Below are 288,358 nucleotides of genomic sequence, written 5' to 3' on the forward strand. Positions count from 1 at the left end.
TTACATGAACCTCACTTGAAGGCCGCTCTCACACTATTGAAAGAGATATTTTGTTACTTCAAGAGATCAACTGACGGTGGCTAAACTGAGCCTCGATTGAAGAGAAACGAGTGATGAACTGAATGCTGCCCGTTCGGGCCGTCAGCAAACATTGTTTGTGTCAGAGAGTGAAGTTTACTGAATTAGAGAGATCGTCAATATGTTCCACATTCAGTTTCAATTGACTTGAATGAAGTTTTACAGCACTGCGTGTGACAATCGATTAAGCATTCCATGAGATGTAGAAGTTTGAACTTTGAAGTTTTTGTCATTATTTATGGTACATCCAGAAACGGTATTCAGAGACCAGCATAACCAAACATGGTTCGTATTTCTATGAATTAGTATGACGAATAAATTGAAATAATTTTGAGCAACAGTGAAAATTTTTTGGTACCGTCATCTTCTATGCATGTTTGATGTTTTAAAACTCATCACCCTGCAATTTCAGATTTTGAAGTCGGAATCGGATAAAATTCACCAATACCATAAGTATTTTAATTTGAATTTTTGATTATTAAAAAAAAAGTTAGTTGAAAAAGTGTGATTCGACGCTTATGTCGCATATTCAACAACATTGAACTTGATCATTGGTTACTTTCCTAAAATAGTGCGGATAGAAAAAAAAAAGCGTTTTGTCGGTTACGTCACACATGTCATTATATCTCCGGAACAAAAAGTGACAGCCAATTGATCTTTGAATTTGAATCACAACCCAATAGTAGCTTCCAAACGAGCCAAGGTTTGTTAAAATCGGTTAAGTCGTCTCTGAGAAAATTGTGCGCAGAGAAACATCTTTAAAATAGTGCACACACAGATATTTTCCGAGTTCGTCGCAGCTCCGATCAAAAGTCGGTTTCTCCAGCAATTCTATTACCTTTCGTTATAGAAAGGCAAAAACCTGTTATATTGCACCTAGTGGTGTCATGATGCCTTTCTCGTGTGACTTGTATTCTCATATTATTGTGGTATTCTCGAAAATCGAAATATGATCATCAATTTATAACACTTTCAGTTGTATGACATAATCACAAATAATTCAAAATACAAGTTTTCTGAAATGTTTTGTATCAACGAGTATCGAAGAGCATGACGCGTAGATCTTTAGTCATAATTTTGAAAGCTCATAGCACAGTAATCTGTAGAAGGATTTCCATAATCTAACTACCAATAAATTTTTCAACTTAAGCATGTATTGCAACAACAATAAAGTGTTTCAATAGTACACTATTGAAAACCCTATCTGATTTGACCCACCAGCCAATCAGAACGCGTTCTGAGCAAGACCACAAAATATATGCTGCTGTGCAACTGTATCGGTATCCCAAGACCTCCGGCACGCCCAAGTGCATTAGATCTATCTCTTTGCTCAACATCAATTCGACTAGATTGCACCTGGAAAATACTGCCTGATTTACACGGTAGCGATCATTTACCAATCATCATCTCAATTAGCAGTAGCAATTGCATTGCTACTTCCGCTAGTATTCCATATGATTTGACAAAAAATATCGACTGGATTAAATACCAAAGTAGTATCTCTAGTATTTTGAATTCAATGGAAGAGCTCCCTCCACTTGAAGAATATGACTTCCTCATTTGTTCGATTCTGGAGGCAGCAGAACAATCCCAAACTAAACGCTTTCCTAGGCCAACGACTAACAGAAGGCCTCCCAACCCCTGGTGGGACAAAGAGTGCTCAGAGGCTAAACTCGCAAAACAAAATGCTTGCAAGACGTTTCTAAAACGGGGAGGAGGAGCTCCTCAGAATTTTGAAAAACTTATGGTTTTAGAAACCAAGTACAAGAGCATACTTCGAGCCAAAAAATGTAGCTATTGGAGACATTTTGTCGAAGGTTTGTCAAGAGATACCTCAATGAGCACTCTTTGGAACACGGCCAGACGAATGAGGAATCGTAACGTGGGCAATGAGAGTGATGAATACTCGAACCGATGGATATTTGACTTTGCTAGGAAAGTTTGCCCAGATTCTGTTCCTACGCAGAGCATTATACGAGAATCTCCTCCAAATAATGGTTTTATTAATAACCCATTTTCAATGATGGAATTTTCTATAGCACTCTTGTCTTGTAACAATAACGCTCCAGGGTTGGACAGAATTAAATTCAACTTGGTGAAGAATCTGCCCAACCTCGCAAAAAGACGTTTGTTGGAATTGTTCAACAAGTTTCTTGAGCAAAATATTGTTCCACCTGACTGGAGACAAGTGAAAGTTATCGCCATTCAAAAACCGGGGAAACCAGCTTCCAATCACAACTCATATAGACCCATTGCGATGTTGTCCTGCATCAGAAAATTGTTCGAAAAAATTATTCTACGACGTCTCGACACTTGGGTCGAGACGAACGGTTTGTTGTCAGATACTCAGTTTGGCTTCCGTAGAAATAAAGGGACGAATGATTGCCTTGCATTACTTTCGTCTGACATCCAAATTGCCTTCGCTCAAAAGCAACAAATGGCATCTGTATTTTTAGACATTAAAGGAGCATTTGATTCAGTTTCCATTGATGTTCTTTCAGACAAGCTTCACCAAAATGGACTCCCAGCGGTTATAAATAATTATTTGCACAACCTTTTGTCAGAGAAACACATGCATTTTTCACATGGCGATTTGGCAACACTCAGAAATAGTTACATGGGTCTCCCGCAAGGCTCATGCCTCAGTCCGCTCCTCTATAATTTTTACGTAAATGACATTGACAGCTGTCTAGTAACCCCATGTACACAGACAATTGGCAGATGATGGCGTGGTTTCAGTTACTGGACCCAAAGCTATTGATCTGCATAAACCATTGCAAGATACCTTAGATAACTTGTCCGATTGGGCTGTTCATCTTGGTATCGAATTCTCTGCGGAGAAAACAGAGTTAGTCGTCTTTTCAAGAAAGCATGATCCCGCGCAGCTTCAGCTCCATATGATGGGAAGAATGGTCCAACAGGTTTTAACTTTTAAATACCTCGGGGTGTGGTTCGATTCCAAATGCACGTGGGGAGGACACATTAGGTTTCTGATAACAAAATGCCAACAAAGAGTAAATTTTCTTCGAACAATAACAGGATCTTGGTGGGGTGCTCATCCGGAAGATCTAATAAAATTGTATCAGACAACGATACTTTCAGTGATGGAATATGGATGCGTTTGCTTTCGTTCCGCTGCAAACTCTCATATTATCAAACTGGAGCGAATTCAGTATCGTTGTTTGCGAATTGCTTTAGGGTGCATGCATTCGACACATACAATGAGTCTTGAAGTTCTGGCGGGAGTTCTTCCATTAAAAGATCGATTTTGGGAGCTTTCATCACGCCTGCTAATAAGATGTGAGGTGCTGAATCCCATGGTAATTAATAATTTCGAACGACTAGTCGAGCTTCGATCTCAAACAAAATTCATGACAGTATATTTTAACCATATGTCACAGGAAATCAACCCTTCAAGATATATTCCTATCCGTGTCAGCCTCCTAAATGTCCCTGACTCAACTTTATTTTTCGATACATCCATGCAGCGCGAAGTGCGTGGAATCCCGGATCATCTACGTTCGACGGAAATCCCAAAAATATTTTCAAGTAAGTTCAGGCATATTGACTCTGAGAAAATGTTTTACACGGACGGATCGCGAATTGAAGAAGCGACAGGGTTTGGTATGTTCAACAATAATGTTTCGGCCTCATTTAGGCTTCAAGAACCTGCATCTGTTTATATAGCAGAGCTAGCAGCAGTTCATTATAGTTTGAGTGTAATCGTCACATTAATTCCAAACCATTATTTCCTCTTCACAGATAGTCTGAGTGCAATTGAAGCCATTCGCTCAAACATGACTGGCAAGACTGAACCGTTTTTCCTGGGCAAAATAAAACAGTGCCTGAACGACATATTGAACAATAATTATCTAATCACTATAGTCTGGGTCCCGGCTCATTGCTCCATTCCTGGCAATGAAAGAGCCGATATTTTAGCCAAACGTGGTGCTATTGAGGGTGAAATTTATGAGAGACCAATTGCTTTCAACGAATTCTATAGCTCGTCTCGCCAAAGAACACTTGCCAGCTGGCAAGCTTCTTGGGATAAAGATGATCTGGGTCGGTGGATGCACTCAATTATTCCGAAAATATCGACAAAGGCATGGTTCAGGGGTCTGGATGTGAGTAGAGATTTCATTCGTGTGATGTCCAGACTCATGTTAAATCACTACACGTTAGATGCACATCTCCTTCGAATTGGGCTCTCCGAGACTAATCATTGTGCTTGTGGCGAAGGTTATCGAGATATTGATCATGTCGTTTGGACATGCGTGGAGTATCGTGATGTCAGATCTCAACTAATAAATTCTTTGCGTACCCAAGGTAGACTATCCAATATCCCAGTTCGAGACATTCTTGCTTGTCGTGACCTTTCATACATGAAACTTATTTATCATTTCATAAAGAAAACTGGAGTTTCAATTTGATAAAGGCCCCTTTCAAGACTTAGTTCTGATCCCAGCTGCGTCCATGAGTTCAACCAATAGCTAAATTAGAATAAAAATAATGTAATGATACAAACAAACTCGAAACAGTTTATGAAATTATTAACAAAATGTCTGAAAATAACAGCTTATTTTATAATTTATAGAAGTTAATCGTTTGGTTCAAATAATATTTCCGAGTAGTTTTCATAATTAATGACGAGTTACCTAAGATGATATTTAAGTAATAAGAGAATATGTTTTAATAAATGCAAAACGTTGTGACTATGTTAGAATTAAATTAGGATAAGAATATTATGTAAAAGTGATGCTACGACGAAGAAAAACTTATGTAAACTGCCTTAAGAAATAAACGTATTTATGAAAAAAAAAACTGTATCGGTATAAAAGATGAACATTCAACTTTTTCCCATTATTTTCTGTACAACGATTGTCGAAGCCAGACATACGGGAGAGTAACACCGAAGACCTTACGCTTTTGGAATGATGCGAGCAGTAGAATTTTGCCGAAGAACTGTCGCAGCTGGACATACAGCAAAACCACACCAAAGGATAGCTTATCCTGTTGGAATTAAACAAACGGCAGAATGGTATAAAGGAACTTCATTGGAAGAACCGTTTTTTAAAAGCGATTTGTGTTTCCAGTGTGCAACAGGAAGCGATTGTTTCATTCTTTAAATCCATAATTGAAAATCAGAATGAATTTCGAGTCAAATGTCGGATGAGTTTTCCGAGTGTACACGCCAAAAGCCATTTCAGTTCTGCTTAAATGCAGATCCCATCGGTTATGGCAATTCAAGACAGTTTTCAGTTCCATGGATCATCATAAAGAATTATTTGAGTTCTCCCTATTTCTTATTAAAAGCATCGGATTCTTCAAAATGAAAGTTGAAAAAAGTTTGCGCCATCACTAACACATTCAATTACGCCAGGTAACGCTCACACGCAATGCGAAAATGAAAGTATTGATGTGGAACACATCTTTATACCAGTATGGATGTTGTTTCGAATGAACGAAAAAATATATGGATATAATGTTTGTATGGAGCCGGGACAGGAATGCCAAGTATTAAAAATAAAAATATGTATATTTTGAAAATTAAGACTGACGAATCTTGGTACCCTATAAAGAGATGAAATTTAATCTCACCTAAGTAACACTATAATTGCACCCTGACGCAATATCTTCATTAACGTATTAGGCGAAAATTGGTACTGATGGATGCTAACATCCGCCAAGCGATCAAGCTTATCATAGTTGACTAATAAAATAATTACAGGGTTGTGTACAAGAAACGACCGATTGCGATGACAATAAAAATGCATTATGCATCGGCTCAAAATAATCAATTCCGATGAAGGAGAACGGACAGCAAAAGGTTTTTAGGTGTAGTGATTCTTACAATGTTGCGATTTTATTCCGCTCGGATCTCGTTCAACGTCGTTTTATGGTTCATGTGGATAGTATCGTTGGTGAGTATCGGTGATAACGAGGACGAAAAAGGTACGCTACCGCACAAAATTGATCATCTACAAAACACTTATTAAACCGGTTATTTTCTATGATCACAAGGCCTGGACTATGTGGATGTCAGTGGATAAACAACAGTTATTAGGAGTATCACTTATTGCACACGGCAAAAATGTGTGGATCGATCAAATGGAGGGAGGGTTACAAAGTATCCGTACCTTGTGGTGCTGGCAACGACCCGCGATGTACCGAGTTCAATGGAGTTGTATGTTTGATATAATCAAAGATACCCAAGGACTTTGGCTGCTATGTAAAATGAGTTGTCCGCTTTCGATAAAATCAACCAAGACAACATAACAATTGCGATATTGACTTGAATCAGCTTAGCTTAAAAATTTCCGATTATGTTCACGAAAATGGTTTTGAAAAAAAAAAATGAATCACCACAGGGGAGCAATTTGGACCATCAGAGTTCAACCACGTGGCTTGTTCTGCGTATTACATTTCTCCATGCTCTCTCGCATATGTGCAAAATGACTCTCGATGGGCCGGGTGGCCAAGAAAGTTTTGATATTTTCGGTTACAAGTTTGACTACATCACATGAAATCCAATAAAACTACCGCTTGTTTACCATCCTTTCTGAGCCGATTTTATTTCTCTCTCATGTTTCGTTGCGTTACCAGGAAACTTGAGCAGAAAAAATGGCACCGCCATAGAAATCGACTTACCTTCACAACAATAACACTCACTTCAATTTTATCGCGACAACACATATGTTCTTATGCACTAATATCATCTAAATTAAATTATCTAGACATTGTCAGGATAGATTTTTGATCCATGCTATTGAAGGCGAGATATTCAATGGACAAGTTGAAAGTTACCGTTTTCAGCTATGCAATTCTTCCTTCAGAAAAAAGACTTTTCCGACCGCTAAAGTCAATGAATCATTCTGAAATTTTCACAGAATAATCTAAAGTAATTTTCTAAGAGATTGTCAGTTGGGTTTTTTGATATTCGTCACCGTTTCTGAGAAAATCATATTTGAAGCGTGAAAATAGCCCTCTAAATCACCTTAAAACACACTGGCCTCAGCTCTTGATGTTTGTCTTCGAGTTCTTCGTAACAACACTTTTCTTCGATTTTTTTTTAAAATGTGCTATTCAAAATCGATTTGCAGCAAATTTTCTTAGTACAGATCAAATGATGAATGATTTCATGAATCACATTCTGCAACAAGTTGGCGAGAAAATGGCTTAAGGTAAGAGAAAGTATTCAAAGAAAAAAATGTAATTTACATATATCGTATGCGTGAAAATGTTTGCACCATTGAGTAATATTACAATTTAGGAAAATAAAAAAAATCGGTATCGATTTTTTCATTTATTGAGAGGAGAGGTTCTCAGAGTTGTAAACTATGTTAATCATCGATTAAGTTTTTTGCTGCAATAACGGCCTCCATACACTTCTGGAGCGCACAGCAGGTTTTAATAATATTTAACTTGTCTCCTTCTGGAATGTTCACTGGGTCCATTTTTTGTAATCGCAAGCCTCCGATCCAAACTCCGCCATAGAAATCGACTTACCTTCACAAAAATAACACTCACTTTATTTTTATCGCGACAACATCTATGTTTTTATGCACTAATAGCATCTAAATTAAATTATCTAGACATTGTCAGGATAGATTTTTGATCCATGTTATTTAAGGCGAGATATTCAATGGACAAGTTGAAAGTTGTCGTTTTCAGCTATGCAGCTAATCATCGATTAAGTTTTTACTGCAATAACGGCCTCTATACGCTTCAGCACAGCAGGTTTTAATAATGTTTAACTTGTCTCCTTCTGGAATGTTCACTGGGTCCATTTTTTGTAATCGCAAGCTTTCGATCCAAACACCATAACCCTAACAGGATGCTTGGTCGGATGCACGTTTTTATGTTCATCGGCCACGTTTTTTACGAGATTTAATATAGCGATCGGTTCTTGAATTTGATACAGGATTTTTTTGCTTAAGGAAGTTCAAGATTTGCTTACATCGCTCGACTCGTAGCGGTGGTTAATCATGTGAATTTTTGCCGTACTCTCGACTTCTTCCCGCAATCTTCCTTTACCGTTAAGTTACTGATGCCGTGTTCTTTCGCCATTTTCTTCATTGAACGCACTTTCTTTGGGTATAAACAATCATAACCTTTTCAATTTGTAAACAGTTATATAAAGTTATTATAGATTTAAATAATAATCTTTTGAGACAATGAGAGCTTAAATTTGAATCATTATCGGTTTAGCCGTCGCTGAGAAATCGAAGTATGTTTCGTTTTTGAAGCTTTTCGTCGCTATTACCGGTGCTTTCGGAAGCGGAAACTAGGCACTAATAGTCTCAAAGTAGATTTATATATCCACTAACTAACAAGGTCTGCCAACCAGATGATTTTACTAGTAAGTTTTATAAAAATTTGCACTTCATTTCGCTATTATTTGGTAAAAAACATGAAAATGAAATTTTTTTATCTATCACCCTGTAATACCGGAACCAGAAGCCGGATCAACTTTTCAAGACTTGCAAGACTTGCATCATAGTTTGTAAAATTTCAGTTAGTTTGTAAAAATCGGTTGAAAAAAACGAGGGCGCATTTTCTCCTAGTAATTCAATAGCAAGCTATGGGGCCATCAGTAAAAACGGAAATCATATTAGTACGATGGTGCAAACATTATCACGCATACGGAAGGACCATTTGTAATGTTTGTTTTCATTTAGTATAGGAAAACAGCATATAATAGTACAATTTTACTTTATTACCAAATCAGTTGCACACTTATACTTACAGTATAGAATAGTTAGTTTTCATTTCGGTATATACAATCATTGACTATATCACCGTAATAAATATACAGTTTAATGACTATCATCTTTCATGGGCTCCACTTACGTATGGTTTTGTATTTGCTATTGTAGGAGAAGATTTCCCGTTGATTGCCACGTGCCATGCATGTAGCGTCGTACGTTTCGACTGTATAGTTCGCTGATATAGATCCTAAAATACACAAAACCTACTACAACACGCGATATTATGCATAGGTGGTAATATTTCTATCTTCAACTCGAATCCGCTCCAGCTGGAATCGATAGTATTGGTAAAGGATCCGTCCAGTACACTTACTTTTCCTATCTGGTAATATAATGAATTAAAAATATTAAAGCACCGTTTATCGGTAAGCCAAGATATAGTTAGACAAAACACACACACGAGAAAGAACAAACAAATTTGAATGATTCAGCCTAATTTTACAATAATCTGCTATTAATTGCAGTTCTCGAATAAGAAAACTTAGAGTGCATGTAAGTAAAGAGACGACAGCTGTTTGTTTGAAACAAGCAGTATCGTTCGAAACGAACAAGCGACCAGTCAAACACAATACAACGATAAAATGTTTCAAGTGAGATGTCGTCACTCTTCTTACAGGTACTCTCAGAAAACTCATTTCCATGCTCAAGTACCTGAACAGTAAGTTTAGAGTGCAGCAGCAATAAATTCTTTCTGTTCACTAATTCGATGAGGAAACTGTTTTAGCATGGTACAACATAGAGATGGGCAATTCGTTCGCGAACGGTTCAAAAGAACTAGTTCTTTTGAAAGAATGAAGTAGCTATAGTTCTTTTTTCGAGAACGGTAGTTCCTCTGTTAAAAATCGAGGGATCTTTTTTTTTGTTTTTTGAGCTCGCTCAACCTTTTTTCAAGAACGGTACTAATAACAAAAATTCGTTACGAAACCTCAGTTTTACTTCGAGGGACCTTTTTTTTAATCGCTTAAGCTTACAAAAGTAAGTTCTCGTTTAGTCTTTGAACAAACAATGCAGAATCATTGCATGGCTATGGATCCTACTGACACTAAGAATCCTTCCAGGTCGGAGCTCGAACATACGACAATTGGCTTGTAAGACCAGCGTCCTATGCATCGAACCGCCAACCCGGGACATTTGAACAAACAAACCAACTATGAATAGAACGAATGAACGGCTCTGGAGAACTAGTTCATTGAACAAGCCCATCTCTAGTACAACAGTCTAAAATTATAGGGTTATCAGTAAACTTTAACGGAAATGTTTCGTACTTAAAATTTATTGGTTGGTATTCCTGCTTTGCTTAAATAACTAATCTGTGGATGTGGTTGGTATCGATAACGAAGTCACTGCTATTGGCTGGAGGATTTTTGGTCTTTCGCGTCAATTGGCGTTTGGGCTGAAATATAAAGTAAAATTAATAAAGCTTTCATGGCATGCATAGGTCGAAAAGGGCTCCAACTAACCTGTCCATTTTTATTAATCATTTTACTCTGCTCGATGAGACGAGATGGAACCAACCACAAGGCATCCGCAAGCGTAATGAGCACGTTTGTTAGATGGCAACACTGAGCCGCCATACGAACTTGGGCTCCAATGTCATTCTTATCCGGTGGGTGCACAAACCTGGGTGGGAGCGGTAAAATTAAGGGTAAAGTTTGCGAATGGTTCAAGAGTTTACCTGGGCGGGAATAACGAGGGCGCTATGATAGTAGCAACGTTTTGTTGTGACATCTTGTTCGAGTCCTGTAAATCCACGACTAATCGGAAAAATGTTAATAGTTCCCGTAGCGTGTTGCGATTCTCGTGTGGTAACAACTGACAAAGTACAGCTAATGCTTTGTACTGGTCATGTGGAGGTAGAACTGTCGAGGAAAAAATAAAATCAATTGCTATTTTGATTGAAGCAGGTTCCGTTCTTACCATTTGTTTGATAAAATAAATGCACAAGATCGTTTGCCAGCAGCGGCTGAGGTAGCTCTCGAAGCCAACGCTTCAAAAGGGCGCTTAGATCATGTACCCCTGCCTTTTTGAATAAAGGCTCTACTTTCTCTGGCTTGTAGTAAAAACTGTGCTCGATCTCGTTATAAAGTGTCTCGGTCTGTTGGGAAAACAAAAAAGTTAACGAATGATTTCTTGTTAAAAGAAAAACCACAAACCTTTTGCTTGTGACCCGGCACTCGTAGGATGCCTTCCTCTCTAGCACCGCGTAACCTTAGCTGGGATAAGATCGCTTGCAATATCAGAGGTACGAGCGTAGTGTCCTCACCGGTTATCTGTTGGTCCCGTCTCACCAGGGCGTTTAGTGACACTCCAAAGACATTACCCTCCTCTTTTCGTTTTCGTTTGAATGGTTTCCGTTTGTCCAAGGTAACATGGTTCTTATCGAACAAAGAGGCCAGTTCCAGCCACAGTAGCGGCTGCAGTCGTTTCAAGTCACATTCGGACACTTGGTCAATATCGCAGAACGATTCTCGGAGATTTTGCAACTGCCACAGCTTGTGGGTAGATTCATGTGGCGTGGATGTTTGTTTGACCATGCTCTCGAAGCTGATCGGCTCGTAGGACGATCGTAGAGGAGAATTTTCCACGGAGCAGAGTAAGCTGCTGCGTGGTGGAGAATTCGGGGGGCTTTGCTCGGACGACGAGTTGCCGGAGTCATCGTTACTCTGGTTGCCGTTGAAAAGATTCGTATGACTTCGAGTTCCAGAAATATGCTGACCTCCGCGAGTTCTGTGGAATTAACACAAAAAATTATTATTATTATTATTGGAAGTCGTTGTGGATTTGACAAGGATGCAGCTGTTTGCATGTGCAGCTCATCCATAGCCGAAGCAGAACAAAGTCGAAGTACGGCGGTAAAATTGTGGGGATAAAAACGTGAGGGTCACTGATAACATCGATTGATTGATTACGAAAAATCTGTAATTCCCGGATCATTTTAAATAAATTGGTTGTGATTGATATCATGGTTTTTATAGTCCGACAACTCGAAAGCAGTTCGAAATGTCATACTGTCTTCGTGAATATTTCGCTTCGGTAATGATTTAGTCGCCTTGCTTGCGTTCTAAATGAAATGAAATAATGAAATAATAATGATTTATGCTCTTTTATAATGGATGCATCACTAACATAGTTATGAGAAGTTGAACTCATCATAATCCAATACAAATTCGAATTTCTATGTGGAATCATTTTCAATAGGATTCGCAACATTCAAACTCTTAAATTCTGAAGCTATGTTATCAAACAGTCAAAAACTCTCAAATTCTGTAGCTATGATTAAAAATGTTCAACATTTGTATGCCATCTTTGATAAATTTGTTCGAAAGTTGAGCTTGGTTTCCAATGTAGTACTGAATAATAGAAGTTTCAAATCTAACTGGAAGTAACACACTTTAACACATGGATCAATAAGTCCCGAGACTAAAGCAGAGATGGCGCTCGTAGTAAACCACGTCTATCTAGAGTACTAACCTTTGCTTGAAACGGGTCAAAATTTTAAGTCGATCCAACCAGAAACAGCTGAGCTATCGAAGTTGGAGTAAAGTCGTTTTGTAGTTTGTTTAAAAAATGGAAAAAACCGAGTTTCGTGTTTTGATAAAACATTGTTTTTTAATGGGTAAAAACACCGTGCAAGCGAAACAATGGATTGAAAAATGTTATCCGGACTCTTGTCCATCAAAAGCAACGATTTGTCGGTGGTTCGCCGAGTTTAAACGGGGTCGTACCGACACAAATGACGCGGAACGCTCGGGTAGCCCTGTGGAAGCCGTTACACCGGAAAATGTGAGTGAAGTGACAAAAATTATAATGAAAGATCGTAAAGTGAAGCTCCGTGAGATGACACAGATATCATATGGAAGTGTATTTACTATCCTTCATGAAAAATTGAGCATGAAAAAGGTTTTTTCCAAGTGGGTGCCGCGATTGCTTTCGATGGAACAAAAACAGCAATGAGTCGATGATTCAGAAAGCAGTTTATCGCTATTTACTCGCAACAAAAAAGATTTCTTGCGTCGTTACGTGACCATGGACGAAACATGGATACATCACTCCACTCCAGAGTCGAAGCGGCAGTCATCTGAGTGGCGCACAGCTGGCGAAAGCCGTCCGAAGCGTCCGAAAACGCAGCAATCAGCTGACAAAGTCATGGCGTCAGTTTTTTGGGATACGCATGGCGTAATTTTCATTGACTACCTCGAAAAAGGTAAATCGATCAACAGTGATTATTAGATTGACTTACTGGTGCGTTTGAAGGAGGAAATCGCAAAAAAAAACGACCGCACATGCAGAGAAAAAAAATCCTTATTCATCAAGACAATGCACCCTGCCACAAGTCGATGAAAACAATGGCGAAATTGAACGAATTGGGCTTTGATCTGCTTCCCCACCCCCCATACTCGCCAGATTTAGCTCCCAGTGACTACTGGCTCTTTGCTGATCTTAAAAAAATGCTCCAGGGAAAAAGAGTTGGCTCAAATGAGGAGGTCATCGCTGAAACTGAAGCTTATTTTGAAGCGATAGATAAATTTTTTTATAAACATGGTATTGAAAAATTGGAAAAACGTTGGAACCATTGCATCACCCTAAAAGGTGATTATGTTGATGAATAAAAAAAAATTTTGCAAAAAAAATGTTGTTTCCATTGTTAGTCTCGGGACTTATTGATCCATGTGTTAAGTTTGATTCTACAATCAATTGAATGCTTTTTATACTGTACCAATACTACAGGGTGGGCCGTTTAAAGTGGAAGCATTTGTTTCTGAACAAAATATATGAAAAAAAAAAACATTTTTATTTATTTCCATTTCGATTATAATTTGTTTTGTTTCAAGAAGATATGTTGCTATTTTGGAAAATGATATCGCGTAAATGGCCGTAGATTCCGATATGACAGGTTTGAGGGTTTTTAGTGGCATATAACCGACAATTTTTCTTATTAACGCATCCAGGAAAGCAGAACAATTTCAGTGCGTTCTTTTGGTATGTACTGTTCAATAGTTAAATTGTCTTGAAACAGCACCGTAATCCGTACCCAGGATTTCGTTTCGGGAGGGGCCCTCGGATAAAAAAGTAATGTTACTGAAGATTACTTATATACCTAATTCTCGGTGTGCCTTTTACCGGCGTTTTTAACAGACACTTTAAACTTTGTCATGTTATTTCTAAAACACATGTCTAAGACCTTCTAAATATTTATATGGCAAAACAATCCACAAGACTTGGGATGATGCCATATATTCTGAGATCATCAACATTCATTAGCCGATTCGTGGAGAAAGGAAAACATCTTCTAAATTTATAAGTCATATAAGTATATGGTCATAAAAATTTACTTTGGCTATACTGGTTTCGGATTCAGGTTCCGGAAGTAGTGGTCTGAAATTCCAAAACAAAACTCACATAAACTTCTCAAAGATAAATTAACGTTTGAGTACAGATAATAGTACAAGGAAGTCAAATCAGGTGAACGAGGGTGATGCCCAAGTAATTGAAACCGTTGATTTTAACCATAGTAGCGATGCTCATTTAAGGCCATTTTTCAGCGATTTTGGTCTTCAATCGCTGCTTTAATGCACGCTAATACTGTTTTTTCTGATTTGAGTTTATTGTCGGGTAATCATTCTGTTCTCTGGTGTATAGCAATGGATTCAGCCAAACATGTACTAGAAGTGCGCTTGCGTTCGTTTGAATTTAAATGGCCTACTCTGTACCAGAAATTTTGAGTAATTTTAATTTACAATTTTTAATTTTGTTAAATTCTCCACCAATCTGCAGAAATAAATGGTATCAAAGACATCTTATTACCAAGATATCCAGCTCTCACATTTTACGAACAAATCAAGAACTTCATACATTTTTTTGCGAACATGGCGTCCTCTGGCTAATCCGCATCGAATATTGTACATACATATACATAAGTATAGGTGAGAGAAATGTCAAACTCGTGCGCGCGAAATTCGCTGTTCATAAGTTATGTTGAATGTGATACTGTGCGATGGCGTAACATAAGTTATAACTGATATCTCTCTAAGCTGACCAGGTTCTGATGATATCTCAACAGTAAAAATGGAGTTATCTACGCAATGGGTTGCCAGCATTTGTGCTGAACATCCAATTTAACCCACATCAGTACTCGCAATTTTACCTAAAACAAAAGAATAAGATATTTTCCAAACAGTTTTTATCAAAATATTTGTTGTTACTATGTAGAATATGATACAGGCGGATAATTTTTATTCGTTTCCATAGTAGCGTAGTAAATGAGCCAGAAACATTGAATATAAAAACATATATTCGAGCAAGATGGGCCATCACTGGCCTTAGCCTGTCACGTTAGTGACACAGCAAATAAAAAAAAACATATATTCAATCTCCAACGGAGCACGATTTCGGTGACTTATTATGCGGTAAACATCAATCATTTCTTAAACAATGACTACAAAACTACGAACCTGTGGTTCGAAAAATTTCGACACCCTGTACAACTGTATTATCAGAAATATTCTAGTCCTCTTAGTTGCGAGACTTTTAAATTGGATGACTTTCTTCAAAAGAAAATGTCAATATTACTATTTTAACTGAGTCCCACCTTAAACTAAACGTTTTTATATTTTTCTCCAATTATACAATTAATTGACTCGACAGGGCAGCTTACACATCACTCAATAAGTCGTGAGACTAACTTTTTTTTCTTCCAAAAATTAATTTTATTCATCGATGTAATCTCCTTCAAGAGCAATAGAATCATTCCAACGCTCCTTCAAGTTTCCAATGCCGTACTTGTAGCAGGATTTGTCTTTTGCCTCAAAATAATCTTCACATTCATCAATTGCTTTTTCATTTGAATTGAATTTCTCACTGGTGAGTGATTTTTTTTAGATCAACGAATAGCCAGTAGTCACTGGGGGCCAGATCTGGACTAATCGGTGAATGAGGTAGCAATTCGAAGTGTAATTCGCTCGATTTAACCATCGTTGCTATCGTCCCGGGTTGGTGGTTCAATGCATAGCCCGACCTGGAAGGATTCTTATTGTCAACAGAATCGTAGCACCAGCTATGCAATAGTTCTGTACGCTACGAACCGATTGCGAAGTCTTTTGAAACAAAAGGCTACATTCCAAGAAAAGAAATGTAATACCAACACAGAAAAAAAAGATTTTTACAGGTGACCTAATTCTACAAACGATACAATTTATAACTTGACTTTCAAATGACGCAGTATTCCACTCGTACATAATTTTACAGGCTCCAAATGTAATTTGCACTCGGCTACCAAATGCCGCTGTATGGATTTATATGTATCAATTATTCATCCAGCATATCTGTGGTTCAGTCGATTAACTGACGTGTTTTCTGAGCTGATGGTTGTTGGTTCAAGTCGCGCTGTCGCAATCGATCTTTTGATTTTTATTGTACTCAATTTCAAGCCATGTAATTTTCAGATCACACAATTTTACATGTTCTTGAATGTACATTCGTGTGAAATACGACGCTCCATTGATGTGCATCTTAAAAGATGTAAAATCACAAGATTGTTTCGAACTGTGAAGGCGTTTTTCTATCGACTTGTGAATCGGTGCATTGTCTTGATGAAGCAGTGGTTTTTCCTTCGATACATGAGGTCATTTTTTTAATTAACTTTTTGCATTAAAACGATCTAATAACGCTATGTAGTAATCGTAATTGATTGTTTTTTCTTTTTGAAGATAGGCGATGAAGATTATATCAGGTAAGTCCCAAAATACTGAAACCATAACCATGCCAGCATACTGTTGTGCTTTTGTACGTGGTTCATCGGCTGCAGCCAATTCAGATGATCCATGTTTCATCCATTGTCATCATCAACACGTTGTTGTTTTCATTGACTGTGAGTAAACGCTACACCCACTTTGAAAGGAAATTTCTCATGGTAAAATGTTCATGCATAATTGCACTCTTGGAAAAAAATGAAATTAAAGCTTAATTTAATCTTACTCAATTTCAATTTACGATTAGATATAACCTAATAGAGTAACCACTCCAATTGTATGACCATGTTTGGTTCATTTCGATAAAGCAGAATCCGAATAATAGCCTTTGCTAGGGTTGTACAGTAGCAATGATAAAATAACACACGAAATTGTTTTGAACATGACAAAAGTAGCTTCACTTGAATGGCTGTCACGTTTTTTCTGATTTATTGAAATGTCACACATAGTCTTTTGAAAGTTGGTACTCCAATATATATCGATTTGGCAATGATATCACCATCTGAGTGTCAGTCACGCGTGTTATTGAGTAATGCGTTACCAGGAGGAATAGGAAGTTGCCATCATCTTTGAACGATCCCATCATCACAAGTTTTTGACTACTTCTAAATTGCAACTTCTGGAAGCTACTGGGATTGAGATTACATTTACATCATCTTCACTCAACATTTTCGGTTCATAATAGTTGAAGAATAAATGTAAAGTAAAAATTTTATTACAAGAGCAAAACGAAAATGATGATTACAGCTAAAACGGCTCTTATTTATAATTTACATATTTGGTAATTTCATCTTATTTATTGCTACTTAGAACATATCTAAGTCACTAGGCGCAACTGCTACTCACCCAATAGTACAGGATGGATCCGAACCGGATCGAATCCTTGGTATATGTATGGTACCCAATCTCTGGAAGTTGAGCAATTCTATGCCCTCTGCGAAAGAAAATAACAATTAGCTTCACACTCGAAGAATAATCTTAAAATGGCAACAAACCATTATGAAACGGAATGTCACAACGAACGTGCGTCCCACGAAAAAGCTCTGCTGAGCCACGTAACGGTGCGCTTGGTGTCCGCCGTAAGTTTTGCTTGCCGCGGATCGGTGTTGGTCGGACTACGGCGCCGTTGCCACCATCGAATACGGATACAAAGCGTGGGATGTGATGGTGGTGCGTTGCATTGCTGTTCCAGCTTTCGTCGCCGGGCAATGAGTCCAACGAGTCGGGAGTGGCACTTCGTGATCGTGTCCCCGTGCTGGACGAATCCAAATCGCGGAACACATCACGGATGTCCGGTTTTTTGCTGCCGCGATTTCGAGTCCTTCCGCGTACGGTTCGGTTTAGGGCTTTCACCCGTTGTTTTACTGCTTCCGCGTGCGCCGTCGAGAGACTCGCAATGACCGGCACTAGTTCAGTGGTGGAAAGCTCGCGACCCTGAAAAAAAGCAAAAGGTCGTGCGGTTAATAGTAGCGTGAAATATAGTTTTTAATCATCTTCATCAGAATGAAAAAAAAACTGCATTGCTGCCTGAGGGTCTACGAGGAAGTCGAAGACATTGATTTTGTATGTAGATGAAAACGAAGGACGGACAAGATCATGGCCAAGAAGCGTGCGATCAAACCGACCGCATCGGAGACGGTCTTTTTTCGTACTTTGTATGAGCCCCTTACCAACTACGTCTACGTGCCGGAAAAGGTGACGAAACGATGACGCATTTACCTCGATCTATTATATCTCAGTTGGATGGTCAGAACTATATGAATTTGATATTTGACCGTCACGGTGGCTGAAAATCAGGTTCAAGATAGCAGCCGTAAAAATCAATTTATGCGAATAGTTGACTTGAAGATACGAAGCAAAACGAGTATATTTTTATGTAGCGATGAAGTTTTTTTTCTTCTTTATTTGATTAATCAACGTTTTGCTAATTGTTGTGGAGGATCAAAACGACCAACGAGATTTTGAGTATTCGTTTCCATAAAGCATCCCAAAATTTATTTCTGCGAATGCGTTAGAGGTATACAACAGATTTGAGAACTTATAATTATAGATCAAAGTGCTACAAAATTATCAATTTTGGTAAAACATTGACAAATTCTGTAACATTTTCAAAATGACTGAAGTATTTGTATTCGTCGTTCAGGGTGATCAATGAGAGGTTCAATGGGAAATGTATTTATTTTAGTCTAGAACAAAGCAAAACGTTTCCGCACCGTACCTTTGGAAAGCCATCGCAATTTATTGTGCAGAAGGAGGTCGGAACTCTAATCCTCCGTTTCTTATAGGAATTCTTTGGAGATGATGGCAGTGCACGGAACGACCGAAATCAGCTCTGCGCCTAATTCGTATTACTGTTTTTGAATTAGTTGATTTTAACAACAAAATTCCCAAAATAACTATGAAATTAGTTAAAATTGAGAATTTACTTTGCTGAAAAAAACTCTTATTTTTAGAGAATGTGTTTAGTTGGCGAATATCCTGGACACAAACCAGCAATATTTCAATCCAACACGAAATTCTCATTGACAACTAATTTTGTTATTAAAATCAGAAAATTTGTTTCTATTTATCTATCACTATCATTGCTGAAGGACAGTACAAAGAAAACAAAAATGAAACTGGTTTTATTAACAAGTTTATTAGCCAAAAAACTAATGAGAAGTGACAAAGCAAAACAATCCATTAAAAAGCTAAAAAGGACAGCCTTGTTGAAACTGCTAGCAAATTGTTTTTATGTTTTCGCATGTGTTACGATATATCCATATATAAATTTCTAAACCGATGTTTGAAAATGACGTAAACCTTTAGTGGAAAGTATATTTATTCAGAATTTCTGCGCATTTGAAGCGATTGTGCGCGGAACAGTGAAGTGAATTTCGAATTTTACACTCTAATTGTATATGTCAAATGATGTTTTTTGTATCTTCCAACCTTCCGGGCTACGCCGTCCGGTGTACTATTTGTATTCGGTTTTTGTTTTCCGAGTGCTCAAAGTTTTCAGTGAGAGAGTCGATTTGGTGAAGTTGAATGAAGAAAACAGCGATTTAGAAGAAAAATTGTCAAAAAGAAGTTTATGTTTCGTTTATGTCTTTTTCTCCAATACAACATCGTATTTATACCTGCCAATATAGAAAAGACAACTGCGACTGTATTTTTTTTCGGTAGTAGTGTACCATCTAGTGGCTAGTAGTCATTACGGTATTAACGTTTTTTCGGTGACAGTGCGCCATATAGCTGCAAATTGCAGAGGCCAATTCAACCATTTACGTTGGTTGAAAACAACGTTCTATTTGTCAAATTCAACTAAAAAATTAGTTGAACGGAAATGAAGTGTGCCTTAGCTAAGAAATGACAGCACGTTTAATTGGTGAAATCAACTAAAAAAATAGCGATTTCAACAAAAATTTCATTATTATTAAGGGAATGAGAATTAAAATATCTAAATTAGCAAAAGTAAGATTTTTTTAATTGTCTCAAAAAATAACTAACTAAAATCAGAAAATTAACTAATTTTTCGCCAAAATGCTGATTTCGGTCTTTCCGTGTGTGATTCTGACAAGATGCTCTTTACAATTTTGATTGCAAAATTCATAACCTCTACTAAACGCAGAAAAAGTATTGTAAAATTTTGCTAATAGGTATAGTGACAACAATCAATGTTTTTTAAACAACCATATTCTAGTTGAAAGAAGCATATTTTGTTTGAATCTGCAATATCTCATTTCGAAAAACTATTCTTTGTGGTTAATCGAATCAGCTTGTATTTCGACTGGAAATGACGACAGTGCCAACACGTATCACTAGGGCGGGATTCAGGGATAAAGAAATACAAATAACTGTGAGATAAAAATGGTGCCATTATGGTCTTTTGTCGGGGAATGGTCGTTAGTACATTTCGAACGGTTCTTAAAGTATGTTTTGCCTTTCTCTATAGAATTACTGTAAACACTGTCTTCCGAACGGAGCTTCGGAGACCCATAGTGTTATATACCATTCGACTAAGCTCGACGAGATCGGAGAATGTTAGTATGATTATGTATGTGTGTGCAAATTTCAACGATTTTACGCTCGATTTTTCCGAAGATAGTCGAACCGATTTCAAAATGAATTAAACCGATCAGTATCTAACGGGGAAAACAAATGAATTGAGAATACAACTATGTCATTAAAACCACGATAATGTTACCGCAGAGACCGGACTCGAATCCGTAGCTAACTCCTTACTTTGCAAATTAAACTATCCTGCCTTTGAAAACTCATGAAGATAATTGACTAGAAGTCACTGCTTTTATCACATATTAGCTGAGATAGTCAAATAGATTTATGACGCTGATGTGTGTTTGTTTTCTGTTGAATTTATTTCCACAGATATAGGACTGTAGGTGAATGCTGTGGTGGCCAAGCACAGCGAAGCATGCTTGGTTCTTCTAGTTAATCCTCTTCGTGTGTTTTCATATGCAGGGTAGTTTAATTGGCAAAACAATTTTCCCGGTTAGGATTTAGCTACGGGTTCGAGTCCTGTCTTTGCGGTTACATTTTCGAGGTTTTCAGCCTCAAAACAGGAGCTCAAGAGCGTTGGACTGAAATCGATATGTCAATACTGCAGAAACTGTCTGGTTCAATGCCAAATCGAATTGTTGAAGTGCTTGGAAACGGCGTCGGTCATACTAAGTATTGGCTTCTGATCGTCTTCGCAACTTCCTTTTCATATCCATCGCCGCACTGAAAATCAATCATTCGGTTAAATGAATGTCTAACCAATTTTCATTCTTTTTATCTATTTTCAACTCCAAATGCAACATAATGTTAGATCTAAATAATCAATTTGTAGAGAAATTCTTGTCTATGAAACCAAACAAAAAATAGTTATTATTTTATTCATAAAATACATAGGAAAAATGGGGGTCGGCTAAACAAATTCATATTCTAAAATATAATGAATTTATTTTCTTTCCCGTGACGGTCAAAAATATTTATTATTTTAGAATTTCATGCGAAAATGTGTAATTTTTTGAGAGATTTAGTAAATTATGAGTTATTATTTGATTTTTAGTAAATTTAAAATTATTTGATTTTAAGAAAGTTTAAAATGACAAAGTTTAGCTGATACCGAACTCAATTGATTAGTATTTAGTAAACAAAATTTGATAGGGAAGACCGGGACTAGTGCAGACGCGGGGTTAGACCGAACAGCTTTAATTTTAAATACAGTAATTTTTTCGATCCAAGGATTGACTTTGTAAACGCGTTTTCATGTAACAGACAGGTGTCAGTTAACTGGATGATGCTGAGTCAATTCAGTTTGGCGTCAGTCGTATTTGTGTTCAAATGTGTACGTTTTTTACTCAATTTTTTCTAAATTTCTGATTTTTTTGATATATTTGACTTCTGTATATTGTAATGATGGTCTGATTAGTGTGTGGAAAATAAAATTATTATTGCGTCTCAAAAATGAATTGTCTGCACGGGGCTAAATCGGACAAGAAATGTGGGGTTCAACAGGACACATAATTTTCTACTTGAAATTCCTAAAACAATCAAATAGTCTTCAATAAATAAATAGTCAGTTTCAACACCAATTATTTGCAGTTTGCTCGTACATCTCAACCAAGTCAGTCGATAAACCAAAATCGCTTACGTTCGGGACAGAAGAAATCAAGTACAGTATTGTGTAGTGAACAATAGAAGCAAATTACATTCCTTTGGTGGAATTTGGCCTTTCTGTTTCAACAGACTTCGCAGCCGATTCTTAGTGTACAGAATCATTGCATGGCTAGTACTATGGATCCTACTGACATTAAGAATCCTTCCAGGTCGGGGCTCAAACATACGACAACTGGCTTGTAAGACCAGCGTCCTATGCATTGAACCGCCAACCCGGGACAACAACAATAGAACAATAGAACGATCTCGAAATGAGTGAACCAAACGAACAAAAGCTACCGCCGGTACGAAAGAATACAATTATTGTTGACTTCAGACAGTGCAAAATTCGACCTTCGATACGAGAACTTGAAGGTTTGCTTAAGGAGCAAATGCATCTTGACATTAAACGTGTGCATTTACTTCAATGCAATAAGACCAATAATGTTGTTTATATCCAGTTCTATAAAGAGTTGGATGCAATTCAATTCGTTAAAGACAATAATAATGTGCACTATGTGGAGCATGAAAGCATGAAAGGTGGAGGAATTTTTTCCCCGGTATTCTAAATGGCGTACGTTTGTTGCGCATGCGCTTGAGGAGGCCTATACCTTCTTATGTGACATTCGGTCAGGATACAAGAATACCGTGCAAATCACTTGTTACCTATTACAATCAGATGGCCACATGTCAATATTGCCAAAAAGCTGTTCACTACGGTAAGCCATGTGATAAACCGGACAAGGAGACAACTATAGCAAAGGGCAACGGTGCTTCCTTTACACCAACCCCAAGCAACCCCAGTACAGCTGTGACAGTCACCAACAACAGGAAAGTATCCCCTTCAACGAAATCATCCAACGTAACCCCTATAGAACAAAGTACACCAGCTGCAGTTAACAGCTTACCATCCAACCAACCAGCAACTGCAAACAATGTACAACAAGGCGCATCTACAGCAACTAGCAACGAAATCAACAATACCACGGCAATGGATGACGAGACGAACCACGAACCAACTGCCCCTCAATCCTCGCAGGAGGAAAATGGAAGCTCCTCTCCCCCTAGAAAAAGGGTGACAACGAGATCCAATACAAAAAAAAATTTTATCTAAAAACTCAGCTAAATCGGCCACGTATAGCTTGTACGCAAATAGGCCTGAATAAAATATTTTTTAAATAAAAAACAAACACCAATTATTTGGTACTGCAGGGTGAAGAGTTTCGAGATAATACCTTGATTCCCAGCGAACAGGATTATGTCTCACGCAAGACTCATCGTGATTTTGGTAAAAAACGAATGCAATGGTGTCCTCTTTAGCCCCGCAGTTTCTTAAATTCGTGACATTTCACGGAAGCTAATGCATATTTCTCCAAACGACAAATTTGGAATAGATAACTTGGGTAAAAACTTAGTAGTAATGGAAGCTTTTTTCAATTTCCTAGAAGTTACCAGTTCAGCCCCGGCCTCCACTAAGCAGTTCAATTTGAACTGCTCTGCACTGATGAGTCAAAGACGAAACGTAAAAATAATGAAAACGGTTATGTGCCCTAGCACAAAATTTGGCTAACCCCTAAATGACCATACCTGCATCGGCCAGAAATAGTCGAAAACACGTTTTCGTTCGGCACGTCAGAAAAGACATTGCACTTCGTTGCAAAACAAAAAGTGTTCTGTAAGTAGCAGAAACTTTACGTCTGCTTAGCGGTTCAAATTGAACTGCCGAGTTTAGCACTAAGCAGTTCAATTTGAACTGCTCTGCACTGATGAGTCAAAGACGAAACGTAAAAATAATGAAAACGGTTATGTGCCCTAGCACAAAATTTGGCTAACCCCTAAATGAATTTATTTCTGTTAATTATAGCTTTCATCGAAGTCAACCGAAGAGAATCTAGAAGTACTTTGTTGTTTGCTTAGCATTCCTAATAAAAATGTCGAGTATTTTTAATATTCTAAGGTTTCTGTTAAAATGTTTATTTTCGAGATATTTGGCAAAACTCAAAATATATTTTTTTGTAGCTAGTATCAAATGCAATGTATTGGTATAAAAAATATATACTACGTCAGTTTGAAATTTGATATATGTTTCGAATACGAAGTTTTACATTACTTATACTTCGACTTTTATTATCTATGTGTAATTGAAGGATATCGCAGTTAATTTCTTTTGTGAAATAATTATCTTTCAAATGTTTAGCCCACGTGGGCACGCTCCGGAAAATAGTAAAGATTTTCAAACACAAGATGAATTTGAAGAAAGAATAGAAAAGGTGTGCAATTGTTGCACACGATTTCATGGGTGTAAAATTAAGCTTAAGGTGCGTACATCTAATCTAGGAGAAAAAAAAGCCAAAGCCTTGGTATTACATTCCTGTAGTGGAATTTGACCTTCTTTTTCAACAGACTTAGCAGCCGATTCAGATTGTACAGAACCATTGCATAGCTGGTGCTACGATTCTATTGACACCACGAATCCTTCCAGGTCGGGGCTCGAACATACGACAACTGGTTTGTTAGACCAGTGTCCTATGCATTTAACCGCCAACCCTTGTTTATTATCAACCTCTTCTCCTAGATTAGATAAATCATTTTTGCAAAAACATAGCTACGTTGCATTTCATTCGAGTGCAGTCTTTACTACACAGCAAAAAAAAGAGTTGTAACAAACTCAATGTGATTATCAATTGATTAAAGCAAATTAGATGTACTGAACATCAAATGTAGTAATTTGCTGTTTTAAGGAAATATTGCAGATAAATCACACACACTAAGCAAAATTCACATCTTTTATAGATGCACATAAAAGGAGTGTCGCGATTTACTTAGATTCACAATTCAAAGCATGTAAAGATAAGTCATATCATGAACTTCAAAGACCATTTAGCTGAACCTTACATCGATACAGACACAAAATTTATTTTGACATGTCACTAGATGTAATATTGCGTCATCAACGAAGAAATTACGGCATGCTTGAATTTACGTCAAGAATAAATATAATTTTTTTCTAAGAGTGCACGTTATTACTTCAAAACAACGTATTGAGTAGATTACATCAGTTTGACGGTATATGATTTTGATATGTATATCCGACTCCGAGATCGTTGTGGTATTATATCATAATCGCTTAATATCAGTAATGAATAGTGCTGTGCAGCAATTTTGATGTAATAGCACAAATATGTTGGTGTCGTTCTAAAGGTTGCAATTATACACGAAAAGATGCATAATTCAATATCAGAATCATACACAGAAAAAATTATGAATTGTACAAGTGACATAATTCAACAAACGATACAATTCACCACTACTTCATTTTTCAAATGACGCAATATTTCACTTGCACAGAATTTTACACGCTTCGAGTGTAATTTACACTCGGCTACCGAGTGCCGCTGTATGGATTTATATGTATCAATTATTCAACGAACAGATAAGAGCTTCTGTGGTTCAGTCGAGTAACCGATGTGCTTATGATCTATTATTTCTCTATTCAAGTCGCGCTGTTACTATCGATCTTTTGTTTTTTATTTCATTTGAATTTAAGCCATTTTTGAATATAAATTTGTGTGAAATACGACGCTCCATTCATGTGCATCTTATAAGATGTAAAATCACAATATTTTTTCGAACTGTGTATACAGTATTCACTTAAGCTGATGTAATCTACTCAATACGTTTTTTCGAAGTAATAACGTGTGATTTATTTGTAATATTTCTCTAAAACAAAAAAATGTTGCGTTTGATGTTCAGTACGTATTAAATTTTTTCACATCAAATGATAATCACATTGAGATTGCTACAATTCTTGTTTTGCTGTGTACACCCCGATGCAGAAATTGACCTTCTATTTTAACAGTTTTTTCATAGCCGATTTATAAATATATAAAATTCAGTCCAGTTAGAATTCGGAATCACAAGATTTCTTTTACAGCGGGTTGCTTACCTAGGCGTCCATTTTGTGTGGTATGAATATCTCGGTGTTTCGTGCAGTGAGTCAAAAGTTATTTCAGAAGGAAGCGGAGAGGAAAGAAAACAATCTCCACACTTGCTTTGATAATCCAACTTGGTCCGCAATAAAAATCGTAAAAACGTTGAAAATCGCCAAATTAACCGTGTATGATGTACTCAAACGTTCCAGTGTGTATCGAGTGCCTCAAGATAAGCATCGTAGTGGGTCGTATGAGGTGTTGAGAACCGTCAGAGCAAATTCTTGACTATCAGATAATGAAATCAATGTTGCTTGAATATCGAAAATGCAACAAACTCCAATGATCATCGTTCGCTTCTCTTCGCCTCTGTTCGATAATCGCTCTGATCATCGTCAAAACCTAATTCGCCATGATCGTTCGTGCTGACTTTAAATCAAGCAAATTAAGACGTTTTCCTCTGTATTAGTACCATAGTCTTGTGTACTCTCCCATTGCTGCTACCTCACGAGATGTGATGAATTTATTAGATGAAGAATGCTTCGCGAAGAATGAAGTTTAACGATCATCGCAGTAGCGCTGAACCAATTCGAAGAGTAAAGTAAATGAACGAATGACAAACGAATGTATAAAACGAACATGAAAGATGTATACTAGCAGCGAAGAATGTATTAGTTGATTCGGTTTCCTACGATTATTGCTTGTTCATTTTCACCCTTCTCTCTTTCGTGCAGTGATTGGTTCAACGTATGAGGGTATGAGGGGTATGAGGAAATTCGCACCGAAGATGGATGAATGAACTAGTAACACGAAGACTATGTGCAACATTGAAAGAAATCGCAAAAAAAAAAGCTGCTGCGCGCAGTACTGTTCCATTGCGATCAGGATATCGTTCTTATCGAGCCAGCAAGCAACTAAACAGAACGTTGGAGCAAAGTTTCGTCACCAAAACTTGAGCTTTGAAATTGTACAAGCTGGTTTTGATGGCTCATTGGCTCATCGACGATGGAACCTACATCAAAAGGATTTCGGACAGCTTCCTGGCCAAAATTTCTATATGGCGACGGCACGAGGGGATATTCTTTCGAAGTTTAAGTTTGCTTCCATGAACAAATTTGCCAAAAACTGATGATTTGGCAAGGGAAATGCAACTGCGAAGTAAAGACAAAAGTGTTCGTGACGAAAAAGACGATGTACTCGAAGCTGTGCAAAAAAGAATGCCTAAAAAAACCGCGTACTACCTTTCATTAAAGCGGCGGGTTGCCACTACAACCGGGAAATCATTCAGTGATACCACGATAATAACGTAGATTTCATCGATAAAAACATAAATCAGCTCAACCGCCCGCAGTTCCTGATCATCAAGAAAGTTTGAGCAATAGTGAAGCGGAAGCTTAAACGAAGTGGAATAACAGCTCGGGACGCGGCTCAGATGACTACAATGTAGAACAAATGTGCCAAGGAAGTTGAAGTTGTGCAGCGTTTGATGGGAGGAATCAAAAAGAAAGTGCGAGTTTTCATTAGAAGCGAAGAGAAATGATTCGGATTGATATTTTTTCTTTGAAGTACATTGAATCACCTTTGTTTTTAGATAATACATACCTTATTTGTTACCGAGATTCAGACAATTTTATTACAATATACGAGATACAGATGACAACTGCCCCTAGGCTTTGGTTGATGAACAACGGGGCGCGTACCCCCGCTAGGCGGATGGGGGTGGGAGTCAATTTACACTTCTTATAAGGCAAAGAAGTTGGACACAGTCAGACTATACCGAGATCTATCGTTTGCTTATAAAATTGAGAATTGTTTTGTTTTCTACAGATCGATCACGGATGACCAATAGTGTTTGAAATAGACAATAGGTCATTAGATGGTTTCAAGCATTCTTTTGCCTGGAATTGGTCACCAATTTGAATTCACTTGATGCAATTGGGGTGAATATTAATATATCACATTCGTCTTGAGCTGGTAAATTTTATTCGAAAAGGAGGACTATTATTATCAGGAATAATAGTAAATTGACATCTTTTGAACCATCAAGGAACTTTCAAACCTTTCCTATCCGGTTCGGTGCCGGCACTGATGTTATGACACATTGCAATGACGACAAATGTGATTCGGACAGGTGCAAATATACTCTCAGATCGAGAAAGGTTTAAATTTCTCCAACTTTGACACAGATATCACCTTAGTACGATTCACGTGGACCATTTCATACCTTATGATCAAAAAAGAACCGGAATTTTCATTTTAAAATTCCCGCGCTTGTCCAATCGGTACACTTGTATTCTCTCAACGTTGGCTACACTTTTATACACATTCTGTCAAATTTGGCGCATATCGTACGATTAGTTTTTGTTTGACGTCTATACAAAGAAGTTGAAAAATTTTCGTGTGGCGATTTTTATAATGGAAGAAAATTTAGAACAACGGCTCGCCTTCGAAGCGCCATTCGGTCGATTGTTGTGAGGTTTCGACGTCATATTCATAGATTCACACCTCATCACCATTTATGATGCATTCGATGAATGTGGGGTCACTATCTGCGTTGGAAATCATCTCTTTGGCCACATCAACACGACGCTGTTTTTGAATGAAATTCAGCTTTTTTGTCATCAGCCGAGAAGCGACGCGTTTCAAACCCAAAACATCAGTTAAAGTGTGTTCGGCTGATCCATAAGAGATGCCCAACAACACAATCTTTCTAATCGGTACAGAACGATTTTGCAACACGATTTGCTTCGCCGATTCAATGTTTTCTTCAGTAACAGATGTTGTTGGGCGGCCAGGGATCTCATCATGATTTAAGCTTGTTCGACCACCTTTGAAGCGTTTATACCACTCGTATGCCTGTGTTTTTCCTAGACACAATTCACCAAAGGCCTTTTCTAACATTTTCAACGTTTCGGAACACTTAAATCCATTTTCAACACAAAATTTGATGCACGCACGTTGTTCTAAATTTTCATCCATTTTAAAAATCGCCACACGAAAATTTTTCAACTTCTTTGTATAGACGCCAAACAAAAACTAATCGTACGATATGCGTCAAAATTTGACATCATGTGTATAAAAGTTTTGCCAACGTTGAGAGAATAAAAGTTTACCAATTGGACAAGCGCGGGAATTATAAAATGAAAATTCCGGTTCTTTTTTATCATAAGGTAGAATAACACCTAGCATTTCTATACTAAATACATGTAATTCTTGTTACAGACAGCAATGTTGTCGATTGTAGACAACATTGCTGTCTGTCATTGCAATGATTATGACAGAACCGAACCTACCCACTGATCTGTGGAAGAAATGAAATTTGCTAAACAAATCTCACACGATTGTTGGTATGTATGAGTGCATAGATTGCAATGTGTATTTACTCAATATTACTCTTTCCTCTGTCCTTTGGCTCAGAATGGGGAATGGAATCGTGTCCTCTTTACCACCTCTGGGAGCAACGTGGGCAACATTGTCCAAAGTCTGCACACCTAGTAGTTTGATTGCATGTTAAATGTAGCTCTCTCTTAGATTGCATTGTACTTTCTATGACATTTGTTACTTTCACTCAATTCCTTACTAATGCCACACTCACTCATTAATCATCACTCATATCCCACTATGGGAATGCAAAAAAAAAAAACAAAAATATCGACAATGATAGAAACAATCAAAGAAGATTAGGAAAGTTAATATTTGTGTGTACCGCTCCAGACATAAAATACTATATAGGAAAGCAGGGACAAGAACGTAGCGGATACATTTTGAAAATTCTTCGATGTTTCATCAACGAAGACATTGAAAACACAGAAGCAGTTTGTAGGATGAGAAAATACTGATACGGTACAGACGCACGACCCAATGATTTACTGGTTACCGGGTTAAGAAAATTTCCTGCCCAACTGGCACATTTTTTAGTGAACTTGCAATAGAAGATACTCGTATCTTTCTTGAAAATTGGTAATCGTAAAAAAATCTGTCGCTTGAGTTTCGAGGGTTTTCTCATTGCTGATGTTCATTTGGGCACCATAGCCTAGTTCGTCTGGTACGGAAAGCGTGGAGCCTTGTAACCCCCGCTCTCGGCCAGAGTAGCCCATAAAGGGAAAAAATACGAGATTTAGACGAAAATTGCAATGTTTACTACTGGTATCGAATTATTTTTTTTTGCGTTTGAGTGCCGGCAAATTTGAGTGCCTGTTTTTAACGTCATAGAGATGCCTGTTTTTAACGTCATAGAAAATTGATACCTTGTTTTATGATGGCCAATAAACCGCGATGTGTCAACGGGAATCGATGCATAATTGTGTAATGTTATTCACAAGTACATTGTACACGCTAGAAACAATCTTGATGGTGCTTTTCGAAGAAAGCTGCATCCTGTTGGTTTACAACTTATAATTTTATCCATTACAGAAAATGCCTAGCATTGAACGTGTTCTTTGCATAAAATAGTCGTTAATTTGTGGTTCTTGTTCTCTTACCTCCTCGAAGGCTCTGGTTAGTTGAGGAAACCCGGCTGCATTCAACCATTCTGCTTCTAATTCTCCATCTGCAAAAGAAAGGAGTACATTGACTATAATTAATGCTCTGCTTAACGGATGTGACTTAATGTGACAATCATACAGTATTACATAGTTTACGGAGACATTGTACACTTTTCAGCATGCAATCCATATATGCGACGGATTGCCGTTTCTGAACGGTTTAGGAAATGTCGAGTGATATTTCGATTTATGTTGGCATCATTCATTGATAACAGTCAATAATAGATTTTATAGCACTCAGTATAATTATTGACAAATCATAGAGAAAAACAAGAAAACAGTTGTGTATGGAAGCAAGTCAACATGTATTTTACATGTGGCTAAACAAGGCACGAACAATACGATTCGTAGTGCAAAACAAGTTTTAATGTTGCACAACTTTTCGCACAGCATATTACATCGGTAATTGAAGACGACCAACTTTATAGGAAAAAAAAAACAACAAAACAATGAAAGTGTCATTAATTCGAAGAATTTATGTAGGTACAATGAACAACGGTGACGATGAGACGATAACGATTACGAGCACGAGCAGGAGGCGAATCGACGCCTTTCTGGCTCGTCGCGAACCTTAGCCGGCTCGAATACTCTGCATTTGCGCTGCCCTGCAGGTGGGGTCGAGATTCGCGCGCGTAAGTGCAAAAATAAACATGTGCACGAGCGCGCGATCGTTGTTTAACATATGTTTCAATCGAGCCGGACGGCGAGCGCAACAATTCATGACCGAGACCGAGCATCAAAATGTGACTCTATTGAATACAATCGAATCGATCGCGCGCGAGGAGTCACACCGCACCGATCGCCAACCCGAAGCAACATGGGCTTATGGGGCAGCTTTTGCAGTTGAGCGATATGCATTTAACAAAGCGTTTTTTTTTTCAACATTTAAACGCGAACAAATTGCGATTCAACGTAAAATCAAAATGTGTTATTTATGATGCTTTTTTTTAATCGACTTAAAATTACTGCGAACAATAAATAATATCAGCCATTGTACACCAACGACGCCCCAGTGATTCGTTCGCTCTGATAGTGCCTGTAACCTGTTGTTGGCTCGAAAAATGCTATAATCTGGGGAACCAGTTTTTGTTTGCGATTCACAGATAAACCAGATCGAGTTTTCGGTTGTGTTTCGAAGCCATCTTGGAGTCTGATTTTTGTATTCATCTTATAGTCAACGTGTTAACACAAATAGTTTTATTCTATAATAGTATATACATAGATTGATTTTGTAGACATTAAATGAAGGCAACTGAACGAAATTATCAAAAATAACTGTATGCACCTATAATTGAATAATTTTCAAAGAACCAAAGAACTTAAAGCTTATCAATTCAATTGATTATGAAGTGTTGACTTAAGGAGTTATATATAAAGTTGATTTGTATTACCGATTCTGAAAGTACATATTTAATGAAATTTCATCCAGATCGGAGCACTAAATTTAAAAAGAATGCAGGTATATGGCGAACGAAGCTTTAATCGCGAATAGCTTTGAATTGACTTTGATTTTTATTTTTAAAATCTTTTAATAATTTTTGATTTCAGTTAAGATATTCCTCTTGGAGGTAAAACTCTGTAAAACCCTAACGCTTTCTTCCGCCTCTTTTTGCCTTTTTATGAAGAAAGGCTATACAATCACTATGCAAATAGATTTACTTTTCGATTCAGCTCGACGAGCTGAGCCAATGTTTGCGGACAAAAATATGCCCTCACTTCTGTTTGAGACGGCTGAACCGATTTTAACTAACTTAGGCTAAATGAAAGCCATTCTTGCATCTTAGACAATTTTTGAATTTCATTTGGATATGACTTCCGTTTCCGGAATCACAGTGTGGCGAGTGGAAAAAACTGCAAATTCCACGTTCGACTGTGGGCAAAAAATAGTAAGACTTTGTTCATAAATTCAAAACTATTTATTTATTCTTCCAAAACTATTTCGTCCCCTTAAAGTTATCCCCCCCCGGCTCCAATACACTTGTGGCAACATTTTTTCCAATCCTCAAAACACTTGTTAAAGTCAATTTCCGGAATAGTCTTCAATGCACAAATGCGATTTAAGTTGGAAATATTCAGTTGACTAAAAACGGTTTCCCCGGAGCGGTAGTTTGAATTTACTGAATAGCCAGAAGTCACACGAAACTAAATCAGGTGAGTACGGCGGATGCGGAACGATATTTTTGGTGAAAAAATCACGAAGAATTAATGCAGTAGGCGACGGTGCATTATCGTGGTGCCAAAACCACGAGTTGTCGGCCCATAATTCCGGACTATTTTTACGAATAGCTTCGCGCAAATGACGCATAAAACTCAAATAGTATTCCTTGTTAAAAATTTACCCCCCCCCCCCCCCCCCCACCCCAACATTGGGGTACGTGGCAGTCGGTATTATTTAAATTATTGAAACTGTTGAATCATGTGCAATAACATTTCAATTTATTGAATACTCTCATATCAAGAAAAAAACTGATGATTCCTGCATGGATAGAATAGCTTTCACACCGTGGTTGAGTTACTCGTCTGCAGGCGAGATATGTTCTTTTCAAATATCCTTGTCCTTGACATTTGCAATGATTAGGCTCATTGTATTTCATATTAGATTTTAGCATATATTCATTACTATGGTACTTGCCACAAAATATTTTTTTTGTGTACATTGAAGTCTATAAATTGAATAGTTTAGTAACTGTTTTGTCTCGACTTTTAAAAAAAGTCATCATCAAATCGAATTAAGTTATGTCATTCTGGTAGAGAAAAGCATGATCAAAACTAATTTTTCAATTATATGTATTTATTTTATGATAGCTGATAATGTTCTTAACCAGTTAAAAGACTCTTAGCATCGTTCGACAGATTCTTCTTGGACTGCTTTGGCCAATCACGAATATTTGTAACCAAAGGATCTAATTGCCAATTCATGGGATCCCGATTCGTAAGTGATCTGGATTGCTCGCGGATATAATACTCTCGACATCTGTATAAAAGAAACTTCTTAATCATTATGAACAGTACAATACAGCAAGCGTTTATCGATCTCCACTTCAATTTATGAATAGAGGATATTTATCCGCAGAGCTTTTCTATAGAAAAAAAAAACATACCAAAAAATGACATAACGTAATTCGACATGATAATTGCCTTTTTTCAAAGTCGTAACTTCTTATCTCACTTTCAAAAAACGTCGGACAGTTACTTTCAAGAAACGTAATTATTACTAAGCTTTTCTATTTGTAGACTTCGATGTCCATAAAAACCTTTTATTGTGAGAGTTTCCATGGTAACGAATATACACTGAAATCTGATCTGATATACAATGAACCTTATCATTGCAAATGTCAAGGACAAGGATATTTGAAAAGAGCATATCTCGCCTGCAGACGATCGCAGACGAGTAACTCAGCCACGGTGTGAAAGCTCTTTTGAAGTAGTTTAATATGTAAGTAGTCTCATCTGCACCTTCCTGCGCCTTTTGATAATAGGCAAGTTAGAATTTTATTTAAAAAACATGAAAAATTGCTCTATTTAATTAAACTGAGATGATAGTAGCATAGTGTGTTCGAGAAAGTTGTGTAGTTTTCAAAGATGAAAAACTTTGTATAACACGAAAAACTCATATAAATTGAAAATATATATGTTTTCTTATAAAAACTGGTTTTTGGACACCCTTTTCAGAAAATACATTCTATCTTGAATTACGCTCAAGTTACGGAAATAGTATCTTCAGCAAACTTGTTTGAAATAACTTTTTGCACAACTTTGTCGAAGTAACTTAGCCTCTATGTTGGCCCTGAGCAAAAATAAAATATTTATCTCACTTTTAGGGGGATTAATCACATAAATAAAATTTGCCAAAAGATGGCGTCTATCATTCTGAGCAACTTTGCTGAAGATACTGTACCTCAAAAACCACGATCCTATGAGTTATTAATTAAGAGCGTGAAATTGCGCTTTTGAACCACTGTGCAATGCCTGATTTTTTACAAAATTTTCGGTGGAATATGCTTCAAAAATCAAATAAAATGAAAAGCAATAGAACCACACTAGCTCCGGCAAAATGGCAGTTTAAGGGAGAAAATGCTGGAAAAAGGTCTCCAGTTCAAGCACTTCCAAATGTGGTATAACAGTATAAATTTTCTTCGAGGGTAATTTTTATATGCTTACCTGGCCTTGTACTAACAAAAATCTCATCTCGTGACACTTGTGGACACTTGAATGTACGGCCTCTAGTAACAACAAGTGTTGGACTAGTAACCCTTTCTATTCGGTACTGATCACTGAATTCTGGGGCTACCAGAAGATATACCATATTTAATGATAGTGATAGCCCCGCCTCATATCCCTACAAAGTTGTGAGCTGAACGATTTATCTAAAAGATAATAAATATTCAATCATAACTTTAAATCAGTAAACAAAATAAAAAAGCTCTGGTTAATCCAGCTGGTATAGATTCTCCTTCTAAAGAACGAAACGGTTTACTACCGGTTGGTTAGCTCCGTTTCGTACACCGTAATTTCGAGGAAAATAAATTAAAATAAATAACACAAACGCTTTTTCGGTAGCCAGCTACCCAGAGTAATAAATACATGATACAATTATTATCATTTCTACTAATAACGTATAATTTTCTAGCATGTTTTTATGGTAAAAAATACCGTTCAAGCGGAGCAATGACTTGAAAAGTGTTATGGACACTCCGCTCCATCAGAAACAACAATAAAACGTTGGTTTGTTGACTTCGAATATGGTCGTAGAGACACCGAACGCAGTGGATGTCCAATTGAGGCGTCAACACCAAAAAAGATAAAGAAAATCCACAAAATCGTCTTGAATGATCGAAAAGTGAAGTTGCGTGAGTTAGCTGACATCGTTAAAATATCAAAACAACGTTTAGTCTTTATATCGCATGAGCATTTTTTTTACCATGATGATTCTGAGCAGTATTTGACCATGTTTAAACGTAACAAACCGGAATTTTTGCGTCGATATGTGACAGTGGATGAAACATGGATTCATCACTTCACTACGAAATAAAAACGATCGTCATCTGAGTGGGAAGCAACTGGTCAACCTCGACCAAAGCGCCCGAAAGCACAACAATCGGCTGGAAAGGTTGTGTCTTCGGTATTCTGAGATGTGCGGGGTGTAATATTAATCGACTTTCTTGAGAAAGGAAATACCATTAACAGTGAATATTATATAGCGTTATTGGAGCATTTGAAGGTTGAAAATGTAAAAAAAGACTGCATGTTAGAGCGGCGCTGGAATGATTGCGTTGCTCTTGATGGAGATTACATTGATGAATTAAGGTAATTTTGAACCAAAAAAATCGTGTTCTCTTTGTTAGGCCCGGAGCTTTTCAGTCCATGTGTTATAACACCATCCTTCACATACACTTGTATAATGTAGTTGATGTTTTCATGGTCATTATAGTGCACATTGCATTACTAGTAGAAAAGGGAATGTATATAACATTATCAGTCTCATTCAGTTGAAACATTTGCACTTGCTCTAGATCGAAGTGCACTTGCTTCTTAAATAAAGTTTCAATATCTTCAATTTCAAATCCTAGGTAGGACACCGCTTGAAGTTAACAACAATTGTATTTGTTCGGGGTGGTTTCGAAGCCGGTGGCTTTTCTTTGCTCATTTTGAGATCGAGTACTGAATACAAGATACAATTATTATCACTTCTACTAATCACGTATAATTTTCTAGCATGTTTTTATGGTAAAAATTGCCGTTCAAACGGAGCAATGGCTTGAAAAGTGTTATGGACACTCCGCTCCATCAGAAATTACAATAAAACGTTGGTTTGCTGACTTCGAATGTGGTCGTAAAGGCACCGAACGCAGTGGATGTCCAATTGAGGCATCAACACAAAAAAACAAAAAAAAATCCACAAAATCGTCTTGAATGATCGAAAAGTGAAGTTGCGTGAGTTAGCTGACATCGTTGGAATATCAAAACAACGTTTAGACTTTATATCGCATGAGCATTTTTGACCAAAAACGTGAACGTGTTGATGAATCCGGAATTTTCGCGTCGATATGTGACAATGGATGAAACATAGATTCATCACTTCACTACGAAATAAAAACGATCGTCATCTGAGTGGGCAGCAACTGGTCAACCTCGACCAAAGCGCCCGAAAGCACAACAATCGGCTGGAAAGGTTGTGTCTTCGGTATTCTAGGATGTGCGGGGTGTAATATTCATCGACTATCTTGAGAAAAGAAATACCATTAACAGTGAATATTATATAGCGTTATTGGAGCATTTGAAGGTTGAAAATGTAAAAAAAGACTGCATGTTAGAGCGGCGCTGAAATGATTGCGTTGCTCTTGATAGAGATTACATTGATGAATAAATTAATTTTGAACCAAAAAAGTCGTGTTCTCTTTGTTAGGCCCGGGGCTTTTTAGTCCATGTGTTATAACACCATCCTTCACATACACTTGTATAATGTAGTTGATGTTTTCATGGTCGTTATAGTGCATATTGCATTACTAGTAGAAAAGGGAATGTATATAACATTATCAGTCTCATTCAGTTGAAACATTTGCACTTGCTCTAGATCGAGGTGCACTTGCTTCTTAAATAAAGTTTCAATATCTTCAGTTTCAAATCCTAGGTAGGACACCGCTTGAAGTTAACAACAATTGTATTTGTTCGGGGAGCTTTTGTTTGCTTATTTTGAGATCGAAAATATATTGTTATTTATTTCTGTCGCACGCGCTTGTTTGCGAAACTATTCGGTTATTCCAAAATTGTTCACCATTTCATCCATTACTTACCAAATGTTGTTCACGATTGCACATCAATACTCCTGAAAAATTAGTGTAATAATGTACATTTTCAAGACATAGTCTTGTATTATGATCCACTATCTTTTCACCGAACGATTAATTAAAAAGACATCTTCAACTATGAGTAGCATAATCAAACGAATTTGGAAATATACGACCCCGAAACCTACATGTCACCACCTTTCGGTTGGAGCCCATCTACGTCCTCTGCCATGATAACGTAAGCGCAGTAAAAAATGATGATCCATCATGAACACTCTCCCGTGGTAGCCATTCAGTAGGTATCACACCAAGCGTGGACGGTTGTGGCCATTTCAAGGTGCCCAACCAGTGTTTAGCAGACTTGACCATTGTGGATGAGCAGGTATGACATAATAAAACAGTGAAATAAAATTCATAAATGCGCCACCGCCGAAGACTTATCGTGGCTGGCCGGCTGCTGCTCGGGTGCATTACTTAGAGTGTCGCTCGTTGAGGGATGACCTCCAGCCCAATCATCTGCTGTGGCAGTTCGAGAGGTCGGATTGCCGGCAAAATTTAGGTTCCACAGTCCGTGTGGGAAAATAAACAGTAATATTTATGCGACCTACAGACATCAATCCTATGCGATGCTCTTCGCTGGCTGGTTTTTGCTGTGTTTTACGTGTTTATTTTGTCCGATATGATTGACTGACAAATTATTGAGGTCTCCGATCATCGCAGTTTTGGTGGTCCTTTGAGATCGTCGCATCATGCAATTTACAGCTGCTTGGTCAACGATGTTCGCACGAGAAGTTGATTGAAATCCCCCCTATATTGACAAAATATAGCCTTGGAAGATGAATGATGTTTGTATGGCCTGGTGCACTTGAAGCTTGCAATTCAGGATGCAAATTAAACCTAACGTCATCGGAGTGAATTAGATAAACATTAGCGTGCTCAATTGGAACACCGGTTTGTACAAGGTTTCAAATTATGTACCATGGAATGTTATGCAATTTATTAAGAATTCATATTACAATCTCCATGAAGAATGGTACATTGAAGAACCATTCACCGTACCGTGTGTGTTGCACAATTACCGAAAATCAGTAATACGTGACTGTTGCTTCAAAATTGACAAAAGTTTCTTTGTCTACGTTATGAAGCATGTTTCGATAAAAACAAATCAGGAAAAGCCTGTGTCTAACGTTTCTAGAATATGTCCGTTTCAACCCACGTGGTGATTTAACATTACATTTCATATACGATCACAGTTGTATTCGTCAGTCTGTTTTTCAACCTGTTTTACCTTTTTTTATAAATATAAAAAATAGGTATAGAATTCGCTCAAACTTTAGAAAAATTTTCCGAGGCCCGGAGGGCCGAATGTCATATACCAATCGATTCAGTTCGACGAACTGAGCAAATGTCCGTGTGTGTATGTGTGTGTCTGTATGTGTGTTGTCAACTAAGAGGTCGAGATCTCAGAGATGGCTGAACCGATTTTGATAAAACTAGTCGGAAATGAAAGGTCTCTCCGTCACCCTGAACTCTATTGAATGGTTTTGAGATCGGATGTTTACTTTTTGAGTTATACGTAGTTTTATGTCAAAATTTTTTGACAGTATCTGTCACAATTGACCTTGAAAACAGAATATATTTTCAGACTTAGATTCCGCACGGTAATACCTATCCAACAAGCCGTAGATTGTTGAAATCCGTCTATTTTTAACGGAGATATCGAAATTTTTGTGTAAGCGACTTTTTCCCCTATTTCAGCAGTAGAAGTTTTGAGCGCTGTCTGGCAAAAAAAAACACGATTTTTTATACTGTTACATACGTTTGTTTCTAAGTACCCAAAAGACTGTGTACAGCATGATATTTTGCCTCGGACCGGTTTTAGCACGATTCGTTTTTCTCAACATAATCGTTCGAATATGCCATATGTAAACCAGATGATGGCGTAATTTTGGAGTTGAAAGCAATTCCATAGTTATATTGATTTAAAATACATACAGCAATAAATGCTGGAAGAACATAACAGCCATATACCATTCGAATCAGTTCGTCGAGATCAGCAAATGCGTGTGTGACAAATAATTTCACTCAATTTTTTCGGAGATGACTCAACCGTTTTCTACAAACTCAGATTCATATGAAAAGTCGTATACTCCCAAACAAGGTTCCTGAATTATGTTTGGTTCCGACCTCTGGTTCCGGAACTACAGGATGATATGTGAAACGAAATTGAAACTGTGTAACTCATTTTTCTCGTAGATGGCTGAACCGATCTAGGATTCAAATGAAAAGTTTTAAGATCGTCTTATTTTTCAGTCAGATCCAACTTCCGGTTTCGGAGATACAGGGTGATTAGTATAAAAATGTCTATTTCACATAAATTAATCAGGTTCATCGGGTTAGCGGATTTGGATAGTCGATAACCAAATAAACTTATTTCATTTTTGGTTGTATTCAGTTTTCATTTAGGAAGGCACCCAAAAATTTAATTCGCTCTACGATTCCTCGAAGATGTCTACATTGATGTTCAAACATTTTGAAACAAATGTAAACTATATAGCCTATCAAGTGAATTTGTCTGACTTCGGCTACACCGAATTTAGAATTCCGGTTCCAGTATCGAATCGTTTCTCAAAGCTCAATCGTTTTCTCGAAAAAAGCCACATCGAATTTCAGAAATAAAAGTTCAAATTAAAATAAATCCAATTTTATCCAATTTTGACTTCCGATTCTGGAATTGTAGGATGATTAATTTTAAAATTCAAAGCGATATAGAAGATGACAATCCCGAAAAGCTTTAAAGTTGGACTAAAAAATATTGCAATTCATTTGTCATATGGCCATACGGATCGGTTTGGATTATGCTGGTTCCTGAATACCGGCTCTGGAAGTACTTTAAATTACCCTAAACTCTAAAGTGGAAATTACTTCGACATATCATGGAATGTTTAATCGATTGTTACACTTTTAGATTCAAATTCGATCCGATTTGCAGTTTCGACATTATAGAGTAATGAGTGACTAAAATCTCAAATTGCCATTAGAATAATGTCATAAAAACTGAAACATCGAAGAATATGCATGCAAAAAACATGTTTGATATTGATAGAAACATAATATTTATTCCTTCGAAGGAAATACTCTTATTTGCATAATCTGTATAATATAGGAAGATAAGATAAGTTACTCTTTGGATTGCTTCTAGCATAAACGCGAGTCATTTAGCGCTCTTCAAAGCTTTGTTCCATCGGTAAACTTCCTAATGGTTTGGAAATGTCAAGTTCACCGTACCAAATCAAAAAAAAAAATTAAACCGCATGTGCAAAAATATAGTTTTACCGATCATTGTCGAAGATTTCCTATTAAACCCGATTAGAAAACGGAATGTTGCCTGCAGATGGAACCTTCATTTTAATTTCAGTATATAAATATCAGTTTGCTCTTAAACCGTTGACAGTTGACACAATATACTGCTTATGGTCAGCATAGTCTAAGAAACTGATAACAATAAAGTGTAGTGAATAATCATATTATTTCGAGATCGACAAATCTAACGAACCAAAGGCACCGACACCGTCGCAATCTCGACCAAATAGAATCGATATTGACTTCAAATGGTGTAAAATTCAACCCTCGGTTCAAGAAATTGTAGTTTTACTTAAGGAGGAGCAAATGCATCTGAATCTGGAAAGGTTACGTGTGAGATTCAATTGAACAAAAGCGATAGTACAATTTGCATTCAATTCTTCTCTGATTGCGGGCTAATATATTCTCATTTGACTAAGTTGACTATAAAAACGTTAAAGGATGGGTAGGGTATAACATTTTTTAAAAATCGTAAAATTTTTTCATTTTTACGTTTCGCATTCAGCTATGTCGTCAATTTGTTTTGTTCTTTCGACACGTCAGGATAGACATGGCACTTCGGTGCCAATGAAGTAATTTGTAAGTAGCAAATACTTTACGTCTGCTCTGCGGTTTATGTTGAACCGTTAGGTGGCGTTAGCAGTTCAACATAAACTGCTGACGCACTGATGAGCTGAATACGAAACGTAAAAATGAAAACTAGTCATGTGCACTTTAGCACAAAACGGTACACATGAGGTACCAAACCCCTAAATGACGGTTAATTTTTTTCTTCTTATTTTCTTATACTAAAATCTTTCAAGTATGTTTCGCTAAATTTTCAAGCTAATTGGAACAAATCTCTGGAAGTCATGGGCCTTTATCTTTGCTTATCTCATACTGCGAACAGGCAAGAACTCGGCGCACAAGCCTAATAGTTTGCTCGATATATTTGAAAATTTGACAAAACATTCTTGAAATTTTGTTATTTTGAGGTTTGGCTAAAAGCCGTTTTTGTGCTGTGGGCACATAACCGTTTTTGTGCTATGGGCACATAATTTGACTAATTGTGTTCAAATTTAAACATTTGAATAAATTTAAATTTAAACTAAATATAAACACTCAAGCCTAAAGTTTTCATTTTTTTTATACTGTTGGGAGGCTTCACAGCTACAAAATGGCAGTTTTGAATTTGAATAACCTTAAAAAATCAAAGCCGACAAAAACAACCAAATAAAAACGAGAGGGTTCGAAAAACTATCTACTACTATGTTGCTTTGATTTTTTGACTTCTGATAATTATGCGCTGAGATACAGTGGACACTGCAAATCATGACTTCTGAAACGCGTCCTCGAAAATACTTCTTCATTTATTTCTCAATATTTTTCCACAAAAAATGACAAAATGTTGTTCGACTGATGCTTTGTATTATGCAAAACATTTGAATTTATATTTTTGAACGATAGCTTTGAAAAAAAAATCACGAAACAGTGTTTCCTTTTTTTATCCGTCAGTAAATCGATACGTTCTTATATGATCTTCGATCAGAACACCATGTACCCATGTAAATCATGCTGGTCACCTACGACAATCGGCTGGCCACATTTCAATATTATCAGAAACACGTTAACTACGGCAAGCCTTGTGAACAACTAAACAAGAAGACATCTACATCCAAGGACAATGGAAAAAAGGCTAGCAAAGCCTTGGCATTACATTCCAATTGTGAAATTTGACCATCTGTTTCAACAGACTTCGCAACCAATTAAAATAGTCTACAGAATCATTGTATGGTTGGTTTTAAGATCCTACTGACACTGAGAATCCTTCCAGGTCGGGGCTCGAATATACGACAACTGGCTTGTAAGACCAGTGCTCTATGCTTTGCACCACCCTCCCGGGCAGGACAAAGAAACTACTTCTAATATTCTATTAAGCTGTCAATTACAACCAATGTACCACGACAAGGTAGAAGAGGAGGTTGGGGCAAAATGGTAAATTTACGGAATCATTACTCTGTATCATCTATCGACCGATAACAGTTACCAACGTGAAAATTGAGGGCTACATAACCCAAAGTGTATTTTAACAGTGGTGTTGTAAATTTTGTTTATGTCGTTTTCGGTTGATGCCACACCTGACCCAGTTTCCAACCGTTTGTTTGAAACCAGTTTCGAACTTAGTTTCAACGTATCGAACTGAAAATCGAGTCAGTTTCAAACCTGGTTTTCATTTCGGGTTTGCTCACTTCCCGTTGCTGGATGCAAACCGAATAGGGTAAGATGGGGTAAAACCTACCCGACGGGGAAAACGCTTTTAATGCTTTTCTCACAAGTTACTAAATTTTCGCGCGGAAATTCATTGGAGCTGAGTGTCCATCATGACCAAATATTATTATAAAATTTTTGGTAGCAATGGAGTAATCATATCAAAACCAATAAATAAAAACTAAATACGTCTTTATTATATATAATTTTTGGTGATGAATGAAAGCGATTTTAAATCTGTAATCATCGAGCTTCTGGGGCAATCTATCTTTTTCTCTATTTCAGTTATAATACAAATGATGTGTTTGCAATTCAATTTAACAGTCGCCAAAGTTATCGGCTCATGTTTATGGGGACAAAATGACTCGAATCATTCATAAGTTATCAATTTAAGAAATAATAGTGAACAAACCTACATCTAGAAAATATTTCTCCCACGAAAAGACTAAAACTTCATTTCAAATGGAAAGGAAAAGCTCTGAGGGTACCTTTTACCCCGTTGTTGCCTTGTATTTTATCCGGTTGCTTTGATAAATATTGACCCGTTGTTTGAGATCATCCTGCGTCTACGTACCACGAGGGGGGCCCGAGGCGCCCGGCCCTTCCCGAAATCGAAAACAGATATATAATTATTTAGAAGGTCTCAGATATATGTTACAGAAATAGCAAGACAGTAAACGTAAAGAAATGTAATACGATAACAGTTCCAGTGGAAAAGTTTAAAGTGTCCGTTAAAAACACCCGTAAAAGCACACCGAGAATTAGGTCCATAAGCAATCTTCAGTAACATTTTTTTTTATCTTTAGGCCCCTCTCGAAACGAAATCGTGGGTACGGGCCTGATGCTCAGATAACACATGGATCAATAAGTCCCAAGACTAACAATGGAAACAACATTTTTTTGCATTTTTTTTTTATTCATCAACATAATCACCTTTTAGGGTGATACAATGGTTCCAACGTTTTTCCAATTTTTCAACACAATGTTTATAAAAAAAAATTATCTTTCGCTTCGAAATAAGCTTCAGTTTCAGCGATGACCTCCTCATTTGAGTCAAATCTTTTTCCCTGGAGCATTTTTTTAAGATCAGCAAAGAGCCAGTAGTCACTGGGGGCTAAATCTGGCGAGTATGGGGGGTGGAGAAGCAGATTAAAGCCCAATTCGTTCAATTTCGCCATTGTTTTCATCGACTTGTGGGAGGGTGCATTTGGTTCCATATGATATCTGTGTTATCTCAGCAATCTCACGGAGCTTCACTTTACGATCTTTCATTATAATTTTTGTCACTTCACTCACATTTTCCGGTGTAACGGCTTCCACAGGTCTACCCGAGCGTTCCGCGTCATTTGTGTCGGTACGACCACGTTTAAACTCGGCGAACCACCGACAAATCGTTGCTTTTGATGGACAAGAGTCCGGATAACATTTTTCAATCCATCGTTTCGCTTGCACGGTGTTTTTACCCATTAAAAAACAATGTTTTATCAAAACACTAAACTCGGTTTTTTCCATTTTTTAACAAAACTACAAAACGACTTTACTCCAACCTCGATAACTCAGCTGTTTCTGGTCGGATCGACTTAAAATTTTGACCCGTTTCAAGCAAAGGTTAGTACTCTAGAAAGACGTGGTTACTGGCTTACTACGAGCACCATCTCTGCTTTAGTCTCGGGACTTATTGATCCATGTGTTACCTATGATTTCGCATAATTTAAAATGTATATTTTTCATAATCGGACGTCTTGCCCCACACATATTTCAGAGGACAATTTTTAGGCGTTTTTTAAAATGAGATATTTCATGTATTTTTAATGCGTACTGCAAGTATTTGTTCGTAATTATGAGCAATGATGGTGACTGAAGATAGTCGTTGCATGAAACTTTCATTTTTTTAATTTTCTTCAATAAAGATACATAAACCTTTCCTTAAGGGGTGCGTATTATTCGTATTAGTGTTTGTTTGATGAAACTACCCTGGGTCAGTTTCAGTTTTTTCAAGAGAAAACGACATTAGTAAATTCACTACTTGGAAAGTCGGATTCTGACAACCTTTGTGGAACAAATGGAAATATTCCAGTACGGACGAATCCGAATTTTTAATTAGCAGGTGTTATTGCAGCGTCGATTCTGCTCACATATTTTTTTACGAAGTGTAAAATAAGTGATAAACAAATTACAAAAGGTTTCAAAAGTTGATAAAAAATGAAACATTTATACTTACGAGATAACAAAAATTTTAAGAATCCGCAAAACTCTTGAACTTTTTCCCAAAAAATATTAATGGATGTTTTTGACAACTTTTTGCGCCCGATGACTGACAACGCGACATTATTAGAATACTTGAAGTATCCAACTTTTAGCCGAAATTCAATTTAAAAAAAAAACGATCGCTAGTAATCCGACTTGCCCCGTGATCGAACATGCCCCATTCTCCCCTAGTGTTGAATTTGTGATTGATTTTTGAAGTGATAAGTTTCCTTAGCAGTTCAATAAGAACTACAGATGACTACAAAAGGTAAACTACTGACAGTTACACTCAGCGATTTATGTATGTTGATTGAGAATAAATGATAACTGAATTATACGAAATTAGTCTTTGTATATCGCTTACTTCAGGTGATTCATTTCGAATGAGATCATCAAACAGTGAATACAGTAGTACAGGAAAATGCATATAGCCTATTTTTTAACAATACAGATTGAAAAGCTTTTAAGGAAACGACACGTATCTTTACGTCATGCTTGCGGAAATACCTAACCGCAAATATCGCGGAACAATTGTCTCTTGCAAAACTGAGTTTCACTAATGTCACACATTCAGTCTTTCCAATGTGCTACACAATCATCAATAGATTATGGGTATTTATCATAAGCCTACGAACGAACGGCCCTCGAAGAATGTGTTCATCAAATGGCAAGTAACTTTCCCTTCTCGGCGACACAATGATATTGCGGCAATGGGACATAAAATTGCGGTGGATGCACTTTACATTTCTTCGTCATCGCCCTGCAGAGTGCCACACTTTCGCACTACTGCAGGGCGAGATCAGAAAACTGCATTTGTTCCATTCAGCGGAATTGATTGCATTGGGATAAACAAAAGCATTCCACATACGCTTCGCCAAAGAATAGCATACTCCGAATATCGTTGCTTGACGATGGCAGTGCAACATTTATGCTGCATTTCACCGAAGAGAATAGTCCCGGGAAGCAACATGCCTCGAGCAACTTGGCCCTTCACGCGATATCCAAGGGCGACCAACAAAATGGCACATTCTTCGCCTATTGCACTTTTGTGGCCCTGTTGTCACCGGTCGGTCGTCTCGTGTGTCATTAAAACTGCCTAAGTGGGCCATAAATTCCTAGACGGTGACTGAGATTTATTCAGAAATGGAAATCTAACGTCGCTTGAAAAAACTACAGGATTTTTGGCGTTCTGTTTGAAAACATTCGGTTAAAATTATCAATCGCAGAATATTGCTAAAGAGACATTGTTTAGGCTTTCGATTACAGATAAAATAATAAAATCATTGTAAAACCCAACAGTTAGAAACAACAGTGAGTTACCCTTGTAAATAGTCGTATGATCAACCCAGTTATACAAAGCGTAATATTGTACCATGTTAACTATCTCAGATTCAGTTAGACTAAACATAGACGGTTATCGACAGTGTTTGTACTTCATAATCGACCGTAACAGGATGCAACGCTACCAGCATGTAAACGTCGCAGTATGGCCGCGTATTTTTACACCCATCAACGCTCTCATATATTGTAAATCGACATCGACGTCTGGCTGGAACACTTTGACTCTGTTTTGCCAGGCACATACAGAACAGACCCCATTTGTAACGATTATTTTTAGAATCGTTTCTCGCACTTCCAAGTTAAACTGAGACTGGAGAAAACGAATTGAATGGAAATAAGATCCCAACACGATTAGACGCTGTTTCGGATGGCGTATAAATGCTATACTTAAGTAATTTTCGTGTAGAAACGAAATGTCTAATGTTCAAGAAATCGTACGTTTTCGTAGAAATTTTTGAAAACAGTCGAATAGTAATAAACTGGTAAAAGAATATACACTACACAAAATTGTTATTGAAACGATTGGGAATCAATCAGTTGTGAATGTATTCTAAGTTAACAATTGTTGTACGTTCTAATAAAAACGACGACATTCTCAACTATCGTGAGCAGTTACAAAATTAGAAACATAGAAAACGCAGTTCGCTCCCATTGAAGTCCTACAATAAAAAGTCAATGCTTGACCCATTTCGCGTAAAATCGTATTTGGAGTTGGCAGCACACTCTCAGAATTCAATCAAACTTCCTGAGCATATAGTCTATGTCACAAAAAGCTGCGTTGTTTTACCAAAATTGATCTAGACCTGTGAATCCCAAACATTTTTGATCGGTTACCCAGTTTAAATATTTCATTATTTCTACTACCCACCAAGTGAAAAACTCTAAAATTTGATGTCATTACGGCTTCTGGATGCGATCCTACCAAATATTAAATCAAGATTGGTCAAATCTTGAAATTTCTGCTACACTGGATTAGAAAATAAGTTAGAGCAGAGCACAGTAAAATTTCATATATCGATACCCAGCAAAAGGATTGTTAAGTATTTGTGTGCGGAATCAGATCACAAGGGCGAGACTGAAATTTGAAGCACACCGACCGTGCCAATTCTGAAAATGTATGGAGTACTCCCTAGTAACAATTCGAATGTCTTCTGATTATAATTTACAGGACTTTGTGATTGGTTCTGAAGTCAATACTAGTTTTATTACAACTATAATAAGTTTTATTACAACTATAATAAGTGTTCGCGTACACTCTTAATGTTGCTTTAAAACATGTTCTTTAAGACGTTATTATCAATTCAATTCTTTCATAAATCTAGTGTTGTGTGTGTTCATTAGATGACAGTTTCACTCAGAGCAAATTCGATGATTCTAAAGCACATGTATGACACATTTGTTGTGGGCTATTTGATTTATTACTTCTTAGCTTAAGTGTAATTTGCATTAAGGAAATTTTGATGCCGCCATTTTGATGTTCTAAAGACTGTTCCAGAAAGTATGGACGCACTTTGATTTCGCTGTAAATAATCCACAAGTGCTAGATATTCAAATTTTATTCGATATACTGATAATATTAGACTACAACAACAGAATATTATTCTCAACATTTGCTACTTAGCCATTGTAGACTAGCTGGCGCATCTTCTTGCGAACGTTCCTCATTAAATTCCGTACAGACTTCTTGGCGACAAGTTTTGACACTTTTTTCCAATCTTTTTCGAACTGTTGAATGGTTTCGGCTGCCGAGACATGTTTCCTAAGATGTGCTTTCGTTAATGCCCAAAATTCCTCAATTGGTCGAAGTTGTGGGCAATTTGGTGGATTAATGTCTTTGGGGACGAAAGTGACATTTTTGGTAGTGTAGAAGTAAGATCTGGCCAGAGGACAACAGGATCCTTGTGGCTTCGAATCATGGGTAGAAGTCGTTTTTGTAAACATTCCTTGATGTATATTTCGCTGTTCATTGAAGCAGTGGTGTTGAAGGGTTTCGAAATTTTACCACAGCTACAAATTGCTTGCCAGACCATAGCTTTCTTGCCAAATATTTCGACTTCAATCGATGTCTCGGAATGGTTTAACACTTGCCCTTCTCGCACCGTATAATATTGTGGTTCCGGCAAGGATTTGTAATCGAGTTTCACGTAGGTTTTGTCGTCCATGATTATGCAGTTCAAATTTCCAGCAAGAATCTTACTGTACAGCTTTCGAACCCTCGGCCTGATCGATACTTCTTGTTTCGGATTACGTTTTGGTTGTTTCTGCTTCTTATAGGTTCGAAGATTCAAACGTTCTTTACCACGAAGAACATTTGACTTCAAAGTGCCCACTTTTTTGGCCACATCCCGAACTGAACCCTCCTTCTTTTGCTCGAACGCCTTCAGTATACGCTTATCCAACTGAGGATTAGCAGGACCTTTTTATGTGGAACACATCTTTATTTTCTATATAGGGGTGCAAATCAGAAACTCAAGGAAAAATACACGTAGAAATGTGGTCAGGTTTTAAACACTTACAGTTCAGTCTATTTTGTATCAATTATTAATATTATTTCATCATTTGATTGGAAATATTTCTACGTATTGATTTGAATGTTCATAGCCATGTATTTTTAATTGTATATCATTGAAATGTTGATTGATAGCTAGCAGTGTCCTATATTGTCTGAAAAAAATCTTCGGCATACCGGATTTCCCTGCCATAGTCGACGATTTTGAAGGAGTAAGCGATATATCAAAGGGAAAGCATCGCTCTGATTGGTCAATCGATGCAAAAGCGAAGCTGTTGGAAGCACGCGAATCTATAAACTGAAGCGAAATTATAGCTAATGTTTCAGTCCTACGCGTAGCATGCTAGAGGTAGGTTGTTGCTAGACAGCACGACAAAAAGTGCCATAAAACGATTTGAACCTTTGATTGGTATGCTCTGATCTTGTGTCATGCAAGCTCGGATGAAATTCCATGTTATGTCGTTTCGCCCATTGACAACTACAATTTTGAGTGCTTAAGATTATTTCTAATTAAGATAAGATGAACTCGATTGATAATGAGATAAAGTTTATCGCTTCAACCGAAATCGCAGAATGGTAGAGAAATTTAACGCTATAAAAATAACTGCTTGCATACAAAACTTGTACACAAGTTTGGTGAAGAGAATTTTAAATATCGAAATCGCAAGTATGTACAAAGATACAATTGCATACATTTGGTATATCGATGTAATTTCGTCGGCTATTACATCGATATGCCATCGGGGGTGCGAGCACAAAAAAACTGCTTCGAAGTGCGAAACGTACGCGGTACTCATTTTGGAAAAATGCTGAGATAGAACTGTAAACAATAGTCAGCTGATTTATTCTTGCATTGCATGAAGGACACTACTGCTCTTTGTGTTGAAAAAAATCACACCATTCCACATTACCGATCGCGAGTAATCGTGACCACGCTCTTATGTTACAGACTGTAAGTATGAAATGTTCATTCCCATCAACCTTCCAATCATAATATGTACTCAGAGCTGCAAATTGTCAGTCATGTCAAATGACCTTGACAGGCTGACTAAAATCATCGTCAACTGTAATCGGTACGGTCAAAGTGTCTGTCAAATGAGATACTTGATAGTTTAATGACCAAGTAGAAGTTTACTCAGTCAAAGACAGGTGACGCATTTTGTTCTCTCTCTCATTCTCCTATTCCCTGTTGAAGTAAAAAAATTCCATGAGAGTACTAACATAAACATAAATTGATAAAGTTCGTTGTTGCTTGTAAAAAGTCATCGGATTTCGGAGTTTATTGGTGTACATGAATTTAATTCAATGTTTATGCTGCTTGATTAATATTTAGTCACATCGTAATCAAGTAGTGACAGGAGAAATGAAGATAATATCAATCGCATTGGCAATCAATGAGCGTCCTGGTGAGTATAATATCAAGAAAATTTAAGTTATGACAGATCGGCTCTCAGACACTCAATATATGATGATTGGTAGAGCCTGGTTGGCAGCAGTCCAGTGACATAAACTTTTCAATCTTCGTCGTGCAAAGTTGCTAGTTGATAGTGACATTTAGCAGCTCTGTATGTACTTACTCGCTCCTAGTAATCCTATACCTTTCGATACCAACTCAAAATATTGGATGTATTATTTCCCCACCGTAAAGCAAGACTATCTGACTGATAGGATTGATACTTTGAAAAGTCTATAAATTGTTAGACTGGTGGTTGTTTTGTTTGATGGTCGAGCCAGTGCTAGTGTTTACTGTCGTGAGATGAGACAAGAACAATCTCATTCAGTGGGAGATTTCTGCAGCGTATTTCAAGAAAAAATCATTGTGAATCTCCAACAAGTTTTCTTTGGAAATCGAATTTATGTCTACTCGGACAGTCAGGCGCTTATTTAATAATTACTTGCGAAAGTAATCGCTTGTTGAACTGAAATCGAAGAGCTCAGCTTATCAAACTCGTTATGCCCCCTATCGGTAGCCGGTCATTCTGATATTACTGGAAATTATTGGACTGACGAATTGGCTACAATTGAGCTAACAAAGACGAGTTTTATTAGTCCCAGTCTTATCATTGTCTATTAGCTAGATTCACACTTGGGCAGCGTCAAAACATGCCGAATATTGAGAAAACATAGAAACCACAAATCCTTATATGTTTAACATACTTCCAAATAAAATTTCAAACTCAAATCTTGGTACTGACTGCACATTGTAAACCTTATTGTCACCTGGCCACCTGGCTCCTACATAATAAATATTATTGGTGTGACATTAGTGATTCCGATTACGGAGCTCCATGTGCAATTACTCAGCGATACCGCAAACGCGTAATCGAATTTTTGATTTCCTATACTTGGATATCCAATGTAGAAAAAAACTCGTACGAAGAACGGATTCGAGAGCTGTTTAGAAATCTAAAACCAACTTAGAGATCTAATTGAGTTGTGATTCAATCGCCTATATTCTTACCTATCGCTTCTTCTTTCCCTTTGTCAAGTTTAGAAAATAATAAGAAGATGCAGCAAGACGCAAATGCCTGAATAACAGAGAAAGTCTGAACAGAACAACCAAGAAGATTTACTTGTTATAACAGATCTTCGTTCTTAAAATTACTCAGGTTTAATTTACTTTAAATTTCAAAACGAAATGCAATTCATCCGGTACCAGGTATTTTCGTTCTCATCTCAAATAAATTGTACCCTATTCAACACTTTTTATTTGCTTGAATCATGTTCAACTAAAAGATTTATTGAAAATTTGCTCCCAAAGCTATATAAGCTTATCAAAGATTCTGGTCTGCCCTCAGGCATTTTTCGTTGAACAAGTGGCCAAGCCAACCTAATACGTTCAATTACCAACCTGTTGACCAGGCAAAGTTTACTGCCCACTAAAAATGAGCTAGCGTCCAGTGGTGGGTTGTAGGGAAGGAATCACTGATCTAGACTTTCTTTAGAGAAGGGCCAAACTTTTTTCAAATGGGTGTAATCGAAAATGACAAATCTTACAAAAAATGTTGTATGACTTTGCAAAAATTAGTCAAATTTTCGAAATTACATTTTAAAAATTTATAGTCGATTTACAAAAAACCACTATTTTCGAATTAGATTAAATTTTTCTTCAAGATAGGTGATTATGTTCCCTTCAAATCGTCAATACATTGCAAGATAAGCATTTTTTGGGAAAACAGTTTTTCTAACAAAAATTTTTTCTTGACCCAATTGAAATCTCAGAAAAAATGAAATTAAATTTGAGGGAAAATTTTGGCTAACAAAGCAACTATATGTACGTTTAATGGATCGAGAATTGCATTTCAAAAAAAGTTTATTACTAATGAACTTCGCACCAACTCGAACACATGTTGGTCGCTCCTTCTCAAATTTCTTTAACATGCAGATTTTGACAATTTTTTTCTTCAAAAATGATACTATACTGTTTTTTGAAAAAGAGAACCAAACCTGTTTTATTCAAATGGAGTCTAAAAATGAAAAATTCTATGCAAAGTGTATTTTGGAATAAACATTTCGAACATAAAATCTTACAGGAGTTCTACACTGAGTGCTATACATGTTCCAGAGTAGCGTTGTTAGTAGTTGTTGGTCTCTCCGGAAAGGAGAAGGGTGAAGGTCCTAACCTACAAATAGAAATAGTTTTGAACCAAACTTAGAAGAAATTCTTCCTTTTTTGCTTCGTTACTCTGAATGACGGAGGCTTTTGAACACTATTTTCAGTGCTTCCGGAGCCGGAAAATAATAGCCGATATATTCAAAAATTTTTATCAAATTTTTTTATCGTGTACTAACAAGACGTACACAGCATAAATATTGTTTACTAGGTCAAGTGATTTTATTCGTTTCTACATGGTCATGTATAGAAACAGGGCCTGGAAATTAAAAAATTTTTATTCAGCACCCTGTAACTCTGGAACCAGAGAATGGATCGACATAAAATTCAATAGTCTCTATGAGAAAATATGAAAAAATCGGTTCAGCTGTCCCCGATTTTATTGCAATAACGTTCTATGGGAAACTATGACCTTTCGCATGAATCTAAGTTTGTTAAAATCGGTGCCGCCATTTCTGAAAAAGTTAACTTTTGTCACATACACACATATAAACGTTCACAGACACTTTGTGACCTCAACGAACTGATTCGAATGGTATGTGATACTCGACTTCGGTTCAAAAGTCGGTTTCTACAGTGATTGCATATTCTTTCTATATGAGAAAGGCAAAAATTTCTGGCATAAATTTTTTTTGTCCGAATTCAAACTGAGTTTCTTTGGATTCTTAAAAGATCATGATCTTCTGTGGATTAGTTTTCGAAGAAAAAACAAATTGGCTTTTGTGGCAAAGATTGCAGTACCAGAAAGTTTCATAGAAACTTGAGGTGTTCTGTTTAGGCCGGGTTTGGCTTCTTGCCATTACGTAAAACTTCTGCTGCACGTACGGTAGGTGGATACCAAAACTGTTCATGGCAAACCGGTGTTTTGTGGCAAGGACAATGATCAAGAAGGTTTTGCTAAACATAACAGAAAACGAAAGAGCCGACAATTTGCATTTTCATGAGAAAATAGTTTGAGAAAAGAACTTTCTTCAGACTTCGCGGATTGAACTTAAATATTTGATCATTTAGGGGTTTTTTTGTTTTGTGCAAAAAACCACATATTTAGTTTCAACTTTCTTTGCGTTTCGCCTTCGTCTCGTCAGTGCTTAAAGCAGTTCAAATTGAACTGCCATCTCGTGCCTAGCAGTTCAACTTAAACCGCTAAGCAGACGCAAAGTCCACACTACTTATGTGACCCTTTAAGGATATAACACTAGGTGCCATATCCTATCTGACGTCTCGGGCGTAAACGAATGACGACTGGCTACTGGTCGCCGCAGAGTTTGAACATTTAGGGGTTTTTTTGTTTTGTGCAGAAAACCACATATTTAGTTTCAACTTTCTTTGCGTTTCGCCTTCGGCTCGTCAGTGCTTAAAGCAGTTCAAATTGAACTGCCATCTCGTGCCTAGCAGTTCAACTTAAACCGCTAAGCAGACGCAAAGTCCACACTACTTATGTGACCCTTTAAGGATATAACACTAGGTGCCATATCCTATCTGACGTCTCGGGCGTAAACGAATGACGACTGGCTACTGGTCGCCGCAGAGTTTGAACATTTAGGGGTTTTTTTGTTTTGTGCAGAAAACCACATATTTAGTTTCAACTTTCTTTGCGTTTCGCCTTCGGCTCGTCAGTGCTTAAAGCAGTTCAAATTGAACTGCCATCTCGTGCCTAGCAGTTCAACTTAAACCGCTAAGCAGACGCAAAGTCCACACTACTTATGTGACCCTTTAAGGATATAACACTAGGTGCCATATCCTATCTGACGTCTCGGGCGTAAACGAATGACGACTGGCTACTGGTCGCCGCAGAGTTTGAACATTTACTGGTTTTTTTGTTTTGTGCAAAAAACCACATATTTAGTTTCAACTTTCTTTGCGTTTCGCCTTCGGCTCGTCAGTGCTTAAAGCAGTTCAAATTGAACTGCCATCTTTAAATATTTGATGCTTCATGAAAAGTTTGCCCGATTTGCAGACATTCTTGTTTGATCAATTTTTGAACGTAGGGCCCTTTATTATTGCGAAGTTGTTTGATACTGCCAAAAAGCAAGAAATTTTTAAATAAACAATTGCAAAATACAGTTGTTCTACAAATGAAGAAATTTCGTATTAATTTTGCTGGTCGTGGTCAGATCCCAGGATTTGTTTTCGATACAACACATAGTCTAGGTCGACATCAGGTGAGACAACTGAGTGTTTCGAAGATCGCATCCCATGCCGCTCTGTGAATCTATGATGACATTTGTAGTGCTACCACCAGTCACCAGAATGTTGAGATAGAATTATAGACGAGACTTTTTTCAGCGTTTGTTACGTAAACTGCTTGCTGATGAGAATCTCGTCAGTAGCAGAATGAGAGGCACAAATGAGTTTGCGTATTACAGGCCAACTGACATCGCATAAAATCTTTGAGTAATCCAGGTAGTACCGTTTGCCGTTATAATACTAAGGTATATTTAGAACGGTTTTATTTCAATCATTATCAGAAATACTTTATTTTCGTTTTACTTCTAAAATTAGAAGATTTTATCTGCTTCTTAATAGAAAATAGATTTTCAGTGTGGTCCAATATGATTTCGTCGGGAATAATCATTCAGTAACAATCTAAATACTCGACATTGAATGACCAATTGAATCATATATACCCATTATCAGAATCAAAATTGTTAGCAAATATTTTGAAAATAAATTCGAGTATTTGTGTAATCTCAAAATGTGAGAGAGATAAGTAGGTATATGTAAATAAGTAAATAAATAAACCAAAAAACGCGTCAATGTTTGCAATACACAAGTGATCGAAAATATTCCTGTAAAGCTTGCAACCATTTGATGTAAAAATTGCATTAAGGCGGGGTTGATCGAGGCAATTGGGGTTTGGACCACGTTTCGCCTGTATACGAAAGATGTAATTGAAATTCATTTGATTTATCAACATGAATCCTGAAATTATGTCATGTATAACCAGAAAACATGGTTAATATATTTATTTCGGTCAATCGCTGCCAGTCAGTTCAGATACGTTGAACATACAACGCTATGCCCAGAAACGTCCAGTACAATATTTTTCACAACGTCCAAAGTACATGGTACTACTAAGCACGGTTACTTGTAATTACTGTTAGGTCATCAATAAGTGGCATTTGTCCTCCGATGTCGCAAACGGTACAAAGTTCAGCGGAATGTAATTCCGTTTTCTCGGTTGAATTGTCGATAAGCCCTTTCGAGGTAGAGGTACCATCAAGAATATCCACATAAAATTACAAACAACTTGCATATGCAGTACCGGCGAATATATTGGCAACTAGCAGTAGTTTCTAGTTCTGCAGTATATCATTAGCAGTTCGTGTGTTGTAGCCAAGTCGAAGATTTGTTCCAGTCGGCGAAGCGTGCCGCTTGACTGGTTGGTGCTTCGCGTCTTTTCCATCTTTCAGAGTTGAACTTCACTCTTTCGAAGATAAAGTTGCGAGCAGCAAAAAAAAAATGTATATAAACCTTGTACGCGGTGACACAGATTGGGAGTCAATCGTTGGAAGCCGGGGCAATGTGTATAAGGATAATTGGTGGCCTTGAATTGCGAAACCGATGGTCAACTGATTGATTGAATTGTCTTCGTTATCGACATCCCCTTCCAGCGTACCAACTGTTAGGATTGATTTGTATTCAACCTTGACATTTGATCGTTTCAGACCAATCATTTTTATTTTATCGAAATTACTTAAGTACACTACTATAATTTTTAAAATGAAATTATTGATTAATGTCTTCAATGAACAAACTAGCGATGTGCTACCGATAATGTAAGTAAAATAGTTTAAAACTGATTCTTTGCAAAGCGATTCGGTAAAGTTTTTCAAAAATGTACCGTAACAATAGCCTGGCTCAACTTTGATAATGCGATTAAGAAGGTTAAGAATGTTGAGATAAGATAGTGGATGTCCATACCGCGTTAGGCTCATGGATTATGCTTCTCGAATTCATTTTCTGATAACAACAGTGATGGTATTTATAAAATACCATTAACTGGAACGAAAAGTTATTTTTCAAGGTTGTTTAAACCTACAATATAATGTCATAGATAGTGGGCGTATCTGGTAATTCGTTTGTTGTCACAAGTCGTGCGTATGTTTAGCAAACCATGCATCAAATCAAAAGAAACGACGTAAAATTTCTCCGACACAAAAAAAAATCATTTGATTTTCGACAATTATCTGAGATTGCATCGTCGTCTGACTAAGAAATAGCTTACTCTATTAGTGTATGTTTTACACGTTACGTGTATGTATGAAATAACGACTACTCGTGGCGGCAATTTCTACGCAAGTGTTTTAAGCAAGATGTACCGATTCAACATACCACATATCATAATTGGAAAATTGCACAAGCAGAAGTGAACCGAATTTTGTGCAACCTACAAGGCACGCAACGTTGCATATTCAAACGAACGGAAGAGAAGAAGATAAAGCAACAAAAGAAACGCTCAAGCGATATGGAACATGAATATGTCATTTCCATTTCCTTCGGTGATTATTTCATCTCAGTCAATTACTCGCCATAATTTCTAATCTATTCATTCCTCTTTCACTCTCTACTGATTTGAGTTCATAACCGTGGTTTCACCACATCTTCTCTGTGTTGTGACCAATTTTTTTATCATTTGTTCAGAAAGGAAGCCCGGATAATGATGTGGCTTATTCGGATGTTTGTTAAATGAAAGCGATATTTGGATTCATTATTGTTTCTAGTGCGGTTTAGAGTTTCAAGAGGTGGCACAATTGTTAATTATTAATAATAGTTTTTTTAATAGGGCTCTGGTGCACGAGCTATTTCGCAAAAGCACAATTTCATCTAAAAGATCTATAAAACATTATTTGAAGTAAGAGTTGTAAAAATGTAGGCTTTGAAATCAGTTTTGAGTTTGAGCTTGAGCGACCACTTCCCGTTATTGATTTTTTTGCAGAGAGAATGTTTGCTGGATTAAACTTCCCAAAGTTCATTTAATTAATTAAGCATTAATATTCTAGTTTTAAAAACTGTAATATATTTTTTTGGTGTTCCTATTGAGCCAATGCTAGCTGTTAAGTCTCATCCAACGTAAAGATTTACAGGTTGTACCAGAAGAAAATTTCACGAATTTTTATGTGGAAGCTCAAAGAAGTAAATGTATAAAACCGGTTTTGAAAACTCACAGCTCAGGCAATTTTGTTTCGATTAGTAATGTTCCTATAAGAACCAGAAGCAGCCAAAACGCAGTCCGAAACAAGAAACACTGATCAGGCCCAGAGTTCAAATGAAAAATACGTGAAATTCGATTACAAATCTATGGCGGGGCCACAATATTATACGGCACTAGAAGGGTAAGTATTGAACCAGTCGGGAACATGATTCAAGTAGAAACATTTGGTAAAAAAGCTCTGGTTTGGCAAGCTCTTTGTGGCTGCGATGAGATATACAAATAGTTCAGAGAACCCTTCCAAAAAAGTCTTCTACCTAAGTCTTCTTCGAAGGCGCAATCATTCTAATGTCAACTGGTCAGATCTTGCGTGTTGCATCCACGTGATACCAACTGCATAATCCCACTAAAATACCCGTAAATTCGATCAATTAAAGAATTTTTTGCATTGGCGAAGATAAATCTTAGAAAACGTGCCTCGACAGCCGAAATCATTCAACAGTTTGAAAAAGATAAGACATTTTTGTACACATCGAAGTTGCTTTTCGCTACAAAAGATCCATTTCACTAGAAAAGTGTAAGCTTTTTCAAACTTTTTGGAAGCCGATTGGAGTAACAATTTATATTTTTCATAATCACAAGAAAGTATAGCTTTAAAAGGTAATTTTTAATCAGTATTCATTTTGGAAAAATAATCACGCTTCGATCGCTCGAGGCATATTGAGAAAAATTTATATTTGTTCCATAGCCCCCTGTCTGTAATAGTAATTTCATTAGTAGACTCGCCATTTTATTTTACCGAATACTCGTCATTCAATCAACGAATTGTGATAAAATCGGATACAATATCTTTGCATCGGCTCTAAAAAGCAATACACTGGAACCTCAATTTACGCCCAGAGCCGGGGGTGCGTAAATTAAATTTCGCATAAATTAAATAAAACGTCGCGTTATTTCAAGTTTTTCGTGTAAAAAAAGGTTTTTCAAATTTCGTTTGATTTTAGTGTAAATAACACGAACAATCTTACTACGTCCGATGCTTTAGAGCCTGATGACATTCTGAGTATGTTCTGAGAGTATGGAAATGCTTAAGAGATGTGCCACGATCCAAGCACTACTTGGAGTATTGTCCTTAGGGACTACACTTGGTCACATCAAGAACTACAACGGCTAATACATTTTTTTGTTTGTGGTTCATAGTTTTAGAGCTACACATTGCTTACTTGTCTATTTTTAGCTATTCCAGGTAGGTTTCCAGTCGTTCAAGAACTTCAGTGAATACATGTCTTAAGATCTATATGAACATTCAGCAGTCTATGTATAGTTTTTAAAAGCTACTCATAGTCGTAGATCGACAAACTGCTTACTTGTGTATTTTGATCTTTTTTCGGAACATTCCCAGTCGTCGAAGAACTTCAGTGAAAATAGATCTTAAGATCTATACGAGCATTCAGCAATCTATGTATAGTTTTTGAATGCTACTCATAGTCGTAGAGCGACAAACTGCTTACTTGTGTATTTTGATCTTTTCTCGGGACAGTCTCAGTCGTCCAAGAACTACAGTGAAAACAGGTCTTAAGATCTACACGAGCATTCAGCAGTTTGTGTACAGTTTTTCAATTCAGTTTATAATCGTTGAGCTATATACTGCTTACTTGGGTATTTTGATCTTTTCTCGCATGTGGTAACACGAATATGGACCGAGAACGATAAGTTCGTTACTGCCCTTATTCTTAAGGCCTGAACTCCAGGTAGTTTTTGGATGGCCTAGACCCATCACAATTATTCTATTGATCGCATGTGGTATCACGAATGTGGACAGAGAACGATAAGTTCGTTACTGCACTGTGTTACACAGGTAGATCTTAGGGCCTGAACTCCAAGTAATATTTGGATGAACCAGCACTTCTTAATAATTCGTCGCAATGATTCCATAAATTGATTGAAACACAACAAGTATAGACCACAATCAATAAACTCGCTAAAGTCATCGGTTACATTGGTAGACCTTAAGGCTTGTCCCGAGGAGGTTTTGGATGAACGAGTTCTTCTACATATCTTATCACAGTATGTCAATTTTCTGAAATTAATCCTACGAGTACATACCACTCTCAATAGTCATACAAAAGTCACCCGTTAAGTGATTATATACAATATCTGTTTCCAAGAGAAGGCAGATTGTTTCGCATATGCATATAAACTGAAATGTCCACCATTTTACAAAATCCTTTTTATACGCGATCATCGCGTAAATTAAATAAATAATGTACCACAGAAAAAATAGTTCGAAAATAGTAATAAGAACACTTCATCTTATTCTTAAGGTCAATCTTTCGAACAGAGACAGCCGATTTACTGGACCCGGTACCCTATATCTCTAGGACATAAACCGCATACACTTGTTTCTGACACAGTTCACATCAAATCGAACGGCACAGTAAAAAAGCGCTTTGAAGCAAAAGTGTGATCATAAATGCTTTGATCTGACATAACTCTGACGTATATAAACGACAACCCACACATTTGTTTCTGTTTGATTCGTTTGCATCTTTTCTGCGCATTGTCAATTTTGTAACCAGTGCTACCAGTTATGCAGATATTTAAGAATGCTCCATTGAAAAACTGTCTTTTTACCTTTTTTCATAAAAACAAAAATATTAGTATGAAACTCGCTCAAACTTTGGAAAAAATTTCCAATACCCGGATAGCCGAGTGTCATATACCAATCTATTCAGCTCGACGAACTGAGCACATGGCTGTGTGTTTCTATATGTGTGTACATTACAAAAAGACCAACTTTGATCCAACTAGTTTCAAAAAGATCAGTTAGCACACTATTGAATGTTTTTGAGATTTTTTTTTTTTTTTATAAACATTTTTATTCAGGCCAATTTGCGTACAAGCTTTACGTGGCCGAATGAGCCATGTTTTTATTAGATAAAATTATTTTTTTACCGTTGGATCTCGTTGTCACCCTTTTTCTAGGGGGAGAGGAGCTTCCATTTTTATCTTGCGATGAGTGAGGGGCACTTTGTTCGTGGCTCGTCTCGTCCTCCATTGCCGCATCGGTGGTATCGTTGTTGGTTTCCGTTTTTTCTTCGTTTTCCTTGTAATTCGCATTCTTGGGTTGGTTGTTAGTTGCTGTAGATGCGCCTTGTTGTGCATTAATTGCAGTTGTTGGTGGGTTTGATGGTATAACAAAAGTACTGCGCTCACTAGTTTCCGTTGTTGGGTGGTTGTCCTTGTTTTTGTTTGTTTTGTTTGTTTTCGCAGTTTCAGTGCAAGGTTTGCCGTAGTGTGCAGGTTGTTCACAAAACTGACATGTAACCAATTGATTTTCATACGTAATCAACGTTTTACACGGATGTATCCCGTCTTGACCACAAATGATGTAAGATGGAATTGCTTTACGTAGTTGCATACGTACCACTCGCACGCCATTCCGGATACCCGGGAAAAAATTCCGCCATACTTCCTTTTCGATGGAAAGAACTTCACCGTACTGTGACATACATTCCCGAACATACCCCTCGCTGGTCTGCGGGGGAAGGTCATGCACGCGTACTTCTATGGCATTGTCCACCATGTACACAGGGATTTTATATTTACCATTGTCATGATCAATACTATGCACCCCGTTATTAACCGAAGCAAATGCAATTGCATCTTTTTCACGTTTGAACATAATGTACACACAGTTAGACGCCTTGTTGAATTGAATCTCACTTACATCAGTAACGTTTAGATGCATTCGTTCCTTAAGCAAGATTTCAATTTCGGTTGCTGCTGGCCTAACTTTGCAGCGCTTGAAATCAATACAAATTGAATTTGGCCTTGTAGGCCAAGTTTCAGGCTTTGTTAAATCGTATTTGCCCATTTCGTATACTCTATTGTTCACTACACTGTATTGTCTTTGTTTCTATCGTCTCGACCGTAAGCAATTGTCGACCGTGTCTGATGTGATGCCAGCACGAACTCAGTTTTTGAGATTTGAATCGGTTTTGGAAAATAGCTGTCACAATTCACCTTGAAAATAAAATATGTTTCAAAACATACATACCTCATGATATTACCAGTGACGTACCGAGGAAATTTGTCGCATGGGGCAAAGTAAAAGATTTGCTGCCCCTACGCCACTGAACATTACCTTAACAACAAGCTGTAGATTATTAAAATCCGCTCACTTTTAACGTAGATATAAATTTTTTTGTGTAAGCGACTTTTCGTTTCTATCCCTGCGCTACATTGTAGAGCAATATTTGGAAACAAAGTTAAACAAAGTTTTTAAGATTGCTTACAATTGTTTCTAAGTATGCAATCTTGTTGCCGAAGCTGCATGAATTTTGTGGCAAGGTTTTCCAAATAAACACGGTTAACTTTGCAAGGTTTATTTTAAATAACACGGATTTTTTTTCTGACTTTAATGTGGCACTAGAGTATATCTCCGTGAAAAACTGAGATGATTTTATCACTTAATTTTTGATGGTCAGCTTTTGCAAACTTTTATTTCAGTGATGTGCATTCTTCGACGGTCAAACTATAATAAGTTCACTCTATTAGTTTTCTGCTCCACCCCAGCAGTAAATCACGGTAATAGTAGTGTGCAACGAACGTGTGAGGAGGAATGTCAATCGTGTACAACCAACAAATTTAACTAAGGTTACAGGGTAAACTTTACACTCTAATTTTCTTTAGGGGGTAATTCGGTGGGTAAGTATGGTAATTTTGAACACATACAATTTATTGAAAAATTTAATTAAAATTTAACTTTATGAAATTTCTTATTGAGATCTGTGAGATTCAATTGAAAACGATGGACACATTTAAATATAGATGCAATAACATTCAAATTCGGAATGATGAAATAAGGTATCATCGCACTTCTAGGTGGATTGAGTACGTTTTTTTTTTAATTTACAAACATTTTTTTTCGGCACCGTCGGTAAAGTGTGATTATAAAACCACTGACAAACCGTCCGTACACCTTGAACAAAAACCCTGACATTCTGAACTGTTTTGTCATACACTGAGATTTCCATCCATTTCATTCGAATTTAATGTTGTTGTTCTTAACTTGAACTTATTATTGTACAGTTATCAAAATTACACGTTTTTCTTGCAAGATTTTCAAAACGGCCACAAAACCTAGAGTTAAAAAGGTTTTTTTGTATTATGCGTAACAAATTTTGCATTGAAGAGCAAAGCAAAATTCAGGTATTGATTCCTAATGATCCTACATGCAATCTGATTTCAAATATTATATCTTCAAATGTGTTTGAAGTATTTTTTCTATGCTGTACTATGACATTTTTTGGTTTTCTCGAAACCAAACTTTTTATTACTTTTATATATTTTGTCTTTGAATATATTGCTTCTAAGGGTCATTCAAAAACCACGTAGACTCTCTGATTTCATAAAAGTTAACGTTTGTCTACGAGGGAGGAGGGGTTTTTTCCGTATCTTTAATAAGACTTTTCAAGATAAAGAGATTTTCAAAACATGTAAGAAAATTTGAACGGCCTAAATCCATGTAACTTTTTTAACCATAAGATCGCGGAATAAAAGTGGAATTATCTAAATTGAGTCAATGGAATAAACAACCTCTTTTCAATACTGAATAGAATAGAAAAATCCTCTGTAAAAAAAACATCTTCATTTAGAGTAGTGATTCCCAAACTCACCCTACCGTTGCGGCAGCGAAGCGAAATGTCTTAAGCGCTACCGTGTGTTGCCACGCACTAGGGGTCGATATCGACCTCTTTGGGAATGACTGATCTAGAGGTTTGGTTCTTAGGAACCGGTTTGTACAAAGCGCAAATGACTTGCTTTTTTTTTATTTTACTTTTCAACTTTGACTCATCAGTACAATAGCAGTTCAAGTTAAACTGCAAGTTCGCTTTCACATGTCATTCAAGTCAGTCGATAAAACAAAACCGCTTACGTTCGGGACGAAAGAAACCAAGTACAGTATTGTGTAGTGAACAATAGAACGACCTCGAAAATGAGTGAACCAAACGAACAAAAGCTACCGCCGACACGAAAGAATACAATTGTTGTTGACTTCAGGCAGTGCAAAATTCGACCTTCGATACGAGTACTTGGAGGTTTGCTTAAGGAGCAAATGCATCTTGACATTAAACGTGTGCATTTACTTCAATGCAATAAGACGAATAATGTTGTTTACATCCAGTTTTATAAAGAGTTGGATGCAATTCAATTCGCAAAAGACAATAATACTGTGCATTATGTGGAGCACGAAAACATTAAGTACAACATTCCAGTATATATGGATGATAGTGTTATAGAAGTGCTTGTGCATGATCTTCCCTCAAGCGTCATCGATCCTTATATTCGTAAAACTATGTCCCTATACGGAGAGATTCTCTCTATCGAAAAAGAAAAGTGGAAGAACTTTTTCCCCGGTATTCTAAATGGCGTGCGTTTGTTACGCATGTGCTTGAAGAGGCCTATACCTTTTTATGTAACTTTCGGTCAGGATACAAGAATCCCGTGCAAATCACTTGTTACCTATGACAATCAGATGGCCACATGTCAATATTGCCAAAAAGCTGTTCACTACGGTAAGCCATGTGATAAACTGGACAAGGAGACAACCACATTTTAGCTAAAAACTCAGCTCAATCGGACACGTAAAGCTTGTACGCAAATAGGCCTGAATAAAAAATATCTTTATAAAAAAAAAGTTGAACTGCCACACCAGTCCAGAGTCCGCTTAGCGGTTTTTAATGAATTGCTGAGTGGCGTCGCAGTTCGACTTCAAACAACTCGTTGAACAACAACAGCTGTCAAAGTTCGCTATAAAATATCTCGTATGGCAGGCGATCTGTTTCTGTGGTTCAAAGAGCGACCTTTACAACGAGACCGGGACCAACAAGCAGAACATTCATGCGCAGAAGTGTCCGGAAAAACGTGCCGATATGCTTATTTTAAACTAGAATATGGTTGTTCCAAACAAATGTTGCTTGTTTAAAAAAATCATTGGTTGAATATAACAAAATTTTTTGTTGTCACTATTATTTTTACAACATTTTTCTGAGTGTAACAGTCATGCGATTTTTCTATAAAATAATAAATAAGGTGAATGTACCCATCTGGTAACACGAAACGTAAATCATAATAGTTGTAGTTAAATTTGCTTATATTGTTCAATACATCGATTACAAGGATAGCATGAAAACCAAAGCATTCTGTTCAAACTTTTGTTCTATGCATACAGTCTTATGCATACTATATTGCACCAGCATAAGTAATGCAGCGCATAGGAAATGCTCCCTGTGGAGCGCCATGGCATCTCAAAAGCAATGAAAAGAAAAGGGCTTGGTATTTGCACATATCCACAGCAAAGTATACACCAACGCAATAAAATATATTGATAAACTGAAGTAAACGACGTTTGAAAACAGCTTCATGAAACCGAATGTTTATAATTTGCTATCCACAAAGCAAACTCGAACATCGTGCACACGTTAAAATATGGTATTTTCAAATTAATGGGTAGAACTGTTACCAGCAAGGAAAATGATACAGGAATTCAAAACCATATGTCGTAATGCATAACTGAGCCTCGTTGAAAGTTTAACGAAAATAAATATTAATTTTATAAGAACGGAGTGCTAATATGGATTACATTTCCGTGGATGGAAATAATAACACATAATAATTTGTAAAATAAGGCGAATATTATCAGTAGGATAGCACATTATTCCTCTAACTTGAATCAACAATATTTGAATACCACCCGCAAATTATCTTTTCTACCTTGAGACATATCAAAACCTACTTGTGGATGTTGTCATTGTATCACTAGCACCTGCGCAACTGTACAGTAACCGACCAATTGGGCCTTCAAGTGTTTACGATTGAGTTATCATATTGAGCTGGGGCATTCTGATTCATCCGCCTGACTCAAGATAATGCGTAATAAAATCAACTCTGCAAGTCGCAAGCATTAAAAATTTGTCACTGAAAATCTGTTGAAATTCAATATGCTGTTATGTGGTAATTGTGTGAGTTTATTTCAAAATTTGGAATTTCCAACGATAGAGGCGTGTGTCGCCCGTAAACCGATTCAGTTTGAAAGCTGAAATCTTCTCAATGAATTTTTGTATTTTCATTCATAAATAATCATGTAGATTTCGACAAGCAAATATAGTAATTTCCTTTGATTCAATTGACACGTTTTTAAATCTATGCAGAAGATAACCGGTTGCAAGCGCATTTTGTCTTTAATTTTTGAGGCTAACGATCGAAGGTGACGTTATTTGGTTCTATTGTTGTTATAAGCTAACGATATATGCTTGTCTGCCTTTTTCCTTCCTCTATCGAAAAGATGTAAAATTGCTGGAACCCTGAATTCGCTTGAAGGATCGGAAAATGTCTGCGAATGTATGTATTTGTACCTTTCTACATTTCATCTATACGCTCAATTTTCTCAGAGATACCCGAACCGATATCAACAATCATAGGTTTAGGATTCCTGTTACGGAGATATGACCATAGATGGGAGGTAGACGGACTGGACTTTAGGGCGGGACGAGGTTGTATGGAGAAAAAATGAAAAGGTTTATTTTCTCGCTCCACCAAATTTTTCGTGTTCGTTTTGAATTATGCAAAATTTAAGTTCAATCGATGAAAAAGTATTTTCGCGCCCAAGGTTAAAAGTTTGTATAGGGTTTAATATGAAAATTCACACATTAATGGAAATTCACTTTTTACAAAAAATTCGGCTGGAGATCAAACTATAAACTCTAAAAATCGAAGCATGTGTGATTTTGGAAAGAAATTTATCGAGGAGAAAAACCTTTGAAGACCGCAAAACAATCCGACATTTGTAGAAATACTTATTGAAGAAAAACCGACACAAGGTCCGAACAATGGTTCATTCCTTTATATATATATATATATATATATATATATATATATATATATATATATATATATATATATATATATATATATATATATATATATATATATATATATATATATATATATATATATATATATATATATATATATATATATATATATATCTAGAACCACTGCTGCTAGTCATATGAATGACGCAACCGACAAACTACATTATTTTTTTAAAGTAAACTAAACCGACTTGGGTTCAATTGTAAACTGCAACGGGATCGATGATCAGATTAAAATGTATTATTGCTGATACCTTCGGTTTCGGAAATGTTACCGAATTGGCGACGTAAATGTGCTTTTGTGCCAAAAACGAACCAATCTGAAAATTAATGAATTTGCCTGAATTTATGTCAAATATTAGCTCAATGAAGAGATCATTAAGATGATTACGATGAGATGGCGTGACTGACAAGAGAAAGTAATTATCTTACCACTAGATAGACTAACAAACGATGCTTTACTAGGTGGGCTAAGGAGCTTTTTTTTACTTTTGAATTGATCTCTTTAAGAGTATTTTCAACATGGGTTTCGTATGACAATTTCAAACGCCGAAATTCATGAGAGAAACCAGGCCACGCATCTACATTTACATTTCGCCAGAAACGGTCGAAAACTAGCGTGAGACACGACAAAGTAATTCTTTTCTATAAAAAGGCGCAAACGTTTTTAAACCTATCGCTATCGCACCCACCATACAGCCCAGATATGGCACCTGCGGATTTTATCTCTTTTTACTGTATTTTTACTGCAATATGAATTAAATTTAAGTAGGCAAGTTGGATGTTCAGTCACAAGTGGTATATTTTCAGATCTATTAAATAGATGATTATGTTACTACTATTAGGACATTGTTTGCCTCCGTAATTCTGTGATTTGTAAACTGTGCAAGAGAAGAAAGGAACTTATACAAACAATGAATCGATTCAATTGAATATTGCTTCGATTTTTTGTCAGAGTTTGCCAATAAAATGACAAACAATCTAATGCTTCTGCATTCGTGAGTCTGTGCAACTCAGAGAGGGAAACTTCAAGATCATTTTCAGAATTTTATTCTGAATTTTTTGGAACGTTTTCATCCGGGTGATTCCTGAAAGTGAGATTTTTGTCATACGTCAAACTTAAATATTTGCTTGATCAGACCATGCAAAGCAAAGTCTTGGCATTACATTCCTTTTGTGGAATTTGGCCTTTCTGTTTCAACAGACTTCGCAGCCGATTCTTAGCGTACAGAATCATTGTATGGCTAGTACTATGGATTCTACTGACACTAAGAACCCTTCCAGGTCGGGGCTCGAACATACGACAACTGGCTTATAAGACTAGCGTCCTATGCATTGAACCGCCAACCCGGGACAGATCAGACCATGGCAATTACGAATTATTCATTGATTAATGTTCGATTTGATTTTGTTGCATTTGGTGACATTTTCCATTCTGTTAGGTAATCACTGAAAATATTTGAGCTTCTCGAAGATCTCTACATGTGGCCAACTGACATGTATCGTCACAGAATAGAGATTTCTCACAACCAACGGGAAGATTTGGAATAGCACAGGTAAAAATATTATACAAGATTGAAGCTACGTTCGAAACTTGAGAAACAATGCTCGATCAGCTTTAAAATTCTGATAGCTGACCTGAAGGGCGTTAAGTTTTTAAACAATGCCTAGATTCCCTAGCGAACAGGATCATGTCTCCCCTACTTTAGATTCAATAACACGATCGACAAATCGATGGACTGATTTTGTTGATTTTTCGAATTTTATTTTAGGCAAATTGTCTGAGTTAGGTGGTTTTTATGCGAATTTATGAACTTTTTGATACGTATGTTTTTAGCGTTTAATTTAAATTGTTTTTTTTCCATGGGGACTCGTGAAGTATTGTATTTTGTATTATTTATATTAAAAAATGCTTTAGGATTGTTATGCGATTTTTCAAAGTTCGAGAGTTTTTTATGTGAGCTTTGGAAGTTATGCGGTACATGTTCCTTGCATACATCACTTCAATATTCAATTTCTAATCGTATTGATGATAGCTTGGTTATATCATTAGAAAAGATCATCATACTCGACGGACAAATTTCTGCACAATCAGCGCTGCGTAGTCACTTGGGAGACGAATGTAGGAACGGTTACCTCAATTCGACATAAATAATATAGTTTACTAAACCCGTTACTCATTAAATCACTTCCCGGTTTCTCTATGTGTATCTCGAAAAATACCGACAGATAATAAAGTCACACTCATGTAAAACATACAATTACAATCTCGCATTGCACCACCCATCGACCCACAGACCGACCGACCATCCAACCGACCTATCATCCCACGCATGAGGTTTTATTCAATTGCCATCGTTCAATCACACCTTGGATCCGCTTGTTTCTGTTTGCATTGCTGATTATCGGTCGTACGAAAGTGTTGCCGCTTAAACGAACGATTCATCGTCGAGTTTAATTAAATTACCTACATTCACCACTCATGACTAAGTGGATTTGATGATAAACGAAACCATAATCAGAGCTACGGTCGAGTTTGAGTGTCCACTTGAGAGGTACTGACCGTAGGGGGGATATGCAATATTACCGTAGCAAAGGTTTTGCGTTGGAATGTTTGTTAACTGCAAAACTTTAAAAAGCATTTCAAACCATTTCACAAAATGAAACATTCAAATTCGAATTGAATGGCAAAGGTTTAAATGACAGCGAAGACAACACGTGCTTGATTATTTATTGTTATATCAGACCCATCAAGTGTTCACAACGGTATGGTGAAGCAAAGATTTATTGACTGATTGTAATTCGATACCGCGAAAGTATTTGATTGACGCTCGAATGCAATGCTAGTATCGAAGGCATTATGATATTCGTAGGTATGTGGTTGGACAAAATAAGTAGTTTGATGATTGAACAGAAATGTAAGAATTCAGCAGACACTCACCTGCATAGTGACTGATCGGCTCGGGTGCCTGCAATTTGTACTCGGACAGGTATTCATCCAGTTCCGCTTCCAGGTCTTTGTGGTTCATCGGTGAGCCAACCGAGGAAGACGAGGACAGCTGCGAGGACGACGCGTGATGGCGATGGTGCAACATTGACTCTCACTCTTTGGCACTTGCAATTTCTTCTGGTAACCGGATGAGTGTCGTCTCGCCGCCGATTACTTGCGAAAGCTGTGCAACTTGGAAGTCGTGCTCCCGGAGACTAATGGGTCGAGTAATTCGCTATTAATCACTATGATGGTGCCGCATTGCTAGACGCTCATATTACTGTATAAACTCTTGCTTCCTCTTATGGGCAGATATTTATTTTTCTCGCTTTCGCTTCGGAATCTTTTACTAACTCAAAAACAAAACTTGAATTCAAACACTTCCGGTTTCGCACCAAGCTTTCGGATTATTCTACCGGATTTGTTACTTCATAAAACGCCTATGAGAAAATTTTGATTTCATTGCTTTGCTTATGGTTGTCGAGAATATGCTTCTTCTGGTATTCCTTCGAGTGGGTACGAGGATGAAAGTTGTTGTCAGTCATCCAAACCCATTCGTAGGCAATAAGATTTATCTGAAAGTGCAAAAAAAAAAAAAAATAAACGAGAGACAATATGAATTTATTGACTTTGAAAGGAATGTGTGGTAAGAGTGATACAGATTGTGTTATTGGCATTTGAAGAGGAAATTATATATTGTATAGTTATAACATAATTGTAGGTAGACGACTGTACCTTTTGATCTGAGACGTAGCTTTCTGTATCAATTTCATTGAAATATGTAAAAAAAATTAAAATCATAGGATGGGCTTTGAGTAATCTTTAAATTAGAGAAAAAACATAGATTTAGATAATTTGCCTTCATTTAACAATTGAAGTTTGAACAAGTCGCTTTTCATACAGAAAAACTAAGAAAAAATAGGGAATTTAACATGAGATATAATTCAGTTTGTAAAATCTGAGAAAAAAACACACTAAGAATTGCATTAATTGAACATACGACCTTGTCGGGCAAACCAATAAGACCCCTCACTCACAAAAACGTGTTTAGTAGAGATGCCAGAACATCATCAAAACTTTGAACGATGGAATCATAGTTTATTATTTTTTTCATAAAAACGATGGGGTGATGAGTTCTTTCACAAATAAGTTATGTATAACTTCATTTTCTAAATTTCACTAAGGGATTCTACAAATAACCTTTTATTTGAATCTTTTTTTTGTTTCTATTATAGAGACTTTACCATTAATGTCATTCACCTCTTCGGGCCAGAAAAACTTTCTGACCCTATGTGCGGGGTTGGGAATCGAACCCAGACGGGCTGCGTGAAAGGCATCGACTTACCCATCACGCTATACCCGTCCCCGTCTATTTGAATCTTGCATAAGAACAAAACAAGTTGTTTTGACATACACTAGCATACCTAACCATTTCAATTTATTAACAGTTTTAAACCAATTTTGTCGGAATTCTTCTATTTTGCATTTTCGCTCTTAATTACAGTTTAAATTTTTTAACGCACTTCACCCCGTTGTTTCGGAGCCGGAAGTCGAATCCGAACACAAGTCAAAAGCAGTCTATGAAACCGTAAAACCTTTCATTTGAGTCCAAGTCTATCAAAATTGGCTCAGCCGTTTCTGAGAGAATTAAGAGAGTGCCGTTTTTGAGTTTTTGACCACTTTTGCCGGTACTTCCGGAATTGAGAACCAGTATAGCTGAAATCGGTGCGTTTAACCAGCAACCATAAATTGCAAAACTGTGAGCTAAATTTAGAAGAACTTTTCCTTTTTTTTGCGTTATCGCTCTCGGGTTTAAAAACAGGTTTAAAATAAAAAAAAACTCTGCGGAACAAAATGGAAGATGCGCTTTGACCCCCCCCCCCCCCGTCATTCTCAAGTTATTATTCTGATTTTTTAACATTTCGTGGCATATTTAAGCAAAAAACGCGATTTTACGCTAAATTTTCTGCCAATTCGGAGGTGAAAAACTACCATAATATGAAATAAAATAATAATTTTTAAAAACGTAGGAGGGAGATATTTTATACCAGAAAAGTATGTTTCAAGCATGTAAAGAATCGGTTCAGTATATTTTGCCGGATCGTGTTCACGGATTTCTAAAAATCGGGTTTCTGAAAAACGCGTTTATTTTATTTTTTTAAAAAGTATTTTTGTTCCGATTGATTTAAAATTTTGACAATATTTTTGAAATGTTAAACTACAAGAAAATGTAAAAAAAAAACGATTTTCCCAAACTGTTTATCCCTTACCCTCTCCTTCTTAAAAAAGCGGGTGGGGTCTTTACTAAGCTAGCTAAACGCAAAGAAATCATATTAACAAGATATCCAGCTCTCACATTTCCCGAACAAATCATTGGCAACAACATTTTTTGCGAGCATGGCGCCCTCAGGCGAGTTCGCATCGAATCTCGTACACAGATGTAGGGGAGAGAAATGTCAAATTCGTGCGCGCCAAAATAGTAGCACTGCGCACCCATACAATTGACATGATATGTTGAATGTGACACCGTGCGATGGCGTTACTGAACTGAAGATTGATTTCGCTCCAAGCTGACAGGGTCTGCTAAACGGTAACATTTTCGCAGTTTTCATTTCAGAGTTGTATTCGCATGCCATTTTTTTCAATTTGATTTCCTCGTTAGATACTGATCAAATTTAAAACTAGCTTCAATTGGTTTTTCACAATTTGTTATACCACTTTGAACAATTAATGGTTTTAACGTTATAACGATCTAAACAAAATGCTTTCAAAAATACATCCACTCTTTTGAAAAATCAGTCTTGAGACGAATTGGTCTTTTCATCCGTACAAAACAAATGGATTGTTATACTCAACACGTGTGCCAAGTCTCATCCAAATCGGAGTGTACGAAGTCTGAAGACTTGTTACTTATTTCTAGAATTACATAAATACATTTTGGCCGTTCTCATATAGAAAGCCTTTGTTATCACTGTGGAAACCGACTTTAAAACTGAGGACTGAGTGTCAAATACCATTCGAATCAGTGTCGTCAAAATCAGCAAATGGCTGAGAGTATATGTGTGTGACAACTAATGCCAGTCAATTTTCTTGAAGATGCCAAACTGTTTATTACAAACTAAGCTTCAAATAAAAGCTCCCATACAATGTTTCAGAATTTCATCTTCCGACTTTCGATAACGGGATTGAAGGGTGATAAGTGTTAAAAAATAAAAATAATGTCATTCATTTTTCTCAAATCAGACAGAACCGATTTCTACCACCTTAGATTCAAATGGAAGGCCTTAAGGTGAAACGTAGCGGAAGGCGCGCGTCGCGTAGAGTATTTTTGAAATTTTGAAATTTTGCTTTGCCGAGCCGTAATTGGTTTTTGAAATGTATAAACGGTTACTGTTCCGTTCCACGGAATAGCAGAATTTCACAAAAAAGCTGAAAATGTAACTCGAAATTATAAAACTTTAGCCAAAACAACCGAAATTTGAAAAAGTTTTCATAAACTTTTCCGTATTTTTTTATTGCTTCCGCGCTGCTGTTTCATATTGAGATGTTTCATATTGAGATGAATCGAATAATACACGAATTTATGCAGCATTGGGTTTTGTGTTGAAATAAAAACGAGTTGAATACAATTAAATGGCTATTTTAAGAAATCGTTTATTTTCCAAGTAACTGTCGTTTATAATGCTAGTAATGTCCAAATCTCTTGATTTCAATGCATTGATGTTACTGAAGCAGTAATGCATGACTGTGTAATATCATATAATAAATATTACTTCAGATTGTTCTGTCAAAGATATCGAAAAAACTTGAATGTTTTCTTGTCTTCAATCGTTCTTTTGAAGGAGAATCCATGCTTGCTACTAAACTCAGGCATATACATGGTAAGCAAGTTAGGCAATACGTATACCTTATGATCAAAAAAGAAGCGGAATTTTCATTTAAAAATGCCCGCGCTTGTCCAATCGGTAAACTTTTATTCTCTCAACGTTGGCAACACTTTTATACACATTCTGTCAAATTTTGACGCATATCGTACGATTAGTTTTTGTTTGGCGTCTATACAAAGAAGTTGAAAAATTTTCGTGCGGCGATTTTTATAATGGATGAAAATTTAGAACAACGTGCGTGCATCAAATTTTGTGTTGCAAATGAATTTAAGTGTTCCGAAACGTTGAAAATGCTAGAAAAGGCCTTTGGTGAATCGTGTCTAGGAAAAACACAGGCATACGAGTGGTATAAACGCTTCAAAGGTGGAACTGAAGAAAACATTGAATCGGCGAAGCAAATCGTGTTGCAAAATCGTTCTGTACCGATTAGAGAGATTGCTGTGTTGTTGGGCATCTCTTATGGATCAGCCGAACACATTTTAACTGATGTTTTTGGTTTGAAACGCGTCGCTTCTCGGCTGGTGCCAAAAAAGCTGAATTTCATTCAAAAACAGCGTCGTGTTGATGTGGCCAAAGAGATGATTTCCAACGCAGATAGTGACACCACATTCATCGAATGAATCATAACTGGTGATGAGGTGTGGATCTATGAATATGACGTCGAAATCGCACAACAATCGACCGAATGACCTTCGAAGGCGAGCCGTTATTCTAAATTTTCATCCATTATGAAAATCGCCACACGAAAATTTTTCAACTTCTTTGTATAGACGCCGAAGAAAAACTAATCATACGATATGCGTCAAAATTTGACAGAATATGTATGAAAGTGTTGCCAACGTTGAGAGAATAAAAGTTTATCGATTGGACAAGCGCGGGAATTTTTAAATGAAAATTCCGGTTCTTTTTTGATCATAAGGTACATATGTTAACCTCATGTTAGTCAATTATAATTACTCATGATTCATAGTTCTAGTGTAATAGTAATCACTAACAATAACGATTGAATTAGGATATATTCAAAGTGCGAAAGATTCAAAAACCTATTGCGAATCAATAAATCTTTTTTAACAGGCCAACAAAACGAGTTGTAAGCCCACTGCGCTCAATCACTGAAAATATTCCTGGTTTCTATGTGTCGGTTTTACTTGTTATGCTTCGCTTTCACATCTCATCCAAGTCAGTCGATAAAACAAAACCGCTTACGTTCGGGACGGAAGAAACCAAGTACAGTATTGTGTAGTGAGCAATAGAACGATCTCGAAATGAGTGAATCAAACGAACTAAAGTTTATGGTTATATTGGTTTCTGTATTCCGAAAGTGTCGGAAGATTATGCTCAAAACTTCAAAGCGATACTCATTTCAACATTTTACAGAATGTTTAATCCATTTGCACACATTTTCAAATTGATGGTCTTACGGTTCTAAATAAAATTCCTCCATTTTCATTATTTTTACGTTTCGTCTTTGACTCATCAGTGCAGAGCAGTTCAAATTGAACTGCTTAGTGCTAAACTCGGCAGTTCAATTTGAACCGCTAAGCAGACGTAAAGTTTCTGCTACTTACAGAACACTTTTTGTTTTGCAACGAAGTGCAATGTCTTTTCTGACGTGCCGAACGAAAACGTGTTTTCGACTATTTCTGGCCGATGCAGGTATGGTCATATAGAGCTTAGCGGTTCAAATTGAACTGCCGAGTTTAGCACTAAGCAATTCAATTTGAACTGCTCTGCACTGATGAGTCAAAGACGAAACGTAAAAATAATGGAAACGGTTATGTGTCCTAGCACAAAATTTGGCTAACCCCTAAACGATTCCTCCATTTTGCTTAACGACTCGACTTCCGTTTCTAAAATCATAGGGTAATGAGTGATTGAAATTTCAAACCGTCGCACAGTGGGTAAAAAAAAACGCGACTTTACTCCAACAATACTATGATTAGAATAGCCGAAAAATTCACTATCATGCCCGTTTTGCCTCAAATTCCTTTTTTTCTCACCTTACTTTGAAAAACAGACTGTAAAACCCTGAACAAAATGAATTCGACTAATTAAAAGGTGCTCCTGATATGTTCATACATTCTATAAATTGATTTCTGTTAATCAGAGCAACCGCAAATAAATGTATCTTGTTCCACCCCAAATCTTTTTCTTCCATAAATTTACAGAAAAAAAATAGATTAATAGATTCAATGATCGCACGAATCATGTTATACCGTTTCACTCCAATTTATCCTATCAATATTGGGGTAAAACGGTATAAAATGATTCATTCGATCATTGAATCTATTTGTAATCTACTTTTTAGGGCTTTCTACGTCATATCAGTCGATTTCAATAAACCGCAACCATCCTCCTTTCGGAATGTAAAAGAATCTTTAATCAAAGATACGACTTATGAAAAAATTGGGGTAAAACGGTATTCATGTGGTCATTGAGTCTATTAGTAATCTTCTTTTTAGGGCTTTGTACGTCATATCAATCGATTTTAATCAACCGCAATCAACCTCCTTTCGGAATGTGATAGACAGTTTAACCAATGATACGATTTATGAAATAAATTGGAGTAAAACGGGTTAGAAGGGCTAGTACTACCATTCCCATTGTATGTAATTGGATTGCTGAAGTTTTCTACGTAATATGGACCAGTATTGATAGATCGTGTTGGATATGCTTTTGGATTGTAGATTGATTTTCAACTGAATATTACAATAAGAAAAACAAATGGGGTAAAACGGTACAACGAGTATTCTGCTGTCATTAAAACTATATGCCAGCGATTTGTTAGACTTTTTTACAGTCGAAACATACTATCCGGTCTTCTGCAAATACTTCGGTTTTATGTTATATAGTTCAACTTGAATAAAATCCAGTACAAAAAGGGAACTTGGGGTAAAATAAACATGATATCGTTTCGTGTGGTCCTTCTTATGTACCATGTCTCTAAAAAAGTCGACGTTTTTTATTCGTTTTTCCCCACTGTGCGTCACTTGAAACTTTGAAAATCTTCCAAATTTGGCTCGAAACAATTTTTCAAATTATAATAGTTGATGGCCAAACAAAAAGAATTGCATTATACCGGTTCTCAGTTTCCGGTTTTGGAAGTACCGGAAACAGTGATCAAAACCTTTAAAATAGAACTTACTGTTTTGGTATTAGGAAATATATTTGATTATATATTATATATATATTGGTATTAAGCAATCCTGAAACAATACAAGCTTAAAACTATCCATCTAGTCAAACTTTAATAAATGGGTAAGTTTATCGTAGCAGAAGTTTTATTACAGCTTTCAATAGTATCTTTTCGAAAACAGCAGTACAAAATAAAGTGATAAATAAAAAATGTCAATTTAATTTTTTTGTAGATATCGTAAAACATTAGACATTCGAACAAACAGTAAGGACCACACAAATGGAATCATGAATAAGTAAAGATCAAAAAGTAAGACGAAAACTTCCCAGACCATGTTCAAAATTAACGGTTTCAACTACATGCTCAAAATTAACGGTTTCAACTACATTTGTTTTTTTTCTGATCTCGATGGTGGTGCCGTTAAATGCATATTTCGGACTTGATTGATAGTAGTTTATTATGTTTTGATTATAAAAAAGTGTGTCAGTATGGTTACAGTTTCCGCATTAATGAATGCGACGGTTTTATTGCTGTCAACAGCGACCGGTTGAACAAATGAACCTAAATCTGTAACCACCGACCATTCCGCTTGCATATTAGGTGTCGCTTGTTTTTTTTTACCGAGTCGTCAGCAAAACACATAACTGATGTGTCTCTCACATTCATCATAATGCGGATGCAAAGCCAAGTTTCAGTTATGCCAATTTGTAAGTGATGAAGTGATAGCGCTATGATAGCGAAAGTTGAAAAAATATCACGACTGAATTAAGCCTTTATTGTCTTTCGAATTTTCAACGCTTCTCCAAACTCCCGTGAAATTTGTTCTAGTCGAGTTGGGACAGCATGGAATCCATTAATGGTTTCATTTATCAAGATTTATCTATTCACGTTCCGATTTTTAGTAGACACAGTCTAGGCCTTAATTACTGTTGGTTTCCAAAATAGTTACTCTTAATCAATCATTTTGTCTTGAAATGTTTTGAGCACCGAAGCACATTTTAATGTTTTCACACCACCACCGACAGCCGCTTTAAGAATAACCGATTTAGTGTTAGCCGCCGCCAGGGCGAACTGCGGGCTAAACTGATTTCAGGTGCCTGCCACATTTACCACCTTTATGCAGTAAAACCAACCTGTTGAAAAACAATAAGAAAAAAAAGTCGTTCCAGACTAGATACGCTCGTTCATTTCAACAAATCGAGCATTGATTATTCGCTCCTAAACTGATAGCCGGCATAGTAATGCTAGAAGTTCAGATTATCAGATTATTTTTTAACTCTGCAGGAATTTAGTTTCATTCCTATCTCTTGAGATATCAACAACATTGGCATTTCAATGACCATGATTGTTCACTTGAAGTGTCATGTCACGAACGTGGTTTTTATCTGCGATTCTGTTGTCAAATTCACGAATCGAATTTATTTATTCTGCAATGATTTTGAAATGTACATAAACTCCATGACTCAGCTACATCAGACGTCGGATCCAACAACGATTACAAACCATTTAAATTCGTCTTCGCTCAGTGAGGATTGGCACATTTGCTTGAATTTCGTTTGACCATTTTGATACACACGAAGGCAAAGGGAACACCGGCATTAAAAAAGACGCCGAAGACCACCCCCTTGGCTGTCGCTTGAAGTTTGTTTCAGATGTGCGGTTAAAATCAAAAACCGCAAAAAGCGTGACCCTCTGCCGAACTTGATTGAAGTAACCGTTTATTTGTTCATTTGCTTTTCTGTTCTTGCCACAAACCGTGAAAATTACAATTAAACTTTTATCCGTTAAGACATGGTAAGTCGATCTGGCATTGCATCGCTTCATGTTCGCTTCAGAACGGGTTAGAATGTCCGCGGTCAATATTTCAGCACATCGGGTAACATCCGCTCAACTGATTCGAGGCTAGCTTCGGAACGGAGCACCTTAGTCAAAAATTGTGGGTACGAAATGGAAATATGTTGAAATAATACGCCGATTCGGTTTAATTTCCGCTATAATAATAATTAGAATAAAGTAAAACAAAGTGATGATTGAAGTAGAAAACGAGTAATTAAGTAAAGACTGAAGATTGTTATTAAGTAAGATTGAAATAGCGAGAAAGAAAACTTGCAATGAAATGTCACACTTACTACTTCAACCCGAGAAAATAGTTCAGCCAAACTAACTACTCTGGATGTGATGAAACGCAACTCAAAACAAGAAGGCAAGCAGATTGTACAAAATTCTGGGTCAGTTCCGACTACCGTCAAAACAGGAAATATCTCACAACGAGGGAAAGCAGGGTAATAAGATTGATGATGAGGTATCGTTTGTTTGGTGTTTGCTTGACAGCCATATAAACTATTTGTTTCTATGCCCTCACCACAATGTAATACCGGAACCGGAAATTGGATCCTGATAAAACTCGACAGCAATACATGGGACCATGGAATCTCTGAAAATCGATTCAACTATCCCTGCTAAACCGACGAGTTTTTTTTTAGGTTTTGTACGAATACGGTAATTCCGGAATTAGGGACGAATCTGGTCAAAATCGTTTTTACGTTCTTTGCATCGTCACTTAAATGACGATTGGCAATTTTGGTTATTCTTCGTCTTATAATTCCGGCAATCTAACACGCATAAAATTTCACAGCTCTTCAGTTGACCATAAGATATATCATTTGAATCTACATTTGTGGAAATAGTCTTTATCATCTCTAGTCAAAGTAAGTTCCATTTTAAAGTTTTCAATTGCGGAAACCGGAACTACCGAAATGAGTTTTTCTGGAGTTTGTTGAGATCAAGATCGGTAAACTATAAGATTTTTCTAATCAGTTTTGAAGAAGGCAGTTCTTGTAGCATGATCATTGAAAAAAAAACAATCTGGAACTTACACTCTGTATCATCGGGAGTCAGATTTAAATAAAATTTATAAATCTATCATGGGATACTAAGCCATAGATTTAACTGAACAATGTTTGTGAAAATCGGTCAAGCCATATTCGAGAAAAGTTAGTGCACATATTTTCATTTTGTTTATGTACATATGACCCTGGAGTTCTGGAGGTCCGATTCGAATAAAATTCAAATGTATAACTACAACCGGTGTGCAAACCGGAATGGGAAGATGGAATGCATTTTTCTTTAAGAATAAGACTAAAAAATCACTGACAAACAAATTCAATAAAATTTAAAGTGAACAACTAAACAAGTGAACAAGTAAACAAGTAAACAAGTAAACAAGTAAACAAGTAAACAAGTAAACAAGTAAACAAGTAAACAAGTAAACAAGTAAACAAGTAAACAAGTAAACAAGTAAACAATTAAACAAGTGAACAAGTGAACAAGTAAACAAGTAAACAAGTAAACAAGTAAACAAGTAAACAAGTAAACAAGTAAACAAGTAAACAAGTAAACAAGTAAACAAGTAAACAAGTAAACAAGTAAACAAGTAAACAAGTAAACAAGTAAACAAGTGAACAAGTAAACAAGTAAACAAGTAAACAAGTAAACAAGTAAACAAGTAAACAAGTAAACAAGTAAACAAGTAAACAAGTAAACAAGTAAACAAGTAAACAAGTAAACAAGTAAACAAGTAAACAAGTAAACAAGTAAATAAGTAAACAAGTAAACAAGTAAACAAGTAAACAAGTAAACAAGTAAACAAGTAAACAAGTAAACAAGTAAACAAGTAAACAAGTAAACAAGTAAACAAGTAAACAAGTAAACAAGTAAACAAGTAAACAAGTAAACAAGTAAACAAGTAAACAAGTAAACAAGTAAACAAGTAAACAAGTAAACAAGTAAACAAGTAAACAAGTAAACAAGTAAACAAGTAAACAAGTAAACAAGTAAACAAGTAAACAAGTAAACAAGTAAACAAGTAAACAAGTAAACAAGTAAACAAGTAAACAAGTAAACAAGTAAACAAGTAAACAAGTAAACAAGTAAACAAGTAAACAAGTAAACAAGTAAACAAGTAAACAAGTAAACAAGTAAACAAGTAAACAAGTAAACGTTTTGTAAACAAGTAAACAAGTAAACAAGTAAACAAGTAAACAAGTAAACAAGTAAACAAGTAAACAAGTAAACAAGTAAACAAGTAAACAAGTAAACAAGTAAACAAGTAAACAAGTAAACAAGTAAACAAGTAAACAAGTAAACAAGTAAACAAGTAAACAAGTAAACAAGTAAACAAGTAAACAAGTAAACAAGTAAACAAGTAAACAAGTAAACAAGTAAACAAGTAAACAAGTAAACAAGTAAACAAGTAAACAAGTAAACAAGTAAACAAGTAAACAAGTAAACAAGTAAACAAGTAAACAAGTAAACAAGTAAACAAGTAAACAAGTAAACAAGTAAACAAGTAAACATGTAAACAAGTAAACAAGTAAACAAGTAAACAAGTAAACAAGTAAACAAGTAAACAAGTAAACAATTAAACAAGTAAACAAGTGAACAAGTGAACAAGTGAACAAGTAAACAAGTAAACAAGTAAACAAGTAAACAAGTAAACAAGTAAACAAGTAAACAAGTAAACAAGTAAACAAGTAAACAAGTAAACAAGTAAACAAGTAAACAAGTAAACAAGTAAACAAGTAAACAAGTAAACAAGTAAACAAGTAAACAAGTAAACAAGTAAACAAGTGAACAAGTAAACAAGTAAACAAGTAAACAAGTAAACAAGTAAACAAGTAAACAAGTAAACAAGTAAACAAGTAAACAAGTAAACAAGTAAACAAGTAAACAAGTAAACAAGTAAACAAGTAAACAAGTAAACAAGTAAACAAGTAAACAAGTAAACAAGTAAACAAGTAAACAAGTAAACAAGTAAACAAGTAAACAAGTAAACAAGTAAACAAGTAAACAAGTAAACAAGTAAACAAGTAAACAAGTAAACAAGTAAACAAGTAAACAAGTAAACAAGTAAACAAGTAAACAAGTAAACAAGTAAACAAGTAAACAAGTAAACAAGTAAACAAGTAAACAAGTAAACAAGTAAACAAGTAAACAAGTAAACAAGTAAACAAGTAAACAAGTAAACAAGTAAACAAGTAAACAAGTAAACAAGTAAACAAGTAAACAAGTAAACAAGTGAACAAGTGAACAAGTGAACAAGTGAACAAGTGAACAAGTGAACAAGTGAACAAGTGAACAAGTGAACAAGTGAACAAGTGAACAAGTGAACAAGTGAACAAGTGAACAAGTGAACAAGTGAACAAGTGAACAAGTGAACAAGTGAACAAGTGAACAAGTGAACAAGTGAACAAGTGAACAAGTGAACAAGTGAACAAGTGAACAAGTGAACAAGTGAACAAGTGAACAAGTGAACAAGTGAACAATTAAATAAATAAAAAAGTTAACAAGTAAACAAGTAAACATGTAAACAAGTAAACAAGTAAACAAGTAAACAAGTAAACAAGTAAACAAGTAAACAAGTAAACAAGTAAACAAGTAAACAAGTAAACAAGTAAACAAGTAAACAAGTAAACAAGTAAACAAGTAAACAAGTAAACAAGTAAACAATTAAACAAGTAAACAAGTGAACAAGTGAACAAGTAAACAAGTAAACAAGTAAACAAGTAAACAAGTAAACAAGTAAACAAGTAAACAAGTAAACAAGTAAACAAGTAAACAAGTAAACGAGTAAACAAGTAAACAAGTAAACAAGTAAACAAGTAAACAAGTAAACAAGTAAACAAGTAAACAAGTAAACAAGTAAACAAGTAAACAAGTAAACAAGTAAACAAGTAAACAAGTAAACAAGTAAACAAGTAAACAAGTAAACAAGTAAACAAGTAAACAAGTAAACAAGTAAACAAGTAAACAAGTAAACAAGTAAACAAGTAAACAAGTAAACAAGTAAACAAGTAAACAAGTAAACAAGTAAACAAGTAAACAAGTAAACAAGTAAACAAGTAAACAAGTAAACAAGTAAACAAGTAAACAAGTAAACAAGTAAACAAGTAAACAAGTAAACAAGTAAACAAGTAAACAAGTAAACAAGTAAACAAGTAAACAAGTAAACAAGTAAACAAGTAAACAAGTAAACAAGTAAACAAGTAAACAAGTAAACAAGTAAACAAGTAAACAAGTAAACAAGTAAACAAGTAAACAAGTAAACAAGTAAACAAGTAAACAAGTAAACAAGTAAACAAGTAAACAAGTAAACAAGTAAACAAGTAAACAAGTAAACAAGTAAACAAGTAAACAAGTAAACAAGTAAACAAGTAAACAAGTAAACAAGTAAACAAGTAAACAAGTAAACAAGTAAACAAGTAAACAAGTAAACAAGTAAACAAGTAAACAAGTAAACAAGTAAACAAGTAAACAAGTAAACAAGTAAACAAGTAAACAAGTAAACAAGTAAACAAGTAAACAAGTAAACAAGTAAACAAGTAAACAAGTAAACAAGTAAACAAGTAAACAAGTAAACAAGTAAACAAGTAAACAAGTAAACAAGTAAACAAGTAAACAAGTAAACAAGTAAACAAGTAAACAAGTAAACAAGTAAACAAGTAAACAAGTAAACAAGTAAACAAGTAAACAAGTAAACAAGTAAACAAGTAAACAAGTGAACAAGTGAACAAGTAAACAAGTAAACAAGTGAACAAGTGAACAAGTGAACAAGTAAACAAGTGAACAAGTGAACAAGTGAACCAATGGAAAAGTGAACAAGTAATCAACTATACTTTATTGTCCGATGCGAACCGAATAGAAAACTATGCAAACCTGTCTAGTTTGGAGTTTTTGTAAAGTTAAATGGATTTTTACCTTTTTTTATATATATATAAAAAATAGGTATAGAATTCGCTCAAACTTTCGAAAATTTTTCCGAGGCCCGGAGGGCCGAATTACATATACCAATCGATTCAGCTCGACGAACTCAGCAAATGTCTGTGTGTGTGTGTGTATGTGTGTGTGTCTGTATGTGTGTTGTCAACTAAGAGGTCGAGATCTCAGAGATGGCTGGACCGATTTTGATCAAACTAGTCGCAAATGAAAGGTCTCCCCGTCACCCAAAACGCTATTGAATGGTTTTGAGATCGGATGTTTACTTTTTGAGTTATTCGAAGTTTTATGTCAAAATTTTCAGTTTTTTGACAGTATCTGTCACAATTGACCTTGAAAACAGAATATGTTTTCAGACATAGATTCCGCACGATAATACCTATTCAACAAGCCATAGATTGTTAAAATCCGTCCATTTTTAACGGAGATATCGAATTTTTTGTGTAAACGACTTTTCCCCCTATTCCAGCAGTAGGAGTTTTGAGCGCTGTATGCTTGGGAGCAACGGAAAACACGATTTTCTAATCTGTTACATACAATAGTTTCTAAGTACCAAAAAGACTGTGTACAGCATCCTTTTTCATGACAATTTGCCTCGGACCGATTTTAGCACGGCTCGTTTTTGGCAACATAATCGTTCGAATATGACATATATAAACCAGATGATGGCAGATTTTTTTTAATTATATTGTTTTAAACTACTTACAGCAACAAATGCTGGAAGAACATAACATCCATATACCATTCGAATCAGTTTGTCGAGATCAGCAAATGCGTGTGTGACAAATAATTTCACTCAATTTTCTCTGAAAATTTCTTTTCTACAAATTCAGATTCATACGAAAATTCGTATGCTTCCAAACAAAGTTCCTGAATTATGTTTGGTTCCGACCTCTGGTTCCGGAACTACAGGATGATATATGAAACGAAATCAAAATTGTGTAACTCATTCTTCTCGTAGATCGATCTAAGATTCAAATGAAATCTAAGAATCATCTAAGATGCAAATGAAAAGTTTCAAGATTCTTTAAAACATCTTGCTCTTTAGTCAGATCCAACTTCCGGTTTCGGGGATACAGGGTGATTAGTATAAAAATGTCTATTCCACATAAATTAATCAGGTTTATCGGGTTAGCAGATTTGGATAGTCGATAAAAAAAATTAACTTTTTTCAGTTTTAATGGTATTCAGTTGTCGATTCAGAAGGCACCTAAAAATTTAATTCGTGCTATGATTTCTCAAAGATGTCTTCACTGATTTTCAAATATTTTGAAACAAATGTAAACTATACAGCTATTCAGGTGAATTTATCTGACTTCGGCCATACCGATTTTAGAATTCCGGTTCCAGTTTAAAATCGTTTCTCAAAGCTCAATCGTTTTCTCAAAAAAGCCTAATCAAATTTCAGAAACAAAAATTCAAATTGAATTAAACTTATATACAAAATCAATTAGTTTTATACATACATACAAAAATTAATGAATTTTATCCAATAAAGCTTCAAAGTTGTACTCAAAATTGTAATTTATTCGTCATATGGCCATACGAATCGGTTTGGGTTATGCTGGTTCCTGAATACCGGCTCTAGAAGTACCTTAAATTACCGTAAACTCTAAAGTGGAACTTACATATCATGGCATGTTTAATCGATTATCACACTTCTAGATTTAAATTCGATTGTATTTGCAATTTCGACATTACAGAGTAATGAGTGATTACAATCTCAAATTGTCGCTTAAAACGACGGTCATTAGAATAATGTAATGAAAACTTAAACACCGAAGAATATTCATGCAAAAAACACATGCGGATTGATAAAAAAAGGTATCATCTCACTGCTAGGTGGATTAATCACGTTTTAATGTATAAAAAGGCTTTAGAACAGAAATAAATCGAAGAAAATTTACCAAAGATTCGGTTTTTTGTGAAAAATTTACGGGAAAATAGGTAGTTTAATTAGGGTATCCCACTGAGTGAGAAAGCCAAGAGTCTTGTCTCTGTGGTAACTTTTACGCAGTTTTCATTTTCATAGGTGTATTTAAAAGTCTGTTTTTCTTGTTAGATACTGATAAAATGAAAAACAAGATCGAGACGGCTCTACGTCTTAACAAAACTCAAACAAATCGGTAAAAAGTTGCCATTTTTAATCAACAAATCAGAAAACATCGATATTTTTTTCATACACTTTCAAATAGTCATTTTGTGTATTACATGCTAAACTTTGTGGATTCAACAACTATAGGAATTATTTACTATACTTATTTTACTTACAGGAAATGGGTTGTTGAGATTTTTCAACGGAAGTTGTTTTTTTTAAACGCCATTTCCTCAAAAGAGAAACGATTTCATAGTTATTTGACGTGACACAGAGTAATTTTTGAATTCCATCCGACGTTCTGGCTTCGAAATCTTTTGCATATCTATGCGAGAACAACGAAGAATGGGAGCTAGATTTGTGATCCAGTTTCGCTGGTTGCCAACCAACATGCGGTATTTGTGCACAATAATTCAATCACCAGAGAACAAAAAATGACATAACGAATCTATTGTTTACTCGTCAGCGACGCGAATCTTTGGCACTGAAAGGTGTCATGTTTAATGTTCTGTGCAACGATTGTTGGTTTTTGCTCACTCGTGCGCATCAATTTCTTTGCGCTGGGCTTTCGAGACAGATGATTTAAACTTTGTTAAGTTGAAGTATGTGCTAACAGAAAATCGGAAAATGTTCATTCGGTGTTTCAGACTGTTTTGTTTTCTTATATTCACATTGAGCTGCTCATTGAAGTGAGGTTGAATTATTAATATAAGATCGTTAACCTATTCTCTGCCCAGAATACTGGAACTCTTATCTGTCAAGAAGTTGAGTAAATTTTTTCGACATTTGATATGCAACTGAAAATCCACTGGGAAAGATTGTAAAAACACTAGTAATTAATAACGAACACTCATCATGAACTCTAAATAACCATCAACATTCAGGATATTGGTTTTACAATGCTCTCGTTGAACATATAACCGAAACGCCCACAAACAATCTCTGCGAATTTCGCATACCAAACTCCTCGTGATCGTAGGTCCCACGACCCGAACACTGGAAACATCTCGAGACGCACCCCGGAACTGTTTTCCGGTGATCCGTCACCAACCCGCAAACCTGTCACTGCTTCCCATGACATCATCCACGTGTTGCGGTTTCACTTTCTTTTTGCAAACATAATCGAAACTGCCATTCAGCCATCGATACTGGCGAGGACAGAAACATGTCCGGACTTCAATATATGGCGGTGGCTGCATTCCTTTAGCGACCTCCAGAGGGCTCGATAAAAGCCGTAATGCGGAAGACTATTTTTGCATGTACATAGAGATATGTGTGTGTGATAATAACTTGTTTCCAGCCCTCAACTGTGTGAGTCGCTTTGGTTCGCCCGCAGGAAAACGAACGAAATGTAATCGCTCGGTGGAAGTGAGCTGGAAATCTACCGCGATTAAACAGGGTAAACCGCGTGTTCCGCGAATCAATTCCGATCTCAATATTATGTTACATTCCGGTGACTGTTAGGCGCCCGGATGTATTGGACAATTTTGAAGTTGCTAGCTATTGTACAATTCTACATTTAACAGTTTTGGATGCCTGCTCTGGCTCACTGAGTATTTGATCATTTTATAAGTGTAGGCGCTTTCTAAAATTACAAATGTAAATAACTTAGTTCAATGTTAAACAAATAAAATAATAAAAACATGTGTGGGAGCATGTGAGCAAGTCCAGAAATGAGTAGTAAGTCATAAGACTTCGCATACTCCGATTCTTTGCACACATTTTCAGTATTGGCACATTCCGATTGAGGAAAAGGTTTAAAGCACTCTGTATAACCATATTATACTATGGTAACTATTTCGAATGAGATTTAGTTTGAGTTACAAGATGCATGACTAAAAAGTCATTTCTAAATCTCTCCAGAACGGCTACTTCTAGGAGAAAAATCATTATGAGCTAATTCATTTCTTTAAGTCAGTAGAGTCATATTCTAATATTTAGTTTTTCAAATGTTTGTAAAATGTTTTAGCTATAATTGCTCGTTTTTCAATTCACACTAATTAAACTAACATTGGATGTGGACTTTATAAATTTATGAATTATGTAAAAAAGTAGAGACGCTTTGCTTAATTTTAGATTTTCAGACGGTTTCCAAATTCTTGAACAAGTGTTTAAACATTTCTTCAGTGCATATTTTATTTATACTGCCCAATAAATTTCCTACAACTTTTTATGTGGAACACATCTTTGTTTTCTATATAGGGCTGCAAATTAGAAACTCAAGGAAAAATACACGTAGAAATGTGGTCAGGTTTTGAACACTTACAGCTCAGTCAATTTGGTATCAATTATTAATATTATTTCACAGTTTGATTAGAAATATTTCTAAGCTTCTATTTGAATGTATCAAACCATGTATTTTCAATTATATATGATTGAAATTTTGATTAATAGCGAGTAGTGTCCTATTTTGTCAGCTAAAAATCTACGAAGCTATGCTGGTTTACTAGATTTCCCTTACGGAGACGATGGTTTTGAAGGAGTAAGCGATCTATCAGCTGGGAAGCAGTGCTCTGATTGGTCAATTGATACAAACACAATTGCGAAGCTGTAGGGAAGCACGCGAATCTACAAATATAAGCGAAACTAAAGCCAACTTCTTAGTATCACATGTAACATGTCAGAAGAAGGTAGCTGCTAGACAACAAGACACAAAGCGCTATAAAACGATTGGAAGCTTTAGTTTGGTTTGCTTTGATCTTGTGTCACGCGAGTTTGGATGAAATGCTTTGTTATGTCGTTTCCACCTGAGAAATCTGCAATCATCCCTGGGTAAATTTTAAGTGCTAAACATTAATTTCTAATTTAATTATCGAAATCGCAGAATGGTAGTAATGGTAGAGAACTGAACGCTATAAAAATAACTGCAAAACTTGAATACAAGCTTGGTTAAGAGATGCACGTAGGTATAATTGCATATGGTTATTGATGTAATTTCGTCGTATACAAGCCAAACACGAATCAAGGCAAACAGAGTCTGGATTCGTGTGTTTGATGTTGGTCCTTAATACACTGAGGTTTTTTTTTTATCGAAAAATCGTAAACGCGTAACTTCGAGAATCCGCATAAAAAACCACGTAGCTTCGGAAATTCTCGTAAAAAAAAGTCACGTAACACACGCATATAAAAAACTGCGTGTAGTAGATCAATCGAAGGAGATTTTCGTGCAATCACGTATTCAAAAGCATGACGATTGATTGATCTGTTTGATTGAAAATATCGATCATTTCAAATTTTGATTGCTTTGTTCCACATCAATAGCTCGAACAGTCCCATGGGACTGATCCTTGTAGTTTTTACCTTTTTTTATATATATATAAAAAATAGGTATAGAATTCGCTCAAACTTTCGAAAAATTTTCCGAGGCCCGGAGGGCCGAATGTCATATACCAATCGATTCAGCTCGACGAACTGAGTAAATGTCTGTGTGTGTGTATGTGTGTGTGTCTGTATGTGTGTTGTCAACTAAGAGGTCGAGATCTCAGAGATGGCTGGACCGATTTTGATCAAACTAGTCGCAAATGAAAGGTCTCCCCGTCACCCAAAACGCTATTGAATGGTTTTGAGATCGGATGTTTACTTTTTGAGTTATACGAAGTTTTATGTCAAAATTTTCAGTTTTTTGACAGTATCTTTCACAATTGACCTTGAAAACAGAATATTTTTTCAGATTTAGATTCCGCACGGTAATACCTATCCAACAAGCCATAGATTGTTGAAATCCGTCCATTTTTAACGGAGATATCGAATTTTTTGTGTAAGCGACTTTTCCCCCATATTCCAGCAGTAGAAGTTCTGAGCGCTGTATCGCAAAGAAAGGCTTGGGAGCAACGTAAAACACGATTTTTTATACTGTTACATACAATAGTTTCTAAGTACCAATAAGACTGTGAACAGCATTATTTTTCATGACATTTTGCCTCGGACCAATTTTAGCACGGTTCGTTTTTGGCAACATAATCGTTCGAATATGACATATTGGAAAGATGGCAGTACTTCCGAATTCTGAACAATTTCATAATTATATTGATTTAAACTGCTTACAGCAATAAATGCTGGAAGTACAAAACACCCATATACCATTAGAATCAGTTCGTCGAGATCAGCAAATGCGTATGTGACAAATAATTTCACTCAATTTTTTACCTTATTTTCGAAGATGACTCAACCGTTTTCTACAAACTCAGATTCATATGAAAATTCGTATGCTCCTAAACAAGGTTCCTGAATTATGTTTGGATCCGACTTCTGGTTCCGGAACTACAGGATGATATGTGAAACGAAATTAAAATTGTGTAACTTATTTTCCTCGTAGATGGCTGAACCGATCTAAGATTCAAATGATATCTAAGAATAATCTAAGATTTGCTGATTTGAATAGTCGACAACCAAATAAACTTATTTCAGTTTTAGTGGTATTCAGTTTTCGATTCGGAAGGCACCCAACAATTTAACTCGTACTATGATTTCTCAAAGATGTCTATACTGATTTTTAAACATATTGAAACAAATGTAAACTAATCAGGTGAATTTGTCTGACTTCGGCTACACCGATTTTCGAATTCCGGCTCCAGTATCGAATCGTTTCTCAAAGCTCAATCGTTTTCTCAAATAAAGCCAAATCGAATTTCAGAAAAAAAAATTCAAATTAAAATAAACTTATAGTCCCACACAAACTTAATTAATTTTATTCAATGCTGACTTCCGATTCTGGAATTACAGGAGGATGAATTTTTAAAATTCAAACCGATATAGAAGATGATAATCCCGAAAAGCTTGAAAGTTGGACTCAAAACTATTGCAATTTATTCGTCATATGGCCATACGAATCGGTTTGGTTTATGCTGGTTCCTGAATACCGGCTCTGGAAGTACCTTAAATTACCGTAAATTCTGGAACTCACTTCGACATATCATGAAAAGTTTAATCGATTGTAACCTTTTTAGATAGAGTAATGTGTGATTAAAATGTCAAATTGCAGCTTAAAACGACGGTCATTAAAATAATGTCATGACAACCGAAGAATATTCATGAAAAAAACACATGCGGATTGATAAAAAAAGGTATCATCTCACTGATAGGTGGATTAAGCACGTTTTCTTGGATACTATTTTTGTACAATTTATAATTTTCGCGTTACCATTTAATGAAAATGTATTCAAAAATATATCCGCCTAATTTAAAATTCCGTTTTTGTAAAATGGATCTCTTCATCCTCGAAGGTTTGCCACTCTGAAAACGTGAGAGAAGTTTCATTCAAATTGCTTTTCTACTGTTAATTTCTGAATTTGATGTATTCCTCAATGAACTATCCGGGTAGAACGTAGTAGTAGTAGTCGAGAATCAGCATTTACTGTAAGAAACCATTCGGAATATTTTTTGCAAAAGAAAATGCAATGTAAATATTATTGTTTTTTTAAAAAAATTGAAAATTTCGCTGGTCTACTTCGCCCAATCTTTGTAATTTGTAATTTTTTTATATAATGTTGGTAAGTAAATTTCAATTTTTGTCCCGGGTTGGCGGTTCAATGCATAGGGCGCTGGTCTTACAAGCCAGTTGTCGTATTTTTGAGCCCCGACCTGGAAGGATTCTTAGTGTTAGTAGGATTCATAGTACTAACCATGCAATGATTATGTACACTAAGAATCGGCTGCGAAGTCTGTTAAAACAGAAAGGCCAAATTTCACAAAAGGAATGTAATGCCAGGACTTTGCTTTAAGTAAATTTCAACTAAGTCCTGCTCAGCAAGAGCGTGAGACATCGATCAAAACAAATGATAGTGGGAAGGGGTCAAATCTGGGGAGTATGACGAATTTTGGAAATGTTGTTTTCGACTGCGGAGGCGTTGTTGTGCTGCAAAATAACCTTCTAATGTCTTGTGAAGCATTTTAATCATTTTTCGAGCTATGCTTGATTAAATTTCGTGCAACGCATCGCCACTATATCCGATCGACTCTTAGTTTTCTGCGCTTGGGACTCTCAAAATGATTTCTTTTCTCATCTCTTGTTACAATCCGGTGCAGAAAACCCTTTCGTTTCGTGTTTCTTTTGAATCTTTCCCATGTCGTGTAGACGATCAGAAAAGGCTCTTCGTTCAACCTCTGCATCATTTTTTTAAATTGAACATAGTCTTCGTCTAACTATCCTTGCCATTCGGTATCTTAATTTTTTTAGTTGACCTGTGCGCCTAAGCGTCTCCGATAAAAACGATAAGACTAAAGTGAATTCTGAATATGCTTATATTTCATGTTTTATGTACATCTTTTCGACGATAACAACACAGTGTTTTCGAAAAAAAGGTTCTGCGGACTATTTATTGAGCAATGTTGGAAATAAATCGTTTGCCTGGTGATTCGTGACTGAGAAACCCCCGTCAATAGTTATAAAACTATAACTATAACTTATAAACAGTGTTTTCGAAAAAAAAGGTTCTGCGGACTATTTATTGAGCAATGTTGGAAATAAATCGTTTGCCTGGTGATTCGTGACTGAGAAACCCCCGTTAATAGTTATAAAAAGTAATTTTCTTGTCGTCAAATTTCATTGATGGGGAATGTAATACAAGTACTATGTTTGATGTCAAAATATCAGCAAATATATTTTTTTTAAATATATGAATAAAGTTTATCCACTTTCGAGCAATCAATATTGCAAGAGATCAGAATCATTTCGCCGAAAGTGTCATTTCACCCAAAGGGTCGTATTGCCGAATGCCATTTCATTGAATGGCTTATTTTCTAATCCTAAATCTTGGACTAATACTGTATTGAAATTGATTTAAAATTAAAAAATAAACTCAAGACGGTAGTGTTCTCGACCAATTTTTTCACCCAAAATCGTACAACTGAAATATCGGCTATTTTGAAAAACGGTCAAACTCCTATAGAATGCTTTTTTGATTGAACTTTTCTGATTGATTTGTAGTCCTTAGAATTGAGCAGTGGACTACCAAGTATCAAAACATTTATATATGTACTCTATACTCTATGATAAACTCGGAAATTAATGAGAAATAAAGCAAATTGATAATGTTGATTTCCTCGTTTTCTATGTCTGACTATTTTTGGCAGTGGCATCTCTTGACAAAATTTACGGGTTGTGCACTGATTATGTGGTATGATATAAAATAATCACTTCGAAGATTCAATTAAGACAGCAATTTGTTTTCATCTGCCATAAGCATAAGCTACTGAAGGCTTCTTCTGAAGGTGTTCACAGAAGGTCTCAAAGAGCAAAACGTGACAGAGAGAACAAAAAATCTCAGTGCTGAACTGAGTAATTCCTTCTCTTCTTGAATTTGTGCAGTAACTCATGTGCACGGAAAGGACACTAACACAGAGACCAGAGATATCTGAAATTTCAAGTTGGATTTATATGAGATGTGTGTAAATACACGCAATTTTGGTGCACAAGGCAAAGTGCTAGAGTTCAGAGGGCCACGTATTGACTACGGCAATGCGATGCGCAAAGATCGTTTGGCTGTCATTGACCAGTAGGCGCAAGCAGCTTTCGGTAGATTTGTGCATATTGCACTAAGGACAAATCACTTTATATTCGGTACAAAAAAATGATTCAATGCGGATCGGGATGTAGTTGATAACTTCAATTTGACCGGTTGTGCAACGCAGGTGCACATGAGGACGAGACGCCCTGACTGGATCAGGGTCATTTCGCCGAATGACATTTCGCCGAATGGGTCACTTCGCCGAATGCCATTTCGCCGAATGCCATTTCACCGAAAGTCATTTTGGCCGAAAGGGTCATTTCGCCGAATCCTGAAATCGTCTTGAAATCGTAATTAGAATTGATTTAAATTAAAGACAAACGAAAGATGATAGTGTTAACGCCCGTTTTGTTAACTTACCATTGTACTTCTTGAATAATGATTGATTGTTGTACTCTTGAATAAAGATTGATTCATGAACCTCAGAAAGTAGTTCCCAAGAAAATTTGTTGACTATTAGCTAGTAAGCATCAAAGCAATTGCATAGGTGTATCTACCAGGCAAATGTAGGTGGTATTTTCCGTTTATTAAGTGAAAATGAAAAAATACTAATGCGGCTACGCCACATCGTTTTAGTTCATGTGTTGTCCGACCTCGCTACCGCTTGTTCGGACCTAACTAAAGCAAAGAAACCTAGCTTTGAGTAGACCGGGCAAACGAGGCGGTTACAGGTTTGTATGCAAGAGGCCGCCGCTTCCGACGGCCGGTCGGCGGCCGACTCAACTGGCGTAGGCTCGGCGGCTTTGAGCCGCCGAGCCATCTTGGCTTCGGTTATGTGGCTGCGCCACATCAGTTATACAGGAGACATACCATGCAGGATATATGACCCTTTCAGCGAAATGACCCTTTCGGCGAAATGACCCTTTCGGCGAAACGACTTTCGGCGAAATGACCTATTCGGCGAAACGACTTTCGGCGAAATGGCATTCGGCGAAACGACTTTCGGCGAAATGGCTTTCGGCGATATGACCCGCTCCCGGTAAAATTGTCGATTTTGATGAATGCAACTGAATGGTACCCATAAATTATCCCAGCTTCTCCATTCATTCATCTCATATATTATCATTTAATTAGAGCGAGAATTGGTTCACAATATAAGTTAAAAATTCTTGCTTTTGAGTTTTCGCGTCGGCAGTATTGTAGCATTTTCCACCCTTATTTTTCATGATATGAGATCTGAAGCACACTAAAGGACATAACCGCTTTGATTTTTTTTACGTTTTGTCTTCGACTGAACTACTCAAATTGAACTACTAATGCTCCATTAAAGTTCAAATCTTTGCATAATCAAAGTCTGGGGTTGGCCAATAAACCGCCTTATCTTTTTATTCGGGACGACGACGAAATTCCAGTATAGCTGTATTTTACGTCAGCCTAACGGTTCAATTCGAACTACCATAAAGAACTAGTAGTTTAATTTGAACTGCTTTGCACTGATGAGTCGAAAACGAAACGTAAAGAAAAACAAAATTAGCGCCAAATAAGTATGTCCTTACATTTTCGACTAACTGAATCAAATCGGTTGATGGAGCACGTCAGCAAATTACGTTATTGTTATGCTAACTATCGAATTATAGTATTGAAGTATCGCTAAATCTTGAGCCAAGCTAGGCTTGCAAGCAACAGCGCTGGAAAATCATTCGAAAGCGTGAGAATTAACTTCCGTCGCTTGGGCTAGTTCCGCCCAGCATGACAACAACTGTTTATGGGTTCGCTAATTTCAGGTGTTTTAATTTACTTTTCAACTTAATTTGTTTCCATTTACGGCATTTAAGCAAACACTGAATCAGACAATCACTTTCCTATTGCATAACATTACTTGATAATAGTGCTTGTTTTGTTAGAAGGATTATGCAGAAGTTTAGAACAGCTTCAGCACAGCATTTGACATATTATTGAAGTTTGCTGAAATATTACGTGATAATACTTTCTACTGAATAATGCCTTTGGGAATTTCCACCACAAAAAAATGAACGTCCAATCATGCAACAACTTTGCACGACATAGCCATAAAATTTGGGTCACACAGTTTCGAAACGAAAAATTACATGACCGAATATAACGTTAGCCAAAGCCCACCCGGGAGGTCCAGCAGGTGTCGCCGAAACTGCCCCATACGACTACAACTGGGTGTCCAACCCACGAGAATCGGCCCAATTTTTTTTGCATAAATAATAACAAAAAAACACTGTGGCTGCAGTTCAGCAACATTTTTTTGGACATTGAAATCGGCAAGGTTGAATCGATCTCGTGTACCAAATCCAATGGGTCTAACGAACCAAGAGAATCAATGACTGGATGCAAAAAAAAAAATCAATTCATCCCCGCAGGGCTCGTGGCCATTTTCGTTTCAATTTCAGTTTCATCATCCTACGCGAATCGATCTCGCGGCATTCGTCGCACTGTTGATTAGCTGAGATGGCTTTATCGGTCTGACTGGTTGGCACGGAGAGTTTGTTACTATTATCTATATATATCACGTGTATAATCACGGTCTGAACTAGTTTCACTATCCACTGATGCGATGGAGGCCTTGTTCGCACAAATTGCCATGATCAACAAAAAAGCTTGACTAACTACCTCCTCATCGATTCGAGTAGCCGCCTATCTAACATCGAATTTTGGAAGCACATGTTTTACTCGTTTATTAGAAGCTGAGATATTTGCCAAGTTTTAGCTACAGCCATTGAAGAATGAACACATACAAATGTTTCAAGGTTAACCTCAAGCGAACATTTTTCGAATGTATTCGAATTCAAATACTTAAGATCATTAATCTTCTTTAGCATGTATCCCTAGATTCTAAATTTGTTCACTCTATAATACGTTATTAATGGCTAGTTACTTGTTCTTGCGTTAAAAAAATATTTTTATATTATAGCTTAGCATCCCAAACCAAGGACAGGGTACTAATTCAGATGAGAATCTTGGCTTTCTGTTCCAAAAGATTTCAAACCCGATTCGTTAGTGTACTAGACAAAGATAACATTATGAAAATATTCATACAGGTCCAGCCGCAACACGACACAGATGACGAAAACATTAATGTGCATAGCGTAAAATAGTAAAATATCAAACTTAAGATTGCAGTATCTAAAGAAAATTGAGTCACTCCGGAAGCATCGAAACAATCATTCGCAATACAACATAACAAAACAATAATATTTCACATTTTTCGATGAATTTTTCAAAAGGCCGTAAGAGCAAGAGACAGTTTCTGTTTGTTTACGTTCTCTTCTATTGATTACCATGCGGTTTTCACGTTTATCACTCAACTCTTCGTTTAAAATGATACTCGAAACCTTCGACCTTCAAACAGAATTGTAAAATCCAAGAAAAACTTTATAATTACGTCACAATAATCGAGAGAGAAAGTAAACAAAGAGAAACTGTCACTTGCTCATACGACCATTTGAAGAATCAACCGAGATTTCTTCAATACATTCTTCAGTTTGCTTTCATATCTAAGTCAGTCGATGCAATAAAACCGCTTAAGAACTGAGGCAAGTAGGTCGCGTAAAACCACGTGGCTCGCTGTGCGTATTACATTTCTCTCTTGTCGGGTGGCCAAGAAAGGTTACAAGTTTGAGTACATCACATAAAATCCAAGAAAGCTGCCGCTTGTTTGGCAGCTATTTTGAGCCGATATTATTTCTCTCTCATGTTTCGTTACGTTACCAGGGAACTAAAATGGCGCCGACACAGAAATCGACTTTCCTCCACAAAACTTTCTCTTAATTTTCATCGCGACAACATCTATGTTTTTATGCACTAATCGTATCTAAATTAAATTATCTAGACATTGTGAGGATAAATTTTTGATCCATGCTTTTGAAGGCGAGATATTCAATGAACCAGTTGAAAGTTTCCGTTTTCAGCTATGCAATTCTACCTTCAGAGAAAAGACTTTCCCGACCGCTAAAGTCAATGAATCATTCTGAAATTTTCACAGAATAATCTAAACTAATTTTCTAAGAGATTGTCAGTTGGGTTTTTTGATATTCGTCATTGTTTCTGAGAAAATCAGATTTGAAGCGTGTAAATAGCCCTCTAAATGCCCTAAAACACACTGGCCTCAGCCCGAGTTTGTTTTCAATCTTCGGTACTATAGATTAAAACTTAAGAGAAGCAAATGCATGCAAAAACAATGCGATCTATATAAATCAAGGAGGAGTTCAAAGTGATTGTTTTTGTTATCGACAACAACATTATGCACTACGTGGAGGATAAAAATATCAAGTACAACATACCAGTGTATGTGGGGGACTGTGCTTTAGAAGTGATCTGCACTTAGTCGCTAACGATGAATATATTCGAAAAACCCCTGGCGCAGTACGAAGAAATTATTTCCATCGAAAATCGAAAGGACACCAGAATTTCATCCCAATCGCTTGTTGACTGTGACCATCAATTAGCCACTCGTCAATATTGCAGAAAACCTGTTTACTTGGCCTTGCAAGAAACTAGAAAAAGATCATATACACCCAAGGACAACGGTGCCGAGTTAAAAACAACCAAACAGTTTTTCAATTTTTATACTTGATTCATGTTTATTCTATACTAGTTGAATTACCCGGCGTTGCTCGGAAATATTTCGTGAAGGGAAGGCCGAAAAAAATTCTCGAAGTTGTCCTGCTTAGTGAAATACTTTTGTAGTGAAACACAAGTAAGGTTGATGTCAGAGTGAAAGCGTCACGCGATGCGTCGTGTGAGCTAGTTGCATTTGATCAAAGCAAACCTGTCAGAGTGAATGCGATGCGAAAACAGTACATCGCATTGAATCGCTTCGCTTCGGTCCGCGTTTCGCACTCAGTCTGACATCAACCTTAGACGGAAACCCGATCGAACAATACTCCGTTCATGTTCAGATTGCGAATGATCAGTGTCCCATCTCAGATCTTACAATAATCATAATTTTCATGGTGTTCTCGACAAATTGGGTCAGTTTTATATTTGAACCCTTTTGTTAGGAACATTTAAAACACCTTTCAATAAATACCTTCTTAGTAACCTCCGAGTTTCATATATTTATGTGCTTGTAATGTACTTCCTCGTCACATTCGATTTACAATACCTTTGGCTTCCAGGGCTATACACCCAAACCTCCGTTTACGAACACTTTTTATACGTAACCTCTTTTTACGTACCTCTTTTTACGAACCAAATCCCAAATAACGTAAACTTTTTCTACGAACCAAATCCCAAATAACGTAAACTTTTTTTACGAACCTACTTCGTAAAAAGAGGTTTTGTCATTCATCGAAAGTGATTTCCGACTCCATGGAAACTACTACAATATTGGTATTTTTGGAACGGGTTTAAAGAGTAGATTCCGGAAAATGATGTTTGAGGTATTTTGGAAATCCAAGATGGCGACTTCCGGTTGATTGATATTCCTTGAAAATCCATTCAATATAGGTATTTTCGGAACGGAATTGATGAGTAGATGTCAGAAAATAATGTTTGAGGTAGTTTTGAAATTCAAGATGGCGACTTCCGGTTTGTTGATATTCCTTGAAAACCCATACAATATGGGTATTTTCGGAACGGTATAGTGTTTTAAAGGAATAAATAGTTAAAAGAAAATGGCAAAAACTTTCAAAAGATAATAATCAACCGGAAGTCACTGTTTAGTATTTCAAGACCACCTCAAATATAATTTTCCGACGTCTACTTTTAAATCTCTTTCCGAAAGTACCCATATTGTAAGGGGTTTCAAGGAATATCAACAAATCGGTAGTTACCATCTTGGATTCAAGAACCACCTCAAACATCGTGTTCTGACAAATAATCATCAATCCCGTTCCGAAAATACCCATATTGTAAGGGTTTTCAAGGAATATCAAGAAACCGGAAGTTGCCATCTTGGAACTAAGAACCACCTCAAACATTGTTTTCTGACATCTACTCATCAATCCCGTTCCGAAAATACCCAAATTGTAAGGGTTTTCAAGGAATATCAACAAACCGGAAGTATATTCCTCAAACATCGTTTTCTGATACCTACTCATTAACCCCGTTCCGAAAATACCCATATTGCAAGGGTTTTCAAGGAATATCAATAAACCGGAAGTCGCCATCTTGAATTTCAAAACTACCTCAAACATCGTTTTCTGACATCTACTCATCAATTCCGTTCCGAAAATATCCATATTGTAAGGGTTTTCAAGGAATATCAAGAAACCGGAAGTCGCCATTTTGGATTTCAGAACCACTTCAAACACCCTTTAGTGATATGTACACCTTAACCCCGTTCCGAAAATACCCATACTGTAAGGATTTTTTAAGGAATATCAACAAACCGGAAGTCGCCATCTTGAATTTCAAAACTACCTCAAACATCGTTTTATGACATCTACTTATCAATTCCGTTCCGAAAATACCCATATTGCAAGGGTTTTCAAGGAACATCAACAAACCGGAAGTCGCCATCTTGAATTTCAAAACTACCTCAAACATCGTTTTCTGACATCTACTCATCAATTCCGTTCCGAAAATACCCATATTGTAAGGATTTTCAAGGAATATCAAGAAACCGGAAGTCGCCATCTTGGATTTCAGAACCACTTCAAACATCGTTTTCCGACATCTACTCATCAATTCCGTTCCGAAGATACCCATATTGTTAGGGGTTTTAGGCAATCTCAAAAAACCGGAAGCCGCCATCTTGGATTTTGAAACGAACCCAAACATCATTTTCTTGCACTTACTCTTCACATCCGTTCCGAAAATAAACATATGATGCGCGGTTTCCACAATAATCACACAAAACTTTTTTTACGAAGTAAATTCCAAATAACGTAAACTTTTTTTACGAACCAAATCCCAAATAACGTAAACTTTTTTTACGAACCAAATCCCAAATAACGTAAACTTTTTTTACGAACTACCTCTTTTTACGAACCCCCGTTTAGTTCGTAAATGGAGGTTTCGGTGTAATCACTTGCTACACTCTCCTTTTTATAAAATTTTTTATGACATCATGAATTGCTCAAAATTTTCCATCTGAAAATGATTATTTTATAACAAAAGGCTGTTTAACATCATAACTACATTCGTACTATAGAATAACGTTTTTATATAATATATTTTACCAAGGCTTTAACCATTTTGGCCATCGAGGAGGAAAACTTATGAAATAACGATTCAGTTAATACAAATGTTGTTGTAAACTTATTTCCATTACCTTGAGTCGACAGTTGTTTCAATTTACATAATAAAATGCACATTGATTGTATGATTTCGTCAATTCAGATCAATGTTGAGAATACTCATTCCCCTTCCCTCTTGTGAATATTTGTGTGAACCTCACGTTGTTGCTAGAATTATACTGTACTCTTGAAGAAGTAGCAATTTGTCGTAAAACCCGATCAATTTTCTCTTACACTTTCCATGTTCGAGACACTTATTCCACTCTCTCACCCTCAAAACAACCTTATAATCTATTTTGATTTAACTTCCTTTTTGTCAGTGAAATTACTACAGATCTCCTTCATGATTACCCTTAGTAGTGTAGAAAGTATCTGTTTTTCAAAAATATCGATTCCCACCTTTGGTACATGTGGCGATTCGTTTAGTTTGTTTCGGTCATAGACAGAAACATTATTTTCCCTTAGTTCTTTGAATTTTCCGGCAAAATGGAACCAGATCCTTTGAAATTATTTAAAGAAAAATACGACCTTGAAATTCTTGCCACTCTCTTGTTTTAAAAAAATGGGAGATTAAAATTTATTTTCAAAAACCCCTCCTAGTATAAATGTCGGTTCTCTTCAATTTTCGACCCTCTCCTCCCATGTTAAGGACACTTCCTACATACTTTCCCCCCTGAAAATGTACTAATGATCATTTCTGAAGAGCAAGAAGTATCTGTGCCAAATTTGTTAGCAATCCGTTCAGTAGTTCCGGAGTTATGCCGTTACAAACATTACACTCCTTTTTTAGAGGCACTTACTACACCCTCTCCCCACAAAATATCCTTATATTCATATCTCAGTTGTGCAAAAAGTGTACTCAAAAAGTACCGATTCTCGTCAAATTAGATAATATTTTTAATGTCCACCTATGTTAAGGACACTTGCTACGCTCCCTTCCCCCATGTAAACATTCTTATAACTATCTCTGATTAGCAAGAAGTACATGTGCCAAGTTTGATAGCAATCCGTTCAGTAATTCCGAATCTATGCCATTAGAAATATTACACCCCTCTTTTTAAAGGCACTTGCTACATCCACCCCCATATATGCAAAATGTTTCTATGGTCTCAAAAAAGTATCGATTCTCGTCAAATTAGACAAATTTTTTCATGACCTCCCCCTGTTAAGAACACTTACTACGCTCTCTCCCCCATTAAAATTTCTTTATGATCATCTCAGAAGAAGTATCTTGAGGGTAGTAGGTGTTACTACTTGGCAACATTTCTATGCATCGATTAGAGTAAAGCAATTCCAGAAATTAGCAACAGAAAAGGTAACAAAAACAGGATCCTCTGTCTCTAGTTCGAATAAAACTTCACACACGTTCTCTGAATAACAATCCATTTGTTTTGCACTATTGGAGAAACTGATTTTTAAGAAGAGTGGATGTAATTTTTGCATCCACTTTCTTCAAATCGTTGTAAATCAGAAACTGTGAATAATACAAAACTGATGTCTAAGGATAAGTTGTAAGAAATCAAACTTTCATCCGAATCGGAATATACGAAGTCCGATAGCTTGCTTCATTTCTGAAATTTCTCCTATTTTAGTTTGTCAGTTCATAATAATAGTTTTTGTTGAACTGTTAGACATAAACCGCTAAAGAGAAGTAAAGCTCAAACTCTACTTGAGCTGCAACTTTATTAGATTGCATCGAAGCGCAATATCTTCGCTAATGTGCCGAGCGAAATTATGTTTTCGGCTCATACTGACCGAATCAAGTATGGCCATTTACAGGTTAGTCTATTTTGTGTTGAGGGCACATAACCGATTTATTTTTTCTTCACGTTTCGTCTTCGACTCGTTAGTGCATAGCATTTACTTACGATCAATTCAGCAAATGCGATGAAAATTTACCTAATTGTCGAATGAAAAATGTATATAGACCAGTATCCAAACAGAGCTAAGGATGACCTCTTACCACTTTACAAGGGGATGATAAACTTACCTTCTGATATTCTGTAATGAGTAATCTGAAATAGAAATAAGAAAACAAGATTAAATATTGGTGTTATATGTGAATATAAGTATATGTGTGAATTTTTTGGAGATATTCGGTGTACCTACATTTGTTTATTTAATTTATTTGAATCAACATACACGACTTATAGGCTCAATTTGCTTCTCCATCTCATCCAAGTCAGTCGATAAAACAAAACCGCTTACGGCCGGGATGGCAGAAACCAAGTACAGTATTGTGTAGTGAACAATAGGATGATTTCGAAATAATTAAACCAACAAAAGCTACCGGCATGCGAACTCCACGGCAGTATAAAATTGTTGTTGACTTTCGACAGTGCCAAATTCGGCCTTCGATACGAGAACTTGAAGGTTTGATTAAAAACGCTAAGGCATCTTGATCTTAAACAAGGGCATTTGCTTCCATGCAACAAGACTAATAATGTTGTTTACATCCAGTTTTACAGAGAGGTGCAAGCGATTCAATTCGCTAAAGATAACAACAATGTGCACTTTATGGAGCATGTTAACATCAAGTACAACGATAATGCGATAGAAGCGCGAGTGCATGATCTTCCCTCAGGCGCTAACGATCATTTTGTTCGAAAAACTATGTCCCAGTACGGAGAGATTCATAGTACATACGCCTAAAGAAGGTTATACCTTCTTATGTCACTTTCGGTCAGGTCACAAGAATTCCGAGTAAATCACTTGTTACTTACGTCAATCAGCTTTTTTATTTTTACTTTTTAGTTTAAAAAATGAAAAATTGGTAAAAAGAAAAAAATTTTTATCGGAGATTAAAAATGAATCTTTGCTATTTACTTTTTCAAGACTCATATCGGCTGGTATCTCACATGTAATGTTGTCTGTTAGCGCTTGAATCGATACTGGTTTATCGGCATACATTAAAATTCGAAGAACGCAGGGTAGTTACCTATTTTCGTCTAATACGGTAATGAAAATATTGCTTCAGGGTGCAATTATAGTTTTGCTTAAGTGAAATTAAATTTCGGCTCTTAATATAGCACTAGGTTTTGTCAGTCTTAGTTTTCGAAATATACAGATATTTATTTTCAATACTTTGCATCCCTGTCCTTGCTCCATATAAACACTGGTTCAAAGATTCTATCGTCGATTCGAAACGACACCCATACTAGTATAAAATTATATACATAATTTTCGGAGCGATTTTTACCGGCGTTTTTAACAGACACTTTTGGCTTTTCCACTGGAACTATCAGTATTGAGTATTTGAATAAAATTTATAACTGTGACCGAGAGGAGGATATTGTATTACATTTCTGAATGTTTACTGTCATGCCATTTCTGTCGCACATGTCTAAGACCTTCGAAACGTCAATTCCTAGAAACGTCAATAACAATTCACGAGACTTGTGATAGATTTTGAGAGGTGGTCCGAGATAGCTCCCTTACTTCGATTCGTGGAGAACGGAAACATCTTCTAAAATTTTATGTTATATTAGTTGATGACCATACAAACTAAATTTGGCTACACTGGTTTTCATTTCAGGTTTCGAAAACAGTGGTCTAAAATTTCAATTCAAAACTCACATAGATTTCTCAAAGATGTTTTTAGGTTTAGGAACAGATAATAGTTCGAGGGAGCTATATCATGTGAAAAAGGTAATTGTAACTCTAAACCGTTGATTTTAACCATGGTATCAATACTCATAGGTATGCTTCAGAGAAGGCTATTCCACAGCGATTTCGTTCTACAAGTGCTGAGGCCAGTAGGTCGCGTAAAACCATGTGGCTTGCTGTGCGTATTACATTTCTCTCCATGCTCTCTCGCAAATGTGCAAAATAACTCTCGATGTGGCCGGGTGGCCAAGAAAGTTTTGATATTTTCGGTTACAAGTATGACTACATCACATAAAATCCAAGAAAGCTACCGCTTGTTTGGTCGCCTTTTTGAGCCGATTTTCTTTCTCTCTCATGTTTCGTTATCAGGGAACTAAAATAGGGCCGCCATAGAAATCGACTAACTTTCACAAAAATAACTTTCACTTCATTTTTATCGCGACAACATATGTATATGTTTTTATGCACTAATCGCATCTAAATTAAATTATCTGGATTGTCAGGACAGATTTTTGATCCATGCTTCTGAAGGCGAGATATTCAATGAACAAGTTGAAGGTTGCCGTTTTCAGTTATGCAATTCTTCCTTCAGGAAAAAGACTTTCCCGACCGCTAAAGTCAATGAATCATTCTGAAATTTTCTCAGAATAATCTAAACTAATTTTCTGAGAGATTGTCATTTGGGTTTTTTGATATTCGTCACCGTTTCTGAGAAAATCAGATTAGAAGCGTGAAAATGGCCCTAAAACACACTGGCCTCAGCCCTTAATCGCTCCAATAATGTACGCTAATACTTGCATTTATTTTTTGAAGCACTCCTCCAAAAGTACACTATGACAATGCTAAAAAACCGGCATCATGATCTTTCCGACTTATTGAGCTCCCCTTCCAGGCACTCGTGCCGTTTAAAAGTACGATTTTAGTCCATTGTTGGGTAATCATTCCTTTCTCTGATGTATAATAATGGATACAGCCAAACATGTAATCGAAGTGCACTTGCGTACCCCTGTTTTAATCTCCATTTTATTGAGTTATGACACTGTTCGCTTCGTATCAAACTTTTTTTTTGTTTCTGTTTCTGATTTCTGGAGGGAACATAAATTTACAGAGAAAAATGTTCTGCTGATCGGTGCTTGGGACGATTATGGTAAACCAAGATAATTACTATGTTACGCATATAGCCGTATACATCAATTACCAGACAGTTCCCATGATCCCATGAATCGTATAATTTGTTTTACCCCAATTGTCCCTCAAATTTAATTTTAATACCGTTTTCGTTTATTGATCAGAGCAGCCCGAAAGCTGACCCAGAGTCGCCAAAACAACTTTGTTTTAGCAACCTGGGGTCGCTCTAGATCGGGCTCCAACCGCGTAGTTTCGCTTTGAAAATTTTCTCGGGTCGCACCACAACATCCATGTGAGCTTGTTTATTTTTCTTTTTTCATGAGTTGTTGTTCAGGGCGCGTACCACGTGAAGCAGAATCAATGCGTTCTATCAACAGAGCTGCAAATTGTCAGTCATGTCAAATGACCTTGACAGACTGACTAAAATCGTCGTCAACTGTAATCGGTACGGTCAAAGTGTCTGTCAAATGAGATACTCGATAGTTCAATGACCATGTAGAAGTATACTCAGTCAAAGACAGGTGACGCATTTTGTTCTCTCTCTCATGCTCCTATTCCCTGTTGAAGTAAAAAAAATCCATGAGAGTACTAACATAAACATAAATTGATAAAGTTAATTGTTCTTTGTAAAAAGTCATCAGATTTCGGAGTTTATTGGTGTACATGAATTTAATTCAATGTTTATGCTTCTTGATTAATATTTAGTCACATCGTAATCAAGCAGTGACAGGAGAAATGAAGATAATATCAATCGCATCGGCAATCACTGAGCGTCCTGGTGAGTATAATATCAAGAGAATTTAAGTTATGACAGATCGGCTCTCAGACACTCAATATATGATGATTGGTAGAGCCTGGTTGGCAGCAGTCCAGTGACATAAAATCTCCAATCTTCGTCGTGCAAAGTTGCTCGTTGATAGTGACATTTAGCAGCTCTGCCTATCAAACCTATCAGTTACGTAGGAAACGTTACGTGATTCGAGTACATACAATGGGAATGACAGTACAAGCTCGTTTTACCCGTTTTACCCCAATTATTTTCCGAAAGGAGGCTGACTGATAGAAATCGATTGATATAACCAATAAAGTCCCTATCCTATCAATATTGGGGTAAAACGGTATAACACGATTCATAGGTTATTGATGCTATTTATAATCTACGTTTTAGGGCTTTCTACGTAATTTAAATCGTTTTTATTCAACCGAAATCACCCTCCTTTCGGAATGCAGAAGTTTAACCAAAAACACGACTTATAAAATGAATTGGGGTAAAACGGTATAACATACGGGCATTTAGTCTATTTGTAAGCGACTTTTTGGGCCTTTTACGTAATATCTGTCGATTTTAATCAACCGCAATCAGCCTCTTTTCGAAATGCGAAAGAAAGATTAACCAATGGTATGTTTTATGAAATAAATTGGAGTACAACGGTTTAAAAGGGCTAGTACTACCATTACTAATGTATGTTCTTAGATTGCTTTCTACGTAATATGGACCAATATTGAAAGATTGTATTGGACCTGCTTCTGGATTGTAGTTTGAATTTCCACTGAACAATACAAGATAAAAAATAGAGTAAAACGGCTGTCATTAAAACTATATGCAAATGATTTGTTAGATTTTTTTTACATCACCGACATTCTATTCGGTCTTCTGCAACTTCGTCAGTTTTATGTTGTATAGTTATACTTGAATATAATCCAGTACAAAAAGGGTACTTGGGGTAAAAGGAACATGATAGCGTTTCGAGCGGTAAATACGTGAAAACGATTTTACTGATCACTTTACACCAAAAAATGCTATGTGATCAGCTGTATCATACTTCCAAAAAAGTCATCGCCTTTTTGGTCCATTTTTCCCCACTGTGCATTGCTTCAATGCTGCCCATTTTTTTAACCGAAGTGACATGTTTCCACATTTTTTAACCGAAGTGACACTGAAAACTTATTATTCAATGGTTTTGGTTCCGCAATGGTACTGGTTCGTTCTAAGTGCACATTCATGTTATTATAATCCTTTTTAAAGAAATTATAACTATTTGAACTGTTGTAATATGTTGTTCAGATGCGGCTAATGCCTTTCAGCATACACCAACAAATCCAAGTTCAAACGAACCGTTATTCATATTTTTGCAATCATTTTGAAGTTTTTGCAAAACTTGACAACAAAGCACTAGCGAAATCATTTGTTTCAAAACTTATCTTATTTTAATAATTCTTATTTAAATAATGAAATAAATAAGTTATAAGTTAAGCTAATTATTGTTTTCCAATGAATCATTCTACTGTAGTTGAAATACTCATGATTCATCCAAACAACCCGGAGACATTGCGATTGCATCATACGCAGACTGTCTTACTTTTAAGACGGAGTTTTTCATTTGAGATCCCGCAAATCGCCGGGTATAAAACCGGGTATTGCAACCAAAATATTATCTCGTTTGCCACAGCATAATGGTGCGGTCACTTTCACCAGTTGGGATCCCATGATCGGTATTGTAGCACTTAAAGTCCTAACATATGAAAGACTGGAGCATTTTTATCTAACACCGTGGTAGGGGCGGCAAATACGAAACCGCAGCAACTGGTTATTACATCGCCAATTCCATTCATCACAACACTACGAGTGCTACTGCCGACGTCTGCAACAAATAGATCAAGGAAGAAAAAGTGATCGCGAGTTCTGCTCACCAAAGCTGAAACCGGAATTGGAGCGGTGGTTTTCCGCGCTAGTATCCATTAGCGACGCCACTGTCATTAAAAACAAAACTTGAGGTTATTCGCGGATAGACAGAGGTGCTTGGGATTTTTTTCAGGCGTAATTTAAATTGGTGTAAGATTGTTGGCATGATCGACAGCTTTAGGTTTGTTCACAATATGTTGGTACGGTGTGCTTATCCGATCAACTGAAATTCTCGTAGAAATTAGCTTGCACAATTTCAAAAGATAAGTTTTGTGTGACTGATTAACCGATCATTTTATTATTGAAAGTTTGAAAATTTTGAGCTTTTTATTCTAGATTATAGAGGTTTTAACTCTAAGGTCATTCGCCTCTTCTGGTCAGAAAAACTTCCTGACTCTATGTGCGGGGTTGGGAATCGAACCCAGGTGGGCTGCGTGAAAGGCATCGACTTACCCATCACGTTATACCCGTCCCCTATTCTGGAGTTTTTGACTTCCACTTCCGGAACCAGAAACCTGTACATCCGAAGAAAATTCGCTCGGTCATCACCTAACAAAACGTGGGCATAAGAAGTATTGACTGGCCAATTTGAAGAAAGTAGGATTCTTAACATCGTCATTTAAAAGGTATACTCATTACCTTGTAATTTCGGGATCGAAAGTTAGATCTCTATGAAATTTTTATGGCATCGTGAGACCTTTCATTTGAATCTAAGATTTTGAAAATTGGGGAAGCCATATCGAAGAAAATTTCCTATATTTCAGAAATTGAAGGTCGGGTTTGAATGAAAAGCAAAAATTTTATGTGAAAAAATTAGTCCTTTGACACCAAGTTTGTTAAAATCGGTCCAACCATCTCGGAGAAAAATACACATAGACATTTAACGATCTCGGTAAACTAATTCGAATGGTATATGGCAGAGGGAGGCGCCTAATTGAAGAGATAAACAGAATACCAAGCCAAGCCTCACGTCAGGAAGGTGTGGTTGGTACAGCCGAAATTCAACGTAATGAATGACGAGAAGCACATTAAAACGGACGCCAAGCAGATTCCCGGTTTTGTATTTTTCTTTAGCAAATCACGCCTGGGTGTTCCGAAAAAGTTTCGGAAAAAGAAGGTCGAAAAATTTGTCAAGAAGTACTTGGTGTGGCAGGCGATCTGTTAGTGCGGTAAATTCAATAAGCCGTACATCACGACCGGCACTATCAACGGTTAAATTATTATTAAGGGTAAGTTCTAAAAGATAGGGAAGGTCTTCGAAAACAAAAAGTGTGTAAGGAAGACGGCACAAGTGTGGCATAGAATTTGATGAGTAGTGTTGAGTCCAAGGCCTAGGAGAAAAGTTTGAACAAACTAACTTTGCAGAAACATAACTAATATATGTCCATTTACTCACTGAGCGGTTCAAACATATCCGACTAAAATGAATTACAATTGTCTACTACTTTTCTATCGAGTACAGTCTATTTATGGATTTGGAAAATTTGGCCGGCAGAAAATTTAAAACATATTAGGTGTACAACTTTGCTTCCGCCGTTTTTTTCCAAAATTTAAAGCTTTATTGTGAAAAAGTGCTTACAGATGTATTATTCAAAGTGTTGTCCGTCGCTAGCTCCTCCCATCTTTCCGGAAATTTTCGGATCCCGGCTCGAAAAAAGGAGTCCTTTTTTGACGCTATCCATGAAGAAATCCATTTTTCCAACTCTTCGAAGGATTGAAAATGTTGATCTGCCAGGCCGTGTGCCATCGAACGGAATAAGTGAAAGTCAGAAGGGGCGACATCTGGGGAATACGACGGGTGGGGCAAGACTTCCCATTTCAGCGTTTCCAGGTACTTTTTGACCACTTTTGCGACGTGAGGCCGAGCATTGTCGTGTTGGAGGATGACTTTGCCATGTCGCTCTTGATACTGTGGTCGCTTTTCTTTTAGCGCGCGACTAAGGCGCATCAGTTGCGTTCGGTAGCGATCTCCTGTGATGGTTTCACCCGGTTTTAAGAGCTTGTAGTAAATTGTTATTCATCTTTGAAGGTTTTTTCTCTTCCACCATCATGTTTGTCTTCGACATCGAAATCACCATTTTTAAAACCACGTTGAAACCACTCCCGACACGTTCTTTTACTCAGAGCAGCATCACCGCAAGTTTCTGAAAGCATTCGATGCGCTTCAGTTGCATTTTTTTCGAATTGTAACAGAAAAGTAAAACTTCCCGCAAATGGCGAGAATTGGGCACATAAAAAGACATTTTCGAGCGTGAATAATACGAAAATAAGAACAACTGTCACTGAAACGGCGATGACAATTCGTTAGGCACTGTACACACTCACTTTAAAGGCATTATCATCTATGTATTTTAACTAGCCTCAGCCGGTACAGCCACCTATCGGAAAAAGGCGGAAGCAAAGTTGTATGAAGTATGAAGTATGAAGTGTAATAAAATGAATTTGACAAATCCCGAATCGCTTTGAAGTGAAAAATTTAAACAACGAAAAATTCCTCTTATTAAGGATTAATCGCGATCAAATCTGGACACCTCTAAATACGTATACCTCTGGAAATACTTTATCAACGCGTGAAACATTTTGCAGACTGAAAAAAAACGGCTCGGAGTGGAACAAAAACGGATCTCAGGAACCACCAGAAGGACGCGGAGGTAAATCCAATGTCGCAGAAGAGATCTGATCTTGCTAGTTGTTCATAGAAAAATAAAATTATCTCCAACTTTCGTGCATACTTCCAAGCACCGGCAAGGAAATGCGAAAACTCTACCGAGCCGTAATGATAAACAGAATGTTACGGCTAAAGCCCGGACTCGCAAGTGGCGAATTGCAAATATTTGATGAAATTTTCCTACGTGATAATGGACGATAAAACTTATGTACTGGAAGACCTTAAGCAGATTCCCGGAATGTCTTTTTATATTTATAGAAGCATTTCAGAACGAAGAAAAAGGCCAAATTTCCCAAAAAGTGTATGGTATGGCAAGCAATATGCAGCTGCGATTGAGCAAGTCAAAGCTTTCTCACTACCGGAACGGTAAACAAGAAAATATTCCGTGAAGCGATTGTTACCATTCCAACTCAGTTATATCGCTCCCACCGCTATTCTGGCTTGGTTTGGCATCTCGGCACTGCGCCAAAGATGTTTGGGAATGGTATAAAGCAAATGGAGTCCATGTTGTACCGAAAGAGGCGAATCCCGGAGTTGTGAGCTATAGAGCTATATTGGAACCTCGTGGAGAAAAAAAAACTCTCAATATGAACAACAAGCTACAATTATAGAAAAAATTTGAATGTCTTGGACAAAAGCAGTTAGATCAATTGCCAAAAAGTCTGTACAGACCCTAATGGCTGGAGTAAACTCAAAAGTTATTAGTTTCTCCATGCAGCCTAATTAAGTAACTGTAATTAGTTTTAAGATGACTAGCTTTACCTGTTAATATGCCACTTTTTGTAAGAAAAATACCCTTACAAAGCGATTAAATTTTAAATTTATTTCTTGATTGCCAAATTTGGTTCATCAGGAGTCGCCTAATATTCATTGTTAGGTACGTAGGTAATATACATTATTACATTAGGCAATATAAATTATTATATGATATTATATGTTGAATAATAAAAGGCAAACATCTCATAACGCCCGAAAAATACTTCTTGTTGACGGTCTGACCTTGTGGAAGGAATTCATGATACATAACACCCTTGTAATCAATGAAAACTGTGAGCATCGCCTTCTTTTTCGACTGAAAACGACATTCACAGACTCACGGCTACTTCTGAAACATTCGAGCCACTGATAAACGACTGTTTTCTTCAGAGTATCGTTGCCGAAACACTCTTCTAACATTTGCAATGTCGTCGCCCCTTTGAAACCGTTTTTAATGCAAAATTTAATGCTCGTTGTTACAAATTCAATTCCATTCTGAAAATCGTATAAAATCGAGGACACGCACAATACAGATGTACTCAATACAGCGTAACATAACTTTTACAAATGCCCAGGTATCAAGCACTGATAGAATATCAATGACAGATGTGGTAAACTAAAAAAAATCTAATCGGGTGACTAGAGCGCCACACGGTGGTGATTCCGGGAAGTTTTTGATCAAGATAGTAAGTAAATTTTATTTGCCTTTCTCATTTCCTAATAACTTGTCAACAATTCAAGCGTATTTATTGATAATTAACGATTTTATTAAAAGGTTTACATAATACGCATAATTTACAAAACAAAATTGGTGCAGGATCTATACCTTGACCGAATTTGTGAAGCACCGAATCATTCGATACTAGAAAATTAATATACCAGGGTTGTGGTATGTGAATAATTCGATCGTCTCATGGAAAAAGCACTCTACTTTCGATTATTACAGAGCCATAATAGAAATGTCTTTAAAGTTTCTAGTATCAATCGAAAGCTTGGATTTCAAGAACTTCAAAATAAATATGAACCAAAAAAAAACTTCTATCAAAAATAACCTCGAAAAAGAGTTTGGAAGAAATCATCCTGTTTTTTGAAAACAAAAAAAGTATTATTTCAACCAAAAAAATTGTTAGTTGAAATAACTGATTGTTTCAATTTCATTTACTTCAACTAAAAAGTTTGTAAATTTAAAAAATTACAAATTTTTATTTTATCTGTTTTTAGTTCGATTATTTAAAACTGATTTTTCAAATTAAATTGACTGTGAAACTGTTTGTCAAGAAATTGGCAGGAAAGCATCAGTAAAATATTTTTTTTTATTAAAATATTGAATAAACTAATCCTTAGAGAAAAATTAATTATCTTGTTTTGCAGTTGACGAATTTCGCGCTTAGTCGAGCACCACCCTATCAGATTTTAATGCAATTTGCTGTAAATGAAGACTTTGTCACAAAAAAAAAACACTTTGCTTAATTTGGTGTCCAAAAATGCTCTAGACTGTCTTTTGAACAGGGCCAAACTTCTTTTACTAAATTTTATCACTTGGCTGTAGTCGAAAACTGACAAATCCTACAAAGAAGTGTTGTATGTGTAATTTTTACAAAATTAGTTAAGTTTTCGAATAAAAACATAAATCCAAAAAAAAAATCCTAATCGACTCCTATACTGAAAAAAATCGATTTTAAAACTTTCAAGTTGATTTGAAAAAAAAAATTATTTGGATGAAATTTTGATACAAGATAGGTGATTAAGTTCCCTACCTACAGTCAAAAAAGTTGGGCATTTTCAAGGAAAAAAATTTTTCGAAACAAATTTTTCCATATCCTTCTGAATATTTTCAGTGTAATTTTATCAAATAAAGGCTGTCTCAGAAAGTATGGACGGACTTTGATTTCGCTGTAAATAATTCACAACTGTTAGATATTCAAATTTTATTCGATATACTGATAATATTAGACTACAACAACAGAATATTATTCTCAACATTTGCTACTTAGCCATTGTAGACTAGCTGGCGCACCTTCTTGCAAACGTTCTCCATTAAATTCCGTACAGACTTCTTAGCGGTAAGTTTTGACACTTTTTTTCAATCTTTTTCGAACTGTTGAATGGTTTCGGCTGCCGAGACATGTTTCCTAAGATGTGCCTTCGTTAATGCCCAAAATTCCTCAATTGGTCGAAGTTGTGGGCAATTTGGTGGATTCATGTCTTTTGGGACGAAAGTGATATTTTTGGTAGTATACCATTCTACCGTTGATTTCGAGTAGTGGCAAGAAACAAGATCTGGCCAGAAGACAACAGGATCCTTGTGGCTTCGAATCATGGGTAGAAGTCGTTTTTGTAAACATTCCCTGATGTATATTTCGCTGTTCATTGAAGCAGTGGTGATGAATGGTTTCGAAATCTTACTGCATCTACAAATTGCTTGCCAGACCATAGCTTTCTTACCAAACTTTTCGACTTCAATCGATGTCTCGGACTGGTTTAATACTTGCCCTTCTCGCACCGTATAATATTGTGGTCCCGGCAAGGATTTGTAATCGAGTTTCACGTAGGTTTCGTCGTCCATGATTATGCAGCTCAAATTTCCAGCAAGAATCGTATTGTACAGCTTTCGAACCCTCGGCCTGATCGATGCTTCTTGTTTCGGACTACGTTTTGGTTGTTTCTTCTTCTTATAGGTTCGAAGATGAAACGTTCTTTAGCACGAAGAACATTTGACTTCGAAGTGCCCACTTTTTTAGCCACATCCCGAACTGAAACCTCCTTCTTTTGCTCGAACGCCTTCAGTATACGTTTATCCAACTGAGGGTTAGGAGGACCTTTTTTTCGACCCGTTTTCGGTTTATTCTCAAAGGTGTTATCCTCACCGAACTTCCTGATTGCATTTCGCACGGCTTTTCACGTACTCCTTCCATTTTGGCTATCTTTCTCAGTGACAGTCTGCGTTCTGTTCACCATTTGTACACAATTTTTCGACGTTGTTCTGCTGAAAGTCCACGCATTTCGAAAAAAACTAATGAAAACGAATAAACAACTGCACAAGTGGTTAGAGAAGATTGTAAACAACCGGACGCAGCCATAAAAATTGACAGATTCTGAACCATTGCGAAATGGCAGCGGTTTTTGGTTGCGTCCATACTTTCTGGGACAGTCTTTACTAAACCAATGAAAGCCATAATTATCTCAGAATTCAATGAAACTCAGTTTGTGAGAGGATATTATCTAATATAGTAACTAAGTATATTTTTATGAATCAAGAATTCCATTGAAAAGAGTTCATCGCATTATTATCTCATATTACTTTTTTATTTTCTTGTTTAGCATTATTACTTCTTTATTTCCCTGTTTAGTTCTGAGGAAAGAAATAACCACCACATTATATATTGAATTTTACACAAATATTCAGTTATTTTTATATATAACAGTTGTCTTAAAGCTATCTTCATGCATGTTATTTCCATGATTTGTAACAAACTAATCTAAACAATTTTTTTTTGCAAATCTTTAAAATTTCAAAATCGATTTGTTTTCAGTGTACTGTAATTTTGTAAAAATCACCCATACAACACTTTTTAGTAGGATTTGTAATTTTTCGACAACAGCCATTTGAAAAAAAATGATAAAAAAGTTGGACCCTTTTCAAAAGACAGTCTAGAGCATTTTTGGAAAATAAAACAGAGTATGCAAAGTGGTTCTTTGTGGCAAAGTCTTTATGTACACCAAGTTTCATGAAAATCTCAGAAGGTGCTGCCAACTCTGAATACGAAATTCGTCAGTTTCAAGCAAGAATGTTTGCAAAATTAAATCGGATTCTGATCGGATTTTGATAAAATCTGTCACAGTCTCAAAAATCGAATATCAACTATATAAAGTTTCAAAATTATACATATAGAAGCTGCTCTAAACGTGTACATGGTTCATAATAAAATTATATTTCAAAACAGTTAATTCGAGCAATTCAAATGTATTTTTAAAATGAATGTTAGTTAATATGAGTTTGTGTTGATCTGAAATGTAAATACTGGAATAACTCACTTTCCCACAACATCTGACGAGAAGGCTGACGTTATCTAACTACCTCCTGATCGTTTTTTAAGTGAAAATACGTATGTTTATGGCGCAAAGAGAATATACTGTGCTTTTGATGACTAAATCTCACAAAAATCTTTCAACCTACATCTCTGCACAAAATGCTTATACTGACATTCCCGCCAATTACGCGGTACGAGGTTAACGAACGAACCATGCAACCGTCTTTACGTTTCTGATTGTCAGTTTGTTTTTTTCTGTTGTTGTTTGTCTCGATGAAGATCGCATGAGTGCCTAGAAATGCTAACTAAACTCAATATCTGACAGCACACCGTGAGTGCTACCTGCGTGTACCTTTGATTCGGTCGGGTCGTAATAGAAATTACCAAGAAATCTTTTGCGGATCTCCGGGTTGTGCGGTAGATCGGGCATTCAATTCCTAAATGGATACATGAATAGGCAGATTGTTTGCAGCCACAAGAGAAACGTGCAGCAATGCCTACAACATTCTGCCGAGAGCCGATCAGGTGTGTGATGAAAGGTCTGACACAGGCAATGCCGCAACATGTTTCTCATAGTTTCGTAGCCGAAGCGCAAGCCTTTTAGTTTGATGGACGCGACGAAAGTTCTGTGCGTGAAGGTATGTCTGAGCTAGAACATCGTTCGAAGATGAGCAAACTTGTGCCGTTGATTAACAGTTTTGACGTGACGGTGCAGTCTGAGAATCCGGCTATGAGGGAGTGGCAGTTGCAGTGGGTAGTTCTTGAATTACGTTATTAAAAAAACTACAATTCTGAAGCTTTGTTTAATTACTTTCTTGTTGCTCGTTGAGTTGTTTTCTTGATTTTTTTCCTCTAGAACAAAAATTACTTTTCATTATTGCTACTCTTGAACATCAACATCATTGGTTAAGGTCGATCTCTCGCTCGGATAAACAACAACCCTTTCGGCGCATCATCGTCGTCGCGGTTAGTGAATTTATATTTCGGTCACAAGAAAAGCAATGGATGCAAACAGTAGCATCGAGAAACATCTTCGTCAGAGGTCAACATGTTTTTAATTTGTTAGCAAATCAGAACACTTTGACCGTGATGGGCTTCTCATCTATTGCAATATGAAGTGATGATCCTTGCAGCCTCTCGTCGGCGTTTCATGCCGTCGTTAGCTGTCGATCTCATAAACAACAGATTTTACGATGATGGCATCGAAATAGCGATCGCCGATCGACCAAATTACCTTCTCCGATCGATGCTTCAATGCTCTTTAAATGATGTGCCTCATTGTGGTTGCGCAACAACATCAAAGAAATAACTGATGCTGTTTCTCGCTTGGTACGGAGGCGGCGTACATTACATACGAGCATAATAGTCTCAATTCAACTTCGTTGCAATTGGATACGGTTGTGTTTGTATCGATGGTCTACTGGCCGGTATGGACTCAAGATCTCTGAATCCAGCTGTCGGTGTAGTGACGACAATGTAAGATGCGAGAAGCCGACTCGATGTTGATGTATATAATAATACCTATGTTTTATCATCAATGTGTTTATGAACTAATCAGACTAAGTGGATCAAACATACGTGAAGAAAGTAATTTCGCTCGAATGAATGGGATATTAGGTTAACTTGAATTAGGCCATTTGTAATCGTTCTAAAAACGAGATGGCTTGAAAAAAATCCTGTTAGCATTTATCTCAACAAATATGCTCATATTATTTAAATGCTACTTAACTACTTCTGATAATTGCATTTTTCAATTTAAAAAAGTAAAGACAAGGTAATACAATTCGTTGCAGAATTTGCTTTTCTGTTTCAACAGACTGGCCATTTTTTCCTAACTGTAATTTTGCTGGTTTCAAACATCGTAAGAACATGAGAATCAATTCCCACAAATGCAATAGCAGTGTCGAAATGACATGTTCGATATCATAGAATGTAAGTGCAGGCTGATTAATCGCACGTATTAGAGAAGATTTGTATCGTTTTGTCGATAACGTCGCTTATACCAAAACATCTCCGGAACCGGAAGTGACAGCCAAATGAACTTCGAACTTGTTTCATAACTCAAAAGCAGCTTATGAACGACCCTAAACTTGTTCTTGAAATCGGTTCTGCTATCTCCGAGGTAATAGAACGGAGAAAAAACAACGTCTTTTGTCGTTTACGTCACTTATATCATTATATCAGCGGAACCGAATGCGAAAACAATTCATCTTCGCACTTGATTCACAACCCAAAAATACCTTCCAAACTTGTAGTAGCTTGTAGAAATCGATTAGGTCATCTACGAGAAAATTAAGCGAAGATGAACTAGGTGTTGACGGTTACGTCACTTATACCATTGCATCTCACTGTCACATTGCTGTCACTTCCATCGACATGATTCGCAGTACATACAAGAGTAGCTTTTAAATGAGGCAAAGCTCGCGAAAATCGGTTTAGCTGCCTCCGAGAAAATTGAGCGGAGAGAAAAAATTGCGTTTTGTCGTTTACGTCACTTATAATCATTACATCTCCGGAACCGGTTTTGCCATCCATTTGGTATTCGAACTTAATCAATGAATCGATAATAGTTTTCAAGCAAAAAAGTCTATAGAGCCTTCGAACAAAAGATTTGATAAACAAAGGCTAAAATATTTTCCTAATTTTCTACGAGTTGGCGAAACATATGTTCGCCAACTTAGATTTAGGGGGTCTTTTAGTGTGACGGCCGATTTCCAGTGCTATTTTGAGGATTTCGTTCTAGAAACTGTTGAACCAAATAGTTTTTATATTTCTTATATATTTAGAATATTTTTAAAGAATCTTTAAACATGTTTTGAAGTCATTACAAATAATTATTTTCGGAGTTACGCCGATCAACAGGAACATATGTAGAAATGAAGTGCTCCACGATAGCCATTACTCCGGTTGGTCTGATTATCTGAAATCAAAAAACCTTTTTTGATACACCTAGTGGTGTAATGATGCCTATCTCATATTACTTATATTTTCAAAAATATCACTGTGAAGAATTTTTTTCCCTCTCTAATAAAATAAGAAACTTTTTTTGGGTATAAACTAACATAACCTTTTCAATTTGTAAACAGTTATGTTAAGTTAATAAGAATTTTTCGTTATTTTGCATCGTCGCACTAAATTATTAAACACACTTTATCCTATAGTTCTGGAACCGCAAGTCGGACCCGGATGAAATTAAACAGCAACCTATACAGTAAGAAGAGATGAAACTTACACGACATGTAAACGAATCGTACTATTAAACAGACGTCAGTTGAAACGAAAATCTGATTTAAAACCATGATTTATGTAAAATTACATTGAAATGCATTTACTTTTTCATTGAACAAGGCTGTATATTTACAAATCACTTAGTTTTGTAATGTAACTTTCCATTCAATTACCTGCTCCAAATATGTGCATGAAAATAAATGTAAAAATATTTTTATCTGTGTATGGGACTATAGGAACTTTCATTTGAGCCTGTTTGTGGAAATCGATCAAATCATATCTGAGAAAATTGAGTGATTCTCGTTTTAAAATTTTTGACCACTATCTTCGGTACTTCTGGAATCTGAGAAACGTGTGTGACTATTTTTTTCCTTTTTTTTGGTGCATATCACCCTGTAATTTCGGAATCGGAACTCGGACCCAAATGAAACTCAAGAACTTTGTATGGGACTTTAAGACCATTCATTGAATCTAAGTTTGTGAAAATTGGTTCAGCCATCTCTGAGAAAATTGAATGACATTATTTGTCACATACGCACATATACACGCACACAGACATTTTGTGATCACGACGAACTTAGTCGAATGGTATATGACACTCGGCCCTCCGGGCTTCGGTTGTAACAGCGTTTCCATAGCGATTGCATAGCCTTTCTATATGAGAAAGGCAAAACGATCAACTTATAACATACAATATTTCTACTTTATATGGAATAGAGATATAGTTACTAATGTTTTATCTTTGCATAGTTCAAATCAGATAATTCAAGCGATTGCGTTGGTAAAGATTTCATTATTATCACTTATTATTAATCTTTATTTCGCTGTATAATACAAATCATCTTTCGAACAACATTTTGTATTTTTTTGGTGGAAAAATATTGAGAAATAAGTCGATAAAGAACGCTTATTAAAAATCATGATTTGCGGTGTTCACTGAATTTCAGCGCAGAATAATCAGAAGTCAACAATTCAAAGCAGCATAGATAGAGTAGATGTTTTTCTAGACCCCGACGTTTCTGTTTGATTTCTTTTACTTTTTTATTTTTGGAGGGTGTTGTTTTTCACTGTATAAAAAAAGTCATTATGAATTAATATTGTTTTAGAAAGAAATTCAATGAACATGATTTATGTGAATAATCTCATTGTAGCGTTTACGAACAATTCTTTATTGAGAAGATCGTCCTAAAATTGAATTGTCGCATTTTTTATCGATGAACTTTTAGTTTTAGTATATGGTACTTTTCTGTTTTGAAAATGAAGGCGATACAAGTTGACAAACGTATTCAGCACTTATTCTGTAGCCAAACTACAAATAGGAATAGTAAAGGGTAATTTTTTAAGAGGTATGGGATTTGATTATCTAAAAAAATTAAAAAAATGAAAAATTGATGACATCTTTATTGATATCGATAGAACGATGTTTGAAGTTTAATTGTTTAATTTAATGTTTGAAGATGAGCCGTGGATCCGCTTTACATTCCGCTTTTAGATTGCGCAAGGTCCAATTTTTGCAGAATCTCTCCAACATATCGGCTGGAATTGCACGAATAATGTCACCGGCTTCTAATTCAAACCAAATAGTGACTTTTTGGGATGCATTGGTAGCTCTTGCAATGCTTCTGGCTGATCTTCACTCCAGATGCGATAATTTTGTTTGTTGAGCTTCGTCGCAGAACACAATTTCTCGATAAAAAAGTGGATCTTTCTCCAACTTTGCCAGCGCCCTTTCATAATTAAATTAGAGACCAAACGACGGTTCATGATTAAATTATAGACCAAACTGAACAAGTTTAATAATGATACAAGACACGATTCACGCGTGATCTGTCAAAAACAGTGTTGCCAAAAAGATACCAACGAAAAATGTGTTCATTCTATCATGTATCCAGCGGCGCTTCGAGAATCGATTGCAGAAAACGATACGTTATGTTCATCTTCAAATAGGAGAAAATTACTTCGACGAAATTTTGTTTTTATTTTGTTCTATCTTACTTTTTGTTGAACATGTATACATTTTGTTTTAATTTTTGAAATTTGCCTTAAATTATTATTCTATATAAAATATTCATGCGCATGAAAAAGCTAGTATTACACAGGTAATTTTGGCACCTTTGCACATTATTTGGACACATTGCTGGGAATCGAAGATGGTATAGCAGAAATGAGTTAGTTTGTCCATCAAGTAAAAGGAATTACAAATTAAAATACGTTTGAGATCAGTTTGTAGATTTTCTAGTTTTTTTGGGGCGTTACACGGACAGAGCTCCAATTCTCAAAATAGGTCAAATGAGCCATGATTTGACGAAAGGAATGAATTTTCAGGTTGTGATAATATACCGTGATTAGAAGTTCTCGGATCCTGAACCAGATGGACTTCTTTTGCTGAAATTTGAACGTAAATCGTAAACTACATCTATGGAGAGGCCCGTACCCAGAATTTTGTTTCAGAAGGGGCCCTCAGATAAAAAAATAATGTTACTGAAGATTGCTTGTGTACCTAATTCGGTATGGTTTTTAATAACTTTTCACTGGAACTGTCATTATGTAGTGTTTAAATAAAATTTGTGACTGTGTCCGAGAGAAGGTTATTGTATTGCATTTCTTAACGTTTACTGTCATGTCATTTCTGTCACTCATGTCTAAGATCTTCTGAACATTTAAATAGCACAACAATCTACAAGACTTGACCATATATCTTGAGATCATCAACATTCCTACTTTAAAGGACGACAATTCACTGCATAGAGTAGCACAGCCGAATCGTGGAGCACGGAAGAAAACATCTTCTAAATTTATAGATTATATTAGTAGATGGTCATACAAACTTACTTTGGATATACTAGGCCGAGTAATTGAAACCTAAACCGTTCAACAGGTTTTTTTTATTTTAGGTAGTTCTTCATAAGTATACTATGCCGATCCCAGAAAACCACTCGTGCCAATTTCACTCTATTGTCGGGTAATCATTCTGTTTTTTTATAAAAGATATTTTTATTCAGGCCTTTTTGCGTACAAGCTTTACGTGGCCGATTGAGCTGAGTTTTTAGCTAAAATTTTTTTTGCATTGGACCATTTTTCTAGGGGGAGAGGAGCTTCCATTTCCCTCCTGCGTGGATTGAGGGGCAGTTTGTTCGTGGTTCGTCTCGTCATCCATTGCCGTGGTATTGTTGTTGATTACGTTTCTAGTTGCTATAGATGCGCGTTGTTGTACATTGTTTGCAGTTGCTGGATGGTTGGATGGTAAGCTGTTAACTGCAGCTGGTGTACTGTGTTCTATAGGGGTTACGTTGGATGGTTTCGTTGAAGGGGATGCTTCATTGTTGTTGGTGGCTGTCACAGGTGTACTGGGGTTGCTTGGGGTTGGTGTGAAGGAAGCACCGTTGTCCTTTGGTGTGGTTGTCTCCTTGTCCAGTTTATCACATGGCTTACCGTAATGAACAGCTTTTTGGCAATATTGACATGTGGCCATCTGATTGTCATAGGTAATAAGTGATTTGCACGGGATTCTCGTATCCTGACCGAAAGTTACATGGTAAAAGACCTTTATCACTACTATCCAACATACCAGAGACTTGGGCGATTCGCGTTGTTCAGATGCCTAAGCCCGACTCCTCTGGTAGAAGGTAAAAGTTAAGTTACTAAAAGATTTCTGCTTGCTTAAATGACCCTCTGTCACGTCTCTCCGTTTCCGTTCTATATATTCACATCTTTGCTCTCCCTTGAGTATTATCATTCTATAATTTTCTGTTTCTACAAAAATGGTCTCTGGTTAGGTGAATATCGCATAAAAAGAAAAAAAGAAATACTGACTACTATACTTAGTTGTTAAAAAAGAAAAAGTTACATAAGAAGGTATAGGCCTTTTCAAGCGCATGCGTAACAAACGCACGCCATTTAGAATACCGGGGAAAAAGTTCTTCCACTTTTCTTTTCCGATAGAGAGAATCTCTCCGTATAGGGACATAGTTTTACGAATATAAGAATCGATGACGCTTGAGGGAAGATCATGCACACGCACTTCTTATAGCACTATCTTCCATATATACTGGAATGTTGTACTTAATGTTCTCGTGCTCCACACAATGCACATTATTATTGTCTTTTGCGAATTGAATTGAACCAACTTTTTATAAAACTGGATGTAAACAACATTATTTGTATTATTGCATTGAAGTAAATGCACACGTTTCATGTCAAGATGCATTTGTTCCTTAAGCAAACCTTCAAGTTCTCGTATCGAAGGTCGAATTTCGCACTGCCTGAAGTCAACAATAATTGTGTTCTTTCGTACCGGCGGTAGCTTTTGTTCGTTTGGTTCACTCATTTTCGAGGTCGTTCTATTGTTCACTACACAATACTGTACTTGGTTTCTTTCGTCCCGAACTTAAGCGGTTTTGTTTTATCGACTGACTTGGATGAGATGTGAAAGCGAACTGAATCATTCTGTTCGCTGCCGTATAATGATGGATTCAGCCAAACATTTACTCGAAGTGCGCTTGCGTTTGTCTTTTTAGTCATACATAAGTATGTGCGGGATCCAGCGGTAAAATGTCTTTCTCATCTGCAGACCCTTACTTAACTAAAGCATACTCGCGCACTTTCTCGTTCCAGTCGTCCAGTACAATTTTATGTATAATTTTTTTGTATTAAGTTTATTAAGAACGTTTTAATTATTGTTTTCTGGGACCTTTTTAAATATTTTTTATTGTCGTTTATTTTGCCTCGGTTTTATACTCCACTTCATGTGGTTTAAACTCTGTTCTGTGTAACCGCTTTATCAGCCGTGGAGTTTTGCCCATCACGAAATTCTCAAAACTTGTATCTCACTGTGTGATCTACAGAATCGATAGTCCCATTATATTTCTTGAACCTTACGACCCCCTCTGTGTATGTCACTGTCTATGGATACAACCTTAGGCATATTTCCGCTACGTGGACTGAAATGAAATGGCATTTTTGAATATAATTTCTTCATGTTAATTTTGGCATTAAAAATGGTTTACTTTTCACTGTACGGGTCCGGGTGTCGAACTTGAACATGTACTGCAACGTCGTTTTAGTATTCCAATAGTACACTACCGTGGCTTTCGAACCCGGAAACTTGGGAGCCGATAATTTCGAAGTAAGCTGTTTTACCTTTCTTATTTAGAAAGTATGCACGCACTTAGTTTGTAGTCGAAATAATCAAATATATCAACACAATAAACTTGAGTTCGTGCTCGCATCTCATCAGACACAGTCGACAATTGCTTACGGTCGAGATGATAGAAACAAAGGCAATACAGTGTAGTGAACAATAGAGTGTACGAAATGGGCAAATACGATTTAACAAAGCCTGAAACTTGGCCTACAAGGCCAAATGCAATTTGTATTGATTTCAAGCGCTGCAAAGTCAGAACAGCAGCAACCGAAATTGAAATCTTGTTTAAGGAACGAATGCATCTAAACGTTACTGATATAAGTGAGATTAAATTCAACAAGGCGTCTAACTGTGTGTACATTATGTTCAAACGTGAAAAAGATGCAATTGCATTTGCTTCGGTTAATAACGGGGTGCACAGTATTGACCATGACAATGTTAAATATAAAATCCCTGTGTACATGGTGGACAATGCCATAGAAGTACGCGTGCACGACCTTCCCCCGCAGACCAGCGATGGGTATGTTCGGGAAAGTATGTAGCAGTACGGTGAAGTTCTTTCCATCGAAAGGGAAGTATGGCGGAATTTTTTTCCGGGTATCCGGAATGGCGTGCGAGTGGTACGTATGCAACTACGTAAAGCAATTCCATCTTACATCATTTGTGATCAAGACGGGATACATCCGTGTAAAACGTTGATTACGTATGAAAATCAACTGGTTACATGTCAGTTCTGTGAACAACCCGCACACTACGGCAAACCTTGCACTGGAACTTCAAAATGGACATCTTCAAACAAAAAATAAGGACAACCGCCCAACAACGGAAACTAGTGAGCGCAGTACTCCTGTTGTATCATCAAACCCACCAGCAACTTCAATTAATGCACAACAAGGCGCGTCTACAGCAACTAACAACCAACCCAAGAATGTGAATTACGAGGAAAACGAAGAAAAAAACGGAAACCAACAACGATACCACCGATGCGGCTATGGAGGACGAGACGAGCCACGAACAAAGTGCCCCTCACTCATCGCAAGATAAAAATGGAAGCTCCTCTCCCCCTAGAAAAAGGGTGACAACGAGATCCAACGGTAAAAAAAATTATTTTATCTAATAAAAACATGGCTCTTTCGGCCACGTAAAGCTTGTACGCAAATTGGCCTGAATAAAAAAATTTATAAAAAAAACACAATAAATTAGTATTCTTCACATTTGTTATCTAGTGATTGTAGGCTAACTGGCGCACCTTCATTAGATTTAGCAAACATTTTTGGCGAAGAGTTTTGACACAGTTGTTCAATTTTTTTCTTAATTTTTCAGAGTTCCGCATGCCGGGACGTACTTTGAAACAAACTAATGGAAGCAAATAAACGGCTACACAAGTGACAAAAGAAATTTGTTAACAAACAGGACGTACTAGAAATAAAAATTCACTGATTTTCAGTTTTGGCGAAATTGCAGTGGTTTTCGACTGCGTACATACTTTTTGGGATAATCTTTTCAAAATCACTTTGAAAGCCGACGTTTGATTCGAGTGTCAAATACCATTCGAATCAGTTTGTAAAAATCTTTCAGAATTTACAGTGGCGTATCTAGGGGAAGTGAAGGGTCACTGGCACCGGGCGCAACGTTTTTAGAGGGGCGGAAAACCAATCCGTGGGACCGTTTTTTTTTTTGCTCGCCCAAGTCATCTTTCCGGAGATGGAGTTCAGCTGTGTTTTGCTCACTGAACCAACGATCTTATTTTGCCCCGGCGCTAAATTTCCTCGGTATGCCACTGAGTATTTATGTGTGTTTGTACGTGTACGTGTGTGCACTCAATTTTCTTGCAGATAACTGAGCCGATTTTTGAAAACTTAGATTTAAAAGAAAGATCTTTCGCTCCCATTACAACGTGATTCTCCTATTTAGTCTTTCTAGTGTCCTGCTATGACATTGAGTTTTTAGTTTGATTTTCTCGAGTTACAACTACGAGCCTTAGTGATGAAGCTCCCTCGAACCCTTCGAGTTAGAAAACAACTTCCAGATCTTAATTTCATAGTTTGAAATTGAGTACAAGTAGGCTAATGGAAAGTCGGTAACCTCGATCCCAGATCCCAAAAAATATCTTCGTGAAATTTTTGAACACTTTTATTCCTTCCAAAACCAAAAAGACCTCTTTCGAAATAGATACTTATGCCGTTTTTCATTGAAAAACACTGGTGGCGTGGATTGCTCTGGTTTTGCACTTTCGAGCAGAAAAGCAACATTCTGACGGTGTTTCATTGCGATTTCTGCTCGAAAGTGCAAAACCAGAGCAGTCCACGCCACCAGTGTTTTTCAATGAAAAACGCCATTAGTATACTAGTCCATCCTAGTAGTAGTAACATCTAGTCTTCACTTTTACATTCACCTGTAAAAAACAGTATTCAAGATAGCCATGATTTCTCACAGGAGCCTGATGTATACGACAGAGCGTCCCTCGAGTGACAACAAAAACCAATTGACCATGCGACCATCCACGCTGCTGAAGAGGGCCGATGAAATAATCACTTCAAGTTCTGTACTTCTTTGAAGTGGAGGGTTCATTCGACGTAATTAGGACACCCACGGCAAAATGTCACAATTGTAGAACCAACGGTGTGCACAAGGGTATAGGCCTTGTCGTAGCAAAACGTTACTGTGAAGGCTGGACCGTAAAGAACAACAGGTAATTGATTTATTACCAAAATAATTTTTATTCGATTGGAATATAAACAATACTGCAATTAGTATTATTAAAGTCTATTATTTTGAATACAGGATAATACTTCGAAGAACTCCAACTAGGGTTGATTGAAGAAAGAGAAATAGGCGCCAAGTTTTTTTTGTCCAGCAATAAATAATGAGTACTCTTGTCGGTTGAACATCACCTTTTATTTTTACAAATTTAGTATACCAGTACATTTTAGGTTGCGAGTATAAATATTAACAGTATCACCATCATTACTTGATGAAAAGTTCAATTAGATTGTTAATTTGCGTGACGATGACAGGTGGTGATCGACAGGAGACCCATATTCGGAATCCTGCTTCCCACTGAACGAAGCCGATCAAATTGAATGCTTATTTTTCTAGGTTAAGTTCATCAAAATTGTACGTTTTATTGTTTGTGAGTGTATGGCTTCGTAAATAATCGATAGTTTTATTTATTCTCATTGTTACTGTCCAATTTGGCCGTCGATCATTACCTGTGGGTTTCAGTACCCTGACGGGCAGTGTCGTGCACTGAGCATGCGAGTCACGAATTCTAATTGAATACAAAAAACGGCACTCGCCAGACTTGAATGAACGGACACCTTCGGTAGTCAAGCGTTTCATCGGATATTGATTGAACGTGGGGACACGACATGTGATGTTTGGCATCGAGCACAACCATTCGGTCACACAAATACAAAGATAAACGTTCCAATTGAACAGTTACACTGAGAATAATTACAGTAATTTATTCAACTTTACGCCACACATTGCAAAATGGATGGAGTTTCAATTGTAACGCAATTTGTTTTGATTGCGCTCGTTCTGCATCACGAATGGTACTAATTACGCCAATGTGATTTTTGCGTTGCTACAATTGTACGAACATAAATTATTTATAACGACATACGCTTTCAAATTATTAGTATTATTTTTGCACTGACCTTGAAAATCACTGACTTTCGATCGGAATTGAGGAAGACCTAGGAAAACTTCCAGATATTTTTAATTGAAACATTATAATGTTGATTATTAATCATCCAATAACGATGGCTTAATTATGGGCGATAATTAATGGGCACCTCAAAGTTGAAATGTTCTAATAAATTACGCAATTTATGTGTTTGCCGGACATTATGGCGTATTAGATTGTTGAGGTTTTTTTTCCTGGTATTGCGTCTAACTGGAACCAATATAAACCTATAATCTACCAATATTAGGATGGCTGGTAACATAATTGACAGATCGTTGATTCTCGGAGCTGTTTATGTATGCATTCCGAAGATATTAAATATTAGAAAATGACGTAGTATTTTGCGATCCAATAAACAAAGTGACCGTTAGTGGAATGTTTCGATGGTTATCGATTCAAAACAAAACATGTTTACTTGCCCGTTTTTACGTTTTAACGAATTAAGAGCTTGCCATTCAAGTATGCAAAATAGACTTCAGCTTGAATAATAAATAATTAAGTAGAGAAAAGATTTAAAACGCAAAACACTTCGCGTAAAGCAGCACTGATGCGAAATATGTTGTTTACAGGTTTTTATTTTAATTTATTTTGTTGACAAAGATTCTATAATTGATCAATTTGACACTATTCAATCTTGGACAAGAAAATAGGGTTTGGACAAGAAAATATGTTTCAAATAACATGTTTTCTTCAAAAGTGTACAACTTGAATTTTAGACTGTAGGTAGGGAACATTCAAACCAAAGATGATTTTTTTTGCAAATCAATTTTAAATTTTCAAAATCGATTTTTTTCAGTTTGGTAAGTCTACTAGGATTTTATCAATATTTTCATTCAAAAACTTGACTAGTGTTGTAAAAACCACGCATACAAAACTTTTTTGTTAAATTTGTCATTTTTCGACTACAGTCATTTGAAAAAATTGGTAATAAAAGTTTGGTGAAACATGTTTTTTGTATGCCTGAAATTTCCAAGCTCCTTTGAATAAATGTGTCTTGCTAGTTGTACACCGATTTCAGTCAAAGTAATAGTCTATTTTATTCAGATGAGAATCAACGGAATATGCGGAACAGAATAAAACATTTTCGAACATGTTTACAAATTCTCGGATTATTTTAATCAAATTGATATTTTAATGAATCTGAAAAATCTAGAACTTCACAACAAAAATTTACTTGTTACTAACATTTTACGTGACTTTCTTGCGTGACTTCAAAAACGTAGTTTTTTTTACTAATGACTAGAAACATGTTGGATGTCAGTTAAAAATTAGTTGGCCTGTCGTTGCAAGGACATACTGGATATTTACGCAACATGAAAATAACTTACTTACAAGTAAATTTATTACAACTTGACAGCAACAACAATTTAATTAATTGATAAAGTGAAAAAGCTTTTCTATATACATAGAAATAAGCGTATTATGAGAAATTACAAATGTGTATAAATTTTACAACAAACTTCAAACTGCTAAGCGAAATTGAATTCCAGTGTAAAGTTTGTCAATGCGGCCCCAAAAAATACTTTATTAATAGAGAAATTTATGAATGAATTATTTATGAAATCAACTAACCTTTTGAATACTCGAAAATTATTCATGTTTGATGAACTCAATGTTAGTCTTTCAAACAAGAAATGGATTGTTGAAATCTTTCTATTTTTAACGGAGATACTGACATTTCCTCTCTATCCCAGTGAAAGGAGTTTTGAGTGACCTGCATCAAACTTCTCAATTTTCGTAAAGATAACTTAACCGTCATATGTTTCCATGCAAGGTTTCTGAATTTCGTTTGGAACCGACTTCTGGTTCCGGAACTACAGGATGATATGTGAAACGAAATTAAAATAATGGCCAGTGTGGTAAAATTTCATTTTCAATCGAATGATATCAGAAGAAAGTGAGATTTACGGCCACTGAACGTCAGCATATCGATACAAATTGATATGACTTATATTATTATATGACTGCAATTTTCAAGTGAAGCTCCCAGAATTCATCATTAGTTAATCGTACCAAGTCATTAGAAGTTTTGCTTGCTCAGTTTCAAGTACCAAGTAATCTAGCTGCTTCATTGTCTTCGCCGTTGATAGTGAGCAAGTTCGAATGAATAGTATTATAAATGGAGTAAAATATTAAAAATTAAACCTGAAGGAGGATACTATCAATTTTTGTGTATTCTGTAATTGATATTTCAGCTAACAGGTTTGTATTTCATCTATTATCTTGAACTAATTCAAATGTTTACATAAACCGAATCGATTGAAGAACTGAATGCTGCTGGTTCGGTACGTCAGCGAACTTTGTGTGTGTCAGAGTGTGAAGATTACTATAGTAGAGAGATCGTCAGTGTGTTTCACATTCGGTTTCAACTGAATTGAATGAAGTTTCACTGCACTGTTAATGACACTCATTTTTCTCATAGATAGCTGAACCGATTTCCTTCATCTAAGGAGTGTATCGAAAAGTAGTTAGCAACATTGATTATTGAATAAAAAAGCGAAAAGAAACATATTTTGACATCAGTTTTCGATATATTGTAGAAAAATTACATTTTTAAGCATTTCACTGATTATATTGAAGAAAATCCTAATTTCTGTGAAACGCTCGCACTTTGGACTTGACATTCTTCATTAAATTCTGCACAGTTACTTGTGTGACTTTCCTGGTGGTAGCTGTCCAGTTTTTTTTAACTCCTGCATGTTTTGGGACACTGTACCTTCCTTCCGAAAGTGCCGCTTGACAATTGCCCAATACCTTTCAATTGGCCGAAGATCCGGGCAGGTCGGTGGGTTGATGTCCTTTTCCACGAATTGTACATTATTTTTTGACAACCACTGTAGAACGGAGTTGGCGTAGTGGGCTGAAGCCAAATCCGACCAGAAGAGAGGAGGAGCCTAATGCTTTCTGTACAGTGGCAGCATTCTCTTCTTCAAACATTATTTCTCGTACACCTTGGCGTTAATTGTGCCCTTCGTGAAGAAAATCGACGACCGTAAACTACAGGTACAAATTGCTTGCCAGACCAACACCTTCTGCCAAAACTTTTCCATCGCCACCGTGGTGTCAGCGTCGTCCAGGTCCTGGTACATCGATTTCGTATAATATTGCGGTCCGGGCACCGCTTGAGAGTCTTCCTTGGCGTAGGTTTCGTCGTCGATCAGGATGCATCCGTCTTTATTCTGTAGAATCCGGTTATACAGTTTTCGCGCTCTTGTTTTGGCCTGAACTTGCTGTACTAGGGACTTTTCCGGCACCTTCTGTTTCTTGTACGTTTTCAGGGAGTTCCGAACTTTGATCCGTTGAATCATCCCGATGCTGGTGTTGAACTGCTTGGCCAAATCCCTCGTCGTCGCCGATGGGTTTTTCCTGATGTACTCAACCACTTTTAAGTCCCGGCCGGGCTGGCTGGGATCCGTTTTCCTACCGGATCGGGGCAAATCCTTCATGGAAAGGGTCTTACCGAACTTCTCGATAATATTTTTGACACTGGTGTGGTGCACTTTCACCCGTTTTGCAATTTCGTTGTACGTGACACCACTTTTTGAGCACCAAGTGTGCAGAATTTTCTTTCGTGTTTCCGGATCAATTCGACTCATCATTGAAACGATTGCGCAGCTGTTATTGACATGTAAACAAACATGTCACCGCAAAAAATTAAGCCATTTCAGAGTAATAACTGTTTGAATGTTGCTAACTACTTATCGATACACTCCTTAATATTCAAATGAAAGGTCTTAAAATCCCATAAAACTTATTGTTTTTCAATCAGGCCCGACTTCCGGTTCAGGAGGTAATGGGTGATTAGTGGAAAAATGTTAATTTCACATAAATTAATCGGGTTTATCGGGTTTGCTTTTTTTATAGTCGTTGCCCAAATAAACTTATTTCAGTTTTACCGGTGTTCGGTTTCGATCCTGGAATGAAGCCAAAAATTATATATGGAACGCGCTACAATTTCTCAAAGGCTACATTCATTTTAAAAAATTTCGAAACAAATGAAATGGTTTACAATCCCTTTGGTGAATAGAACTGATTTCGGCTACACAGATTTTCGAATTCCGGTTCACAACGAATTTAGCGGAATAATTTTATGGGTTCATACAACTTCTCTTTTTGATCAGACTTGCAGTTCCGAAATTACATGGTTCAAATGATCATTTAAAACAACGGTCGTTAAAATAATTTCATGAATACTAAAAACATCGAAGAATATTTATGTGAGAAACATGAGAAACTAAAATGAAAGTATAATGCAGTATAGTCATAATTTTTTTTTAATTATTAATCATAATGAATAAGTACCGCTTAGTTTTGCGTTTGAATTATATTTAAAAATGAATGGGTATAATAAATAAATTACCTCAACTGCATTTTGAAAATTGTACTATCAGTACAGAAAATCTGTTTTTAAATTTATGGCACAATTGTTTCGTAGCGAATCTTAATCCAAGAAGCAGTAATCAGTGCACACAGAAGCCACTTTGCTGCAACCCCAATTAGCCGAAATTGTCGCAATACCAATGCCTATACAAGCAGTATAAGATAATCGCTGGAGCATTCAGAAAACTTGGTACCATGTATCTTGCATTGACTAGCAGCTGCTACATTGGCGGCAGCAACTGGGGCGAAAACAAAGTAATAAAATAAAAAGCCACTATTGAAAGTCACTGAGATTTGTTGATGCTATTGTGAAAATATATATGTGTATCAAGATGAAGAAACTGCTTTATGAAATGTAAGTTGCTCAAAAATGCTCAGTTATCAACTGTTTTGTATTACATCTCGCGTGGGTCTAGATCATCTTTTTCGATTGACTTTGCGAGTGAATTTTAGCATATAGAGAATTATTACACGATCTTACTGCAACCTTCGTCATCTGGCTTTTAGCACTTTTGCCTCTTGTATTTTGTCGTCTCGTGTAAGTGTGGTCTGATTAGGTTTATAAAACAGCAATTTAATGTGAAGTTACCATAAACCACAAACGATGCCGTTTGCTTGACGGTTATTTTGTAACAACATTGTAGATCCAGTTGACCAAGACAGACTTATATCTTTGGAACAGTCGTAAAACACAGTGACACAGTGCGTGCTGCTACTTTTTTCTTACACCAAACAAGCTCCAGCTAATTGTCGTAATTGTAGAAAATTAAATTATGCACCTAAACAGACCACGTGTGCCATCGTGATTTATTAGCGGCAAAAATAAACCAGAGCTCTTTGGTGTGATAGTTTGCAATCAGTGAGTTCGACTCATTTCATATGCATAAAATTTCCGGTCGGTTGGTTATAAGCATATGCAAAGGAAATCACGAGGCAAGGTTTGGTCTCCTGGAGACTAAGGCGGAAGAAAAGTTTACCGGCGATTAGTTTGGTTGGGGCAATCCAACATCCCGGCATCGCTTGGAAAGTGTCTATTTGTTAAAGTGGTTAACTGTTTTACCGTCGTCTTACGAATACCGCGAAGGCGATCCGGTGTCAGTGAGGCTATTTCAAGTAGCTTTCCTATACATCAGAGTGCTGAGAAGCCAAAGAGTGTAGAAGAGCAGTGAAGGACACTTACTGCTAGTAGTGCGTATATGCGTTCAGTATAGCTGTTAGGCCATCGAGTGACATTTAACATCACTGCGATTGTAATTAAATGCAGTACTGTGTTTGGTAGCAATCGTATTAGGTAATGCGGTAGTAAACTAGCCTAGGCGTTAGATTTAATTACTAAGCTAACCGAGAGATTGCCAATTGAAAGCACTTCAAGTTACAGGTATTATACTAGCCAGTAATGTGTTACATCATAATCAAGAAATATCAACATGATAAAGGTAAATGATGACCTACATTCTACACTCGTTCTCACATTTGAATATGGGCAATTTCTTTTCGCAACAATACACCAATACAATACAATACACTCAATGTTTTTCGCCGGTTTCTGCATTCTCAGTTGGCTAATAATAACACTAGGATCTACCTGTCTCGGTTGTATAAGTCGACAACCGTGAAAAATTATTTCACCCAAGAATTGATCCACTGATTTCATGTTCCATGTCGTAAAAGGCCACTAAAGCGGGAGCTCGTAAGTCAAGATATATTTCCGTGCCGAAGACTGAATGATTGCAGGAGCTTACAAAATGCAGTCGTAAACGAAACATTTGCGGGCTTTGCCCTCGTGGAGCTCAAAACTCCGTGTTACAGTTAGTCTCACTAATTGAAGGCATATACAGAAAATATGTCCATTTTTCGGTATATTTGTCGTATAACCGGACTTCGCCGAGTGATGATTTCATATTCTTCATATTATATGAATTCCAGTGGAGCTAAAGCCATCAATAGGAAGTTCATTTCTATGTATTTGCTATCATACAATACTTAGTTGATTATAGTGCTGGTTCATCACGCTGCCAAGCGAAGTATGCTATCCTACATAATAATTCTTATCTTTCTTGAACATTGATGATTACGGGTTGTTTGTTGGTTTTGCAAAGCAGAAAGCTTTTTGTAAGGCAACGTATTTCACTCAAGTATCCAAAATTTAAAGGCAGGAGGATGGATGATGCAGTTTGGATTTCACCCTCTGTTGAAAATTCGGATGCTTAAAATTGTCTACTATCATCTCGGATGAGTTGGCTTGAGCTGGTACCATGAATGAAAGGTCCAGATTTATCACTGTCAACTCGATAAAGCACAACATTCGTTCTTGGGATGCATCTAAATACGCCAGTTACTGATGCAACTTGCAAACTTGCTCTAAGACAACAGATTTGAATCTGAAAATGTCAAAATGTCTATTTTTCCAAGCATCATTGCAGTATTCTGGCCATTGACGCAACTACGTATCCGGGTTTTGGTTCTTCATACATGGTTGAATCTGTGTATGGGTAGCTGAAATTGAAGGATATTCTATCGTGTCTCACTCAATTTAGTAAGGAGCTATAGTCAGAATGTTTTGGTTTCGAAAATGTTGCAAAACTACTGAAACAATCGACACGACTCTTTGTTCCTTTCTCTATAGAAAGGTCATACAATTGCTGGAGAAACTTACTTTTGATTGGAACTCCGAAGACCCCGGAGTGTGTGCACTTTTTTAAATTTATCTCTTCGCACAATTTTCTCGGAGATGGCAGAACCGATTTAAAAAAAATTTGTTTGAAAGCTACTCTTGGGTTGTGAATCAAGCTCGAAGATCAAATGGCTGTCACTTCTGGTTCAGGAATTTTATTTTTATTTTATTGCGATTGAATTCTTATGTGTTTTGATCGACATGGGAATGAAATTGATGTAATAGAGAGGAGAACGTTGGTATTGTTCAGGAACGAAGTTTGAATGTTTTGAATGGTACGCCGCGTACAGTCGAGTAGCAGTAATGAGTTTCTTATTTTCAACGTGTAGTAAATTTACGTTTTACACTGCACAGTGGTTCGAAACGGGAAATTAGCGTGACAAAAATGTTTTGACTATTAAATATTAGTTTTTTGGTAGTAGGTGTCTTCACAAAAGTTGTTTGTAATCAAATGGCGCTCCTTTTGGTGTAAAAAATTACTAGTTTGGTTCTTATATAGATTGAAAACTGAAATCTAATTTTCTTAATTTAACACAAAAACGATTTCTTTGTACAATAAAGTTGTAGGAAACTTTTTTTTGAGCAACTTTGCTGAAAATAGCATCTTTCTAGCTTTCCATTTGATCGAGTTACGTCAATTTTCCCAAGTAAAAGTAGGGTGGTTCCGGAAAAATCACTTTATTTGTTCTAACTTTTTTTTTGAAACGTTCTATGGAGGTAATAAATGAATTGAAATTGTTCAGCAAAAAATCTATTTTCGGCTGTAGTTTTTGTGTTTTCATTTCTTGAATAGACAATGTATGGAACACTTGTAGGTCTAATTTGATACTATTATTTTGCTGAAGGAAGTATGTTGATACGTTAAGATATTTAAGAGTTATGCAATGTTTTTGAGCTTTTTGAAGGTATTTTTATGATTAATTTAAATGAGGTAAAAAAAACACCCCTCCAATTTTCTCTTAAGTTTTTACTTATATTATGACCTTTCAGGATACATTTTTATCGCTCTGGCATCTAATGAATATTGGTATTTGAAGGTTGACTAGTTTTTGATGAAAAAACAATCATAACGTTTTACTGGTAGCCCATATGAACAATCTCAGTTCAGTAAAATTATGCGCAATAACAACTCTTTTAAAAACAACTTTCACAAAAAAAGTTAGAACAAATAAAGTGATTTTCCAGGAACCACCATACGTTTACTTGGGAAAATTGATGTAACTCGATCAAATGGAAAGCTGAAAAGATGCTTTTTTCAGCAAAGTTGCTAAAAAAAAAGTTTCCTACAACTTTATTGTACAATGAAATCGTTTTTGAGTTCAATTAAGAAAATTAGATTTCAGTTTTCAATCTAAATAACAACCACCTAGTATTTTTTTTACATCAAAAGGAGCGCCATTTGATTACAAACAACATTTGTGAAGACACCAACTACAAAAAACTAATATTTAATATAGTGAAAATATTTTAGTCACGCTAATTTCCCGTTTCGGATCACAGTGCACTATTTTTTAAATAATTTTGTATCTGTTATCTGTTCTAAATTTGTACGTACATAATGACCTGTAATTGATGATTCAATAAGTTGAAAAGTTCATTAACCGATGCTTGGCAGTACTTTCATTAAACCTCCAAGGCTACAACATAAGATGGCTATAATTCTTCAGTTCGAACAAAATCTCGTGCTTTCATCTTAATTGAGCTCAACAGCGCCCGCTCAGTGGAATTGGAAAAGGAATAAGCGCAATCCTACCATTTTGGTAGATGTTCTTGACCGATTCTTAGCATACAGAAGAATCATTGCATGGCTAGAACTATGGATTCTACTGACGCTAAGAATCCTTCCAGACCGGGACTCAAACATACGACAACTGGCTTGTAAGAACAGCGTCCTATGCATTGAACCGCCAACCCGGGACATTAGCTGGGGGATAAAATCGATCCTATTAACAGCATCCCAATCAACATAGCATAACAGGATTCTATCAGAATTATATATGATTTTAATATTTATATATCATTATGTTATAAATATGATTCCAAGTCAGAAGCAAATATTCAGATTTTATTAGGATTATAGCTAACCCAGATATTATATTAAGGGCCGTTATATTCCAGGTAACACTATGCTAGAGAATTAAGAAAAAGAGAGTTCAAACACTTTTGTCGATCATGTTTTTGACTTTTAACCCAAAAAATGCTATGCTTCAATAAAGAAAACATTTTTTCCAATTTCACGTACCTGAAGATGCTTTTGAAAACAACAATTTGATATTAGATTTTGGAATGATGGCCTAAATTTTAAATTTGAGAACGTTCCTAAGTAATTCCTACTTAAATTGTGAAAGTTTTTATTCAAACATTAATTTCAAATTGAAATTAAATATTTTTTAAGATGTTTTTGCGCTTTTTCTCTTACGAACAAAGGAAGGTAAGGCAAAAGCTTTAAAACTCGATTAATAAATATTGGAAAAAAAGTTATATAGCATTCGACACAGTTCACTGAATTCTGCAATGTTTCCTCAGATATGATTTTCAAAAGCTTGGAGTCAAATGAATGCTTGAATTTTTCAATTTTATCGGTGACGTTGCAATAAACGAAAAACAAAATATATACTGGGCTCCAAACCAAAATCTAAACTTAGCTCTATACTTATTCGAATTATAAGTTCTTTTAGTTGCAGATTGGAAATAGCGACTTTAGTTTTACCAAACCCCGGATGTACTGGAAATGGAGGAAAAAAATTCATAAAAAAATTCGTATCGATTTATCTTTAGTTCTTGCTGTACTTTATACTATGTTGATGTGATGATTTTTTACGTACTTCTAAATAAAAATCTTTGTTAATATTACATTGAAAAATGTTCACTGGTGGCGCTGATGATATCATCATGGTCTAAAGCAAAGTGAAGGAATATCGAATCATTTTCACAATTTTCGGATCCAAAATCAGTAAAATCGATATGAGTTGGTTAGGTCATCAATTATTAAGATCTACAAATTGCAGATATCGCATTTTGCCCGTTGTCATCTATATCATTGCATGATCATTTTTACATTCATGAATCAAACAAAAACGATTTGACTCGATTTGAAAAGTTCAATATATCCATATCTGATAAATTTATGATAATCTCATTTCGTAGTATTTTGATTACTTCCAAACCGGAACCGTGAGGTGGGATTTAGAATTTGCAATGTTGAGTTTAAAACAACCGACCCGAATTATGAGACCTTCCATTTGAATAATTTTTCTGTGAGTCAATCTAGGTAGATATCAAACAATCAAACCGGAATGAAAGTTCAGTTTTGATGGTTTTTGAACATTATTTGCGGGGCTTCTGGCTGCGGATACCGCCAACTAATGTGACTAATAGGCAATTGGTTGATCATCAATCATAAAAACTTGCTGTTCGAATCGATGTTATATACAGTTCTGATTTTCATTGTCTTTCAAACGAATTCTAATCTATTTCTAATCTAAATTTACGAAAATCGATTCAGCCATCTCCGGGAAAATTAAGTGCACATGTTAATAAAATATACCCGCCAATCGACACACATACACTTACAGACAATTCACTACCTCAACTGAACGAGCGAACTGATTGGAATGTTATTTAAAAGTCGGCCCTTTTGGTGTAAAGAAGAAAAAAACTATCATTCATTAGTTAATTTCCTCAGATTCTATAAGGTAGTTTTGTTTCACAGAATTTAGTCATTTCCGGTCATTTAAAACTATTCTTCAGTACCAAAAAAACTTGCTCATAGTTCTGAAATAGCCCTTTTGTCATTCCCTTTTGTGGAGAGCGATAGATTATTTTTGTAGCAATATGGACTTACACTAGTTATTATAACAATGCCAATATATCGTTTCAACCTCATTTGGTGCTCATGTCCCGATGCAATCGTAGAGTATGTTGGCAACTCAAAATTTCCCGGTTCGGAATCAGTCGTTTAACTGTGCATGATTTTTTTATGGCAAATCAAATCGCCTAAAGGTATGCAATTTCATCTTACTTCGCGAAATCTATTTTTAGATTTGCACGGTATAGCCTTTCCCCCCAAAAAATAGGCCATAATAACTGAAAAGTCGTACTAAATTTCTAACAAATTGAGATATAATATTGATATTTACTTATCAAGGTTTGTAACAATTTTGTTATCACCTAGGTTAAATAATGCAGATAATTTTTAAAATTGATTGCAATTCGAAGACACATGTAAACTATTGTTTCTGCTTTATATAATTTTACATTGAAATTTTACTACTTACCGTTGTATCATGAAGTTTGAATGCTGTAATGGAAATACGAACAAATGTTAGAATAAAATATTCAGAATTTTAACAGTAACTACTTGGAAGGATGTATGAATAAACTGGCATGATTGTTATTATTAATACAAATATAGTCAGTATCATTGATTATATTCAAATATAAATGAAAGATTTCGTAAATTGGTGTATGTATAATATTTCGTTAAAATAATTTGTTCCAATTATGTTCTGAGTTATTCACGAAAATATTGTTATAAGCAAAAAATTTTTTTTTTTTTCAAACAAACAGAACACACGAAAATCTGTTTCTTTCTTTGGGTATAAACTATCATAACCTTTTCAATTTGTAAACAGTTAAGTTAAGTTAATAAGAATTTTTCGTTATTTTGCTTCATCGCACTAAATGATTAAACACACTTTACCCTATAGTTCTGGAACCGAGAGTCGGATTCGGATGAAACTATACAGCAACCTGTGAGGCTATAGATACTTTTATTTGAGCCTATTTGTGGAAGTCGAACAAATCATCTCTGAGAAAATTGAGTGAGTCTCATTTTAAACTTTTTGACCACTATTTCCGGTACTTCTGGAACCGGGAACTTGGAACCAGTATAGCCGAAGTCGGTTGATTTAGTAAGCAACTAATATAGCCTACAAATTGAATAAGTTTTAAGTCAAATGTAGATTTTTACCCTTTATTGCATCGTTGCTCTAAATGACGGTGTGAAATTCAGTAGCAACCTATGGCACTATGAGATTTTTGCCTTTCTCATATAGAAAGGTGATGCAATCACTGTGAAATCCGACTTTTGAACCGAGGCCCGGAGGACCGAGTTTCATATACCATTCGACTCAGTTCGTCGAGTACGCAAAATGTCTGTCTGTCTATCTGTGTGTGTGTGTGTGTGTGTGTGTGTGTGTGTGTGTGTGTGTGTGTGTGTGTGTGTGTGTGTGTGTGTGTGTGTGTGTGTGTGTGTGTGTGTGTGTGTGTGTGTGTGTGTGTGTGTGTGTGTGTGTGTGTGTGTGTGTGTGTGTGTGTGTGTGTGTGTGTGTGTGTGTGTGTGTGTGTGTGTGTGTGTGTGTGTGTGTGTGTGTGTGTGTGTGTGTGTGTGTATTTAACGTTTATTTAACGACTTCCGGATCCGGAAAAATAGGGTAAAATGTGGTAAAAAATTGATACCATCAGTGAAAAGGGCGAAAAACCGTAAATTTTTTTTCTAATTCGACCTCAAATCTTTTCCAATTGATAGCTTTCATCAGTAGACGGTCAAAAAAACCGATATCAGTTATTCTTTCAAAAATATCACAGTACTATGTAAGATAGTACGATTGATATGAGAAAGGCATAATTACACCACTAGGTGGATTAAAACAGGTTTTATTTTATGAGTGACATTATTTGACACATACTCACACACATACATACACAGACACATACATTGCTCAGCTTGATGAACTGTGTCGAATGATATAGAACACTTAGCCCTCTGGGCCAATTTTCACTAGTCAATTTTTCAAGAGATTGCATAAACTTTCTATATGAGAAAGGCAATAAATGTACTTTTATAGAAAAGCATTGTGATAACACTAACAAGTAGGTACAAATTGAATAAAAGAATTAGAAATTTAAATTTGTTTAACCTGAAAAAATAAATTTTAATATAGCAACCCAGCACGCTATACGAAATTGAACAAAGCACGCTGCGAACGGAGCATAGCCTCTCGTACCGTCGCGTACTAGTTTTGCATCGTCATTTGGAATGTTTTGACACCCATCGCCCTATAATTTCGGAACCGGAAGTCGGATCTTGATGAAATTGTACAGTATATGTAAAGACAATGAGAGCTTTAATTTGAATCATGATTCGTGAAAATCGGCTTAACCGTTGCTGAAAAATCGAAGTGAGTTCCGCTTTTGGAGATTTTATTTATTATTATCGGTGCTTTCGGAAGCGAAAACCGAGGACTAGTAGTCCTAAAGTAGTTTTATATATTCACTAACTAACAAAATCTACCAACTAGATGAGGTTAGCAGTAAGATTTATACAAATGTGCACCTCGTTTCGCTATCGCTTGTGAAAAAATACTAATGAAATTGAAATTTTTCACTATTCGCACTGTAATACCGGATATGGAAATGAGTGGAATACACTTTTCGTTTATACATGTCGTTCGTCAAAAGAACCGCCATGAACTTGATACTTCTACAAAATGAACTAGTTCTGTTGAACCGTTCTATCGTTCTTCTGAAATTTTGTATGTTTCTCCGATAAAAATATAAGAGCCATACATTTTATTTTGTAGTAAACAAGTTCAATATATTGAATACTTTTTGGCATGTATTTGTACCTACAATCATAAAGATCTTTTGTTCACTAATTCTTATAGAAGAACTAGCTCTTTTGACCCGTTTGCGAACGGATTGTCCATCTCTAGTTTGTTGTATTTTCGAAGATTGGAATCTGCCACATACATTCAGCTATTAAAATGCGACACACAGATACTAGAAAATTGTTGAAATGTGAAACAAGTACTTCGCTGCTCACAGTGAAACTCAAGCCATGACAGTTGTATTATCCCTAACCCTATCTCTACGTTGACAATTTGATGGTAGAAAAGATTCATTGTTAGAAGAACAGTAATGAAAAAAAGAACAACAAACACAAAATCTCCAATGTATCCGTTGCACTGCGTGTCCGTGTTTCGAATTGAAACTGGCACACTTTCTTCCGAACGGTGTAATTTGCAACCTCAAATGCATAATAAGCCCTAAATACATACTCCAAAAAGACAATTTCGGCTTTCGCGGAAATGCACGGAAATGAAGTCAATGTAAATGTTTCTTGTTTAATAAAAAAACTTCTTTCAACCAAATGAGTCAGCTGAGATGGCAAATTTTTGCGTGCAGCACGCCGTCAACCTCCCTTGCGGGCCGAAGCCGAGCTTGAATTGAATTTCCTCGAAATTTACAACCAGTTGGGCTTTCTTCCCTCCCCATCACGTTGCCACGCGGCCACGCGGTGCCATTTTGAAACACCTGAGTCACTTTTGAATGGCATGTGAGCCCAAGCGAAAATGCAAACCGATTTGAGCCTTTTGTGTATACAAAGCTTCGCTCATATATCCAATTATGCTGTTTGCTGCGATTTTTCGCTCGGCTAGCAGCTTGACAGCCCATTCTGCGGTCGGTCTTGGAACGGAGTGCAGGAAAAGTCGACCGTTCCCTTTCGGGTCTTCCGTTAAGTCGATCAAGCCGGAGACCGAACTATTCACTGACAATTAACGGCAGTCAACATGTGTGATTTTAATTCATCGCGTGTGCTTTTGAACTCGTTATGATTATTAATTTCTTTCGCTTGGCAGAGATACCGCAGAAATGACTGATTGTGAATCGCATGACTCGGTGCGATGAATAAACTGTACCGGATATCTCTACTATGATTAGCTTTGGAAAGTCGCAGCTCGTTTCTGTTGGTTAGTGCATTCGTGCCAGTGTCAATTTATAGTTTCGGGAGATCAGCGGTCTTGCGATAGTCGAGTCACTGCTTAGCAAAATTGAACCGCTAGACAAACCTTTTACAATTATCTTCGGATGTTTCAAACAAAAATAAGAAGCGACTAACTTTCTAAGCAATCGTCAAACCCTCCAAATTGAAGTTTTAACGTGTCATTTTGGAAATTTCGGAATCAAGATCCGGATTCCAATACAGTAAAAGCGACAGGTTCCTACAAACCGGTAAGAATTGCGATCCAAATAAATTGTTGAACGTTGGTTGTTGGTTTCAAAGAATAGCCTAACCCTAGCGCCATCGCTTTAGTCAACAATCTCGCGCAAAGAGATATAATCAATGGTACTCACAAGATACTAACTAAGCAGTTAACGACTACGAGCGATGTCACTGGTACGGGCAGAAAAGTTTCATTCATCAAATTAACGCTTCACTTTTGTGGTTGGCAGCCGTCATACGGTCTACCCGGTGATTCAACCTTTCTCGGAAAATCTCCAACCAACGGCGTCTTGAAAAGCGTGATGAAACGTTTACATTTCAATCGATCAGCACTGATAAATGCGGGTATCAGGTTTTCGCCCATACCAACATCATCGTCGACTGATTGAAGGCCTTGTTCGACAATGTGCGTGAGCCTATTAAACATTGCCCCTCTGATCCAGTGACTGAGAAGGATAAGGCTTTGGTGTGTAAACACGTAGAAAGTGGTTTGGAGATTTCTACATCTGTTCGTGTGTTACTTTACTTTTCGATTGTTGGATTGAAAAAAGTACTCCGGAGTTATTGATAGCGGCTGGTTCAGTAAACCATTGCAGATGACCATCCGTTAGCGAATCCGGTGAATGACATCAACGTGGACCGCTTCTGTGAATCTTGGAAAAGATTAATCCGTTTCCACAGGCACCGGATCCTCCCTCACTGCGAATAGTTACGTCGTAGAGTCAACTTCGTTTCCGATTGTAGCCCGTACATCAACTACCACCTCCATTAATGAAAACCGCGTTCAAGCTTACTGTTTGCGGCACTTCAGAAACGCAGAAATTGCGGCACCATAGATTTGTAGCTAAATAAATCAATTATAATTGAAGCGATCAAGTTAGTATGATTCCCGCATGACCACAATTCCCTCTTTAGTCTTCATTCAATTTTCTCTTTGCACTTCGATCATCAGTGCGGCATCACTCTCGATCTCGTTTCCCTGCTGTGTTGATTATGAATGAGATTTCTAACCGAGCCGGTTTTCCCCATTCTTCGAGCTGGCGACTGTACCGATTTTTGCGTTGTTTGTTTTTGTTTTCATTCTCTATTTCCCACGTCGTGTGATTTACACTTACTTTCGCCACCCGCCGTGCCGCCCGTGGGAAATTGCAACTGGAAAAACGGCTTTGGTGGCAGAGCGATATTTTTTCCATCTGTCTGGTCTTGATTGACGGGAAATCTTGGGATGAGGTAATGCTTCTGCGATAGGTAATATTGTCATATTACGAAGAGCTGACCGAAAAGCAACGAACTGCAGGCTAAAATTAGAATCCGAGAAAAAAGGAATTGAGAACCCTCCAATCACCTGTAGAATATTCGCTCAGTCTGTAATGTGATACAGAATTCCTACAAAGAAGTGTCCTAGGGTAAAATACGGGTGCTTTATACCAGGGACATCACCGAGTCGACTTGAATATGTTTCGAAGTGATAAATAGAAGATTCTATGAATATCAATCGATGTAGTGACCCGAAAATATTGAAGAACACACGAATTGTATATTTCAATCGGTCGAAATTGTGGACAAGTGAACTGGATTTATTTCCTTTGAGATGAAATAAACACGGTTATCACGGTACCACTGAAGTCCAATTCTCTCTCAACTATACTGCCCATACTTGCATATCAGTCCCATATGGAAAATCGGCATGTCGAGAAAAATACGATTAAAATTTTATTTTCGAACTTTTTGATTTATTGTGCTACCTAATGCTAAATTATGGTATTATTACATGAAATATCGGTAATACACCTTTGCTATTCCAATATTGCAACAAATGAAATTATTGAAATTTGCACTGAATGGGACTGACATACGGGTACTTTGCATATGGGACAGACATGAGTTGGTAATTTTTCCACATTTTACTGAACAAACCCTCAACTTTTATTGCAATTTCTGAGAAAATATTGAGGATAGTATTCATTCCTCAAGCTAACTCAATATTGGAGAAAATCGATATGGGACTTATATGCGAGTATGGGCAGTATAGTGGCAGCTAGTCAAATCTAACTAAATTTTTACAGGCATGTTGTAAAATTTTATGATTGGAAACATGTGTTTTTCAGATACTTTTCCTCGAATAGAACCGAATTCATTACCTCATAACACATGGATCAATAAGTCCCGAAACTAAAGCAGAGATGGCGCTCGTAGTAAACCAGTAACCACGTCTTTCTAGAGTACTAACCTTTGCTTGAAACGGGTCAAAATTTTAAGTCGATCCGACCTGAAACAGCTTAGTTGTCGAGGTTGGAGTAAAGTCGTTTTGTAGTTTGTTTAATGTAAAATGTGAGTGAAGTGACAAAAATTATAATGAAAGATCGTAAAGTGAAGCTCCGTGAGATTGCTGAGATGACACAGATATCATATGGAAGTGTATTTACTATCCTTCATGAAAAATTGAGCATGAAAAGGTTTTTTCCAAGTGGGTGCCGCGATTGCTGCAATGCACCCTGCCACAAGTCGATGAAAACAATGGTGAAATTGAACAAATTGGGCTTTGATCTGCTTCCTCACCCCCCATTATCGCCAGATTTAGCCCCCAGTGACTACTGGCTCTTTGCTGATCTTAAAAAATGCGCCAGAGAAAAAGATTTGGCTCAAATGAGGAGGTCATCGCTGAAACTGAAGCTTATTTTGAAGCGAAAGATAATTTTTTTTATAAACATGGTATTGAAAATTTGGAAAAACGTTGGAACCATTGTATCACCCTAAAAGGTGATTATGTTGATGAATAAAAAAAAATTGTTTCCATTGTTAGTCTCGGGACTTATTGATCCATGTGTTAAGCTGTTATTTTTCATCCGTAGCTGGCAAATACTTGCCAACTCATACACGCTTCGAAAAAACCCTGTTATTTGAATGGAGCGTTGCAGTTCACGAAATTTTACGTGCAAGAACATTTACTATTGTGTCTAAAATTTCCATGACATAAAATTCATCGAAATAAAAAAGTGAATATTGATGGCGACCGGCGCGACTAGAGCCTAGAATCATTGGACCACAAAGTACGTCCGTTGACCGACTGAGACACAGAAGCACATATCTACTTGGCTGATAAAATGTGCATTTTAATTCATACAGTCGCAGCTACTATCCGAATGAAAATTACAGTCGAACCCAGTAAAATTCATGCTAATCTAACATTAAGTCATTGCAAATTTAATTTTCCATCAGGTTTTCATGAATTACATTGTATGAGAGATTAAGTCACCTGTAAAATTCAAATTTTTTGGTGTGTACATTTTACAACGAATTTTTCAACGAAAACCAATTTATATACAATGGTAACAAGTCCTCTGATTGTGGCCACACAATACTTTTACCAACTGAGCTGACCTTTTTATAACATTGGAGACAAAACCACCGGCGGTGTATTGTTAGTAATTGTGTTACTATTTAGCAAACGAACGATCTCTCAGAATCTCATAATATTAGGAAAAATCGTTCTCATACTTTTTTTTAAAAACTGCAGACATGACAAAATATCTATAAATTAGCGGAATCGGTTGAGTGCTTCAAAAGTTTTACCAGCAACGTCTTTTTTGAACAAAATATAAAAAAACGTGTTTAATCTACCTAGCAGTGAGATGATACCTTTTTTTATGAATCCGCATGAGTTTTTTGCATGAATATTCTTCGGTGTTTAAGTTCTCATAACATTATTTTAATGACCGTCGTTTTAAGCGGCAATTTGTGATTTTAATCACTCAATACCCTGTAATGTCGAATCTGCAAATCAGATCGAATTTGAATCTTAACGTGTGACAATCGATTGAACATTCCATGAGATATCGAAGAAAGTTTCAGCTTAGAGTTTACGGTTATTGACGGTACTTCCAGAGCCAGTATTCAGGAACCAGCATAACCCAAAACGATTCGTATGTCGATTTGTCATCTTCTATATCGGCTTGAACTCATCACTCTGTAATTCCAGAATCGGAAATCAGTATCGGATAAAATTCATTAATTTTGCATGAGACCATAAATCCTTTAATTTGAATTTATGTTTTTGAAATTTGATTGAAATTTTTGAGAAAACAATTCGATATTGGAACCAGAATTCAAAATCAGTGTAGCCGAAGTCAGTTAAATTCACCTGAGGAGTTGTATAGTTTACATTTTATTCAAAATGTTCGAAAATCAGTGTAGACTGACTAAAAAGCAAGATGTTTATAGACTATTAAGACCTTTCATTTGAATCTTAGATCGGTTCAGCCATCTATAAGAAAAATGAGTTATACTATTTTAATTTCGTTTGACATATCATCCTGTAGCTCATGAACCAGAAGTCGGATCCAAACGAAATTCAGGATAATTTGTTTGGGAGTATACTACTTTTCATATGAATCTGAGTTTGTAAAAAACGGTTTAGCCATCTCCGAGAAAATTGAGTGAACATATTTGTCACACACGCATTTGCTGATCTCGACGAGCTGAATCGTATGGTATATGGAAGTTATGTTCTTCCAGCATTTATTGCTGTAAGTAGTTTAAATTAATATAATTATGGAATTGCTTTCAACTTTAAAATTCTGCCATTATCTGGTTTACATATGTCATATTCGGACGATTATGTTGCCAAAAACGAACCGTGCTAAAATCGGTCCGAGGCAAAACTTCTTGAAATAGTATGCTGTACACAGTCTTTTTGGTACATAGAAACAATTGTAAGTAACAGTATAAAAAATAGTGTTTCACGTTGCTCCCAAGCATTGCTTTGTCAAAACTCCTACTCCTGAAATCGGGGAAAAAGTCGCTTAAACAAAAATGTCGATATCTCCGTTAAATGTTTACGGATTTTAATAATCCATGGCTTGTGGATAGCTATTACCGTCCGGAATCTACGTCTGGAAACATATTCTGTTTACAAGGTCAAGTGTCACAGATACTGCCAAAAAACTGAAAATTTTGATATAAAACTTCGTATAACTCAACGGACATTTGCTCAGTTCATCGAGCTGAATCGATTTTCGGAAATTTTTTTTTCAAAGTTTGAGCGAATTCTATACTTATTTATTATATTTATAAAAAAAGGTAAAACACGGAAACTATGAAAACTTGAAATTTTCAACAAAAAAATCATACCTCGCAAATTTTTGGATATGTAAAAATTGACTTTATCAAACACAAAACTTCAACGTTTGCAATATTCGCATATTTTCTTCTAAAAACTATAGTCATTTAAGAACAATATATCCAAAAATTAGCAGAATCGGTCGAGGGGTTCCAAAGCTATGATTTAAAAAAATATTTTTTTTTCAACAAAATAAAAAAATCGATTTTTGATTCACCCTAACATGGAAATTGTCATTCCTATAACAAAAAAAAAAAAAAGACGGGTCTAATATTTTTCGATGAAGAACGATTCTTTCAAATATTACGAAATTCTGAGAGATCATAAATCAGATTCTGATGGAATTGCTGTATTACTATATCGTTTTATTTAACTCCGGTTTTAATCAGAATTTTACCGTTTGCCGGGGAGATTCGAATTTTCTCGTCGCAATTACAGCAGTATTGCACATTTGTCGTACTAAATTTTTCGAGATATTGCTTCTTAGAGCCAAAGCGAAAAAGCTGAAACCGCTTTTGTCATGATTCGTTGAATTTAAATATGTGATCAATAAGGACGCCGGCCACGACCAGATGCTGTGCTACTGAGGAAGGGAAGGAATGTAAGTGCAGTACTCATTGTTTCTGAAACCGGACAAACCGGACACTATTTGGAAAACAAAATTCTTTACTACTATGTTTTACCCAAGTTATTTACACCGTTTGTAGTTTGAATCAGCTTTACCAAATAGTTTAATAAGTGATATAAAATAGAATAGAAATACAGATATCAATATTTAGATATGTTTCAAAAATTTGTTAAGAAATTCAAGTCGAAAATTATGTGTACGGTTGAGCCCCGTACAGACAATTCGTTTACGAGGCGTAATAATAATTTTATTGTTCACATAATCGAAAGCACTCAATATTCACTGGATTTAGCACAAAATGAGCTTTTGAAAGTACTAACCAGACCGTTATTACGATGCACAGAAATCGAATATGCCCAAAATATCAGAAAATTTCAAAACCAAATTTCACTAAAAGATTTACACATTTTGGCATGAACAGGATTGATCCAGCGTCATCCATCTGACTGTCTGTCACGTAAAAGCGCATTTACAAAGTCAATGCATAGATAGAAGAGTTGTCCGGTTTAATCTCGTGTCCGGTCTAGCCCAGGTCTTTCCTAATTTGGCTTATTGTATACGAGAAAGGAATATACCTGTAAAGTTTTGGTAAGAGGCAATTGTCAAACAGAAGTTAAGAAGAGTGGAAAGATAATTCGGGATGCGACAGAGATGAAGAGATGGAGAAAAATGGCTATTCAGGATAGCCAACAGAGTGTCCAAAATATGATTAGAGGTGTTTCGAAAAAAGTTTATAGATTTCATAAACGCCAAATCGGAATATTTTTTCGTTAGTTTTTCTTTAAAATGCAAATAATGATTTTAATTTTGAATACTCAATATTGTGATTTCATTAACATGGCTTCGAGATAAATCGGTTTATTTGCGTCCAGAAATTAAATGACTTAAGCTTTATTGTCACCATTAGGCATCCGGAAAGGAAATTAGAACAAGTTCGATGGGTTAAAAAAAATCACTTATGTTGTCTTCGATTGAGAAACCTTAAACTGACCTAAAGTATTTTTCTAAAACAAACAAATAAATGCACTAAACAAAGCAGGAGTTAGTGAAACCGATGTAAGAATCAGTTTTAAAAATGACTTAGAACAAACGGTTTGACAGCTGTTAAAGTGGAAACTAGGATAGCTAAATTCTGAAAATGATTTCGAAGCGTCCTCCCTGGTTAAGTACAAATGAGTTACACAGACTCACAAATATAGAATCATTAGATGTAATGTCACATAATATTATAAGCAAATTCCGACAAAAATCGATGCAATCTTCAATTGAATCGATTCGCTATCTGTATTAGTTAGTAAGTCAGTATATAAGTTCCTTTTCCCCATTACACAATACAAGTAGGTTTAGAATTTTCCCTACACAAAAATCTCAGAATTGCGGAAGCAAATGATGTCCTCATGGTACCAACCAAATCATATATATATATATATATATATATATATATATATATATATATATATATATATATATATATATATATATATATATATATATATATATATATATATATATATATATATATATATATATATATATATATATATATATATATATATAATAGGTCTGACACCACCACCACCACCACCAAGTCACCACTTGTGGCTGAACACCTAATTTAAATCTTAATAATGTAATTTTAACTCATATTCCAATAAATAGTTATTAAAAAAACATTGGACTTCGCAACCAATTCTAAATGTACAGAACAATTGCATGGTTAGAGTTCCTGACATTAAGAATCTTGCAGTGAGAACTATTAGGGGAAGTACTGGTCAGCCAAGCCATGCTGCATCGACCGAGATAAATAATAATCGGAAAGAGCAATGTTTGGGCTATAAAGCGGTCAAAGTCTTCTTCCAGACACGTTCGCTCAGCTCATTATACACCAAAATACTCTGACTTTCGGCAGCTGTTTTCTTCACATGGAAATATCGACGAAGAACGTCCCTCAAAAAAATTCTATTCGCCACAAAATTGAACAGTTTCATAGCAAAATAAGTATTGTTGTTTACTATTCAACTAAATGACACAGACGGATTCTAAAATTGTATGAAAGTAGCTTTCCAATGCATATTTAGAATCCCCGTAACCGGCACGAACTTATTTAAACACCTATTAAACTGAATTAAAATTTAAATCAAACAAAGAAATTCGCGACAGTGCGTGTACTCGCAACTTGTGCAATCATTCTTGTCTAGTTCTATAAAATGTTTTGATAGTTGAGGGTCGAAAGTTTTAAGGAAAAGTTGGAAATACCCATGATTAAAAAAATTACTGTCTGTAAACACAGATTAGTACCACATTTTAGCAAAGCAAACTAGTGTCTCCGGACGCGAACGTTTAAAATAATACCCAAGTAAAAATTCATGAATACACTCAACAATAACGCAGACAAGTTTCTTCTCCGTAGAACTTGAAACAACACCAGCAATTCCAAATCCTACAACAAGATCGTTTCCAGAATAACGTCGCTGTAGACAACAAGATCGAAGAAACTTGTTTGTCCGGCCGTACTGCTGTAGGTACTACTACTACACACAGGTATCAGTCAAGTGGTGGCCTTTAGTTGTCCAAATAGAACCGCGATGGCAGTGACGAGAAGCCACGATCGATGGTAGCGAATTTCTACAATTTGCGACCCGTGCCTGAACGCGAACGCCTTACGTACTTGTCCCGTTCGTCCACGGCTGGCTGTAAAAACGTGTATGTGAGTCGTGGTGACTTAGAGCGGCTATTTACGCGGTAATGACGTTATAACCGCGGAATGGCAAAACCGGTCCCCGTCAACCGAACCAACCGTATAGGCAAAGCAGCGCAATACCCCAAGTGGTCAAAGGCAAGTGCACTTGATCCCCCGCCTGTCCGAACTCACATTGCAGGCACTTTCGAGCGACGGTTGTTGGCGGGCACTTGGGCGGATACGAGCATTTTATGAATGGAAATTGCCATCATTTGTCTCCCCCCCATAGGGTGCGTGGTTGATCACGATGAGGTGCGAGTCCGGGGGCGTTCAGAAAACGACTGACGGCTCCGAGTTCTAAGACTGCTTGATGATGCACATCCTTTGTTTTGCTGGTTGTGGAGAAATTGTTTGCGTAGGTTGAAACCTGATGTCTGAAGGCCGTTGAAAAACCTATTAGGCTCGATTTAATCTAGCAAATGATTTATGGTTCAGAGTGTTGACTGTGTTAATTTTTTGGCTCACTGAATCATTCGATCCAGTAGTCAACCTTGAAGCAACATCAATAAATCCAACACAAGTTGCGAAATCACACCTGTCGAATCGTTTCTCAAGCAGCTCACGATTGATGCGCGATTCCAATAACCAAATCAAAAGATTTCAATAGCCACTCAAGATGGTAACCTTCACTCTCGAATCATCCTATTCTCACGATTGAATGTTTCTGAAGTTATTTTTTTTTCCTGAAGCTATTCTTCAGTTTCAAGAGACGTATCAGCAATGGTGGGTGTGTTGGGTGTTTCATAATATGTATTCGATGCTTCCGCTTTACGTTGAACAAGGCTATAATCCTTCGGAGAAATGATGAATTCCGAGGAACGCATTGTGAGGTTCAAAATATTTCTGGTTTGAATTGACTAATGAGAAACACACTGAAAAACTTACTTCAGTATCGAACCAGCCTTCGATTTTGACCCAGTTTACGTGAGTCTGATAAGATAATAGTTTGATCTAGTTAATTTGTTAGTTTTGTGTAACCTTACTTTCACCATCAGATTGTGAAGGAGACGTTTATATACTCGTTAGATGTAAAATAAAGCTTGCGATAAACGACGATAAAAAATGAAGTAGACATGAAAGCGTTGAGTAGTAAGAATATAGAAAGGCTATCCAAGCAATGTGAAAACCGACGTTTGGGCCGCGGCATTTGCAAAAGAATGAAACTTCGGTTTCACTGAAGATCTCAAGAATTTCTGTAAATATACCTAAACTCTAATATACCTAATCTAGTGTCATCTCGATTTTTTTTTGAAAAAAAACGACTCTCTGGGGCATTGAATTTTGAGATTCAAGATCTGGTGTTATCTCGACGTTTGGTATTGAAAAAATGTTGATTTTGGAAATTTCATGTTAACCCATTTTTTAAATGCAGAACGTTTACGATTTCAATGCGTTGATGAGTAAACAAGTCAAATGATAGCTGCAAGAACGGACTAGATGTCGATCCATTTTTCCTAATAGGATTCTAAACGCTAAACATCTCTCGTGAAGTAATCAGAAAAAAAAACAATCAGAAAGTGCGAGGTCTGATTATGAACTCTCCGCTGGTTTGTAGCCTGTTTTATTTCCGAATAGTCCAACTAATTTATCTTCTATGCGAAATCCTTCTACAATTGATTTAGTTCTAGAAGATCAATGTCACACTTCATTACTCAAACTGACTTCAGGATTGCAAAATAAGCAATGATTAATTCAACTAGTTATATATTCCACCACCTTAGAACTAATAGGCTAGGATATAGATCTCATATCGGAAGCAATGTAAAACATGAAATTGTTTGGAAAATATCGATACAGCCATACATTATTTAAATAATTACGTTATTAAAGTTAGAAGTGTATCAGTAGCAAAATCTCAAACTCAATTCTATTCTTCTTCATCTACATCAATATCAACGTTTTTGTGATCCTATTATGGAATAGTTGAGAACCTTTAGAAGAAAATTAAATATAAATTCACTGAACAAATCAAACCATATTCTAAGATTCTATACTGGTCCTCAGAAACAAGTTTCAGCTCTCATGGAAGGAAATCGAACACTCCCTGCAAACGGTGGATAAGATTAAAATCGACAACTTTTCCAATTTTGTGAGTCCGATTGAAATCTCACACAAGTATTGTCTCGAGATGATAATCATTAGCAAACTTAAAAACATTAAGGCTCCCAAGAATTTTGAATAATTTTATTAAAAAATTTTCCGATGTTATCTTGATACTTTGCCAAGTGTGTTGAATATTCATTCTGAATCTTAATGAATCCAACAAAAGTAAACTTATTTGCTTATTTTTAAAAATTAGCATCCATTGTGATAACAGCTAAGAAAGTTCTGATGCTTTCTGATTGATTTAAAACTCCTGTTGAACCCTTAAAAATCGTTAGACGAGATATGGGATGTTGGCCCAGTTTCCAATGGATTGTTCAATATAGAACCAGTATAGGACAATAAGTTGTTTCAATACTTTAACTGAAGATTTTGCTCAAATACAAAATTTGGTATTGTTTCCTACTTTTATCTTGTTGAATAAAAAAATCATGATGCTAACAATTGTTACTCATATTTGGGTTAGCAATATTTTTCCCGATTTTTCACTAAAATTCCTTCAGTTCGATGGGAAAATTATAGAAGAGATGATGGCATTGCGAGTCTTACACAATTCCGTCATTGCCAGGGCTTTGGCCATGGTACAACAAATTGTCATATGGACAAACGCTGTTTAAATTGTGGTAATTCGCTTGTACACACGTACCTTATGATAAAAAAAGAACTGGAATTTTCATTTTAAAATTCCCGCGCTTGTCGAATCGGTAAACTTTTATTCTCTCAACGTTGGCAACACTTTTATACACATTCTGTCAAATTTTGACGCATATCGTACGATTAGTTTTTGTTTGGCGTCTATACAAAGAAGTTGAAAATTTTTCGTGTGGCGATTTCTATAATTGATGGTTTCGGCTCGCCTTCGAAGCGCCATTCGGTCGATTGTTGTGCGGTTTCGACGTCATATTCATAGATCCACACCTCATTACCAGTTATGATGCATTCGATGAATGTGGGGTCACTATTTGCGTTGGAAATCATCTCTTTGGCCACATCAACACGACGCTGTTTTTGAATCAAATTCAGCTTTTTTGGCACCAGCCGAGAAGCGACGCGTTTCAAACCCAAAACATCAGTTAAAATGTGTTCGGCTGATCCATAAGAGATGCCCATCAACACAGCAATCTCTCTAATCGGTACAGAACGATTTTGCAACACGATTTGCTTCGCCGATTCAATGTTTTCTTAAGTAACAGATGTTGTTGGGCGGCCAGGGATCTCATCATGATCCAAGCTTGTACGACCACCTTTGAAACGTTTATACCACTCGTATGCCTGTGTTTTTCCTAGACACGATTCACAAAAGGCCTTTTCTAACATTTTCAACGTTTCGGAACACTTAAATCCATTTGCAACACAAAATTTGATGCACGCACGTTGTTCTAAATTTTCATCCATTATAAAAATCGCCATACGAAAATTTTTCAACTTCTTTGTATAGACGCCAAACAAAAACTAATCGTACGATATGCGTCAAAATTTTACAGAATGTGCATAAAAGTGTTTCCAACGTTGAGAGAATAAAAGTTTACCGATTGGACAAGCGCGGGAATTTTAAAATGAAAATTCCGGTTCTTTTTTTATCATGAGATAGAAAGGTTATACAATCTCTTGGAAGATACCATTCGACTCAACTCATCGAGCTGAGCAATGTATTTGTGTACATGTGTGTATGTGTCAAATAATCATACTAGATTTTCTCGGAGATGGCTGAACCGAGCTTACATTCGAATGAAAGGTCTCACGGTCCCATATGGAATTTCTGAATATCACCTGGGTCCCACTTCCGGTTCCGGAGTTATAGGGTGAAGTGTGTTAAATATTGTACACCGTCACTTAAACCGCGAAACAAAAACCGCCATTTTTTCCTAAACTGGTCTCAAAACTACACAAATCGATAACCATTATCAGTAGGCTACTAAACAAACCGATTCCGGCAATCCTGGTTCCCGATCTCCGATTCCGGAAGCACCGGAAATAAAACTCATATATTCAAAAATTGATTTCACTCACTTTTCGCAGAGTTTGTAGAACTCTTCACTCACTTTTCACAGAGTTTGTAGTTGAAAAAAAATTTCCTATTTTGGAGTCATATAAAAGGCCTCGTCCTGCCAAAAATTACCGCAAAAAAAATTTAAATACAACAAAATTTAAATCGTCGTTTAGAGTACGATGGCAAATTTTCCAATATTTGAATAAAAACTAGCAGAGATTGTATGTTAGTTGGTGGCCGCACGAACCGACTTCGATTATACCGGTTCTCGGGTTCCGGTGCTGGAAATACATATAATAGTGAACCCACTTCTTTTTCTTAAGGATGACCTACGCGAGCAAAGCACTGTTTCATTCTGTATGTTATACTAGTTAATGCACAAACAATCCCTTGGTTTCTTTCAAAAATCGAAGAGAGACATTTTGAATAGAACACCACAATATTATATATGAGAAAGGCGAGATTACATCCTTTCTTTTATTGTAAACATTCAATTGGGGATCAAGGTTTCATTTTATTTCCGTAAAAAATACAAAAAATATACATAACATTACTTATTTTTCGAAAATGTACAGTTGTAAAATATGCAATTCAGACTGTTGTCGAATATGTTACGTGTCGTTGAAGTTCTCCGACAAATCTTATAATGACTTCCCAACAGTGAAAGCAGGATCTGGAAGGTACTTTCTATAAATAATCAACAATAACTTATAGTTATTGTACTCACTGGATCGATCGTCGATTCTCACGTCTTTCTTTTGGACTAAGTCCGGAAATTTTGTACAAGATATTTCATCAGAAAATAACTGCGTAGTTCTAAGCGAAAATATAAAACCTTAATTACCGTTGTGTTGCCGAATTTCGGCAAAAACTATATTGATATATATTGATTACTGAACAATCAACAAAATTGTATGTTGCCGATCTGTCTCGGCATTTTACTTTACCGAGCTCGAGAACTGATTTTAAGTGTGTAGAACAGTCCGAAGATTTGATTATTTTTTTAGTTTTACTTTTTAATCAAACTCATTGTTGGGCTACAGGTTGCTTCGAAAAACCTAAGACTACCATCGAGCAAACGTTCATTTGTGTGCGGGCCACTCTCACTTTTCTTTTGGAAATCACTTTCGCCTGTCTCGTTGGCCCTGCCTACGGTCGCGGCGGCCGGTTCGTCATCGCCGTCGATCGTATAACTTATTGACCGTGCTCAGTGCGCCTACCGCACGTAATGACTGCGGGCACTGGAACTTTGGCACACCGATTCAGCGCGGTAGCGACTTCCATAACGAGCCAACAGCACGAGTCTATCTCAACGGACCGGTTGAACCTGTACGCACCTTGATCGCCACGTTCGAATCATATTACGGGCCGTTTTGTAGTGGATGAACCCACAACGGTTATTCGAGTTCGGCTGGTGGCTCGGTCAGTCGGAACATGCCGTAAGCAAGCCAGCATGTCACTGTATGATGGAAATTACTCGCTAGAGAATGTAACAGACTTGGTTGGGCAAACCGTGATTGAAGGTGCATCTTAATTTTTTGTTGTTCGTAGAAACAGAAGACCGCAGCTGTTTGCTAATGAGTTAGATCACTGTGTTTTACTTATGAGTCATACGAAGTTGTGGTATGGAAAAGTCGTGATTAACCACAAGGCTTCGAAATAATACATACTACTAGATATCTATAATGACTATCGGTTGGCAAGTTTTCCTATACCGTTGTTCTATGGAGCTTTGCATGCGCAAGTTATAGAAATCAACGTACTCAGATTACATGAAAACGTTTTTTATATTTTGCAACCAAATTTTCACAAATTACAATCATGATAACAAACAAATTGTTCAACGTGATAATTTAAAGAATTGTACCTTGGGTGGAGTGATTGATGAAACTAATAAACTCTAGTGACCAAGCTCTTATCATGAGGTTTGTAAATTTGGGATGTAACAACATCAAATTGAATGTTCAATTGAAAATACACTTGAAAGATAATTCGAAAGAAAATTGCCAACTTCATCAACCTGGCGCGATTTTTTTATCATCGTACATTAACATTCAAATCAGACAAAATGTTGATCCTAGCTCCAGTATATTTTTTGTGTTGGATTTAGGTCCAATATTAAGCACGATCAGTGAAACCATATTTTGGCACTCACTGTTTAAGTTTTCTATGGGATTCAGTATGAAGAAAGCACTTTGTAATAAATAAATCGTCTAGACGTCACTCACTGATTCACTTTAAAAATCAATAAATGTGTTATTAACGAGGAACTGAACCTTCGAAGACCGCAAAACAATCCGACGATTGTAGAAGTTTTATTAAAGTTATTTTTATTTCGGCTCGTTACGTTTAACGTGGCCGATTTCACCATATGAAAAATAAAGCTTTTTATATAGAATCGCGTTGTTACCCTGTTGTTTCCTTATGTTGCTGTCAGAGCAAAAGCGTCACGCGAAGCGTCGAGGCGCGAGTGAATGCGATGCGAAAACAGTATATCGCATTGAATCGCTTCGCTTCGGACCGTGTTCCGCGCTCAATCTGACATCAACCTTAGGGGTGAAGCGCTCCCAATCCCTTCCAGTGGATTGGGATGGGTAATGATCTACTAATCTCGTCTTCGTCTATTGATTCAGCGTCGCTGTTGTTGTTGTTGGAAACATCGTTTTGGGGTTTTCCTGTCCTATTGTTATTTTCCCAGGAGTTGGATTCGTTGTTAGCTGAAGTATACGTACTTATTTTTATGCCCACCACACTCCCCCACACCAAAGAGCTTCAATTTGTGAAGCACCCTGGTGTTGGACGCAAACTAATCTCAGCTCAAAAAAAAAAATAATCTGGCAAATTACTACTAAAAGAAAGTCTTACGTTACAATAAATATAATGAGAAACGCTGAGATGTTTGTATTTTCATGATGTGCAATTAAACATTATTAATAAAGTGCAATTAAACTTTATTAATTAAGGGATCCACAATGATACAGGGTAACTAAAAAAATTATACAAGATGAATTACTGTTGACAGTTTGTAAAACAAGGAATACATTAATACATTAAGGAACTACATTAATTAAATATCTCGCTCAGTATATGCTTAAAATGATACTTCAGTCTAGCCCCGAATAAGGCACGGCTGGATGTTCTTTGAATGTCAAGTGGAAGTGCGTTATATTTTATTGGACCAACAAAAAGAATCCTTCTTTGACCAATGTTTGTGACTGCTCGAACGCGAAGCAGGTTGTTACTACGACGTGTAGTTCGAGAGTGAGTTAAAGTTGGAAACTGTAAATTATGGTGAGTTGAGGTGTAGTGAACGAACAGTAATGTTTGAACATCACATAAGTATGCTAGAGGTAAGATGTTATGGGTATTATCGGAGTATAACAATAAGCTTGAAAACAGTTTACTTCATTATAGTTAAAAGTTGTGTTGATATGAGTGGTTTATTATTGTTACGCAATGTCTCAGAAGCAGTGATGGCATTTCACCAGAGTGATACACGCTGGTGTAAGATTTTTGTCTACACAGAGGATGTAAGAAGCGAACATGACACGAAAAGGAAAGCGCACTTCTTCTCAGTGTCGAATAGACAGACGGTTAAAGCAGCTGGCGCGAGTTAAACACATTCTCTTCGCATGAATCGCTCTCACGCGCTCTCGCCTAAATACACCCAAATGACCACTGATGCGTGCTAGTGAGCGAACACTTCTGTGATTTAATTTTTAAATTTATAGGAGGTAACGATGGCCTTGCTATGACAATCTTTTTCGCAGCAAGGAAAAACTAAATTTTGCGTGCCCCACGCTTCTCTTATGCGAACCGTACACCAGAGTCCTGCGTATGCACACTTCGGAGAAAATATCTTCATCCACCTCAGAGAATTCCACACGAGGAGATGGATATCTCTGCGCAGAAGTACCGTTGCCTTTTGGTAGTAGTCTCAAAAGAATCGTTGTCCTTGCTTGGTACATTTTGAGATAATTAATGATTAAGTTTCTTGCAAGGCTTACCGTAGTGAGCATAGCTTCGGTAATGTTGACATATGTGCAGTTGATTGTTGTAGGTGACAAGCGATTTACACGGAATCGTTGCATCCTGATCGAAAGTCACATAGGCTATACTTTATTTAAGTGCATGGGTAACTAACGTACGCCATCGAACATACCAGGGAAAAAAATCTTCCATACTATCCATACTGTGACATATGTACTTCTGTATCATTGTCTTCCATATAAAGGGGAATATTTTGTATTTGACGTTTTCGTTCTCTGCAAAGTACTCATTGCTGTTATTGTTGGCGGATTCAATTGCTATGGTTTCTTGTAAGAGTTGAATGTATATTACATTATTTATCTTGCTCAATTGAAGTTAATATAAGTTCTTTAGATCGGGATGCATTCTTTAGATCGAGGCGCATCTTGAGCAAACCTGATCAACGAAAAACAATGGAATGAAAGAATACAATCAAAGAGGTCGGGTAAAGTGTGATAGGTAATTCCATGCCTTTCACGCAGCACACCTGGGTTCGATTTCCAACCCCGCACATAGGGTCAGAAAGTTTTTCTGATCCGAAGAGGCGAATGACCTTAAGGTTAAAACCTCTATAATCAAAACAAAAAAAAAATACAATCATTGTTGATTTCAATCAGAGTTGCATTCGATCTTCACTTCTAGAACTGGAAACGTAGCTTATGGAGGAAATGTATCACGATGGAAAAACAAGTTCTTTTACTACAATTAAGTAAAACGAACACTATTGTATACATTCAATTCTATAAGAAATCGGAAGCAATTGAAATTACTAGCAACAACAACTAACTAGTGAAATTTTTGTTTTGGTTTTTGAATATGTCACTCAAGACCGGCATTTTACATCCATTATGACAAAACTCTTGGCAGAGAAAATTCAAACATCAAAATGAGAACAAATGGTAATATCAGACTGAAATCCTAATTTGATTTCAGCTCATCAATTTTTCAATTGATGTAACATTATGTTTTTATTTTGCTGCTCACTTAAAAAAAATTTAAAATAAAGATTTGTGAAGCTCAAAAAATTGAAAATAATAAAGCAACAAGTTAATGAATGTTTAAATTTTTTAAAATTGGATTTTTTTTCAAAAGGCGACATAAATAAGCAATCGTAAATTTTAATGAAACCATTATTGCTTCAATACTATATTCATTAGACCTTCAACAAAAATGCTTCGACATCCCACCGAGTGGGATCGGGCCATTTTGCCGAAAGCTATCTCGCCGAATGCCATTTCGCCGAGAGTTGTTTCGTCGAATGAGTCATTTCGCCGAAAGTCGTTTCGCTGAAAAGGTAATTTCGCCGAAAGGATCACTTCGCCGAAAGGGTCATTCCGCCGAAAGTCGTTTTGCCGACACGGCCACTTCACCGAAATGGTCATTTCGCCAAAAGGATAATTTCGAATCCGTAACATAATTTATTCGAAAACTGCCATAAAAATGGTTATTCATAAAACTGATCTATTTATTTTTATATCTTCTGGATAATTGACGTGGCGCAGCCACATAACCTAAGCCAAGATGACTTGGCGGCACAAACCTGTAACCGCCTCATTTGACCAGTCTACTCAAAGCTAGGTTTCTTTGCTTCAGATAGGTTCGAGGTCGGAACGCATATGAACAAAACGATGTGGCGAAGCCGCATTAGATATTTTTTCATTCGCACTTAGTTATCGGCAAATAGTGCAAACAATTGCCTGTTAGATACATTGATAAAAACCAACAAGTGTTTTGGGAATTCCGTTCTGAGGATCATGAATAAACCTACCAAAAATATTCAAGTCGATTATAGGTCAACAAAACGGGAGTAAACATTATCATTTTTCATTTTTATATTTTTCAAATCAATTCTAATCACTAATGAAGACTAATGAAGAATTCAACGAAATCACCCTTTCGGCGAAATGGCCTATCGACGAAACTGCTTTCGGCGAAATGACACTTTCGGCGAAATGACATTCGGCGTAATGGCATTTCCGTCTCGGTGATCGTCAGCCAAAGAAGAACTATCTTTGGGAACTTGAAGTGGAAAATATATTTGACGTCAGCGTTTTCCTTCTGGTGGGGCACGTTAAGTATCTGGTGCTATAACAAGTTTTGCGTTCAGAGTCAAAAATGTTCCGTCATTTGTGGTCCTACGACAGTGCGAAATTGATGTGAGTTTAATTCCGAAGTCTTCTGACCATTATTCTGGAGCTTTCAGAAATCCGGAATTGGTATGGCCAAAGTAATTTTTGTGTCATTCAACTAACGAGTTCTTTAAATTAGATCAACTTACTCCTACGGAATTCGCTCTTATTTATAGCGTTTTTTCATAAGACATAATTCAGTCTATGGAATTATATGATATTCAAATATGTAAAATATTTGTCACTCGGTTTTTACAGTGATTATCAAGTTTTTTTTGCAAGATGAAAATAAAGATACAAAATGTAATGTTTGCTTAGCGAGCAATTCAGCACTGGAACATAAATTAGATACATCTGCTCGCCAAACCCGTTGTAAACTATTCAATGCTTTATATCCAATAACAATCATTGAATGCCTCAGACTTCAGATGTCTAGAACTATTTCAAAATAATAATTTAGTAGCTTTTTGCTGCCAGCTAAACAGTCCTCCAACTATGTCGAAGACATCGCGCATTTTCTTGCCCAGTCTATTTTTAACTTATTCTCGGGACGAGTTTGTTTCCCGTAATGTCTTTTTAATGCAAATCAATAACTGATTATGCATTCCAGAATTTTGTTTTCGGTGTTTGGCGGAAATAAGCTTTGTTTTAAACCGGGGAAGTTATATATCTTATTTGGATTCCAATGCGTTTTCACTGATAGCTGAAAAGGTTTTCTGTTTGGCAGTTTTTTTGCTATCGATTTGGATTTGTGACGTGTTAAAATATAACAAATTGAGTAATCGATAGAGGCGAATTTTGATTTTGTGTATAACCGCACCACGATTTCCACTTCTCAAAATACCGGGAATTGGTGTCCAAAAACCAAAAAAATAGACTGACATCGTTTCCACTGAAATGACTGGAAATGAAAAGTTTCATAGTTCCATAGGATGCGGATTTGCCTCCCAGTGTACAGAATTCCCTTGTAATATGTATGAGAACAGCGGTAATGCGAAAAATGCATAGTTGCACAACCAAGTGGATTAAAACAGGCAATTGTAAGCTCTTTCGATGTACTGTATATAATATCTTGAAAGATAAACTCACCAAATTTTGCCAGATATTGTTTCAATACAATTTCAAATAGTTTCCATATTTATGTACAACACTGATGACTGCTGCGTAAAACGATTTTATGGCACCGAGTCTCATTTTCACTCCCAGTGAGATAATGAGCGCAATTCACTCAAGTCAGTGGTCATCAGTTTTTATATAAGCATAATGGTCAAATTAACTTATCCATTCATCCTTGACTAACCAATGCCCACGTAAGTTTTACGAGGATCCACGAAATGAAGGTTGTGAAATAGTATGTAGGTGTAACAAACAGCTCATTCCGTTGGGTGTATTCTCGGGAAAAGGAAACTCAATAAAACTAGTTCATAGCGTGCCGCAATGCTTTACACTAATTAACGCTTAGCGTGTACATAGTCGAGATCAAGGCGGCCCTAGCGAAACGAACCGAAAACAGTTATGGTAGCTATCAGGTAGATTAAATCTTTCCTGTATCATTTGCAAGCAAGAAGTTGCACGCCTTTTGCAACCTTGAAACATTACAGATTACCGCAAGTTCATTTGAGAATATCTGCGGCTTTAGATCTGGAAACTTCGTTAAAAGTGACTGAAAAACATTGGGTACATTTTTGTCATCTTAATTTGTTTCAGAATATGTGCACGAAATTCTGTTTCAGAACATTGGATCTAAAATGATAAGTATGATGATGAACTGAGAAACTGATGATGAATTTTTTCAGTAATATCACATTAAGTATAAGACGAGTGATGTGGTTTAGTGAACAACATAAATAAATTGTCAAAAGCAATGTGGATCGTCTGAGCATTTAGAAATCATTATGTGATTCGGTATAATATTATCAGTGTTATTTCTGTTGATCTGCTTAACGTTTTAAGTTAGAACTGCTAAGTGGAAGACGCAAAATTAAGAAAATTAATTTAGATTTGATTTTTCTCCATATACAGGTGTCAAGTCACAAATACACATCAGCTTAAGTTATTATGTTGATAACGAAGCTGTTGAACCCTAAACCACAAATTGAGATAGGTACAATAACAGGCGGGTGGGTAATGCCAGAGACATAACTGGAGGACGTGAATACCGAATATCAATAACCGTTCGTTTGAATTTATTGATTGTTGTAAAGTTTTGCAACTTTTACTCCTTCGCTTTCAGAATTATAACGGTGCATCTATACTATGGTATGATTTATTGACGGTAAACGAACAACACAAATGACGCTGAATAAGAGTAAAATAATACAACAAACTATGTTACAGTTATTTAGGGGTTAGCCTATGTTTGTGCTTAGGGCACATAACCGTTTTTTATTGTTCTTTACGTTTCGTCTTAGACTCGTCAGTGCAGAGCAGTTCAAATTGAACTACTTATTGTCAACTTAAACAGTTCAACTTGAACCGGTTGAAGCGGTTCAAGTTGAACTGTTTAAGTTTGCAATAAGCAGTTCAATTTGAACTGCTCTGCACTGACGAGTCTAAGACGAAATGTAAAGAACAGTATGTTACAGTTGTTTTATATTTTTGTAGGTTTACATGCTCAGTGCAGGAAAATTTTGCACAGTTCTTTGGAAATAATTTAATGGTTCAGAAAAAAAAAATTGTTTGTGAAATTTATCAGATGTTTACTACTGTTGAGTACTTTTCGCCACCATTTGTTTATTTACGCCAGAACCTGAATTTTGGACATGCAGGAACTGATTTTCGAACATGGGTTTAGCTCAAAATTCAATTCCTTAATTCTGTTTAGGAATCCAGATCAAGAATTATGAATTTAGTTTCAGCATTCTGGAACTGAACTCTTTTTCAAAATTCAACTGAATTTTGAACTTGAATTCGGAATCCTAATTCAGTTCCAAAATCTAGTTCTAGAACCCAGTTTCCGAATTCAGTTCTAGCATGCAAGTTTTGAATTCTGAAACTGAATTCAAGATATCAATTCTGATTCAGAAATCGTTTCAAAAATTCTGGTTCCTGAAACTGAATTCAAGATATCAACTCTGGTTCAGGAGCCATTTAAAAAATTCTGGTTCGGAGTTCAGATCAAAAATGTTGTTCCAGAATCCATATCTAGAATTTTGTTCCAGAGTTCTAAAGATAAATTTCTGGATCTGAATTCTGGAGAACTTAAATTAAGGCACTAAATTCAGTTCCAAAATTTAGTAAAGAAGTCAGTTCCAAAAATCAAGTTCCAGAATCTACACGGGTAAAAATCCATTGGCGGTACCATGATTAAAAATCATGAAATCATGAATCATGTCTATCATGAATAATAAGTCATGATTTCATGAGCAAAATGATTGACATCATGAACAGTAACACATCTTTCATGAATATTTTCATGATATCAATCATTTTGCTTATGAAGTTTCATGAGAAGGCATGGTTCATGATTTCATGATTAAAAATCATGGTATCGGTAATAGATGTTTATCCGTGTAGAATTAGGTTTCAGTTGCAGAGTTTTCGTTTTAACTTTTGAACCTATATTCTGGAACAAAACTCTGAAACTAAAACTAACCTTTTTAACCTTAATTTAAGTTCAGAATCTGGGTGGATATAAGAATCCAGGTTCCGAATTCAGCTCCCAAATTGAGTTTTAAAATTCATTTCTTGAGTCCTACCCAAATGAGGCTTTACAAAATTTGGAAATCACCATGAATTCCGCGTTTTATTACGGACGATTTTACCGGGTTTACATGCCAAAAAACACCTGAGTTCTCATTCAGGGGTTAGCCAAATTTTGTGCTAGGGCACATAACCGTTTTCATTATTTTTACGTTTCGTCTTTGACTCATCAGTGCAGAGCAGTTCAAATTGAACTGCTTAGTGCTAAACTCGGCAGTTCAATTTGAACCGCTAAGCAGACGTGAAGTTTCTGCTACTTACAGAACACTTTTTTTTGCAACGAAGTGCAATGTCTTTTCTGACGTGCCGAACGAAAACGTGTTTTCGACTATTTCTGGCCGATGCAGGTATGGTCATTTAGGGGTTAGCCAAATTTTGTGCTAGGGCACATAACCGTTTTCATTATTTTTACGTTTCGTCTTTGACTCATCAGTGCAGAGCAGTTCAAATTGAACTGCTTAGTGCTAAACTCGGCAGTTCAATTTGAACCGCTAAGCAGACGTAAAGTTTCTGCTACTTACAGAACACTTTTTTTTGCAACGAAGTGCAATGTCTTTTCTGACGTGCCGAACGAAAACGTGTTTTCGACTATTTCTGGCCGATGCAGGTATGGTCATTTAGGGGTTAGCCAAATTTTGTGCTAGGGCACATAACCGTTTTCATTATTTTTACGTTTCGTTTTTGACTCATCAGTGCAGAGCAGTTCAAATTGAACTGTTCAAACTGAGTTCTGCAGTTCAAACTGAGTTCTGCCTAAATGCAGATCCCAAAGGTCATTGCAATCCAAGGTACTTTTCAGGGCCACACAGCACCATAATGAATTATTTAAACTTTCTCAAATTCTCACCCAAAGAATCGGATTCTTCAGAATAGAAGTAGAAAAATAGTTTGAGTTTTGGCTTACTCTATAAACAGGTATTAGAATGGTTGAAAACCCCGACTTTCGAACGGAGCTTAGGAGACCCATAGTGTTACATACCAATCGATTCAGCTCGACGAGATCGGAAAATGTCTGTGTGCGTGAACTTTTCGAAGATATTTTGACCGCTCTATTTTCTCAGTGATGGCTCAACCGATTTTAACAAACTTAGACTCGTTGAAAAGCTACCGTCGGGCCAATGATCGAGTTCAAAGATTAAATGGCTGTGACTTCTGCTTCCGTAGATATGATAGAATAAGTGATACCCGACAAAACGCGTTGTTTTTACCGCGCAAATTTCTCGAAGATGGCTGAACCGATTCTACCAAGCTTAGGCCCGTTTGAAAGTTATTGTTAGTCCATTGATCAAGTTCAATGATCAAATTGCTGTGGCTTTTGGTTCCGGAGATATGATGATATACGTGATATAACTGACAAAACACGTTGTTTTTTTACCGTGCAAGTTTCTCGGAAGTGGTTGAACCGATTCTAACAAACCTAGGCCAGTTTGAAAGCTATTGTTAGGTCATTGATCATGTTCAAAGATCAAATGACTGCGACTTCTGGTTCCGGAGATATGATGATATAAGCAACGTGAAACGTCGAGATTTAGTGTCATCTAAGGAGTGTATCGAAAATAAGCTATCCACATACATTTGTGTTGTACGCATGTATTTATGATGGTTTTTTATGGTCAAATCACAGCATGCTGAGCGTTTGGCTGTCTGCTTTCGGTTGTTTACTTGTTTGTGCGGTTGAAATTCTGCGTGTTCATAATGTCGCGTATTGAAAAGGAAGTGAAAATTAAGGTTCTGGACACATGGCTAAGTGAGAAGAGTATTACTATGCGAAAATTGGTGAAGCCGTTCGGAATTCATCATGCCTGTGTTAAAACCATCATTAATAAGTTTGGGGAACACTATTCTTTGAATGAGCTACGAGAAAGAGGCAGAAAACCCGGTTCTTCCAACCCGAAACTGGACCAGAAAGTGGTATCTCTAATCATGAAGAACATTTGACCAAAAAAGCAGGAACGAGTGTCGGAATGATCCAGCGTATCAAGAGGCGAAATCACCTGAAGACCTACAAGAAGCAGAAAATCTCGAAAATCAAGAAGACTGGTAAGGCAGCTGGGAACATGCAGGAATTCAAAAAAATTTGGGCTCAAACGTAAAAAAATGCGATGCAACACTTGTCCGGAACTCGATGAAGAGCGCTTTATCAAAAGTTCGAAAATTCGTGAAGGAATAACTCAAATTTCATCCGGTTTTCATTATGCTCAAATTTAACCTTGTACAATAAAGGATCGCTTTTTAATTTGAATAAAATTTCGTTTTTTATCATAATTTTGAAAGAAAAATTTGTGGATAGCTTATTTTCGATACACTCCTTAGATATAGTGCTTAAGAAGGGCACAGTTCCAATTTCAATGAATAAATATTATTCGTATTCACGTCAAACCAAGTAACAATTAAAACTTGTTATAATTGGCATATTTCACAATTGCTTCAGATCGGTTATTTTTGTTAGATATGATAGACAATTGATTCAACACGTTTTTGTGAGGGATGTAAAATTCATTCACATTACTGCTTGTGAAACCAACTCAAAAACCTAAATGGATTAAGTTCTACATCCGGTTTTTCAATTACCTGTACGACAAGATCATTTGAGTAGTTTCAATTCCGGTTTCCACTTAGCAAATATTACTGTTGTGAAACATATTAAACAAGAAACTTGTTTCACATCATACAAGAAAAGTGCGCTTTTCCAAACGCATAATCGTTGCGAGAAGAGTTAATAAATTCAGTACTAGAACAATGTTTGCAACTTGGGTAACAATACCATCCGCCTCTTTTATACAAATTATCCAAGTAATGCGCATAACAAAAACTTGAAAACTTGTATAACAACATTATCATAATAAAATATTTTAGTAAAGTCGGCTTCATTACAAAAAGTACTATAGTTTTATGGTTTTTCGAGTTTTCAACTATTCCGGAAGCATCATATGGGTCCTTACATAAGCAACTAAAACAAAAGAATTGAAACCGTATTTATTTGCTTTGCTCCGCTTCTGTCTCCTCCTTAATGTGGATAACATGGTTATGAGACGATACATCTCAAGAGTCACTTTGGTAGATAAACTACATTGACGCTCAAGATACCCTCTCGCAAATTCACACATAAGCGCTTACACATGGCCCATCGCACGGTCTTCAATAGCGTGAATGCCCATGGTACATTTTCCATTGCCAGGTTAAAAAAGGGTTTAAAAGACTTTTTGAATTTCTAAGAATTTTAATATAATAATTGTATTGCATACATTTTTGCGTTATGAAAAATTGTAACAATATGTAACAAGCATGCTGACTGCTGATTATTAATCCAGATATGTTACAGAGGGATCTATTATAAGGACATTAAAAAGACGAGCGCCATCTAACAAAGGACGTGTTACCTCGTAAACCAAATTTCTCAACCAACCAAACGGGTTATGCTTGGTTGACGGGTTAGTGACCCTGCGAGGAATGACATCTTTCTCGTGAGGAAATGATGAAAAAAAAACCACTAGCGATACCTCTATCGCGATCCGGAAAAGCTGATAGCGTGAAGACTGACCGCAGCAGTGATGAGCAGTGGCGCTTTCGATTCCCCTCGAAGTCAAGAGGTCAACGACGATGCGTTGCCCGCCGTTTGGGGGAAATTTCCCACCAGAAACATAAAAGAAATCAAATAGCAAACGAAGGCAAATTATCATAATGTTGAATAATTCATCAATGTTATATTTTGGCAAAGTGAGTGCTTTTCGTTTTCGCTTTCATAAATTGAGAAATTTCATTTTCATCACTTCTCCGTGAGGCTGCGCAGCAAAGCTCGAAGGAAAATAGACACCAGAGTGGTGAATGAACGGATAAGAGGTTTTTCTGCTGCTTCCCAAGAGAGCCGCCGATCGCAGCCGGCCTCCGGATTGTATAATTTTCGAATGCCCCGCGTGAGTAGATCGTGCACGGTTCTCGGCTCATTCGTACTGGCCGTTTAAACATTGGATCTTGGCGATGTGGTCCTTCTTTCTTTCTTTCTTTCTTTCTGTCTTTCTTTTTTTCATTGATTACATCTATCCGGGTACTTGATAGAATAAACAACAACAACGACTGAAATGAGCTGAGTGGGTAAAGCGAGAAGCGTTAGAGTTTGTGCGGCTCGCCACGATTGATGTTAATGATTTCAATGGTTGTAATCAAGAGAATGTGGGGACGTAACAATTACATAAAATCTTGATGCAATAAACCCTACGGATGAGTGTGCCGAAACTTGAACCGGTTTTAAGACAAGAACAAAACTTGCTAATATACATACAATTCCTCCTGATCACACTGAATTAAATAATCAGATATAAATAGGCTGAGAGGGCACATGAACAGCAGAAAACCGCTGGATCGAAGCGAGTTAATAGTACAACCCACAGTGAAGAGCTTTCGAAAAAATAATAGTAAAAATTTAAAAATGAATGTGTCCAATGTGTACTTAACGGTGGTTTAAAACAATGTATTAATTGCATTTTTTAAATTTGTGGCCAAGCTTGAGAATATACCTTAGTGATTTCTTGGTGTTATTAACATGGACAAGCTGTTTACAATTGTTCTGGGAAAGATATATCGGAAATTGTAGATAATTTCATGTAAAGCTTTATTTGATTTAGTATTGCAATTGTAAGTGTAGTGTCCAGCCATGCAATGGTTCTGCATGCTATATGAGTGGACTACGAAATCTGTTGAAAAAGAAGATCAAATTCGACAAAAGGAATGTAGGGTAAAGGGTTATAATATCCCCCCTTAAGAAAACATTGAGATATTTCTAAATGTACTGATAAATTTTCTTCGAGAATGTATGTATTTCTTTGCAATACGTCTGAGGAACATAATTTTCAATGATTTCGGAAGAAGTGATGAGAATTGATTGATACAAACACATTTTCCAAAACGACCACATTCTCAGTTTTTTCGCTTGCCGTTGGCATAATGCCCCAGCAACCGTATAATATGCCTCACAACAAATCAGCCCACAACAATGATGCAATATGCCCCTTGAAATGTCGGTATAGAAGAAAAGCAGATAAAGAAGATATTCTTTGCATCAGAAATCAATTGCATAATCAATTAATTACAATTGGAAACCAACGTTTTTGATCCTTCCAACGCTACGATTCGTTTTAATAACCGTTATAAATCTTTAAAAAAATATTTTAACTCGAAGCATACTGTTGAATTGAAGGTGGGGCATAATGTCCATAGAGTGATTGTTATGAGAAAATTCGTATATCAAAGAAATGGCTTTGTTTCTCTAGATATTTATACTGTAAATAGAAACATTAGCACTGCTGAAAGTTAATTACTACGTTGCAACCGACCATTAGACGTTTTACACGATTAAAATGCTTGTTTAGTCGAAGCAAAACCTTACATCGAAAAGCTATCTAATAATATTTTCAGTTTTTCCATATTTTCCAGCAAACCACAACTGCCAAACTTGCATACCAGAAAGATCTTACCAAAAGATAACATTAGAGATAAAACTTTTGTTTAGAAAAGTCTTGAATACCTAAAAAAGGAAGGGGGGCGTTTTGGCCAGCAGGGTCGCTTTTTAACACTTTCCCCTAATAAAACAGGCTCTCTAAACTAAAAATTTTCTGTTCATCATCATGCAATTCCGGAACCGGAAGTCGTATACGGTTTAAATTTAATAGTGTTTAATGAGTACCCTACGTACACAGTTCGAAAAAAACTTGTAATTTTTCATCTTACAAGATGCACATAAAATGGAGTGTCATATTTCACACAAACTTATATTCCACAGAACATGTAAAATTGTGTGATTTAAAAATTACATGACTTGAAATCGAGTGAAATAAAAAACAAACGATCAATAGCAACAGCGCGACTTGAACAGAGAAACAATAGATCACAAAGCACGCCGTTAATCGACTGAACCACAGAAGCACATATCTGTTCAATGAATAATTGATACATATAAACCCATACAGCGGCACTTGGTAGCCGAGTGCAAATTACACTCGGAGCCAGTAAAATTCTGTACGAATGGAATATTGCGTCGCTTGACAAATTAAGTAGTTATGCATTGTATGAAAGGTTACCTGTAAAATTCATAATTTTTTTTCTGTGTACCTTTTATTTAAATCCATGTTTGTGAAGGTCGTTTAGAAATCTCCGAGAAAATCGAGTACATTTTTTTCGAAATTTGTTGCTACCGTATAATTGCGGACTGGAAGTTGGATCCAACTTAAATTCAAAAGCGTTATATGGGAAAGTAGGACCTTTACATAAATTTACACATTTCGAAAAAACCCTGTGATTTTACATCTTATAAGATGCACATAAATGGAGCGACGCAATTCAAGGAAATTTACATGCAAGAACATTCGATAGTGTGTGATTTGAAAATTCCATGACAAAAAATAATAAAAATAAAACTAAATACTTACAGCGACCGCCGCGACTTGAACTGAGAATCATTGGATCACAAAGTATGTCCGTTAATCGACTGAGCCAGAGAAGCACACATTTGGTTTGCTGGTAAATGGTGCATATAAATTCATACAGTCGCACATACTACCCGGGTAGATGTAAATAACAAAGATTAAAACAATACCAAATTTTTCATCATATCTTGACTTGGTGTTTTCGCGCTGTCAAAGCGATACTAGATATTTTCTTGATATTTCATCGAATATCTGTTTAGCATCAAAATTTGTTAGTATATCTTATTTCGTTAAGTTCGATTGATCCAGTAGTTTTATCTTAAAATAAAATACTATTGAATAAACTGCATCAGAATCAGATAAAATAAATGCTTATGATATTATTCTATTCTGAATGCTAGAATATCAAATAACTTAAAATTTCGTCTTCTGTATATATTTTGTTCTTGTTATGATATTACAATGACAGAATTTTATATTTCGTTGCTGTTTTTCTATGCAGACTTTGTTATGATTTTTTATATTTTAACTCTTATGTCAAATTAAATAATGTGAAATTTTACAATTGAGATATTTGGTTTTAATGACAAAATTTGCTGTTGGTTTGCAAATCACTTCTAGACGGGATAGCCGAATGCAGAAAACCGTCGAAACCAGTAAAATAAATACCAATCCAACATTAAATCATTACAAATTAAATTTCCCGTAATTTGACAAATTAGGTCTTTATAAATTGCATGCGGAATTATGTCACCTAAAATATTTTTTTTGCGTGCATAAGTTAATAAAAAATGGTTCAGCCATCTATGAGAAAACGATGATCTTGACGAACTGATTCGAATAGTATATGACACTCGGCCCTGCGGGTTTCTGTTCAAAAGTCAACTTTCACACTGATTGCATAGTATTTATATATGAGGAAGGCAAAAGTATAATTCAGTAATGCGAAATTCCGGAAACTAACTGCAGAAAAAGAGTCAGATCAGCATCAACTTGCTTCAATTCGGACGAAACTTAGCAGACATCTTGCGAGTGGCAAACTATTTATTTTTATTTTTTTATATCCTTTATTTCACCCCGGCTTTAACCATTTTGGTGGGTAAACTATTTAATTGTGCACATATGGAGATACCAATTCGACTCAACTCTGATTGTTAACAAGAGCAAGTCTTTTTTAGCATGCGGAACAAGCCGAAGTCTTGGGTTTACATTCCGCTTGTTGAATTTAACCATTCTGTTTCAATAGACTTCGCAACTGATTCTTAGCATACAGAATCATTGCATGGGTAGTGCTACGATCATTATTGACATTAGGAATCCTTCCCGGTTGGGGCTCGAACATAGCCCAATTTGAGTGTTTGCTCACTATTTCCGAAGTTTTCGAAACCAGATTCCGGAAACCACCAACTGACTGACCAGCAATTATTATGACTAACAAACTGTAGCAATTTTGAGTTCAATTTAGAAAAGTTCTCATGTTTTTGTATCTTCGTCTTTTGCGACCGATTGAAATTTTAACTAATCAACGCTGCATTTCCGGAATCGAAAGTCGGATCCGGACAACTTTCAGAAAATATGTATGGGACCGAAAGACCTTTTATTGAAATCTAAGCTTGTGAAAATCACTAGTAAGCTATCTCTGAGAAATCAAAGTGAATTTCATTCTAGAATTTTTGACAGGAAACCGGTACAACTAAAGTGAGATTATTTGGTCATCTGCTAATAAAACCTACAAATTAGAGAAGTTAAAAGTTTTATGGAAATTGCTTCTTTATCTTATTGCTTGGTCGTTTTTTACCTCTCTCATACAAAAGACTGAGCAGATACTGGGAAAAGCGACTTTTCAACTGAGGCCCGGAGGGTCGAATGTCATATACCATTCGACTCAGTTGAACGAACTGAGCAAATGTCTGTGTGTGTATGTGTGCTTGTAACGAAAATATGCACTCGATTTTCTCGGAGATGGCTTGACCGATTTCCACAAACGTAGATTCAAATTAAAAGCCTTATAGTCCTGTAAGTTGCTTTTGAATTTCATCTGGATCCGATTCGGGAGTTATGGGGTAAAATCTGCAAAATCAATTGAAAACGTGCAATCGATTTTTTCAGAGACCGCTCATTCAATTTTCACAAGCTTAGGTTAACATGAAAGTTCTTACAGTCCCATACAACCTTATACAATTTCATTCGGTACGACTTCCGGTTCCGTAATTACAGACTGATAGGTATAAAAATTTTTTTCTAGGGGCATGTTTTGCATTTCTTATATAGAAAGGTTATGCAATCACTGTGAAAACCGACTTTTGAGCCGAGGCCCGCAAAGCCGAGTGTCTTGTACCATTCGTTTCAGTTCGTCGAGTACGCAAAATATCGGTGATATAATATATGTAACGTTTTTTTTGCACTAACTTTTCTCGAAGATAACCGAACCGTTTTTCACAAAGTCAGATTCAAATGGAATGTCTTATGGTCTTCCAGAAAATTTATGAATTTCATCTTGATCTGACTTCTGGTTCCGGAATTACAGGGTGATTAGCATAAAAATTCCAATTTCTAATTGGCTACTCGCTTTTCTCAGAGATGGCGTGACCGATTTGTACAACCTTAGATTCAAATGAATGGTATTAAGGTTCAAAACAAAACTTCTGAGTTTCATTTGGATCTGACTTCCGGAATTATAGGATAAAGTGTGTTAAAAATTTTATACCATCACTTATAGGGGCGAAACAAAATACGTAAAAAAATTTGTACACTACAACCGATCGGTAGCCATTATCAGTGGACGGACAAACAAACCTATTCCGGCTATTCATTTGAGTAATTGCCTTCGGACGTTTCGGACGTGGTTCACCGGCTCTAGTGCTCTCAGATGATGATCGTTTTGATTCTGTGGTGAAGTGATGCATCCATGTTTCATCCATTGTCACAAATCGTCGCACAAAATCTGATTTATTACTTGTAAACAAAACCAAACACTGTCTTCAATCCTCAACACGTTGTAGTTTTTGATCGACTGTGAGTCAACTCAGTTCGTCGAGTACTCAAAATGTCTGTGTGAGTATACGTATATCCATTGGCGTTTTCCATTGAAAACACTGGTGGCGTGGATTGCTCTGGTTTTGCACTTTCGAGCAGAAATGGCAATGAAACACCGTCAGAATATTGCATTTCTGCTCGAAAGTGCAAAACCACGCCACCAGTGTTTTTCAATGAAAAACGGCATATGTAACAAAAATGTGCACTAGACTTTCTCGGAGATGACTTGATCGATTTTCACAAATTCAGATTCAAATGAAAGGTCTCTTTGTTCCATAACCTGCTACTGAATTTTACCTGGATCGATCTTTTAGCTTGGAAGTAACGAGGCAAAATGTGCAGAAAAAATGAAAACTATGCACTCGATTTTCTCAGAGACCGCTTAACCGATTTTCTTCAACTTATATTTAAACGAAAAACCTTGTACTTTCATATTCACTGCCATTGAATTTGATATGGATTCGACTTCCGGCCCCGGAAATACGGAATGAAATGTAAAAATGAACTAAAAAATGCACTCAATTTTCTCAGACACTGCTCATCCAATTTTCACAAGCGTAAATTCAAATGAAAAGTCCTAGAAACCCATATAACCCTTCCGATCTTCATCCGCTTACGACTTCCGTTTATAAAATTATCATTTTTAGGAGCGTGTTTGATATGTTACATGATATGGAAAAATCGAGTCACTTACATTCTAATAGCCGTATATTAGTCAGGCATGGTTAGTTTATAACCAAATACGTTGATATTCGGTATACAGAATCATTGTTCATGGTTCTGGAAGTACCAAAAAAGTGCTCGTGTGCTCCAAATCGAAAATCATTCCAATTTCTCAGAAACGACTTCCGATCTTGGCAAACTCAGATTTAAATGAAAAGTATTATGTTTCCATATGTTAATGTAGATCTTTTGACAGACTCGGCTTCCTGTTTCAGAAATACACTGGAACCTCAATTCACACGATCTTCTAAGTTCGGCTCAACATTGTTTCAATTTATAGATTATGCTAGTTGCTGGCAAAACGTTCCGGTTTCATCTCTGGCGGTTCCCAGCTTCCGGTTCTGGAAGTACCGGAAATAGTGGTCGAAAACTAACAATCTAGACCGATTTTGACTTCTGTTTTGATCTGAATTCCGGTTCCAGAACAACAGGGTGAGATGTGTTCAAAATTTTAAACCGTCATTTAGAGCGACAATGCGAAGAATTTCTATTACCTTTGGTCAGAACTGTTAAAAATTGAAAAGGTTATGCTAGTGTATGTAAAAAAAACTGTTTTGTTTTTATTCAATATTCAAAGAAATGTTTTTTGTTGAATTCCTTAGTAATGCTAATGGAAACAAGAGTTTCAAACAATCGTAGTCCATAATGAAATATTATACATGACGAAACGAGTAATATGCCGTATGTTAAAGTTTCACATAAAGTTATTAGTGAAACCTTTCCTCTTATTTAGAGAACAAGTGTCGTTTGTAGGGTTTCGAGTCGTACATTTTCATTTAGTTTGTTGTGAGCATCTTGATCTTGTTAAGTGATCGAAATTCACTTCCCGAGTGGTTTCATGCTACCCAGAAATGAGCGTAGGCAGACTAGACACCCGAAATGCGATCCATTCGAATTTTGGGCGACTCCGAGTTACAGGTCACCTGATACGATAGGCACTCGATGTGACTTACAAACGGTCAAGTGCTTACCGATCCTCATGGGATCGGGTGACAAACCGTTCTGAACGGACGGATTAACCTGCTTACAGTTTTCATAATTGACTCGCCTAATTCGACTACTTGACGGTGTTGACTGAAATCGTTCAATTGAAGTGTGTCGGTGGGTTGGTTGAAGTGGTCAGTTATGACGCATGTAACCCCAATACAAATAACCGTGATCGGCTTACGGTCATGGGAATACGTACGGCCAATGCGATATCTGGCCCCCACACATGGTTCGGTTTTCGAAATGAGTTCAAAAACAAAAGTTGCTGATTTAGAGAGACCCCGAACATTGCTGGAGTGTTTTGTATACACACTTTTCGCTGAGTGTCGCGAAAAAAGGTAGCGCACCAAACCTCATTGCGCACCTTTATCGCGATGGAATGGCGTGCACTGAATTAATTCTTCACCGTAGAAAGAGGTAGTGAAATTTTTTTTTCGTCTGCTCTCTATGCATGTGATATATCTACGGTTCGGTTGCGCTGTACAGGTTCCTTTCGCGGACTGAAGCGTGCCACATTTGCCTGTGATGGATGGTACACAGACAAATACACACACAAACACACGCACACTCACAAATGGCTCAGTTTTTCGAATTTAGAGCTCGTCGTGCCCTAGCCCAAAAATGTGTGCGATCAAGTGGAGAAATTTTTGTTGGCTCGCAGACTGAATTCATTAGTAGGGAAAACGGAGGCTTAGGTGATTAATAGTTTCGGTTCAACGATGGAATTCTGAGGCGCGGCGGAAGTCGGCACTTGGTTACAAATCAGTTTTATATTTTATACTAGGACTGGCTCCGAACTCGTCTTGCGGATAGATTAAGTGAGACAGAACAGTTTCGAACGATACTCTCGACGGGTTGAATGATGAATTGTCTTGAATGTTCTCCGTCCGGCGTTGTGAGCTAGACAGCTTCAAGGCCATGATTTATCTGCGGGTCTTTTCATCTATGAATACAATGTGCCAGGGGTTCCATGATCATCCGTTAGTCAATTAACACAGATAGCTACAGATTCTGATAAGAAATTGAGATATGTCTAACACCAATAGGATCAACGTTCAATTCTTTTGGATGATCTAGCCGGTATAATTTGTTCTAATTTTCCTGACCACTTTACTGTCCATAGGATCACTCCCTTCGGACACTTAGAAGCCCCTTAAAGGTTCGTATCCCATGAGACACAGTTGTATCGATCCCAAGCTTTTAAGTGATTCATCGGTGGGACGCCTCGTCAGTGTTTTGATTGCAGGTCCATACATTTTTTTCACGGACTATTTCTTGTTCCACCGACTTCACTTGAACTGCTGTATGAATAACTATAAAACTTGACCGGTGAGTAGAATACACTGCGAATAAAATTTACCAAAAATTTAAGGAGTTTTTCTCACAAGGTTAAAAGATTGTAGATGATTCTCGGTGTGTCATTTTTATCGAATAGACCCTTCATGTGGCGCTTTTTCAAATGCACCACGAGGGATAGTTACAAGAGTTAAAATATGTCGAGTTGTACTAAAGATAACAACATAATATTTATTTCATATTTTCAAAAATGTCATCAGCAATTCATAATCCATAATTTTAGTAAAGTGAGATAATCAGAAATGATTCTAAACCTGAGTCCAATTTCGATGCTTTCATCAATCCCGCCTTCTTGATTGTAAATATACAATTAAGTAATATTTAAATAAAGTCTTTTAATAGCTAATATTGTGGTATTGATTTATTTAGCAAAATATATAGTTCGGCGGTTAGGTAATTTTTGTAGTTTCTCTGATCCGGTTCATTCAATTGTGTGCTAGTATATATTTGACTTGAATAAATAGAACTGAGAACGATCATTGGCATTCGGAAGAGTAAAGTAAGCGCAATTACGTCATCCAGTTTTGGCTTTGACATTACTCACCCACTTATTTTCAATTTGAAGGACTGTCAATCGGAGACCATAATATTTTCCCATCTGTTGCGAATGAAACAAGTGGTATTCGGACGGCGCTAGGATTGGATGGACTATGTCATCCATCCCCCAACATCTATTTTTTCAAATCCAAATTGACCGATCCTGATTTTAAATTTGTTTATTTTTTGCGAGCAGGGAAAAGTCAGCTGAAGCTGAAATCCGCAATCTCTCGCTTCAGCAGGCATAAAACCTTCTAATCTTTTATATTAACAGATTGCTACGTATAATCCAACAGATAATATTGTCGTAAGCTTAATAATAAATAATAAAACTTATCCTATGGCTAATCCTACACAGTTTGAATTTTTTTTTGTGATTTTACATCTTAAAGAATGCACATAAATGGAGCGTCGTATTTCATACAAATTCATATTCAAGAACAGGTAAAATTGTATGATTTGAAAATTACATGTCTTGAATTCGAATGAAATAAACACAAAAGATCAATAGCAGCAGCGCGACTTGAACCGAGAAGCATTAGATCACAAACACATCGGTTACTCGACTGGACCGCAAAGCTTATATCTGTTCAATGAATAATTGATAAATTTAAATCCATACAGCGGCAAATTACACTTGGAGCATGTAAATTTCTGTGCGAGTGGAATATTGCGTCATTTGAAAAATTAGGTAGTTGTGAATTATATCGTTTGTAGAATTCTGTCACCTGTAAAATTCATTATTTTTTTCTGTGTAGTTTTATCACCATAACAGCTATTAATTTCTGGAATTGCAATGAAATTACGTCAAATAAATTCGGTACAATATCCATAAAGTGTTAAACTTTGCGTCTGCTTAGCGGCTTCAACTGCGTTGGATATGGCAGTTGAATTTGAACTACTTTAATTTCTGATAAACCAAAAGCGGAACGTGAAGAAATCGAATAGAATTCCTTCACGATGTAATAATTTTAGTTGATTTGACGTGAAGTCGCTATAACTAAGCTCAGTTTTTACAATGGCTTAGTGGAAACATATATTGGAGAGGCCAAATTAATGAAAAACTTAACAGAAGAGATGATTTTTTTTGGAAAAAGATACGCTCAGAGACATGATTCGATCCTGCGTTCTTATGCATTCCGTGCATACGCGCTACCATTTCGCCACCTTGAAGCTTGTAATAGACACAACTCTAAAACACGGTTAGGCATGATAGAACGTACATCTAACATGGTCTACATCCTGGCCATGCATCCAAACATCTTCTCTGTTCATCAAACACTAATCTTGTCGCTCTATACCTATTTTCCGCTCAAGCACTGAGCAGGAGAGTGTATTTATAATCGCTTGTCACCTTCTCTACTTGTGCCAGTCGCTGGCTGGATATCGTCAGCGACAGACCCTATGAAGGTTGTATTGATAGTCTGCCCTTTCCTACCAGAAGCAGATTGTCACGGAAAATCAAAAAGCAATTGTTTTTAACGATACATTAATTTTAGTTGGTTTGACGTGGAGTCACCATAACTAAGTTCAGTTTTTGCAATGACTGAGTGGAAACCATAACTAAGTTCAGTTTTTGCAATGACTGAGTGGAAACATATATTGGAGAAGCCAAATTAATGAAAACTCTACAGAAAAGTTGATTTTTTTTAAAACTAACCTGTGCGTATGCACAGAATGCATAAGAACGCAGGTTCGAGTCCTGTCTTTGCGCGTATCTTTTTCCAATAAAAAGCCATCTTTTTGTTAAGTTTTACATTAATTTTGATTCCCCAATATATGTTAGCACTCAGTCATTGCAAAAACTGAAACAGAATTCTTTCGTTTTGAGACTGAACATCAAAAAACTATATTGTTGGTAAAAATAACTGTCGCTTAACATTGGAGATTGTTCGAAGATCGAAAAATGGCCGGGAGAATTTTCAGAGGACGTTGGAAGACGTCTTCAGCATAATTTTACAAAGGTTTTCGAATTTTTCTTATTTTTAGCTTCCTAAAAACTGGACAGCCATCAATATTACTTAAGAAAAAATAAAACTTAAGTTTTACTATCTACATAGATCGTTGTAAAGTGTAATAAATAATTGAAAATTTTGGAAATCTTTGAACTTTTGAAAGTTTGTTCGATGAAGGGTAGTTAAAACTGTATAGCTTTCGACAATTTAAATGACTTGGGTAAATTTTGTGAAAAATATCAACGTTTATTTTCTTTGAATGATTTAGTTGGCATAATCTCTTTTCATTTTCCTATCGTTTGGACCAATTTTACGACCACTCCATAAGGACATTCAGACGCTCCTTGAAGTCACTTATCACACGAGACACAGTTGTATTTACAATTCCAAGCATTCAAGCGATCTATCAATACCGTATAGCTTTGATCATCAACTGCAAGAAGGTCTTGATCAGAACCGCTCATCACAAACTCCAACAACCTAAACGATCCTTTTCAGGGCATCCTAAATTCGCAAAACATTGCTTTCGAATGTGTATTTCACATAGATACAAATAAGTATACATAAATATTCAAAACAAACATTAACAGAACCTCTTATTATCAACACCAACAAACTGAAGGGTTCTTTTCAGGGCATCCGAAATTCTCAAAGCATTAATTTCAAAAGTATATTTCGCATAGATACAAATAAGTAACAAGTAACAAGTAAGTAAACTGCTGCCTAAATATTCAAAACAAACATTAACAGATCCTCTCATCACTAACACCAACAAACTGAACGGCTCTTTTCAGGGCATCCAAAATTCTCATATTTGGTATATAAGTATATTTGGAAATCAAAAAAACTGCTACCAAGAATGGCTTTTATCGTATCAAAGAACGCTCACTAGCAACTCTTCACACGATTCAATCAGTGCCATCAAAGAGGGACGGATATCATCGCAGCAACAAAAAACCGGTATGGCTCATTTAACATAGAATAGACACCAGTGCGAGAGCGGATTTCTCTCGATGACCTGTCTGAGAATCAAAGGTTAGCTCGCTGCTGTGAGAATTCTCTCTGAAGCAACGAAGCGGTCACTTATTCTCGTTTCGCGATCCGATTCTGTATGGGCAGTGGATACTTGCGAAAGAATCATTTTACTTTTGCCGCTTATTCTAACTATGTGCATATAACCTTTGTATAAGTTGTGTCTATGAAAATGTCTGTGAATGCTCCACACAAGTATTTTGAAATATTGCAACCTAGTATGAGAATCATCAAGCTGAATCATCGATTCGATTTTCTGCGATAATTGTCAACTTGCAATTCTCTCTTGGACAATTCCACACAGCGACGATCATTATCAGACTGTAATTTTTTTAAGGCCCGTGAAATACTCAGAGTATGAAGTAGAGCGAAGAAATGTAGAAAAATTCTCTCGCGGTTCATGCATTGAGAGACTCGAGTTCTTGTAGCATCTTCTACCGGATTGAAAATGTTGTATAACATATTGATAAATATCGAGCAGCATCTGTCAAATTTTCGGCAATCACAAACACTGACTGCTACATAAATATTCAAAACAAACATTAACAGAACCTCTTATTGCCAACACCAACGAACTGAACGGTTCTTTCCAATGCATCCGAAATTCTCAAAGCATTATTTTCGAATGTGTATTTCACATAGATACAAATAAGTATATTTGGAAATCAAAAAAACTGCTACCTAAATATTTAAAACAAACATTAACAGAATCTCTTATTGCCAACACCAACAAACTGAACGGTTCTTTTCAGGGCATTCGAAATTCTCAAAGCATTATTTTCAAAAGTATATTTCGCATATATACAATGTATGTGTATTTTACATAGATACGAATAAGTATATTTGAGAATTGAATAAACTTCTACTTAATTATTCAAAACAAAATCAATGATTTTAACGATAGTTTTGTAGTCCTACGTGATCAGTGCGAACCACCCCATGGGAATGTCAATTAAAGTTTTATCAAAGTTTTGATAATGACTGACAAAAGATTGTATTAAAAATATTTGATACTGAATAGTACAGAGCATTTTGAATTTAAAGAATGGTTATTTCAACACGTAATGACAAATACATTGCAAAAATGAAAAATTACACATGACGTAATTCAAAGCATGTATTTTTTTGAGTTACGACATGATATCACATGAATTGAATTTTTAATTTTGTGTCTTTTTACCTTTTTATATAAATATAAAAAATAGGTATAGAATTCGCTCAAACTTTAGAAAAATTTTCCGAGGCCCGAAGGACCGAATGTCATATACCAATCGATTCAGCTCGACGAACTGAGCAAATGTCCGTGTGTGTGTATGTGTGTGTCTGTATGTGTGTTGTCAACTAAGAGGTCGAGATCTGCTGGACCGATTTTGGTCAAACTAGTCGCAAATGAAAGGTCCACCCGTCACCCTGAACACTATTGAATGGTTTCGAGATCGGATGTTTACTTTTTGAGTTATACGAAGTTTTATGTCAAAATGTTTTTTTACAGTATCTGTCACAATTGTCCTTGAAAACAGAATATTTTTTCAGACTTAAATTCCGCACGGTAATACCTATCTAACAAGCCATAGATTGTTAAAATCCGTCCATTTTTAACGGAGATATCGAAATTTTTGTGTAAGCGACTTTTTCCCCTATTTCAGCAGTAGAAGTTCTGAGCGCTGTCTGGCAAATAAATGCTTGGGAGCAACATAAAACACGATTTTTTATACTGTTACATACATTTGTTTCTAAGTACCCAAAAGACTGCGTACAGCATGATATTTTGCCTCGGACCGATTTTAGCACGGTTCGTTTTTGGCAACACAATCGTTCGAATATGCCATATGAAAACCAGATGATGGCAGAATTTTTAAGTTGAAAGCAATTCCATAATTATATTGATTTAAACTACTCACGGCAATAAGTGTTGGAAGAACATAACAGCCATATACCATTCGAATCAGTTCGTCGAGATCAGCAAATGCGTGTGTGACAAATAATTTCACTTAATTTTTTTCGGAGATGACTCAACCGTTTTCTACAAACTCAGATTCATATAAAAAGTCGTATGCTGCCAAAAAAGGTTCCTGAATTATGTTTGGCTCCGACCTCTGGTTCCGGAGCTACAGGAGGACATGTGAAACGAAATTAAAATTGTGTAACTCATTTTTCTCGTAAATGGCTGAACCGATCTAAGATTCAAATGAAATCTAAGAATCATCTAAGATTCAAATGAAAAGTTTTAAGATTCTATAAAACATCTTGTTTTTCAGTCAGATCCAACTTCCGGTTTAGGGGATACAGGGTGATTAGTATGAAAATGTCTATTTCACATAAATTAATCACCGGCGAACGACCAAAATTAGGTTAAATCCGGGTATAAATAAACGATATAAAAAAAAAATTAATCAGGTGATAAACCTGATTAATTTTTTTGGATAGTCGATAGCCAAATAAACTTATTTCATTTTTGATTGTATTCAGTTTTCGTTTCGGAAGGCACCCAAAAATTTAATTCGCACTACGATTCCTCAAAGATGTCTACATTGATTTTCAAACATTTTGAAACAACTACTCAGGTGAATTTGTCTGACTTCGGCTACACCGAATTTCGAATTCCGGTGTCAGTATCGAATCGTTTCTCGAAGCTCAATCGTTTTCTCAAAAAAGCCAAATCGAATTTCAGAAACAAAAGTTAAAATTAAAATAAATCCAATTTTATCCAATTCTGACTTCCGATTATGGAATTGTAGGATGATGAATTTTTAAAATTCAAAGCGATATATAAGATGACAATCCCGAAAAACTTTAAAGTTGGACTCAAAAATATTGCAATTTATTCGTCATATGGCCATACGAATCGGTTTGGGTTATGTTGGTTCCTTAATATCGGCTCTGGAAGTACCTTAAATTACCCTAAACTCTAAAGTGGAAATTACATCGACATGTCATGCAATGATTAATCGATTGTTATACTTTTAGATTCAAATTCGATCCGATTTGCAGTTTCGACATTACAGAGTAATGAGTGATTAAAATTACCACTTAAAAGGACGGACATTAGAATAATGTCATGAAAACTGAAACACCGAAGAATATTCATGCAAAAACCACATGCGGATGTATAAAAAAAGGTATCATCTCACTGCTAGGTGGATTAAGCACGTTTTTCATGTAAGATCTAGTTTAATTAGCAGTAAACTTTACAGTAAATTACAGGTGGATGTTATATACACCGACCTGGAAGCAGCCTTCGATCGTATCGACCATGAAGTTCTTCTTCGCAAATTCAGTCTGCTCGGAGCCACAAACAAGCTAACTACTTGGCTACGGTCTTACCTTACCCACAGAATCATTCGTGTAAAACTGGGTTCTTGCGAATCATCCGCATTTTCCAATGGATCAAGAGTACCACAGGGTAGTAATCTGGGTCCCCTGCTTTTCATACTCTTTTTTAATGAACAGTTGCGAAAATTATGAATGGTGAAATTGATGCACCTGAACTGCTATCCCGTTTGGAACTTCGAGCCACTAGAAGAACCCGCGATGTGTCGTTATTATCAACGAGGTTTCATCGGACAAGCTATGGATATCACGAACCAGTCTACTCAATGATACGTACTTTTTCACAAGCAGAGTGTATCTTTGAGTTTGGCGACTCATTAAAAAATTTCCATCCTCTATACGAAGACTACAATTACTGTGATATTTATGTATACTATTTATTGGCCCGGGTTGGTGGTTCAATGCATAGGGCGCTGGTCTTACAAGCCAGTTGTCGTATGTTCGAGCCCCGACCTGGAAGGATTCTTAGTGTCAGTAGGATCCATAGTACTAGCCATGCAATGATTCTGTACACTAAGAATCGGCTGCGAAGTCTGTTGAAACAGAAAGGCCAAATTCCACAAAAGGAATGTAATGCCAGGACTTTGCTTATTTATTGGAGTTTGTATGATTAACGTATGATGTTTGTATAGTTTTATTTATTAACAACGACAATTTTGTATGTAATATGTGTAAATTTTAGTGTATTGGAAAAGATGCCTCTTTGAGCATAGTGCCATTGAAATGTTTTGGTACACTCGAACGGGTTTTTCCCCACTCATATCATTTAGACTGTAATGTCCGATGACAATAAATAAATAAATAAATAATAAATAAATGATTAATCACATCATTCCACCTAATAGATAGTGAGTTCACAGTCAGTACCTCCAACGTCACGGCCACATGATGGAAAGATTGCAGCACCCAGAGATGTGCAATTTTGCACAAATCCGTCTGGTCCTACTTTATAGGATTCAGAAAAAGACCTACCCAACGATGATATATCCGTAATCTGCGAGCATCATCCTCGAGGGTTCCGGTTGTCTTGTGGGGCGATGAATATCTCTCCATTGGAACCGCGGCAGACCTAAAGTCGGCATTTGCACAACAAGGGTTCAGGTAATGTGCGGCTGATTAAAATGGATTAAGAGGTGCTCGCTCGCGTCTGTTTGCGAAAGCGGAGCAGCCAAAGTTTGACGCGACCGAAGAAATAGAAAGTGACCGGCGCGATGTTTTTTTATTCAAAGCTTCGGTAATTTGGCGAGACTGCCGAGTGCCGCGTGTGTGTGTAGATGTGCTGCGTAGGAATTAGCCATAGAAAGCCACGACGTGTGTGAGGTGTATTTTGATGCGGTCTTTTATCAAATCATCAACTTCGACCACCCAACGGTTTCGGCCTTTTGTTGAGGGCCTATCTCTACTGTATGCAGTTAGTAATGAGGCATTGATATAACATGGGTGGTTGCTATTTGGATCAGATAAAAGGGTACATTTCGATGATGTAATTTGACATCATAAGCATGCTTTGAAGGCTTAATGAATATAACATTGAGGAAGGCTCGTTAGTTTTCTAGATAATCGCGAAAGAAACATCATCGTAGTACATTCGTTTTTACTAGTTACAGTTTTGCGATAGTGTAGAACGTGTTAAACATTTCAACCGATCCACACAACGTTTCGTCTGATGGTGGTCTAAGTGCCCAATCAACGATATTATATCTTTCTGATATTTGTTTAAAAATATGTTATTTTAATTACCAAACATATATCAGCACTTGTAACGAAATCAACTTTTTATTAAAATCTGACTACGGCTTGATGATCGGATAAGCATAGGTTCAACAGTTGTTAGACTTAGGCAGAGCGTCAATTTGATCGTTTCATTCCACCGAATCTATCGACCGCTAGAAAAAATTATAGGCTTGGTGTCAAACGTTGTCGCAACGTACGTCCACCGGTTTATGCTCTTCCCGTCAGGCTTAACAATGAGTTCTGTAAATATAAGCGCTAATATTTTCAGCCTCTTCAAAAATCATATCAAAATTCGATCAATATCAGTACATCAGTTGCCATTGCATCAGTTGACTTTGAAGGTATACCACACTCTCAAATTGCTTGCCAAATCATATTTTACTGACTACTTCCGTGAAAATTTACCTAGAAGCACTATTAAACCAGTAGGAACCTGATGGAATTTGCGTAGTAGTAGCTATCGGAATTTTACCAAAACAGCAATTTATTTGATTTTAACTGTCAAGTAATGTCTACTATAACGATTCTAATTGGTTCTTTTCGGCAAGTCCGAACCGATTTTCATAAACTAAGATTCAAATGAAAGGTCTCGTGGATTCATAACCTGCAATGTGTGAAAAATTCAAAAATGTACATTCGATTTTCTAAAAGACCACTTAATCGCTTCTCACATACATATATAAAAAGGATCCAAATAGGCCCTACAGTCCCATAGCCTACTACAGAATTCTATTTGCATTTAACTTCCAGTTACGGAGTAACGGAGTACAATGTGCTGAAAAACTAAGCAAAATGCACTCGATTTTCTCGTGACCAATTTCCATATTCCAATTCGTTTCTTAAGCAAAGTTCTTTGATTTTTATCAAATATATTATATATCAATATGAATCACTTTAACGAATCCAATACAAATCGAAAAAGACAACACAGTAACACCATCTCGTGACGAAAAAGGCTATTAGTTCAGGCATGTTTAATAGTTTGCGTTTAGCGTGCACTCAGAAGTTAAATGTCAAAAATAATTGAGCATGATGCCCACATCGAGGGGCGAACATTTTAATATTTAAGTGTATTTTTTCTGACGAAAGTAAATATCGCCTATAAATAATGTAGAATTATGCTTTCTTAGACCTTTCTATTCAATTTTGCTAATGAAAGTTATGAATAGTGCTAAAAAACGAAACTTATAGTCTGTGAGGGCAATGTTTGGCAGATCACTTCTGATATATAGAATAACATATATCAACAAAATTAAAATGAAATGAACGGTGTATTACAAGTTACTTTGATTGCGGTGTTTTTTTTTCATTGCGTACATGACATCGAACTTAAATTTTCTGCACATTTTTGTTTCTCTCAGGGAAAGTTAGAATGTAAAAGAAAATTGTTATTTTTATAAATTATCTATGAATTAAAAGTTCATATACTAAGTGATCTGTCCCTTGCTGTGAACTGTTTTGCGAATAGTTTAAACTTTTAGTCAACATTTGAAATTTCGATATTTACTTTCTAAAAAGTATTTGAATTCCATTCAACAGACGAACCGTTCAAAAATTCAATAAATAGAAAGTTCGTTTAGCTCTAAAAAAGTTTAATAAATAGTATGATAAATGCAATAAACTAATCATAGGAACAAGTTATACTTTTACTTTTACTTTAATTGATAGCTCTTGTTGAGGTGAACCACAAGTTAACTTTTATTGATATACTAAATTATTTTGTTTTGAAGCATTCATTTACCGTAATCATTAGCACAGTAAACATAAATACAAATATATTAATTTTTCAAATCAAGAAATTGTAGTAGATAATTCGGAAATGTTGGTAAAGTTCTGGAATTAGCATTAAGATTAATTTGATTAGTTCTGCGTGAACATTTCACACACATTTATGTAAATAGGGATTTATATAAAACAATGTGTTCTCTTCCGAGTTAGTATCAGATTGCGATTCTAAACCTTATTCACAGCTTATTCTTTCTGGCAGTGTATATTGAGAATTGTTCCATACATTTGGAGGTGTTTGGTTCAGTGTACTGGTTGGGAAAGCTGTCATATGTGCATTAAAAATATTGTAACCTTTTTTGCCACCGCACTTTACTGTGATGTCCTTCGTGAATCGCAAGAGTGATCCATATTGATTTATAGTATATTTGTTTTTACCCTTTTTGCCTATATAAAGTAATAAAATTACTAGAAAACTCGATTTTTGATCGGAGCTACGGAGACTTCAAGTGTTGTATGCCATTTGATTCAGCTAGAAAAGATCGAAAAATGTCTGTTTGTGTGTATGTGTATGTTTGTGCACCTTTACAAAGACATTTCTTTTCGCTTTTCTTGACAAAGGCTGAACCGATTTTAACAAATTTAGGCTTGTTTGAAAGTCACTCTTGGATTGTGAGTTAAATTTGAAGACCAATTGAATGTCAGTGCTGGGTTCGGAGCTTCATTAGTATAAGTGACGTAACCGACAAAACGAACGATTTTTCTGTTCCATAACTTTTCTCGGAGATGGCCGGATCAATTTCAACAAGCTTATGATTATGTTTAAAAGGGTCATTGATCAAATTTATAGATCATATGGTTGCACTTCCGGTTTCGAAGATATAATGGTAAAAATAACGTAGCCGACAAAATGCTCATTCTACCTCTCCACTCGATATTTTCGAAGATGGTTGAGCCGATTTCAACAAGTTTAGGCTCGTTGAAGGAGTCATTGATCAAGTTTGAAGATCAATTGACTGTCAATTCCAGCTCCGGAGATATAACGGTATAAGTGACGTAACCGTCAAAAGAACCTATTTTTTTGCTTCGCGCTCAATTTTCTCGGAGAGGGCTAAACCGAGTTCTACAAGCTTTGACTCGTTTGAAAAAATGTTATGCGTTTAAGATGAATTTGCTGTCGCTTCTGGTGATATAATCGTAGAAGTGACGTAAATACATCATTGCTAATACTTCTGGTTTGGAAAATATTGTCGTACTCTCGTGAGCTAACCGAATCAACCTGAATGATTTTTTGTCATAAATTATTAGCCCTAATTTTCTTAATGAAAAATGATAATTTATAATGGGATTCGTTGAATGATAAGAGTAAGGCATTATTGTACCGTTAGGTAGATTAAGAAGAGGTTCTCAGGTAACAGTAATGGTAAAATACTTCATAATCAACTCTCAGCTGGTTACTTTACAGTTCTTCATCCCAGTAATCCTACTTGTTTCTCTTCCGTGAAAAACCCGTCTACAATTGATCTGGTTCTAACAGATCAAAGTCACATTTGTAGTGAACCGATTACTCATGCTGATTTTGACTCAGATCATCTTCCTGTAACATTCAGACTTTCCAACGAAGCTATAATTAATCCAATTAGTTCTATTTTCAACTATCATAGAGCTAATTGGTTGAATTACAGATCTCACATTGAAAATCATGTGGATCATGAAACTATTTTAGAAAATTCTGCGGACATCGACACAGCAATTGATAATTTGAATCATTATATTATCGAAGCTAGAAATCTTTCAGTTCCCAAAGCTCAAACTAAATTAAATTCTCCTATCATCGATGACAATCTTCAACTGCTCATTCGGTTGAAGAATGTTCGTCGACGACAATATCAACGTTCTCGTGATCCTGCTATGAAAAACATAGTTAAGGATTTACAAAAAGAAATTAAACATAGATTTACTCTTTTGCGAAATGAAAATTTCGCTAAAGAAGTTGAACAAATTAAACCATATTCTAAACCTTTCTGGAAACTTTCTAAGGTTCTTAAGAAACCTCAGAAACCAATTCCTGCTCTCAAGGAAGGAAATCAAATACTTCTTACAAATGGTGAAAAAGCTCAAAAGCTAGCTCAGCAGTTCGAGAGTGTCCACAATTTTAATTTAAACGTTGTGAGTCCTATTGAAAACGAAGTCTCACTGAAATATGATCATATTTCAACCCAAGTATTATCACACGATGACATTATTGAGACCAATTTTGATGAAATTAAATCAATTATTAGGAAACTCAAAAACATGAAGGCTCCTGGTAATGATGGAATTTTTAATATTCTTATTAAAAATCTTCCCGATGTTGCCTTGAGACTCCTGGTTAAAATTTTCAACAAGTGTTTTTCATTAGCTTACTTCCCAAAAAGATGGAAAAACGCTAAAGTAATTCCTATCCTAAAACCTGATAAAAACCCAGCAGAAACATCAAGTTATCGCCCAATTAGCTTACTTTCTTCTATCAGTAAACTTTTTGAAAAAATTATCTTGTTGAGAATGATGTCTCATATAAATGAGAATTCAATTTTTTTACCAGAGCAGTTTGGATTTCGTCATGAACATTCAACTACTCATCAACTTGTCAGAGTAACGAACATGATAAAATCAAATAAATCTTCTGGGTTATCCACTGGAGTTGCTCTTCTAGACATAGAAAAAGCATTCGACAGTGTTTGGCACAAAGGTTTAATAGCAAAAATGTCTGATTTCCAGTTTCCTAGTTATTTGATCAAAATGATTCAAAATTATTTAACTGATCGTACTCTTCAGGTTAGCTATCAGAATTGTAAATCTGAATTGCTACCCGTACGAGCCGGTGTTCCGCAGGGTTCGAGTGTAGCTCCAATCTTGTATAATATTTTCACTTCTGATCTTCCAAATCTACCCGTTGGTTGTCAGAAATCGCTATTCTGTGACGACACAAGTCTGTTAGCCACAGGTAGAAATCTAAGAGTGATCTGCAGTCGCCTACAAAGAAGTTTAAATATTTTCAGTGATTATCTGTCAAAATGGAAAATTAAACCAAATGCAGCAAAAACGCAATTAATTATCTTTCCTCACAAGCCAAGAGCTTCTTTTCTTAAACCAAACAATAATCACATTCTCAAATTGAATGGCTTGGAATTGACATGGTCTGATCAAGCTAAATACTTAGGTTTAACGTATGACAAAAAACTCACTTTCAAGGATCACATTGAAGGAATCCAGGCAAAGTGTAATAAATATATTAAATGTTTATATCCTCTTATAAACAGAAATTCTAAGCTCTGTCTAAAAAACAAATTGTTAATTTATAAACAAATTTTCAGACCAGCCATGCTTTATGCGGTACCAATTTGGTCAAGCTGTTGTTCCACCAGGAAGAAAACACTTCAAAGGATTCAGAATAAAATTCTGAAAATGATTCTGAAGCGTCCTCCCTGGTTTAGTACAAATGAGTTACACAGACTCACAAATATAGAACCATTAGATGTAAGGTCACATAATATTATAAGCAAATTCCGACAAAAATCGATGCAATCTTCAATTGAATCGATTCGCTCTCTGTATTAGTTAGTAAGTTAGTATATAAGTTCCTTTTCCCCATTACACAATACAAGTAGGTTTAGAATTTTCCCTACACAAAAATCTCAGAATTGCGGAAGCAAATGATGTCTTCATGGTAATAACCAAATCATATATATATATATATATATATAACAGGGCTGAAAAGTCACCACTTGTGGCTGAACACCCAATTTAAATCTTAATAATTTAATTTTAACTCATATTCCAATAAATAGTTATTAAAAAAAAAAAAAAAAGAAGAGGTTCTCTAGGGTGCTCAAGGTGGTGGTGAGCTCACGCGTCCACCATGAGGATTTTTTTGACGCGGTTTCCCGAAATTACGTTGTTTTTAAGCGGATTTCCCAATTTACGCGTTTTTCTTGTTTTGTCTTTCAAATGAATGAAACGTCGAGATCTGGAGTTATCCCGAATTTTTTTAAGTCAACTTTCTGACACTTAGAAAATTTTCGATTTAAGAAAAAAATAGATTACACCAGATCTTGATGTATTATGCAATTCTAAGATATTTGGAATAAAAATAATAAACTTCTTCCATATTGCGATTTTTTTACGCGGATTTCCGAAGATACGCGATCTCAAAGTCCCAAAGTCGATTTTCACAAAGAGAAAGATCACGCTATATCTGGACGTTTCATGCATTTCTAAGATATTTGGCATTAACAAAATCTCTTCTATTGTTTTGAGCGGATTTCCGAAGTTACGTGAATTTTTTACACGAATTTCCGAAGTAACGCAGTTTTTTTATGTGCGATTTTTTTAACTCGGTACGTATCCCCCGCGTAAAAAGAGACCTCAGTGTATTTTTTTTTATTTTATAGTGTTATATTATATTAGCAATCCATTTTTCCAACTCTTCGAAGAATTGAAAATGTTGATCTGCCAGGCCGTATGCCATCGAACGGAATAGGTGGAAATCAGAAAGGGCGACATCTGGGGAATACGGCGAATGAAGCAAGACTTCCCATTTCAGCGTTTCCAGGTACTTTTTGACCACTTTTGCGACGTGAGGCCTCGATGTCCCTCGGTTCAACTCGTACGGCATCCAGTTTTCTTCTTTCTGAACCATGCCCAGGGCCTTGAGACGTTTTGAAACGGCTTGCTGACTCACTCCCAACGATTCGGCAAGCTCTTCTTGGGTTTGGCACGAATCTTCATCAAGAAATGCTTCTAATTGTTCATCTTTGAAGGTTTTTTCTCTTCCACCACCAATTATTGTCTTCGACATCGAAATCACCATTTTTAAAACGTTGAAACCACTCCCGACACGTTCTTTCACTCAGAGCAGCATCACCGTAAGTTTCTGAGAGCATTCGATGCGCTTCAGCTGCATTTTTTTGGATTGTAACAGAAAAGTAAAACTTCCCGCAAATGGTGAGAATTGGGCACATGAACAGACATTTTAGAGCGTGAATAATACGAAAACAAAAACAACTGTCACTGAAACGGCGATGACAATTCGTTAAGCACTGTACACACACTTTAAAGGCATTATCATCTATGTATTTTGACCAGCCTCAGCCGGTACAGCCACCTATCGGGAAACGGCGGAAGCAAAGTTGTACACCTGATATTATATTATATCTAATTATAAATTGTTTGTATACATAACTATATGACTGAAAAGATGAGGATGGGAATTGATGACTAGTCGAGAAATTGTGGATGGCCCAAATCACTTGGAGGAAACTTGTTTCCTTCTGATGGTTTGACACAAGTTCGACTCACCCTTCTCCAACAAACAATCAGGCGACCACTTCTTTTTCTTGGACACCAATTTTCAACCAATAACAGTTTCCGAATTCGGGGACGGGTTTAGCGTGGTGGGTTAGTCGATGCCTTTCATGCAGCCCACCTGCAGGTTCGATTCCCATCCCCGCACATAGTTTCTCTGGCCCGAAGAGGCGAATGACCTTAAGGTTAAAACCTCTATAAACGAAACAAAAAAAAGTTTCCGAGTAGTTTTGTTCATGTTCAATTTGTGTTATTATGAACTAAACTGAATTACACTTTAAAAAAAATAAACTTGCACGTCACAGAAATTCAAGCGTGGCATAATTGCTTAGGTGATGACAGAACATTACATCTATTAACATGTAAAAAAAATTGTGTCGGTTTCGATATAAATTTGAGCTCAATCAGCTGTGAAGTTCGGTTATGATTCATTTTTATAAGTTTTGAATTGTAACTCTAAGTATATTGCGACGCTCATTTTACGTGCGATGTAACTTTACACGATTTTGTCTGAGTTTGTATGCTGAAGTTTTTCTGTGGGTAATCAATTGACTATCTACATCCCATATTTAAATCCAAAATCGCTCACTAAATATCGTCTTCCCAGGTATTGATGGTGATTAACTTTGTTTACTTTACCATGAGAATGATTGGCACAAGAATTGTTCCACCGTAATTCATCATAACAGTCCCGAAACGAACTTAATCAAAGATGAAAGAAAAACTGAGCAATAAGTAAACACCCAAGAAGATCGCTGTCCAAAACTTCCACGACGTCATTCTACTAATCACTTTTTTTTTGTTATATCCACACAGCGGGAGAATCAATCTTCAATCGCCTATTCCGAGACGCGACAGTCGAATCTGCTAATCCGCTTGCTGGTAGATTCGCCACCAAAAACACCGTGCACCGAACCGAGATTGATCGAACACGGAATGTTGATCCACGCTCCAAGAACTTTGCAAGGTTATACGCGACTGCCATAATAATAGCTTGAATCGCGTACACAAACAAGCTAGCAGATTCTAATAAATACATTCTTGACACTTGATCAGATATTGTCGAAGAAGTCGCAGATTATTGTTGGTTCTCGCCTCCCGGTGAAGTGCTTGTTTCACAAGTCGTGGAAGGAGGTTTTAGCAGTTGAAGAAGCGCATTTCACTTCAAATTTATGACGATAAATGTATCCACAAATAGACACTGCCCATATTTGAGGATCTCGTTTGGTTTAAGTATGATTGTTTAAATATTCATAGATCCTCGCTAACGATTATACAAGCATTCTAGAGAACGTACCTCATGGGGCAGCACGTCTAAAATCAAACGCCATTTGAACGATGGTTGATTCGGGAGTAGTTCTTGAAATCTGACGCTCATCTAGAAAGGATTGTTTATAGAACCAGGTTGGTTGGTACATACATTAACTATAGTAGTCTTAAACCAATCGTTGTTGGCCTTGAGAGGGTTGTTTTAACTAGTTAATGGGTTGATAACGATCTTACAGTGTTGGCACATTGGGGGAGAATAACAAAGTGTTGGACAAAAACTTGCTGCCTCTGATGGATAAAAAAACACAAACCCAACTTTCTCACGGAGCTCATCTATTCTCCCTAAACGAAAGCAGCTATCCCATCCAAAACAACTATCAGTTGAATCTTTTGGCCAGCAAATAACCGGGTGAATAGAAATTAGCTTAAAGTAGAAATCAAACCGTTTGCGAAGGACAACATCACCATCAATAATCCAACCCGTTGGACCTTGCCGTGCAGTTGGACTAGCGTCCACGACGATCGCGTCAAAATTAATTATTCAAACCGCATCATACCTGCACCTATACTAGCAAGCCACAGTGTGGTTAGCTTCGCGGGAAGACAAAAATCACTGATTGTCGTCGTGACGTGCGGTCGCAGAAGGAACCGAGCCCGCCGTTCGACGCTCTTTCTCCTTAGTAATATTGGAAACTGGTATGCAAATGACATTCCAATCAGAAGAAGATTTCGCTGATTCGATGATTATTTGCATATTTCGTTTCTTGGCCCTGAAGACTTCTTCACACCGTTGTTTTCATTCCGCCGTGCACAATCGGCTTGCAGTATTTCATTATATTGTCTGTCATGTATTATTTAAATCGTACTAATTTGGAAATTTTCAACTTTGTTCAAGCCGATTTTTTATCGTACTGACGGAAGGGGTTAGGGTTATGTTTCTACTAACAATCTTCTTCGAAAATCAATAATTGTTGGACAAATCTAAAGCGGGTGTCGTTAAAGCTCGATTCATAGCACTCCTAGCGGTAGGTTCGGGAGAAGCTTCAACAGTGGCTTATTTGAGAAGCCCTTGTTTTAATGGTACAAATCGTACGATCGTAGTGGAACATACGATCGGAAGGTATTGAGAACAATTAGAACAAACCTGGGACACTCGTCAGATGATATTGTCTCAAAATATTCTTACTTTAGGAGACTATTGACTGGATTCTTTTGAAGTTTTTTGTGATGATCGGCTTTTTAGTCGCTAGTAGATTAAAACGAATATTGTTATTTTAACTCCCAACGTTTCAAAACTAATAATAGGTCACTAGATTTCCTTTTAAGCTGTTAGTAGAATATTGTCACAGTACTATTAGTAATGATAGGTGTCATACTAAGGAAAACTGTATTTAAAAGTAAGACGATAAAAAATAAATATAAATTTTGAAAACCTACTAACAAACAACCCTTTTCTGTCATGCATGTGAAAATGCAGAGGATTCCTCGGTTTCTAGTAGCAACATGCATTGAACTAACAATCCTTCCATCCCAAGTAGATCCGCATTCTGACGAGGTCGGTGTCGGTATTTATCAGCATGCAGGGATCAATCCAATTTACACAATGTGAAACAATATGCTATTCCCAATGACGTTATTTCAGGAAAACATTGGCTCTGATCAATAACGGAACAACAGCAATACACGGGCGGTGCATATGAAAACACATGAAGAGATACACTCTTAGAAAAAATGAAATTTACGCTTGACGTAAATTCAAGTATGCCGTAATTTCTTCGATGATGACACATTATTACATCTACTAACATGTAAACATAAATTTTGCGTCTGTATCGATGTGAGTTTCAGCTGAAACAACTGTAAAGTTAATGATATAACTTATCTTCAAATGCTTTGTATTGTGAATGTAAGTGAATCGCGACGCTCCTTTTATGTGCATCTAGAAAGATGTAACATTTTTTAAGAGTGTAGCCTAGTTAACTAGAAGAACCGAGCATGCTTTACTACACTTGCCCGTCACCCCCTTATGCAGCAAAAGAGACAAAAACCAACCACCAACATCTCAAATCAGCGTCTGACGGCGAAGCAGAAAGTGAAGATATATTTGCGATGCGCTGCGTGTGTTTTCTGTCGGATGGGTTTCCATAGAGATAGGACTATAGTTGAATACTGTGGTGGTCGATTGTAGCGAAGCATGCTCGGTTCTTTTAGTCAATTAGGCTGTCGCTTCATGTGCTTTCGTATACAGAGTAGTTGGCAAAACAGTTTCTTCGTCTCTGCGGTAACATTTCCGCGGTTTTCATTACACATTTGCATTCGCATGTTTTTCAATGGTGTTATTTATAATTCAGAGTTCTTATTATTCTTATTCTTAGGTACTAATATTAACGATATCAAAATTGTTTTACACATACCCGCTAGTTCGCAGCCGAAAGATTTTCCCCTAGACGACTGACTAAGTCTGTCAGAATGTTTTGTCAACGTTCTGCCATAATTCCAGTAAAAGACTGACAACAATGCAGCAACCGTTCCCAGTAGAAAATTTTGTCTTACGCTTATTAACGGTTCTGTTTCAGCCGGATTTTCGCCATACAAAACAGGCAAAACCGGTTTGAATCGGTTTAAATATCCTAGCGGATTTATGATTTACGACTTCAACTCCTTAATTTGTTTCTACTAATTACAAATAAAAGTAGGGGAAGGTGTTCGGTTACCGGCATCCCACTGTAACTTTTGACAGAAAGCAGATAGCGTCACTCCGACAAATGTCATGTGTGTGTGTAATAGCAGCACATTCTTTTTGTGCTGAATTGCGAAGCAAACAGTCACTTGTACTGTTTGCTGCGTTCAAAATAACTTTTAATTACGTGAATATCAACACAAAAGTTTTTTCTGACTTTTTTAGAGTATCATGAATTGAAGAACATCAATCGGAAAGCTGAGTGGATTGAATATTTATGAGGTGTAATAGATCTATTTTGTGATTTAATACCGGATGCTATCAAAATTTTCGAAACCAAATATTTTTTTTGTCATTTTCAAAATGTCTAATAATTTCGGTTACCGGCACTCCATTTTTTTCGACAAATCGTGAAAAATTGTCAGTGATATGCAGACTCCTGTCGAGACAAAGCAAGTCAAAGTTTTGGCCAAACACCTAGCTGCTCATACAGCAGATGGACCGGCTAAGAAAAAACGTGGAAGAACGGCCAAATAAACACCAAAGGCTCCACATCACAAATCATCGGCCAAGAGAGCCAAGGCGAAGTCACCATCCAACAATGAAGACTTTTGTCCAAAACGCTTCCAAAAAGAAAAAAATTCAGTTTTTTCTTTTAATAGATGCAGTCTTTACTTCTATTTTTCCATTTTTAGCGAAATTTTTTGGGGTGCCGGTAACAGAACACCTTTTTTAGAATGGCCAAAATTTATCGCTTTACTAAATTGATAACAATTTTTTTTTTCAATCAAATGAATTAACTTAGTTTCTCAATGAGTTGTTAGCCAGGGACTTTAGCTTTCCATTGATGTATAGATGTCCGCATAATGTGCACGAAGTTAGAAGTTATGAGCTAAAAAGAAAAGGGTGCCGGTAACCGAACACTCTTCCTTACAAAATCGCTTAACAACTAATACGCTAGAAGGAGTCTAATTGTTGATTTTACTGAGAACGGGTACGCCACTTTTGATGATTGAGTTTGAACAAATTTTGTCTGCGCTATTTTGACAGCGGCCGAACTCATGTACGTTATATACGTAAATCGCGTACAGACTTAAATATTAGCTTTGACGTTCGCCACTGCTGAATAGTGATGCCAGATTGTCATAGTGTCTATTTGGCAGACTATCACTAGAAACAAAATATATCAAATTATCTAAAAACTGGGAAAAAGCAATGCGTTCTATTGAAATAACGCTTTCTCCAATGTCTGCCGCTTAAAATGAGAAAAAATTAACTTCATGTGCTCTTAATTATATGCTTATTTAATAGAATTCAATTTGTTCACGGTAACTCGAAATTGTGAAGCAAATAATGAGCCAAAAATAGTCATATTTCAAACTTCTGAGAAAATTTTGTGCCCATGATGGCAAAGTAATAGATGAATAAATAAGTTCATTGTCTAACAAATAACGTAGCTTGATTTTAGTTCCAGTGAAAGCTACTGTCATACAGTTTCAGAATCATTATGTGTCATTTAGCTGAAGCGTAAACGACAATACTTTTTTTGTTCCTATAAAAATATCGAATCTTGTGGTGAATCAAGCTTATTTTCGGGAAGTTCTTCTTCATTATTTCGATATGAAGAAAACAACCGCCGAAAGTTATCGTATTTTGGTGGAAGTGTACGGTTAGCATGCTCTTGCTGAGCGAACGTGTCGAAAGTGGTGGTTGCACGGTATAAAAGTGACAATTTTGATTCGGAAGACGAAGAACGCCACCAAAGTTTGAAGATAATGAATTGGAGGAATTTCTAAATCGATAATAGTGACAAACGAAAAAAGAACTTGTAAAAATCACTCTGAGTTATTCAGTGAGCTATTTGCAAACGTTTAAAAGCCAATGGGAATGATCCGAAAGGTAGACAATTGGTTGCCGTATGAATTGAAATCAAGTCAGCAAACTGTATTCTGAACCTATGAATTCCCCCGGCTATGCATCATTATCGATGGCCGTTCAGAATATAATAATAAATAAGGGAGAGTGTTCGGTTACCGGCACCCTTTTATTTTAAGCTCATAACTTCTGACTTATTGCACATTATGCGGACATCTATACATCAAGGGAAAGCTAAAATCTCTAGCTAACAACTGATTTAGAAACAAAGTTGATTCATTTGATTGAAAAAAAATTATTATCAATTTAGTAAAGCGATAATTTTTGGCCATTTCAAAAAAGGTGTTCAGTTACCGGCACCACAAGAAATTTCACTAAAAATGGAAAAAAATATAAGTAAAGATTGCAGTTATTCAATGAAAAAACAGAACTTTTTTCTTTTTGGAAGCGTTTTGGACAAAAGTCTCCATTTTCCGATGGTGACTTCGCCTTGGCTCTTTTGGTCGATGATTTGTAATGTGGAGCATTTGGTGTTGATTTGGCCGGTCTTCCACGTTTTTTCTTAGCCGGTCCATCTGCTGTATGAGCAGCTAGGTGTTTGGCCAAAACTTTGACTTGCTGTGTCTCGACAGCAGCCTGCATATCACTGACAATTTTTCACGATTTGTCGAAAAAATGGAGGTTGCGAAAATTTTGATAGCATCCGGTATTAAATCATGAAATAGATCGATTTCACCTTATAAATATTTAATCCACTCACCTTTCCGATTGATGCTCTTCAATTTATGATACTATAAAAAAATCTGAATAAACTTTTGTGCTGATTTTCGCGCAATTAAAATTTGTTTTGAGCGCAGCAAAAAGTACAAGTGTCTGTTTGCTTCGGTATTCGGCACAAAAAGAACGTGCTGCTATTACACAAACATGACATTTGACGAAATGACGCTATCTGCTTTCTGTCAAAAATTACGGTGGGATACCGGCAACCGAACACTGCCGGCTCGGCAATCGAACCTCTTCCCCTAAATAAATAAATAAATGAATAAATGAGCAGCTCTATCGAGGCCTATCAACGACAATTGTTGCGTTTGAGCAGAGCATGGAAAGTAAAACGGCCTCAACACACCGATGAAAATAGCTAGAAATGCTCAAATGGGAAGTCCTAGCCCACCCGCCGTATAGCTCAGATATGGCTCTTAACGATAACTAATAGTAGCACTTTGTTCATAATTTCAAAGTTCTTTTTTTTTTCTTTCAAATCTATTTCGTCCACCTCAAAGTAATCCTCTCCGATCCAAATACGCTTGTGCCAACGTTATTTTTTCAATCCTCGAAATAGTTGTTAAAGTCAATTTCCGGAATAGTTTTCAATGCGCGTAGCGATTCATGTTTGATGTCTTCAATTGATCCAAAACGGTTTCTCCGGAGCGGTTGCTTGAGTTTGCCGAATAGCCAGAAGTCACACGGAGCTAAATCAGACAAAAACAGTGGGTGCGGAACAACGGTGCATTATCGTGGTGTAAAAACCAAGACTTGTCGGCCCATAATTCCGGCCTCTTTTTACGAATAGCTTCAAGCGCAAATGACGCATAACACTCAAATAGTATTCCTTGTTGATAGTTTGGGCGGTGAAAAGGAATTCGAAGTGCACCACTTGTCAACTTTTTGATGCTGATGGCCGTCCTGGACGTGGTTCCGTCTTCAACGCGTTCGCGACCCTCTTTGAATAACATGTACCAATCAAAAACAATTGCTCGCGACATACAATTATCACCGAAGGTTTTTTGCAACGGTCTGAACGTTTCGGCACCAGAAATTTAATGTAACTCCTTTGTTAAATAATTTAATACATAATAATTATAATTTATAAATTCATTGTAAAAATCGCCGATTGCACTTTGAATACTTCAAAAAGACAGACGTATACTAAACACTAATGAATATTTTGACATATCACAGATGTCACCTACAGTCATACCAACATAGAAAAAAAATATCTTGACGAATATGGTTTCCGCGCGAAATATAATTTAAAAGTCCTACTACTATTTGCTCACAGTAGTACATTCTCATGATCAATCCAATTAAGCCCATTTCTTTAGCCTTGAATGAATATTTGTAGATTGGGTATAATTCTACAATTAATTATGAGATTTTTTGTAATCTCCAGCTATGCAAATTAAATTGCAAGCTAATGAGAATTCATTTTTCATCCAATATTCCCCGAAGTTGAAAAAATAACAGTGATTGAGACTGGCACTCCGATCAGTTTATTTTAAATGTTCGAGGTTTTTGATAACACGTTTTATTTACCCTAGGTTTCAACCAATTAGTTAAAAATTCATTACATAAAAGGTGCCAAATAAGCTTAAAAAATATTTCAGGCTTTTCGGAATTTTATTATTAGAGATGGAAAAAATATTCATATTTGACGAGTATCTTAGCATTCGAAATCCGTTGTTTAAGCTGTCGGAATCGTTGTCAGCCAGGCCCGTACTCAGGATTTCGTTTCGGGAGGGGCCCAAAGATACAAAAATAATGCTACTGAAGATTGTTTATGTGCCTCATTCTCGGTGTGCCTTTTCAAAAGACGCTTTAAACTTTTCCATTGGAACTGTTATTGTATTACATTTCTTTACGTTTACTGTCTAAGGAGTGTATCGAAAAGTAGCTAGCAACATTGATTATTTAATAAAAAAGCGAAAAAAAACATATTTTGACATCAGTTTTCGGTATATTGTAGAAAAATTACATTTTTATGCATTTCACTGATTATATTGAAGAAAATCCTAGTTTCTGTGAAACGCTCGCACTTTGGCCTTGACATTCTTCATTGAATTCTGCACAGTAACTTTTGTGAGTTTCCTGGTGGCAGCTGTCCAGTTTTTGTTGAACTCGTGCATGTTTTGGGACACTGTACCTTCCTTCCGAAAGTGCCGCTTGACAATTGCCCAATACCTTTCAATTGGCTGAAGATCCGGGTAGTTCGGTGGGTTGATGTCCTTTTCCACGAATCGTACATTATTTTTTGACAACCACTGTAGAACGGAGTTGGCATAGTGGGCTGAAGCCAAATCCAGCCAGAAGAGAGGAGGAGCTTTCTGTACAGTGGCAGCATTCTCTTCTTCAAACATTCTTCCTCGTACACCTTGGCGTTAATTATGCCCTTCGTGAAGAAAATCGACGACCGCAAACCATAGGTACAAATTGCTTGCCAGACCAACACCTTCTGCCCAAACTTTTCCATCGCCACCATGGTGTCAGCGTCGTCCAGGTCCTGGTACACCGATTTCGTATAATATTGCAGTCCGGGCAGCGGTCGAGAGTCTTCCTTGGTGTAGGTTTCGTCGTCGATCAGGATGCATCCGTCTTTATTCTGTAGAATCCGGTTATACAGTTTTCGCGCTCTCGTTTTTGCCTGAACTTGCTGTACCAGAGACTTTTTCGGTACCTTCTGTTTTTTTGTACGTTTTCAGGGAGTTCCGAACTTTGATCTGTTGAATTATCCCGATGCTAGTGTTGAAAAGCTTGGCCAAATCCCGTGTCGACGCCGATAGGTTTTTCCTGATGTACTCAACCACTTTTAAGTCCCGGCCGGGCTGGATGGGACCCGTTTTCTTACCGGATCGGGACAAATCCTTCAAGGAAAGGGTCTTACCGAACTTCTAGATAATATTTTTAACACTGGTGTGGTGCACTTTCACCCGTTTTGCAATTTTGTTGTACGTGACACCACTTTCTGAGCACCAAGTGTGCAAAATTTTCTTTCGCGTTTCCGGATCAATTCGACTCATCATAAACCGTACCGAAACCAATCGATTGCGCAGCTGTTATTGACATGTAAACAAACATATCACCGCAAAACACGCTGCAAAAAAATTAAGCCACTTCAGAGTAATAACTGTTTGAATGTTGCTAACTACTTATCGATACACTCCTTAGTTGTTTTTGTAACACATGTCTGAGACCTTCTAAATAATTATATATTTGTTCCTGATTTCGTGAGAGGCCAGGGCCCTTCGAACACCTCCTTTGGGTACGTGACTGCTGTCAGCATCTCGAATTAGTACAGGAGGATGGTAACAAAACAATGTCATTTGTTTGATTTTTTAGAAACAATGTTCACCAACTGATAGGAAATTGTGTAAATTTTACCTTAAGTATCCAAATTTTTTGGAAATGAATCAATTCACACCTGAAAATGTCTGTCAAACAAAAATACCTCTCATAGTCAACGTTCAACTAATGTACTAATGCTTTGAACCAGGAAACTAATCAACACATTACAATGCTTGACATTATTAAGTCTTTGAAATATTGTGGTCAAAAAGACAAAAAATGGGGTGTTTACCAACCAACGGTAGCTGGTAAGACACAAGAAACAGGTTCTACCAAACGTGATATGTGATTTGAATAATTTTCCAGTAAAGTGTCGTATGATTTATATTCGACACCTAGCCGTAACTAAAACTACAGAGAAAAAAAACCGCGCCGGCAATTTAGCTTGCCATTTTTCAACAACACTGGCTTTGGATGGAAAAATTTTCCATTCTAAAACAACAAAAGTTCGCAGAAAGATTATCGTATTAGCCACGCCTGATATTCAAGAAGCAAGCGAACAGGCGGACGTGAAGGATCGTGGAGGTCATTAAATATTTGAATACGAAGTTTCTCGCGTTCACTGCATACTCGAGATTAGCATATCGCGGGACATAAGGCTGTCTGATATTAATAAATTTTCTATACAATATTGAGGAGCGTTCGAAAGCGATGGTAGAATATGGTCATTTTTTCCGATATGTTTTGCGAACGGTAGGACTGTTAACAGGGCTTTTTCATATCGATGGGGTGCTATTTTTTTTGGAGATAATTGAGACTATTAGTCATGATGTTAAAAGAGAACTGATAATCAGTCTAGAAAAAAAGCCGCATCAAAAGATTAATTGTTGGTGGTTCCATTATTAGTTAGTTCTGTCATCATTCTTGTGAAGTCTTCATAATAACATGCATTGACCTCCAATATATGAATTCTCCGAGAATTTAGATTATAGAAAACGTACACGAATCGCGTATGCTAACTATTTACTAAGACACACTTGAATATAGAAATGCAACAGTTTGATGTTCAAATAAAACTTTCCTGTTTTCTTCGAAATAACTATTTTCAAGTTACCATCAAAACCGATCACAAAATGAAAGTTTAAATACCAATGATCATTGGCAAGGGGACCGAAATTACTACGAAAAAAAAAACAAAACAAAAACACTTTTTAATGACCTCAAGACAGCCGCCGGACAGTGCTGTGGTACCTCGCGAGCAAAATCACTAACGGAACCGACGATGACTGCCTCCCACCGATGCGCGTGTTGGTGCGGATCCATCCTCACCAGTCAGCCCTCCCCTCAGTTGTTTCGCTGAGAAAGGCGCACGCGAGGAATTTTAATTTACGCAAATTTTGGGCTATTGCCACAAAATATGACACACCCGGCAAATATACGACATCGTCACTAATGAATGGAAAAAGGCAAACAATATTTCTTTAACATGAAGATGCGAATATTCAATTATGTTTGGACCTCGTTCTCATACCGGACAACCAATACATTTTTGGCCATTTGCACCGACGGATTTGATTGTCTCGACCATGACAGGAAGACATGTTGTACGGGTCCTTGTTCCATCGTCATCCAACGCAAACAATCATGCGTGAGCAGTGAAGTCATTGACAGAATAATAAGGTTCAGAAAAAACCAGCGAGCGACCGGGTGTGGAATCTGCTGTCTAAATAAGTAGGTACCCATGTAGCATTTATTTACACTCGGTCGCTACGTGAGGGCCTGTTACAAGGCATATCAGGTTATCGTGGTTACCGCGAGGTTTGTTGCTCTAGAACACAAAGTGGATCGTCTAAGCAGAAAGGAGAATGCGAGCTGTTTGAACTGCACTTCATTCAGGTGCAACGACCAGGAATCAAACTGATAGTGAGGTTAATTGCTTCTGCCTTGATGTTACTGGAAGTTCGTTGTGCTGTTCTCGGTTTATTGTTTATAGAAAATGTCCAGTCCAAGCTGAAGCTTGTTCCGGAATCTTTTTTTTTTTTTCAACTTTGTCCCATAAAAAAATGTTAAAATTTTCTTATATAGTGTTTCTAGGGTCAGAAAGTATTTCGTTAGAATTATATACACTCTTAGAAAAAATGAAATTTACGCTTGACGTAAACTCAAGTATGCCGTAATTTCTTCAGTGATGACACAATATTACATCTACTAGCATGTAAAAATAAACTTTGCGTCTGTATCGATGTAAGCTTCAGCTAAATTAACTGTGAAGTTAATGATATGACTTATTTTCACATGATTTAAATTGTGAAAGTAAGTGAATCGCGACGCTCCTTTTATGTGCAACTATTAAGATGTAAGCTTTTCTAAGTGTGTAGTTTAATACATCAAACTAAAGACTGTCCCAGAAAGTATGGACGCAATCAAAAACCGCTGACATTTCGCAATGGTTTAGAATCTGTCAATTTTCATGGCTGAGTCCTATTGTTTACACTCTTCGCTAACCACTTGTACAGTTGTTAATTCGTTTTCTTTAGTTTGTTTCGAAATGCGTGGACTTTCAGCAGAACAACATCGAAAAATTGTTACAAATGGTGCTCAGAACGCGGACTGTCACTGAGAAAGATAGCAAAAATGGAAGTGCGAAATGCAATACGAAAGTTCAGAGAGAATAACCCCTTCAAAAATAAACCGAAAACGGGTCGAAAAAAAGGTCCTGCTAACCCTCAGTTGGATAAACGTATACTGAAGGCGTTCGAGCAAAAGAAGAAGGTTTCAGTTCGGGATGTGGTCAAAAAAGTGGGCACTTGGAAGTCAAATGTTCTTCGTGCTAAAGAATGTTTGAATCTTCGAACCTATAAGAAGCAGAAACAACCAAAACGTAGTCCGAAACAAGAAGCATCGATCAGGCCGAGAGTTCGAAAGCTGTACAATACGATTCTTGCTGGAAATTTGAACTGCATAATCATGGACGACGAAACCTACGTGAAACTCGATTACAAATCCTTGCCGGGACCATAATATTATACGGTGCGAGAAGGGCAAGTGTTAAACCAGTCCGAGACATAGATTGAAGTCGAAAAATTTGGTAAGAGAGCTATGGTCTGGCAAGCAATTTGTAGCTGCGGTAAGATTTCGAAACCCTTCATCACCACTGCTTCAATGAACAGCGAAATATACATCAAGGAATGTTTACAAAAACGACTTCTACCCATGATTCGAACCCACAAGGATGCTGTTGTCTTCTGGCCAGATCTTGCTTTTTGCCACTACTCGAAATCAACGGTTGAATGGTATACTACCATAAATGTCACTTTCGTCCCAAAAGACATGAATCAACCCAGGCCCGTGCGCAGGAATCATCCATGGGGGGGGGTTTCATGGGGAGAGGGGGGTGTCCAACTATATTGACAATGTAAAACGAACTCTGACAGGCTCGTGCGCAGATATCATTAAAGCGGGGCAGGGGGGTGTTTTCAAATTATTTCAGTCTATAAATTGATAAAAAATTGATAAAAAAATGAATTGTCAAGTTATTTGCACTATAATATAATAAGTACTCCATTGTTCATGAAACTCAATTTTAAAAAAATTCTTCATGGGGGGGGTTAAAACCCCCAAACCCCCCCCCCCCCCCCCCCCCTGCGCACGGGCCTGAATCAACCAAATTGCCCACAACTTCGACCAATTGAGGGATTTTGGGCATTAACGAAGGCACATCGTAGGAAACATGTCTCGGCAGCCGAAACCATTCAACAGTTCGCAAAAGATTGGAAAAAAGTGTCAAAACTTGTCGCCAAGAAGTCTGTACGGAATTTAACGAGGAACGTTCTCAAGAAGGTGCGCCAGCTAGTCTACAACGGCTAAGTAGCAAATGTTGAGAATAATATTCTGTTGTTGTAGTCTAATATTATCAGTATATCGAATAAAATTTGAATATCTAACACTTAAAGCGAAATCAAAGTGCGTCCATACTTTTTGGGACAGTCTTTACAGGGTGAGCCATCTCGACAGGACCTATTTAAATGTTTAATATCTCCACCGAACAAGATATATTTAGAGTATACAATGCCATTTATTGGCAATTCACTTAGAATACAATATCGATTAAATGACCGACTCCCTTAGACACACAAAAAAGCGTTCTTTTTTTGGATATTTTTCATTATATTTGACAACATTTCGGGCTTAATAGCAGGAATTTCCGCTGTAATATGGAACTTTAGTTCTTAAAAAGGCTTGGATTTATTGGTAAACACCTTCCTGTTCAATTAACTCCAGTACATATTGTATTGGCGAAAGGCACCGAAAGTCTTCTTTTTTTTACGATAAGCACCAGGGTCGGTGAAACATGTTAAGCCCAGGTGGATGATTTTTCGTACAGGGGGAACGACCCCCCATTTCGAAGTATTGATGCATAAGTAGAAATGGTACCTATCTTTTAAAAGGAAAAGGTCGATTTTTTAATAAATTTATGTTTCGGTATAACTTTGCATGAGACGCGTAAATTCGAAATCTGGAGCGTTTACGGTACTTTGTCCTCAAATAAAATTGCACATTTAAAGGTCGAATACGGTATCAAACTACAATAGGATTGTCCTACGACCTTTAAATGTTGACGTATGACTACATAACTAGTTTCAAAATCACTGATGGTAGGTGCTGAACTCGTTAATCCAGTTATCCATGATTGAAAAGCAATTACATTACTTTTGGGGAATTTGACGTTCTTTTTCAACAGACTTCGCGCTCGACTCATAGCGTACAGAACCATTGCATGGCTGGTGCTACGATTCTACTGACACTAAGAATCTTCCCAGATCGGGGCTCGAACATACGATAACTGGCTAATAAGACTAGCGCCCTATGCATTGAATCGCCAACTCATGATCGAGAATTTCCTCGAATACGAAGAAACAGCTGCGTATCGAACGGCGCACAAAACGAATCCATAAACAGTCCAGTCGCTGATGTGCGTGACACATTGTTCAAAATGTACCGAGACTGACCAATAGATGAAGTTTGTGATGTCAAACAAATCTTATTTTTCGAAAGAACCAACCTTCAGATGACATATGTTAAATTTTGACGTCAATCGTACCACAAACACTAAACCTACCGACATATAAGTGACGTTACTTATTAATTTACGAAAAAAATGGAAATAACGAATTCCTTGTATCAATAAAACATTGCTTTATAAAGGGAAAAAACTCGTTCTTAATCCACATAGTGGTGTGATAATGCCCTTCTCTTCCTTCAAAACAGTCTCATATAAATATTTTTTATCTTTTTATTCAATTATTTGTGACACTAATTTGGGCTCATTTTTGACACCAATTGATTCAGATTCAATCGAGTAGTTTACAAAAGCATGCTTCAGTGTTTATGTCACACAGTCAGCATCATTTTTCCAAACTAGTGCTTGACATTTGCGTTGCCTATTTGTATGAGAAGAGTGATACTGATCTAAAAAAAACCCTTCTTAGTCCACTTAGTGGAATTTTCATATATCTTGAAAAATCACCATAGGGGAGTACATGAAATTTTCGAAATCGAAAAAAAATTTTTGATGCCAAAAGGCTTAAAATTGCATGAAACGTCGAGATTTAGTGTTATCTCGAAAAAAAATTTTTTTGAAAAAATCGACTTTTTGGGACTTAGAAAAAATATCAAAATTCTCCCAGAAAGTTGATCTTTCAAAAAATTTTCGATTTCGAAAATTTCATGTACTCCCCCCTATGATGCTTTTTCAAGATGGAAAATTTTCAAACCTTAACCGCCGGGCAGCATCTCTTACGCACGCATGTCCGATTTAGCTCAAATTTTGCATGAGGACATTTTTCGAGGTGCTTAAACTTTTGAGTGCTAGCGTTTTACGAAATTAGAAGTGATCCCAAAATATTGGCACCCTTATATGTATAAGAGCGGTAAAAATCAACGTGTTTTGTCGGTTACGTTACTTATACCATCATATCTCCGGAACCAAAAGTCACAGCCATTTGATCTTTGAACTTGATTAATGGCCCGACAGTAGCTTTCAAACGAGCCCAAATTTGTTAAAATCGGTTCAGCCATTTCTGAGAAAATTGAGCGCGTATAAATATCTTCGAAAAGTGCACACACACATACACACACAGACATTTTCCGATCTTGTCGAACTGAGTCGAATGGTATATAACACCATGGGTCTCCGAGGCTCCGTTCAAAACTCGGTTTTTCCAGCAATTCTAATACTTTTCTAAAGAGAAAGGCAAAACGCGCTAGTCCAGCACTCAGCAAATTAATTGAGAAGTGTTACTCGCACTCGGATGCATTAAAAACAAAGATTTCTAGTATTCAGTCATACGGATAACACATGGATCAATAAGTCCCGAGACTAAAGCATAGATGGCGCTCGTAGTAAACCAGTAACCACGTCTTTCTAGAGTACTAACCTTTGCTTGAAACGGGTCAAAATTTTAAGTCGATCCGACCAGAAACAGCTGAGTTATCGAGGTTGGAGTAAAGTCGTTTTGTAGTTTGTTTAAAAAATGGAAAAAACCGAGTTTCGTGTTTTGATAAAACATTGTTTTTCAATGGGTAAAAACACCGTGCAAGCGAAACAATGGATTGAAAAATGTTATCCGGACTCTTGCCCATCAAAAGCAACGATTTGTCGGTGGTTCGCCGAGTTTAAACGTGGTCGTACCGACACAAATGACGCGGAACGCTCGGGTAGACCTGTGGAAGCCGTTACACCGGAAAATGTGAGTGAAGTGACAAAAATTATAATGAAAGATCGTAAAGTGAAGCTCCGTGAGATTGCTGAGATGACACAGATATCATATGGAAGTGTATTTACTATCCTTCATGAAAAATTGAGCATGAAAAAGGTTTTTTCCAAGTGGGTGTCGCGATTGCTTTCGATGGAACAAAAACAGACTGCCACACGTCGATTCAAACAATGGCGAAATTGAACGAATTGGGCTTTGATCTGCTTCCCCATCCCCCCCCCCCTCCCCCATACTCGCCAGATTTAGCCCCCAGTGACTACTGGCTCTTTGCTGATCTTAAAAAAATGCTTCAAGGAAAAAGATTTGGCTCAAATGAGGAGGTCATCGCTGAAACTGAAGCTTATTTTGAAGCGAAAGATAAATTTTTTTATAAACATAGTATTGCAAAATTGGAAAAACGTTGGAACCATTGTATCACCCTAAAAGGTGATTATGTTGATAAATAAAAAAAATGCAAAAAAAAGTTGTTTCCATTGTTAGTCTCGGGACTTATTAATCCATGTGTTGATAACATCGGGCAACTCGTAATTCCAGAACCGGAAGCCGGAACTGTACGAAATTCGTTAGAAGCCGTGGAAAAGGGGACATTGTTTACAGAATTTCAAATGTACACACAGCATGAAAAATTATTCTAGTGTGATTTTAAGTTAACTATCATCTTTGGCTTATCAGCACATTGCAATTTAAATTTTCCCAAAATAAAAAAAATAACAAAACGAGGGCATTTTACTAGGTCGAATTTGGACAAGATTCAATATTATGGGAGCCTAAGTTCGCGAAAATTGGTTGATCTTTGAAAAAATGAAGTGAGTAATTGTTTACGAGTAACCGGGAAACCGGTACTGATTCGTTTTACTACCAACAGATATAACCTACAAATTGAAACTGTTTTGAGCGAAATTTAGAGGAATTTTTCCGTTTTTTATTTGGATCGTCGCTCTGAATGATAGTTTACAATCTTAAAAACAGTTCACTCTGTAGGTCCGGAACCGGAAGTCGGATCCGAAAAAAAATCAATAGTTACTCATAGGATTTTCCATTTGAGCTTAAGTTTGTGAAAATCGAATCAGCCATCTCCGTCAAAAGTGAGAGCATATTTTTGTCGGTTTTCACAGTGACGGCAAAGCTTTTCTTTATGAGAAAGATAAAAACATGCAACAAAACTTCGAGATTCTCGAAAAGATTATCCCAAAAAAAAAATAATACAATTCATTACCAGAAGATGAATGTACTAATATAATGATTTGCTAGCTTACTTTCATTACATATTCAAAACGAATACTTACAATTGACGTGCTCTTATCAGTGGCTACTCCTTGTCGTATGGTTTCTTGTTTGATTCGTTGCAGCTTTGTTAACAAACTAAGCGATAAATCTTTCACTGTACGAATGTATTAGTACAACAAAATGGTAAGAAGGGAAGTGTAGCTTCGTGGACGGCGCACGATAATCCAAACTCTAGTGTAGGTAATGCCTGCGAATTCCTTTTACGATTGCACAGCTGCTTTGAGCGCTTCTTTTAAATTACTAGCACCTCTTATAAAAATTAGAACAACACACTAACTAAACAACACTGCGATGATAAACAATAGATGTAAACAACGAACTAAAAAATTATTTGTTCAACACGCATTCGTTGCAATCACGCCGCACAGGCCTTGATATTTGCAGATAATCTTTCTCTAGTGTTGGATAATTAAACCTTAACACTTCTATTAGCACCTCCAACTAGATTATACCGTTGGTGTTTGTTTATTTCCACACACTGATCGCACCGAACACCGGAAATAGCTTCTTCAGCTTCTCCGGTCGTAAACGCCTAGATGAATCTGTCACAATGCGCATATAAACATCATGAAAGGAAACGTAGCCGGTTTGAGCTCGTCACAAATCCGTGTAGTTTGGGTTTTGTTTTTGTTACGGCACTGGTGGGTGATGAGTGATCGAACAAACTTGCCTCCGAAACCGGTCATACAATGCTACGTATCAACTCTCCGACTTTCACAAAATCATTTCAAAATGTATAAAACTGAAATAAATGACAGTATTTCTTCTTTGAACCACATCAACTGCAACGAATAATCAATATAAATCTGAGTATTTTCCGGTACTCAACGTAAACTCGCCTATTTGTCACTTTACGTCAGTTCTGAAGGTTCATGAAGTTACTCCAGAAGGTATAGTCAATGCTCTGGTTCGAACAAGGCTTATACTAACACTAGCTTAAATCACTTCAGTCACGTCCCGAAAAGTTCTGCTGGCCATACACGCGAATTCACTAAGCCGATCGCGTTAACCGTTACCAATATGAAGTCGATCGTAAACACTCGAACTTCAAACTGTTGTCCAACGAACAAATTCGATAATAACAAAATACACTAAAACAATCGATAAAAAATAAACGTGAGCGGAGAAAAATTGTATATTGCACAAACGTCCAACCTGCACTGATGCCTTAACTCAACTAACTTCAGTCTCGTCGGAGACCGCAGCCGTTCGCCGTATTTTGGTTTCCAGTTTTCCTCTTTATTTACACTTGCGTTGCGATCGCCATCGCCGTCGGATTCCGCTGTTTGTGTGCAACCGAGCGCCACAAACACAGAAAAGCACGTGTCGAGCTAGGTATCGAACCGTTCACCGTACAAAGTCGCGATATGCTCTGCGCATCATAGTACGGGCACTGCGCAAGCTACTTCTCTGGACTGCAGTATGTCTGTGATCGCACTAATACATATATATCCACAACAGGCTAGTCCAGCCAGAGCTGAGTCAAGTGGCCATGTGAAGGAGAACCAGAAATAAACATGCCGCTTTTCGATTATAAAATCGGCTTTGCGCTCTCTCTTTCATTATAGATTTCTTGTTTTGGGTGCTATAAGATTCGAATCATTCCCGCAGGTGATCGAATGAACAGGGCAAACGGGAGGCGGGGGTGATATATAATAAAATTTTTTCTTAAAACTTGTACCACGATTGTCTTGCTAAGGACTGCAAAGAGATTGCCAATTGCGTATGCATTTCAGACTTTGGGACTCCCCTGAACCGGACACCTAAAGTAATGAAAACCGGTGTTTGTAGGACCGCAACTTGGTTATGCTTATCTCTTTACTTTGTCGGACCAGCAGACGAACGAAACGGCGGTTAATGTGATTATAATTGCTTTGGGATGTACACGTACACAAGAGTGAGTCTGACCCTAGGTAGGTAGGCCCTAGCCTATCTAGTCCCGGTGAACTTGTTCCACTACAAAGAGTTCACCATGTCTCACCACAGTGCGAGTCTTTAATCATCACAAATGGAATGATCGCACGTCAAATATTCAAGGCACTCCACTTGTTGAGAGCAACTTGCTGGGGACAAGCAATGTGCGGATCAAAATACTTGACGCGGCGCGATCAAATGGGTATTATGATGGAATTGTAAACATGATATTATACCGTAGACATGACAAGTGAAGTGCGTGGAAGAGTGGGTCCTGAATAATCATTAGGTTAGTTGATTCGGTGAAATTGGTGACTGTCCTGAAATGGAACAATCTGCACAAATATGGAAATTGGGGCACTACAGCCAGCTTTTGTATGTCATTGCATAAAAGAACGGCTCAGCTTGATTGTATCAGGTGTACAACTTTGCTTCCGCCTTTTTCCGATAGGTGACTGTACCGGCTGAGGCTGGTCAAAATAAATAGATGATAATGCCTTTAAAGTGAGTGTGTACAGTGCCTAACGAATTGTCATTGCCGTTTCAGTGATAGTTGTTCTTGTTTTCGTATTATTCACGCTCGAAAATGTCTGTTTATGTGCCCAATTCTTGACATTTGCGGGAAGTTTTACTTTTCTGTTACAATTCGAAAAAATGCAGCTGAAGCGCATCGAATGCTCTCAGAAACTTACGGCGATGCTGCTCTGAGTAAAAGAACGTGTCGGGAGTGGTTTCAACGTTTTAAGAATGGTGATTTCGATGTCGAAGACAAACATGGTGGTGGAAGAGAAAAAACCTTCAAAGATGAACACCTAGAAGCATTGCTTGATGAAGATTCGTGCCAAACCCAAGAAGAGCTTGTCGAATCGTTGGGAGTGAGTCAGCAAGCCATTTCAAAACGTCTCAAGGCCCTGAGTATGATTCAGAAAGAAGGAAACTGGGTGCTGTACGAGTTGGAACCGAGGGACATCGAGCGCCGTCTATTTGTATGTGAGCAACTGCTTCAAAGACAAAATTGTAAGCGTTTTTACATCGAATCGTAACCAGTGGTTCGATACGATAATACTAAACGCAGAAAATCTTGGAGAAAGCCCGGGCATGCTACTTCGTCGATGGCAAAACCGAATATTCACGGCGCTAAGGTGTTGATTTGTATTTTGGTGGGATCAGCTCGGTGTGATTTACTACGAGCTCTTAGAACCGGGTGAAACCACCACAGGAGATCGCTACCGAACGCAACTGATGCGCCTTAGTCGCGCGCTAAAAGAAAAGCGACCACAATATCAAGAACGACATGACAAAGTCATCCTTCAACACGACAATGCTCGGCCTCACGTCGCAAAAGTGGTCAAAAAGTACCTTTTAACGCTGAAATGGGAAGTCTTGCCCCACCCGCCGTATTCCCCAGATGTCGCCCCTTCTGACTTTCACCTATTCCGTTCGATGGCACACGGCCTGGCAGATCAACATTTTGAATCCTTCGAAGAGTTGGAAAAATGGATTGCTTCATGGATAGCGCAAAAGAGGATTCCTTTTTTCGAGCCGGGATCCAAAAATTGCCGGAAAGATGGGAGAAAGTTGCGCTAGCGACGGACAATACTTTGAATAATACATCTGTAAGCACTTTTTCGCAATGAAGCTGTTAACTTTGGAAAAAACGGTGGAAACAAAGTTGTACACCTGATAGTATGTCTCATAGGAACGTGGGTCTACACACCAATGACCAAATACCTCTTTTTGCGTTCAGCAAAACAAATTTACGGTTTCGATCTGTGAAATATTATTTTTTCTGAACGATTTATCCACTTTACAGTAATCTGTCAACGAATTACTAGATTTCTCGCGATTTTTCGTGATATCGGCGAATAAACCACCTATCAACATTCACTTTGAAGAAGAGTTCCGAAAGACTCGGTACTCGTTAAGAGTTATTATAGTAAACAATAGAGAAAAAATTTCTGATTCATCTGATATTAAAACTTATACTCTATTTGTCACCTGCAATTTCCTCCAAAAGTGGATGTTGAAAGGTGGCTTGTTGGCCGTTATCACTGAAACGCGTGATGTCAGTAAATAATTTAAAAATATAACAGCACACTTGTTTTCATTTTAATGACAAAGTTTGTAAAGTTTGAAATATTATAATTTTTCCTCTAGTAAAAGTTGTACCAATTTCCAGTGAATCACATAAAAATAATAAAGTATTTCAGCAAAGATTACTAAACTTTTTGGTTAGAATGTCAACTGTAAAATAGACAAATTTTCGACGACGAAAAGAAGAAAACATAAACTTAATTTCGAATCGAAACCTGCAAATTCCAATCTATAATCTGCAATCTATTTTTTTAATATCATTTATTACTGGACATTATATCTAAACAATTTTTCAGCACATTAGCTTTTCTTCGCCGTCGAATACCGTCACATCGGTTAGTATTTAATAAAACATGTTACTACTATTTTCCTTTAATATTTCATTAGTATTTCGGTGTTCATTAGTTAATCTTAAATTATTAGTTAGTTTATTAGTTATTAAGTTAAAAATTCTAAACTGGTCTCAAAATAACATAAATTGATAGTCATTATCAGTAGCCAACTAAACAAACCGATTCCGGGTATCCTGGTTCCCGGTATCCGGTTCCGGAAGTACCGGAAATAGTGGTCATATATACCAAAATGGATCTCACTCACTTTTCTCAACGATGGTTTGACCGATTTCCACAAACTTAGATTCAAATGAAAGGTCTTTCGATCTCATACGGAATTCCTGAATTTCATCCGGATCCGACTTCCGGTTCTCGAGTTATAGAGTAAAGTGTGTTCAATATTGTACACCGTCACTTAAACTGGCGGAACAAAAACCGTAAAAAATGTTATAAACTGGACTCTAAACCGTTATTCCCAATCTTAGGGTCAATTGAAAGGTCTTATGGTCCTACCAAAAATTACTGCATATTTTCGGATGCAACAAACATTTAAATCGTATTTACGAGTGCGTACTAGTGGAGATTGTATGTCATGTTAGTTGGTGACCGTACGAGCCGACTTTGATTATACCGGTTCTCGGGTTCCGGTGCCGGAAGTGTATATAATAGTGAACCCACTTCGTTTTCTTAAGAATGCCCTACGCAATAAAAGCACTGTTTTATTATGTATGTTTTACTAGTTAATGCACAAACAATCTCTTGGTTTCTTTCAAAAATCGAAGAAAAAACTTTTGAATAGTATACCACAATATTATACATGAGAAAGGCATCATTACACCACTAGGTGGATTACAACATGTTTTTATTTAAAGATTTGCTGCGTAAAAACATTTATTGTTGTATATGCTGTACTCGATTTTATAACTATTTCAAGTTTGTTAGGTAAAGTAAATCATTTTTATTATTGATATTGGTTGAACTCATCAAAGAGCAAGGAGTACATGAAAAGAAGAAAAAAATAAACTGAAACTCCAATGGTCTTAATGAAATGATAAAGGTTACGACAAGCAAGAATGTCGCGAACTGGGACATTCGATAATCTACTTTGGGTACGCAAAGAATTTATTAGATGAAAACTGACATCACGATACTCCACGCATGTCCAAACGACATGATCGATATCCCGATAACCTTCACCACAAGCACAATGATTAGTCTCGCATAGTCCAATTCGAAAGAGATGAGGGTCTGACGTGTAATGATTGGAAGTGAGTCTGAACATCACAGGAATATAATCCCTACTCACATCCAGCCCTCTGAACCGTGCCTTTGTCGATATTTTAAGAATAATTAAGTGCATCCACCGACCGAGATCATCTTTATCCCAGAAGCTTGCTAGCTGGCAAGCGTTCTTTGGCGAGACGCGCTATAGAATTCGTTGAAAGCAATCAGTTGCTCATAGATTTCACGCTTAAGAGCACCACGTTTGGCTAAATTTTCGGCTCTTTCATTGCCTGGAATGGAGCAATGAGCTGGGACCCAGACCATAGTGATTTGATAATTATTATTCAATATGTCGTTCGGATATCGTCTAATTTTGCTCAGAAAAAACGGTTCATTCTTACTAGTCATGTTTGAGCGAAGGGCTTCAATTGCGCTCAGACTATCTGTAAAGAGGTCATAATGGTTTAGAAATAATGTGACTTTTACACTCAAGCTGTAATGAACTGCTGTTAACTCTGCTATATAAACAGATGCAGGTTTTTGAAGCCTAAATGAGGCCGAAACATTATTGTTGAAAATGTGAGCCGTCCGAGTATATCATTTTCTTAGAGTCAATATGTCTGAACTTACCTGAAAATATTTTTGGGACTTCTATTGAGCGTAGGCGATCCGGGATTCCACGCACTTCGCGCTGCAAGGATGTGTCGAAAAATAGTGCTGAGTCCGGGGAGACTTTCCAGCACTTAATAATAAATTATGTTTTAGACGAAAATAAGTTAATCTATTGTTTGTTTCAATCAAATTTATTTTTACAAGCTTTCATACAAAATCCGCAGGATTATTGCGTTCGACGGTACTTTATTTACAAATTATTTGTAAATTTGGCGGAATGTCGGTATTGAAGATTGATGTTAAGTACCACACTTTCAAACATTTAGCTAATAAAACTTTCACTAACATGTACATGTTCATCCAAATTAATTATTGCATATTATCACGTTGTTGTTAAAAATTCAGTTCCAGCAGTCAGAAGCATTCAGAAGTTTTTAATAAAAAAATATTCAGGCCCATTTACGAACAAGCCTGATGTGACCGATTGAGTCAAGTTTTTGTTAGTTAAAATGATTTTTTTTAATCAGTGGATCTCACGGTCGCCATTTTTCTTTGGAGAGAGGAGATTCCATTTCCATCGTATCATCCATGGCTTCATCATCGGTTTTGTTCTTGTCAAAAGTATTGTTGCAAGTGGTTTCCATTTTCTTCTCGTTTTCATTGTTGATCGCAATCTTGGAGTCGTTGATAGGTACCGTAGATGCGCCTAGTTGTACATTGATTGCAGTTGCTAGTTTAGCCCGAGTTTGCGGTTCTGGTCTTACAAGACAGTTGTCATATGTTCGAGGTCCAACCTGAAAGGATTCTTAGTGTCAGTAAGATTGTAGTACTAGCCTTGCAATGACATTGACCGCTAAGAATCGGCTGTGATGTCTGTTGAAGCACCGGCCGGTGCTTCCGACGGAGGGTCGCCGGCGCACTTGTGGCCTTCGGTCGTCTCGACCTGAATCATTTATGACGAACAGAATATTGTGCTAGCACTAAGTGAGTTACTTACGGTTCGCATAGTAAATGGTAAAAGACCTTTATCACTACTTTCCGACATACCAGAGACTCGGGCGATTCTATTTATTCAGATTCCTAAGCCCGACTTCTCTGGTAGAAGGTAAAAGTTAAGTTACTAGAAGATTTCTGCTTGCTTGAATGACCCTCTGTCACGTCTCACCTTTTTTAAAAATCAAAAATAATAATGCTATTTCACCTAATTTTATTGAAATATTTAGACCAAATATAAAATTCTCACATTTCGATCGAGTTTTCTTTGAAAACATCACTCGATCGAAACACAAACGAAAATTTACATTAGATTAAAATATTGCGAATCCAATTATTATGATGACAAATGGCATTATGCCAAATGATCATTACGCCAAAAGACCATTATGCCAAATATCTAATATGCCAAACAGCGTTATGCCAAACGGTACCCAGTTACTGTTGCTGGACGTTTTCTTTGTCTTTGGTTGAAGGATTTTTCTTCGAAGTTTCAGAGGGTTTACTGTAGTGATTTGTTTGCTTTACAAAACAGAGATATAATCAGCAGATTTCCGTAGGTCATCAACGATTTACAAGGATATCTCCCACCCTGTCTAAAAATGAAGTAAAATGGAATCGCCTTATGTACTCGTTCTTGTAACACTCGCATAATGTTGTATATCAGTCATACTCACACATAGTTGCATCATATGAATAGGTATAACCACATCGAATTATCCAAGCTACCAGAGGGACTACTTGGTGGAATGCTGAACTAAGGAAACTATGCAAAAGAGCTTGGAATCATCGACGCAGAGATGGATTGGAGGCTTTTGTGTCTTGCTTTTTGATCACCTGAGCAAAGTGGTTGAAGAATCCAATCCAACAGATTCTTCTCCATTTTTGCCTTTCTCATATAGAAAGGTTATGCAATCACTTGAAAAACCAACTAGTAAAAATTGGCCCGACCCAGTTCAATGTCTCTCTCTCTCACTGTGTGTGTGTGTCTCATGTTCCCATACGGAATTTCTTAATTCATCCGGATCCGACTTCCGGTTCCGGAGTTATAGGGTAAAGAGTGTTCAATATTGTACACCGTCACTTAAACCGGAGAAACAAAAAACGTCAAAAATTTCCTAAACTGGTCTCAAGACTACACAAATCAATAGTCATTATCAGTAGGCAACTAAACAAACCGATTCCAGCTATTCTGGTTCCCGGTATACGGTTCCGGAAGCACCGGAAATAGTGGTCATATATAAGAAAATGGATCTCACTCACTTTTCTTAGCGATAGTTTGACCGATTTCCACAAACTTAGATTCAAATGAAAGGTCTCATGGTCCCATACGGAATTCCTGAATTTCATCCAGACCCGACTTCCGGTTCAGAGGTTATAGGGTTAAGTGTGTTGAATATTGTACACCGTCACTTAAACTGGCGGAAGAAAAACCGTAGAAAATGTTGTAAACTGGACTCAAAACCGTTATTTCTAATCTTAGGGTCAAACGAAAGGTTTTACGGTCCTACCAAAAATTACTGCATATTTTCGGATACAACAAACATTTGAATCGTCATTTAGAGTGCGATGGCAAAATTGTCTAAAATCTTCAAAATTTGAATAAATACTAGTGGAGTTTGTATGTCATGTTAGTTGGTGGCCGTACCAACCGACTTCGATTATACCGGTTCTCTGGTTCCGGTGCCGGAAGTGTATATAATTATGAACCCGCTTCGTTTTCTTAAGGATAACCTACGCGAGCAAAGCACTGTTTCATTCTGTATGTTATACTAGTAAATGCACAAGCAACTCCTTGGTTTCTTTCAAAAAATCGAAGAGAAAAATTTTGAATAGAATACCATAATATTATACATGAGAAAGGCATCATTACACCACTAGGTGGATTAAAACAGGTTTTTTACTACCTAATTTGTAAATACTCGTATTCAAAACAAACGAAGAGAGAGGAAGCATTTTCGGCTCACACTTCAATAAAAGAGAGTATCAATACCAACGTCAGTTGTTTCCTTAGGACAAGATAAAACCAAAATATCATTTGCATAGACATTTATTCGAGTATCAATTCTCACTCTGTCTTTAATATAATGAAAGTATGTGAAGATTAGGCTATAATAGTGTCTAATAATAGATACGAGCACCAACAGGAAAAAATCATTGTGAATCGTTTTATGTAATTATCGACTCTCGAAGATTCGGTTGAATAGCGATACTGCACAGTAAACGATTTTCACTGAAAACCGAAAATGACTGAAAGGGTAAATGAAAGAAGGAATACAATTTATACGCTTTTGTCGTTGACATGGATCTCGTTCACAAAATTTGCAAGCGGAGCAAAGACTTTTACTAGCTCAGGACTTTAATGTTGGTTTCTTTAGAACTTGGTGATAAGGTAGTGATGTACTCAACTCGCTTTCCAGGAGGTATGGATTTATCTTCGACAGCTTTTCCTGAGAATTTTTGAGATAGTAACGATTATCGAACACTTTCTCTAGTTTGAGTTGCAACGAACCTTCAGCGGTGTTTCTACGGGATTCGATTTGCATTTTTCCCGTAGCTGAATAAGAGAATTTTTTTAAATAATCTTAGAAGCAATCATTAGGTCTTAAGTTTGCCTGTTGGTTGAATAAATAAATAACTAAATAGTGATGATTTAAGGGGAGGGGGTGGGGGGTGTCTAGGGTTTAACACTTTTGAAAAATCATTTATTATTTTTTTCATATTTTCTTATAGTAAAACATTTCAAGAATTTTTTGTGAAATTTACAAACTTATTGGAACGAAACTCTGGAAGTTATGGTCCTTTATCTATGGCTATCTCATTCTGCGAAGAAGCAAGAGCTCGGCACACAAGCCCAAGATTTCTACTTCGATTGACTTCAAAACTTAACAAAACATTCTTGAAATGTTTCGCTATAATAAATTATAAAATAAAAAATATGATCTTTTGAAAATATTAGACACTACGGGCTCCCTGGAGTAATTAATTGTTTCCATTGATTTTATAGACAAAAAAATTTAAACGCGTTTTTCTCGAAAGCAGGTTTTTAAAGTCCGTGTCCATCGTCATTCAAAAACTACTGCACCAATTTTTTTAAAATTTCGCATACATTTTCTACATATAAAAAACCAGACCCCAACGTTTTCTTTCTCGTTGTTTGTTACTTTGGGGAGGTTTAACAGCTACAAAATGATGGATTTTTTCGTGAAAAATCGTAGTTTTCACTTTGAACAATCACCAAAAATTTAAAAAATTTATAAAAAATCAAACAGAAACGTTGGGGTCTAGAAAAACTTCTACTTTAACTATGCTGTATTCATTTGTTCACTTCTGATTAGTCTGCACTGAGATACAGTGGACACCGCAAATCATGATTTTTAAGAAGCGTTCTCAAAAATACCTCTTCACCGACTTATTTCTCAATACTTTTCCACAAAAAAATCACAAAATGTTGTTCGAATGATGCTTTTTATCATGCAAAACATTTTTTTTATTTTAAAGATATTTATTTATTCAGGCCTATTTGCGTACAAGCTTTACGTGGCCGATTGAGCCGATTTTTTAAATAAATTGGATCTCGTTGTCACCCTTTTTCTAGGGGGAGAGGAGCTTCCATTTCCCTCCTGCGAGGATTGAGGGGTACTTTGTTCGTGGTTCGTCTCGTCATCCATTGCCACATCGATGGTATTGTTGTTGGTTTCATTGCTAGTTGCTGGAGATGAGCCTTGTTGTACATTGTTTGCAGTTGCTGTTTGGTTGGATGGTAAGTTGTTCACTGCAGCTAATGCACTTTGTTCTATAGGGGATACGTTGGATGGTTTCGTTGAAGGGGATGCTTCACTGTTGTTGGTGACTGTTACAGGTGTACTGGGGTTGCTTTGGGTTGGTGTGAAGGAGGCACCGTTGTCCTTTGGTGTAGTTGTCTCCTTGTCCAGTTTATCACATGGCTTACCGTAGTGAACAGCTTTTTGACAATATCGACATGTGGCCATCTGATTGTCATAGGTAAGTGATTTGCACGGAATTCTTGTATCTTGACCGAAAATCACATAAGAAGGTATAGACTTCTTCAAGTGTATGCGTAATAAACGTACGCCATTTAGAATACCGGGGAAAAAAATCTTCCACTTTTCTTTTTGATAGAGAGAATCTCTCCGTATTGGGACATAGTTTTGCGAATATAATAATCGGTGACGCTTGAGTGAAGATCATGCACACGCACTTCTATAGCACTATCATCCATATATACTGGAATGTTGAACCTAATGTTCTCGTGCTCCACATAGTGCACATTGTTATTGTCTTTTGCGAATTGAATTGCATCCAACTCTTTATAAAACTGGATGTAAACAACATTATTCGTCATATTGCATTGAAGTAAATGCACACGTTTAATGTCCAGCTGCATTTGCTCCTTAAGCAAACCTTCAAGTTCTCGTATCGAAGGTCGAATTTTGCACTGCCTGAAGTTAACAACAATTGTACTTTTCGTGTCGGCGGTAGCTTTTATTCGTTTGGTTCACTCATTTTCGAGGTCTATTGTTCACTACACAATACTGTACTTGGTTTCTTCTGTTTCCAACGTAAGCGGTTTTGTTTTATCGACTGACTTGGATGAGATGTAAAACCGAACTGACGCAAAACATTTGAATTTATGTTGTTGAACAATAATTTTGGAAAAAAATCGCAAAAATGATGATTTTTTTCATCGTTTAGACCCTACCCTACCTATATGTCAGAGCAAAATAATATTATGCGTGCAATTAGGATGAATTTCAAATTCACAATCTCGAATTTATAATATTTGACCTCTCGAATCCCGAATTATATCTTCCAAATCTCACAAACTATCGAAACAGTATTTTAACAATGATATTTCCATTCGGCACGTCAAGCAAAGCATTGCGCTTCGGTGCTAATTGGAAAAGTATTCCGCAAGCGGCAGAATCTTCATGTCTGCTTAGCGGTTTTGTTAAACTGCTGAATGGTATTTCGTGTAGAAATAAGATCTTTCTTATGTATATAAAATATTGAAGCGTTTTATACAAGAAGATAATTTTAATAACAAACAAATGTATAAAGTTATCGGAATTCGACGGTAGCACCAGGCTGATTTTAACAATATGAAAAAAACAAGCAAATCAATAGTGCAATCAACACTATTCATATGAAAATGACTGAAAAAGCAAACTTTCCAGACATGGATTTTTTCTTTGCATCGCGCACACACACGACTGCAAATTCGCACCTATAACGTGACAAGTCTCACCTGGTGTCGAGACTGACTCACAACAACGCGAAAACTCAAAGGTATGAGTTTCTCCGGGTGATAAAACATGAACCTACGTAAATTTCAATTCAGGTTCATGGTGACATTTTCGATCTGCTATTCTTATCGAACGGAAGCAAGTTGTGTAACAAACGAGTTCTATTAATTGAAAAGTATTAATTTACATTCCGAAGGTTTTTCTAGTGGCATGAACTGTAAACAATAATCAGCCCAGTCGTTCGACGATTTCCTTGGATACAGCATTCTAACCAGCTCTGATATATGGATGCTATTATTTTAGTTTTTGTTTTATAGATTTACAATCTTGCGGAAGCATCCTATTAAGTTTAATCGTCGAAATGGGTGGGCATCCTATTTTATCATTTCATATTTCTTTTTCTCCAAAAACATAAATTTGGCTACCGCAAAACAACCGCACGCCCATATTGCTGTCTGCTCTTTGCTTTTATGATCAGCAGGCGCAAAGTTTACAACTTCCTGACAAACGTTGGGGCGCTCATTTCGAGGCAAATTACTCATCCGAACCATTCACAACCGGGTTGGTTGAATAATTCGAAACTATAATTATAGGGCTAGTTTGTCAGCGTGTTACCAAATTTGGCATGCTTCTTGTACACTGAACAAGCTTCAGCGGAATTCTAGTTGTGATTCAAGAACCAATAAATTTCATTTTCTCAGTATTAATCTGACGTTTCCGAGCAAAACTAACTGTTCCCCGCTCATGACTTAACGATTTGATTGATAGAAAGGTCAGAATGAAACTTTAACAAAAGGAATTTCTATCCGAAATCCTTCCACGAACGGCACATAGGGCAATGATTATTAGGTATTGTAAGTTTCTTGATCGGATACAGAATAAGCGCGATCAAAGAGTGAGTGGCTTCGTACTTTTTGTTTTGCTCTTCCCTTCTTCAGCATATTATAGGGTATATACCGAGCGACTGGTTTTTAATTTTAGGTCGAAGGCAAAAGAAGACGAGTCCTTCTATTCAATTCAGTCGAGCGCATCAACGATGTACAGAGCAAGTGGAAAGGGCATAAGAAGTTGAATTATTTTTCCTGCTTCTGTTGCAGAGGGTGAGGCGTGTGAAAAATACTTACCTGTCAAAAAAAATGTCTACCAATTCAAAACCCATCGTACAGTACGTCTGAAAGAGCCACATTGATGATTTGGTAAACAATTCTGTAAAAATTACTCCAATATTCCGTGCATATGATACTAATAGTAATAATAGTTTGTACGTATGAAAACTTAATTTAGCATCCTTCTCCAATCCGGGGAAACCGTTTGGCGGTGATGAAACACAACTCAGAAGGCAACCCGATTGAATATATAGCACATATGCATTCCACCGTCGATGAATCATATTAAAATACTGGTTTCGCATCTCGTAAGTTCGAGTTCCGGATTGTCAGTTGGGTCGAATCTGAATGTATTGTTTAGAATTCACTTTTATTGCTGGTGCTTTGATTTTCCGTCTCCTTTCTTGTACTTCGTAATAATTAAATGGATGTACAAAAAACTGTATAACACCAATAAATGATGCCGATAATTTTTACAATATTATTCAATATTGGTTGACGATAGAAATGTTCATCTTTTGAATCAGGTTATTTTGTTATTTCTTCATATGTGTAAAGAGCGTACGGACTCAAATTGCATCACTTTCAAATGACTGTATGACTTTTACCCATTGGGTAAAACGTAAACGGTATCTCGTATTTTCAATCGGTACAACGAACTTTTAACTGTTCATCGGAAGAAAAAAAATGTAGCTAAGTTAGATTTCCGTATAGGCAAAAGGATCAAAAAACGGATAGTTCAAGCTTTCAAGTGGAATCCAAATAGTTCCGTATAAGAAAAGTGGCTAAAAAATTGCGAATGAGTAAAACTTTCATGCAAGACGCGAAAAAACGTGAAGGACTACACATGTACAACGTTTACGAGACACCAAATCGCAATGTACGGTGGAATACGGTTTAAAATCACGTGCACGGACACAGTTGTTGACAAAACCGCATTGTTTCATTATGGTTGACCATACACTTGACTTGCTGAATCTCGTCAAAAAAAATGCCGAGATTTGCACAGCCGAATGCTCGGTAATCATCTCGGCAACATAATTACTGAGAATCTCAGCAATCAAAAATTTGTTAACTGTCAATTGTTGCCGAACTTGTCAGCAGAAATTTTGCTGTCAGTTCGGCAAAGGTTATCAGGATGGAATCATAAATTGCTAAATTTAGTAATCGACGAAAGGAAAGATTTTTCTTTATTATTGTATGAAATTAATATCTGAAAGGCTAACGTTGGTGAAAGGGGTATTTAATTGAAGTGATGCTTTGCAAAATGGAAAAGACACATTAGATGATAAGTGTCTCACTAAGTTTCAGTTAAAGCTAACTCTCTGTTCGAAATCTCGGCAAACGGTTCTGCTGATCTCTGTATATTTGTTGTTTACCGACAAGTTCAGTATAATATTATGCCAAACTTCGACAAAAGAATGCGCTTTACTGATATATCAGCATATTACTTTACAATGGTCACACAATGGTTCTAAGCTTTTCTGGGCGGACTCAGTCTCTTGCTATTACTCGAAAAATGTTTTGTAGTGGTACAAGGCTAATGTGGTCAAGTTCGTGCCGAAGGATTTCAATCTCTCGGACGCACCGGAACTGCGCCAAACTGAAAAGTACTGGGTCATCATTAAATCGGCGCTTGAGAAACATCCTCAGAAAGTAAAACCGATGGAAGATATGACATGTTGGTCCAAACGTTGCACGAGAGCTTATGACTCGTGATCGTATGGTAAGGTCATTGGTATGATTTTGAAATTGAATAAAACGAACACGGAAAAAGTAAAATAATATCTTCGATTTGATTTTCTGAATGTTTAGAGATGATCGGTTGAATGGTAACCGAATTCTTCCCGAATATTATCTTGTGGTGCAATTTGAGTCCGACCACTTTTTAAAAATAATTTCGATTTTTTGATCGGCAACGCTGTATATAAACCCTTAATAACAAATTTAAAAAGAAAAATTTTCTATTTTAGACATTTTGTCGGTGAGTTTTCCCGTTTTTGGAAAAGCGTTTAATTTTTTTAGGGAATAATTTTTCAAAGTAGGATTTTTGTACAATTGACAGTTTCCGTGTAGCAATGACTCTAGGAAAGTGTTCCTAAAAATACCTGCGCCTCTTTTGAAAATCATTCTTGAATCAAATTGATCATTCCATCCATGCGAAACAAAAAGTTTGCTATGCTGAAAACGTGTGCCAAGCTTCACTCAAATCGTAGTAGGTATGTGAAATCTGATAATTTGTTTCTCATTTATGGAATAGTTAAATGGATTTGGCTTTGTTTTGAAATTTTCGCTGCAGATGCCCTAATTCGAAATTACTTTATCAATCAAATTCACTTTGCGTACATTTCTAGCACTACAATCAAATGATGTTTTTCCTTTCTTCTCGTCATGTCTCCTTGAAATTTCGATTCTCTATTGACAAAATTAGACTAGCGTTAGCTCCGTAGAAGGACCGGACACTGGTAAGATTTCATAAAGCGGGCAAATTGGCTGTACCGTACGTGGTATGTATGTGTGTATGTATGTATGTATGTATGTGTGAAGCCACCATCATTTCAAGGCATTACCAGTGTATGCGGGTAGACTTACAGTAGATCCGAATTTGATTATCAGATAGCTTTCATATAACTGCAGTTAAGAAGGCCAAAATGGGGTTTGAGAGCCCGGCGCCTTCCAGCAAGAACATCCGGCCATATAATAAAGAATTTCGGTGCGTCTTACTCATTTCAGACCTTCAGCGAGAAACACAAAGCTTCCCCCACGTGACTCAGGTTGGCAATCCACTCCATCATCCAGTCATTCACTTGTAAGATACCTTGATGCACTTCCTGCCCCTCCTTTGTCGATATAATTGAGCATAATACAATATAATATTATATAATTTAATAAACATAATACAATATATCACAATACATATACTTATAATATAATATAATATAATATAATATAATACAATAGAATATAATATGATATAATGCAATGCAGTATAATACCATTCAACATAATATAACACAATAGAAGATAATATATGAAATAATATGCTATGATACAATGTATAACAGTTGATGTCGCAGTGTAAGTTATGCTCTTCTTTCGTCGCAGTGCTGCAGGAAATATATTTCTTTTTTAATAATAATGATAGTTATAATAATAGTAATAATAATAATAGTAATAATAACAATAATAATAATAATAATAATAATAATAATAATAATAATAATAATAATAATAATAATAATAATAATAATAATAATAATAATAATAATAATAAAAATAATAATAATAATAATAATAATAATAATAATAATAATAATAATAATAATAATAATCATAACAATAATAACAATATATAATACAATGTAATATAATTCAATTCAATATATAACAAATAATGCAACAAACAACAGAACCACATGTTGCAATATACTATGATAAATATTGCGCTTTAAGATGGGCTTCAAACTACAAACCATTTCGCACCCTCTCATTCTGCTACTAACGCAGAAGGCGATATCACCCAGTCGACGCCGTTCTATTGACCAAATGTCATCATAAATGCTCGGGGAGGCATGAGATAGGAACTTGTTCGGACTTAGTTATCTCACCATTTGACGACCCAATTGGCTGTACCGTACGTGGTGGTCAAAAACTCAAACAGGATCTTGCTCGCGTTCAATTTAGTAGAAACGTTAATGAGAAAGGCACCATTACACCACTAGGTGGATTTGAATAGGTTTTTGTATCGTCACTTTGAATTACGGTTTGAATAAACAACAACAAATCTATTTTCAGCTGTAGTTTTTGTGTGTCTCATTTCTCGAATGGACAATATATGGAACACTTGTAGAATTAATTTGATACTATTATTTTACCGAAGGAAGTATGTTGATACTTTAAGGCATTTAAGAGTTATGCAATGTTTTTGAGTTTTCTTAAGGTGTTTTTAAAACTAATTTTAATAAATTAAAAAAATAACACCCTTCCATCTTTCTCTTAAATTTTTACTTATATTATGACCCTTCAGAAACCGCATAGGATACATTTTTATCGATCTGGCATCTAATGAATATTGATAACACATGGATCAATAAGTCCCGAGACTAACAATGGAAACAACATTTTTTTTTGCAAAATTTTTGTTTTATTCATCAACATAATCACCTTTTAGGGTGATACAATGGTTCCAAGGTTTTTCCAATTTTTCAATACCATGTTTATAAAAAAATTTAACTTTCGCTTCAAAATAAGCTTAAGTTTCAGCGATGACCTCTTCATTTGAGCCAAATCTTTTTCCCTGGAGCAGTTTTTTAGATCAGCAAAGAGCCAGTAGTCACTGAGGGCAAAATCTGGCGAGTATGGGGGGTGGTCAATGATCAAAGCCCAATTCGTTCTATTTCGCAATTGTTTTCATCGACTTGTGGCAGGGTGCATTGTCTTGATGAAAAAAGATTTTTTTCTCTGCATGTGCGGTCGTTTTTTGCGATATCCTCCTTCAAACGCACCAGTAAGTCAATATAATAATCACTGTTGATCGATTTACCTTTTTCGAGGTAGTCAATGAAAATCACGCCATGCGTATCCCAAAAAACTGACGCCATGACTTTGTCAGCTAACTGCTGCGTTTTCGAACGCTTCGGACGGCTTTCGCCAGCTGTGCGCCACTCAGATGACTGGTGCTTCAACTCTGGAGTGTAGTGATGTATCCATGTTTCGTCCATGGTCACGTAACGACGCAAGAAATCTTTTTTGTTGCGAGTAAATAGCGATAAACTGCTTTCTGAATCATCGACTCGTTGCTGTTTTTGTTCCATCGAAAGCAATCGCGGCACCCACTTGGAAAAAACCCTTTTCATGCTAAATTTTTCATGAAGGATAGTAAATACACTTCCATATGATATCTGTGTCATCTCAGCAATCTGACGGAGCTTCACTTTACGATCTTTCATTATAATTTTTGTCACTTCACTCACATTTTCCGGTGTAACGGCTTCCACAGGTCTACCCGAGCGTTCCGCGTAATTTGTGTCGGTACGACCACGTTTAAACTCGGCGAACCACCGACAAATCGTTGCTTTTGATGGACAAGAGTCCGGATAACATTTTTCAATCCATTGTTTCGCTTGCACGGTGTTTTTACCCATTAAAAAACATAGTTTTATCAAAACACGAAAATCGGTTTTTTCCATTTTTTAAACAAACTACAAAACGACTTTACTCCAACCTCGATAACTCAGCTGTTTCTGGTCGAATCGACTTAAAATTTTGACCCGTTTCAAGCAAAGGTTAGTACTCTAGAAAGACGTGGTTCCTGGTTTACTACGAGCGCCATCTCTGCTTTAGTCTCGGGACTTATTGATCCATGTGTTATTTGAAGTTTGACTAGTTTTTAATGAAAAAATAATCATAACTTTTTACTGGTAGCTCATATGGAAAAGCTTGGTTGAGCAAAATTGTGCGCAATGATTAGTACAACAACTCTTCTGAGGACAACTTTTCCGTAGAACGTTTCACAAAATCAAATGAAAAGCTAAAGAGGTGCTTTTTTCAGCAAAGTTACTCAAAATAAAATTTCCTACAGCTTTATTGTTCAACAAAATCATTTTTAAGTTCAATTAAGAAAGTTAGATTTTAGATTTCAATCTAAATGAGAACCACCCTAGTAAAATTTTTCATCGAAAGGAGCGCCTTTTCATTACAAACAACTTTTGTGAAGACACCAACTACAAAAAACTAATATTTAATAGTGAAAATATTTTCGTCACGCTAATTTCCCGTTTCGGACCACTGTGCAATGTGTTCGTGTTCAGTTCTTAATAGCATTGCATATCATTATATTGTTTGGGTTTATACGATGAAAGAAATTATAATTTTTGCGATTTTTTCAGAATTATCGTTCAACAAAAAAAATTCAAATGTTTTGCATGATTCGAACTATATTTTGATAATTTTTCATGGAAAAATATTGAGAAAAAAATCGGCGAAGAGGTATTTTTGACGACACTTTTCAAAAATCATGATTTGCGGTGTCCACTGTATCTCAGCACTGACTAATCAGAAGTAAACAAATCAAAGCGTCTTTACGTCTGCTTAACGGTTCAAATTGAACTGCCGAGTTTAGCACTAAGCAGTTCAATTTGAACTGTTCTGCACTGATGAGTCAAAGACGAAACGTAAAAATAATGAAAACGGTTATGTGCCCTAGCACAAAATTTGGCTAACCCCTAAATGGTCATACCTGCATCGGCCAGAAATAGTCGAAAACACGTTTTCGTTCGGCACGTCAGAAAAGACATTGCACTTCGTTGCAAAACAAAAAGTGTTCTGTAAGTAGCAGAAACTTTACGTCTGCTTAGCGGTTCAAATTGAACTGCCGAGTTTAGCACTAAGCAGTTCAATTTGAACTGCTCTGCACTGATGAGTCAAAGACGAAACGTAAAAATAATGAAAACGGTTATGTGCCCTAGCACAAAATTTGGCTAACCCCTAAATGACCATACCTGCATCGGCCAGATATAGTCGAAAACACGTTTTCGTTCGGCACATCAGAAAAGACATTGCACTTCGTTGCAAAACGAAAAGTGTTCTGTAAGTAGCAGAAACTTTGCGTCTGCTTAGCGGTTCAAATTGAACTGCCGAGTTTAGCACTAAGCAGTTCAATTTGAACTGCTCTGCACTGATGAGTCAAAGACGAAATGTAAAAATAATGAAAATCAAAGCAGCATAGTTAGAGTAGAAGTTTTTCTAGACCAAAACGTTTCTGTTTTTTTATATATATATATTTTTGAGGTTGTTCAAAGTGAAAACTAAAATTTTTCACGAAAAAAACCGCCATTTTGTAGCTGTAAAACCTCTCCAAAGTAACAAACAACGAAAAAGAAAACTTTACGGTCGGTTTTTTTATATGTAGAAAGTGTGTGTAAAATTTGAAAAAAAATTGGTACAGTAGTTTTTGAATAAAGAATAATAACACGGACTTTCAATACCTGCTTTTGAGAGAAATTATTTAAAGTTTTTTTGTTTATAAAATCAATGGAATTTATTACTCAAGGGAGCCGTTAGGGTCTAACATTTTCAAAAAAAAATCATATTTTTGCTTTTATAATTTGTTATAATGAAACATTTCAAGAATATTTTGTCAAGTTTTTAGGTCAAACGAAGCAGAAACCTTGGGCATGTGTGTTAGCTCTCACTTCTTCGCAGTATGAGATAAGCAAAAGAAAGGCCCATAACTTCCCGAGTTTTGTTCCGATAGACTTGAAAATTTCACAGAATTTTCTTGAAAGGTTTTACTATAAGAACATACAAGGAAAATAATAAATGATTTTTCAAAAGTGTTAGACCCTACCCGACCCTTAAACTTAATTTTATCGAATTTTGTTGAGTCATCTTCAAAAAAATTCTGCCGGTGAAAAATGTGCGGTTATTCGTTTACGTCACTTATACCATTATATGCCCGGAACCAGAAGTGAAAACCATTTGATCTTCAAACTTGATTCACAATTCAATAGTGGCTTCCAAACATGCCTAGGTTTGTTGAAATCGGTTCTGCCATCTCCGAAAAAATTGAGCGGCAAAACAATCTTTGAAAAGTGCACACATCTATACACATACATACAGATATTTTACAATCTCGTCGAGCTGGGTGGAATGGTATAACACTGTGGGTTTCCGAGACTTCGGTCGAAAGTCGGGTTTTCCAGCAATTCTAATACTTTCCTATATAGTACTGTTACTTTGTATTTCGAAAGTTCCTTCACTTCGTGTGCCTGCCTGAAATCATCTTCTTGTAGCATAAATGCGTTTCATTACTGTTCTGTACCATTTTACTATATTTAGCATTTGCTTATTTTTTGGAATTAAAAATGCTTTACTCTTCACTATACGGGGCCGGGGGTCAATTAAAAGTTTCAAAAATAGCCGCGTAACCTTTTTTCGTCATAATTTTGAACGTTAATAACTCAGTCATTTGTTGATGAATTGATATAATTCAACAACCAATCGATTCGGAAACTTTTAACTTAAACATGTATGCAACGTCGTTTCAGTATTCCAATAGCAAACTATTGAAAAAAAGGTTAGAATTTACCTACGTTTTCATCTACCAATCCCAGCTGACCAAATTGACGTCATTTTCTTGTTCGGCATAGGAGGCTTTGCGTCATGCATAAAAACACCGCATCATTCTGCGTAGTTCGAAGAGGAATCTATTGTCGTTTTCGCTTGATGCCAAACCTAACCCAGTTTCCACTCTAACTGCTGTCAAACCGTTTGTTTGAAGCTAGTTTCGAACCTAGTTTTAACGTTGTTGAACTGAAAATCGAGTCAGTTTCGAACCTGGTTGTTATATCAGGTTTGCTCAAACCCCCGTTGCTAAGTGCTAAATCAACACAGTTTCGTGAAAAGTGTTTGTTTGATGAAACTACCCTGGGTCAGTGTCAGTGTTCTCAATAGAGGCGTGCAAAACAGCTCATTTTGGTGAACAGCTCCGAACCGATCAGCTCACCAAAGTGAATCGATTCGATGTATCAGCTCATCAGCTCTCTTAGTTTGAACTTAAGGTTAATTTTGTGCGCCGTTTTTCTTATGCACCGGGTTTCTTTCATATGCATGATCGAAATTAAATCATTGATTTGCAATGATGCAATGAATGCAATGCGAATTAATTTATCTTTAATTGATGTCGACTAAATTGAATCTTTCAAAGAGCCGAAGATCCGATCAGCTCGTTGCGTGTTCCCTTCGTCATAATACAGTGAATTCGGTAGCAAATTAGTGAGCTGGTGAGCTGCGGTTCTTTTGAAAAGAGCTGTGAGCTGTCAGCTCACTTCAATGATTCGATTCACTGGAACAGCTCAGGAGCGAATTGCCCATCTCTAGTTCTCAAGCGAAAACGACATATAAATATACTAGCTGGCCCGTCGAACTTCGTCTCGCCTGAAATTATTTTTTTAAATTTGTGTTTTCGGACAGCATAGTTGTCAAACGTTAATGTTTCTTTCCATTATTTTACTGATTACTTGGCTTACAATAAACGAATTACGACAAATTCATATCCAACACATTAACTTCGTCCCGAAGAAGAAATATTATCAAGAATTATTGTGGATATGTTCAATACTTTTGTTGTGATGTGATGATGTGAAGTGAAGCCACCATCAGTTCAAGGACTTGCCAGTGGATGCGGGTAGACTTACAGTAGCCCCGATATGACTCATCCATTCACCTTCTTACTATAGCTGTTACCGAAAAGCGAACAAAAAGGGTTGGGCGGATATGTAAGTAGAGTTACTTACTCGTATTCCGCGGGAATAAAAGATGCTCTTCCAACCATAATATCCAGTGCATGGATGAAGCATATCGCTATACTTGCTTGAACCCGCCTGATGGTTTGTTTGAGAAGGGCGCGTCAGACTCATGTCAAACCTTCAGAAGGAAACAAGTTTCCTTCAAGTGACTTGGGCTGGCTATCCACAATCCCTCGTCCAGTCATCAATTCGTCCGATGCCCTGATGCTCCCTACCCTTTACGCCCCCGTGCAAAATGTTTTATATTGAAAAATACAATGAAACATAGTGTAATGAAATTAATATAACATGAAAAGATATAATAGATTACAAAATTATACAATATAACATAATATAATATAATATATTTTAATTTAATATAATATAATACAATGTCATAAAATATAATATAATATATCATAAAACAATATATAAAATAACATTTAGTGTAGTGTCAGTTATGCTCTTCTATCTTCGCAATACTGCAGGAAGTAGAATGTTTCTCTTCTAATAACAATAATAATATTCACATCTATAAAAATAATATATGTTATTATTATTGATGACAAATTAATAATAATAACAATAAATATAATAATGAAAATAATAATAAAAAACAAAAAAAAAAACAAATCTAATATATTACAATGCAATATATAATAAATAATATAATGAATAAAATGATATGTTGCGATATGCTATGATATTATATTACTTGAATCTATATGTCATTTCTCACCCTTTCATTCTACCATCAACGCATTCCCTCGACCAATTGTCACCACAGACACACATGTAGGCATGAAACAGGAACCAGTGAGGACCAAGCTCAGCTTGTGACGACCTTGATAGTTAGTTAAAAGATTACTTAAAAAATGATAACTTATAAGGAAAACAAATTTATATTTTGCGCAGAGGTACGTAGTACTACTCATAATATTCTAAACCCTATAATATAATATAATATAATATAATATAATATAATATAATATAATATAAAATAATATAATATAATATAATATAATATAATATAATATAATATAATATAATATAATGCAATATAATATGCTATAATGCAATGCAGTATAATACCATACTAACATAAAATAGTGTAAGACGATAATATATGAAACAATATGCTATGATATAATATAACAGTTAATATCGCAGTGTAAGTTGCGCTCTTCTAATAATAAAAATAATACTAATAATACATGATGTAACAAACGACAGAACTATATGTTATAACATACTATGATGAACATTGCACTTTAGGATGGGCTTCAACCTACAAGCCATTTCGCACCCTCTCATTCTGCTACTAACGCAGAAGGCGATAGCACCCAGTCGACGCCGTTCTATTGACCAAATGTCATCATAGACGCTCGGGGAGGCATGAGATAGGGACTTGTGAGGACTTAGTTATCTCACCATTTGACGACCTGGATATGTTCAATACTTTTGTTACGCAAAAACTAAACAAATGCACCAATTGCCATCTCATCCTTCGAGTCAGTGTATTGAACAGAGATTGTAGATCTCTCTCAAACTAAAGATTTGACATGTGGGATGATGGATTGGATTGAATCATATCTGACTGGTCGTAGTATGACCGTGAAAATTGGCGACTGCGTTACTCCATCATTCATCGTGAGCTCTGGCATTCCTCAGGGAAGCCATCTAGGACCATTCATATTTCTGCTATATCTAAATGATCTAAATTTCGCATTGCAATGCATGAAGCTATCATTCGCCTACGATTTCAAGCTGTTTCATCTCATCAAAGATCTGAACGACTCAAACTTCTTGCAGTCACAGTTGGATGTATTTTTTAACTGGTGTAACGTCAACAGAATGGTTATAAACGCCTTCAAATGTTTCGTTATCTCCTTCTCTCGTAAACGAACCACGATCATGTATGATTACACTATTCCGCAAGCTGTACTAAAACGGGAGACATCAAATAAGGATCTAGGAGTGTTATTGGATTCAAAACTTAGTTTCAAAGATCACATAGAATCTCTAAAGCATTAAAGATGCTAGGATTCATCTTTCGCATCTCAAAAAATTTCAATAACATATACTGCCTGAAATCGTTATATTGCGCTCTAGTTCGTTCTACACTGGAGTATGCTGTTGTTGTTTGGGCACCATATTACCAAACTGATAAGCTGCGCATTGAAACTGTTCAGCGCAAGTTCATTCGTTTTGCTTTGCGTCGCCTGCCTTGGAGAGATCCATTTAATCTTCCAAGCTACGAAAATCGTTGTAGGCTCTTCGATTTGCTATCTGTCCGCCGTGATACACAAAAAGCTGTTTTCGTCGCGGACCACATCCAATGTCGAATTGATAGTGCAGATCTCCTACAACAGCTAAGTTTTGACATTCTTCGGCGTAATTTGCGGTTTAATCCCTTTCTCAGAATTCCTCGTGCTAGAACTAACTATGGCTTCAATGAACCGTTTTCGAGTATGTGCCGCGTATTCAATACTTGCTCTGATGAATTTGATTTCAATTTATCTCGTAACACCATTAAAACCCGTTATCTCCGAATCTTTTCCCGCTAGTTTTATTCACATAATTAGACGATATGAATAGTTGTTAGTTAGCTTTGTAGTTTAAATAAGGGTAACTAAAGATTTCGTTATGTATCATTTGGTCAAATGTTATCTATTGATACAAAAGATGAGAAGAACCAAAATCTCAGCTTCAGCAGGCTTTTCCCTTGCTCCTAAATAAACAAATAAACAAATTAACAGATGGATGAAAAAGAGATGACCAAGATAAATACTTTAAATTGACCCCACAAATTTCCAAAAGCAGCCCTCGGGAATGGTTGTTTGTCATTGAATGTTAAGACTTATTTGTACTGAAGACGTTTAAAAATTTAATAGCAAATCCTTAGGGATTATCGAAAGTAATAAACTAATTTTGAACGGTTGTCCATAACTTGCTTCACCGCTAGTGATATTATTTAGTCGTGTTTGATGAATGTTCGTAGCAGAATAATGACAGGATCAATTTTCGATTAACGAATTAGCGATAAAATGAAAAATACTTGGACATTCGAAAGTTCAAATTACCCTTTTATTAAATATTGTGTCCATTAACTTTGACATGAACGCTGGATTCGTTCAAGAATTGTATTAAAAGGTCTCTCATTCGTCGAGCCACCACATCGTTTTTCTTAGTATTCAGTCCTGAGAATCAATATTCTGTTCTAGCGGAGTGAACATGAGGAGTGATTATACCAGTATTCTTCTTATCGTTAAAGTCAATGTATAAAACAGCAGATCTCACAACTAATGGTTCTTACATGCCACGATTTCTCCTTCAGATATGATATTCACGATTCCCATATGGTAATTCGTCAAATAATCCAAAGTTCGGGAAATGAAATGATTTGACTTAAGCAGCTTACAAATGTCATGAATACCATCCGTTTTGAAGTAAACCACTCTTGAAAACTCACCCGAATCGCCTGAACAAACTTCAGCATGCTAAATGCAAGGAAAATATTTTCATCTAAACTCATTATTTCAACAGCAGAATCCTATCATTGATACGTAAAAAAATCGTTACATAATTTGATTTGTTCAACTCACGCCCACGATGGCCAACATAATTCATCTAACTACATCTACTGGTAAATGACATTAGAACTTGTGCTTCTGTTTACGGTATAGCTAAAACAGTCATTTGGCAAGTAATGATTTTGATACCCTATTAAGCACGTGTTTCCAAATGACGAATCAATCATGCATGTAAAATCTCCACCCAAATCTACTCGTTGCGCGCCAAACGATTTTCCAAAGATCTAGTATTCTTTTCTTCAACGGCGAAATACTGAGCATCTCCTTGCGCGCCAAACATCAATTGTAGATCTAGCAATCATTGGCGACTTTTGCAGTGGAAAATTCCATTATCCATACAAAATAACTTTATTGGTTTTTCCCACTTTTCCGGTAAGTTTTCCTAATTTTTTTGATGTACGAACCCGGTGGGGGTAAAAACTGATCAAACAAAAAAAAAAGCATCTCAATTCGTCCATCCGTTCTTACGTGATGCGATTACAAAGAATGATCTCTGCATTTTTATATATATAGATGCTGCAAATCATTTCTTGATTTCAGTTGATGCTTGACTGCGAATGAAACAAGCAGCTCGTCCAGTAAGATGATGACTAGATTGGATATGCGTTCGCTCGTTATATTGTCGCTTTTGCGAACTCTTCACTGTACGAGGCGAGTTTAAAAAAATGCAAAAATAACCGCGTAACCTTTTTCTATCATAATTATATAAATTCATCAACAAATGACTGAGTTCTAAGCGTTCATTGCTTAGAACTCAGTCATTTGTTGATCAATTTATATAATTTAACTACCAATTGATTCAGAAACATTCAACTTAAACTTATGAGGTAACGTTATTGAAAAATTGGTTTGAATTGACCTTTTTACTAGCCAATGACAGTCGCAGTTAGTGATGTCATAATCTCGTCCGATTTGCGCAGTATGAACTATAGCACAAAAGGGAATCTAAAAATATATGCCCGAATAGATTTTTCGAACCTAATTTGAAGCACTTGTATTTATTGATAAATTTTCCTCATTTAACTTGATTCGAAAAAGTTTTAAAATGTTTTAATTTGTCAACGGGTAGTTTGCATACTGAAATCTCCATTTACATATAAAAAACACGGTGGTGCGTAAATAAATTCAGTATAAAGTTGTGTTATGATGATAATCATAGATAATTATTTTTCATTAAATGTGGCTAAATACAAAGAACTATCTCTCAGCATAATCCCTCAGACCCTATTATTAAACCAAACATTAATCGTGTAATCTAATTGAATAGTTAGAAATTGATTTAGTCCTATAAAGCATCATATTTTGGTTTAATCTTGCTTCCAAGAATCTTACAGAAGGGATCCAGACTAAGTGTAGCAAAAATAATGCAATGCAAATCGTTATGCAGTATCGATTTGAACAAGCTGTTGTCCCACCAGGTAAAGGGTGATTTTTTAAGAGCTTGAGAACTTTTTTAAACAATAAAACGCATAAAATTTGCAAAATCTCATCGGTTCTTTATTTTAAACGTTAGATTGGTACATGACATTTACTTTTTGAAGATAATTTCATTTAAATGTTGACCGCGGCTGCGTCTTAGGTGGTCCATTCGGAAAATCCGCTTTTTTATCGACAAATTTTGTTCAGCGATGAGGCTCATTTCTGGTTGAATGGCTACGTAAATAAGCAAAATTGCCGCATTTGGAGTGAAGAGCAACCAGAAGCCGTTCAAGAACTGCCCATGCATCCCGAAAAATGCACTGTTTGGTGTGGTTTGTACGCTGGTGGAATCATTGGACCGTATTTTTTCAAAGATGCTGTTGGACGCAACGTTACAGTGAATGGCAATCGCTATCGTTCGATGCTAACAAACTTTTTGTTGCCAAAAATGGAAGAACTGAACTTGGTAGACATGTGGTTTCAACAAGATGGCGCTACATGCCACACAGCTCGCGATTCTATGGCCATTTTGAGGGAAAACTTCGGAGAACAATTCATCTCAAGAAATGGACCGGTAAGTTGGCCACCAAGATCATGCGATTTGACGCCTTTAGACTATTTTTTGTGGGGCTACGTCAAGTCTAAAGTCTACAGAAATAAGCCAGTAACTATTCCAGCTTTGGAAGACAACATTTCCGAAGAAATTCGGGCTATTCCGGCCGAAATGCTCGAAAAAGTTGCCCAAAATTGGACTTTCCGAATGGACCACCTAAGACGCAGCCGCGGTCAACATTTAAATGAAATTATCTTCAAAAAGTAAATGTCATGTACCAATCTAACGTTTAAAATAAAGAACCGATGAGATTTTGCAAATTTTATGCGTTTTATTGTTTAAAAAAGTTCTCAAGCTCTTAAAAAATCACCCTTTATAACACCCTTCAAAAGATTCGGAACTTAGTACGAATAAGTTGCACCGACTCACATATATAGAATTATCAGATGCAATAAAATACAGTATTAGAGATAAACTCAAGACAAGCTGATCTGCGATTTTACATGTATCATTGAAATCCTTACTAAACTCGGGTTACCGCCAGTTAAATTATCATTCACATCAAAACAACAAGTGTTTTATCACTACATGCGTTGTAACAATGATAATGTTCGCTCATGTATTAATAAAATCAAGTTACAATATGAACAAAATTAAGGAATTTGGTTGCGTATGCATTGATTCCTTAGTATGCACAAGTGAAAATCAATTAAACTAACAAAATATGTTCTGCGGACTGTGTCACACATTTTCTTCCTTGTATTGTTGCCATTCTATTTTCAGACACTTTCCGAAGATTATTGACGCTTTTTAACGAAGGATCATTAAAATTACACTATTATACTGAGTTTATTGGTTGACGGTTATTCAAATTTTTCACATACACATTTCGCAATCAAGTAGAATCAATTGTTCTGAAATAATCTAATTGTCATTTTGATCATTCGCCAAAAATGTAAACACTAAAAGCAGAGCAAGTTTGTAATTTGTGACTTCATTTTCATTTTTGTATTTATCATGGGTACCTTAGAATTATTTCATTTTTTATGTAATCGTGATCCAATGTGGTAGAAACAGGTGGGGCAAACACAATTCTTTTGTGTTAGTGAAATTAACTTTGCTTCAGCAAGCCAAGTAAAACTAAAAACCACGTGCTTGCTTTCGTCACATCGTTCGGACTAGTTGGCATTGAATCAAAGCATGTTTATTTTTCATGTATGTCGTCATACCGAACTATTTACAAAATTTTAATTACCAACGCAAGCAAGCCATGTGCTCAGCCACACCTGTTTATATCACATTGATCGTGATCGGTCGTGTCTAGCATACAACCCTCTATTTTTTATTTAGATGTTATCCTTTTCAGATATATACACTTAGAAAAAATTAGTGTAAATTTACGTTTTTATAGATCCACATAAAAGTCGCAATTCATTTAAATTTATAATTCAAGGGCTTTGAAAATGAATCATGTCACTTCACAGCTAATTTGCCTGATACCCGCATAGCGTTTTGGCTACCTGGGCAGCCATGGCCACTAGAAGGCTACCAAAATTGATTCAGTTACGGTTGTCAAATCCAATTTGACAAAACAAAGTCGCCTGTATCCAAGTTAGCCGAGCGTTTTCATCTTCTCACCTTCGCTGAAAATGTCAAAGATTTCAATGTGGAAAAATCCTGGTGGATACGGTTGTATCGTTTGAGTTGTATTCCTGGCAGCGGTGAGGCAGCCGGTCACCAGAATGTCTGCCAGCCATATTTTTCCAGCTGGCAGCGTTTAGTCAGCCATCTGGCAGCCATGCGTATGCGGGTAGTGGCATCGAAGCAGACACAACATTTGTTTTTACATGTTAATAATTGTAATATTCTTACATCACCCAAGAAATCATGACATGCTTAAACTTACGTCAAGTGTCAAGTGTACAAACAGATTTTGCTGTAGAAACAGTTTTAGATGAGTTCGTGAGGCATTAACTTATTTAATCGTCGCGTCAGGAATCTTCTTATGAATCGAAATTTACTGCTTTGATAGTGTTTATAGAGTAATGCCCGCGCTATCGCTAGAGGTGAGCTGAAAATAATTGCATTTCGAAGAGCCTTGTCAAACATTCAAGTCGCTAGGTTAACAAGCTGAGTGCGATCCCAGCAATTTGGCTCAATTAGACGTATATTTTATGCCCCTTTAATGAGTGCTTATTTGGTTTGTTTCGAAACGCGATTTACCCCAAGCTAAAGCTGGACGCTAGTGGTCGGTTTCCAGTGCATCGTGGCCATCCACAAACTCGCTCGAATCGATCGAAAGCTGAAGCGCATTTCGTGTGTTGATCATGCTGATGGAAGAGTTATTGACATGGGTTCAGCGGTGAAATAGTTTCGCTTTTTTTATTATTATTGTGATTAAGTTACCATCGTGTTTGCTAATTGACTCGCAATAAGTCAATGCCATAAATCTCTCGGGCGGTTTATATGAAGTAATAAACCAAAAATAACCGGACCGTATTTGCCACCGTGCACCGAACGAGATATGAATATAAAGATGAACTTTCGCTGATGAATCCAAATTTGTGAAACGTAGGATACGATATTGGCTTTCTTTTTCAGTGCTACTAGGAAGATAATTTCCATTTGACTGGAAGCACGTGATATTTATCGAATAATAAAAGTGTATAACTTGTTGGCCCTCCTTGACATCTCGAGGTTCAAGAGCTAAAATATATTGCGTCTCTTTCCGGCTCATGACTAGATGAATTGCTAATCACTTTTCACGTTGTGTTCATTTCTCATGTTGTATTCAACGAGTTGAAAATAGAAATTGGCATTGAACTATTCGAAAACTTTGTTCAATATAATATATACATAATATCTCAGTTTCACAAGTAACATTTCATATCAATTGTATAATTTAGAATAGAACCAGTAGAATAATGCTCGTACCTCTGACAATGTCAAATTTCACATTCTATTTGTTAGAATTTGTTTTACTCTACCTGAAATTGGTGTAATGTAAACAGATCTCATTTCTAATGATCGAAAATTTTTTTATCAAATCAAGTCGACTATCATTGTTTCCAATCTGAATGCGGATCGTTTGTGAATGATTTTAATATACTCTTGAATTATCATATGAGTTTTAAAAAGCACACCAAATTTATTATTTTAAAAGTCACCAAGCCTCTAGATATTAATTTCTGAACCATTATTTGTTACGTTTTAGGCTTGAATATACGGCGCAAATTTGTCCGCTTTATTCTCCATCAGTCCAAGTACCACACGTTATTACATTTCAATTACAGTAATTTATATAAAACAAATTCATTGAACTGTTGAAGCCATTGGAACGAGCATTATAACCGATATGTAACCTAAAAAGCGTAAAAGGCGGAGCTTGCGCTACTTACCGTTAGTTCTCAGTATGGAATCTTTGATATGATGCAGTGCACATATCACAGAAAAATATACGTTTGTGTCAAGTTACATTTCTTGATGCTTTTCACATTCAACGTACATGACCAAAGATTGGCATCCAATGATCAAAACCAAAATATAGAATTCAAGCTTATTTAAACCCATTATATACTGAAAATCTATGAGTCATTCGATATTTATGGTGAAGTCGGTCGTTGCACTTATCGGAAACATAGCAAAGCGAAGTCCTGGCATTTCATTCCTTTTGTGGAATTTGGCCTTTCTGTTTCAACAGACTTCGCAGCCGATTCTTAGTGTACAAAATCATTGCATGGCTAGTACTATGGATCCTACTGACACAAAAAATCCTTCCAGGTTGGGGCTCGAACATACGACAACTTGCTTGTAAGACCAGCGCCCTATGCATTGAACCGCCAACCCGGGATATCGGAAACATGCGCGCATTAATAATTTTGGATTTTGAAATCTTGACATACAATTAATATTCATACTTCCATTCCCATAATATGCAATTTGGAGCGGGAAAGTCGAAAAGAATTCAGATAGAATTTCTTTCTGATGATTTTTAAAATGTCATGCGGCCATTATGCAGTCTTATTTTTATTTTCTGTTTTTACGAATAAGTTACTGGGAAAATAAGTTCTAACTTTTTCATATATTCACGATCCATGCCTTCGATTTCTCATGCTAAAACTAGATGCTGGGACGAGATTTTTCGAAAAACATTTTTTTCTGGATAACACAAAATCTCGATGATTTATGTAATTCTAATACCCATCTACTTTTGACCAAAAATTAATAAATAAAGACTCTGCAATGAAGCTCACAAAAGAAGCAATTGATTTCCGTTGATTCTTTGCATTTGAGGAATATTCTGAGCGATTTTGATCTCTTCCATAGGCAACACCAACGAACTAAACGATACCTTTTCAAGGCATTCCAAATTCTCGAAAAATTATTTCCGTAAGTATATTTTGCATATCTGTAAACAAATATATGTGGAACACATAAAAATGTCACTTTAATAATCAAAATAAAAATCAACACAATGATTTGGATAATAGCTGTGTAGTCCGACGTCAGCCGTTCGAATAAGGTTGTCCCTTTCGGTTGATTTGAATATGAATTCTTTTCTATTGAAGTTTGTATCGTCTTCGCCACTATATTAAATAGCTCCGGGAGCACTGTGAGACTGTGCCTTAAGGGGGGCGGGGTAGTGTCTAAACGATGAAAAGGATCATCATTTTTGCACATTTTTTCCAGAATTATCGCACAACAAAATAAATTCAAATGTTTTGCATGATAAAAAGCATCATTCGAACAACATTTTGCAATTTTTTCGAGGAATAATATTAAGAAATAAGTAGGTGAAGAGGTATTTTTGAGAACGCTTCATAAAAATCAAGATTTGCGGTGTCCACTGTATCTCAGCGCAGACTAATCAGAAGTGAACAAATGAACGCAGCATAATTAGAGTAAAAGTTTTTCTAGACCCCAACGTTTCTGTTTGAATTTTTTTAATTTTTGGTGGTTACTCAAATTGAAAACTACGATTTTTCACGAAAAAAATCACCATTTTGTAGCTATTAAACCTCCCCAAAGTAACAAACAACGTAAAGGAAAACGTTGGGGTCTGATTTTTTATATGTAGAAAGTGTGTGCAAAATTTGAAAAAAAAATTGGTGCAGTAGTTTTTGAATGACGATAGACATGGACTTTCAAAACCTGCTTCCGAGAAAAACGCGTTTAAAGGTTTTTTCAATGGAAACAATTAATTACTCCAGGGAGCCCGTAGGGTCTAATATTTTCAATAAATCTTTTTTTTTTAATAATTTATCATAACGAAATATTTCAAGAATGTTTTGTCAAATTTTGAAGTCAATCGACATAGAAATCTTGGGACTGTGCGCCGGGCTCTTACTTCTTTGTAGAATGAGATACCCATAGATAAAGGTCCATAACTTCCAGAGTTTCGTTCAAATAGGCTTGAAAATTTCACAGAAAGTTCTTCAAATGTTTCACTATAAGAAAATATAAAGAAAATAATAAATGATTTTTCAAAAGTGTTAGACCCTACCCGCCCCTTAAGCGCAATTGATGGTAATGACAACTTGAGAACAAATTTTATAGTTATCATCCGCAATGCAAAGTTTTTCCCTAAACTGTTATCTGCAGTTGCTCAAATGAGATCAGAATTTTCGCATATGTTCTTCAATTCGATGAGTAAGTATTCACAAAAACAAATTATTTGAATACTTCAACTTTGGTAGCATTTTGGTGCTCATTCATTTTATAGTCGGGCTTGGGAAAAAAATTAATTTATATTGCATGCTAATAATATTTTCGGCCTGTTTCAAAACTACCGGAAGTCAATGGCTTATCCTTCATTATTTTTATATTATATTTTATAAATTAAACACGGTTTAAGTTCCGAAAAACACAAATAACCATTTCTCATTACATTCTTCTTAGAAAAACAGGTTTGTCAATTTCAAATGGTTATAGTTTTTTAAACGAATTATTCATTATATCATTGCGTTGGTCTAACTCACTATTGCACGGAGAACCCTTCGATCATAAAATTGCGATATCGCAGTTTTTGATTTTTGCGACAGTTGATTTAACTAATTTCTTTTTGATTCAACCAATATAGTTTTTGATTTGCATATATTCAAGTAGTTGAAAAATATGTTGTTTTGAATGCTGTCAAATGCCGGAGACAGTTGAAAGCAAAACAATAATCGCAATGCAAAATCAACAACTTTTTTAGTTGAAATCTGTTCGCGTCGCTTCAAAATGTCAATGAAAACAACATCGATGGTTAAAGCGTTTGGTGAAATTGTGTTCATTCGATTTGAGAAATTTATGATAACAAGTGTTTATCTAACAGCGGTGTTGTCATAAAGTTAATCTTGTTTAAGATGAAAAAGATTTGGTGACAAATTAGAAAATGTTAATGAATGATCATCTCGTAATCTTTCAGGTATGCGCAAAAATTTTATGCTTCAAATTCGATCATTGATTTACTTCCAGCAGACTATTTTACTTCCAGCTGTTTGATACCGATGATGATGTTCATGCATTAGCAATAAAACGCTTTTTGACATGAATTTAATTTATAAAAGTAACAGGAGCAAAGGGTTTCAAACACACAGAACGCGCTGCGATTGAATGACGCATTTGAATTGCCGTCGCAAAATTCCAATTCCCAGCGGTTGATGCACCCAAGCTTATATAAATTGACTAAAATTATCAGTGCATAACTTTAGTTCAACCGTTTGAAGGCATCATCTTTCAATACTCATTTTAGGTAAATTTAATAATTTCGCTAATTTACTCGCCCCTCCGGACACTTTTGCTGATTAAAAACGTTTTTCTACATCAATCATTTCCGATCGAATCAGAAGTATTTTTTTAGAATTTAGATCTTTACTGATCTCGACTTCACATGATCATGATCATACAAAAATCAAAATCACTTAGAGATCAGATCAGTTCTGATTTCGTAATGATAATTTATTCCTTGGTTAAGATCACTTGAAATCAGAAGTGATCGGTGGTTTTCCCAGGCCTGTTAATAACTAATGATATTACATGTCAATATAAAATACTGTTTATATTTTAACAACGATATTTATTTCATGTATCTCAACATACCGAACTTATTTCAAATAGATCATGACACTGATACACGTCAGATACAGTATATTTTGATTATTTTCGAAAATCAATAACATAGTTCGAGTTGATTAAACTATTTGCAATGTCTATAACAAATAAAACCGATTGGTTGTTCAACTAACAGAATTTTGTTTCAATAACAACGCCAGTTATTTCAACTAAAATATTTGTGGAAATTGAAAGGTATGTGTTCTCACTAATTGACAGCATTTTTTTCAAACAGTTAAATTAGTTGTTTCAACCATCGTTTCTGCTAATCGAAAAACAAAAATGACAGTTTAGTTAAAACAACAATCGATTAGTTGTACCAAATTTTAACCAATCGAATTCAGAAAATCAACTAATATTTTGGTTGAAATGGGATTGCGGGTGGTTCCGTGTGATTTGAACAATTACTCTTATTACTGTTCACAGTGATGTTCATAACAACATCAGGCTCATCTAAGTAATTACTTGTATATCTTAAGCGACTTCCGTTATCAAGTTCACTTGGTTTTCACCGTGTAGTGATACCGGTAATAAGGACCAATATCTTCACCTTGCTCTATTAAAAAAATATCTATGACATTAGTGGTGATGCAAAGAAATTCTTTGTAATTAGTAGTAACAAGTGTAAAACTAATATTTTCTCTTTTCAAAAGTGACCACTCCGTGCCCACCATTTACAGTCGATTCGACATTCGCAATATCGTATCCATACTGAAGCCTGGTTCCAGACGCCCGGGAGTGTGCGCGAGCTAAAGTGCAGCAGAAGCTAAAAAGGAACACCGAGGAAAAGGTGACTTCATCGTTACTTACCTTGGATCTAGAGCTCATAGGAGCAACTGGTCCAACAGTGAGAAGTTATCACCTTAAGGGTACCGATTCGAGCTAAGTGTAAAAACTGCTATTGTACTTATGAGTCGAAGACAAAGTGCCAGGCACGTACCCAGATGGGGGGCCCAATGGGCCCTGGCCTCTCTCGAAATCAAAGTAAAGCAATTTCCATTTTGGGATTTTTAACCACTATCTCCGGAATCAGGAACAGAAGTGAATCTCTTGACCATCAACTAACAAGATCTGCTAATTAGAAGATTTTACCAACCAGTTTTAAATAGCCCGCTTCTTTTCGCAATCGAATTTTTTTAAGTTTAACAGTCCTTTTTCACAGTGATTACAATCAATGTCAAAATTATAGGAAATTGTACTGGTTGACCAGAAGTGCGATGAGGATTAGTACTAAGCAAACATTCTTTGAAGAAAACTTGGAGACTAAAACTATGAGTTTTAGCAAGATTCTGCGAATGAAAAAGATGCCCTGCCGCTGAACGCCGCACTGGCATACTCAGGATTGAAAAGATGAATGCGAGCACACTTCGGAAACATTTTTGCCCATGCTGATGGTGTCGGTTGGTTACTGTTGAGGAAGTCTAGATCCATTATTATACGCCAGAGTACAGAATGATTAACAGACAACAGACTGAAATCGGTACGAGTACTCCGAAGCGGCCTATGAAGGCTATTTGGGCGGAATGGTTATGAAGTCTGTTCTTTGGGTTTGCCTCGGTATACTTTTCGTGGACTACCACGAAAAAAGAAAAACACCTCCGACAGCAAGTATAAGTGTGCATTATTGGAACGATTGAAAATCGATTTTTCGAGACAATTCATCCTTCATCCTATTCATCTCTGAGAAATTTATTTGGGTTCCGTTTTGAAGTTTTTGACCGCTACTAAGAAGATTTTTCTGTTGTTGCATCGTCACTCCAAATGTCGAATTTATATTTCTATATTGTCCAAATCAGAGATGCAAAGTAAAATTATTAGATATATTCTCTGATCCAGATACGGAAGTTGACTCGATGAAATTCAATAGGATCATATGGTATTATAAGGCACTTCATTTGAATAAAAATTAGCTAAAATCTGCTCGTACCAAAATATTTGTTTCTTTTTACATCGTGGCTTATACGAACACACCCTTGAAATTAAAGGTTTTAATACTCATCACTCATACCGTTTTCGTTTTTGAACCTAGACGCGGGCGACTCTGACTCCGAGTAAAACGAACGCGTGGTACGCGCCCTAAACAACAACTCATGAAAAAAAGAAAAAATAAACAAACTTGCATGGATGCGTGATGCGACCCGAGAAAATTTTCAGAGCGAAACTACGCGATTGGAGTCCAATCTAGAGCGACCGCAGGTTGCTAAAACAAACATATCAAACGTTGTTTGGGCGACTCTGGGTCAGCTTTCGGGCTGCTCTGATCAATAAACGAAAACGGTATCAGTTTTCCGGCCAGAAAGACAGCCAGAAGTCGAACCCGGGATATGGGACTATATGATAAAAGAAATGTAAAAAAAATGATCCCTTCCCTTGGACACATAGAACTTCTTGCTTCAATCCCTCATTGTCCAATCCAAAATATGTGAGTACATATTTACTTAAATTGCTAATTGCTAACTACTTGAACTCACCCTTAAAAAAAATAAAAAAATAAAACAAAACTAAAAATACTAAAGGCACAAGAATTATCAGTTATATGCATTTTTTCTTATTGTGGGCCCCTCCCGAAACGAAATTCTGGGTACGGGCTTGCGAAGCGCAAAACAAAAATGAAGAGTTCTCTATACGCTTCTAAAAATATCTTAATTTTAAGTACTTTTCACTCAAACTAACCCCAAGATAAAACTGATAAAAGAAATGTAAAAAAATGATCCCTTCCCTTTGATACATAGAACTTCTTGCTTCAATCCCGTATTGTCCAATCCAAAATATGTGAGTACATATTTACTTAAATTGCTAATTGCTTGAACTCACCCTTCATAAAAAAAAACAAAAAATACTAAAAGCACAAGTATTATCAGTTATATGCATTATTTCTTATTGTGGGCCCCTCCCGAAACGAAATTCTGGGTACGGCCCTGCGAAGTGCAAAACAAAATGAAGAGTTCTCTACACGTTTCTAAAAATATATTAATTTTAAGTACTTTTCACTCAAACTAACCCCAAGAGTAAACAGTAAATAACATGAAATGCATCGTTTGCATATTCTGTAATCTGTGGATTACAGAAAAAGATAAGGAGGTTTTATGCCTACTGGAGACATAGTGATTAAGACTGGCCCAGAAAGTATGGACGCACTTTGATTTCGCAATAAATAATTCACAAGTGTTAGATACTCGAATTTTATTCGATATACTGATAATATTAGACTACAACAATAGAATCAAGGTCAATTTGGTGGATTCATGTCTTTTGGGACGAAAGTGACATTTATGGTAGTATACCATTCTACCGTTGATCTCGAGTAGTGGCAAGAAGCAAGATCTGGCCAGAAGACAACAGGATCCTTGTGGCTTCGAATCATGGGTAGAAGTCGTTTTTGTAAACATTCCTTGATGTATATTTCGCTGTTCATTCTAGCAGTGGTGATGAAGGGTTTCGAAATCTTACCGCAGCTACAAATTGCTTGCCAGACCATAGCTTTCTTACCAAATTTTTCGACTTCAATCGATGTCTCGGACTGGTTTAACACTTGCCCTTCTCGCACCGTATAATGTTGTGGTCCCGGTAAGGAATTGTAATCGAGTTTCACGTAGGTTTCGTCGTCCATGATTATGCAGTTCCAATTTCCAGCAAGAATCGTATTGTACAGCTTCCGAACCCTCGGCCTCTTGATGCTTATTGTTTCGGACTACGTTTTGATTGTTTCTGCTTCTTATCGGTTCGAAAATTCAATCGTTCTTTAGTCCGAAGAACATTTGACTTCGAAGTGTCCACTTTTTTGGTTACATCCCGAACTGAAACCTCCTTCTTTTGCTCGAACGCCTTCAGTATACGTTTATCCAACTGTGGGATAGCAGGACCTTTTTTTCGATCCGTTTTCGGTTTATGATCAAAAGTGTTATCCTCACCGAACTTCCTGATTGCATTTCGCACGGCTTTTCCACTTACTCCTACCATTTTTGCTATCTTTCTCAGTGACAGTCCGCGTTCTGTGCACCCTTTGTACACAATTTTTCAACGTTGTTCTGCTGAAAGTCCTCGCATTTCGAAACAAACTAATAAACTAATAAACAATTGCACAAGTGGTTAGAGAAGAGTGTAAACAACAGGACGCAGCCATAAAAATTGACAGATTCTGAACCACTGCGAAATGGCAGCGATTTTTGGTTGCGTCCATACTTTCTGGGACAGTCTTTAATAGCAAAAACCATCAACTTTCGATATGCACTGTAGAATTTGTTGGAAATTATTGTCATTGGGGACCTTTTCCAATGTTAATCGAGAATTTAGTTCTAATGTCAAATTTAAAACTTGTAACTGCGTCGATTCTATTTTCCAGTATTTGAAATTCGAGTAAAATGTAAACAGAATTGTTTTTTTTTATTATTTCATATTTTTGAACTGTCATAATTTATCAACCAAGAACTGGAACACTCAAGAGAATGTTCGGGATGGATCCAATTCTAGATTTATTTATTTATTTATTTATTTATTTATTTATTTATTTATTTATTTATTTATTTATTTATTTATTTATTTATTTATTTATTTATTTATTTATTTATTTATTTATTTATTTATTTATTTATTTATTTAGGAGCAAGGGAGAAACCCGCTGGAGCTGAAATTTTTGTTCTCCTTCTCCAGCAGGCATAAACCTTCTCATCTTTTGTATCAACAGATAACATTTGTCCAAATGATACATAACGAAATCTTAAATTACCCTTATTTAAACTACAAAGCTAACTAACAGCTATTGATATAGTCTAATTATCTTAATAAAACTAACGGGAAAGATTAGGAGAAAACGGGTTTTAATGGTGTTACGAGATAAATTGAAATCAAATTCATCAGCGCAAGTATTGAATACGCGACACATATCGAAAACGGTTCATGAAAGTCGTAGTTAGTTCTAGCACGAGGAATTCTGAGAAAGGGATTAAACCGCAAATTATGCCAATGAATGTCAAAACTTAGCTGTTGTAGGAGATCTGCACAATCAGTTCGAGATTGGATTAGGTCCGCGACGAAAACAGCTTTCAGTGTATCACGGCGGACAGATAGCAAATCGAGGTGTACGAGCCTACATCAATTTTCGTAGCTTGGAAGATTCCATGGATCTCTCCAGGGCAGACAACACAAAGCGAAACGAATGAACTTGCGCTGGACAGTTTCGATGCGCAGCTTATCAGTTTGGTAATATGGTGGCCAAACAACATCAGCATACTCCAGTGTAGAGCGAACTAGAGCGCAATATAACAATTTCAGGCAGTATATGTTATTGAAATATTTTGAGATGCGAAAGATGAAACATAGCATCTTGAATGCCTTAGAGAGGTTATATTCTATATGATCTTTGAAACTAAGATTTGAATCCAATAACACTCCTAGATTCTTGATTGATGTCTCCCGTTTTAGTACAGCTTGCGAAATAGTGTAATCATACGTGATCGTGGTTCATTTACGAGAGAAGGAATTTACGGAGCATTTAGAGGCGTTCAGAACCATTCTGATGACGTTGCACCAGTTAGAAAGTATTTAAGAAATTTGAGTCTTTCAGATCTTTGATGAGATGAAACAGCTTGAAATCGTCGGAAAATGATAGCTTCATACATTGCAATGCGAAATTCAGATCATTTAGATATAGCAGAAATATGAATGGTCCTAGATGGCTTTCCTGAGGAACGCCAGAGCTCACGATGCGTAATTTAGGACAGTTATGAAATTCAAATCTGAAAATAAATATGCTCCTAAAGCTTTAACGCAAATCTAGAAAAACTAATAACCAAATATTAACATTTGCTGAGCGATAAACGAGTTCTGCCTAACTAACCAAAAGTTTGAATAAAAGGGACTGATTTGGCTTAAGCAGCTCTCAAAGTTCATCAATAGCATTCCAAGCAGTACATTTTTAAGTAATTATCAACACTAAGAAAATTCGCGCGATGAAACCGAACGAACTTCTAAGCAGCTTCTAGAATACATTGTTCAGCTTCTATGCAGCGGAAAAGTTCACGCAGAGCTTGTTCTGTACTTTCAAGTTGCCAAAAGTGTCAAAAATTGCACGTGTTTCCTTAAGCAGCTAGAAAGTTCATGCGGAACTTGATCTGTGCTTTCAAGTTCTCAAACGTCCCGCGTGTACTTTTAAGCAGCAAGAAAGTGGATTTTTTAAGTTATTTTGGAACTTCTGGTTGCTTGGGTGTAGCTTTCCACTGTCTTTAATACATTCGACACGTACCAGACACTGTAGGATGGCGAATGATCCCATTTTTATTTCTGTTGCAGCACAGCATATAGGAAACATAACCATTCTAGACTTTGAATTTTGTGTTGACACAAATTGGTAGACTTTGCCATCGACCTGGGGTGATTCTAGTTATGTTAATTAGGTCGAGAACGGGTGTTAATATTAATAATTTCTTAGGTCAGGAGACAAACGCTCCACCTACTTAATATTTTACTCATTTCATTAATTAAAAATCCTTCCGTGTCGACATCAAGGTGCACAAAATTATATTTAGATTTTTTAAAATATGTTCTGCCAACACATCATACACAACAGACTTGTTGATGCTTGAATATCAATTTTACGACCAAACTTTACGACTCCATTAAACTGACACCATAATTCAATAGCTACTTACTTCGTAGCTACAACAGAACAAAGACAACCCTTTTTCGCTAGTTCTTTGAGGTTGTTTGTTACAAAGTTTATTATGATACTGTTGGCCGTAAGTAGGCTTTGCCTTCAGATTGGTCAACATTCTTTCGTTCTGTAAAACTGTCCGGTCCCGTTACATCAATGGCCAAAATAAGCTTATCTCTGCATGAAAGGGCGTCGGCGGTGAATAATAAATTTAGGTGACTTGCTTGTCCTCCTTCACGTTGGGGTGAAGGTAAGAACCTACAATCTGGTATGTGTTGGCATATGTAAAGTATGCTCTCTTTCTGCTTAAGATGCTGGCAGGGTCACGATAAAAAATTCCAATCTTTTCCTTAGCCGGTCAGCAGTTGGACCATCAGCACGTACGATGAGTGTGAAATCTTTTAGTGACGAGTTACTGAAATAACCCATTCATGACAGAAAGAAACCATTTCCTTTATCTGTCAAGTTGCTGTATCATCTCGGCGTGTGTTCCAAAATGAGTATGATACAAAGAACTCCCAGTCTGGCGGCGCGATCATTCAAATCAACGGCGCTCGTTCTTCCTTGATTGCGTTCATTTGCCAGAGTCGAATTTGGTCTGTTAATTGGTTCGGATATGCTTCTAATAATACCAAATGGGAGATTCTATGATATACTACATTTTAAAATTTAGTCTAAAACAAATCCTAACTATCTATCTTAGTACTTTCCATAAATACATATCTGGTTTTCGATCGGCGTTCGCGAGCATATTTGATTTGCTCTTCGACTTGTTTCATTCAGTGCCTGCTGAGAGCACAACGGATTTCAGATAAGATTAAATGAATGTTCGGTCAGTTTCACGTTGATGGTACCAGATTCATACGTGGATCGGATAAACCTTATTGTGCTGTTGGTAAAAAAAACTGCGTTTTGGTAATTTGTTAGAATTATGAAAACACACCTAATTTATTCAATTATGGAAGAAAACCAAGGGTGAATGATTATTTTTATTTTTTACCGGTGCAGTTCCAACTCTAACTTCACAGGACAATTGCAGCTACGATCTTACTAACAAAGGCATCAGTCGGTGTTGTCGTTTGGAGAATTTTTTCCTGGCTGCCTATGGTTGCATCGATTTATACAGTTGTCTCGTAAAAGAGTGTTTTAAAGACTAATAACTACTCAGCCTTTTAAGGGCTTTTTATCCAAAGAGTTATATTTCGAGCTGAACAGTCTATCTAAAAATAGAATTGAATCTGCCTTTTTAAGGTTAACTATTCAAAGAATAATTTTCCGAACTTATCAGTCTTTTTAAGATTATTTGAACATCAGTCTTTCTCTAGACTTCCTCTAAATACCAGAAATTTTATTCCAAAACTCATTTAACCAAGCTACATTATATGCTTCAAAAAATGAATGATCCCTCCCAGAAAGACATTAACAAGATTTACGATATTCTTTCAGAGTCGTATTGTACACACTAAATATTTTTACGGATTTTGGTGAAGTTTTACTAGCTTTCGAACAGCTAAAAACGTTATAATCTGCGAAGTATTACTTTTTTCGGTAAATTTTATTTTATTTTTCTTCATGAAAGAATGGAGCAATTTTAAAGAGGGGGGGGGTGGTTAGGGTCTAAATCAGGGGTTCCCAAACTAAAATTAACTCAGGCCTCAAATATTCAAATCTTGCTTTTTAATATTGATGTAAGATACTTACATATTTCTTCGGATGGTCAAATAAACACAACTTTTTTTAGCGTAAATATTTCAAACAACAACCTAAAGACTGTCCCAGAAAGTATGGCCGCAAAGAAAAACCGCTGTCATTTCGCAATGGTTCAGAATCTGTCAATTTTTATGGCTGCGTCCTGTTGTTTACCCTCTTCTCTAACCACTTGTGCAGTTGTTTATTCGTTTTCATTAGTTTGTTTCGAAATGCGTGGACTTTCAGCAGAACAACGTCGAAAAATTGTGTAAAAATGGTGCACAGAACGCGGACTGTCACTGAGAAAGATAGCAAAAATGGAAGGAGTAAGTGAAAAAGCCGTGCCAAATGCAATCAGGAAGTTCGGTGAGGATAAACCGAAAACGGGTCGAAAAAAAGGTCCTGTAAACCCTCAGTTGGATAAACGTATACTGAAAGCGTTCGAGCAAAAGAAGGAGGTTTCAGTTCGGGATGTGGCCAAAAAAGTGGCACTTCAAAGTCAAATGTTCTTCGTGCTAAAGAACGATTGAATCTTCGAACCTATAAGAAACAGAAACAACCAAAACGTAGTCCGAAACAAGAAGCATCGATCAGGCCAAGAAGTTGAGAGCTGTACAATACGATTCTTGCTGGAAATTTGAACTGCATAATCATGGACGACGAAACCTGCGTGAAACTCGATTACAAATCCTTGCCGGGACTACAATATTATACGGTGCGAGAAGGGCAAGTGTTAAACCAGTCCGAGACATCGATTGAAGTCGAAAAATTTGTTAAGAAAGCTATGGTCTGGCAAGCAATTTGTAGCTGCGGTAAGATTTCGAAACCCTTCATCACCACTGCTTCAATGAACAGCGAAACATACATCAAGGAATGTTTACAAAAACGACTTGTACCGATCCACAAGGATCCTGTTGTCTTCTGGCCAGATCTTGCTTCTTGCCACTACTCGAAATCAATGGTAGAATGGTATACTACCAAAAATGTCACTTTCGCTCCAAAAGACATGAATCCACCAAATTGCCCACAACTTCGATCAATTGAGGAACTTTGGGCATTAACGAAGGCACATCTTAGGAAACATGTCTCGGCAGCCGAAACCATTCAACAGTTCGCAAAAGATTGGAAAAAAGTGTCAAAAATTGTCGCCAAGAAGTCTGTACGGAATTTAATGAGGAACGTTCGCAAGAAGGTGCGCAAGCTAGTCTACAACGGCTAAGTAGCAAATGTTGAGATTAATATGCTGTTGTTGTAGTCTAATATTATCAGTATATCGAATAAAATTTGAATATCTAACACTTGTGAATTATTAACAGCGAAATCAAAGTGCGTCCATACTTTCTGGGACAGTCTTTATATCAAACAAAAGGGGGTCGATTTCTAGACCTCGTCGACCTCCATAGTAAGTTTTCGTTTACGTCGACCCCCGCAAAAAGGATATCGACCCCAAGGGGTCTATATCGACCACTTTGGGAACCCCTGGTCTAAATGATGAAAAATATCATTATTTTAGAGATTTTTAGGAATTATCGTTCAACAAAATAAATTAAAATGTTTTGCATGATGAAAAGCATCATTCAAACAACATTTTGTAATTTTTTCGTGAAAAAATATTGAAGAAGTATTTTTGAGGCGCTTCCTAAAAATCACGAATTGCGGTGTCCACTGTATCTCAGCACAGACTAATCAGAAGTGAACAAATCAAAGCAGCGTAGTTAGAGTCGAAGTTTTTCTAGACCCCAACGTTTCTGTTTGATTTTATTATTTTTTTTTATTTTTGGTGGTTGTTTCAAGTGAAAACTACGATTTTTCACGAAAAACCACCGTTTTGTAACTGTAAAACCTCCCCAAAGTAACAAACAACGAAACGGAAAACGTTTTTGAATGACGATGGACACGGACTTTAAAAACGTGATTTTGAGAAAACGCGTTTAAAGTTTCTTGTCCATAAAATCAATGGAAAAAATGTATTACTCCAGGGAGCCCGTAGGGTGTAACATTTTCCAAAAATCTTTTTTTTTATAATTTAATATAATGAAATATTTCAAGAATGTTTTGTCAAGTTTTTAAGTCAATCGAAGCAGAAATCTTGGGCCTGTGTGACGAGCTCTTACTTCTTCGCAGTATGAGATGAACAAAGATGAAGGCCCACAACTTGCTGAGTTTTGTTCCGATAAGCTTGAAAATTTCACAGAATATTTTCGAAACGTTTTCCTATAAGAAAATATACGTGATGAATAACGCTCGTGTACTTTCTTTTTGCGATAGTACATTTTGCTTAAAAATAAAAAAAGTACATTGATTTTGAAAAAACAGTTCATTTTACAGTACGCTTTTCATCTAATAACAGTTAGTAAAAGTAAAAGAATATAATTATCAGATGACATATTTTCATAATCTCAATAGTTTTTCTTTTTATTTTGCTTTTTTAAGGTATTTTTAAGTTTAATATAAACTAAATAATTGCACAAATTATCATCGAACATTTTTTTTCACAAAAATTTCTAGATTATTTTTAAGAAACGGATATAATTGACGAATAATTAGATTTAGTGTATTCTTTGTTTTTGGAGGAGACAATTTTCTTTTGTTTTAAATCAACAAAACTTAGCAAAATTGTTGTGATGCGCTCTGAACAAACAAAATATAAAATAATTACTCAATGACAAAACCATGATGAAAAAAAAAGAAGGAGACAAATCCATTTACTGTTTGCATGTAGGGAAGATCGGGCGAAAATGATCACTTTTGGTCCTGCGCAGCAAATAGTGCGGAAAGTAATATTTTCACTCGGAATGTTAAGCTACTGCCTTCAGTTACAAAACGCATTTCGTTTGAGGTACATAACCCCACCTATACGGGCGCAATCTTGCTCTGAGTGCACCAACCTCGAAATCGAAAATCTCAAAATAGGTAGGGCGAAAATAGCTAGTCTCATTTTGCTGTAGAAAACAATCACCCATAGCTAAATATTGTATGTAAATAAAATTTTTCGACCTTATTGATATTTTGCAACTGTTTTGTACATAAAAAATATCATATCATCTGAAAATGACCGATTTGTTTAAATAAATATGAAAAAGGACAAAAATAAAATATGTGAAATAAAATGCAATTGCCTTTGAGTTAAGACAAAAATTTAAGTGAATAAAAAACGTCTCACTCATAATCTAAATCACTATCTGACTTAGGGGAACAATATGAAAATGATATCGCTTGAGCGCTAAATCTGGGCGAGCTATGTGGGAGCATTCAATGCAAATTTTGTAGCGCTTATTATTGCGTAATTTGTGCTAGTAATTTTGCCCCGCCTTCCCCTATTTATATTCGCTACGTGTTGTCACTGTTCTTTCTGACAATTTATATTGTGGCGAATCAAAATTCGATGCGGTCAAGTATATGAACAGTTCATTTTAATGGGAGAATACAGTACAAATTAAAATACAGTACATTTGAGGGTAATAAACAGTACGCAGTATTTGGATATAAAATACAGTACAATACTGTAAAATATAGTACGGATACGAGCGTTAGTGATGAATACATTTACTATCCAAAAATAATTATACCGAACGGGCAATAATCTTTTTTCGATTGAAGTTAACCAAGTACTCGACGGTGCGAATCTCGGCGAATGTTTGACAGTTCAACAAAATTTTTATTACCGATCAATCAGTTATCAATTCAATTTCCGAACCGATTATCGAACATTCAGCTGTTGAAAATTCGGTGGAAAATTACCGAATTCGACGAAATTTTCCAAGTGTGTAGATTAAGCCTAAGATATTGGTTCGTTTTGTCGCGCCGAAAGGTATGCACAACCATACCTATGGATATGATGGTATGGATTAATATATCACTGAGCAACATTTATTAGACATTCAATGATAAGACGTACTTGTTCTATGCTCTTTAGCCGTATGCTAATGCTTGCTGGTATGACTGTCTCTTTGCACTGAATAAATCATGAAGACAACGAACACGATTCCTTATTTGTGTATCACAGGTTGAGTGCGGTGATAATTTTCATTTGTCAACTTCGTTCCTGGCGCACGTCAATGGACGGATAGAAGGTGAAGAAGCACAAACAGTATTGACAAATAACAGCAAAATGGTGTTTTGTCTGGTTTCCGTGTGCATATAGCTCAAATAGATTTCGCAGCACTTTGATAGCTACTGCTAAACAGCCCGGAATGCTTATGAACAGTGCGTAGGAATGTGACGATATCTTTATATTTACCCTGTGCATTTTTTATTATTTACTTCGTCAATAATGGCTATCAGTTTATAGGGTCATTAAACGTTGTTTTTACGCTATGACAAGAACAATGCTGAACGATGGATACTAATATTGTGGCTTTCATTCTTTTCGAGAGAAGAGACCTTGAGAAAAGAAACAAAGAAACTTTTTACTAATATTATAGGTTCAGTTGCACGTAGATGACTTGTGGCCTATGGAAAATTAAATTATTAGTCACTTCAAAAACTTTCGGATATTAGAACCTTGCATTGGCCTTCGATTAGCTAGATCTGAATTAAGTGACCAGTTTTGAAGGCTTTATTTTCTATGTCAATTCTAAGTCATTCAATTTGATGACGTGATTATTGTTTGGTTTAAGAAAAAACTCTGAACTTATGAGGAAAGATATTTAATTGAGTTTTTGTTGCATTTGGTGCAATTTTCCATTTTGACAGAAAATCACTAAAAATATTTAAGTTTCTTTGTAGGCGACTGCAGTTAACTCTTAGATTTCTAGCTGTGGCTAACAGACTTGTGTCGTCACAGAATAGCGATTTCTGACAACCAACGAGTAGATTTGGAAGATCAGAAGTAAACGATATTATACAATGAGGTCTCTTTTTACGCGTGGGATACGTACCGCGTAACTTCGAAAATCCGCATAAAAATCACAAAACTAAAAAAATTTTTGTATACCAAATATCTCAGAAATGTATGAAACGTCCAGGTCTAGTGTAAGTCTTCTTAGGGATTTCCGAAATCGAAAGTTTTTATTCACGGAAAGACCGAAATGAGCATTTTGGCGAAAAAATTAGTTGGTTTTCTGAATTTAGTTAGTTATTTTTTTGACAATTAAAAAAATCTTACTTTGAATAATTTAAATTTTTTTAATTCTCATTTCCTTCATAATTATAAAACATTTGATGAAATGCATATTTTTTAGTTGAATTCACCAATTAATAGTGCTGTTATTTCTTAGCTAAGGCACACTTCATTTCCATTCAATTAGTTTTTTTGTTGAATTAGAGAGATAAAACGTTGTTTTCAACCAACAGAAATAGTTGAATTGGCTTCTGCAGCTATATGGCGCACTGTCACCGAAAAAACGTTAACACCGTAATGACTACTAGCCACTAGATGGCACACTACTACCGAAAAAAAATTAAGTCGCGGTTGTCTTTTCTATATTGGCAGGTATAATTTTTCTTCTAAATCGCTGTTTTCTTCATTCGATTTCGCGAAATCGATCCTTTCGCTGAAAACTTTGAGCACTCGGAAAACAAAAACCGAATACAAGTAGTACATCGGACGGCGTAGCCCGGAAGGTTGGGAGATACAAACAAAAACATCATTTGACATATACAATTAGAGTGCAACATTAGAAACTCACTTCACTGTTCCGCGTGAAAACATTATTACGCACAATCGCTTCAAATGCGCAAATTCTGAATAAATTCACTTTCCACTAATAGTTTACGTCATTTTTACATATCGGTTTAGAAATTTATATAAGGATATATCGTAACACATGCGAAAAACATCAAAACAATTTGCAAGCAGTTTCTACAAGACTGTCCTTTTTAGCTTTTTAATGGATTGTTTTGGCTTTGACACTTCCCATGAGTTTTTGGCTAATAATAAAACCAATTTTATTTTTGTTTTCTTTGTGCTGTCCTTCAGCAATGATGGTGATAGATAAATAGAAACAAATTTTCTGATTTTAATAACAAAATTAGTTGGTAATGAGAATTTCGTGTTGGATTGAAAAATTGCTGGTTTGTGTCCAGGATATTCGCCAACTAAACACATGCTCTAAAAAAAAGAGTTTTTTCAGCAAAGTAAATTCTCAATTTCAACAAATTTCATAGTTGTTTTGGAAATTTTGTTGTTAAAATCAACTAATTTGAAAACAGTAGTACGAATTAGGCGCAGAGCTAATTTCGGTCGTTCCGTGTTGATGCCAAATGTCTTATACCGTTTTCGTTTATTGAACAGAGCAGCCCGAGAGCTGACCCAAAGCCGCCCAAACAACTTTTGAGATGTTTGTTTTAACAATCTGGGGTCGCTTTAGATCGGACTCCAATCGCGTAGTTTCGCTCTGAAAATTTTCTCGGGTCGCACCACGGCATCCATGCAAGTGACCCACGTGTTCGTTTTACTCGGAGTCAGAGTCACCCGCGTGTAGGTTCAAAAACAAAAACGGCATTAGAAACGCATGAATCGTTCATGTAAGGTGTAGTAAAAAAAAACATAAAATTGACTTTGGAACTAGAGAATTTGAGACAGCGCAACTTTGAAAATCCGCGTAGAAAAAACCGAAAAATTGAAGAATTTTTTTTGCCAAATGTCTTAGAAATTCATGAAACGTCCAGATCTGGTGTAATCTAAAAAAATTGTTGAAAAAATTGATTTGGGAAAATTTTCCAAGTGTCAGAGAGTTGACTTAAAAAGCCAAGAAAACCACGTTACTTGGGAAATCCGCGTAACTTCGGAAATCCGCGTAAAAAAGCTTAAAACCGCGTAAAAAAGACCTCAGTGTACAAGATTGGAGCAATTCTCGAACCTTGCGGAACACCTGCTCGTACGGGTAGCAATTCAGATTTACAATTCTGATAGCTAATTATTCAGTCAAATAATTTTGAATCATTTTGATCAAATAAATAAGAAGGTGGAAATCAGACTTTTTTATATGAACCTTTGTACCAAACACTGTCGAATGCTTTTTCTATGTCTAGAAAAGCAACTCCGGTGAAAAACCAAGAAGATTTGTTTACTTTTATCATGTTCGTTACTCTTACAAGTTAATGACGAAATCCAAACTGCTCTGGTAAAAATATAGAATTCTCATTTATATGCGACATCATTCTCAACAAGATATTTTATTCAAAAGTTTACAAAGTAAACTAATTGGTCGATAACTTGATGTCTCTGCTTTATTTTTATCGGAATTACTTTAGCGTTTTTTCATCTCTTAGGGAAGTAAGCTAATGAAAAACACTTGTTGAAAATTTTAACCAAGAGTCTCAAGGCAACAACGGGAAGATTTTTAATAAGAATATTAAAGACTCCATCATTACCAGGAGCCTTCATGTTTTAAAGTTTACTAATGACTGACTTAATGTAATCAAAATTCGTCACAGTAATTGTGGAACCTTAGATTTCTTCTGGCTGGATTGCTCCGTGTCGATCGATGGTCATGAGTGTCAAGGCTGACTTGGATCTTGACGTTCGATGACTTATCGTAGCCAAGTCATTTATCTTTGTCAACTTTGACAGTTTGTGTGCTTACTTACTGGGTGGCATAAGTAGTATATCACAGTAATGTGTACTTATGACATGTTCAGAAGTGTTCCACTGGATGCATAATTTTAAAAAAATTCAAGTTTTAAAATTTAACTCTAGAAATTATAACAAGAAAAACTAGCAGCCCCAGCAGCATTTTACGAGTGTTTCAAAAATACAAAAAATAGAACGGCAGTGTATACCAGTTCTACATTTGACAATATAACTGTTCAAATAAATAAAACTAGAACGGCTGGTTGGGGATACGTTTGTTTCAATTTTGGTTCTATTACAGATCGCCCATATGAAACATCCAGCTGCTGAATTCACTCTTAGGTTTCTTACAGTAATGTAATCTAGGTTTTTTTTTAACTTTAGAAAGTTTCCTGAAAGGTTTAGAATGTGGTTTAACTTGTTCAACTTCGTTAGCAAAATTTTCGTTTCGCCGAAAAGTAAACCTACGTTTAATCTCTTTTTTAAAATCCTTTACTATGGGTTTCATGGAAAGATCACGAAAACGTTGATGTTGTCGTCGTCGAATGATAGAAGAGTTTAATTTAGTTTGAGCTTTGGGAACTGAATGATTCCTAGGCTCGACAATGTTAAGATTCAAATTATCCATTGCTGTGTCGATGTCCACAGAGTTTTTAAAAATAATTTCTCGATTGACATGATTTTCAATGTGAGATCTGTATTCAAATCAGTTAGCTCTATGATAGTCGAATGTAGAACTAGTTGAATTAATTTAAGCTTCATTAACGAGTCAGAATGTTCCAGGAAGATGAACTGAGTCAACATGACTCTCCTTTGCTAACCCTAGGAGAGTAGTCCGCCCTTTAAAACGGCTTGCTTTCTATCTTTCTCTAACAACAAGATCGACGGTCACGTTAAGCTAACCGCAATGAGCCAAATAAAAAAAATATATTACAAAAGTCAGAATAAGTAATCAGTTCACTACAAATGTGACTTTGATCTGTTAGAACCAGATAAATTGTAGAGGGGTTTCTCACGGAAAAGAAACAGGTAGGATTAATGGGATAATGTGCTGAAAAGTAACCTGCAGAGAGTTGATTATGAAGTATTGTTCCATTCTGGTTATTTTGCCCACAATTCCATAGAACATGTTTTGCATTTGCGCACCCTATTACAAAACATTTAGATCGATATCGCCTCTATAGAAATATATTTGTTCACCAGCGCATTGGAATGTGCCTTTTGCAAACTTGAATTGCGTTACCAATTTGTTTCAAATTCGTATGTTATGTTATGTGAAATAATTGAAAGGAAAAATATATTAATGTGGGGCAACAAATATCTCTACGATGTCAGCTATTTTCTTCAACTTCACTTTTTGATTATCTATAACCATGAAATGAACATTTGAGGCAATTTTCGGCTAAACAGCCTCGAGAGCGTGATGTTTTCACGACAACGCTTAAAATCAGCATATCAGTTTATAATTCTTGATATGCAGGAAGCAGAGCTTAGAATCAAAACTCAAGAAATTCCTTTATCTTCAATGTGATTTTTAATTTGTTACTATATCTGTCTATCAGATTGGAGACTTATTGACCGACGTGTTGTAACAACATTCTCAATGCGAGTCAAATTTCATGAATTGACACTTTAACTTTATAGCCTTCAAAAACTAGTACCATTTTGATGGAATATGAAATTAGTTTTAGGAGCGTTTTGCTCGAGAAAGGATGAAATTAACTATAAACGTAAACTATTAAAGTTTACGGATTTACACCATACCGTCTACATCCGCTACATTTATCAGCATTGGTTTCTGAATGTGATCAACGCCTTATTGAAGTTTTACATATATGTCACTTTCCGGGTGAGTCAACTATATTGCTTTTCCAATTCCATGTCCATTTACCATTACGTACGACCGTACTCAATTGATCTGTAGTAATGATTGATGAATTGTGGATACCTGCTCGTATGTGCAAACAAAAAAAAAACCTATGTTTCGCATTTGAAGTAACCGCATCCTCAAGAACATTGTGCGCAACTCAACTGCCAAGATCAGCAACGGCCAACGGCGACATCGACTGAATGCTGCCTGCTTGACCCAGATTCAAGGCTCAGCAGCGAAGGCATTTGCAACGAGGCGTGTCAAACCACCTAATTTATGTTCTACACTCAGCACAGCAATCCGACAACGGCGATGGATGGCGGTGTCTGTTCGTTGCTTTCAATTTCTTTTTACTTCTTTTCACGCCCTATAAGTTTTCTTCTCGGTCCGCAGAAGACGCAAAGCCAGATGAATGAGTATACCACGATCTAATACATACCTGTTCGTCTAGTCTATGCAATGCGAACTTACCCAAATAGCGGACCCCGACAGAGAGGAAGCAATCAATTTGCCTTCTTGCAGTTACTTATGCCGCTGAAGACGGTTTCGCCGACCGGTGGTCTTACTGTTATTATTTGCAATGATGCTAATGATATGCATGTTGTTGCAACGCAACGACGAAGCTTCCGATAGCCGGATTCAATAGCTTGTTTGTTTGGCGGAATAGATAAAGTGGAATCAATTCGATGACACCTCATAAGCTACGCTACAGAACGCCTCTAGCTTTTTTCTTAAAGCTAGAACAATATACTTTCTGCGGGCTTTGATAGCATAGCATTAGATCAGTATATCAACAACGACAAGGTCGTCCGCGAAAACTGTATGATTATGCAATTGCTAATGAAGTGTAAAGTCTTCATACAATACCAAAGGTATTGGCTTACAATGAAAATACATTGTTCGGTCCACCGTTCGAGCCTCTATCGACATACTATCATCAATTCATAAGTCTGTTGGAGATTTATAAGCGAACAGTAAATTGAAAGATCTGTAATGGAACACGATCAGTGCGGTTTCGCGGAAGGATTGATATAAGTATGTAATTCAATTTTTTTTTTGTCTTGCGCATCTACGTGCCGTCGTAATACATTGTTTGAGGTACATATGGAAACAATACAATAGTCGAAGAAAGTGAATGGCGAAGAAGATGAAAATTCGCTGACTATTGAGCGAAGATCGCTCAATAGTCGCATTAATAATCCGTGTCGAGGAAATTCATTGCGTCATGTAATTATCGGACGAGGGAAAAAGAAATACACTATTTTTTCAGTAGATGATGAGACTGTAATGATCGATATTTTTTTAAAGGATTGAATAAATAACTTCAGCTTTACGTTCCGTGTCAAGGTGACATTTCGCACTAAATCAATTCTTTTGTTGTTTTTCATTCGGAGCATTCAGTTGTCAGTTACTGGGTATTGTAAACAAACATGAGATTTGGTTAAATTTCACAGTTTTTCTCTTTGTTATGCCGAAAATTCATACTCGATAGCAGCGACAATTGTGATTAGCGTTTATAATCCCTATGCTTATAATAGCAAAGTACATGCAATTTAGGAACGACAAGCAGGCGAGTTGTCAAAAAGGTCGACAAAATCACTGAGATAATCGAAATTATCCGGCATATATGGTACTCGGAGCTAAAGATTGCCCGGGTTAGCGGTTCAATGCATACGGCGCTGGTTTTACAAGCCAGTTGTCATATGTTTTATCCCCGATCTGGAAGGATTCATAGTGTCAGTAGAATCGTAGTACTACTAGCCATGCAATGATTCGCTAAGAATTGGCTGCAAAGTCTGTTGAAACCGATAGACCAAATTCCACAAGAGAAAGATAATGCCAAGACTTTGCTTTGGCTAAAGATCGATCATAAAACTATTTCAAATCATTTTAACAAATCTGGTTCTAAAACGAAGTTTGATATTTGGGTTCCACTCGAATTAACACAAAACCTGTTTTAATCCACCTAGTGGTGTAATGATGCCTTTCTCATGTATATTTCCGGTACTTCCGGAACAGCATACCGGGAACCAGGATAGCCGGAATTGGTTTGTTTAATCCCAAGTAGCATGTTAAGTTGCTGTCCTGTATTTTTCTATCGATTGTGCAATTTATCAAGTTAGTTTATATAACTATTCTGATAACTGTTGTGTTATGGAAAAAGCGCAATTTTTCTGTGTTGTGCAACATATCACCAAGTTCATCCGTTATTAAGAACATTTATTCACAACGATTGTGCAACTGATACAATCACTCATGCCTCGATCCCATCACAAAGGCAGTAATAAAATCAGTGAAAAAACAATTGTGAAACTCGTGAGAACTACTACGTAATGTAAACAAGAAATGGAATGACGTTTACAAAAACATGCAAACTTAATTTCTAATGAATAAGTTTCACATTTGATTTTCAATACAACTGCGCTTAACACAAACATGGATCTTGTAAAATAATCTGCACATGAAAAATGATAATGCTACATATTGTAGAATTGATCTTTTGTGTTTTTGTAATTGAAAAATCGACAACGAACTGCATTTTTATGGTGAAACATGTATTCGTACGGCCGAAATTTTCCAGCGCCTTTGAATTAACGCGTTTTTAATGATTGTGCACCAGTTACTGTGAAAATAACAGTCTATTATTTTTAATGAGAATCATCTGAATGGTGTTTAAAATACGTGTATTCAAACATTCTTAAAATTTTCAGACGATTTTGATCAAACTAATATGTAATTAAATCTGAAAAATCTCGAAATGAATTTTGCTTGAATATTTTCCAATATGGCATCGATGGTAACAGTGAGTTGAATAGAAAATGGTTCACCCAACGTAATGACATATATTATCTAAATAACAGGAAACATTAACATGTTAATATTTCGAAAGGAAATGCTCCACGTTTTGTTTTTTATCAGTTTCAATCTTCTAGTTAAATTAAACAACAATACAGTCTAGTCATTCATCTTAGCGGACCCGACTTTTGTGATACGCACTGTAGGTATTATTTTGGTAAGTCCGTGTGCTGGAGTTGCAAAAACAAGTTGCACAAGCGGTAATATATAACTATGGGAGTAACTATGAGCTAAAAATTCATGAGGCAGCCAAAACTATGCGGACTCAGCAGAAACATATTTTTTACAGCAATATTATCAATTCGGCTAATCATTTTTGCCTTGCGGAGAACATCAATCACTAATTTTTCTTCCACAAGAGATTTAAAGCAATTTCGACGTATATTGTGCCCGGTACAATTATGACAGCCGTTTGGAAAGTTTTTGATAAGTTGCACAATTGTTATAGTTACTCCCGTTTCACATGACGATGTGATTTTTTTTGCAGAACTTTAGTTAAACATAAACAAGTTGGTGTACTGTACAATTGTTTTAGATGTACTTAAAATTGTTCTACAGTGATTTTTTCGGTAGTATTGTGAAACTTAACAGTGATAAGTTGCACAACCAATTTTAAAATATTTAAAAATCTTTCTGAACATATCTAAATAAATAACATTTCTAAATCAATTATACATCTTGAAAGTTCAATAAGTTACATTTGCTACTTGGGTAGCCTGCTGATAATGACTTTCGAGTTGTGTAGTTTTGAGACCAGTTTAAGAAATTTTTTACGTGTTTTGTTTCGCCGGTTTAAGTGACAGTATACAATATTCAATACAATTTACCCTATAACTCTGGAACCGAAAGACGGATCCGGATGAAATTCAGGAATTCCGTATGGGACCATGAGGACCAACTAAGTTTATCAAAATCGGTTCAGCCATCTCCGAGAAAACCTAGTGAGATACACATACACATACACTATACCACCCCCCCCCCACCCACACACACACACACACATACAGACATTGCTCAGCACGATGAACTTGGGAAATCCGCGTAAAAAAGGCCCCGTAAAAAGAAACCGCGTAAAAAGAGACCCCAGTGTAGTTGGATTTCAAGTGATTACATAGCCTTTCTATATGAGAAAGGCAAATACATTATAGATCGAATTTCCATCTGCGAAGCCTAGGCCAAACGGATTAAAATCGACCCATTTTTTTAATGGATAGTGGTTGGGGTGAGAAGTAGATCACATACGACAAAAATTGGTAGTTGTCTACCAAAGGCCAGGGAAATTCTTCTGTGAATTTCGCGGGACTGTGAAAGGGAAAGCTCAATTTAGAACTCTACTGTCGAGAACCTATAAGTTACTTATGTAACCGATACACTGAAGAAGGATGTAAATAACATTCCGAAATACGCGTATCTGTATTGTAACGTTTGTTATGCTTCATTAAAGTATAGTGACTTTGTGAAAGTGTAATAACGTGACAGTGAAATAGTGGAATTAAATGGTACATAAATAGTGCAACTATTGAATATATTCCGCTAACAGCTAAAGGTAAAAATAGTGATTAAAATTGTAGTAAACACTTTTCAGCTATTCGACGGTATATTGAAATTTTTGAAGAAACTTCAATTATTTTCGCAATACCGGATGGGCCAACATGTACAAACCGAATTGCACCCTCTCATTTTGCTACTAAACTAAAAGGCGATTGCACCCAGGTAATGCTGTTCCAATGACCAATTACCATCATAGACACACGAAGAGGTTCGAAATAGGAACGTGTGAGTACTAAGTTTACTTTCCTCTTGACGATCAGTTCCATCAAGCCGAAATTTTACTACTACTACTTTGATGTATATGTAGTACGCGATTTGTATATGACTTTCGTAAATAATGATGGAAACATTCATCGAAATGAAAGTTGAAGCTAGGCGTAACGCTTGCATTAAAAAAATAGACCTTATTCGCATGTTGATAAAAAAAAGTTTAGACTAATAACTGCTCGTGATAAATTATCCACGGAAGACAAGGTTCGCCGGTTTGATATACCCCATCAATATTCAGCCGCTCCAACTTCTCCAACGATCGCTTCTAGTAGTGAGTCGACGCCAGATCCGGCTAAAATACCGCGTCTTCTCCCTTATTTTTATTTATTTATTTATATATTTTAATCAACAGACAAACTAAAGTCCTAATGATTATTTCTAAGAATATTCAAAAAATTCGCTTTTATTCTGCTACGAGGAAAATGGAAATCGAATCCCATCGATACGCCATTGAAGGTTCGCTGCAATCCAATAACGGCACCGTTGATTCCGTAGTTAGTACGACGTAGAGGCATTCTGAGGAGGTTGTTGTTGCGAAGAGCTCTAGAACGAACGATGATGTTGATTTCACTAAGTAGTGCAGGGCAATCAATATTGTTCGTCAAAATATCGGCAATCAGCATTGCACGGAACAGATCTCGGCGTACTTGTAGAGTATCGAGTCCGATGAGCATCGCACGGCTTTCATAACTAGGCAGCTGGTGAGGGTTATTCCAGGGCAAACGACGAAGAGCGAAACGAACGAATCTGCGCTGTATTGATTCAAGTCTTAAAGCTCCATTATGAAAGTGAGGGTTCCATACTGACGAACAATATTCGAGTGTTGACCGTACAAGCGAGCGGTAGAGAGATTTCAAACAATATATATCTGTGAATTGCTTGGCGGTTCTCATGACAAATCCTAGACAACGAGAAGCTTTTGCCACGATGTACGAAATATGCTGCTTGTAATTCAATTGTTCGTCGAGAAGAACGCCAAGATCTTTGACACAATTGACTCTATCAATCACTGATCCTCGAAGACAATAATTGAAACGAATTGGTGTTTTTTTTCGTGTGAAGGTGATAATCGAGCATTTGCTGATATTTAGCGACATTTTATTAATTTCACACCACTCGGAGAAAATTTCAAGCTCACTTTGAAGGAGACAGGCATCTTCAAGAGTCTTGATAATTTGGAATAACTTTAGGTCGTCCGCGAAAGATAATCGTGCACCTTTCAATGAAAAGTTCACGTCGTTGAAATACAGTAGAAATATCAGTGGTCCGAGATGACTGCCTTGTGGAATACCAGAAAAAGCAAAAAACTCCTTGGAAACATTTTCATTGATCTTAACCGCCAGCCGTCGATTGCAAAGATACGATTGAATCCACCGAAGAATGTTGGAACCGAAGCCCAGTCTGTCCAATTTGGCAATAGTGATAGCGTGATTAATTTTATCAAAAGCAGCAGAGAGATCCGTGTAGACAACGTCCGTTTGATGACCTTTAGACATAGCATCCGTTATAAACGTCGTGAAAGTTAGTAAGTTAGTGGCCGTTGAGCGTTTCGGCATGAACCCGTGTTGAGTTTCAACGATGTACTGCTTGCAGTGATTAAAAATAGGTTCCAAAACGATAAGCTCAAACAATTTAGGAATGGCGCTAAGAGCGGTGATACCACGGTAATTGTCGACGTTCTTCTTGTCTCCTTTTTTGTGCACAGGAAACATAAAAGCAGATTTCCAGATATCAGGAAATACTCCAGTCATGAGTGACAGTCGGAACAGAACACATAGAGGTATTATAATACCACTAGAGCATCGCTTCAAAATAACTGCCGGGATACCGTCGGGTCCAGCAGAGTATGAAGACTTCATTTTTGCGATTGCTGTTTTTACGGAACTTGCGCTTATGTTCATTGAATTCATTGACTGTCCCAAAACGGGAACGTTAAGTGCCGCCTGGGTGATTTGGGAAGGTGCTAAGATTTCTCTAGAAAATATCTCAGAGAATTTTTTCATGAACATTTCGCAAATTTCCTGCATGCTAGAACTTGTCTGTTCATTGTAAAACATAGATGAAGGAAGATCTGACTCCTTCCTTTGCTCGTTAACGTGCTTCCAGAATGATTTTGGATTAGACTTTAATCTCCTCTGTACACAGCGTAAATAGTTGGCATAGCAACGTTCAGCTGTCTTTTTGTAAACTTTGTTGATTTCTACGTAGTTTCGCCGGAGCAACAAACCTCCGTTCTTAGAATATTTCTTTAGTGCTGTCCTTTTTAAACTTTTCAGTCGTCGTAGTTCTACGGTTTGCCACGGTACTTGTTCGGGTGGCTTACTAATTTGTTTAGGGACATATTGGTCAATAGCATACATCAGAACGTTGGAAAATGTTTGAGCTGCAAGATTAACATCGCCATTGTCAAGAATTTCACTCCAGTCAATGCTTGTAAGAAATGCAATAATACTATTGTGGTCAGCTTTTTTAAAATTATATCTGACGATGTAAGATATCTTGCAATTGTTCAACGATCGATTCCATTCAAGCTCAATGTGCAGAGGAGGATGATGCCTAACGGACTTCACCAGAGGAGAGGGTGCTGCGCTGATTTTAGGTGCACAGTCCGAGTTGCTTGAAAAACATAGATCGAGGATTCTATTGTGCTCATTTTTAACGTGATTTACTTGACGCAGTAAATTAAAACTGTACCGGTCAAGCAAGTTGATAATACCAGCGTGAAACGAGGAATGCATTGGATCTGCAAACAGAAAACCATCGGAAGCTGTGAGCCATTTCAGGCTTGGAAAGTTGAAATCACCGACGATAAGTATTTCATCTGCCGGATGCATATGGGCAGCAATGACATCTTCTAATGACTGAATATGCGAGTCAATCAATGATAAATCGCGAGTCCGATTCGGTGGAATATAAACCACACAGAGAAACAACGAACAGTCGCTCAGTTTAATTTGCACCCATACCTGCTCGACACAACTCCCAGATGCGCTAATAATTAGCCGTCCTTTCAAGCGGCGGTGAATAGCAACGAGCACGCCACCACCGAAACTCTTCGAACTGTTGCATGGGTTACGATCGCCACGGAAAACTTCATAATTGGTGCCAAATGCTTGCGTAGAGAGGGTACTATCACTCAGCCAAGTTTCCGTTAACGCGATAATATCAAAACATTCATCCGAACAAGCCAGTAAGTAATCGGTCAGGCATGTATTCATACCGCCGACGTTTTGGTAATACAATAGAACCGATTGCGGGCTGGAAGCAGGAAAGAAGTCAATGCCGGTATTGTCCAAACGTTTTGTATACTTGCCGGCGGTGGCGGGTTGGAAGACCTCATCACCGATCTCGCACACAGGACCGGGACGTCTGATGAGCGCTGGCTGCAATGGCTCGACTGTAGCGAGCGGGTCAGAGGCTTCCATAAAACCAACTGCGGTGCGTCCCGGTGTCTGGATTGAAAAAATCGAACTGGAACCGGAAAACGAATCAGCACAAGCAAAACTAGAAATTGACGAATACTTGCCAAGGTGGAAAGTTTGGAAGCCCCCTTCACCACATCCGCCCGCAGGACCGGGACGACTGAAGAACGCTGGCTGCGGCGGCAGGACTGGGTCGGAGGGGTCGGAGGCTTTCACATTGCCATCAACAGTGCGTCCCAGTGTTCTGCAATCAGTTATTGCTGGACAGCTACGTCCGTTACTTCCGTTAATGTAGGCGTTGGAGACGAATTCGCAGGAGTAAGGTTCCGAAATTTTTGAGTAGACTTTTCCTCGAATTCTCGAAAATATATACCTTGTGGCCAAGTTGCTGGATCCAAAGCAACGGATTCCAAAGCAGGATGGTATTTCTTGATGAACAACGCAACGTCCGGTAGGCATTTGGTACTATAAATTTCTCCGTTCACCCGGACTGAAAGAAAAGCGGCTTTGACATCCCCTACTCTCTGATTGTCAGCCACAGCAGCAACTTGATGTGTGAAATGAACTTCACCTCCGAGCTCACTTCCTTCGTGAGTGAAGTAAAATACGAAGTGCCCTGTCAGTCGTTGCCATCCAGGGTGAGATAGGTCTCGTCGTCCATCGCCACCGTCACGTTGCGATTTGCCGGGACCCGGCTTTCTTTCGATGCTCTGATTGTTGTCTAATAATGCCAAGATGTTGAAGATGCAGGAACGGACGCATCCGGAGTCCACAAAGTGCGAACGATGTCCGTTTTGACGCGGCGGGGTGCTGTCGATGGTGCATACTTTTGAATAGAGTTGCTTCTCTGTTTTTGTTATCACGGTTAGAGTTCGACTGATACAGCTGTTAAATTTTGTCTGCTGACTCATGGGTTACTATGATTGATGCTGCATGGGTAGTATTGCCAGTGCGGGCCATTTTTGTTCATTTTTTCAATGCAAACGTTATTGGAGGAACTGCGTCGAAAACAAAATACATGAGAAGAAAGAAGAAACGCCACACCTCCCACCACGATTATTGATAGACGGTGACGCTATCGAGGTGGTTGACGAGTTCGTGTATTTGGGCTCAGTGGTGATCACCGATAATGATACTAGCAGAGAAATTAAGAGGTACACGTTAACAGGAAATCGTGCGTACTTTAGACTAACAAAAAACCCTTCGATCGAGAAAAGTACGCCACCTCACGAAATTGACCCTCTGCAAATGCTCATTAGACCACAAGACCTGGACTATGTTGGCAGAGGATCAACGTGCCTGTAGTGTTTTGCGAAAGAAACGTGCTGCAGACCATCTATGGTGGAGTGCAGATGGAAGACGGAAAGTGGAGGCGACGCTTGAACCACGAATTACAACAATTGCTAGGAGTAAATATGCAAAGTCATGGCATTACATTCCTTTTGTGGAATTTGGCCTTTCTGTTTCAACTGACTTCGCAGCCAATTCTTAACGTACAGAATCATTGAATGGTTAGTACTACGATCCTACTTACACTAAGAATCATTCTAGGTCAGAACTCGAACATACGATAACAGGCTTGTAATACCAGCACCGTATGTATTGAACCGCCAAACCGGCCTGAACCACGCATCGCTCTCTGGTTTCCGGTTACAATAACATAACGGACATAACGATAAAAAAATCAACTGGAACTCCCAGCGATGTAACAGAGACAGCAAAAACAATTTTCACAAACTTTAAATGAAAGGTCTTATGATTCTATAGGTGATTGCTAAATTTGTCGAGATCAGATTTCCGGTTTCGGTATTATAAGTTAATGAGTGTTTAAAAATTCAAAACTTTGTTTTGAATGACGATACGAAAACGTAAAAACTCTGTGCTAAAATCTGTTCCAATTTGTAGGTCGTGTCAGTTGACGGCTAAACGAACCGGCTTTGGCTACACCAGCTCTCAGTTCTCTGCTTCAGAAATATAATGTTCGTTCAACAAGAACTGAAAACTTTTTTTTTCGTTCGAGTCAGAAGGAAAAGTTTTGCGAAAACAAAGAATAGGACAAAATGGCAACGCGAATGTTCAATCGTGATGGACCTAGGCGTAGTCTTAGACTCTAAACATGCTACATTATCAATAAAGTGAAAAACGATTTGTTGTCCTTTATTTTTTTAGTTTAGTTAAGATGGCTCTAAATTTTGAACATGTTTTAAGTTTTACTGATCAGTATCCAATGAGAAAATCAAATTGGGAAAAAGACTGACGAACAAAACAGAAGAAAAAACTTCACGAAAAAGCTACCGCAGAGACGGAACTGGAACTTGAAGTTTTGCTTATCCGTGAGAAATCGCTTTGTCAAGAAAAGTACCCTACATGTTACTTACACACAGAATAAGACTCATTGCACTGTTGGCATCTTTCTCGTAAGAGAATATCGTCTAAAGATTTAGTTTTAGATTTTGGTTTATCTCTTTCACTGCCTTTGAAGTACATCAGCATCATTATCAACACAATGATCTCGACTAATGTTGATGGACGGGATTGAATGCGGGAAAAGTTCCGTAAGGATATCACTACCAAACAAGCCCGAACACAGCTGAACATGCTCGGTTCTTCTGAAGTTTATTTGACAAAACGATTTCCCTGGATTCGAGATCCGTTCTGTGGTACCTTTTTCGAAAATTTTCATTATTGCTGTATCATTCGTCAGTCTTTTTGCAATCTGTTTTTTCTCCATTAGATACTGCTCGAAAAAAAAATTTAACAAAGCAAAAAAGCTAGGCTTTATCAATCCCTCCAGCCATGATTTTAAAGATCCGTACCCACACACTATAAACTACTAAAATAAATATATCCGAACTAATAATAATGATTCCGTACACGAAAAGCGCGTCGAATCAATTCAAAAACAATGTTTACTGTATGCACTTCGTAAGCTCTATTGGCCTGCATTTCCTTCTCAATCATATAAAGCACGCTGCATGCTAATCACCTCAACAAAGCTGCATTTTTTTATTTTCTTAGTTACACAGTTTCTTAATTAATACAATCCAAAACTACGTAGTGCTCTGATAATGTCTTTCTCTTGTCATATAAATAGTCTCATTTGCAAGATTCTATTCTCAGCCATTAGTATTATGAGCTTATCAAATGACAAAATAGTAGCTTGCGAACGAGTCTAATACCGTTTTCGTTTTTGAACCTACACGCAGGCAACTCTGACTCCGAGTAAAACGAACACATAGTACGCGCCCTAAACATCAACTCATAAGAAAAAAGAAAAAGTAAACAAACTTGCATGGATGTCGTGGTGCGACCCGAGAACATGTTCAAAGCGAAACTACGCGATTGGAATCCGATCTATAGCGACCCCAGGTTGCTAAAACAAACATCTCAAAAGTTGTTTGGGCTACTCTGGGTCAGATTTCAGGCTGCTCTGATCAATGAACGAAAACGGTATAAGTCTTTCGAAATCATTTCCATAATCTCTGAGAATTTTGCTGCATTGGAAAACACTGGGATTTGTTGGTTACGTCACATATAAGATTACATCTCTTGAACCGAAAATGTTCGCCATAACACTCCCAAATTTGATGGACATTGCCTTCGTCAAATAAGCCTAAGTTTATCGAGGTTTGTTGAGTCATGTTCGAGAAATGTCAGCCGAATAAAATGTGCGATTAGTCGGTTACGTCCGTTATACTATTATATCTTCAGAAGCGGAAGTGACCGCCATTTGACCTTCAAACTAAATCCACAATTCAGTTGTAGCTTTCAAACGGGCCTAGGTTTGCTAAAACAGACTAAAACATCTCAAAAAATTGAGCGGTAAGAAGCAACGCGTTTTGTCGGTTACGTCACTTTTACCAATATATCACCGAAACCAGAAGTCACAGCCATTTGATTTTCGAACTTTATCAATGGTTCGATAATAGCTTTCAAATGAGCCTGAGCTTGTGGAAATCAGTTCAGTCATCTCTGAGAAAAAATAATTTTGTTTTTGAGTTCACGATTCGTCTTCGACTCATCATATTGAACTGCTGATGCACGACTGAACATGAACCGCAAGATTGAACATGAACGTTAATGTTCACTCTACTTTGAGTATCACGATTCAAACGATTGTGCCCGAACGTAATGGTTGTCTCTGACGAGAATAAAAATTTGCTACATTAAAGTCTTCAGGTAAATGTACATTCCCTATTCTTTACGTTTCGTCTACGACTTGTCAGTGCAGAGCAGTTCAAATCAAACTGCTTACTGCAAAGTACGCTATTTGCGAAATACTTTTTTATTGCCACCGAAGCTCAATGTTTCCCTGGCATCTTGAAGGAAACTAATAGAGGGCTTAAACTGGCTGACAACGGATTTCGATTATATCGTCGAAGACACCTGTAAAATTCATAATTTTCTGTTTTCAAGAAATATTGCAGATTAATCACACGTTATTGCATCGAAACAACTTATTGAGTAGATTAAATCAGCTTGGCTGAATACTTAGACGATTCTGATAGGAAATTATGCATATTTTCGTGTAATATTACAATCTTTAGAACGACACCAACACATTTCTGATGTTACATCAAAATTGCAGCACTACTGATGTACAGCGATTACGATATAATATCACAACAATGTTGGTGGCATTCTACAAGTAGTAATATTACACGAAAAGATGCATAATTTCTTATCAGAATCATATACAGTTTTCAGTTAAGGTGATGTAATGTACTCAATACGTTGTTGCGATGTAATCACGTGTGATTTATCTGTGATTATTCTTGTAAACAAAAAATTATTGCATATGATGTTCAGTACACAGAAAGAAATTTTGAATTTTACAGGGGAGATAATTCTACAAACGGAACAATTCATAACTGCTTAACTTCTCAAATGACGCAATATTCCATTCCTACAGATATTTACTGGCTCCGAGTGTAATTTTCACTCGGCTAGCAAGTGAGACTGTATGAATTTATATGCACAATTTACCAACCAAGCAGATATGTGCCTCTGTGGCTCAGTCGTCTTACTGGTGTGCTTTGTGATCTTATGTTTTTCGGTTCAAGTCACGTTGTAGCTGTCGATCTTTTGATTTTTATTCCATTCGTTTTAAAGCCATGTAATTTTCAAATCATAAAATTTTATATGTTCTTGAATATAAATTTGTATGAAATATGACGCAGAATCACAAAAATTTTTCGAACTGTGTACGTCGTACGTAATTTTTTTTTAAATGTATATCAATTGATGATCACATCGAGATTGTTAGAATTCTTATTTTTTTTGCTGTGCATAAATTTTTTAGATTTGCCGCCAGTATACACATTTTCCTTGCCACATAGATTGCACTTCGCCTGTCGCGACTTTTAGTCCAAGTCAAATTTCACATTTCACTTATTTTCTCAACAATTTTCATGTCATAACCTTTATGTCGATACACGAATACTACACTAAATGCTAATTCCTATTGCTATTAGGCGCACTGATTGTATCCTCTGAGAGTATCCCTTTATGTGCGTGTTTTGCACAGCGCACTGTCTTTCTGCCTAAGAAATATAAATGTTCCATTGGGGACGGGTATAGCGTGATGCCTTTCACGAAGCCCACCTGGGTTCGATTCCCAATTTTTTTCTGTCCCAAAGAGACGAATGACCTTTAGGTATCTATACGTAAAACAAAAAAAATAATCTGTCGTAATGGGAATTGACTTCAATCTGTTGCGATACTCAGGGCCGGTGAAACATTTCAAGCCCAGGTGGGTAGTTTTTTTATTTTTTAACAATATTTTGTTTCGTTATTGATTTGCATGAAACGTGTAAAATCGAAGTTTGAAGCGTTTTAGGTATTTTGTTTTAAATCGAAATTGCACATTTAAGGATTAAATACGCCATGAAACTACTGTGGGGTTATTCGAACTGTTGACATAGGACTCCCCAACTAGAGATCACTGCCAATATTTGTTTTGAGTATTAGGGCAGTGGCCTTGTCTTGTTCCGTATAAACTTATTTGTGTGTGCGAATTTTCGAAATTAATTATTTGAGAACTTTAGTTACTCTGACCGTTCAGTTCGTTGGGGCTGATGATGGAAGGTACTGAATTCGCGCATGTCATCCTGCCGATTTTCGATCAAAATATGTCTCGTGCGAAGCGAACGTCGCATAAAACAAATCCAAAAACAGTCCAGTCGCTGATGTGCATAAGACATTGCTCAAAAAGTCCCAAAACTGACCCAAATTTTAAACTTATATAATTTTTCGAAAGAACCAACGTTCAGATGTCAAATTTTCAACTTGATCTCATCGTGGTGTTACTTGTTCACTTATGAAAAAATGGAAATAACGAGTTCTGTACGCTGATAAAGCAACGGTTTGAGAGGTGTTACCCGCACTCGGATCCATTGAAAATAAATATTTGTGTGTATTCTGATTTCAAACGGACCAAATGATGCAATCATCAGAAAAAGTCAAACAAGTTTTGATAATCGCGATGAATGAACGCAAAATTGAAGTTTGTAAAATGAAATATGCTGAAATGGTTGGGACATTAACTGGAAGCGTTTTTATGATCTTACGCGAAAATCTGGGCATATAAATGGTTTTTTTTTTCAATCGAACAACGCATTAACGATCCAGAGAGCTGTTTGGCACTGTTAAGTCGCAATAAAAAGGATTTCTTTCGTTTGTATGAAACAGTGAACGAAACTTGGATCCACCGATTTTCTCCGTAGTCATATTTGCAATCATACGGAGAAAGTCGTCCGAAAATGTAACAGGTAGCTGGAACAATCATGGCATCAGTTTTCAAATACTCGAGGTATATTAAACATTGACTATATTGAAACAGAAAGCACCATCTAAAGTGGTTATTACATTGAATTATTGACGCGTTTGTAATGCGACATCGAAAAAACCACTTATTTTACCAAGACAATGCTCCGTGCCACAAGTCAATGAAAATAATGGCCAAATTGAACGGATTGGTCTTCGTTCTGTTTCCTCACCCACCATATTATCAATAACATAGCCCCCTGCGACTACTTGTCCTACGAAGGCCCGGCGGGTGGCCCGCATGCTGGTCATCGACTGGAGCGGTCTTCCGTAAGCGGTGATGGTGATTGTACAGAAGGGGATACGTTTCCCTGAAGTGCATAAATCTTATGAAAACCGAAGAAATCCTGATAAAATGTTTTGGGAAACAAGAAAAATTAGACATGGTTTGTTACACATTGAAGTTTGAATCACCAATTATCTAAAATATATAGATTTATCTACTCGAATCGTTGCGTAAAAATATATCCAAGCAGTATGTGTAATGATATCGAAATCACGTTAGAAATTTCAGGTGGTTAATTACCTACCTTTGGAATTCTCAGGTGGGTAGCACTACCCACCGTACCCACCTCTTTCACCGGCCCTGGCGATACTGTAAGTATCGAGACCAAAAGTATCGATACTAACAGTATCGCTCTGATGCGATATCGATACAAAAAATACCCGATTCGTGGAAGAAAGTATCGATACCTCAAAGTATCGACTCGGTATCGGATATCCCTACTCTTTAGGCGAATTGCTACTTGGTGACCACTTTGCCAAACAACCGTTAAATCTCTTACACACATTGAAATCTCTACTTGGATGTCAGTTCAGAATAGTGAAAAACGGTTATGTGCCTATAGCGCAAAAAAAGCTTTTAGCCAAACCTCTAAATAATTCAAAGATTGTTGTTTCCTTCAATCAGTTATAGTATATTATAATAGTACACCAAAACCTCAATTCACGCGCCTCATATATGTATATATGTATTTATATAGGCAAGCATTCGTGCATATATGTGTATATCTTTATACATACATAGATTGGTGAAATGAATGTTCTTATGTATATGTATAAACATATACATGCATATGAATAAATACGTGCACATATGTACAAATATATACATATATAAGGCGCGTTAATTGAGGTTTTTGTGTTGTTTATTATTAATTTCAAACACCTAATCGTCGATCCTATAAAAAATGAATAAGATCGATCGTACGTCTAAATTCTCCATTCTTACCAGCTTTAAATCGAATTCCTCTTTTGATTAACCAGATTGACCTGTTATTCTCAAAGTAACCAGTATCTCAGTATGTAATCCTCACCGATCAAAAAAGAATTCGAAATTAAGAGCTCGACTGCAACCGGTTGATTTTCAATGCTTGCTTTTCGCCCCGCAGCTACCACAGCTCTGACTAAATATCTACCTTCCGATTAACTGCTACTGAAGATCATCTGGTGCAAGCCTCCATTCAATGACAATACACATGCGCCGCCCAATTCCGAGTTCAAGGTCGATCGGAAAGAAATATTCTGATACAAAAAAAACTAATGACTGATTATGAGCCTAAGCGTTGGGGGGACTTTCTAAATGTATGGGATCGAACAATGCCCGACGAAAACACTTCACGATATTTTACTACAAACATATTACAATTGGAAAAACTTTGGGAATTTTTGGTTGAGGTATAGCTTTTAAAATAGGACTCTCATCCGGCATTTCACAAACACAAAACGGAAATTCGAAAATATTCTAATACAGAAAAAATTAAGAGCCTGTGACAAAAGCGTTTACGATTCCATACAAGAAAAAGCATCTGACATTCCCTATATACCTTATGCCTTGTAGGCAAGGTATCGTGAGCATGTATCATAAATAAGCTACTTTTGTGAGAATCTTTTTTATGCGGGTATCCATCTGAAAAATCCTTCAACAGGTTCCTACCAACAGCGATAGCGATCAGTCATTGAGAGTTGCCGTCACAATAGAAAATAGAGACCTAAAGCGAATTAAAAAATTTAATCTGGAATGCCGTCTATCTTGTTCCTATCATCTAGATTCTCAACATGGTAGCAATAGTCCGAGGTGAGACTTAAGCTAAACCGATAAAATAGGCAGTCTAGGAATTTTTAGAAGTGAGCCTACTTATTTTTTCCTTCGTATAATAAATTGAATAATAAAGTTTTGAGGCCTATAATAGGGAGACGAATCATGCTCTGCCGATTCGAGATGTTCATTCTAAATTCAATGGTGCGTATATGCCAAACCGGTACTGCGTGTTCTCACCCGTCACAACTTTCTACTGAGTATGGGAGACCGGGGTAAAATAGCCACTTTTTGTCTTGCGCAAAAAATATTGCAGAAATTAATGTTCCCGGAATTTTATATACTGTTTGAAAGCTACAACCTTCAGTTACAAAACGAAAATCTTAAGCCCAGGATTTGTGGATTTTGTAATATTTTGTTGGTACGTACTCGAAAATAGTGTTGAATTTCTTAAGATCAGAAAATTTTGGTAAAAAACGTGATTAGTCCACCTAGCAGTGAGATGATACCTTTTTTAACAATCCGCATGTGTTTTTTGCATGGATATTCTTTGGTGTTTTAGTTGTCATCACATTGTTTTAATGACCGTCGTTTTAAGCGGCAATTTGTGATTTTAATCACTCAATAACCTGTAATGTCGAAGCTGCAAATCGGATCGAATTTGAATCTAAACGTGTGATAATCGATCGAAAATTCCATGAGATGTCGAAGAAAGTTTTAGTTTAGAGTTCACGGCTACTTACGGTACTTCCAGAGCCAGTATTCAGGGACCAGCATAACCCAAAACGATTCAAAATATGACGAAATTGCAATAGTTTTCAGTCCAACTTTGAAGCTTTTTAGAATTGTCATCTTCTATATCGACTTGAATATAAAAAACTCATCACCCTGTAATTCCAGAATCGAATAAAATTCATTAATTTTGCATGGGACCATACATCCTTTAATTTGAATTTTTGTTTTTGAAATTCAATTTTTTGAGAAAACGATTTGATACTGGAACCGGAATTCAAAATAAGTTAAATTCACCTGAGGAGTTGTGTAGTTTACATTTGATTCAAAATGTTCGAAAATCAGTGCAGACTGACTAAAAAGCAAGATGTTTTATAGAATCTTAAGACCTTTCATTTGAATCTTAGATGGTTCTTAGATTTCATTTGAATCTTAGATCGGTTCAGCCATCTATAAGAAAAATGAGTAACACTATTTTAATTTTGTTTGACCTATCATCTTGTAGCTCAGGAACCAGAAGTCGGATCCAGATGTAATTCAGGAACTTTGTTTGGAAGCACTTCTCGTATGAATCTGAGTTTGTAGAAAATGGTTGAGTCGTCTCCGAGAAAATTGAGTGAAATTATTTTCCACACAAGCATTTGCTGATCTCGACGAACTGATTCGAATGGTATATGGGTGTTATGTTCTTCCAGCATTCATTACTGTCAGTAGTTAAAATCAATATAATTATGCAATTGTTTTAACACGAAAATGCTGCCATATCAAAAAACTGAAAATTTTGACATAAAACTTCGTATAACTGAAAAAGTAAACATTCGATCTCAAAACCATTCAATAGCGTTCAGGGAGACGGGGAGACATTTCATTTGCGACTCGGTCCAGCCATCTCTGAGATCTCGACCTCTTAGTTGACAACACACACACACACACACACACACACACACACACACACACACACACACACACACACACACACACACACACACACACACACACACACACACACACACACACACACACACACACACACACAAACACACACAAACACACACAAACAAACACACACACAGAGAGAGAGAGAGAGAGAGAGAGAGAGAGAGAGTTTTTCTTTTTCATTGCCTCTCCAAAAAGTGGCCATTTTCGCCTCTCCACACAAAAGTTGGCAAAAACCATAAATACGTCGATAAACGTCAGCTGGATGATTTGTTATTTATAACTTGAGGTCTCTGAATATATTTCCATCATGATAATGTATGAAAAAATATTCGATTTTCTGATACGTTGTAACATACAACTGATGAAGTTTATTGCACTATGAGTAAAGATGGGAGAGTAATAATCAAAAAAGTGTTGGTTTTGTTTTTTCACAAAAATATTAATTTTTGGAAAATGCTCTGCAGTTTGCATTTTTTAAGTTTTTCGGCTTTATGAAAAAGTACAAGTACAAAATAAAATTTGGTTGAATAGTACCGCTTTACTAATAATAGTGGATTTTTATTATGTTAAAGTATCTTATTAAACTATGTAAAATGAAAAATGACGAAAGAAAATGACGCTGAGCAAACGTGCATAAAGTGGTTTTCGTGGTTCAAATTTGGGGATTTTTTATATGAACTACAAGAAGGGTTTTGGACAACAGAAAAAGTGCATGTGCTGGGATCAACAGCCGCCATTTTTTATTAGACATTGTTCCATACGATGGCCATTTGCTCCAATCCATGGCGCATAACTTGTCAGGTCAGTTTCAAAAACTTTCAACTTACCAGAAAGATGACAGAAAGTGGTACATAAAGATGGGTTTTACTTTGAAAAACGGCTCTGCAATGATATTCTCACTAAAAATCATGAAACTTAGCAGAAAAATGCTACTAATTTATTCCAACGACTGATATATTAGAATTATATAGGTGTTTTATGTTATGTAAAGACTGTCCCAGAAAGTATGGATGCAACCAAAAACCGCTGCCATTTCGCAATGGTTCAGATTCTGTAAGTGAAAAAGCCATGCGAAATGCAATCAGGAAGTTCGGTGAAGAGCATAAACCGAAAACGGGTCGAAAAAAGGCCCTGCTAACCCTCAGTAGGATAAACGTATACCGAAGGCGTTCGAGCAAAAGAAGGAGGTTTCAGTTCGGGATGTGGTCAAAAAAGTGGGCACTTCGAAGTCAAATGTTCTTCGTGCTAAAGAACGTTCGAATCTTCGAACCTATAAGAAGCAGAAACAACCAAAACGTAGTCCGAAACAAGAAGCATCGATCAGGCCGAGGGTTCGAAAGCTGTACAATACGATTCTTGCTGGAAATTTGAACTGCATAATCATGGACGACGAAACTTACGTAAAACTCGATTACAAACCCTTGCCGGGACCACAATATTATACGGTGCGAGAAGGGCAAGTGTTAAACCAGTCCGAGACATCGATTGAAGTCGAAAAGTTTGGTAAGAAAGCTATGGTCTGGCAAGCAATTTGTAGCTGCGGTAAGATTTCGAAACCTTTCATCACCTGAATTTTCATTTTAAAATTGCCGCGCTTGTCCAATCGGTAAACTTTTATTCTCTCAACGTTGGCAACACTTTTATACACATTCTGTCAAATTTTGACGCATATCGTACGATTAGTTTTTGTTTGGCGTCTATACAAAGAAGTTGAAAAATTTTCGTGTGGCGATTTTTATAATGGATGAAAATTTAGAACAACGTGCGTGCATCAAATTTTGTGTTGCAAATGGATTCAAGTGTTCCGAAACGTTGAAAATGTTAGAAAAGGCCTTTGGTGAATCGTGTCTAGGAAAAACACAGGCATACGAGTGGTATAAACGCTTCAAGGGTGGTAGTACAAGCTTGGATCATGATGAGATCCCTGGCCACCCAACAACATCTGTTACTGAAGAAAACATTGAATCGGCGAAGCAAATCGTTTTGCAAAATCGTTCTGTATCGATTAGAAAGATTTCTGTGTTGATGGGCATCTCTTATGGATCAGCCGAACACATTTTAACTGATGTTTTGGGTTTGAAACACGTCGCTTCGTGGCTGGTGGTGCCAAAAAAGCTGAATTTCATTCAAAAACAGCGTCGTGTTGATGTGGCCAAAGAGATTATTTCCAACGCAGATAGTGACCCCACATTCATCGAATGCATCATAACTGGTGATGAGGTGTGGATCTATGACTATGACGTCGAAACCGCACAACAATCGACCGAATGGCGCTTCGAAGGCGAGCCGAAACCGAAAAAAGAACGAAAAAGTCGGTCCAAATTCAAAGTTATGCTGACTGTTTTTTTTTTATATTCGTGGTGTGGTGCACTATGAATTCCTTCCGGGCGGTCAAACGGTTATTAAGGAATATTATTTGGCCGTTATGCGTCGTTTGCGTGAGGCCATTCGCAAAAAAGACTTATGGAAGGAAAACTCATGGATTTTACACCACGATAATGCGCCGGCTCACACAGCGTTGGTTGTGTCGCAGTTTTGCCCAAAAACTCAACCAATATCATCAACCAAACACCGTACTCTCCAGATATGGCCCCGTGTGACTTTTTCCTCTTCCCCAAACTCAAATTGCAATTGCGGGGAACTAAAGGCCATACCTTCGGTGGCCTATAAAACTGGTATGGAAAATTGGATCAAGCGTTGGCATGCATGTATTGCCGCAGGAGGAGAGTACTTTGAAATTTTGGGTTTTTTTTTATAAAATTCCGGTTCTTTTTTGATCATAAGGTACATCAAGGAATGTTTACAAAAACGACTTCTACCCATGATTCGAAGTCACAAGGATCCTGTTGTCTTCTGGCCAGATCTTGCTTCTTGCCACTACTCGAAATCAACTACTACTACCAAAAATGTCACTTTCGTCCCAAAATACATATATCCACCAAATTGCCCACAACGAAGGCACATCTTAGGAATCATGTCGCGGCAGCCGAAACCATTCAACAGTTCAAAGATTGGAAAAAAGTGTCAAAACTTGTCGCCAAGAAGTCTGTACGGAATTTAATGAGGAACGTTCGCAACACTTGTGAATTATTTACAGCAAAATCAAAGTGCGTCCATACTTTCTGGGACAGTTTTTATGTTATAAATATTCTGATTGTTTTTATCATATAGCAGTTTATTTAAAGTTTACTCGCACCGACTTCATTTACAAAAGTATAGTTCTTGTCTTTGTGAGTTTTATTGTCGACCCCGCATACAATTGGAAATAACCTTTAAGGTGCATACAGTGCAGGAAAAAAATAAATTTATTTTTTGGATTTCTGCCACCTTGGCATCACTGTGCACCGCCTCTTTTCAATTTTTTGAAGTCATAACATAAACAAAAATTATTTTATCATCAAAACCATTACACAGATAAAAATATTTTGTGAATTTACATCTATCTTCAGGCACATATTTGGAGCAGACAATTAAATATTTCAAAGTCATTAAATCGCAAAACTAAGCGGTTATTGAAAGATACAGTTCTATTCATTGAAAATTCGACACAATCCAATTTAGTTTTGCATCGATGATGGTTTGCGATCAAACTTTCGATTCAACCCATGTCTATTCCATGTTACAATTGATTTACATGTCGTGTAAATTTCGTTATTTCTGTCTGTGTATATCTGACATAACCGACGAATCCCAGTGTTTTTCAATGCAACAAATTTTCTCGGAGAAAAATATTAGGTTATTAGGTTATTTGATAAATTCACAATACCAATGGCCGAGAACAGAATCTTACAAATGTTTTAATGAGGCTATTTATATGGCAAGAGAAAGACATTATCATACCAATAAGTGGATTAAGAAGCGTTTTTTTTCTCTATCCGATCAATGTGCTCTAGATGCTACTAAGAGGTCATTGATCAAGTGCGGATGGCATATGACGTACATTTCCGATTCTGGAGATGTAATTCAATGGGTGACGAAATCGACAAATCGCAGTTTTTTTGTTAAACGCGCTAAATTTTTAGGAGTTGCCTGAACCGATTTCGAAAATCTTAGACGCATAGGGAGGCAACCATTAGGTTATATGATATTTTCACAATGGTCTTGAGGTGCAAATTGTTGTTCCGAATGTATGTTCGTGTAAGTGGCGTAACCGACAGCTCGTATTTTTTATATTCGCTTTCTATTTTCTCAGAAGGGTTTCAATGATAACATTAGATTGTATTAAGGGGGGGGGGGGGGCATTTTTGAGGATGCTTCTTAGAAATCATGATTTGCGGTGTCCACTGTATCTCAGCGCAGGCTAATCAGAAATGAACAAATCAAAGCAGCTTAGTTAGAGTAGAAGTTTTTCTAGACTCCAACGTTTTTGTTTGATTTTTTTGATTTTTTTGTAGCTAGTAGTTTTTGAATGACGATGGATACGGACATTCAAAACCTGCTTTCGAGAAAAACGCGTTTAAAGTTTTTTGTGTTAAAATCGAAAGAAACAATTTATTACTCAAGGGAGCACGTAGACTCTAACATTCTCAAAAAGCCATATGTTTTCGTTTGTATTTTGTTATAATGAAACATTTCGAGAATGTTTTGTCAAGTTTTCAAGTCAATCGAGCCATTGCCAGCCAAGTAGGTGTGTGCTTCTGTGGTTCAGTCGATTAACGGACGTACTTTGTGATCCAATGATTCTCGGTTCAAGTCACCGCTCTCGTTATAAGACTTTTTTTCGAATAATTTTGTGTACATGCTCTTTAACGTAAATTAGCGTGAACTGTGATGCTCCATTTATGTGCAACTTTGTAAAATCACAAGTGTGGTACTTTCTACGAAAAACAAAATGCATCACAACATACTTAGAAAAAACATGTAATTTGTGGCACCGACACATTCGGGTGTCAAAAATAATACATTTTTACAGTTCATCGAACACATACTTAATGCATTCTGACATATTTTCAAGTGCTATGACATGTTTGACACATATTCAAATCATTCTTGTAAAATTTAGCTATTTTACGCATTACGTTCTTATGAATTGTGTAATATGTGGATTTGCGGCATCTGTAAATTTTATAATATTGCGTTTAAGTTACAAACAAGAGCCCCCCTTGCAAAAAAGCAATGTCTAAGTGGCATTCTTTGAGCTTGTAGACAAAAATTTGCATATTTTGAATTATTTAGGAAATTAGCTGCATCCGTATCGTATCCACACGTAACATAAAAAAAAACATGTTGAAAATAATTTAAAAACAATTAGCAAAACTTCTGAAAACCTCAATGTGTTTTACAAGCTGAATCTAGGCTTCATTATATAACAGTTGGTATTGCCCAAAGCACCAAATTACCGCGAAGAGACAATTATTTTTGCATTCTGCTCGGGGTTTGAATCATTATCAATTTTCAAACAACCAACATATTGTTGTTTTTTTAAGAGCTATGAAAAATTCTTTAGTTTTCCAATCGTATTCGTTATAGCTTTTTTTTTAGTTTTCTTTGTATTTGTATTTAAT

At 36.6% G+C, this 288,358-nt stretch overlaps 1 protein-coding gene across 1 annotated transcript; it reads right to left on the reverse strand.

Annotated features, from left to right (window-relative positions):
* Positions 1–8,773: 8,773 nt before the first annotated feature.
* LOC131427712 (rho GTPase-activating protein conundrum) lies at positions 8,774–212,172 on the reverse strand. The gene is made up of 12 exons (XM_058591150.1): positions 211,008–212,172; positions 138,712–138,734; positions 102,437–102,461; positions 69,851–70,473; positions 30,648–30,715; positions 17,590–18,028; positions 17,441–17,528; positions 11,000–11,573; positions 10,764–10,941; positions 10,522–10,705; positions 10,307–10,466; positions 8,774–10,239 (listed from the first exon to the last, which is right to left on the reverse strand). The coding sequence occupies exons 4-12, from the start codon at positions 70,002–70,004 to the stop codon at positions 10,144–10,146; spliced, it is 1,941 nt and encodes a 646-aa protein (XP_058447133.1). The 5' UTR covers positions 70,005–70,473; positions 102,437–102,461; positions 138,712–138,734; positions 211,008–212,172; the 3' UTR covers positions 8,774–10,143.
* Between the last annotated feature and the right edge of the window lie 76,186 nt (positions 212,173–288,358).

The sequence above is a fragment of the Malaya genurostris genome, chromosome 2 (genome assembly GCF_030247185.1).
Source record: "Malaya genurostris strain Urasoe2022 chromosome 2, Malgen_1.1, whole genome shotgun sequence".
Taxonomy (NCBI): domain Eukaryota; kingdom Metazoa; phylum Arthropoda; class Insecta; order Diptera; family Culicidae; genus Malaya; species Malaya genurostris.

Bases quoted from the DNA above. Each gene is read 5' to 3' on its own strand.
- LOC131427712 (XM_058591150.1), bottom strand. From the start codon at position 70,004: ATGTTGCACCATCGCCATCACGCGTCGTCCTCGCAGCTGTCCTCGTCT. The intron at 30,716-69,850 runs GTGAGTGTCTGC...TTTCTTTTGCAG, and splicing joins GCCGATCAGTCACTATGCAG to ATGGAGAATTAGAAGCAGAA. The intron at 10,942-10,999 runs GTTTGTGGTTTT...TTTTCCCAACAG, and splicing joins TGCCGGGTCACAAGCAAAAG to ACCGAGACACTTTATAACGA.